Source organism: Schistocerca americana, chromosome 5 (genome assembly GCF_021461395.2).
Source record: "Schistocerca americana isolate TAMUIC-IGC-003095 chromosome 5, iqSchAmer2.1, whole genome shotgun sequence".
NCBI classification, from domain to species: Eukaryota; Metazoa; Arthropoda; class Insecta; order Orthoptera; family Acrididae; genus Schistocerca; species Schistocerca americana.
Window position 1 is genome coordinate 563,585,947 of NC_060123.1, and position 288,358 is coordinate 563,874,304.

The 288,358-nt window shown below is 40.0% G+C and overlaps 1 protein-coding gene across 1 annotated transcript; it reads left to right on the forward strand.

Moving 5' to 3' along the window:
* The first annotated feature begins 43,881 nt into the window (after positions 1-43,881).
* On the forward strand, positions 43,882-167,009 carry LOC124615560 (leukotriene A-4 hydrolase). Its single transcript, XM_047143535.1, has 13 exons — positions 43,882-44,306; positions 47,045-47,160; positions 60,205-60,344; positions 80,071-80,182; positions 81,440-81,508; positions 82,160-82,387; positions 87,764-87,904; positions 104,880-105,086; positions 113,598-113,742; positions 128,692-128,863; positions 128,989-129,222; positions 139,021-139,125; positions 166,884-167,009. Exons 1-13 carry the CDS (start codon positions 44,255-44,257, stop codon positions 166,999-167,001), a joined length of 1,839 nt encoding a protein of 612 aa, XP_046999491.1. The 5' UTR covers positions 43,882-44,254; the 3' UTR covers positions 167,002-167,009.
* The last annotated feature ends 121,349 nt before the right edge of the window (positions 167,010-288,358 follow it).

Sequence of the window (288,358 nt, forward strand, 5' to 3'; positions counted from 1 at the left end):
AAGTCCGGCATCATCCCACTCTGCATTGTTGCAAAATTTATCCAAGATGGCGGCGATAGGTCTGGCAACATAGCAATGAAACCATACAGGAAAGGGCTTTGTCTATTCATATATTAAAAAAAGGCCATTGGCAGTCCTACCAGATCGACCACTCCCAAATACTGATTTTCGTAAGTTTGTTAGAAAAAAATTCAACATTCGAAGAATCCGTGGTGTGTTTATGTGGTATATGTTACCAAAGACTATGTGGAAAACTGGTGAATGTGGTATTGTGAATTTAGATGTTGCTGGAGGCTGCGTCACTCACTGGGGGTCATATGTTATGAAAACTGCGGATACCGTCTACTATTTCGACTCATTTGGTGACCTACAAACGCCAGAAGAATTACAACGTTACTTCACTCACAGAAGACGTGTGTTCTACAATTTTCGGCGCTATGAGGACTTTAATAGACATCTATGTGGACATCTATGCATCATGTTCCTCTTGACGTTTACAAAGAAGAGGAAGAAGCAGATTATATAAGGAGGAACTTTAAATATCCCTTCATCAGTTGAGGTTCACATGCAGTGTCATAAACTTTGATGTTAAGAGAATGATCAGCTGTATTGCATACAAGTTACTTCCCACCACTTGGTTTCAGCATTGGTATATGGATTACTGCGTTGATTGGACTGGAGACGCACAATAGCATCCCAAATGTCGCTGAGACTAACAATAAACTGCATCTGGACATTAATGGTGAAAAAGACATTGTAGAAATAGAACCGGGTGCATACGATACTGACGATTTAAACGAAGTTTTAAATAAGTCTGGGAAAGGTATTGAGCTACGTGCAAATATCAATACACTTAAATCTGAAATAAGGACTGTAAATGCAACGATTGACTTTAACCAGAAAGGTTCAATAGGGTGCCTACTGGGTTTCACAAAAGTGCAGGTTTTGAAGAAGGACCCTAGTAAATTTTACAAGTCAGATCAGACTGTGGACATACCGCCCATCAGCACAATCCGAGTCGAGTGTAACATTGCAACGAGCTCATATCTCAACGACAGTCTGATACATACTATTGACGGATTCTTTCCTTCAGTTGCAACAGGCTATAAGATTGTTGATACTCCTACCAATGAAATACACTTTCTACTGACAGTTCACACGTTAGACTATTTGTAGCTGCGTAATGTGGACCAGAATAATCAACTTGCCGACTTTTGTGGTGAGGAAATCATTGTACGATTACATCTAAGGCAGAATCGGCGTACGGTATAAAACTAGGGCACGCAATCCACAGCACATCACTTCGCTGCAGAACTGCAAAGTGATAGCATGTGTGAACTACCACTTTGTTAAATCAGTTGGGTTGAAACCTCGTGATGATGTCCCCACTCAATATAACCAGTCCTGTAGAGTACGATGAGCGAATTAATCGTCACGAATACTTCTTCCATCAACTTTTCGCTTCAACCACATTTATCAAGAATGATGAAATTAGGATTGGCATTTAGCACCAAGATGCGCCAACACATCTATGTAAGAGTTTCATGTATCTGGAGGGGTCATTCAAGAAAACCGATGGCAGCGCTACAGTGGGATCCAAGCTTACACATAACGCTTTAACATTCCTGTTTCAAGAGATACCTATGTACTCATGGGTCTGAGATCGACTGTACACGCTATGCCAGCATAACGTCAACCCTTAAAACAACTGTCTGTGCATCACCCACGGACTTGAATTGTTTAGAAAATGAGGGACGATCCGGAGGATAGAACAGTTGCAGAGTACAAACGATTTACTGCATGCATACCACTAAAAATGCTTATGGGCTATTGGGCTATGTTGAGGACATGAGGCAGATTATTATGAATTCTAATAGGAACACATTCTGGTATGGAGTGTGTCAGATAATAACTCATACATTCAAGGAGCTCAAGAGGAGAATATGATAACAGTCAGCAAGATAACGTGGAAAATGCCTCACGTCAGTGTATCAGATGAGGAGCATCTGAAGCTTTTAAAAGTCATGAATTCCAGTACATTTCTGTCACTAACACTTCGCACGTGGGAGGTTGTCTGCAAGCAGACAAACATGGGCTATTAAAACCTCTTCACAGCTAGAGACACCAAGATTCATCATATTTGCGTTTCAGACTGATAGAAGAGAGAATATAGCAAATGATTCCAGTGTGTTCGACAACTGCAAGTCTACCTCAGTTCAGAATTCTAACCATATGACAATTTACACCTGCAATTGGATGAAAGTGTATACAATCTAGCATACAATATGTATGTGAAGTTTCGTGCTTCATACTATGCAAGTGCTGAAGTAAAAGGAGGAGGGTGTCTACTTAATCCACAGAAGTTCGAGGAACTATCACCGATCATCGTAATAGACTGTTCGAAACAGAGCGAGGTAATTAAGTCTGAACCTATAGATGTGAGAATTGAATTTTAATCTTCGACAAATTTCCCAGAACACACTGCCACGTATGCTCTAGTTCTACATGACCGTGTGATCAACTACTGGCCACTCAGCAGTGTTGTGCAACGAGCTGTATAAATGAATAGGTGCTGCGGCATATCTAGAACATTCCGCAGTGTCATTTCAAGCTGTGAACATCATTGCAGATGCTCAGGGTTTCTATGATGGTGAGTGTAGACAGTTCTTATTTAAAGATGTTGCATTCATAGCATACACAGAAGATGCAGGAATAATAGAGACATTCTCAGCAAACATTGCATCACTGAGGTCTTTCAGGTATGTGAAGTGTGCTAAGATCCAGAAGAGTGCAAAATGGTTAACACATTTCTACCATGGAATTCACTGGGATGATCCTGGCATGGTCACGTCACTTCAATTATTCGACCACACAGATACCATCATCTACCTGAAGGGGAAGAAGAAGATCTCATGGATGCGTCAAATCAAGTAGATTGTTGCTATTCAAGACCTGGTATTCTTCCATCAACTGAAGAAGAAGAAGAAGATGATGAGTGAAAATAGTGTTGCTGTGTCTGCTTATGAAAATGTAAAATTACTTTTAAGTTGGAAGAGAAATAAATGAATTTTTACCTCACAACCTTTGTGTTCTTTTATTTTCCTTCAAGCCTGTTCCCACTTTGACAGTGTACAGTTTTAACCAGATGCTATGTCTGAGGTTTTCTTAAAGGACAGGAGATGTAATTTTAGACATGTCAGCTACATATCTTTGGAAGTGGGCACAACCACATGTCTCCTGCTCCCATAACCCAATTCGTGCTACACGATAGGCGTAATTCCATCTAATCATTCTATATATTTTGTTATCTTTCATCTTAAACTTCACCCCTTAATAGCACTCATATTCAGCAAAACTAATGTTGTTTGTGACCTGCACAGCCCTTATATATATATACATACATGCATAATGCAATATGGGGTTTGTTTTTTGTAAATAACAACAACAAAGGCGAATGGTGCTGAATTTTTTCTTTCATTTATTCAGTTCACACAAATACAATGTAGTTTTCGAGGTACAATGTAGTATTCTTGAGTTACAAATTGACTCTGCTATTCGAATGCACAGATACTTTTGACTTACGCCCTACAACAGTAACACAGGTCAAAATTTTTTTACATAAATCTATGCTAAAAATATTGCAGAGATACTTTCTTTACTAAAACTTAATTCTACAGTCCCAGTGGCACAGCTTTTACAATAATTCTGATGGACTGTGCACACTAAGAATCTGATTTCAACAGCCCCAATAGCAAAGGTTTTTACAATAACAATTCTGATGGACTGTGAGCTACATAGATATATGTACATTTAAGAACTATTCTGACTTGGATGGCTAGCAGCAGGTGAAAACTTAAAAACTTTTCTATTTACAAGACACACATGGTACACACACACACACACACACACACACACACACACACACACACACACACACATATATATATATATATATATATATATATATATATATATATACACTATGTTTATGCATTTTAAATACGTTTTGCTTATGTTTTTATAGCATTTCTTTCTTTCACATGCACATGGTGTTCATATACATACATTTTTTCTCCTTCTTATCCATTTTTCCACATATGCTCTAGATGTATGTATATACACATGTACATAGTACATATAAATATTTACACAACACACACACACACACACACACACACAAATCACTTACACTATGATAAAAGGGTCATACTACTGCTCTGCAGACTATCTCTCTCTCACTCAATCAGAGTCCCCCACTCCTACTCTCACTACAAGTTAGAAGTGTGAGTTTGGGAGAGTTTCAATCCCGTCATCACAATGACCCTTTTATCGTCATGAGGTGACAGGGCGATTTTAGACTGCAGCACAGTGTACACCTCGTGTCCTCTCAATCGAATACTGGTCTGCTGTACCATATGCAGCGGCTGTGCTGCAGCACCGTGAACATCACTGTGCAGGCAGCGTAAATAGTCTTCGATAGAGAGGGTTCTCAATGACATACAACACATACCCTTAGCCCGCCTCTGGTGGCACCTTCCAGTGTGCGATATGTATACATTTTTGATCGCAGACCTACAAACTCCCCAACAGCCATCCATTCGCCTCGTCCTTCGTAAGACCGATAAACTTCTTGTTCAGTGGAACAATACCATAAGGATTATTGGCTGCATATGAGGATGTGTCTAATTCATTGCCAAGATACCTCATTACTTCATATGGATCATAGTTCTTTGTCCAATAGATGAAGCTATCTGTATCCATATAAAGTAATTTATGATCTGTGAAATGAGTTTTCGCAAACTCATAATAAAACCGGTACATGTGAAGTTTGGATAGGCTTAGTATGCACGTCCACACATAAATAGGTTTCTTAAACTCTACTGGAGTCTTCGCCATTTGCACAGCAACAAGTCCTTATTGAATGTAACGACCCGCTTAAAATTTGGTGTTGCAATATGTTTTTTACGCCATAACGCCCATCCTATTCGGTTCCAATCAAAATTTCGCGTAGTTCCCTCAAATTCTGCATTGTTTTACCGAAAATTGAATCATTTATTAATTTATAAAAATCTTTCTCAAAGTCACAGGTCACAGAAGCTCTCTGTCTTGTATCTAAATCGATATACTCCTTCAACCAGGGGGACTGCTTGAAGGAGATAGCTCGGGTGATTCTAATGAGCTCCATATCGAAGCTGAGACACTGCTGGAAATTACGGTAATGAATAATGTATCTCCCTTATTCCCTAGCGTTATCATCTGTTTCGGCGTGGATACTCCTCGGGGACATAGTTTCTCCGGATAAAGGAGCGAAACGGCGTGCACATCTTTCAAACTAATAGGGTATGTGAGTTCTGTCTTCACCACATACCCTACATTAGAATCAGCTGCCATACCCCCCCCCATGATATTTCCGCTTAATCCCTTGCATTCGCCTTTGGGCACCCATCGAAACTCACCAATCGGCAGTGATTGCTGCATGGCATGCTCTTGTAAGTTATTTACGTCCAGGTAGATTATGTAATTCAAATCAAGGGATGCGTTGAACCTGTCACCCATCCATGGGTTATTTCCCTTCGTGTGCCTATGGACACATTAGCAAAGTACCCCACAGATCCCTCGCTCAAAGAAAAGAAGCATGTCAGCATCGGTGAATAATTCAATGCTGCACATCGTTTTCTTGAACATTGATTCCCAAGACATCCCAGGCGCCGTGTAATAAAAGTCGGGATCCAGAGAATTTGAGGCCATGCATAGACTCTGGAATTTCACGAAAACGTCCTCAAGCAAGTGCATGTGTCCATGTAAAGCCATGTGTACTCTCCTAAAGTGGAGAGGTTGAATTCCCACCAGACATTCATGGTATGCTCATATTCTGCAACCGTTATGGCATCGCCTGTAAGGTTGCTGGAGAATGCAGTTATGTCAGGTAGCCTGATTTCGTTGAGTTTCGCCATACTATCCACATACTCATATGGCAAAACCCACTTCCTAGTCACAAGTTGAAACTTTTCCTCGTGGGGAAATGCAGCTCAAGTGATATGCATATCCTCCCAAGGTAGAGTTTCAACGAATTTCTAGAGTGGCGCCTGTATAAAACATAGCGTATCAAGGAAGCGGAGTGTAATTCTTGACGTCATTAGTTTGGAGAATGAAATGTATTTCTCGACGCTCTTAGCTAGGACACTGACCTGATTTTTCTCCCAACCGTAGTTAGGCAAGTGCTCAACTAGAAAGTGAGCGTCATACCTGCTTAGATTATGAAAGAAAACGGAAATGTGCCTTGGTAGTTGGTACTTCAAATTGCACGCGTCATAAGCTGCACCACATAAGTTCCCCACAAGATGACAGTGGTCCCTACGAGGAGTTTCCGTTTTTCTGTCTAACGGCAGCCCACAACTATGACAGTCAACTGCGTTATTGTATAAATCTTCATCTCCTTCGATTTGGTTATGGGAACGTTGTCACTGTTGTGACTTGGCAAGACAGCCAAGCCACTATGAGATAGCCGAAAGGCACGCGGTTAAGCTCACGCAGGCTGGCGTGAGGTCTGGAACAGTTAAAGGAGTTGAGTCTAGTAAAAAAAGTACGTAGCTTCTGGAATACTTAACTTTAATGCATAATTGGTGAACATCGGTCTGACGGTACATGCATCACAAGATAAATAGCAAATGATAATGGCGAATTGCTAGGTCGTAGCAAATGACGTAGCTGAAGGCTATGCTAACTATCGTCTCGGCAAATGAGAGCGTAATTTGTCAGTGAACCATCGCTAGCAAATTCGGCTGTACAACTGGGGCGAGTGCTAGGAAGTGTCTCTAGACCTGCCGTGTGGCGGTGCTCGGTCTGCAATCACTGATAGTGGCGACACGCGGGTCCGACGTATATTAACGGACCGCGGCCGATTTAAAGGCTACCATCTAGCAAGTGTGGTGTCTGGCGGTGACACCACAGTCACTGTAAAGCTTATCAACCTCCCATGAAAGTTTTTCAAGCAAAGTGAGCAGCCAAACTGCAAGGATTATCCCTGACATAAGATTTGTAGCCGTTAAGACAGGAATCATAGGACAATACAATTTGGTACGCTGCCACATATGGTACATGTTTTCCTGTAAAGGTGAGGCTGTAGGGTACCCTTCACAGCAGGTCACAGGAGCGAGGAGGCATTCGAAGTTGGCATACTCTACAAACGGGCATTGTTCCTGATGGTGAGCATTCTGAAACTTCAAGAATTTGTTTTCCTCGATAGGCATAATAACATGTACCAGGTCCTTGGAAGCACAATCTACTAGATGCGCCGCTAATAACTTGTCTGAGGAGAAATAATTCAGGCATCTTAAGCAAATATGCTGTTACGTTCATGTTTATTCATATGGGTGGAAAGGAGTCGGGACATGTCTTTGATCCAAACATAGTGATAATTATCACCTTCAGAGAAGAGAAGCATGTTTACATACAACTCACGCTCACCAGCAATTTTTGGGAAATGGACGGGGTCGATGAGAATATGCTTGTCTTGCTCATCTGACTTGTTTTCCTTCTCCAGGACATAAACATGAACCGGGATTCTGGTATTCTGTGCATAAAATTTAAGTATGTCAGGATCTCGATGGGGAACTCGATAGCATCAAAGTTGTAACAACCACGAACATTATCATTTAAATGGTATATACTGGGACGCTCGGGATGATATCTGTAATTGTAATTTCTCACGCAAGCCAGGATTGACCAAGCAAAACAAGCCTGATTGGTTTTATTTTCGACATTAATGCATGCACGCTTATTAGCTATATCTTTAGGTAGCTTTATACAGCTAGACCCTCCATTTACCGGATCATAGACATGTGTATGGATGTTCAGGTGTAGTATTCAGTTGAGTGCTTTAGCTGCCCCTCTCACTTCCATCTCGGAAAACCGGACCAGCGTAGCACTCAAAGTGGATTTACGAATCCACTCGGTGATCGACGTGCTCCGCATTATCACGCCATTTTCCTCCAAAGATAATGAACAGTTGTCTCTTCAACACCAGAATCAACTTTGGGGGAGGGGGGAGCGATAGTTCGATGCAGAGCACCGCACTGCATTTAATGGCGTGATGCCGCTGATCATTGATTTCTTTAAGAAGCTCCGTTCCAACGACAGGAAGGCATCCCCTTAGAAAACCAACATGGTCGCGGTACTCTCCTGCATGGTTTCCAATCCTCATGAACAAGATTCGCTCCTCAAAGGCATCTGCAGTCACCGAGTATTCTAACAGTGGTATAGTATCACTGACTTGATGTCCTTCGCTAGAAGAAGAGGAGAGAGAACTACCACCAGCCACAGGATCTTCTCTATTACTGTTAATGCTATTCAGCGTCCACACCGTTGATGATGGTGCTGGGGAGGAGCAAGTCGGTATGCACCGAGGCACACATACCTTGCTTTTATGTCGATTCTGATGGGGCTGATATGATGATGATGATAATGACAGAGGAGGATGCTGTGGTGCTACCAGGTCAGGCCAATGGGAACAGCCAAGCTGCAGTGATGGTTCCTGATGCTGTTGTTGCTGCTGCTGCTGCATACCTGACCCAGTAACTTGAGGGGTGGTGGTTCATTGCTCTACCCACAGATGCCAGAGCGGTGGTGTTGGGGTGGCGGCGGCGGAGGCGGCGGCGGTGGCTTCCTGTGCTGCGACTATCAGCGCCATTATAGTTGATGCGTGCCTTACCAGGTGCTACTTTGATGAGGAAGAAGATTTAGCCGCCACTAGTATGCGCACCACACTGTGTTGCGGCTGCGTAGACGTGACCACTGTAGAAGAAGAGATAAAAATTAATAGTTAAGTACATTGCTTACTGCTGCTGGTGCTGTGAAAGAAAGAACAGTGACGATCAAAAGATTATAAGCAGAGTGAGTAATTACTTCTTTCTCTCTGGCTCCAAGGCATTAACACTTCATTGGGCGACTCCACCACACCCTCGAAGAATTCAGCATCATCATCATCATCATCATCATCTAACAGGGCCAGGTCATGGCGCCTTTCCTCCTCCTCTAGTTCAGTGGACCTTTGTCTGACCCATTCTTGCATGTCATTGTCCTCGCCAGAATCGGAATCCGGCGACTGGTCGGTCTCGCCTACAACAACAAAAAGCAAGATATATAAACCGAAAAAACAAGTATGAAATAAGAAAATTTTGAATCGCTACTATACAAGAACAAATTACAATGAAAATTCTACTCACATGGCAATCCTGGCTGCGAACCCACCACAGGAGGCTGAATTTCGAGATCCTGCCATGGTCCAGCCACTTCCTGTTTCTCCTCACACTTCAAGATAAATTCCTGGAGTTGTACTATAACAAGGAGACGGAATTAATAAGGTGAATTTAACATACACACGAAAATTTACACTCAAAATACAAATTATTTACTCACTTGGTAATCCTGTCTCCAGTCCTCTACACCTTCTGCCGCTGTATTCTGAATCCTTGCTGCTGCTACCTCTCTTAATCATGGGGATGAAAAAAAAAAAAAAAGAAAACACGCACACACAGAGATGAAGGTATGGACAACAAGGCAGACAGCAGTGGACTGACGACAATGGGGGTTGGTTGTGGGTTTCTATATGGACTGAGGCTACCAATGATAGAGCTTCATTTTAATGGACAGCCAATGAAAAGCCTTTATGGAACGTCACTATTTCCTGGAAGGACTTGATACGACCATCGTCACTCATTCCAATTAACAAGAATGCTTTTATGATTAATGGTGTTTTCACAAGCATGCACAGACATGATGAAGGCTTTTAGTGGAAAGAATGTTTACCATTTAAGAGATGTTTTTTGAAAGCAGGTCGTCACGATTTATAGGAAAGGTTGCACAGCATGTCTCATTAGGACCATCAGGAAGAATTCAATCGGTGTTATTCTGGGCTATTTTCGTAAACGGGCCCTGTTAGGGCAAGAATTTCCATGCAGACAAGCTGAGATATCACGAAAGCTCCAACAACAAAAGCGACCGTTAATTATTTCTGCGCCACTTTACGATTTCCGTGAGGGGCTGATATGTGATGGATCGGCTCTGCCATTGGACCATCAGGAAGAATGCATTTGGCGTTATTCTGAACTATTTTCGCTAACAGTTTCTGAAAACATTGCAAAAGATTTCTATAGTGCGTCCAGAGGAAGACCTGACTGTCATTTACATAGACATGAGACATCAGTACAACACTGAAAACCTTTTATATGCAACTTGCGGGGGCAAGTTGCTACGCAAACATCTCTCGCTTGGCAATTAGGCATGCACTGGACCGGCAGGTACGCTTGGTGGCTAGGTAAATATGTGCATGGCCAGAGGTATCTCGCATGTGGAACGAGCTGTCTTGTTAGAATCGCTAGGAACAGTGCACCCTGTGTTATTATGGGATATTTTCGTAAACAGTTTCTGAAAGCATTACAAAAGATTTCTATAGCGCGTTCAGAAGGAGCCTTGACTCTTATTTACATACACATGTGACATCAGTATAACTCTGACAACCTTTTACCTGCACTTGAAAAACTCGTAAATTACCTATGTGGCCGAGTGGTTCCAGGCGCTTCAGTCCATAACCGCACTGCTGCTACAGTCGTAGGTTCGAATCCTGCCTCAGGCATGGATGTGTGTGATGTCCTTAGGTTAGTTAGGTTTAAGTAGGTCTAAGTCTAGGGGACTGGTGACCTGAGACGTTAAGTCCCATAGTGCTTAGAGCCATTTGAACCATTCTGAATAAGCCATGTCTCGCAAGTGGGACCGACATGCTCACGCTGCCCTGGCGAGTGGACTTTGGAGCTCTGTAGGCAACAGTTCGCTGATATGTCGCCGTCGAATTTCTTAATGATAGCTAGAAAGCGTTTTTACGTGCAATGAATGTTTGTGCACTGCATTATTTCAGCTGTTTAAGGGTTGTGAACGTGTTTGCAGAGCATTATTTTTTGCCATTTTGATGCAGAGTGGACATGTCTGTTGCATTATTTTGTGAACAGATCTATAGGCTGTGTAATGCATTACTTCGGCAGTTTATAATTAGTGAACATGTTTGCAGAGCTCTATACATGCATTATTTTGACAATTTGGGGTTGTTTGCGTGTCTGTACGTCAATGTATTGCATTATTTTGTGAACAGCTCTGTAGGCTGTGCAATGCATTATTTTGACAGTTTGCTATTAGTGAGCATGTTTGCAGAGCGTTTTACATGCATTATTTTGACAATACATGAGTATTATCATGTCAGTACATCAGTGTACTGCATTATTTCGGTAATTTTCGAGTAGTTCACAGGCCTGTAGGCTATTTATTGTAATCTCATGCACACCAACGCGAATTTTTTGTATAAACTACGTGAAATCCGTTCCTAAATAAACTGTTCCAACTTCCCACTGAAAATAAATAAAATACGCTCCTTCCTCTCTCCAGCAGCTGGATACAGATTGAGTCCTTTTCCCACCATTATTCTCTAGAGCACTGTGGAACTACAGCACCTCTGGTGGCAGTACTTTGTACTAGGCCAGTGGGACTCCAGACCTCATAGTGAACACAGTGGATGTAGCCACTCTGTATGCCAACTCAAACTGCTTAAATAAACACTGCATGCAAAATAAAGACTTATGGCCATCCTATCCAGCAGCCCAGCACAGAGCGAGTCCTTTTCCCACCAATTCCATGGAAGAGGTGGTGGTCGGATGGCTTAGGTTAGTGAAGGTAGCCCAAATGACCTACTTTCCCGCCATAATTTTCCCGCCACTTTCTTAGGTTAGTGCAGGTAGCTCAAGTGTCCTATTTTCCCACCAAAATTTCCCAACATTTTCTTAGGGAGGTGGAAGGGGAGGAGGGATGGGAGGGGGAAGGAGGGGGCAGGGTGTTCTGTTAGTAGTGGTATTCCAATTGGCCTATTTACCTGACAAAATTTGAACTTGCCGCCATAACGTCACTGCGACATTGGCAGAACTATCACCGCCATATTGGATAAATTTGGCAACAATGCAGAGTAGGGTGACGCTGGCCTTACCGTACTACTATTGTGGTGTGCATTGTGTTCATCTAGATCATGAAAGACGGTTGAAAGACACGTTTGCTGGTACTCTAGACATGAGAAACACGTTAGTTGACTTTGTAAAGTAGAAGGATGATTTGGAAGCTGTTCTATCATTGACATCATATTCGTTAACAAAAATATTCGGAACTACCAGTGTCCATTATTTTTTCGAGTTTTCACGCAAAGATGTTTGCAGACGAGATAAGTTGCAGTTTCTCAGTGGTATGCACCACGTTCCACCTTGCTGCACCTTGATAAAGTTTCGGGTTTCTAGAGATATAATTTCTACCCTTTATCTTTGAATCTATACTGTGGAAGCGATCGGTAGCATACTGCTATGTGCTTGATATTGAGCACTACGCGTAAATGGTATGATATTCTGGCAAGCCATGTGAAAATACCTATGTTATTGTAATCCTGGAGTCTGGAGGTGGCTGTAGAAAGCATGACAGCAAGCAAACAGGTACGAGCCAGAAACAGTAACGCCTTTGTGCCGAGGGGAACCTAGCTCAGTACACCAGTTTGGAGTGTGACCACAGTCCACTGAGGGCTTTCTGATCGCACCATAGGGCAGTGAGTGCGGGGCAGTTGACTTGTGACTGTTGGCCGCAGTGGATGACTGACCGTCCTCGTGGGAAATATCTAGTGCTGTGACGACTACACATGGTGCATGTGCTCGTGTTTTTTTGGGATCTTTCTGTCTTTGCACTATATGTATGAGTGTATAATGGTCGATAGCTATGTGCAGGATGCAGAAAGGATGATTTTGTATGTTGCAGGAAACGAATCGTGTGTTTCCTACATCGATAAGGTATGTGGTGGTATAGCCCGGTTGGAAATCGGTTTCAAGCTGAAAAATTCAAGCTTTACTCGACAGTAGCAGAGCAGTGTAATTGAGTAGTGTATGCCTTTGGCGATAGTTTCCATATTTCATAATCTGTAGACCACTTTTGCAGGGTTTAAATATCAGTGCACTATGAATGCTGTATGTTTTTTTTCGATCTGAACAAAATAATTTTGCAGCTGGAAGTCTCGTAAATTGTGTCTGCAGAAATTGGCGGACAGAGCCCCCACACTGGCAGCAGGAGCTGTGTGGAGGATAAATTCAGTAAGAACCAATCAGAATATTCGATTCACAAGAAATTCCACAACATCAGAGAGTCACAAGACATCCTTTGTGCAGGGCATAGGAGACCCTACAGACTGGTCCAAACAAGGCGGCGGCAAGATATCTACAGGAAGTTCTACGACTTCTGAGAGTCACGTGATGTCTTCTTTGTTCGATTGTTCAGAGATAGGTCCAAGCAGACCATCCTCCTCTGGTTCAGTCAGGTGGGACGCTATACCCCACCTGTTATTGTGGCTTTAGGGCATCTACAGACCAGCAACTGTAGGACACCGAAAATTCCAACCATTTTTCTCGTCTGTCGGACGGTGCTTCGAATTTTGTTTGTGTAACTGTTCTGATTTTCCCGCCTGTGCTTAGACACCACGGTGTGCTTCGAGAAGTGAGAAAAATAACGTCCCTGACTCCAGCAGTAGTAAATACAGACTAAGCCCACTCACTTCAGAAAAGTGATGAACGCCACAGCAGCTGTAGGACTCAGGAATTTTTCTGTCTCTGGCAGTGTCTTTAAACAAGTAGCTAAAACTCGAAAAGTGGTGAGCGTCCTGTTCGGTGTTACAGAGATATTTACTTCGACTTCCGGATATCATAATTTTGACATTTAAAAATCAGATATTGCTGCTGATACCGGTTCCGGGATCTGCTTCCACAAAAGCGTGTGAAGCGTCTCAGGGAAGTTTCACAAGTGTCCAGCGATCTATTTAGAGTCTGTGTTCGAGTGTAGCCAAATTAACGCAAACTGCTGTGCAACAATCGTTTTTGAAAGTGTATTTAGAGACATATTCAGTTCGATTTAGTAACTCCTGAAGCATCCCATGCTTAAAGATAAGTGTATATCCCAAAAAAGTGTGCGAAGTGTTTCAGGGACGTTTCCCACAAAAGCGCGCGAAGTGTCCCAGGGATGGTTTCATAATTGAGTCGCAATCTTTTTTTAGAGTCCGTGTTCAAGTGCGGTGGTGGTATTCCTCGAAATAAAATGTGCAATTACATCGAAAATTCCAGAGTGAGATTTTCACTCTGCAGCGGAGTGTGCGCTGATATGAAACTTCCTGGCAGATTAAAACTGTGTGCCCGACCGAGACTCGAACTCGAGACCTTTGCCTTTCGCGGGCAAGTGCTCTACCAACTGAGCTACCGAAGCACGACTCACGCCCGGTAATCACAGCTTTACTTCTGCCAGTACCTCGTCTCCCACCTTCCAAACTTTACAGAAGCTCTCCTGCAAACCTTGCAGAACTAGCACTCCTGAAAGAAAGGATATTGCGGAGACATGGCTTAGCCACAGCCTGGGGGATGTTTCCAGAACGAGGTTTTCACTCTGCAGCGGAGAGCACCACTGTTCTGTTGTTTGTGATTGTGATTTTCTTTTATCACAAATACTGTGCCAGGCCTTCAGCCATGTATTAATTTTGTCTGTTCTATGTTCAGTATATAGCCTTCAGCTGAACCTTATGTGAAGTATTTTGAGATTAGGCCTTCAGCTGTGTTTTATTTAAAATTTTTGTTTGCTCTGTATTTAGGCCTTCAGCCACATTTGTTTTAAAATTTGTGGCTTTCAGCCATAATGTGTAAATTCCTGTCTGTAAGGTTTCTCTTTAATTATCTTGAATTCTTAAAATGACCTTCAGGGTTGGGCCTTCAGCCGTCAAGATATTTCAAGTTTTCTTAAGATGGTTTTCTGTTGTGCTGTCTAAATGCTTGTCTGTAAAGGTTGCCTTTTATTGTGTTGAAATATTTTTGGACCTTCAGCCAAGGAATTATTTTAAATTTTCCTTAATATGGCTTTTAGCCAAAATTGGTAAATGCTTGCCTTTAAAGAATTTACGTTGATGATCTGAAATATTATTTGGGCCTTTAGCCAAGAAGATATTTTAATTTTACTTAATTAAGGCCTTCAGCCGTTTGTCAAATTCTTGTGCCTTAAAAGGAATTATTTAAGGATATTTTAATTTTACTTAAGTAAGCCTTCAACCATTTCTCTAAATCCTTATGTTTTAAAAGGGATAATTTAAACTTTATTTTTGAGAAGTTACTTGGGCCCTCAGCCATGGCTAGATCCTTGTTGTTTTAAAGAGAAAACTGTACATTGGTTTTCGAGGAATAAAGTTCTGTGTTCTTGTGTAACTAAGAGTAACTGATCTTGGCCCCTTTCATCAACCTGATCTGCTCTGTCCTGCAAAAACCAGATATCAATGGCTTAGCTGTTGACAACAAATACCAGCTGAGATTGTTACATCCATGGGGAGGAATTTAGTACACATCATCATTTTGGAGCCTTTGCTTGAGTATGTCTTTTGTTTGGAACCAGCCATTAAATTATTCTTAAGAAGTTAACATAAAAGCATTATAACTCGTCAACAGTAACAACATTGCACAGGAATGTCAATGAGTGAACTGATAATGTTCAAATAAAAAATTCAGTAAGAGTCACCCTTTTGATTTTCGTTACTTTCAGTTAGAGCCTGCAGTACCGTTGCTTCCAACTTCTGAAAGTTGCCTATTGATTTCAAATGTCATACGGTGGTTAAATGGTCACAGTTCATCACTTGTGTCAGTTAGTAACAGTTCCTGAAAGTGGAAAAATGATTCATGCCAGAGCGATCTTCCCTGAAACATGACAATCATTTTATGATGTGATTTGCCCAAAAGCTCTTGGCCCCATACACAGTAGAAAGGTTTCGAGCTACGAATGCTGCCTTCACCCCTCTATTAATCTAATAGCGATTAGCGTGTCGTAAATGTTGGGCATTTTTCCACTTGCGACTCTATTTTATGCGCTTAAACAATATTAATAAGTTTCAATCATGCAACATCCGATATGTAAATGCAAAATAAATACCAAAACATCAAATCTGAAAATTACCTTGATAAATTCACTCACAGAATTGCAGCTTGGTCATCTGGTTGAATGGCACCTCACGTCAGGCGGCTGGTGGCATGTTAGGCCGGCCGCGGTGGTCTCGCGGTTCTAGGCGCGCAGTCCGGAACCGCGCGACTGCTATGGTCGCAGGTTCGAATCCTGCCTCGGGCATGGATGTGTGTGATGTCCCTAGGTTAGTTAGGTTTAAGTAGTTCTAAGTTATAGGGGACTGATGACCACAGCTGTTAAGTCCCATAGTGCTCAGAGCCATTTGAACCATTTGGTGGCATGTTATCTTTTGAGGATGGTCACTGTAGGGCGAGGAAGCACTCGAGCTTACTGTTCTGATTTTGATGCAGCCACAAGGTGTTTTGCAGTTTTGTTTCTGGAAGTTTTTCCTATTACTTGTGTGTTAGAAGGTGAAGCGAATTATCTTTATAATTGGATCATGCTGATAATTTTAACACACAGCCGTAATGAGGTTTAAAAAGTAGTGTACTCCAACTTGCGACTTTGTGCCTACACTGTGTGGCATTTACCTCTAGATCACGAACTGATACAGCAATGTAACAAATTGGGAAGAAGACGACACTTCCTCCAGCCACTTCCACATCATAGAGCGTTGCCACATAGTATGTGTACTTTGCCTTAGAATTATGAGGGGCGGCCAGTTTTATTTTTCTTATTAAGTGAACGACACAGAATTAATCTGTACGGCGGCCTGGTTTCTGTCAAAAACTGTACATCATGCTATCATTGTAACAGATTTATGGTTCTTAAAAACTATTCCTCCACAGGGTAACAAATTTTTTAAGCAATCAGTCCTAACTGCATTTCTGAAGCGCAGTATCACTTGCAACTAAAAATGGAGTGCGAAATAATTTGATTTCATATTGTAGGTAATACATATCCTCAAACTTTGTCTCATAATTCTGACGAATCAACACAACTATGAAATGTGTGTCTGGAGGTAATTTTAGCAGTAAAAGAGTTTAGAAAAAGGGTTTCATTAAAATGTAATACATAACTTGTTTAAATGCCCTGTAATATCAAAGAGAAAAGCCAGGCCTGCTACTTAGTTGTTGTCCTTGAGACATAGGTGTGTCTGTCCCTTCATTTTCATAAACGGCTACTTCTTCCAAACTGAGAAGAATATGTCAGGAACTAATCTAACCTACTATAGTACCGTATTATACGGTGTGTCACCATATGCCTATTCCAGGCTAGCAGAAAGCACTGGAAGTTTTGATGACTGACATCGTGGTGGCTTACATAATTCACTTGCTGCACCACAACCTTCACAATATTGTCATATTGGACACTTTCTGTTAATTGTTGGCTTATTCATAAAATGACATAGATATTCTTGTTGCAGGTTTGAGTTTTGGTCTCTCAAAGAGAACTTCTATGCTCGCCAGACAAGGAAACATCAGACTTCAATGTTTAAAAGATACAAGTTACTGGTCTGAAAGGATACATATTATGATGCGAGACCACTAATAGAATGATAGTTAACGGCCATTATGCTTCATCAATGATCCTTGGGCTGATTTCTGCGAGATAATACTACACAAATATAACTTGTTTATGGCAGAATCAATTAGATTTGGCATACCGTCATTTTAAATGAAACACCAATGCTTTTGATGATTTGTTTTATCAACTAAATAATTGTAAAGCGTTTGGTAGACTACACTAAGACGTTCCTCTCGAAACTCTAACAGACAGAACAGAAGAATAATAACTAAGTTTTTGTCTTTTGTTTTAGAAATAAAATTATATGAAATATTATCTCTCATGCCTATCACATGTGTGTAAATTAATTCTTTGCCGCTACTTGGCATATTTATTTCACACAGAATTTTTCTTTTCCCTTAAAAGATATATTATAGTGCCCCATATATGTTGAGGCTGAGTGACAAATTACAGTTGAACTATTTACTTCTAGGGTTTATATACAATATTTTTCAAAAATATACATATACCAGTTCTCTTTTACATTTATATACAATAATCAGATTTAAATTTTAGCACCACACTTCTTGGGGCATTATCGTAGTCTCAGTGTGCGAGCAGAATACTTCACAGCCGACGTCATGCAACGTTTATATTTCGATAGTCTTTGATATGCATAGTAGCTCGCTGTATGCCAGTCTTTCCATTGCACAGTGTGCGACGGTTTAATACTTTTTCGCTCATGATTTAATATTTAGCTTCCCATCATATGCAGTGTCTGTAAACATGGAAGCAAAGCTCGCTGATTGCAGCATAGTCGACATGACCGATTGCGGACCTCTGGTACAAAGCCGAGTGGAGGGTCTGAATCTCAGGCTCAGATAGTTCTACGACCGTGTAGGCTGCAAATTCCTCGACTCCCGCCATAGGGTGGCTGGGTTTCGGGTTCTGCTGGATAGGTCAAGAGCTCACTACACGCAGGAGGAAGCTACACGGGCAGTAGGGGCTGTGTGGCTTGGACTGGGCGGTTTTTTAAGTTAGAGGGTCCCAGGAAAACGCAAAAAGGGCTTCAGTCTCAAAGGGTGCAGACCAAACACAGAAAGAACATAGATACAGGAACTTCCTGTAAAACAGTTGTAAATTATCGTAGCTGTGTTAGGAAAATACCAGAGCTCCAAGCGCTAATACAAAGCACAGATGCTCAAATCATTATAAACACTGAAAGCGAACTAAAGCTGGAAATAAGTCCTGGCAAAATTTCTGCGAAAGATCTAACACTGTTCCGAAAGAATAGGCTAAACGATGTTGGTGGTGGCGTTTTTGTTGCTGTTAGAAGTAGTTTATCTTGTCGTGAAATTGAAGTAGATAGTTTCCATGAGTTAGTATGGGCAGAGGTCATTCTTGGCAACCGGAATAAAATAATAATTGGATCCTTTCATCGACCTCCCAATTCAGATGATACAATTTCTGAAAGATTCAATGAAAACTTGAATTTAATTTCAACCACATACCCGACTCATACAATTATAGTTGGTGGCGCCTTTAATTTACATTCATTATGTTAGCGAAAATACATGTTTAAATCCGAAGGTATGCATAAAACATCATCCGAAATTGTGCTAAATACATTCTCTGAAAATTATTTCGAACAGTTAGTTCATGAGCCCACACGAACAGTAAATGGTTGTGAAAACACATTTGACCTCTTAGCAACAAATAATCCTGAGCTAATAACAAGCATCAAAACGCATACAGGGATTAGTGAATACAGGATTATCATAGCGAGACTTAATATTGTAACACCAAAATCCTGCAAAAATAACCAAAAATATACCTCTTCGAAACAGCAGATAAAAATTCACTTGACGCCTTCTTGACAGACAATCTCCACTCCTTCCAAATTCACAATGTAAAGGTAGACCAGATGTGGCTTGAATTCAGAGAAATAGTATCGACATCAATTGAGAGATTTATACCAAATAAATTAACAACAAACAATGGAGCTGATCCTCCTTGGTATACAAAACGGGTGAGAACACTTGCAGAAACAAAAAAAAAAAACAAAAAAAAGTAGCATGCCAAATGTAAGTGAATCCAAAATCTCCAAGATTGGCGATCTTTTACAGAAACTCGAAATTTAGCACGGACGTCAATGCAAGATGCATATAATAGTTTCCACAAAGAAACTTTGTCTCTAAACGTGGCAGGAAATGCAAAGAGATTCTGGTAATTTGTAAAGTATGCTAGCAGCAAGAGACAATCATGTGATAGCAATGAAAATACTACAGAGTACAGACGATAGTGCTGCCAAACCAGAGTTACTAAACACAGCCTTCCGAAATTCCTTCACCAAAGTTTTTGATGTTGTACCACACGTGCGACGTAGTGCAATTGTGTGCTTGTGGAATAGCGTCTCAGGTATGTGACTAGAATTGTGATTTCCTGTCAGAGAGTTCTCAGTTTGTAGTAATTGACAGAAAGTCATAGAGTAAAACAGATGTGATTTCTGGTGTTCCTCAAGGTAGTGTTATAGGTCCTTTCCTGTTTCTTATCTATATAAATATTTAGGAGACAATCTGAGCAGCTATCTTAGGTCGTTTGCAGATGATGCTGTCGTTTATCAACTAGTAAAGTCATCAGAAGATCAAAACTAAATTGCAAAATGACTTAGAAAAGTTATCTGTGTCGTGCAAAAATTGGAAATTGAACCTAAATAACCAAAAGTGTGAGATCATCCACATGAGTTCTAAAAGGAATCCGTTAAACTTCGGTTACACGATTAATCAGCCAGATCTAAAGGCCATAAATTCAACTAAATACCTAGGAATTACAATTACAAACAGCTTAAATTGGAAGGAACACATAGAAAATGTCGTGAGGAAGTATAACCTAAGACTGCATTTTATAGGCAGGCTGGCTCACGCCAGGAAATTTTCAGGAGATAACTTTTGTGATACAACATACATGTGGACATTTACCACACGCATATTCCCGCCAAATAGCTAGTCCAGTACTATGAAATTTCTTTGGTCTATACCGTATAGTGCAGGGTCTTTGTCCTCATTTTACAATGCACATGTTTTACTGGGAAGGACAACTCACACCATCCATCACAGCACCACCACATCGCAGCACCACCACATAAGAGTGTACTCACACTGTCCATCATGTAATAACATGCCAAGTCAATTCAAGTCATGCAATCTCAACTCCCATTGCTGTCCTAAGCTGTCCTTTTTGCGGGAATTGCGATATTTGCAAGATGATTTTCAACTGTTTTTATGTGCGAAGTGCACATACACAATGTGGTAGCTTATGTCCATGGATCCTGAAGTCCACATTTGTACGAAAATGACATTAATAGAACTCAAATGGTTTGCAGCTAGCATGGATAGCTTGTACACTAGAAAAGGGAGACAGAAGTGCAAAACAACACAAAGAAAGTGCGTAGATCCGAAAAAATGTCATAACATCGTACAGAAGGGGAATAACACACATTATACAAGGAGTTTGAGGAAGACGAATCTGAATTTTATGTTTTTGAAAGTGGAAGTATCAGTTTCTTAATTTGTTACGTAAAATTCCACCCAGAATTACTAAATATATACTTTCACTATGGAAAAATTAAATGCTCTGAGTAACCAGAAGTCACCCATTGGAATTTTTTGTGATGTCTCAAAGGCTTTTGATTGTGTACGTCATGGAATACTTCTAGATAAGCTCAAGTACTGTGATTTGAATGGGACAGCGCTCAAATGGTTTAAATCATACCTAACTGGAAGAGTGCAGCAAGTTGAAATAAGCAGTTCACATAATATGCAAAAAAAAACTCGTGATATCTCAAACTGGGGAACAATCAAGAACGGGGTGCCGCAAGGTTTGGTCTTGGGTCCTCTGCTGTTCTTAATATATATTAATGACTTGCCGTTCTATATTCACGAAGATGCATAGCTGGTACTTTTTGCCAGTGATACAAGTATAGCTATCACACCCAACAGAGAAGAATTAACTGGTGAAGTTGTAAACGATGTTTTTCAGAAAATCATTAAGTGGTTCTCTGCAAATGGGCCCTCATTAAACTTTGACAAAACATAGTACTTACAGTTCCACACAGTAAATGGAGTGACACCATTAATAAATATAGGCTTCGATCAGAAATCTGTAGCTAAGGTAGAATATTCAAAATTTCTAGGTGTATGCAATGATGAGGGGTTGAACTGGAAAATACACACGGAAGATCTGCTGAAACGTTTGAGTTCAGCTACTTATGCTATTAGAGTCATTGCAAATTTTGGCGATATACATCTCAGTAAATTAGCTTACCACTCGTATTTTCATTCTCTGCTTTCGTATGGCATCAAATTCTGGGTTAACTCATCATTGAGTAAAAGAGTGTTCATTGCACAAAAACGTGTAATCATAATAATTGCTGGAGCTCATCCAAGATCATCCTGCAGACACTTATTTAAAGAGCTAGAGATCTTTGCTGTAGCCTCACAAGATATATATTCACTTCTGAAATTTGTTAGTAACAATCTGAACGAATTGAAAAGTAATAACAATGTACATGGTTACAACACTAGGAGAAAGGATGATCAACACTACTCAAGGTTAAATCTAACTTTGGCTCAGAAGGGGTTAAATTATGCTGACACAAAAGTCTTTGGTCACTTACCTAATAGCATCAAAAGTCTGACAGACAGCCATATAGCATTTAAAAGGAAATTAAAATAATTTCTTAATGGCAACTCCTTCTACTCATTAAATGAATTTTTGGATATAGTAAGTGGGTAATTTCCCCAACCCCCACCAAAAAAATTAAGTGTCATGTAATATTTTGGGTAATGTAATATCTTGTATAGACACCTTTTATTAACCAGACACATTCCATATCATTACGAAGTATTGTATTCATGATATATGGAACAAGTACTAATCTAATCTAAAAAGAACATGGTGTTACAAACTGCGGTCACATCTCGTGAAAATTTAGTTGTGCATTAGTCATATCTCCCTCAATACATTACCCTTCAAGGCATATAGGTTTACTTTACATGTTGTATTTGGCTTTTAGTAGTTCCAGTGCCTTATTTGTACTGAGGTTAGCTAGTGAAACCACATAAATGTTGACCACTGATGCTTGCAAAACTGTTCCTCAGACAATTCAGAGAGCTACTGAACAATAAATACGATTGTTACAAATACATACTGACACACACAACTTACAGTGTCTGAAGGTTTCAGAGCATTTCTTTACATAACACTAAAAATGCATGACAGCATTCAAATAAATTCCCACATACTAATCAACCTCATGCTACCCACAGTACCTTTTTCATTTCAGGTTGCAGCCATGTTGCAATCCATTCCATTGAAAAATACTAAATACACTTCCGGTAACTATGAAAATGCACTTTATAAATGTAGTAGAGGACAAGTAATTTAGTACAATCATGTCGTACAATTCAGACTGCTGTCTCACTGCTTTAATTAAACTGTGATCATTCATTATAAATTTTAACAAAAGAAATAATGAAACGAAACAATTTATAGCAAACAACAAACAACTGATATCAACCACCAGGCTCTTCAGTCCAGATGGCTCTAACTACAAGCTGGAAACGTCAATCATTCCAGCGACAGGCCACTGTCACCGCGCTCCCCACTCCTCAGACAGAATCGTCTTAGGAAGTCATCCACAAATATTGTATCAGTGTGTTTACAGTTACAAATATTACTGTTGCAGCCTCAATCTAACGACATTCGACAATGAGCGAAGTATTGGAAAAACGCTCTTCTGATGGTTGTGGCCCTGGAAATATAAATATCTGTACCATTTTTATGACTGGACTTAATTTTCCACGTAAAAAAAGTCTTTCATTGTCTTTACGGCTATCGCAATTTTCCACGTCTAATGCATATCTCCCTTACGACAGGACAAAGCCATTTGGTTTGTACATGTTGTCGCACACACGTACTTTATCAGCATTCTGATCACAGCGAATCTATCAAGTGTTCCCTACTATTAAGTATAATACTTCAACAGTAACTGAATGCTGGTGATACCAAACAATACTGAGCGAAAATACGCGATGGATAGCTATGTCTTATTTGTTTTTTTCTTACAAGTGGTACCAGTGTGTCTTAGGAAGACAGACGTAGTCATCGTACAAGCCACCAGATGCTAAAAACACGATCGCAGCGGCTATGTTACTGCCACAAGCGGTTTTGATTCTACAGGCACGCCCAAGTACCACTAATGATATCCATGTTAAAAACTATACAAGCTTTATAACCCGAGGTACAGTGTTGCTTCTGAATGAAATGGTTTTCCATACAAATAACACGACTTTGAATGCAGATGGTGATTGCGGGGTGTGTATTAACAGATGGAAAATGTGGGTGAACGTCACCAGCAGTGTAAACTCGTAATAAAATCACTGACTTCAGAAAGTGATTCGGCTATGTGGCATGAAGCCGGTATCTGCAACTCCCTCATGCCACTGATACATATTTCTCCAGTATTTATATCGTATTATATCCTGATGGAACATAACAGGTTCTGTGATATATCCATTGGATTATAGGCGATGATTGATTGAGAATGATCACGTACAATAGATGGTGTTCTATGCAATGAATCACTTAAAAAATTAGATTGAGGTCGTAGGAAATGTACACTGGCTTTCCAGATCTGTAGTGTGCTTTCTGCAAGAAATGCAGTCTGTGATTTGGAATCAAGTTTTTCATTCAACCACATACCTGCAGTGGATCCTATAAATATGTCTTTTAATCATCATATTCGTGGCATTCTCATACCTCGAAACGAGTCACCTTTTTGGAATCTATCTGCTACAGTAAAACTCCAAGTTGGTTTTCTTAAACAGCCCCTATGCATCTTGTACCTTTTTCTCAGACTCTGCCCCACAATCCTTGCAGCTTTGTGCGGAATTGAGCATAAGTCAGAGAGCACTATATCTACCACATTCTGCAACTCGCGTAGAAACGGAGTGAGCTGAAATGATGCGACAGGACCGTGTTTTCATCACTTGGTGGAAATGGGAACATGTTGTCGCAGCTCCGCCAACGGTGTACGATGTATAAGGCCAGCGCCAAACGAAGCTTTCTCCTGCAACATGAGGTAGTATAAAAGACAGTACGGGAACGAAAAGAAGGACGAGGATTTTGCTACTGCACTGCTGTGTGTCTCCAAACTACTCACAGGTACTACAATCTGCATCCCTCAGGGTGTATTCACGTCCATCACCTAAACATTCTATCATGTCCCGTCCAACAGAGAATAAAAAAATCTACGAACTATAAAAACTCAGCTAACATCATCCAGTAGAGAACTCGATAAGATATTCCTGCAGCCCTGTCTTCTCGTTACAACAACCTAGACAACTAATAATCGCTGAGAGACTCACAGAGGGTTTTAGGAAACATCTAGAATGTCAGTATATTTGGAAGGTGCAGGCCGCTAGTGAAGATTTGTCGATGTATGTGGAAAGGGTAAGAGTAGCTTCGCTAAGTGATTTGTCAGAAGAACAATTAATTGCAGTAGTTTTGAAAGGGATGGCGGCTGCTGATAAAATAAATTTTATTTTCAAGATACCCCCAAAGACCTGGGAAGAACTCTCTGTTGTTGTTACTTCTGCTTCTGCGCTGAAGTTAAGCGAGGACTCTAGGAATGTTAGTGTGTTGGGACAAGCGAAAGAAAATTTTGAAGTGGAGAGAGGTCATCGAAGTGGTAATTATCAAGGTGTATACAGGAAATGTTTTCGATATGGGGCTAGTACACATTTGGTTAGGAATCGTCCAGTTTTATGTGGGGCAAGAAGTACTAAGTGACATAAGGGCAGGCGGCATGTTTCCAGGAGTAACTTATTGTTTAGTAAGGGGCGTGCCATAGTTGCCGATTCCCGGTTACGTCGACCTTATGTTTGTCTGAGTTTGAATCAGGAACCCCTCTGCACCTTATTGGATACGGGTAGCACTTATTCCTTGCTTAATGCGGCTTGGTTTCTGGAATTTGGCAATCTTACGAGGCTCAAACCTGAAAAGATCCTGCTTCGGAGATGTTGTATGACCAATGGTCAGGTGTTGCCTCTGGAGGGGTGGGTTAAGGGTAGTGTCTCGGTAGGATGGTTCTCCTGGCCAATGACCTTTGCTATCGTTGCTAACTTGCCGGTAAATATGGTGCTGGGTTGTAATTTCATTTCTAAAACTCAACTTGTTCTGGATTATTCAGCGGATAAGTTTTTTTTTTTTTTTAAATTTGCGCCAAGTCAGAAGTTCGGATTTTGTGAATGTTGAGCGGCGGTGTCATCCATGCCTTCTTCCTTGCTGGTCACTACTATCGATAATCTCAATCTTGATCATCTTTCCCCGAGGCAGGTTCAACAGGTTCGTCAGTTACTGGAGGCTTTTCCTGACTTATTTTGCAATAAACTTGGAGTAACGAACAAATTAGAATATCATATTCGTTTGACTGACAATATTCCAGTTAGGCAGTCCCCATATCTTCTCTCACCACCTAAGATGAAAGTATTGCGGGAGAAGGTACAGAAGATGTTAAATCAAGGGGTTATCCATCCCTCGACTTCTCCGTATGCCTCTCCGATATTCTTGGTACCAAAGGATCAGGGTCGCGATTTCAGGGTGGTGGCTGATTACCGTCGTTTGAATGGGAAGGTGGTGTTGGAATCAGATCCGTTGCCTGATCTACACAATTCCTTTACTTGGTTTCAGGCATGTCTTGGTTCACTGTTCTTGTTTAAATCAAGCTTATTATCAGATTCCGTTGACTGATGAGTGTAAACATGTTACAGAGTTTTGCACCGATTGGAATCTATTCGAATTTAACCAGGTCCCATTTGGGCTGGCTACCAGAGCTGCTGTGTTGACTCGTTTATTAGATAGTATACTGGGTGAATTTAAATTGTGTTTTGTTTGTAACTATTTGGATGGCCTTGTGAAATATAGTAAATCGCTTGAAGAGCATTTCAGTCATTTATATCAAGTATTTACTAATCTTCAGCAGGCTGATTTAACCGTAAAACTCTCGAAGGCTACACTTGTGAGGCCTCAGATTTCCTTTCTAGGCCATATTGTTTCAGGCGATGAGGTTTGGATCGATCAAGAGCGCACTAAAGCCTTGCGCGCACTCCCACCTCCTACTGATAAGCTGGGAGTCGCTAAGTTTATTGATATGGCAAATTACCCTTTCAGGAGGTTCGTTCCGAATTTTGCGGCCTTAGCTGTCCCTTTGAAACAGCTTCGTAAAAAAGGAGTTAAATTTACTTGGAGTCCCAACCAGCAGGCGGCCTTCGAACAGATCAAAACCGCCATCGCTAATCCACTGGTGCTTGGGGTGCCTGATTTTGATAAGCCTTTTTTTATAGTTCAGACGGACGCGTCGAGTGCGGGTATGTCAGCCGTCTTATTACAAGAATGGCATGGTCAGCGGCAACCTTTGGCCTATGCCTCGCGCCGTTTGAATGGTACTGAGGCAAAATACTCAGTTTACGAATGTGAGGCCTTGGCGGTCCTATTTGCATTAGAAAAATTCCGGTTTTGCGTTGAGCACAAACCTTTTTTGCTGGAAACGGATAACCAAGCGTTAAGTTGGGTTTTGGCTAGGCCACGCAAGACCGGTCGAATCGCCGGTGAGAATCTCAGCCTTTAAATGTAGGGTTAAGCATATCAGAGGTTCTGAGAATGTTGTGGTTGATGCTCTCAGCCGTATGTTTCACCCACCATCTGATGGTTCAAAGGAGCAGCATCAGGGTCAACTTTTGGTTTTGAGGGAGGTACCTCAGTTGTTTAGTAATCTTGAAGAAAATAGGAACAGGATGAGGAATTGGGTCCCATCAAGCAGTGTATTAGGTCAGGTGAGGTTATTGGAAATTACAGCTTGAGGAAAAGTATCCTATGTGAAGCAGTGGGCCGAGAGCGCCACCGTCGAATTTGCCTGCCACAAACATTAATCCAGACAATATTTCAGTATTTTCATTACTCTTCGGTGGGAGGTCACTTAGGGACATATAAAACGATTCACAAAATTAAGCAGTATCTGACTTGGCCTCATCTGGAATGCGACATTAAGAAGTTAGTAGCTGGTTGTCATCTGTGTCGGGCCGCAAAACCTAGTAATGCCCTACAGCAAGGTCTGTTGTCTTCGGAACGTGAAAATTATCCAATGGGTCGTCTTTATATCGATTATGTGGGTCCGTTGCCACGTTCCAGTAGAGTAAATATGTATATTTTGGTGGTAATTGATGCATTTTCTCGCTTTACTTGGCTTATTCCCAACAGTAGTAGTACTACCAACGTAAATATTTCTCACCTTACTAACATCTTTTCGATCTTTGGGCCTCCTAAGAGCTTGGTTAGTGATAATGCCCCTGCTTTTGTGTCAAATAAATGTAAGATCTTTTGTTTTGGGAATGGCATCAAGCACATAAACACAACACCGAATTACCCTCAGGGATCCTTTGCTGAACGTGTGAATCGCAACCTAAAATCAGCTGTAATAATTCACCATCAAGTTAAACCGAGTAAGTGGGATACTAACTTGTCCTGGATTAATTTTGCTTTTAACACCGTGGTTCATGAGACATTGAAGACTACTCTGGCCTCTCTCTTATTGGCCTATCCTATCAATTCGCCTTTGTCTAACTTATGGCGCATCAAAGACTTACTTCCTGAGTGGGTATCCCCGGGGTTAATTAGAAGGAACTGGAATCGGGCTCGTCGCAATATAGCGGCTACCCATGGTCGTCAAGCTGTGCGGTACAACCGCAATAGGCGTCCTTATCAGGGGAAACTGGGGGATCAAGTCTGTATTAAGAATGTTCAGGGTCGAGGAAGGATGGGGGGCCGAGTAGGGAAGTACACACCCCACTTTATAGGTCCATGCACGGTGCTTCGTGTGTTGGGGACGGTTAACCTGTTAGTCAGATGTGACCAGACCGGTAGGGAATATCGAGTCCATTTGAGCCAGGTGAAGTCTCTGAGTTCGGGCGCCTGTTCTAGTTTGAAGGGAGGAGGTTGAGCTGTTTTGAAGAGCGCGCAGCAGATCGTCGTGTGAAGCAGTTGCCCTCCGTTTCTGGCGTTGGCGCCGTTGTGGCAATCACAGCTTTGGTGTCTCCCTCTGGTGGGAAAGGGGAAAGGTTGCCTGTTCACGTGCATTTAAGGGGGGCTATGAGCTCGCCAGTCGGTCAATCTGGCTCATTCTCTCGTCCCCAGCTCGCTTGTCCGTCATTCGTCCGCATTTGTTAGGCAGTTAGTCTCTGTTTGTCGTTCGGAGTGCTAGTATGTCCGTCGCTCAGATCAACCTTTAAAGCTGGGAAAATGAGAATCTTTCCACTCCGCCAGTAAGAGAACTCAGCGAGTGGTCGCCTGGTTGGGGTTTAGTTCCTGCATCTGAGTCTGCGCGTTAGGCCGCCAGTCTGCTCGAGTTTGCTCAGGAAATGGTCATTGGCGGTTGGATCGATCGGTTGGTCGGTCGCGCACTGAGACACAAGATGACTTGTCCATCTTGAGCGTCGGCGCATGTGAGGTCGCCACGTGAGTCCAGTGGACCGCGGCGTATAGCGAGGGGTAGTGACTTCGCGGTCGACACGAGAGCAACGAGTCAACCCACGACAACAGTCTGGCTGGTGCGAGCTGCGACGTCGTGAGTTGGGAGATCGGCGCGCCTTTCTGCGTCCGTTGAAGTGGCTGGCAGCGGACGGTTCGGGAGAGCGATTTGGGGGTGCTGCGCCAGGTCTTTTCGAGAAGTCGCAGTTTATTAGAAGTTAAGTGATTGGTGATATGTTGTTTGATTTATTCTTGTTAAATTCTACTTGTTTTTTTGGTAAGGTCACCAGCCGTTTTGCTTTGGGGTCGTCCCACCATTCTTCTCCGTTTGTCCACCCGCGGGAAGGTGGTTGTTTATAAATTGGGTGGTCCTTTTTTCTCTTGTGGAGTAGGGGCGGTTTAGAGCAACTTGCGGTTCGCGTTTTTCGGTAATCTCCCCATCAATCTACTGTACGTTAGTAGCTGCCTCTGTCATGTTTGTCGGATTTGATGTGTTAACGAATTTATTGCTTGGAGTGTAATGGCCTAATACCTGAAATATGTTTTGATCTTTGGAAACTTTGACATTATTCCCTATGATCTTGAGAGGTGGAATCTGTGTACTGTAGAGCATCTTAACTATTGTTTTGTGGGGCGGCGAGTGAGTTTGTAAAAATATAATTTGCTGTAACAATGCTTGCGTGTTGAAGCAGTTTCTGGCTTTTAGAATGTTGTTAATGCTGTCTTTCGCCGTTCTCAACACTGGCTCTCTATTTACTTCTTGGCACCCAGAAAGTGATTTAATAAAACATGGAGCCAGTATTTAGAGATCCTAGTGCCCACTTCAATTGAGATACCATTATAGCTGCAGCTTATAGCTCTGAGGAATTAGGAGATTGTCCGGGATTTCTAATTAAAAACGGTTTTCCAAAATAGTTGAGTATATTCTGAAATTCACTGATAAAAAACACAAGTATCCCTACAACCTAACTAACAGAGCAGTTCAGAGTCTATTGCGCTGATGCAACTATAAATGTCCGAATTAAATGTTAAAAAGAATGCTCGCCATAATTTGATGAAAATATTTCATCAAACGCCACACTAAATATTTGGTAGAATGTCTGTCTCGCGACGGCACGTGAAAATACGACAATACGCAAACTGAAGCTAGATAATGAAAATCATTCCAGAATTAACACTTCACATAAAATGTTTTCATGGTTCCGCGTATCTCTAGTTACTTAATACGGCACCCGAGGCTGTTTGTAGCAGATACACTGATGCGACGCGACTACCGACACAGATGGCGTGTCATTCAGCGTCTGGAGAGAACTGGGGCCTTGCTTCCTCGCGTAGCGTCCTTATATATAAAGCCGCGGTGCGGACGGCGAAGGGAACGCCTGATCTTTTCGGCTCTCTCGACTAGCCGCTGGGCTAGTAACGCACCACTTCAAGTTACATAATAATTTATAGCTTCTTTTGCTTATGGCCGATGAAGCTCTTAATTTAAACGTGCATTCAGCACGCAGGTAAGTATTGATAATAAAATTTTGACGTGGCTAAGTTAAATATTCTGGGCGAGAGAATTAATTAAATTACACTGTACGCAGTAGATGAGCTCTGAACTGGCCCTTTTGAGATCCGCTATTGCTATAATTTTATAGGTATTCAAAAGAAACTTTACACATCTTCATAGTCATAGCGGACCTCCAACCTATTTAAATCTAAACATCCTAGCCTTATTTATTAGCCTACTTAATCTATCTTGCTTCCTTCAGTTTTGAGATGAAAACCAAAATATCATGAATTTCCACTAAAGTCTTAATTTGTGAAATCCAAAGTACTGTTTTTATTAAATCATTATGAAAGATGAATCTAAATATAAATTTTGAAGTGTCTAGCTCTTTTCTGTTCCGCCAATGATTTTTTTAGAAAAACGTCCAAATTTCGAAAATGACTTAAGTTATCGTACTGATATTCAACACACATTAATTTAGTATTATTCCTGACATGCTAGAAAAGTTTTAGGTCATTTGCTTGACTTTTAAGGTATTGCGCAACATTTATGACGTCAGAGCTAGTTACAGCAGACTGGCTAGCACACAATGGAAACTGATGTGAATTTACTACAGTGTGAGTAGGCTGCTTCCCTACAGTTTGTCCAACCTTGCAGAATTTTATATAAGATTGCATTTCATGGGCTTTTATTTAAATGATCATTTTAGTATATAAAGTTGCCACCCTTTCACCGTAAGACTTTTCTTACAAGTCAAAATCAAGTTGCACCTTCGGTGGCGAGGTTAATATTTTAATTGTTAGTGTTTTGTACCATTTCCATCCCTCCTACGGGGAGTGCATAGTTTGTGGGCTTGTGTAAATTGTTAAAACTCTCAGTTTAAAGTTATCTGGTGCGTTGCAGATTTGCACCAGTGTAGTCTTTCAGAGGCTATTGTAAGTGGTCGTAACTACGGTTGTGTCAAAAGGGAGTGGCAAGGTTCTCTGCCTGAAAGCTCATACAGTCAAAACTTGTTTCTTTCTGCCTCTGAATAAATTGTAACTTTGATATTTAGAGGGTGTTTTCTGATTAGAATTTTAAATCTGGTTCTTTTTTTAAAAAAAGCTTTTAGGCACTATTAAGGTGAATAAAATTCCTATTTGTTAAAAGGAATTTGGTTATGATTTCATCAGTTACTCCCTGGCAACTACTTCCATGCTTACATAATGTGATTAAATGTCTTATTGTTCTTGATGAATCGCTAGTAAATAAAATAAATTCTTAAGAATATTCTTTGAAAATAAATCACCGTTCAGATACCCTTGCTCAACCTTTATTACGGTTTAGAGCGAATAGTTTGCTACTAAATGAAAGTTTAAAAAAGGCACTTAACTTTAGGTTCAAAAATATTCCTAACCATCTTGGATTAGAAACTGTTGTTCTTATTATCAATAAATTGAACTGTGAACCACACATTAAAGATGTATCTCCTAGACTTTCAAGAGTTATTTATTTAATTAGAAATATAAAAAGATATGTCCTAGATAACTAGGTAAGGACAGCATATTTTGCCTTCTTCCAAAGTACACTCCTGGAAATTGAAATAAGAACACCGTGAATTCATTGTCCCAGGAAGGGGAAACTTTATTGACACATTCCTGGGGTCAGATACATCACATGATCACACTGACAGAACCACAGGCAACAGAGCATGCACAATGTCGGCACTAGTACCGTGTATATCCACCTTTCGCAGCAATGCAGGCTGCTATCCTCCCATGGAGACGATCGTAGAGATGCTGGATGTAGTCCTGTGGAACGGCTTGCCATGCCATTTCCACCTGGCGCCTCAGTTGGACCAGCGTTCGTGCTGGACGTGCAGACCGCGTGAGACGACGCTTCATCCAGTCCCAAACATGCTCAATGGGGGACAGATCCGGAGATCTTGCTGGCCAGGGTAGTTGACTTACACCTTCTAGAGCACGTTGGGTGGCACGGGATACATGCGGACGTGCATTGTCCTGTTGGAACAGCAAGTTCCCTTGCCGGTCTAGGAATGGTAGAACGATGGGTTCGATGACGGTTTGGATGTACCGTGCACTATTCAGTGTCCCCTCGACGATCACCAGTGGTGTATGGCTAGTGTAGGAGATCGCTCCCCACACCATGATGCCGGGTGTTGGCCCTGTGTGCCTCGGTCGTATGCAGTCCTGATTGTGGCGCTCACCTGCACGGCGCCAAACACGCATACGACCATCATTGGCACCAAGGCAGAAGCGACTCTCATCGCTTAAGACGACACGTCTCCATTCGTCCCTCCATTCACGCCTGTCGCGACACCACTGGAGGCGGGCTGCACGATGTTGGGGCGTGAGCGGAAGACGGCCTAACGGTGTGCGGGACCATAGCCCAGCTTCATGGAGACGGTTGCGAATGGTCCTCGCCGATACCCCAGGAGCAACAGTGTCCCTAAATTTGCTGGGAAGTGGCGGTGCGGTCCCCTACGGCACTGCGTAGGATCCTTACGGTCTTGGCGTGCATCCGTGCGTCGCTGTGGTCCGGTCCCAGGTCGACGGGCACGTGCACCTTCCGGTGACCACTGGCGACAACATCGATGTACTGTGGAGACCTCACGCCCCACGTGTTGAGCAATTCGGCCTCCCGCATGCCCACTATACGCCCTCGCTCAAAGTCCGTCAACTGCACATACGGTTCACGTCCACGCTGTCGCGGCATGCTACCAGTGTTAAAGACTGCGATGGAGCTCCATATGCCACGGCAAACTGGCTGACACTGACGGCGGCGGTGCACAAATGCTGCGCAGCTAGCGCCATTCGACGGCCAACACCGCGGTTCCTGGTGTGTCCGCTGTGCCGTGCGTGTGATCATTGCTTGTACAGCCCTCTCACAGTGTCCGGAGCAAGTATGGTGGGTCTGACACACCGGTGTCAATGTGTTCTTTTTTCCATTTCCAGGAGTGTATTACATCACATGGAATTTTATTGTGGGTGGTCATGTAAATGACATTTTACTCTTGCAGAAGTAAGTAATAAGAATAATAACTGATTCTGACAATGCACAACATTGTAAACTTCAATTCATTAAGCTGGAATGTCTGACAGTACTAAACTTATTCACCTATAATATTTTATTGTACGTCTGAAATAATGTTTCTAATTTTGTATTGAGAAGTGATGTACGTAGTTATAATGCTAGAAATAGAACATGTGTAGATGTGCTATATCACAGATGATCTAAATCACGTAACTCCTACCTAGCCCTTGGACTAAGGATGTTTAATAGGCTAAGAATAGAATTTAAAAAATTGGCTCTACATGTTTTAACCTCTCCCCATGAACAATGGACCTTGCCGTTGGTGGGGAGGCTTGCGTGCCTCAGCGATACAGATGGCCATACCATAGGTGCAACCACAACAGAGTGGTATCTGTTGGGAGGCCAGACAAACATGTGGTTGTTGAGGAGGGGCAGCAGCCTTTTCAGTAGTTGCAAGGGCAACAGTCTGGATGATTGACTGATCTGGCCTTGTAACAATAACCAAAACGGCCTTGCTGTGCTGGTACTGTGAACGGCTGAAAGCAAGGGGAAACTACGGCCGTAATTTTCCTGAGGGCATGCAGCTTTACTGTATGACTAAATGATGATGACGTCCTCTTGGGTAAAATATTCCGGAGGTAAAATAGTCCTCCATTCGGATGTCGTTATCAGGAGAAAGAAAACTGGCGTTCTACGGATCGGAGCGTGGAATATCAGCTCACTTAATCGGGCAGGTAGGTTAGAAAATTTAAAAAGGGAAATGGATAGGTTAAAGTTAGATATAGAGGGAATTAGTGAAGTTCGGTGGCAGGAGGAACAAGACTTCTGGTCAGGTGACTACAGGGTTATAAACACATAATCAAATAGGGGTAATGCAGGAGAAGGGTTAATAATGAATAGGAAATTAGGAATGTGGGTAAGCTAATACAAACATCATAGCGAACGCATTAATGTGGCCAAGATAGATACGAAGCCCACACCTACTACAGTAGTACAAGTTTATATGCCAACTAGCTCTGCAGATGATGAAGAAATTGAAGAAATGTATGATGAAATAAAAGAAATTATTCAGATAGTGAAGGGTGACGAAAATTTAATAGTCATGGGTGACTGGAATTCGGTAGTAGGAAAAGAGAGAGAAGGAAACGTAGTAGGTGAATATGGATTGGGGCTAAGAAATGAAAGAGGAAGACGCCTGGTAGAATTTTGCACAGAGCATAACTTAATCATAGCTAACACTTGGTTCAAGAAACATAAAAGAAGGCTGTATACATGGAAGAAGCCTGGAGATACTGACAGGTTTCAGATAGATTATATAATGGTAAGACAGAGATTTGGGAACCAGGTTTTTAACTTAAGACATTTCCAGGGGCAGATGTGGACTCTGACCGCAATCTATTGGTAATGAACTGTAGATTAAAACTGAAGAAACTGCAAAAAGGTGGGAATTTAAGGAGATGGGACCTGGATAAACTGAAAGAACCAGAGGTTGTAGAGAGTTTCAGGGAGAGCATAAGGGAACAATTGACAGGAATGGGGGAAAGAAATACGGTAGAAGAAGAATGGGTAGCTTTGAGGGATGAAGTAGTGAAGGCAGCAGAGGATCAAGTAGGTAAAAAGACGAGGGCTAGTAGAAATCCTTGGGCAACAGAAGAAATATTGAATTTAATTGATGAAAGGAGAAAACATAAAAATGCAGTATATGAAGCAGGCAAAAAGGAATACAAACGTCTCAAAAATGAGATCGACAGGAGGTGCAAAATGGCTAAGCAGGGATGGCTAGAGGACAAGTGTAAGGATGTAGGGGCTTACCTCACTAGGGCTAAGATAGATACTGCCTACAGGAAAATTAAAGAGACCTTTGGAGATAAGAGAACCACTTGTATGAACATCAAGAGCTCAGATGGAAACCCAGTTCGAAGCAAAGAAGGGAAAGCAGAAAGATGGAAGGAGTATATAGAGGGTCTATACAAGGGCAATGTACTTGAGGACAGTATTATGGAAATGGAAGAGGATGTAGATGAAGATGAAATGGGTGAAACGATACGGCGTGACGAGTTTGACAGAGCACTGAAAGACCTGAGTCGAATCAAGGCCCCCGGAGTAGACAACATTCAATTGGAACTACTGACGGCCTTGGGAGAGCCAGTCCTGACAAAACTCTACCATGTGGTGAGCAAGATGTATGAAACAGGCGAAATACCCTCAGACTTCAAGAAGAATATAATAATTCCAATCCCACAGAAAGCAGGTGTTGACAGATGTGAAAATTACCGAACTATCAGTTTAATAAGTCACAGCTGCAAAATACTAACGCGAATTCTTTACAGACGAATGGAAAAACTAGTAGAAGCCGACCTCGGGAAAGATCAGTTTGGATTCCGTAGAAATGTTGGAACACGTGAGGCAATACTGACCCTACGACTTATCTTAGAAGCTAGATTAAGGAAGGGCAAACCTACGTTTCTAGCATTTGTAGACTTAGAGAAAGCTTTTGACAATGTTGACTGGAATACTCTGTTTCAAATTCTGAAGGTGGCAGGGGTAAAATACAGGGAGAGAAAGGCTATTTACAATTTGTACAGAAACCAGATGGCAGTTATAAGAGTCGAGGGACATCAAAGGGAAGCAGTGGTTGGGAAGGGAGTGAGACAGGGTTTTAGTCTCTCCCCGATGTTATTCAATCTGTATATTGAGCAAGCAGTGAAGGAAACAAAAGAAAAATTCGGAGCAGGTATTAAAATCCATGGAGAAGAAATAAAAACTTTGAGGTTCGCCGATGACATCGTAATTCTGTCAGAGACAGCAAAGGACTTGGAAGAGCAGTTGAACAGAATGGATAATGTCTTGAAAGGAGGAAGTAAGATGAACATCAACAAAATCAAAACGAGAATAATGGAATGTAGTCGAATTAAGTCAGGTGATGCTGAGGGAATTAGATTAGGAAATGAGACACTTAAAGTAGTAAAGGAGTTTTGCTATTTGGGGAGCAAAATAACTGATGACGGTCGAAGTAGAGAGGATGTTAAATGTAGACTGGCAATGGCAAGGAAAGCGTTTCTGAAGAAGAGAAATTTGTTAACATCGAGTATAGATTTAAGTGTCAGGAAGTCATTTCTGAAAGTATTTGTATGGAGTGTAGCCATGTATGGAAGTGAAACATGTATGATAAATAGTTTGGACAAGAAGAGAATAGAAGCTTTCGAAATGTGGTGCTACAGAAGAATGCTGAAGATTAGATGGGTAGATCACATAACTAATGAGGAAGTATTGAATAGGATTGGGGAGAAGAGAAGTTTGTAGCACAACTTGACCAGAAGAAGGGATCGGTTGGTAGGACATGTTCTGAGGCATCAAGGGATCACCAATTTAGTATTGGAGGGCAGCGTGGAGGGTAAAAATCGTAGGGGGAGACCAAGAGATGAATACACTAAGCAGATTCAGAAGGATGTAGGTTGCAGTAGGTACTGGGAGATGAAGAAGCTTGCGCAGGATAGAGTAGCATGGAGAGCTGCATCAAACCAGTCTCAGGACTGAAGACCACAACAACAACAACAACAACAACATGTTTTAAAGCTAAATTGTATCAGCTACTAGCAAACAATATTTGTTATACAACTGACGAATTTTTGAAGCTGAAAATTGTGCATTCTAACATGTAGTTTCTAATTGTACCTGTTTCATGTAAACTAAATTACATTGATATATTAGTTAGTGCAGAAATGTATGATTTTGGCTTTGTCTAATGCTCTAAGAGCAGAATGACAATAAAATTTTCTTCTTATTATTATTATTGTTATGGTTATTACTATGGATTACCAAGTGAAATTTGTGACTGGATTGGGGACTTCTTGGTAGGGAGGACACAGCATGTCATATCAGATGGAGAGTCATCGTCAGATGTAGAAGTAACTTTGGGTGTGCCCCAGGAAAGTGTGTTGGGGCCCTTGCTGTTCACGTTGTATATTAATGACCTTGCAGATAATATTTATAGAGGACTTTTTGCAGATGATGCAGTTATCTATAATAAAGTATTGTCTGAAAGAAACTACATTAATATTCAGTCAGATCTTGATAAGATTTCAGAGTGATACAAAGATTGGCAATTGGTTTTAAATGTTCAAAGTGTGCACTTCATAAAAATGAAAAAAAGTAGTATACTATTACTATAATAGCAATGAGTCATCGTTGGAATCAGTCTACTCATACAAACACCTGGTTGCAGCACTTTGTAGGGATATGAAATGGAATGATCACATCATTTCAGTCATGGATAAAACATGTGGTACACTTTGGTTTATTGGCAGAATACAGGGGAAATGCAATCAATCTACAAAGGAGATTGCTTACAAATCATCACTCATGTGGTCAGTTGTAGAATACTGCTCAAGTGTGTAGGACCCATACCAGATAGAGCTAACAGGGTATATTGAACATACACAGAGAAGGGAAGCACTAATGGCCACAGGTTTGTTTAATCTGAGGGAGATTGTCACAGATATAACTGAAGGATATTAGCTGGAAGAGAAGATAGACATAAACTATCCCAAGAAAATCTATTAACAAAGTTTCAAGAATCAACTTTAAATGATTACTCTAGGAATATACTACAATTCCCTACATATCACTCACATAGGGGTCAGAAGAACAAGATCAGAATAATAAGTGCGCCCACAGAGGCTTTCAAACAATCATTCTTCCCGCACATAATATGTGAGTGGAACAGAAAGAAACCCTAGTAACTGGTACATTGGGACGTACCCTCTGAAACGCATCTCATGGTGGTTTGCAAAGTATAGGTGTAAATGTAGGTAGACATAAATCTGTAAAAATATTGTCAGAGTTGCTGAATGAAACGCGTTTGGCGGTCAGGAGAACAATGCCTGAGACCTTCAATGACTAACACAGCAGAATACTGTCAAATGAGATTTTATAAAATCCAAAGAGATTTTGGTGCTATGTAAAGGCTGTTAGTGGCACCAAAGTTGGTGTCCAGCCCCTACTGAAAGAGACAGGAACTGAAATTGAGGGTAGCAAAGCAAATGCCAAAATGCTTAATTCTGTTTTAAAATGTTCCTTTACAAAGGAAAACCCAGGAGAACTGCCCCAATATAGTCCTCCTACTACTACAAACACGAATGAAAAAGTATTAGTGTCAGTGTTGTTGACAAATAGCTGAAATCGCTAAAACTGAACTAAGTTCTAAGCCCAAATGGAATCCCTGTCAGATTCTACACTGAATTTGAAACTGATTAGCCCCTCCTCTAACTATAATCTATCATAGATCCCTGAACAAAAATGCGTGCTCAATTCTTGGAAAATGGCTCAAGTCAAACCCGTCCACAAGAAGGGTAGTAAAAGTGATCCACTAAACTATCGTCCGATATCCTTCACACCAGTTTGTTGTGGAATCTTAAAACATATTCTTAGCTCAAAGATAATCAGGTATTTTGAACAGAATGACCTCCTCAACGCCAACCAGCATGAATTTCGAAAACATCAATCATGTGAAACACCATTCGCACTTTTTTCATATGACATACTAAAACCTTTGGATCAAGGCAATCCGGTAGATGCTGTATACTTTGATTTATGAAAAGCATTTGGCTCAGTACTGCACCTATGCTTGCCAAAAGTACGACCATGTGGAGTGTCAAATGAAATTTGTGACTGGATTGGGGACTTTTTGGTAGTAAGGACACAGCATGTGATCTTGGATGGAGAGTCATAGTGAGCTGTAGAAATGACATCGAGTGGGTCTCAGGGAAGTGTGTTGGGACCATTGCTATTCATATTATATCTTAATGACCTTGCAGGCAACATTCATAGTAAAATCAGGGTTTTTCCAGATGATGCAGTTATCAGAAGCTGCATAAATATTCAGTCAGATCTTGATGAGAGTTCAACATGGTGTAGAGATTTACAATTTACTCTAAATGTTCAGAAATGTAAAATTTTGCACTTCACAAAATGAAAATATGTAGTATGCCATGGCCGCAATATTAGTGTATCACTGTTGAATCGGCCAACTCACACAAATACCTGGACTTAACACTTTGTAGGGACATGAAATGGAATGATCACATCTGTTCAGTCGTGGGTAAAGCATGTGGTAGACTTTGGTTAATTGGTAGAATACTGGCTAAGTGCAATCAGTCTACTAAGGAGATGCGCTTACAAATCACCACTCATGCGATCAGTTCTAAATACTGCTGTGGGCCCCGTACCAGATAGGACTAACAGGAGATACTGAGTGTTTACAGAGGAGGGCAGTACGAATTGTCACAGGTTTGTTTAATCAGTGGGAGAGTGTCATAGAGATGCTGGAGGAACTGAACGGGCAGACTCTTGAAGATAGACCTAAACTATCCCAAGGAAATCTATTACTAAATTTTGAAGAACCGGGATTAAACGATTATTCAAGGGACATATTACAACCATGTACGTATTGCTGACATTGGGATTGTGATGATAAGATTAGAATAATTGCTGCATCCACAGAGGCATTGAAACAATCATTCTTCCCGTGCTCCAAACGTAAGTGGTACAGGAAGAAACTCTAATAACTAGTACAATACGACTTATCCTCTGCCATGCACCTCACGGTGGTTTGCAGAATATAGATGTATATGTTGATGTAACTCTTCAGAATTGAGGTACAATACTTTACTTGCCATCATGAAATCATCCTTCAGGACAGCGTAAATTGCTCAAGTGTGGTGGGTATGATTTCACTCAATGCTTGTTTCGATATTGCAGTAAGAAACTCTAGAGCCTTGTAGCTCCTATTGCCAGGAATCTTGACGTTACCGTCAGTCACTCACGTGGAGGAATAGCTCTCCTTCTACAAGCTTTTTCTGTATTTTACTAGGAGTTATGAGTGTCAAAAGATAATTATACGTTTCTAAATCCATCCGTAAATAATTATACCAGTCGTTGAGTTCGTCCTGAACTCTTGAAGTAAATTAGTTTGCTAAAACTGCCTTTACTGAAGCAGACAGTTAGTAGATCATTGCCACTGCCGTATGTCTCTGTTTATCGCATTTTGTTTGCTTTTTATTTTTGCAGTGGGGCACATGAAAGGAGCCTCCATAAAGATTTCAATGATTTCCGACCAAGGTAACACTTGCAATTGGGCGTACCCTGGACGTCAGATGTCTCTGACAACTGATCTTTTCACAGCAGAAACATCATCTTGGTACTTTTCAGGACCACATTTGCCCATCATCTCGGTGAATATAGAAAGTATATCATCACCAAAAGAAGAACTGCTACAAGAGCTGTGCAGACAAACCAAGTGCGATGTACTCTGCATAGAGTACCTCAGAAGCTGTGAAATGCGCAGACCAAAAATAAATGGAATGCGACTGGCTACGGAAATATCCCACCGAAAATACGGAAGTGCTATATTTGTCCAACAAGATATATAGGTAATATCAACAGCATTTACTGAAGCAAATGATCTTGAAGTCTTAACTTTGGAAATCAAAGGCTGTACAATAACATCTGTATACAAGCCAGCGGATGTTGATCTCAAAATCAATATACCTGATAACTTTTATAGTCAACACACACAAATAGTGCCTGGTGACTTTAACTGTTACAGCACCACGTGGGGCTTTGATCATGATGATGAAAATGGAACAGTGTTACATAAACAGGCGGAAGGCACTCATCTGAGCCTTATACATGGCCCTAAAGAACGTGCATCTTTCAACAGTGGCAGATGGAAACGCGGATACAACACCAATCTGATATTTTGCAGCGAGAACATCTCACAACAGCGCATAAAAACAGTTTGCAACCCTTTTCCAAATACACAACACTTAGACCACAGACAGTTTCGCTTAGAAAGAGGTTTAACTTCAGGAAAGCCAAGTGGCGAAAGTTTACAGAAACGCTGGACGCTGCAGTTCTCAATATTGAACCTTCACCTGACTCATATGACACTTTTGTGGGACTGTAAAGAGATGCTCCTGAATTGCCATTCCTCGGGGTTGTCGAACATCATACATTCCTAGTCTAACTTCAGAACTCATTGCTCAATTTACAGAGTGTAAGGTACTTTTCGAAGAAGATCCATTGGGCGAGACAACGCTGGCGGCTGGGAATAAACTTATTACATCTCTGAAAGAATCCAAACGGAATTCTTCTGTTAAAATATAGAAGAACTTGACCTAACCAGAAACAGCCACAAAGCATGGAGATTATTGAGAAGCCTCAATAACGACCCAACCAGATCCACAGCACACTGCAACATCACTGCAGATCAGATGGGAAAGGAAGCCATAGAATCAAAGTGCCAAAAATACACTAAGAGGCCCAAGAACAAATGAGGGATCTGACTCACCCATTCGAGGTATCTGAATTAAACAAGGCTATTAAGGAGAGCAAAATTGGTAAAACATCCAGTTCAGATGACATCCGCATGGAGCAACTTAAGAATTTCAGCCCAACAACAAGAAAATGGATCCTGCAGCTTTTCAACAACTGCATGAACCAGTGCCAAACACCAAAGATCTAGCGAAAGAGCAGGGTGATGGCTTTTCTGAAACCTGGAAAGGAAGCAAATCATCGCAAGAATTTTAGACCATTTATCTTTTTGAGTCATCTTTATAAATTGTTCGAATGTGTGATTCTGAATGAAATCCTACCGGTAATTGACCCTATTCTCATACCCGAACAAGCAGGATTTCGACCAAACAGAAGCTGCAAAGGGCAACATTTGAATCTCACTCAATTTATAGAGGATGACTTTGAAACCCAACAAATAATGGGCGTGGTCTTCGTGGGTCTCACAGCAATATATGATACTGTCCATCATCAGTTACCCCATGCAGAATTATACAATATGATCAAGACCACCCACCTAGTTAGACTAATCAGCACCCTCCTCCAAAACCGCAGGATTTTTGTTGTATTTCAAGGTCAACGCAGTCGCTGGACAGCGCAGAAAAAAGGGCCAACTTCAGGGAAGCGTCTTGGCTCCACTTCTCTTCAATATTTATACCAATAACCAGCCACTGACCCCAGGCATGAGGAGATTCTTATATGCAGATGACCTAGCCCTTGCTACGCAGAGCTCATGCTCTGAAACAGTGGAAAGAAACCTGACAACTGCACTTAGAACACTGTCAAGCTACTACAGTCGGAACGAACTCAGACCAAACCCTTCGAAGACACAAGTGTGTACCTTTCACCTAAGGAACAGGGAAACTAATCATGAGCTACATGTTGAATGGTCAGGCATCCAACCACAGCATCATCACGCCCCTAAATACTTCGGAGTCACTCTCGATAGAACTCTACATTCAAAACTCACTGCAAGAACACCAAAATGAAAATCTCCGCTTGAAACCACCTAATTCGCAAACTAGCAGGGACACAATGGGACTCTTCTACAATGGCACTGTGCTTTTCTACTGCCGAATATGCTTTCCCAGTCTGGTACAGGTCATCACATACCAGTCATGTAGACACTGCTCTCAACGAAACGTTCAGGTTGATCACAGGTTGCTTGAGACCTACCCTAACCGACAAGCTCTACTACCTGGCTGGAATAGCGCCACAAGGTGTACACAGAGAAGTGGCTGCCAACAAGGAGACTGAAAGTGGAATAGAACAGTGCCCACCCACAGAATGGACATAATCCACCACAGCAATGGCTGAGTTCGCAGAAGAGCTTCCTGAGGACATCCAAGAAGCTCACCATTTCACCAGAGAAGGGAAAGGTGGAGTTATGGAAGAAGTCGATGCCTCACCTGCGCGGATGGCTGACAGAATCTGAAGAACTACCACGTAGACACTATGAAAGCTGGCTGGTGTGGAAATCTTTAAACAGATTACAATCAGGAGTTGGGTGATCCAGAGACAACCTGAAGAGATGGGGCTTCATAACAGAAGACACGTCCTGTGATTGTGGACAAGGACAAACCACGAGCCACATGCTTCAGAGCCCTTTGTGCCTTACATCTTTCACGAAGAATTATCTCCTGCAAGTCACGCCAAGCGCTTTGGAGGTTGTAAAGTACTTGGCGCATATATATATATATATATATATATATATATATATATATATATATATATATATATGTATGTGTGTGTGTGTGTGTGTGGCTACTGTAAATTTGGGTGTTTCTGACTCGGAAATAATAATTTTTGCAACACAGGTTACGAACACAAACCGTTATATAAGTGCCTCCACTTCTGAATAAATGACACAAACTTTGAGGTTACTTTGAGTGTAGGCGCCTACCACTGGAATTTCGTTTCTATGCCTACAGATGGCGGGCGAGCAGTAGTTGCAGCGTGTGTTCATGTGTTGACATATCACATTTGCAGCGATCTATTGCATGCACAGACTTTTGCGCAGAGACATTGTTGCATAGACCACGTCTATGCGTCCGTGGCTGTGAGAGCGCTTTGAACATAATCGCAACTCACATGCCCGTTGACTGTGGGAAACTGCAAGAGAAACAAACAAGTTTCTTATCACGGAATCTATGCGATACGAGGCGCGTATCAGTAGTTGCCAACACCTGTTGTTACCTTTAAATGTGATAAGGGGCTTAAATTGTGGCTGCTGATGATAGGTGTTGCTTTACGAAGAAAGGAAAATACCATTTGACACTTAACGTCAGCTTAACCAAAATGACGAAGGAAGGACTTAGTTCGGGAGATCCTAATTCCTACTCCAATCCCGGTAGGTTTGTTATCATCCTTAATATGAATTACTATAAGCCATACTCCGAAGAGAACTGTGCAACAGCAACATTTTAAGAAGTGTTTCATTATATGAATAAAATGACACGTTCATGTCTATGTTTTTAGCAATAAATATTTCGGGTTTGTTGATGTGAAGTATATTTTTACACGTAAATAGTAGATCGGCCAATTTTTTTTTTTTAACTGGAACCATGACATTATTTTTATACGAAGTATTGTTAGCTTAACATGTCTACAGTGCAGCATCACTTAGCACAACCTCAGATTTAAATTCAATGCCTCATGCAGTGTAGGCGTAATGTTAAAATCGTATAACTGTATTGCTTCGTCCATTGGGTATTATACCAGCAATGTTATAGCAGCGGTAGACTTTTCATTTTGCCTAGAGTGCTTCAAACACTTTTCTCACAAACACAACTTTTCTAGAACTAGTTGTATATCACACATACAATATTCCGACAGATGCACTGTGAACATCAACATGAGTCTTTATTAGGTGCCGTGAAACACTGCTTGGGAAGAGTCATTGGCATTATGTAGAAGTTTTCAAACTGGTGTTGCTTCAGATTTATGTAAGTTCCATTAAAGGTCCTTTTTAGCTGATGGTTTTTTTTTTCGGTGATTTGCTTGTAACTTCAGGAATGTATATAAAATGTAAACTAGTATTTGTATGTAAATGAAATAAATTTTTTTGTTATAAATCTTGATATGTTTCCTATATTTGTATATATGAGATGAATAAATCACATTCCACGTTACTCAGCTGCTATTTTTATCTAGTGCTGACTGTATTTCGTACTAAATATTTCTGTAACTTACAGCACTATCAGTGCTGTATATAAAGCTAACATGAAAAACCTGCTTAGTGTGAACATGAACGCCAACAAGAGTGTAGATATCCCTTTCTCCTAAGTCAAAATAAACAATATTACTAATGAACAGGTGATCTTGATCAGTTGATTGCTTATGGTAAGTTGATTGGCATTTACTAAAACACTTTGTGTTATGTCTGGTCTTCCTGGTGAATAATTTAGTTAACTCCAGTAGAATACCTGGGAGCACATCCATGACAAAGACTTGCAGCTTCATGCTTTTCATGTTACTTGCAAAGAATAATGTACCCAGCAATATGGAGGAGGACCAACAGTTTTACGTGCACTGCAAAACATGGTGCAACTTGGAATTTATCACATTAATAAATCATGGCTGGAGATGAAAGAAGTCACAAGTGGCTGTTATAATCGTAGAATTAAATTGCAGATGAATGATTAGTGTTGTAGCCTTTGGTGTGGTAAGACCGGGGTTGAATTTGTGGTGCCCCGTCAGATTTTTTTCTGAGGTAAGGAGTTCTGGAATGGAATCAACTCAGCCTTGTGAGACCAGTTGGGTTAATGGAAGTGTCCGATTCCACCTGTCTGCTTTGACACGTGGCGTAAGGGTTTTGTGGCGTGTGACATCATTAAGGTCCAAAGTTTATGAGTTGGTTGTGTTCGTAGATGTCGTGTTGTTGTGTTTGATGGCGCCCTCTGTGTGTGCGCATGTGGTGTGTGTGAGAGAGAGAGTGAGGTGTTTTGGTTTTGATTTTTCGTAGTTGTAGGTGTTGGTTTTTTCGTATCAGTTGCAATGGTTAACCTATATAGATAAAGGAAAATGACCGATTCTATTTTTGTAGTTTTCTGCATAGGTATTGGTGTTTTGGTAATGTCAGCTGTGGTCAAGGGAAATGTCTGATTCCAATTTCCATAGTTTTTGCTTTACGCATTGGTGTTTAGGTATCGTCAGATTCCTGTAGATTTTGTAATTATTTTTTTCCATAATTTTGTGTTTTTTGAGATCATGGTGTGTTTTTTTTTACTGTTATACTAACTTATCCCCTCCCAAAAACCCCCATTTTCCCACAGTTGTCATTTTAGCTTGATTGTGTTATAGGAGGGAGATGTTATTGTCTTATTTACACGTATTTTTGGGTTCGTTGCCCTGTGTATGTAGTCATATTGGAGACGCTTAGAATAGCCATATTGATGATGTCGTGTCAAAGCAGACGGGTGGAATCGGACACTGCTTGAATAAAGCAGCAGTTGCACCATCAAGATTCATCTACTGGCAGTCATGGCTGGAGGCAAATTGCCCATGTCCCATGATCATAGATCGCATCCTCGTACTGCCACTGCCTTGTTGGCAGCTGTTGGCTAGTTGAAACAGGCCTGGTGCCTAATCCATAAGTGGTGTTTCTGTTTGCTTTGAAAGTTTAGTTAGTTGTTCTGTAGATCATATTGATGGTAACTGTTATGAAGTGGAAGGCATCAATTGAACAATCTCACAGAGAGCTATAAAATACGAATTTATTTCTATGTGAATGGAGTTTTGAAGAAGAAGCAATTTTAATCTATATTTGAAAACACTGTTATATTGTGGATCTTTGGCACAAGTCACACATAACTACACAAATCTCCCTGTATCTTGATAAAGTAGTTACTAGGTAATATAAATCACAAGCTCACTATTACGACATCCCTGAACGTTGCCGTGACATTAACGCATAATTCTTTGTTGGAGTGACTTAGGTATCACTCAATTAGGTTATGTTTATTACACAGTAAAATTTACTTTTTTGCTTGTCTCAAAACTTATTTATAACGCTTCAACAAGAACTCAGTCAAGTCAGTTTTTATTTATGTATTTCTATATTTATTTATTCACTTCCCCTTTTTTCAGATGAAGTTGCCGTCTCTCATTTAGATGTCTCACTAACTATTGATTTTGAACGCAAAATCTTGATAGGCGAAGTGAACTTGACCACTGAGAAGAAGAAGGATGATGCTCACCTCCTGGTTGGTCATTAATTGCTTTATTTATTCATTAATTTTATTAACTGCTATGTTTTATAAATGTATTTTAGGAGATTGTGGCCTTCTTAATTATTCACAGCATACACATAGAGCTGGCAAGTCAACATTCAGCAGTTGTTTCCTTTTGAAATGAAATATTAATAAATATTGTAGTATATTTCAGTTATTGATCACCACATTCTATTGCAAGATGTAAATAACTGTAAGATTAGAATCTTGAGTCTGATTGTAGTGCAACAGTAATATACAAATTAATTATAAAATATTAAGATGCAAAACCACATGGCATTTCTAGGCTTTAAAGTAATATCAAAAGCATGGAGCCACCCAGAAATTTATTGTAGGGTCAGTTCTGCCCAGTCTGTGTCACTTGTTTTAGCAGAGAAGATAACTAATGGAACTATAGTACCTTTTCTGGATTAATTACATTACATGATGAAAGTAAACTACAACAGTATGACTCATAACCTGTACTCTCAGTTTCAAATCAGTGCACTCTGCTGCAGAATGGATATTCATTATGGACTTAAGAAACTGTTTGCATTACTAATAAATGAATTATTTGTTATGATGTGTTAGTGCATAACTGTTTTTAGATCTTGAACTGTGTCCTTAAAATATGACAACATTCATCAAAATCAATGAACTTGTTGGCAACTGTCAAGCACTTTACAGTAAATGCATTCTTCCAACTTGCCAAAAGGCAAAACATTGCAGTTCTGTGCAGCATTATAGAAAAGACATGCGGAATAATTTGTTTATTGCTAAGAATGAAACAAATCCAAGAGTCTTATGGTGGGGGTAAATTATTACAATGTGGCAGCACAAGCCAATCACCAATGAGAGAGAAAAGTACTGTACAGAGGATAGTGCACTGCTTTTCAACTATCCCAACTATGTGTAATGTTTTAACACAGTAACACATTTTCGTATATGTGAATGTCTCTTTCAGTATATAAACCATAATTAGATTTAATCTGCAACATCATTAATTAGCATATAGTCTGGATGTGTTAGTGAATTCCAAATGAATTCTTAGATCATGCATTGTCATTGCTGCCCTTGCTACCGATAGCAATGGGTCTTTCTCAGCTTGGCTTCAATAACATGTCAAGTTCTACCCCACTCCACCCCATAAGAAGGTGTCCGTTGTTTCTGAAGCTAGGGGTGGTGTGATCTACTTCTGTATGCTTCTGTTTGTAGTACTGGGAGATACACCTCCTGAGTTTAAGTATTCACCAACTTTCCTGTGTTTTTTAATTATTTTCAAAGAACACCACTTTGCACGCAAGAGTTTACATTTTCATTGGGTGCACAACATTCCTTCCATTAATTTAAAGCGGTGAGGTGGGATTAGGAAGGATAGGTTATTACATGATTGGCAAAGACTTGCCAAGCCCACAGACTGCAGAACAGAGTAATTCCAGAAAGGGAAAAGTGTGACTGGTCATTTTACAAATTAATCTATTTACTGCTGCCCCTTGCGTGTGCTAGACATCAGTTTTGCGTGGAAAATGGTAAACATCCCCTTATATGTTGGATATCACTTTTGTTTCTTTTTCAGATACATTGTGTAAAAAGGTTGTATCTACATCTATACTCTGCAAACCACTGTGAGATGCACGGCAGAGGGTGCATCCCATTGTACCAGTTATTAGGGTTTCTTCCTATTCCATTCATGTATAGAGTGTGGGACAAATGAGTGTTTGAATGCTGTTGTGCATGCAGTAATTATTCTAATCTTGTCCTCACAATCCCTATGTGAGTGATAAGCAGGGAGTTGTAGTATATTCCTAGAGTAATCATTTAAAGCTGGTTCTCGAAAATTTGTTAACAGACTTTCTTGGGGAATACTTTAACCTATTTCTTCAGTGACTGTGTTGATAACTTATCAACAATTTTAATGGATCTCGACACCAGTGTGATTCCAGAATATAACATTACCTTTGTAGAAATGGGTTACCACATGACAACTAGACTTCCATCTGATTTCTTGAATCCTACACCTGTGGAGTGTGACATTCCAACTTTAATTTTGAACGTGAAATGCCACATGGTGTCACTTAAACTAATTAATGTTCGACATCATGCTACAAAGTCTGTCTTCATCCATCATGAACTCATGATCTCTTCACGTTTATTTGTAAGACATGGTGCACAGAGAAAAAACCTCTACAACCTATCTACAATATACCATATCTGGTATATTCACGTGCTGAAAAACACCTTGATATTGAAACGTCTCAGGATCAGAAGACCATCTCCATTGGCAGACTCAAGCCAGCCTTCCTACTGAAGAATGTGGATTCCAGATCATCTGTGCCAGCTCCAAGTAAACATTCAGTTCCAGCCACCAAAACTCCAGAGTGTCATCAGTGAACCCAATGAGCCGTATGTTCTGTCATGCTGGATGTGCAGTGCACTTCCTGAAGAAATACCTCTGCGTTTTCTCTGGGGAGGGAGTAATATGTTGCTGTAAGGGACACAGTGAAATGTAAACTGCATAAAATTTGTAGATACATGTTGGAGTAATTAGTCTTTTGTTATCTTTGGCTATCATTGCCATTAAAAAGTTATATGTGCATTCTTATTATGTTCATTTGTGCAGTGCAAAATAGATAAGTATTTTTTCTAGAAACAACAATGTTATAAGCCACAGGGAATCACAACATGATGTAAAAAAAAATTGTCTTGAATACTTCGCAGTCTTCTCCATTTGTACAGAAAATTTTGTGAGTCCCTAGCTGATAATTTTTCAGGAAAGAAAGCTTTGAAAGCTATGCTTTATTTATTTATTTACTCTGAACTACTTTCAAGGTTATAAGTCTCATTACCAAGTGCTCATGCTCTTCGTAATCAGACATAATTTGACATCATGTACCATGACAGCTCATATCTGAATAAATAATATGTAGCTGTTTCCGGGAAGTCCTTTGTTGAAGCCCGTGTAAGTTATTTGGCATTCTTTCTTTTCCTGCGGGTTTATTCATTTTCATCTTCATCTACATGACTACTCTGCAATTCACATTTAAGTGCTTGGCAGAGGGTTCATCGAACCACAATCATACTATCTCTCTACCATTCCACTCCCGAACAGCGCGTGGGAAAAGCAAACACCTAAACCTTTCTGTTCGAGCTCTGACTTCTCTTATTTTATTTTGATGATCATTCCTACCTATGTAGGTTGGGCTCAACAAAATGTTTTCGCATTCGGAAGAGAAAGTTGGTGACTGAAATTTCGTAAATAGATCTCGCCGTGACGAAAAACGTCTTTGCTTTAATGACTCCCATCCCAACTCGCGTATCATATCTGACACACTCTCTCCCCTATTACGTGATAATACAAAATGAGCTGCTCTTTTTTGCACCCTTACGATGTCCTCCGTCAGTCCCACCTGGTAAGGATCCCACACCACACAGCAATATTCTAAAGAGGACGAACGAGTGTAGTGTCTCTTTAGTGGACTTGTTGCATCTTCTAAGTGTCCTGCCAATGAAACGCAACCTTTGGCTCGCCTTCCCCACAATATTATCTATGTGGTCTTTCCAACTGAAGTTGTTCGTAATTTTAACACCCAGGTACTTAGTTGAATACTGCATAACTATTCAACAGTTAATACTGTTGCCACTTCTTTTTGCAATAAGTTGCATGTAACACATTACATTTGGATGACAAATGTCATAAAGTTCAGATAATACATTTTAACCAGAGTTCCTTTCTGCTTTTTATTGAGCTTCGGTAGGACTGTTTTCAGTTTTTTGGCAGATTCATCTTGCATCTCAGTTTATTTTCCATGTTCTCTTTATAGATAATTACTGCCAGTAACTGACTAGTATCGGTACAGTAGAAACATGAACTGCATCTTTTAGCAAACAGACTAGTAACATTTTCTTTGCATCGAATTATGGAGTGTTTTACAAAGATCAGGTATTATTTTCATTTTATTCTTATGATAAATGACAATATTATGAAAATGATAGGTTGCTACTCAGCATATAGATATAATGTTGAGTTATAGGCTGGCAAAATGAAAAGGCCCTCTTCCAAAGGAAAACATGCACTTATTCTGGCCACAGCAACTGGACACAGTGGTCATGTGTGTGCGTTTTCTCTGTTTTGGAAGAATGTCTTTGGCCAAAAGCTAAAAATGTGTAACAGTCCTTTCATGTGACTCAGTCCTGTATGTGACTGTATGTATCAGTCCTGTATGTGACTCAGCGTCTCCACTATATCTCTATATGCTGGGTAGCAATCTGTCTTTTTCGTAGCATTGTTGTTATTCCAGTCTGGACTTTCCATTGTTTGATAAAGACTTTTAGTTGCATTGACCGTGTGGTTGCTGTCTTCTCATAGTTGCTGGTCATTGGTTAAAGGAAAGAGTTGTTGAAAACTGTGAAGGTCCATCTCCAAAGGAAAAACATGATACCACATTGTCATGATTCCCATCAGCTCCACAGAACAAAGCAAAAACACTTCACATGAATATAATGAAACATAAAGATTGCGACTACATTAAAATATTAATATTTAACGTGTTGTTGTTACCCAGAAAAAAGACTTTAGTGTCACTATCACCAATTTGCCCCCAGGGGCTCAGCATTCATTTGCTGGGTACGGGCTTGGCACCCCGGGGTTCCTGAGCTGGGGACTGGTAAGCGCCGCCAGTCCCCTGTCACCATAAGCTCTGGGCATACTTCAATGACCACCATGCGGCGCGGCGGTGGAATGTTGTGTGTCTCAGGGAGTGGGGATCTTGGCTTGACCGCCCGGCTCGCGAGGATGGAATAAACCTCTATAAACAACCCCTCAATCTCAAGGTGTGCTGCGCGCTGATGAGATGCATGGCTGTTGAGGTGGAACAGTCGTTAGTGGGCAACCTCTGGGGAACCTGCCGCACCTCAGTTGTATAAGGCTTACCTAGGCACGCGGGGCTCTGTCTAGGTGGACTTCTAGTTCCCTAGCTGCTCGTGGGACCGAGATGGTTCCTTCGAAATCCTCTTTTCTTCCTCACAGCGGAAAGGGTGGGCCGCTGGAAGGTTCTCACACCCAGTCTCTTAAGAGGGCTCGTGCAGTCAGTCCCCCTGACTCAGGCACTTCTTTGACAAGTCCAGTCTTAGGTAACAGAATGCATTCTGGTAATCCGAATGTGTTTCTCATTGTGAAATGGAAGGAAGGTAGTTTCGAGAAGGTTTCGCCCTTCTATATACAAAAGAGATTGGAGGGAATCTGTGGCTCCTTAAAATCGGTGAAGCGCTTACGTAATGGGACCTTGCTAGTGGGGACTTCAACTTCCCAGCAAGCAAGTAACCTCCAATCTGCTAAATGCCTTGGAGAGTATGCCATAGACACTGAACTACACAGCACCTTGAACTACAGCAAAGGTGTTGTGACATGCCGGGATCTAGTTGACATTCCCAAGGAAGAACTGCAACGTGAGTGGGCTCCGGAAGGTATCGTTGATGTCCAACACATCATGAAGAGGGTTGATGGTAATCTTGTCAAATCCGACTCCTTTATTCTGACCTTCAGTAGCACAAAACTTCCTGAACATGTTAAAGCTGGCGTCCTTCGCCTTAGTGTGTGAGGCCTTATTTCCCGACCCCAATGCGCTGTTTTAAATGCCAGCGTTTTGGGCATACCACCTTAGGATGTAAAGGCGAAGCGACTTGTGGAAACTGGTAAGGCTGCTCATGAAGGAGTTGGTTGCTCATCTCCGGCTAAATGTATTAATTGCTTTGGGAACCACCCTGTTTGGAGTAGGGACTGCCGAATATTTTTAGAGGAACGCAAAGTCCAGGAAATAAAAACAACCAAGCGTATCCCCTGTGGTGAGGCCAAGAAGATCTATAAGTCGATGCAACCTCCCACATTTGCTACATCTTTTGCATCCCTGGTTCAGAAGCCTACTCCAAAAGTCGATGCCTCAACGCAGACCGAGGTGGTGAGTGTTGGCACTAACACCTGTAGCTGTCAGTGCACTTGCAATGCAGCCAGTGTTTCAGAGCCAGTAGCCCCTACTCGAACGGCAGACAAAGGTACAGTGGCGAACGTGGGCCAGCCCCTGGCGCCTCCAACAGCTGAGGCTGTTCCCAAGCCCAGTGCACCACTTACCACTCCCACATCAGCTCCCCCAAAGCCCACCAAACCACAGAAAGCTCCTGTACAGCAGCAACAGCGGGTCAAATCCCGTGGTAAACCATCTGACCATGCGGATGTTATTTTACATGAGGCTTCATCTTACTCTTCCTCAGAGTTGATGGAATTCGGTGTATGTGTGGGACAATCATCTCATCCCACGCCTGCCCCTCCACCTGCTGCGGTCTCCCCGCCCCGTCGGAGAGACAGGATGAAGGTGCTACCCCCAACATAGATGGCTCCCATACTTCAGTGGAACTTGCAAGGGTTCAGGACGCATGTGGAGGAACTTCGTCTACTCTCTCAGGGTAGACCACTGTGTCTATGTCTCCAGGAGACATACACTCCTGGAAATGGAAAAAAGAACACATTGACACCGGTGTGTCAGACCCACCATACTTGCTCCGGACACTGCGAGAGGGCTGTACAAGCAATGATCACACGCACGGCACAGCGGACACACCAGGAACCGCGGTGTTGGCCGTCGAATGGCGCTAGCTGCGCAGCATTTGTGCACCGCCGCCGTCAGTGTCAGCCAGTTTGCCGTGGCATACGGAGCTCCATCGCAGTCTTTAACACTGGTAGCATGCCGCGACAGCGTGGACGTGAACCGTATGTGCAGTTGACGGACTTTTAGCGAGGGCGTATAGTGGGCACGCGGGAGGCCGGGTGGACGTACCGCCGAATTGCTCAACACGTGGGGCGTGAGGTCTCCATCGATGTTGTCGCCAGTGGTCGGCGGAAGGTGCACGTGCCCGTCGACCTGGGACCGGACCGCAGCGACGCACGGATGCACGCCAAGACCGTAGGATCCTACGCAGTGCCGTAGGGGACCGCACCGCCACTTCCCAGCAAATTAGGGACACTGTTGCTCCTGGGGTATCGGCGAGGACCATTCGCAACCGTCTCCATGAAGCTGGGCTACGGTCCCGCACACTGTTAGGCCGTCTTCCGCTCACGCCCCAACATCGTGCAGCCCGCCTCCAGTGGTGTCGCGACAGGCGTGAATGGAGGGTCGAATGGAGACGTGTCGTCTTCAGCGATGAGAGTCGCTTCTGCCTTGGTGCCAATGATGGTCGTATGCGTGTTTGGCGCCGTGCAGGTGAGCGCCACAATCAGGACTGCATACGACCGAGGCACACAGGGCCAACACCCGGCATCATGGTGTGGGGAGCGATGTCCTACACTGGCCGTACACCACTGGTGATCGTCGAGGGGACACTGAATAGTGCACAGTACATCCAAACCGTCATCGAACCCATCGTTCTACCATTCCTAGACCGGCAAGGGAACTTGCTGTTCCAACAGGACAATGCACGTCCACATGTATCCCGTGCCACCCAACGTGCTCTAGAAGGTGTAAGTCAACTACCCTGGCCAGCAAGATCTCCGGATCTGTCCCCCATTGAGCATGTTTGGGACTGGATGAAGCGTCGTCTCACGCGGTCTGCACGTCCAGCACGTACGCTGGTCCAACTGAGGCGCCAGGTGGAAATGGCATGGCAAGCCGTTCCACAGGACTACATCCAGCATCTCTACGATCGTCTCCATGGGAGAATAGCAGCCTGCATTGCTGCGAAAGGTGGATATACACTGTACTAGTGCCGACATTGTGCATGCTCTGTTGCCTGTGTCTATGTGCCTGTGGTTCTGTCAGTGTGATCATGTGATGTATCTGACCCCAGGAATGTGTCAATAAAGTTTCCCCTTCCTGGGACAATGAATTCACGGTGTTCTTATTTCAATTTCCAGGAGTGTATTTCCATCCATCATACTCCCCTGAGATACGGGGCTATACACTCCACAAAAAGGACGACCTGCGTAGGGAGAGAGCTAGAGGCGGCGTAGGTATTTTCGTCAGGACGGACTACCACTCCTCGCCTCTCTCACTTACGACAACTTTACAGGCCGTCGCTGTGTCTGTGCACGTGCGTCATCCATTGACTGTATGTTCGCTTTACTTGCCCCCACATGATGCACTTGATGAAGTGGCCCTCACCGACCTTCTTACACAGTTCCCCCAGCCATTCATTATTTGTGGTGATTTTAATGCCCACAATGTGCTTTGGGGCTCTGCAATTACCTGCCCCAGGGGTAGAGCAATTGAGAGGCTTCTCCTGTCATCCTGTGCCTACTTGCTCAATGGAGGACAGAGTACTCATTTCTGCACAGCGACTGGGTCGTTTCCTGCCATTGATCTCTCGCTTTGCTCTCCAGCTCTTGCCGCCAGTGCTCACTGGGAAGTGGTTGCTGACTTGCACGGCAGTGATCATTTCCCAATCTGGATTCACCTGCCAGATGGCGTGGGCCCCGAAAGGAGACCACCACGATGGGTGCTCAGTGGAGCTCAGTGGCCCTCGCCGACCTTCTTACACAGTTCCCCCAGCCATTCATTATTTGTGGTTATTTTAATGCCCACAATGTGCTTTGGGGCTCTGCAATTACCTGCCCCAGGGGTAGAGCAATTGAGAGGCTTCTCCTGTCATCCTGTGCCTACTTGCTCAATGGAGGACAGAGTACTCATTTCTGCACAGCGACTGGGTCGTTTCCTGCCATTGATCTCTCGCTTTGCTCTCCAGCTCTTGCCGCCAGTGCTCACTGGGATGTGGTTGCTGACTTGCACGGCAGTGATCATTTCCCAATCTGGATTCACCTGCCAGATGGCGTGGGCCCCGAAAGGAGACCACCACGATGGGTGCTCAGCGGAGCTGACTGGACACTTTATAGCCAGTTGGCCCAATTTGAACACTGTGCGAATGTTGAGGTGTGGGTGGATCATATTACCAAAACGGTCCACCATGCCACTGCAGCATCCATTCCACAGTCCACAGGCTACCGGCAGAGGCCACCTGTGCCTTGGTGGAGTGCCGAATGCCGCTCTGCAATCAGGACCAGGCGTGCGGCTCTGCGTCGTTTCAAGTGTCGGCCAACAGCTGAGAATCTTGCAGCCTTTCGGGTGGCGAGGACAAGATGTCGCCGCATTATTCATGAGAGCAAGAAGAGGTCATGGCTACAGTTCCTGAACACCATTAATCGTTCCACCAAAAGTTCCATTGTGTGGGAGACCATCAGGAGAATTTCTGGCAGAAGAGGGAGGTGCCCCATAGCTGCTGTAATGAATAACGGATCCGCGAGACATTGCCCAGACTATGGCAGAGTATTTTGCCACAGTTACTGCAACAACCAGTCAGGATCCAGGTTTCCAGCGCCATAGAGCCGTTGTTGAGAGATGTAGTCTGGACTTCCAGTCCACCTCTCATGAAGTTTACAACTGCCAATTTTCTATGTGGGAGCTGGATTCTGCATTGTCTGGAGCTCGTGACACATCCCCTGGTCACGACAGTATCCATTACAATATGCTATGGCACCTCACAATGCGCAACAGAGAAATCCTCCTCACACTTTTTAATTCCATTTGGCCGTCGGGTCACTTTCCTGACACGTGGCGTGAGGCAGTTTTAATCCCTTTTTTAAAACCTGGGAAAGACCGCATAAGCCCGAGTAGCTACCGTAGTGTTGCCCTCACTAGTTGCATAGGGAAGACCTTGGAGCGGATGGTCAACCGCGCCTTGTCTGGATGTTAGAATCCCGGCAACTCCTTAGTCGCTTTCAGTGTGGGTTCAGGAGGTTTCGTTCCACCTTCGATAACCTTGCCCTCCTGGAGGCGGCTATACAACAAGCTTTCCTACGCCGTTATCACCTTCTAGGTGTATTTTTCGACATCGAAAAGGCCTACGATACCACTTGGAGGAATCTCATCCTGGAGCAGCTTCACGAATGGGGTTTTCGTGGTTGTCTTCCTCTTTTTACTCAGTCTTTCCTCTCGCCACGATATTTTAGGTACTGAATTGGTGACGTCCTGTCTGATCGCTTTGCGCAGGAGAACGGTGTCCCTCAGGGTAGCGTTTTAAGTGTGACTCTCTTTGCCATCGCTATTAATAGCATTACGTCCATACTGAAAAGTACTGTCCAGTGTTCTTTGTTTGTGGATGATTTCTCTTTGTTTTGCTCTTCTTCAAGCCTTGCAATGACAACTTGTCAGTTGCAACTTACGATTAGGCGTTTGGATGACTGGGCATGGAAGAGTGGTTTTAAGTTTTCCACCGAGAAGTCTGTATGTGTTCTTTTTAACCGTTCTCGTTCGATTTTAACCTTTCCTGAGTTGAGGATGAGGGACACTATTCTTACTTTTAAAGACACGGTGAGATTTCTGGGGCTCATTTTTGACTCGAAGCTCACGTGGTTACCTCATCTTAAAGACCTGAAACGGTGGTCACTTAAGGCTTTAAGTATTTTAAAATGTCTTAGCGACAGTACATGGGGAGCTGACAGGACTTGTCTGCTCCAGTTTTACAGGGCGTTCATGCGATCTCGGCTCGATTATGGGTGCACGGTGTATGGGTCTGCGAGGCCTTCTTACTTAAGGATGTTGGACGTTGTGCACCATGAAGGGCTTCGGTTGGCCACTGGCGCATTCCGAACTAGCCCCATACCAAGCCTCTGTGCAGAGGCTGGTGAACTGCCACTTCATATGCGGTGACGGCTACTTACAGTGCGCCAGACGTATAAAACTTTGTCCACACCATACACCCCTGCATACCATACTGTTGCTCAGCCTCCTCTGGCACGATTGTTTCATAACTGGCAACGTGCGACGCAGCCCTATGGGATTCGCGCACAGGATTGCCTCGGTGCGATGTCTATGGCTGGTCTTTGTGTTTTACGTCGCGGTTGGAGCAGATCTCCACCTTGGCTCCTCCAGAGACCCAAACTTATTTTAAGAAAGATAGCACACCAGATTTTACATTCCAATCTCTGTTTTTTAACATTTTAGATGTGCATCACGGTTTCACTGTCGTTTACACTGATGGCTCCAAACGGGAGAATTTCCTTGGCTGTTCTGTAGTGTTCCCTGATCATGTTACCTGGATTCGCCTCCCCGCTGAATATACCGTTTTCGCAGCGGAGCTCCACGCGATCCCGAAGGCACTGGAGCAGATGCATCGTGTCCATGGCGATCGATTTCTTCTCTGCTCCTGCTCCGATTCTCTTAGTGCCTTACAATCACTGCAGAACCTATACCCGACTGAGGAGATGGTCCAGCTGATATATGACCAACTGTACTTGCTCCAACGGTGGGGTAAGGAGGTATCCTTCTGCTGGATGCCTGGTCATGTCGGCATATGGGGCAATGAACAGGCCGATCGGGCTGCCAAGGAGGCCTGCAGAGAGCAGGATGTGGTCCAGTGTCCTATCCCCTTGCAGTCAGTCATCGCTGCACTCCACAAGAAGAGCATGGAGTTGTGGGTGGACGAATGTCTGGCGGTGATGGCCAATGAACTGTGGTCGGTAAAGTCAACCACTCGGCCGTGGCGTTCCTCCTGCCGGTTGCTCAGGTGGGAAGAGGTGGCCCTCACACGTCTTCGGATCGGGCACTGTCCTCTCACACATAGCTTTTTATTACGGTGGGAGACTCCTCCGTTTTGTGATGCCTGTGGTGTGCGCATCTCTGTCCGGCACATTTTAACAGACTGCATTTTATACCGTGATGCAAGGGCAGAAGCACAAGTTGATGGGGATCTGCCTTGTGTTTTAGCTAATGATGAGATGTGTGTGTCTAGGGTTTTTAAGTTTTGTGATGTGTCTGGACTCTGGCCTAAACTTTTAGGCTGGAGGTTTTAGTGTATTGCAGAGTGGCTGACTCCTCCCTTTTTTCCTTGCGGTCAGCCAGCCACTTCCATCTGGTACATTGTTTTAGCTCCCTCTACCATTTTCTTCCTGCGTTGTCCATGTTTTACTGCTGATGCCCTGCTTCATCCCACACTTCGGTGTGGGTGAGCACATATTTTTCAATGATTGTTCCCCGTGTTTTATGTTCTGTTTTATATAAGTGTTCTGAGATTTTTTTTTGACACCCGTCTCACTATGTTACTGAACGGGCGCTGAAGACCTTGCTGTCGTGCGCCCAAAAAACCCCTCTACTACTACTACTACTACTACTACTATCACCAATTTATGTTGCTTCAGCCCCCGTGTCATTGATCTTCGACAGGTCTTCCATTTTTAGTGGCAGTTCCGTACCCAAAGGACAGAGGGCACCTTGCACCTCTTTACCCTTGTGCTCTTTTTTTGTCATTGCTGTTTGGAGAATGGAACCCTTCCCTGTAGCAGCTATAGGTGCTCAAAATAGCTTGTAGAGAGACCGAGATTGAACATAGGACTTTTCAGTTAGGAATCAGATATTTGGATCGCTAATATGTCCACGTAAAAGCCATTACAAGAGCTAAATAAAAGATGACACTTACAAATATAAAAAATTATCAGTTTTGTGTGTGGGAAGCATCTTATTTAGTTTTGCACTTTCTGATTATGCACTTCTATATCTACATAGCTGTTGTTTTTGACAATCTCCATTAAAATCATTTTTTCTCAGTTAAATCTTTGACCAATTGCAAAACGAGATACAATGGCATACCTGAGAAGACACAGTCAAGCTTCTCAAATCGTACAAAGTCAGGAATCTCTGAATTGTAAAAATACTTATAAAAATGACTACATTTAGAATGACGTGCATTTATAATGGGTTTTCAGAACATCACATCATGAAACTTTTTTATGTGGATATTTAGAGATTTGGTAATCGGAGTAAATCTTTCTTACAGGTAGTAGAAGTAGTGTGATATTTGGTTGCTTCTTCCTTTAGTCCTGTAGCAATAATTGGTAATTGCTTTGTCAACTAAAACCTACTTGGGAAGAAAAAAAAAGTGGAATAAATGTATTTACTGTTGTTCTTATACAATCATTACACAAAAAGCATTAAAGTATTCAATTCTACCGAATGATATCCATATATTGTCAACTGAGACAAAAATTGTAATTTCTTGTTTCAGGTTCTTGACACAAGAGAACTTAAAATAAAGGACATATCAGATAAGGATACTGGTACTAAGCTCGACTACACCATTGACAAAGATGACCCTGTGTTTGGATCCAAGTTGACAGTAAAATTACCTTCAAGACTTGGCAAAAAGTAATTGGATTGTATTTTATTTTTATTTATAAACTTGGTTATGGGGGAACTGCTTAATTGGTGTGAGTGAGGTCACTGATTTTGATCCTTATTTTAACTTTGTGAGCTATTGAGGAAAGTATATCTAACAAGTTGTGCATTTGGCTATCGTACAAGCAGTAAGAATAACTATATTTACTGTTCTTATACAATCGTTACACCAAAAGCATTAAAATTATTGATAATACTGAATGATATTCATGTATTGTCGACTGAGACAAAAACTTTTCATTGTAGTTTCAACAGTATGAGTAAAGGGGAAAAAAGTAGGAGCCGTTATTTTTGCAGTGCTATCTCATAAGTAACTTATACCTTCCTCTCTGTTCTGTAAATCACTACTGAACGTGCATAATATGAGGTTAAATACTGTACCACCATTTTTACTGATGGTTCCAAATGTTGCATTCAAAAAGCATATACAATTGCTGTTAACTCACTTTGTATTTTCAATCATCCTTGATAATGAAAAAGGCAGCCAGGTTCCAGCTGCCACATATGATGCACCAGCAAAGTAGCAAGTTAATATTTCTATGATTCTTTTCTTTGTGTAATTGTGAAATTTCTTGTGTGTTTTTGTATTTACATGGTGTAACCTCACATTTTAGTAACTGTAAAGTGTAGATTCACACAGTTTCTAGTACAGTTGTCATTTGTTTGTCTTGAATGGTCAATGACTGTTTATCTCAACCTAGTCAGGCCCCAGCTGCTGCCTTTGGGACAGCATCGGAACAAGTTACGTATTTACATTTGTTTGCATTTTTCTTAGTTTGGTTCTTAAATTTCTTATGTGTTTTTGTATGTAAAAGTAACTGTAAATTGTAGAGTCACACAGCCTGTAGTGCAGTTGTTATTTGTTTGCCTCAGGCTAATCAGTTTCCAGCTGCTACCTGCAACATACCAGCAGAGCAGCAAGTTACATACTTAGCTTTCCTGTGTCCTGTGGTTCGGGGGCTTCATCACTGCACTGACGCAGCATGGAGGCATCATCAGAGCGAAAAGTAGTATTTGGAGCATGTCAAGAATGTGGGGGAATACTGTTATTGCTAAGGGCACCCCAAGAGAATAATTAAAATGTCAGTATTATGCAGGTTTTTAAAAGGGAACTTTTGAACTGTTACATACAAGTTGCCGTTCATCTTCCAAAATATTAAATAATACACCATATTCCCAGATCTAGCCCTCCCTCGCCCATACAAAATATTGCGTGGGTGCCCTTGTTTCTTTTCCACTATGTATGTATCATCATCCGTTCATCATAAGAATAAACCTGATGTAAACATTGCACTATGTGTTCTTCCAAGTTTGCTGGAAACTCATTGGATTTCCGTTTCACGTGGGGCTGCAGCCAAGCTGTCTCGAATACTGTCAAGTACAATAATAAGGATACGTTTTGTGCTGTGCATTACACTCACATTGTCTTAACGATATTACAGGGCAACAGCCTTACCGGCACATTTAACTTGCACAGCACTGGCCGGTCAGCTGGTATAGCTAGCCTGCAGTGACATGACCAGCTGCAGTTCACACGTAAAAAGAGACGAGCAGAGGAGCAATACAGATTCGAATGTCATTTAATTTTTAAGCAGAATGAAATAATATACTGCAAATCTCCCACAATGTGCTCTTTTGACGACTAAGCGAAAATCGCAACACGTTATCATTTTTAGCTTACGTACTGTTGTAATTAAAAACAAGAATGATGAAAATTCCTGACTGAACCACAAGGTAATTTTTTTGCGTAAGCTGTGTGTTACATAAGAGAGTATTGAGGGATTTCTCCATATAGTTAAATATTGATGCCGCTGAAGGTATTACTTACAGTCAGTCGTCTGGTAATCTCTTAGCTCCTTCCTTATTCGAATCTGAGAAATACATTTCAGTTCTGGAAGTGTCTCCTGCTACATTGATAATGAACCTGCCAACAACAGAATCTACGAAGCCAACCAGGCGCAGCATTTTCTCTTTTTTTATGACGAGCTGTTCTAAATCCTGCCAGTGATGTACGAAAAAGCTGCATATGTTAGTTCCAGTACATCTGGCAGCTTAACAGTCTTTGTTGCTTTTCGGGCCAAATCCCGCAGCTTGGCTTCAAATCAGTTCTGTTGGGTTCACACTGTAATGGTACAGTAGAAAATGTAAAAATGCAGCATTTGTATGACGTGCTCGACGCTGTGAAAACAATTTTTTTGATGTTTCTACTATACTTATCTACCTCTGTGGTATAAAACGATGGACATAGTCCAAATATAGAGGATTTAGTTTTTCATTTTTACCTTCAAAATTAAATTGTTATGATTTCTTAATTTAAACAACTTTTATAAACAGCCTTTCATAAAACATCGATAATTAAGAATTTGTATTTGGAATGGAAACAGGAATTTAGAGTCCAATATGTAATTAGAAACAAAAAGACATGAACTATTCATAAAAAATGAGGTTTGTAATTATGAGATGTAGGTATTTCAAATTGAATGAGAAAAAAATGCTATTGGGGAGATATGAACCAATGCATGAATGCATGCATGTGATTCACATTCCATTATGATATCGACTGTACTATTTGTTTAACGAATGTTTGTATCTTAACTGCATCATATATAACAGTGGAAAACTTCAAAGCCTGTTATCTCCATAAATTTATGAGAAACATTAAGAACAGCCTGTTTCTCGACACTTTTTAACCATATTCCACATGCGTGTATCACTATGAAGCAGAAAGCGGCCTCAGCTATTTTCATACTGCACATTAACAGCGCGACAATCAGAACACAACGCTACAGAGGCTGTGGCTGTCCATGATTTTTGATATAAAAACTGCTTAGCTAAAGTGTGATTAAGAAAAATGTTGATGACTGTTAATATGTTTGAATATCTTAAAGTTTCATTTAACATAACTTAGTAATAAGGTATCTAATATGTAAGTAGGAGCTACTTCCAAGACCGTAACATCACCAGTGTATGTGTGCTACGGCTTTTGACCAATCATCGCATTTGTGTTTGTTTATATCAGGTTTATTCTTATGATGAATGGATTATAATTGAGCTTGCAGGTAGCATTTGCAGCAAACACAGTTTTGTTTGATGGTCATATTTAAGAATGTCATTAAAAATACAGGAAGACATGCATATTGTCAGTGCTTGGAGCAGTAACTGAATGTATTGCAATGAACGTAAGTAGCCAGTAGAAACTGATACCATCTGATTACACCATCAGGTATCAGTCACTGCCGGCTGGGGTGGCCGAGCGGTATTAGGCGCTACAGTCAGGAACCGCGCGACCGCTATGGTCGCAGGTTCGAATCCTGCCTCGGGCATGGATGTGTGTGATGTCCTTAGGTTAATTAGGTTTAAGTAGTTCCAAGTTCTAGGAGACTGATGACCTCAGAAGTTAAGTCCCATAGTGCTCAGAGCCATTTGAACAATTTTTTTGAACAGTCACTGAAATCGATCATAACTATCAGATATCTAGCAACATCAGTTCATATCAATGTACAGTGGAATAACAACATAATTCTAGCTGTGGGAAAGATAGCTGCCAGATTGAAATTTATTGAAAGAATGTGATGGTAGTGTACTTGCCCAAGAAAGAGTTCAATTACAAAATCCTTGTCATACCAGTCCTTGAGTGATGTTCATTTTGGACCTTTATGAAATTTGATTGAGAGAAGAAGTAGAAAAGATATGGAGAATTGCTGTGTAATTCATTAGATAAAAATGCAGTGATGTCATATCTCAAAGAGAAAAATTCAGCTCTAGGCAGGATCATGAACAGGAACTATGGCTTAAGTTTAAAAGAATGATTGACTATATAGTGGATAGATATGCACCTAGTAGAACAGAACACTATAGGAGAGGTCCTCCACATTGGAAAGCCTGTGTAAAGAAACTTCGTAAGAAATAATAATAATAATAATAATAATAATAATGTTTATTTGTCTATGTTAACTTTACAGTCTTGGACATCATCATTTTTTGTACAATTATTTCAATATCATGTCATTTCAAAAATGAATATATACATCAAGTAGCACATTGTATATCATTCCATGCAATAATGTTATAAACACATTAGCACATTATATATCACTCCATACATATAATGATTATATACATCAGTTAGCCAATTATAACAATACCACCACTAATATACTGCAGTATGTAAAAGAATAAACTAACAGTACTGCAGTTCAGAATTCTTTTAATGAGTATAAACATCTTTCTATTAACAAATTTTTAAACTTGCCCTTGAAAAGACTGCCTTGGAGTTGCTTTATATTTTTTGGCAACTTATTATAGAATTGTCTCCCAGTTACATATGGACTGTGGTCTGTAGCTTTCTTGTTAGTCCGTATCCTACGATAGTCACTTTTGGCTTGAGTATTGTAATTATGGGTGTCACTGTTCTTTACATTATTTTCCTCGTTCTCTTTTACAAACATTATGGTCTTAAATACATACAATGAGTAAACAGTAAGTAATTTATAATTTTTGAAATAGTCCCTACAGGACTGGCATTTGCTTATATTAGCAATTATCCTAATTGTTCTCTTTTGAAGCCCGAAAATGCGATCCATATAGACAGTGGGTGCCCCACCCCAGACCTCGATCCCATATTGCAGATGTGAGTGTATTAACCCATAATACACTTGTTTAAGGACAAGGGGAGCTACTATATTTGCAAGATCTTGTAGTAGGTAAACATTACTAGAAACCTTTTTACAGGTGGAGCTGATATGCTCTTTCCAAGTGAGATGTTCATCAATCAATATGCCTAAAAACATATGTTTGTCAGATGTTTCAACTGTAGGAAGTGATGAAGTATGAGTATTATTAAAATGTAGCAAGAACTTTATTACTACAGTCTTGTTCTTATTCAGTGTTAGCTTATTCACTTGGTTCAAATGGCTCTGAGCACTATGGGACTCAACTGCTGTGGTCATAAGTCCCCTAGAACTTAGAACTACTTAAACCTAACTAACCTAAGGACATCACACACATCCATGCCCGAGGCAGGATTAGAACCTGCGACTGTAGCGGTCATGCGGTTCCAGACTGTAGCGCCTTTAACCGCTCGGCCACTCCGGCCGGCGCTTATTCACTGTTAGATATTATGTGATCATTTCAAAGTTCTCTTTGTTACTTTGGAATGCTGCTCCCTCTGTACAGCCCAGCTAATAAAAGATGTATCATCAGCATAGTTCACTAGTTTGGAGTTTTGTGGCTGTGTTATATCATTAATATATACTATAAACAAGAATGGTCCAAGTATACTTCCTTGGGGAACTCCACAATTGAGAGTTGTGTAAGCTGACTTTACTGTTTGGATTTTACTTTCATTCTTATAATTAAATTTTGTGCACTGTCTTCTATCACGGAGATACGAGCTTAGTAATTTTAGAGCTACTCCTCTTACCCCGTAATTTTCTAACTTGGATAACAGTACTGCATGATTCACAGAACCGAATACTTTAGACAGAGCTAGGAAAGTCCCTATAACTTTGTTTCCTTCATCCAGCCTGTTCAGGAGTTCTAGGAAAAAAGTTGCTAATGCTGTTATTGTAGATAGTCCTTTTCGAACCGCATGTTGTGTTTTATTCAATAGTTTGTATTTACAGAAGAAGGATTCCATTTGATCTAGAATTATTCTTTCAAGCAGCTTGCCAAGTGTTGAAGTCAAAGAGATTGGCCAGTAGTTATTTATGTCTGTGATAGCCCCCTTTTTATACACTGGTAGTATCTCAGTGATTTTTAAAAGCTCTGGAAAGGTCCCATGGCCAATTGAACTGTTAATTAGATGTGTTATTGGTTTTATTAACTCGTTTTTGCATTCTTTAAGTAGTGTGGAAGATATGTCATCCCAGCCACTAGATGATTTTACTTCAAGTTTTGAGATTATATTCATGACCTCAAACTCTGTTACACTCCTTAGGAAAAATGAATTACTCATTTTAACTGTGTTTATTTTCAGGGCTGATTCATCTTTTTCTTCTCTGCATGCCTTACTAAAATGTTTAATGAAGGCCTCACATACAGACTTTGGTTCATTCAACAGTATTCCATTTTCTTCTAATGCAATGTTGCTGCAGCCTGGTTTTTCTATATGTTCACATTCTTTGTTTACAATATGCCAGGCTGTTTTGCTAATGTTACTAGTTTTTCTTATCTGTTGGGCATAATGAAGTGCTTTTAGTCTCTTCAGGGATTGACTATTGCACAATAAGTAGAAAACGAAGCCTAAGCTACATTTTCCAATGTTCCTTTAGGTGTACTGTACCAATTTAACTCTCACATCACTCCAAAGATGAATGGTACTGTCAGTGGTATTGAGAAACAGCAGAAATCACTAAACTTGTACATAGATCAAGGGCCTAAAGGGATCCATATCAGACTGAAAATACAATTTTCATCTGATTTAGCAATCACCTCTCCACATCTCCTCCTTTAGCCAAAATATGCTCTAAACTCTTAAAACAAAACAAAAAAAAAAAAAAAAAAAAAAAAAATGCTCAGTGCTTGGAAGAGAGCACAGTGAACCATAAAACTATCTACCAGTATCACTGACATCCATCTGTTGTATTACTGTAGAAAATATTCTGCGCTGAAACGTAATGATTAATCTCTACCGTAACGGTTTCCTCCATGTTAACAAGTATTGATTCTAAATACATCAGTCATGCAACACCCAACATGTGCTTTTCTCACATGACAGCCTGAACGTGATGGATCAAGGCAATCAAGTAGCTGCAATATTTCTTGACTTGTGAAAAACATTTGACTCAATACCTCAGCAATGCTTTTAAAGGAAAGTACAATCTTATGAGGTATGATTTGAAATTTATGGATGGAGAGTCGTTGACAGAAGTCGAAGTAACTTTAGGTGGTCAGCAGGAAAGTGTGTTGGGATCCTTGCAGTTCTACATTTACACTGTGGGTGTCACCATATGGTGAATGACAGGGTGTACCTTGTACCTCTGCTAGTCATTCCCTTTACTGTTGTATTCACAAATGGAACAAGAGAAAAGCATTTGCCTGTGTTATTCTGCATGAGCCATGATTTTTCGTATCTTTTCTTCATGGTCCTTACATGAGATATATGTCGGTGTCAGGAGAATCGTTATGCCGTCTATCATAAATACTGGTTCTCAAAACTCCAGAGATTCCCATTTGACTGCATGGAGGATTTCCATAATACTAGCATGTTGATCAAACCTACCACTAACAAATCTGGCAGTGTGCCTCTGAATTGCTTCAATGTCTTCGTTTAATCTTGTCGGGTTGAGATCCCAAACACTCGAGCGGTACTCAAGGATGCATGCCACAAGTGATCTGTAACCACTCTCCTGTATAGCTGAGGTACACTTTCCTAGAACCTCCCAGTAAGCCGAAGTAAACCATTTATCTTCCTTATGACTGACATTACGTGCTTTTTCCATTTCATGTCGCTTTGTAACTTTATACGTAGATTTTTAATCAACATGATTCTGTCACACAGCATACCACTCACACTAATTCGAACATTACAGGATGTTTTTGTCACTAATCTGAATTAACTTACATTTTCCTATGTTTAGAGCAAGCTACCATTCATCACACCAAATAGAAATTCAGTCAAGTCTTCCTGTATTCTTCTACGGTCACTCAGCCACTGTTCATAGTGTACATTAATGACCTGGCAGACAATGTTAAAAGAAATACCAGAACTTTTGCAGCTGAAGCAGTTGTCTATAATGAAGTACTGTATTAGCTGAAGAAAGCTGCGCACATATCCAGTCAGATCTTGATAAGTTTTCAAAGTGGAGCAAATATTGATGATTTGTTTGAAATATTCTGCGATGTAAAACTATATGCTCTTCCAGAACACAAAGTTATAGATAGATTGCTCCACACCACATAGATGTTGAGTGATACACAGGCACATTTGAAAGAAGACTGTTGAAAATGTGTCAGCTTTTGGCAAAAGTTCTTCATTATATGAAGCGCTCACGCGCGCGCGCGCACACACACACACACACACACACACACACACACACACACACACACACACAGAGATTTGCACATATACATGGTCACTGTTGTCCCCAGGCACTTTTGTGCTGCTGCAGTGAGTAGCAATCTCAGTTGGAGTGGGTAATGGGAGGCACAGGAGGGGTCTGGAGAAGGGAGAGAGAGGTATAGCAGGGAAAAGGGTTGGGGGAAAGTGCTGTAACACTGTCTGTAGGAGTGTGCAGGTTAGAAGAGAAGGGGGAAGGACCGTGCAAGTGATCTGGGGGTACAGAAGGTGTGTGTGAGGCTGGTGTGAGAGTTGGAAAGGGGATAGAGGCATGTGGGAGAACTAGCAGAGGTCAAGGCCAAGGGGGTTACAGGAACAATAAATATGTTGGAACAACCTTCTGTTCCTCCACTACCAACTCCAGTTGAGATTGCTTCTCAACACAGTACTGGAGACAACACTGTGTGTGTGTGTGTGTGTGGGGGGGGGGGGGGTTTGAAGGGTTTTGTCTGAAAGGTGACATTTTCCAACAGTCTTCTTTTAAATATGCCTGTTTGTTGCCCAGTGCCTCCCCTATGTGATGAGTTGTAATCCATCCTAATTCATATAGTTATTCCATTCCAAATGTTCCATTGTGTGAAAGTGTAGTATTCTGTGACTACAGTATCAGTGTGTCATAACTGGAATCAGTCAATTCATACAAGTACAAGGGTGCAACAGTTTGTGGCAATACAGAAGAAAATGATTACATTGGCTCAGTTGTAGGTAATGTAGGTGGTAGACTGTGGTTTGTTGCTAATACTGGGAAAATGAAGTCAGTCTGCAAAGAAGATCGCATACAAAACACTTGTGTGATGCATCCTAGAATATTGTTCAAGTGTGTGAGGCCCTTAATAAATAGGACTAACAGGGGATATTAAACTTATACAAAAAAAGTTAGAACCAAGAGTCACTAAGTGCCTTTTGACACACATGATATCTGAACTGAAATAATCAATTTTTGAAAATATAATGTAATTGGTTAGGTAAAAAAATCAACTCACCAAGTGGTGACATGAGAACACACACATAAAATGTATTACATATGCAATACCTTCTATATATGTGTTCTTCCACCACTACTTGGTGAGTAGAGTTTTTACCAATCCAATTACATTATGATGTCTGAATTGGCAGACACTTGAAAACAGAAGAGAAATATTACGTGAAAGGCTACTTACTAAGTTTGAAGGAACCTAGGAATATACTAAGCCTACTATGTATCACTCCCATGAAGATTATGTACGCAAGATTAGACTAATAACACTGTGTACAGAGGTATTTAAGTAATCATTCTTCCTGCACACAGTACACTAATAGAATGGGAAGAAATCCTAAAATATGATACAATGGGAAGTACCCTTGGCCATGTACTTCAAAGTGGTTTGCAGAGTGTGGATACTGTAATACTTTGCAGTCTGACACTCAGGACAAAAGGATTTCATTTAAGCATCTCCCTGTTATTGTGACTTTACCAAAAACTACAGAAGATGGACAGGCATGCTTTGCAAGTTGTTTTGATTAACTCAGAAAGGGGTGTCCCATTTAAAGTATGACAGATGTCTGAGGGACACCACTGAGATCTGAGGACCTGAGACACTTGAGAGAGGGGCTTCCAGACCTTCTCACAAACAGGCCTGGTGGTAAGCCTCAGCCATCTTAGGCCTCAGCAATAAAGAGAAAAGCGCGGAGACATTCTTAGCAGTTTTCTCAAGAAAATCTGGCCTGTAAGTCACTCGGGAAATGGCCACAAACAGTGGCTGGCACCACAGCAAGCGATGGTGTGAGAATGCTGCCTGCATTCCTGTAATCCCTATTAGCCACCAGCCAGCGACTTTTTGAAGCAAGATCAGAAAAATTGGCACCCTGTGACCAAAACCGACAGGGAGGGACTACCCTGTGCCAATCATTCATTGGGTGACATTGCAACCTGAGATCACCAGTAACAAGACAATATGACAGGAAATTCAGCACCCTGAAAGACAAAAGTGGCAGAAGAGGATCAGAACTGCCAAGTATGGGCAGTCGGGATGATTCTTAGTTCCAGCTAACTCATTTAAGCTTTCATCCTGAGTTCATTCTGATTCTGGTTATTCTGAGTTCACACAGAAATTTTCAATCATTGTGAGTTGTTTTTGAGTCTTCATTGAGAGATGATTTAAGCCTATATTCTGAGTTCGTTTTGCTTCTGGTCATACCAAGTTCACTTGGAGCTTTTTGGATATGATTCTGAGTTCATGTTGAATTCTTTTGGATTATTCTATGATGATTTTGAGAGTCACTCTGGAGATCCTTTCAAGGGATTTTCTTGCTAAGTCATTTACATGCTGTTTTGCACAGAGCATTGTGGTTTTGTGTTCTGAAGGCATGCCAACCTATTTTCTGCTCAGTTTTCAGACTTAGAATCTGATCCCTACATTCATCCTGACATCTGTTGTCACTTTGTCATATCTTCTGTTACCATTTCATGTTGGGTAGTCTTTCTTATGGTCCAATGTTTGAATCTTTAAGCATCTGAGTGTGTTCTTGTCACCTGACCTTTACTTCCAAATATAACATTCTGCCTCAGCTTTCTAATCACTGCAGGCAATAGATGCCCCATGTGCACTGGGACCCAGTGAATGGCCACTCTGGCAAGAACAATAGAGCTGCATTGGATTTACATAGAGAGTTCTTAGGCAGGAAGTGAGGGAAATCAGTGAAGTTGCTCTGAATGTCACCCTCAATGCTACAGATGTGGACATGACAGCTGCAGACTGTCAATCAGAAGTCACACAATGTCATGCCGCCTCACCTGGAGACTGCCATGTTACTCTGATATCACACTAGTCACCCACACTTATTTGCTGGTGATTCCATTATGTGGTGAGATGAAGTGGTTAATCCCCACCCTACATGCCCAATTATCGAATCATATCTGTGCCCAGTCAAATTAACACTGAGAACTTTGCTTGATGATTTGTGTATAATTATAATAAATCTAATTTTTCTTTGCTTTATAAATTTGAATTTATTACATTTTGGCACCCATATGAAGTCATGCGATCCCATTTCCATGGAAATTACGTTCTGTTTTTGCCGTTGTTGGCGCCTAAAGTGGACACCAAAAATGTGGTAAAATGCTTGGCAATTGGGATATGACATGCATATGGGATGGAATGGAATGAAATGCAAATGCAAATTAATGAAAACAGGGAAATGTTTCTATGTTGTTCTTCTTCCTCCATTCTTTTCCCTTTGGATGCAGAATTTCCTGTCATGTTGTCTTTTCATTGGCAGGCTCAATTTGCCAGGTGACCTGAATCATTGACTTGGAGTAACTCTCTTCGGTCAGTCTAGTTTACAGGGTGCTAACTTCTTTGATCTTGCTTTGAAAAATCCCTGGATACACATATATGCAAAAAATTGAACAACATGGTAGCTCAGCTTATCAACTCCTCCCCCCTTCTTCGGATGTACAGATATATACCTTGTGTGTTTGATTGTTCTTGTGTGTTCTGAGGAACAACTCAAGCTTTTAACTTGAGCTAGTGTGTTCAAGGTCTTGTGTACATGTTCATTCACCACATTACTAAGTATAAAAAAATTCTAAATTTGCAGAAAGCGATGGATCGTCTGTCAGCTTATTAAAAATATTAGTTTATTTTGCCTTGCTTGTGACATTAGTGATGCTGCGACACTTTGTGGAAGGGCTAAAAAAGCTATGCAGCTTCTGCATTCAAGGAAGGTCATATATTTTGAACTGCAACTACAGATTAGTTTGTTTTATGCATTTTCACTAAGATTACCGAGGAAACACTATTTTAGTTTTGAAAGTCAGAACTGATTTTTATTTTATGTTGTCTCAACATAGTTTCCTTTCCTATTTAGGAACATCCTTACCTCTGTGAATATTCTCTCTGGTGGATACTTCTATGAACAGTGTGATGGTGTAGCGATTGCCAGTCCCCACTCTCATGTGCTCGCAAACCTATATATGGAGCACTTCGAAGAAGAAAAACCAAAATCAGCCACATGTAAGCCTACATATTCTTTTCATTACAGTGATGGAATGTTTGCAATTTGGCTGCAGGGGAAAATGGGAAAGACAAAAAAAGATATTTTCTATGTCAGCTAAATTCAAGACATTACGACATAGCTCTCATGCTAGAAGAGAAAATGAGAGAAACTGCCTCTTCTGGATTGATTAGTCAGAGGAATGTGAATAACATTCTGGGACATGGTATTACCACAAACCCACTCATAAGGACCTGCATCTGCATGCTGAACATCACCCCAAACCAATGCTGAAAAAATGATATTCTCAGGACACTGTTACACAAGGCCTGTACCACATCAGATGCACAAAACACCTCTAAACAGTATTCTGCAGCAATGATCATACAGACAAGCAACTTCTTCCAATCTGGCCATTGGGGACACAAGCTATGAGGAGGCATAGAATTCATGAGCCACTGCCTTTCTTGCAAATGGAGAAGCGTAAGTTGTGATGCATTTTTTGCCTGCCCAACAAAATTAGATCAGTTCTGGGCAATGTAAAAGATGCTTTGAGCTACCACAAACCAGGAGTTTAATGGATCCCTTACATGGGCCAAATGATCAGAGCCTTGACAACACTGCATGAAACACCATTGACACACACATTTAGCATAATCATGAAGTCGGCAGTCACAGAACACTGTGTAGTGGTGGGACAATCCATGAATTCTGATGAAATGAAGATGCTGGCAAATACTTAAAAATTCAGTGGAAACCTAAACCAGAATATGAGAATTGAAAAGCAAATGTCAAACAAAATGGATGTGGGAATATTCAGGGGTTCTGTATGTCCTCAGCTATAAAGGGAGACTGCTCCAGCCCCTGACATCAGTCCATCAGCATGTCTGATGATAACTTGGTCTTTTGTCATCGTATTGTGGGTATTTGTTGTCGTGTTCTGGCAGTTCACCTTAGAACATTACATTTGTGAGATTTTCTGGGAAAAACGAGAAAAAGCCGATTTCATTAATGAGAAATGCAATTGAAAAAATGTAATACATTACTTGCCGTGGCCACAGGTGTGCGCATTTGGGTGTTGTGCGGTTGCCCGTGTGAAAGTGTACTTTTGCTAGAAAAAGAGTTAGTGCTCAAAAGCTGGTATGAATGCTGTTGTGTGTTTTTGTGCACCACATATCTATTACACATGAGTTGTTTCATTTCTGTTATATTCTTATTTCTCCATACAAGAATTTCCATTATTATAATACACTATTGGTGTGTCCACAGATTTTATTTATTTATTTAAAGGCATTGAATTTACAGATTGAGAATATCATACATGGGAATAGTAACCAAGTACTATACAAAACCGATCCAAGTCATTCAAATGTGGCTTTATTCATAACCTCTGAACAATATGCCTCATGGGACTCCACAAGACCCAGAATACTGATCTGAGTGATACATGCTAGAATAACAACAAGAGATTCAGTCAGCACTGCTCTGCGCATTTATAGATGCAGGCTGCATGTAGACGACACAGTGGAGACCATACTGTGTGCACGCTTCCCATCAGTGGACTCTAGTGGCCAGTCCATGCTGATACAGTTGGCTGGTGGTTTGAATTCACCCATGGGGCAACACTACATTCGGTGCACTTCACACTCACTGGTAGCAGGGTACAGCACACCTCTCCCTCATGCAAAGTGGACATCCAGCTGATGGAGGAGGTGCGGGCAGCCCAGTGAGAGTTGAATATGGAGCAGCAACACCCGACGGCGACAATGGTGTTGGGACACTGCGCCAGGTGGACATTGGAGCGTAGGGCCAGAATGTGCAGGAATGTGGGCATGCCCGAGGATAATGGGCCCGTGCAGTGCCTGACAGCATCACCGGAGATGAGAGTGCCATTGACATTTCTTCATCATCATCAGCAGGCAGATCCCACTGCAGAAGAGATGGGGCTGGATCCACCGGCAATGATGGCTGAGGCGATGATAGTAAGCGAGCTGGTGGAGTTTGCCTGACTGGTACAACAGGTTGCAGCAATGGACCCAAGGCGGGAGACGGACCAGTGCCAGGTGCAGGGAAGCTGGAACCCCAGGATGCCACAGTGGAGGAGGCAGCCAATGGGATGGGAACACATCCACAGCAGGTGATGGAAAGCTCGAGGTGGAGGGCAGCAGGGTGGGCTGCGGGGATGGAGGCCACACCTAAAAACCAGTAGCTTCTGGCAGTGAGCGGAGACACAACTGATCAAAGTGGCGCGCTACTAGCCCTTCGGCTGTATGGATGTCACAAAGACAGCATCTCTGGTGGCGGATGACAGTGGCTGGTATTCACTTTGGCCAGCGACCAAACCCTGGTGCCCATGCTGTCGGTCATCGCATGAAGTGGGCGGACAAACCCAACCACAGCAGGTGTGGCACAGGGTGCAGAAGGTGGAGGAGAGTGCGTGGCTGCCAGCTGTGAAGCAAATCCACCAGGCTCCATTTCCTGATAGGCGTGATGTGATAGGTATTCAGAAAACAGAGGACATTGTTTTGCAGCGAATCCACAAGAAACTTTTTTATTTGGGGCTTAAACATACACACTACTTGTTCCACCTCACCATTTGACTGTGGTGGAATGGCAGAGCCATAATATAATGAATGCCGTGACAGGAACAAAACGATTTGAAGGTGTGAGAAATGAATTGGGGCCCATTATTGGAAACTAAGGTACACGTCAACCCCCCAATAGAAAATACCCTCAAAAGCGTATGAATTGTGGCCTCAGCTGACGTCAGCGCCCACCAGAGATGTAAGGAAACCAGGAAAATGCATCCACAACCAAGAGCCAATAGGAATTCAAGAAGGGACCTGCAAAATCTATGTGAATGCATTCTCATGGCAGGTGTAAAGCAGGCCAGGGCGACAGGGATGCCATGGGAGCTGCCTGTTGTCAGACACACTGCTCACAAGCTGTGACAAAAAGGACAATTTTGCCATCAATCCCTGGCCAAAAAACATGTCTCCTAGCTAGCAGTTCAGTACACAAAATGGAGAAGGCATAGAACCTTGTGCCATATTGTGCAAGGAATGACTACTATAGGAAAGAGGTCTTCTGTGGACAACAGCAAAACAGTGTGAAAAACAGAGAGCCAATATCTGAACGAAACATAGTTACACAGGGTGTCTGAAGCCCGATCCAGCAGTTTGCCTGGCCAGCCCTGTTGAAAAAACTGAACCACCTGACGGAGAACTGGGTCGATGGTAACAGCAGTTGCTATGCGTGAGCTTCTAGTTGAGAAACCCTGGACTGGAGCCTGTGTTTCAATATCATGATGGAAGCAAAGCAATTCTTCGTGATCAGAGTTGGGATCAGGACCCACAGGTAGGTGGGACAAGGCATCCGCATTGGCATGTTTAAATGTAGGACAAAAATGGATTTCGTAACTGTAGCAAGTCATGAACAGCACTCAGCATCGTTGGCGGTGTGCTGCATTGTCAGGCAAGGAAATGTGAGGGTTAAACAAGGAAGCCAAAGGTTTATGGTCAGTAATAATATGAAACTTGGAACCAAAAAAAAACTTTGAATGTCTTGCAAGCCTATGGCAAGAGTCTCATTTTTCCACTTGAAAGTATCCCCAGAGTGAAAGATTTAGAGGCGAAAGCAACAGGTTGTTCAGAGCTGTCGGCATATTGATGTACTTGGACCACTCCAAGGCCATACTGTGTAGTTTGGATTTCAACATTTGAAAAATACATTAGCAATCTGGGTTCGAGCAAAATGGAACATTCTTGCATAACAGGGCACACAAATGGTGGGTCAATGTTGCTACCCCCAGGAAGAATTTATGGTAGTAGGTAATCTTCTGTAGGAAGGCCTGAAGCACCTTCATGGATGAGTGCGAGGCATAGATGTGACAGCAGAGATGTGGTTCTGGCAGAGGATGAATCCCATCCTACAAAACCTCGAACCACAGATAAACAACACAAGATTACAAAAAATTGAGATTTCACAAGGTTATACTGTAAGCTTGTGGACTGTAAGATGGAAAAAAAAGTGCTCAAACTTCTCAAGTGATCAACAGTGTTTGGCACCCATGACATTATCATCCAGATAATTAATGCAATGCGGGACATGCATAGTCAGTTGCTCTAAAAATGTTTGGCAAATAGGAGGGGCACTATGCACACCAAAAGGAAGGCACAAATATTGATAGGGACCAAAAGTAGTATTCAGAACCAGAACATGCTGAGACTCTTTGTCCACAGAAACCTGCAGATACACTTCAGACAAATCAGTTTAAGAAAAGTTCTGGCCACCTAATAATTTCACCAACAGCTCCTCCTGGCATGGGAGAGGATTGGTATCTACGCTCTACTGCTTGTTGACAGTAGTAGTGAAGTCACCACAGAGGCAAAGTTCCCCTGTTGGCTTTTGAACTACAAGCAGTGGAGAGGACCATTCACTAGTCAACGGGTTGCACCACCCCTGGAGATTGACGTCCATCCAATGCTGGTTTCACTTGACCTTTCAGAGCGACAGGAGTAGGACGCGCATGACAAAAATGAGGCCAAGCTGTGGATTTCAAAGAAATATGATCAGAAAATTTCATAGCACACACAGTACCTTCCAAAAACAAGTCTGAAAACTTCTCACACATTGTTTCCAATTGAGAATATGGTACCTGATCAGACACAAGGTGAACTGCATGAGTTATGTAAAATCCCAATGCTGGAAATGCGTCCATCCTGAACAAGTTCTCAACACTGGCATCAGAAACCACCAAAAATGTAATGGAATGAACACTGACTCGTAAGAGGCAGCTACCATAAATTGTCCCAACAGCCCAATGTTCTTTAATTATAACTGACCAGTGTCAAAAGCAGCAAGCCTAAACTCACGTAGGTTAGAGAATTCAAAACATCACTGCAGCATCTGTGTTGACCTGTAGCTGGAGCACATGGCGTAAAACATTTAACTCAATAAACAGCTTGGGAGAAGTCACAAACATTGGAGCCACACAATTTATATCCATGTCCATATCCTTGGCAAGCTTCGGTGAACGACACACAAAGGCCATGTGGCCTTTCTTCTGGCAAGCATTACAAGTAGCCCAGTGCTTAGGGCATGCCGAACATTCATGGTGGACAAAATATAAAGACAAAACAGAAACAGAAACAGAAAATGCTGACACTGGCACTGCAGGAGTTGCAGTTGCTTGGCCCAGCCTTGATCATCTTGATGCCGGCCCCGCTCGTTTACCACCACCACTGCCGCTTCCTTGTGTAAGCTACACATCATCCTAGGGGGCACATCCTGTGACACTACTTCCACATTGTCCTATGCTGTAATTTGGTCACCTGCTGCCCGAGAAACTTCAAAATATTGTGATATTTGCAAAACTTCTGCTAACAGCGTGTTTTTACGGAGTAAATCCTTCTGGTGCACTTCCTTGTCTGGAGCTAAATGATAACTGCATTGCATGCCATAGAGTCTCCATAAGAGTCATTATGGGCATCAGTAATGACCTGGCACTTATGGCTAAGGCCATGAAGTTCAGCTGTCCAGCCCCTGTATGACCGGTTTGGTTTCTTGCAGCATCAGTAGAATTCAGCTCATGCCACTATGACATGGGTTCATTTGCGATAGTGGTTGGACAATAAACTGCACACGTGATCAAAAATAAGAGCTGCCGGTTCTAACAAAAGGAGCAAGCTGACACAGTAATTGATACGCCTCAGGTGGAATCCACGAGAGGAAGAAGGCTTGGTACAAATTCGAGTCTTACACTGAAAGTCAATAAATGCTGTCTTGAGTCTTTTTTTCTTAAGCTTCTCAATGCTCACTGAACCTTCATATGGAGGAAAAGCGGGTGGATGGACTGGTAGAGCGGTACCCTGTCTGTTAATGGAAGCCAACAGAGTGGTCACAGCCAAGTAAACTGTTCAATCAAGGCCAGCAGCACCACATCTGTAATGGATAAATCTGATGAAACCAAACCTGCATTTTATTAGCAGGACACTTAGAAAATGTAACAGATCTACTGGTGTGCAGTGTGGGATCCTTACCAGATAGGACTGATGTAGTACTTAGAAAAAGTTCAAAGAAGGGCATCACGTTTTGTATTACAGTATCGTGAAATATGGGAGAGAGTGTCACTGAAATGATACAGGATTTGGGATGGGTATCATTAAAAGAAAGGCATTGTTTGTTGCGATGGAATCTTCTCACAAAATTCCAATCAACAACTTTCTCCTCCGAATGTGAACGTATTTTGTTGGTTCCAACCTACATAGGGAGAAACGATCACTATGATAAAATAAGGGAAATCAGAGCTCATATGAAAAGATAGAGGTGTTCTCTCTTCCCACGTGCTATGCGAGATTGGAATAATAGAGAATTGTGAAGATGGTTCGATCAACCCTCTGCCAGGCACTTAAATGTGATTTGCAGAGTATCCATGTAGATATAGATGTAAAGATTGCACTTGCAGAAACCACCCCATCCTCGTCGCCAATTGTGTAGTAACTACGTAATACACAAAGCTGATCCAAGTCACACAAGTATGGCTTTATTCATAATGTCTGAACAATAAGCCTCCTGGGACTTCACGAGACCCAGGACACTGATGTGCTTGATACAAACTAGAATAACAACAAGAGATTCAGTCAGCACTGCTCCGTGCAGTGGATAGCGCAGCGAAGACTGCGCTGTGTGTATGCTTTCTACTGGTGGTCTCTATTGGCCGGTCTACACTGATACTTTTGGCGGGCAATTTGAGTACACATGTACGCAACATTACACTTGGCGCACTTCACACATACACATACTACTAGCAGCATAAAGCAATTGGCAACAGGGGGAACAGAGTTTTAAGATCCTTTTGTATTTTTGATTCATGATAATGCCATAAAATACTGTTCTTCACACTCTTAACAAAAGTGGTTTTGCCGGTGAGACATCTTTAAGAATGTCCTTGTAGTCTGCACATCAATGAATGTCATTGAACTTTCAGAAAACTGCAGTAATAGAGCTCAAATGAAACAGCTACCTGAGTCTGAAATAAGTCTGTTCATTTTGAGTGAAAGGAAAACACTGTAAATTTGTGGAAATCTCAGTTAACTTGTTCCAATCTCTGGGAGTTCCTTTATGTATGTGTGTATTCTGAAAGTTATGTTGGTTAGCAGAACAGTTGGTCACAGCAAAAATTAAACTGTGGTATAGTACCATAAACAGAATGAAGACACCATTTTGTCATAGAACAGTATGATATGAAAATAATAATATATTCTAGCCTGAAATTATCCAGTGCATTGCTCAGTACAGTCACAGCTTTTCTCTAAACCAAATCAATGTAATACAAAGAGGTTCTTGTGAAATTTATATTTGAGTTTGTTTGAGTAGGAGGTGGGGGTAGAAGAATTAACTGGTTTGTACTTACCATGTTGCATGTTTGCTTGTTTGCAGGAAAATTAAGGCTGTTTTATACCATCGGTGTATATCAATAGCTGTAAATGGTATTTGCAACTGTGAATGTGTTATTTAATGATTTTAGAAGAATTATTTGTGTATTCTCTTGAAAGTGCATTTTTTGATTCAATAGTTTCAGTATTATTATTGTATTATTTTCACACATTTGAGAAAAATGCTGCGTAAGTTCTGGTCAGAGATTATCTTTTTCTGTTTCAGTGTGATTGTGAAAATAGAGTATGAAACATCTCCAAGTGCTAGTGCACTCCAGTGGCTCTCACCTCAACAGACAGCAGGTGGAAAGCACCCATATCTTTTCAGTCAGTGCCAGGTAATGACAACACCAGTATGAACACACACATCATGATAGTGTTTAAAATGCCAGAAGCATTATGTAATTTTTATCTTATTAATTTTGTGTACTTAAAGTAAGATAATTATCATTTAACAGAAACAAAAGAAAAATTACCCTAAATTAAAGAAAAAAGCCACTTCACACCTTCACGAGATTTGTTCTGTGGAGGTGAAAATTTCCAATCTGATGCAAAATGAAATACATGGAATGATGAATGGTGATGTACAATGTTTTGCTATGGAATTGTGATCTGTGGTTACAGAAAGTATTAAGGACAGTATATGGCAAAGTGAATTTGTGAAGATTTAACTTAAAATGCAGATGTGGCTAACAGTATAGCAAACATGGTAAATAGTGAGAAAGGACTGGATAAGAGAATAATTTTAAAGCACAAAATTAGATAAATTATCTACGAAGAAATTAGTTTTACAAGTAAACCTTTGATTAATGTGTATATGAAGAACATACTGTCCAGTATACAAAAATAGATAATTTTTAACTACAGTGTGGTAAAAACAGCCTGAAAAGCTTATAAGGGTGTTGCAGGGTAGGTTGTGCTGAGAAATAATTGTTGAGAAAACAATTTGATGCATGCGCCTTTTGTGATTTAATTAGCATTGAAGTTAGCGAATCATATCATTGCAGGTGCAAATTTGAGCAGCCTGCCAGAGACAAGTGTCGCTAATCATGTTCTTTGTTTGGTATCAGACAAAAAAAGCTTTTGCTCACCTAGCTTAAATTTGGCACATCCGAAAAAGGCACATTTTAAATGGTAATAAGCCTCTCAACAAATGGTAACTCACGGACTTACAGTTGTTTGTGCATTACTCCATTTCAGCACATGCAATTGCTTGAATTTGTATATACAGTGGCCTGATTGCCTTACTTTAATGCTAGTTAAAATGGAACTCGAACAATGTATCGAATTTTTTTCTTAACAATTATTTCTCAGCACAACCTACCCTGCAACTCCCTTACAAGCTTTTCAGGCTGTTCTGACCACACTGTATATTAATTCACATTAGATTAAGTTGTAATATTAGTAAAATATTAACTGAGAGTGGACTGAAAATATGTGTTTCAATGGCAGTAACTCCAGCTTTTAATGCTTTAGTAGGTACATTTGAAAATACTGTTACCATTTTTTCCTACTGGTCAGCTCTTCTGCTCTAATCAGTCTTAATCTGTATTTCATGAAGCAGCTAAAAGTACTGACTTTTCTTTAAATTTCAGGCAATTCACTGTCGTTCAGTGATTCCATGCCAGGACTCTCCAGCGGTTAAAGTTACATATTCTGCTCAGGTAAAAATACTCTCTCTCTCTCTCTCTCTCTCTCTCTCTCTCTCTCTCTCTCTCATGTGTGTGTGTGTGTGTGTGTATCTATGTATTTTCTATTTTGTAGTGAGGTGTATTTTAATTTATGTTGAAATTTTCATCATCTTGTCTTTGTTAACCACATTTCTTTCACACAATTAATGTATGGGCTCTAAACATCTGACTGTTGTGTGCTCTATTAAATATACCATCATCATTGATACTGAGGAAAATTAAAATATTGTGACCCTCACTTTAGCGACAGCATACATTTATTGAATGCAAAATTAGCATTCTCTAACAACAGATTAAATTATCCATTAGTTCACAGAACCAAATGATAACAGTTCCTGATTGAAGTTAATATAAGTTCAAGCTTGACTACTTTGTTGCAGACATGTATTGCAATTGTAATATTAAGGGCAATTTTCATATCCATAATAATGTATAGAAAACTACAATTGGGACCTCCTTGTCACCAAACTTAGTAGGTTCTAATGCGCCCTTGTGAAGTTTGCATTCACACTTTGATTGAAGGCGCAATATTCATTTGTAGAGTCTTCTGAAATTAAGGTTACATGCCTTAAAACATCTGTGGTTTTTCCATGCCAATATATGTATATGTTCTTTACTTCACAGATACGTGCTCCTGAAGACTTGGTTGTGTTGATGAGTGCTGTGAGAGATGGTGAACCATCTCTTGTTGGTAAAGGATTAAAACTTCATAAATTTCGTCAGAATGTGCCTATACCTTCATATCTGTTTGCTATTGCTGTCGGAGCACTGGCGTCCCATCGACTGAGTCCCAGGTGCCAAGTGTGGAGTGAGAAAGAGTTTGTAGACCAAGCAGCCTACGAATTTGCTGAGGTATATTTGTGAAATTGCAGAGTTGTTCTTTATTCACAGCACAAAATACTGTAGGGTGTACGTGTGAGATTTGCAATTTAGTGTACAACACTGTTATATCTACACTTATTGTTGACAATCACTACATACATAAAAATTATGTCGGATGATAAATGCATGCCAGATGTTGACATTTTTAGCAAAATATTAACATGACTATTAACTGTCCAAGTTCAGACTCCTGTCACTGGCAGCTGAATGCACACCAGCATAGACCTGGTCTGACTGAAGAATTTTTGCATACAGTGAAGAAGATGCAATTGGTTGAGGCCCTGCTGGCAGCGGCACGATGTATTTGTATTTGCCAGCTGGTGGGCTAGCTGCAGGCGACTGTAGCGTACTTGCTTTGCTAGGCCACCACTGCCACTAGATACAAATGCTGCAGTGGCATTGTGCAGCTTGCTGCCATGTCCCTCCTCTCTTCCGCAGAGCCAGTGCCTTTGGCGATGGCACGTGAAAAAGGACGACCGTGCCGGCCAGATCGTGCTGGTGGAAGGTCAGTATCAGTGAGGAAGCCACCCGATCCACCCAGGTGACCTGACAGCAGTGATGGCAGCATCACATTTTCTGTTGTACGGTGACAGCATTGGCTTCCATTGGCTCATCATCATCCAAAGATGTGACTGTCAGCTGGCTCCGGCCGAGTGGGGTGTACAGGCAGGAGTGGCCTGGAGGATGGTGGACTGGCCGCAGTGATGACCCAGCATGTGGGGGCTCTGTGGACCCTGTGGCAGCAAGAGACAGGCAGTAACGACACGGGGATGCCTGGCTGTTGATCTGATGAGTGGGTGGCATCCAGGCAGTCACTGTCGGACATGAATTGAGGGTCTACATCCAGTGAAGGAGGGAGGCCTCCATGGCGTCTGGCCCCTAGGAGGGGGCAGTGTGTGCAGGAGGCCCTCTGACAGGTCTGCTGCAGCTGCAGCTGCAGCAGGTCATTGCCCCATCGAGGGCATAGTTAATTCTGATGGTAGGAGTGTGATGCCCCACTGATATTCACAGTGAATATTCAACTGGCCTTATTTCTCCCAAACGGTAGCCAGTGCCCATCCCGGCCACCAACTGAAGGTGCACGCCCAGACTGGATTCCCCCTAACATATTGTGAAGGGTAAGGCTGTGGTGCAGGACAGAGAAAATATAGGGGTGTCTGGGTTTGTCAGCCATGGAGGAGCTCCACTGGGCTATGGCCTATCAGCTGGGTGGTCCTGTGTCCGCCTAGAATCATAGGCACTGCCATATCTGAAAGCGAGTCTGCCAAGCATTTTGCTAGTTGCATCTTGAATGTGAGCACCGTACATTACACCTCACGATTCGATTGGGGTGAAATGGTGCAGACGTAAGGTGAGTAATACAGTTCTGGATGCAGAAACTGCGGAACAACACTGAGTCAAACTGTGGGTCTTTATCGGAGATGATCATCTGTGGCAATCCTTCGATCGCAAAAATCACTTTAGAGTCTCCGCAGTAGCTTTTGCTGGGGTATGCGTGACAAGTGGGTCATTTGGCAGGGCATCCACCATCACTAACCACATGGAATAACTGAAAGCACACACAAAATCTGTGTGGACACAGTGCCACAGCTGATGGGGGTCGGGCCCTGGAGCAAAAGTTCATGGGAGCGAGGGGGGGGGGGGGGGCTGCCTCAGCACACTGTTTGTACCTGCAGACAAGCTTCTCAACTGCTGAATCAATGCAGAGCCAGTGGGCAAAATGCTTAGCTAGCATTTTCATGGTGGTTATGCTCAAGTGACCTCAGTGGAGAAGTGCAAGAACCTGAGACCAGAGGACCAGCAGGGTGACAATGCAGACTTCATCCAAATCCATACTAAGGAGGAGTGTTTCATCAATCACTGCTAGCCAATTACAAAGAACGAAACAGTTGTGGAGTGGGCCTGACTCCTTAGCAGGTAGCTGTTTGGGCCAACTTTTGACACAAAATGAGACATCTGACAGAGAAATGGATCTTGCCGAGAGGCTTTCTCTACACTGTGACTGGGGGCTATCCAGTGCCTACCGCACATGATCATTGATTTGGAAACACACATATTCTCTTTTGTGAAATTCTGGGTCGGGACCAATGGGTAAATGCAACAGTGCATCTCCATTGGATGATAATGAATCTTATACTGATATGTGCTCAGAAATAAAGCTCACAGCAAAATTCTGTGTGCTGGCCTGTCTGGAGGACGGGGGCCAAAAAGCGCCGCAAGTGGTTTATGGTTGCTAATGAGGTAGAATTCATTTACATAGAGGAAAATGTGAAACTTGTGGACTGCTTAGATGATCATTGTCACTTTACTTTCTGTTTGTGAATAATTGCATTGAGCAGCTGACAGTGTCTTTGAGGCATATTGCCAGAGTTTGTTCAGACCCATCAGCTTCCCTGTGTGACGAAACTGCCCCACGTCCATACTGGGAAGCGTTGGTGGCGAGAACCAGCTATTTGCCTGGTGTAAAGATTCCAGACATTAGCAAAGATTGGACATGGGCAAATGCCTTGTCTAAGTCCACTGACTAAACAAAAGGAACACCTTTTTTCCTTAGTTGTTTGAGGATGAATGACATTTGCTGCAATGGGAATAAGTTTTGAATGGTAACTGACTTTTCCCAAAAATGTTTGGAGTTCTTTCAGATTGTGCAGCTTAGGAAGGTTAGGAATAGCGGCTTGATGATGCAGTGTAAGATGGATGCTATCCTTTGAAAGAAAATGGCCCACATATTCTACTTGTGTCTGGAAAAACTGACTTCCACAGGTTGCACTTAAGGCCTGCTTCTTGCAGTTTAGTGAATAGAGTCTGAAGGTTGTCAAGATGTTCCTGTCATGAGGACTCTGTGATGATGATGTCATCTAGATAGTTTGTACAACAGGAGACATTACATTTTAACTGTTCTAAGAACCACTGAAAAAAGGAGGTGGGGAGGCCATTGGCGATGCCAAAAGGTGAGCACATCCAACAGTATAACCTGAACCGGGTGTTGATAAACATAATCTGTTGGGAAGTGCAATCCAGTCAAAGCTATAGATATACCTCCTTGTAATCAATTTTTGAGAAACATTCACTACCCTCCAGTTTCGTGAGAACTTCATCAGTCCACAGAATTGGATAAGAATCTGCTACCAACTAAGTGTTAATGTTGGCTTTGAAATCTCCACACAAATGAAGTGCCCCTGAAGGTTTGCAAATGACAACAAGTGGTGTCTCCCATTGGCTAAAGGTGACCGGTTCAGTGATACCCAGACATTGCAACCTGTCAAGTTCCTCCTTGAATGCCGATCTCAGGGTGAAGGGGAGAGGCTAAGCACAACAAAATTTAGGTATGGCTTTCAATTTCAGGATTATGTGTGCCTCAAAATCTTTTACTGTCCCCAAACCTGACAAAAATGGGACCAAACTCATGGCAGAGGAGTTAGGGTTCCTTGAATGGAAGAGAGTTGAAAACAAGATGTACCTCATTTTGAATCTGAAACCCAAAGACTGTGAATGAATTGAGAGCAAAAATGTTCTCCAACCTTACACTGTCTACTGCTAAAAACTTGATCTCCCTCATCAGGAGGTGATATTCGATGTTGATCATGAACTCTCCTTGAACAGGGACAGGCTGGTTTCCATAACCAACCAAATGACAATTTGCAGAGGAGAGAGCAGGTCGACCCAGATGGTAATATGTTTCCAGGTTCACAAGGGACACAGAGGACCCATTGTTGATCTGGAAACGTAACATTTGTTGTTGAATCAACTGCGCAGTGTTTCTGGGGACGTTTAGCTTGCAGCTATGGACTAGCATAATAGTATGCATTTTGCATTTCTGTGACCTGCACAACCAAATCTGAGGCCTAGCTACACAGGGAGCTTGACAGACTGTGATGACATGGCCTTGCTTATGGGAAGCAGCACACATGGTGCACCTGTGTGGGCAGCAGTGCCGGGAGAGTACTCGGAAACAATCAGAACATAACAGGAAACTGCAGCAGAAAACAGCAATGTCTGATTACAGCTTGAATGAATTAGAGAACATCATGTAATGCCGCTGATGTGGTTCCAAGGAGCATATTGACTGTGTGGCCATGACATACTCAAATTGTTCAGACGCAGCTTGTGGCTCTTTGAAGGCCCTAGTGATTCCCAAAACGTACTCAACTGTTGGATCTTTCAAACGCTTCCCAACGGAGCTTTCTGTCTGGGGCAGTATGAACAACAACGATGTGAATTAAGGAATCGGCAGAGGCGTACTGGTGGTGAGCACACACAGATTTACATTTCCTACTTAGACCACAGAGACTGACAACCCATGCTTAGTAGGACTGGCCTGGTTTCTTTTGCCACTGGTGGAAATCCATGTGGGAAACCACCACATGGATTTGCATTATGTGATAAGTATTAAGTAAGTCACACATTGTGGGTCTTTCAATGGGGCAAAGTTAAAAAAAAAAAAAAAATCTAACAATGGATCCTGTACCTGAAATGCAGTTGCAGATGTCATGTGTATGTGTCCCAATCTTCCTCTGGTTTTTGGAGCAGTGCAGAAGGTTGGGGGGTGGGGCATGCAGGTGGCAGTGGGTGGGGGCAGGGGCAGTTGCTCCCAGAAAATTTGTAAATTATTGACAAAACAAATCTAACTGCTGCTGTTGTTTTTCGGGTTGTTGCTGCTGTTGTTGAAACTGAACCAACACCAGATCCATTTCACTCGCAAAAGACATGCACAGAACGAGCTACCTCGTCACCAAAACTGCTAAATCTACGCTCTTTGTTGACAACCATTACATACCCAAAAATTATGTCAGCTGGTAACTGCACGCCGAATAATGACAAAGTTAGCAAAAAATTAATACAACTATTAACTGTCCATGTACAGAGTACTATCACTGACAACCGAATGCGCACTGGCACAGAGCTAGTCTGGATTGAGAACATTTGCATACGGTGGAGAAGGTACAAGCGGACAAGGCCCCGTTGGCAGCAGCCTGACTCATTTGTATTTATCGGCTGAGACACTGGCTGAGAGTGACAGTGGTGCTCTTGCTTCTCCCAGCCGCTACTGGCACCAGATACAAATGCTGCCATAGTGGATTGCATGGGCGCACCATCATAAAAACAAGCTCCAGAAAGAGAAGTTGTGAATGTGGAGCAAAAGCTGAATTAAAATCATTTACTTTCATGTTACAAAAGATTTAAGGTTATAGATGCAATCTGGTTTTACTTCTTGATCATTTTTGTACGTACCATATCGATCAGCATCATCAGGGAAATCAGATGCAAATATATTTGCTAATTCTGTGCTTGCTTATGATTAAGAGAGTTCTGTTTTCTTAAATAATTCCTAGTTTTTATTTTCAGACTGAGAAAATGCTGTCCATTGCAGAAGATATCTGTGGGGAGTATGTATGGGGAGTTTATGATCTTCTTGTGCTACCTCCATCCTTTCCCTTTGGAGGTATGGAGAACCCTTGCCTCACATTTGTAACACCAACAGTGCTGGTAATTTGTAGAAACAATTTTTATGTCTAACTGTAATGGTAAAAGGTACTGTAAGATAATAATAGGAACATACTATCATTATTCAATGAGTTCTTAATGGTACTGTTTGTGGTAACAAGAAACTGCTATCTCAAGTTTTCAGTCAAAAACTATGTATGTAACTTTGCTTTTGATTGGAGGACTGACAAGTGCAGATTCTTTAAAATTACTTTCTGGTTGGAACAAGAAAATGAAAAAGGCAGTGAAATAAAAATGTAAATGTAGTAAAAATCACAAGCATAAGAACACTACCTGGAAATGGTTAGTGCCAAGCAACATGAAATGTGTACATTGTTCAGTAGTTGAATAATGTGTAGCTGCCATGTTGGAGAGAGAGGAAATTCCTGTCACCTTTGTCTGGGCTGGCTCCAGGAAGGGGCTATGGGGGGGTTGGGGTGAAGACTGTGCTGTCACCCAAGGTGGCAAGGTTTTGAGGGGGCAGAAAAATCTTTAATTTTAATATGATTCCAAAATGACGAATTAAACAAGACAATGAATGTTTTCCATAAATGAAGAAGTGTGATAATGAGTTGGAAATATAAATCATTCATAAAATCAAGTGTCTTTCTGGAAATTATCTACAGCAGTGTGAAACAAATGACAAATGAAGTTCTGGAGCTGTTTATTTATTTATTTATTTATATACTTGTTCCATAGATCTGTACATGTGAGCAAGTCACTCAGATATGGAACATGTCAATATACATAATAAAATACATAGAATAAAGACATTGTTATAGTATTAATAACAGTGCACAAAAGTCATACTTATTAGCTTAAAAACTAGTCAACATAAATGTGAAGATAGCAGTTTTATATTTAGGGCATTATTGCATTTATTTTAACCTTGAACAGTAATCAAAACTTCCCACTTTGGGTTTAAAAGTGACCCAAAAATGGAAATGAGAAAAACAGGAATTTTTACATTAGGGCATTATTACATTAGTTTAACAGTAAACAGTGTCAAAAAATTTAAAAACATCTTTCCAATCTGGGTTTTACTTATTTCTCTGAAAGAATTCCTCTAGTGAATAAAGTGAGGTCTCAAGTAAATAATGTTTCAAGCTACGTTTAAATACTGATGTACTACTCCTTATACTTTTGATGCTGTTGGGTAGGGAATTGAAAATTTTCGTTCCAGCATACTTTACCCCTTTCTGAATAAGTGTCAAGTTCTTTAACTCACAGTGGAAATCCTCTTTTCTTCTGGTGTTATGTTCATGATGTAGGCAATTCGTTTCATACAGAGTGGGGTTATTTATTATGAAGCACATCAGTGAATATATGTACTGAGATGTTGCTGTCAGTATTTCAAGTCGTTTAAAAAGATTTCGACATGAGGTTCATGGGGGTACACCACAAATGATTCTTATTGCTCTTTTTTGTGCTGTGGGGATTTTCTTTGCGGCAGGTGTATTGCCCCAGAAGATGATGCCATAACACATGACTGAATGAAAATAGCCAAAGTAAGCGGACTTTGAGATGGTAATGTCATTGAAGTGTGACAAAATTCGTAAAGCAAATGTTGCCGACTTCAGCCGTTTTAGTGTTTGTAGAACGTGATGTTCCCAGTTCAGCCTACTGTCCACGTATACGCCTAGGAATTTTGATAAGTACACTTGCTTTATCATCTAATCATTCTGTGTGATAACTATTTCTTTTGGGTTTTTGTGGGTTGTCTGGAACTGGATAAAATTGGTTTTTTCAGATTTATTGAAAAGGAGTTAATACTAAACCAACCCAGAACTTCTTTAAGGATATCATTGACCTCGGATTCTAAGTCAGTAGTTGACACATTATCCACCACAATGCTCATATCATCAGCGAACATTGTAAATTTACACTGCTTATTGATGGATAAAGGCAGGTCATTAACATATATGAGGAACAGCAAGGGCCCAAGCACTGATCCCTGTGTCACTCCAAGCTGCACAATTCCCCACTCAGAGTCCACTATACATTGTGATACACTATCTGAAACATCTAGAATAATCTTCTGCATCCTATTTTCGAGGTACGATTTTAGCCAGTTCCCTACAGGTCCTGTAATTCCATAATGACAGGCCTTCTTGAAGAGTATCTGGTGATCTACACAGTCGAACGCCTTTGATAGGTCGCATAAGACACCAATTGGCAGCCTCTTGCTGTTTATAGACTCTAGAATATCATTTGTGAATGAGAAAATTGCGTTATCTATTGAAACCCCCTTTTGAAAACCAAACTGCTGACTGTTAATGATGTTCAGGTCACCAAGGTGTGCCACAATCCTGTTGTACAGAGCTTTTTCTAGGACTTTTGAAAATGTTGTTAATAGAGAGATAGGGCGATAGTTTGACACATTTGTAGCATCCCCTGCTTTGTACAGGGGCCTGACAACAGAGTATTTCATTCTGTCTGGAAACACTCCTTGTTGCACGGATGTGTTGCAGATGTGAGACAAAACTTCGGCCACTTCACTACAGCAAGCCTTCAACAGCTTGCTTGAAATATCATCGATACCAGCAGAATGTTTATTTTTCAAAGACTGTATGATTTTTTTTGATTTCATTGGCAGTAATTGGAAGCACACTTATTTGACTGAAAGGTTCTGGAAAATTATTTTTCGTTATACAGGCAGCTTTATCTACGGAACCATGGGAACCTATCTGTGTTGGGACAGTTAAAAAATGTTGGTTAAAGATTTCAGCAATTTCCTCACTATTAGTTATCTCTGAGTTGTCAACAGTTAAAACAATATTTTTGTCTTTGGTGTAGTTTACAGTCCCTGTTTCTCTCTTTATCACATTCCAGATTGTTTAAATTTTATTTTCAGAATTAGTAATTTCAGATGCTATACACATACTTTTAGAGTTTTTAATTACTTTGGCAAGAATTTTACAGTAGAGTTTATAATGTTTTAGCTGAGCAGGGTTGTTAGAAGTCTTTGATGCTATGTAGAGTTGTCTTTTTCTCTGACAGGAAGCTATGATGCCCTTAGTGAGCCATGGTTTTTTGGCAGACCTAGCAGGTTGGACTCTGTATGACTTTTTTGGAAATACACTTTCAAAGGTACCTGCTATCTCATTTGTGAATAAATTGTATTTTGAATTAGCAGTTTCTGCTAGATAAACAGGTGTCCAGTCAGTATGCTGAAGACATGATCTGAACATTTGAATAGCTTCCTCACTTATTTTCCTTACTGTTTTCCACCTAAGTGAGGTGTCAATCAGAGGAATTCCCAAGCTGTTGAGAGTAACTCGTTGTCCGTCATGGTCAGACAGACCATTTATAACCATTTCGATATTAATATGGTTGACTTTACTCTGATCAACAAAAACGTTATCAATGGGAGTACTGGAAGAGGTTGTGGTTCTGGTGGGCGAGCTAACCACGGGAACAAGGTTGTACGTGCACATGAGATTTTCAAACTCCACCTTGCAGGGAGAATTAACCAAGAAATCTCTGTTAAAATCCCCAACAACTACCATGCCCCTATTTTTTCTACTTAAGTATAACAAAAGAGTATCTAATTGTTTATCAAACACTTTAAAATTACCAGATGGTGCCCTGTAAACTGCCACAACTGTTAATCTGGAGACAGTGTCTGGCACCTCTATAGCACATACTTCAAAATGTAGCTCAAAGCAGAATCTTTGTACATCTATTGCCTTGAACAAGATATTGTTTTTTACATATACAGCTACTCCTCCTTTGTCCATATAGTTCCTGCAATAAGACGTTGCCAAAACATAGTTGGGAATAGGGACCACTTCAATACCAGCAGTGATGTGGTGTTCTGTTAGACACAGAATGTGGGCACTGTTTGTACCTTTTGTGTCTTCTATATTTGCTGTGAACTGATCCAGCTTGCAGTATAGGCCTCTTATGTTCTGATGAAACACTGTTAACTTTTGTTTGTCTTTAATTGTATTGCTGTTTGAGTGAACTTTCGTTTGTGTATTAATTACTTGTTGCAGATTTTTATTACTGGACCAAATCCTGCTAGAGTTGGCCCAGCTCACTAGTTTCCCTCGTTAGTTAGGGCTATGACTGGTCTGCTTTCATGATCGTTATTGTTTAGTCCTATTATTTCATGAAAAGCTTTTCCAATGTCTGCTGCTAGTTTATTTTTGCCAAACTGATTTAGATGTTGTCCATGCTTTGTGAAGCAGTGTCTCTCATACCTGTTTGTATCCAGTAGTGTCACATCCGTAAACTTAGTGAAAAAGTGTTTCAGTTTACTATTCATTAGGCGAATTTCTCTGTTCACACAAGATCAGTCTGCCAGGTCATATCTCGTGGGCACAGTTGTTAGTATTATGTTTGTATGCTGTAATAACTGCAGCGATACGAGTAGCTTTTTAATGAAAGTGCTGGCCTCGTTGCAATAAACATCGTTTGCTCCTGCGATTATCGCAACACAGTCTTTTTCCATGAATTTAGCACATTCTGTGTGTATGTCTTCTACCACATTCACGAATTTTGCTCCTGGTTTAACAATTGCTGATATACACGAACCATCTTGAGCAGAGTTCGACATGCATGTAGAAATATTGCGAGCATGACTGTCTCCAAATATTTTTACGTTGTGTTTGTTTACATACGCGATCAGAACTTTTTCTTACGCAACCACGCGTGTTTTGTGCACACGTGTTGCCGTCTACTACAATTTTAGATGCACCGTTTTTGTTATTTGAATTATCACTGTTTATCAAGCACTGAACTTTGTCCACTGTTGGGGCTTCTTTATTCACTTGTGGGTTTCCTTTCTTGTATATAAATGTGGCGTCGTCGACGGTTACGTTTTCACGATGTACATAACACCGATCTACACAAACTGTCGAAGCACTACTGTTTTGTAGAGCTGTATATCGGTCTTGGAGGACAGCGTATTTCACTTCTAGCACTTCAATATCGGTTTGTAGCATTCTGATTATTTTGTCCTTATTTTTGATAATGTTTGAAAATTTACTTTCACACGCGGCTGCTATGCACGGCTCACAGGTCCACAAATAGTCATCAGTTACGAGTTTTAAGTTGATCTTGCAGCAATTTTCATGAAACCAGTACTTGCAGGTTCTACACTGAATTCCTTTACGAACTTTTCTGATACACGATTTACAATTACTATTTCTTTTATCTTCATAACTGGGAGCTGAACCTACACGTACTTTCTCTATCGGCGCCTTTTGGATATGTCTTCCAAGATAGCAAACCTTCCTAGTAGTAGTGTTGCCAACTCAGTTTCTGGCATGTGCCAGCAGAACACTTGAAATGCACCTGCATCAGATTGACAGCCCCCACAGAAGCGAAAAACTTTATAATAAAGAAATAAAGATAAATGCCAACATATGATTGCCTAACAGGTCCTCTACAGCAAACTTGAAACACCTATAGTAGTAGCTCTGTCGCACGAAGGCGCGTGCAAATTGGTACCCAGTACATGTGGGAAAGAACCTAACCTTGCTGTGTGGACAGTGGATATGCGGCTCTGTGGTTGGCAGTTCCTTTGTACAGTGGTCATTTTTTTTGCTAAGTAGTGAGTGAAGTGTGATAAAGTGATTGAACTGTTGTTTTGTAGCTGATATAGATCTGTATGTGCTATGCCGGTTAGAAACATATTTAATTTACCATAAACTTTATTTTTGTGTATTAACTTTGAACAACTATGTTGTACATGCAGAAGATTCTGTTGTTGGTCTTATCATTCCCTTGTATGTTGTTTGGTAAAGATGATGGAAATGATTGTGTTAAAAGTTAATACTTGCAGTTCAGCTGATGGTGGTCAGGGGTTAATGTTTTAATGTGAAAAGCCTTTCTCACTGTGACGTGACAAGTTTCAGTAGGCTATATTGTGCATGTCATAAATTCTTACGATGTTTGATGTTAGGAAGCTCCCCTCAGGCAGTCAGTGTAGGAAAAGATGAGCTGAAGGAGAAAAGTAGATAAAAAATTGATATTTTCATTAGATAAGTTTTTTCACTTTAAGAAAGATGCTGACCAAGTTGATCCATGCATAAATGCAGCATAATCATTTGGTAGGTGAAGATGTACCCTCAGTGTCTTAGGGTAAATGAGATTGGTTCAAGCTCTCTAATGAATAAAAACTGTTCCAGCTCAGTTTAGGAAGTAGTTAATTCAGGTCCCGAACAATGGCCGGAAGAAGTAGACAATTTTATTAGAACAACCTTAGTCAAAAGATCTCCTCCAGAACAAATAACTGAATTTTTCAGATTGTAACCATCACTTGACATCTAAAAATTACAATTATAGTATGTGCAGTGGTGAAATTGTTCAGAGAAAATGGTTAGTTTATTACAAAAGTACAAACTTTTTTGTTTCTACTGCAAACTATTTTCAAACACTATATTATTACTGTACTCACTTCAGGTGGTTACAGCAGCTGCTGGCATATTTCCGAGACATTAGCTAGCCAGGGTTGGTCCCAAGTGCACCCAGAATTGTAGCAAAAGTGGGTGGAGCTCTCCAGAAGATTAAAATCTTGCAATGCTGTCTATGCAGGAACTCTGCAGATATTAAATGTGGATACCTAGCCTTGGAAAGGTGTAATTAAACACCTTATATCAGTTATCATTTTTAGCTAGATTTGTGTCTTCCTTTAAGAGGAACAAACTGTTTGCTCACAACAATGGGAATTTCTTAAAGTTGGTCTAATTAGTGAGAAAATTTGATTCGGTTCTAGGCAAACATATATAGTGAATGGCATGTGGTGAAAATAAATCTCATCATTATCTGGGGAAAAACATGCAAAATTGAAAACAAAATATTGCCTCTATTGAAAACTGCTAAATATTGTAGTATAATTTTGGACTGTAAATGAGATATCTCTGTGTTGAGCATATGAACTCTACTGTTGCTGACACTTGTGGTATAAAAATTTTCTATATTTTGTATATGGAAGAGATACATCTGGTACTGGGCTTACAGAGGCTGTCTTGAAGCAGTTAGAAAAAATGAATGTGCCTCTTGAGTACATTAAGAGCAAGACTACGATGACAGTTCTATTGCAAAATCAAATTTTAGATATAAATCCTAAGGCATTTTGTGTTCCCTGCAGGAGTCATTCCCTAAATCCAGGTGTGAATGTTGCTGCTAAGGTGTCAGAATACTCAACTTCACTCTTTGGTTTTGTGAAAAAGTTTATGATTTCTTTTCCGCAACTGTGCAATGCTGGGCAGTCTTGAGTGGTCATACACAGGGCGTCCAACGAAGGAGTCCCTGGTTTCAAAATTAAATATCTCTAAAACTAAGATTAAAAGATGAGTTGAACAATGGTATGTTTATTGTGAAAGCTATACAAATTTTATACATGAGTTTCAAAATAGTTCGAAAAGCTGGTAACAGATGGCACTGTAATTGAAGTATGTAATGCCTACAAATAGCTGCTCAGAATTATCAGTTTCGCTGTTGAATGTCAAAGGAGGTTAGCATACCAAAAGAAGAGGTTGAAATCATATATTCCATTGAACAATGTGTTTTTCTGGTACTGGAATACCACATATTAGAACACAGTCATATGACAGGAAGGCACAATTTTCAAACACAATTTAATATTCCAAAAATGTTCAGTGTGAAAACCATTTGCAAACTCCTCACCAAATTCCAATAGATAGGCAGTGTGGCTAATGATCTAGTGGGGAATGTTAGCCCCAGTCAAACTGTATTTAAGCCTGAAAATGTTACCACCATTTCTGAAATTCTTCTGAAGAATTGCAGCAGACTAGTTTGAAGCATTCCAGCATGCAGAAAGAAACCGAGATACAGCCTACACATTTCCATTCAGATTGCTAAGCCACCAGGTCATATCTGCACTAGTTGTGTGACAGAGGGTGGACTTTGCAAACCAGGTTGTCACAATGACTTATAATGAAGGATTTGATGTTGTCTGTATCTCGGTCAAGAATCAAGCACACTTCCACATGAATGGAGTCGTGAATAAACAAAACTGGCAATTTTGGGATCCAAAAATCCCCATTTGTTTGAAGCAAAACCACTGCATCCTCCCAAATTTACTGTTTGGGCTGCAGTATTGACTATTTTTTCATATGAGAAGCAATCACTAGTGGACATTATGTTGTAGTTTTGGAACAGTTTATTGCCTCACAACTAGTGTAGGAGGATTGACAACCCACCGTGTGTTTCATGGAAGATGGGCCAGACCACATTGCACTGTACAGGTGTTTCATTTTCTTGATGAATACTCTGAGAATATCATCATTGCATTGGATTATTGCAAATTTACTGATGCAGGCATGGATTGCCCTCTGTAGTTGGCTGATCTGACTCTTTTTATGGGACCCCTTGAATGGCACTATCTATAGGAGTCATCTTGTAGTGTCCTACGAGTGTGAATCAGCAATCTATGTGGCACCTGAATCGATTTCCATTGAGATACTATAGGATGTGATGACAAATTACATTGTTGGTTTGCACCATCTCCATACTGTGAATGGTGGACATTTACAAAAGAATTGCAATAATTACTGCAAAAACTGTATGCAGAGGATGAGTTTGATTATGCATGCTGATACTGTACGAACTGCACAGTGTACAGTGCCATCTTTTGGCAGCTTTTTGAACTTTCTTGAAACTTCTGTATAAAATTTTTAGAGATTTCACAATAATGTACCTTTCATTGTACTGGTCTTTTGATCTTAGTTTTTCAGATATTAGATTTTGAAATCAGGGACGCCTTTACTGGACACCCTGTATCCGCCCTAACCTTGAAGCCATTGAAAGTAGGACTGATGCAGTATAACCTGGGTATGGCCTATGACGCACAAGCTGAAATAAGTGAAGATGAAAATGTGAACAGAAAGAAGTACCTCAAAGCGGATCACTGGTACTAGTCGTGAAAGACTTCCTATCTCTTACGTAATGTAAAAACAGTTTTGTAGAAGTGAATCATGACTACCATGAGCGAGGTAACTGAATTTGTCAGATTATAGTGTAACCTTAATCGATGACCTGTGATATAGCTTCTTATAATCATTTCAAATAATAGCAAACTCCCTTTTCCTGGCACAAGCAGATTATACACAGTGCCAACAATTAGTTGCCTCCAAATGGTTCATATGGCTCTAAGCACTATGGGACTTTACATCTGAGATCATCAGTCCCCTAGAACTTAGAACTACTTAAACCTAACTAACCTAAGGACATCACACACATCCATGCCCGAGGCAGGATTGGAACCTGCGACTGCAGTAGCAGCGCAGTTCCATACTGAAGTGCCTAGAACTGCTCGGCCACAGCGGTCGGCTAGTTGCCTCCAAAGTGACAGTTTTAAATTGCCATTGTGGGGTAATAGTATTTGTTACAAAATAAATGAGCTTTGAATTATTAAACTACTCTTATTTTAGCTTACCCTTGCTCCTATTAAGTCATTTTTTTACACTTTTTTGTTTCCACTATATTTACCAGAACATTCTTGATCATTGATTATGATTATGATTATCATTATCATCATCATCATCATCATCATCATCATCATCATCATCTTGCCTATATTCCACTAATACCCCTGCCTCTTTATCATTGTATTAATTTTTCATTGACCTATGTGACTTTCGACCAGCAAGAAACAATTAGAGCTCAACAATGCATCAGCATATAAATGAAAAGAAATGCTGACAAAATTTATTATAATTAAGATTATTGAACTGTCAGGTCTAAATTGGGAAGCTTACAAAGAAAGAATGGAAAAAATAAGAGCATGCAATCACTCTTGGAATAGATGGAATAAAACATCTCTACAGCAGAAGACAAATTTACATTATAGCAGTTGTTAAAACGATACCACTTTAACATCAGAAACTATGATAACAGGTGGCAAATCTCAAATCAAAAAACAAAATTCTGAGGAAAATGCTTTGACCAAAATGATTGAGAAGTGCCAAAGGAATTCAGTCAAATTGAAGAAAAAATCACTGATGAAATCAGGAAATAGGAATTACAATTTTATGGTCACTTGTATAGAAAGAAAATTTTGAACTTAGCTTTATCAGTGAAGATCTGACAAGAAGTGGCTGACAGAAATCCTGGAGATCTAAAGGAAATTGTTCCAAGATTGAACAAAATTCATAATCGTAGTTAACAATCACAAATGTGCTGAGACATCCACTGGATGAGATACAGTATGGTCAGGAGAATGGAATAAGATATAGAGCAAATCAATATACAGATATTAGAAGGGACATATAAACTCCTCAGCTGATCAGAATGCATAAAAAAGCTTACAGAGAAATGAAAGTACTCAACACTTTTTACCTTTGGTAGGCACCACTCTGAGTGTTACTGACAGCACAGTCTTTGAAGCTGTGTGAAGCTGGTGCTGAGTTTTACCAAACTGCAGTGATAGAACTTACTTTACAACTTCCCCTTTCATCCAACCACCCATCTGAACTTGCCTCCATTAATATAAACTCTCAGTCCCCGCAATTTCCCATATGATGTCTGCTAAAATGTTGTTATTCGTGATAGTATCAAAGGAAAATTTAATTGAGGAAATTAATAAATTATGAGACAGTATTACTGGTCAGTGCTTACATTTGGTAGGTAAAGTATGTAGTACTGCTGATAGACAAATATAAAAGTGATATACTTCCTAGCTTTCGGAACTAATAATACTTTAACAAGCTAGGGCTCAATACATATGCGCACACCCTCGTATACACCTGTGCAGCTACATAGTGCTGGCTGAACATATTCATTTCGTTCATTTTTTCATCCTTTTTTGTGTGCATGTTGACAAATCAGTGTTTCCACTACTCAGTGAGATGTCTACTTTACTACTAAATTATTATGCCAGAACTTTTTTTTAGCATCTTTATATTGGGCATTTGTAATGCGGGTTCTACTGTAGTTGTTAACTACCACATAGGTTTCACCATACCTACCAAGTAGAATATAAATCAATATTACCTCAGAACTGTCTAAAATATACAAATTTCGTTTAAGTTATTAGTTTTTGTATTGTGGCATACTTTTGAGATGTAGTTAGCATTATCAGTATTCAGTGAAGCTGGAAAATAAAGAAAAAAAAAATCTTCTACTCCCTATCCAGTTTTACACAAGTTATTTAATCGACTTGAAATCAGAGTTAAAACTAACCCGGAATGCATGTGTAAATTCCCAACTGCTTACCCAAATTCATAAATTCCACAGTACAATTAGGCATTGTCATCACTCTAAGTTAAACAAACGTAAAGAGAAACACCTTCCAGGAAACCTCTGTTTTACTGTGTAATGTTAGTTCAGGGCTCGACATCTGCCAACTACATGCCATTTCCCACTGTCTGTGCACGGTAAGTCCCTGTTCGTGCCTCAATGCCAAAAATGTCATGTCTCACAAGCTGCGACATAGTCATGGCTTAAAACAGTGATCCAGGAAGTGAAGAATAAATTTCTTTTTTCTCCATCCCAAAATGTTTGGTTCTTAGACTACTGGTTTCAGTCAGCAATAACCATCTTCAGATCTGTGCAAAACATGGGAAATCAGATACTACTAGTTTACACCTTAATGGAATAAAATATGCCATAATTAAAAGTACTACTTTCATAGATGTGAAGACATGCTTAAAATATGATTAGGCATACCTATTGTACAAAGTATTCTAAATAATGAAGCCATAGTGGCATTGTCAATAAATATACATAAAATCAGCTTAGCTTAATTGCACATATTTAAACTATGGTGTAAAGTACACCACAGTGCTGGCATAGTCATCCTGTTAATAGTGCTACTGTTCAGAACAAAGTGAGACACAGTAGCCACAGAATATGTTTGTGTCATAGGCATGTTAGATGTTCCTATTGTAAGCTTATTCGTATTTGTTTATTTTATAAGTGTGCAAAATGCAATAAAATGAAAAATACAGTACGTTAAATATATAGTGGGTTTGTAAGGTGCATACGTTTAACAGTGATAAAATGTAACAAATTAAAAGAGGCATAAAGTTAAATTTTAAAACTGTTAAAAGGGAAAAGTGACAAAATGTGGTTCTGAAATACTTTAGCAGTGAGTTTGCTAAAAAATATTACAACATAGACAAGAACTAGCTTTTGGAGCGAACATAATAATATGATTGATACAATAACTAGGGAAAGGTGCCAGATGGATGAAACAAAAGACTGAAGCAAGTAATTGGCATTGGCATAGCTGCCAGAGTGCAGTATATGCGAGAAATAGTCAGAGGATGTTAACTGCCAGAGGGTCTCTCGTGCCTTGTGACATGCCGTACCAAGAAAAAGATTGCACCAGTCAATTAATAAGATTGTATAGTCAGTAAAATACAGGACATAAACAGAAAAGGGACCATCAGACATGAGAGTAATGCAATCCGTGCAAAAAGATGAAACAAATATGTGATGCATTCTAGGTAACAACAGGACAAGATATACATATGAGAGGTGTTCAGTAATTAATGTAAAACATTATCTAAAACATTGTCAAATAAAGCAAAGTAGGCAATTGGTACAAAATCACATTGCCCATCGAGCACTTTTGCACAGGCGTCAGGAGGATTCTGCTGGCACTGCGACCCAGTATTCTATATTTTAAATATGTTCGATGAAGCTGAGCTGATTTTGTACCCAGCACCTACTTTGCTTTATTTGATAATGTTTTACATTAATTATTGAACACCTGTAGTATTTGTACCTTGCCCCATTGTTACCTAGTATAGAGCGCACAAAAAATTGTTTCGTCTTCTTGCACTGATCGCATTACTCTTGTGTTGATGGTTCCTTATCTGTTTATGTAAAGTACAATGTTTTATTGTCCTTTTCTTGGCACGGCATGTTGGGGAGCTATGAGAGGCCATCTGATGGTTAAGTTCCTCTGACCATTTCTTGCCTATGCTGTATTCTTTTGGCTGCACAAACAGACGGTACTAATTACTTACTTCAGTCTTTTGTTTCATCCATTTGGCTCCTTTCCCTAGTTACTTCATCAGTCATATTATTAAGAGCTCCGTAAGTTTGTTCTTGTCTATGTTGTTATATTTTTCATCCAAAATCACCGCACAAGTGTGTTAGCATCTCATATTGTCACTTTTCATTTTAACAGTTTTAAAATTTAATTTTATTCCTCTTTTAATTTGTTATATATTATCACTGTAATACTTAATACACTGTACATATCCACTACGTATTTTACCTGTTGTATTTTTCATTTTATTGCATTTTGCAAATTATAAAATTAATGAATCTGAATAATCTTACAATAGCAATTTATAGTGCGCCTATAACACAAACATATTTTGTGATAACTGTACCTCACTTTGTTTAGAGCATTGTTAACAGGATGATTCTGCTGGCTCCGTGGTGTAGTTTACACCATATTTTAAATATGGTGGTGTCACTATGGCTTCATTATATGAGGAAATGTTGTGAAACAGGCATTGATTCTCATAATTTAAGCACATGTTGTCATATCTAATCATTATGGCATATTTTATTGCTTTAAGATATAAACTGTGCGCTAGTTGTATTTGATTTCCCATGTTTTGCTCAGATCTGAAGATGGTCATTGCTGACCAAAGCCAGTAGACAAGGAGGATTAGTTTTGTGATCATTGCCAGAAATAAAAGAAACTTATCCTAAGTGGTTTATGTCATGCTGTTGTCTACCATATTCATCATGTATTGCTAATCACAAATCTTGATATTTTAATACCATGGTAACATCTGTCGAGCCAATGCAGCTCTAAAATGCATTTAATCTTCAGATGTTTGTAACTGAACACCTTGCAGAAGCCTCTTCGGGGACCTAGGGGCTCAAAAAGCTATGTGCCAGTATAAAGGGTGAACCAGAAGAGGTGGTACCATGGACCAAAACAAGAAAAATATGTCTATTAAACAAGGGCTCTAAAATGCATATCTTAAGAGCTATGGGCACTTGTTCAGTAGAAGAGATCTACATCTACAGCTATACTCTGCAAACCACTTTAACATGCATGGCAGAGGGTACATTCCATTGTACCAGTTATTAATGGAAAGCTCTGAGATATTTAGTGAGCCATGGGACATATATCAGAAAGACAGATTAGAGGCTATAGGAGAGGGAGTGTTCATTGCAGTGGACAAAAATATTGTCACTGTTGAGGATGAAGCTGAATGTGACAGTGAAACTATCTGGTTACGTATAACAGGTCTAGATGAAACTGAGTTAATTGTTGGATGCTTTCACCAGCCACCCAATTCTGCTATGACAGCTCTAGAGTCATTCAAAGAATGTCTATGATCAGTACTGCGTATCCAGATCATCCATTACTAGTTGGAAGCAACTTTAATCTACCAAGTATAGACTGGGATGTCTATGGATTCATTGGAGAGGGTTGGACAGACAGTCATACGAAGTCCTTTTGAACACATTTTTTGAAAACATTCTTAAGGAGCTAGTTCTACAGTCCACATGCAGTGGAAATATCTTAGACCTTGTAGCTACAAATAGACTGGACCCCATTGACAACATCAGTATGGAAACAGGGATTAGCGATCATGATGTCGTGATTGCAACTTTGATTACAAAGGTTAATAAACCAGTTAAGAAGGCTAGGAGAGTGTTTCTGCTAGAAAGAGGAGATAAACAGTTGTTAACATCTCACTTAAACAGTGAAATGACATCACATAGTTCCAGTAAGATGGACATAGAGGAATTATGGGCACAGTTTAAGCAGAATGTAAATCATGGTCTGCAGAATTATGTGCCTAGTAAATGGATTAAGGACAGAAAATACCCACCATGGTTTAATATCAAGATTCAGAAACTGATGAGGAAGCAGAGGCAGTTGCACTCTCGGTTCAAAAGAGAACACACAATTGATGACAAGCAAAGGTTAGTAGAAATTCACACATCTGTGAAAATATCTATGCTCAAAGTATACAAGCACTAGCATGTGAGTGGCTTGAAGACTTCTTAAGAAAGGGAGGCCAGTATTTTGTCCTCAACAGCGAGAGTTCATCAGAGAAAAGGGTATTGTCTGGAGTGCTCCAGGGAAATATAATAGAACCACTGTTGTTCTGTATATACATAAATGATCTGGCAGACAGGGTGGGCAGCAATCTGCTGTTGTTTGCTGATTTTCCTGTGGTGAATGGTAAGGTGTCGAAGTTGAGTGACTTCAGGAGAATACAAGATGACTTAGAAAAATTTCTAGTTGGTGTGATGAATGGCAGATAGCTCTAAATGTAGAGAAATGTAAGTTAATGCAGATAAGCAGGAAAAACAAACCTGTAATGTTCAGATGCAGCATTAGTAGTGTCCTGCTTGACACAGTTACGTCATTTAGATATCTGAGCATAACATTGCAAAGTGATATGAAATAGAATGAGCATGTGAGGATAGTGATAGGAAAGCTGAATGGTCATCATCAGTTTATTGGGAGAATTCTAGGGAAATAGGGTTCATCTGGACTGCATATAAGATGCTGGTGTGACCTATTCGTGACTACTGCTTGATTGTTTTGGATCTGTACCAGATCAGATTAAAGGAACACATCGAAACAATTCAGACACAGGCATTTGGTACTGATAGGTTCGACTAACATGCAACGTTAGCTTTCTTCCTGTTCCATTCACGTAAGTAGCTTGGGAAGAATTATTGTTTGAATGCATCTGTGCTTGCAACGAGCATATCCTCACCATCCTTATGTGAGCAGTATGTTGGGGATTGTAGTATATTCCTAGAATCATCAGATGTGTTTCACATTAGCAGAGGTGAACAAGTGACATCATTCTTAAGGTTCTAGGGTTAAGAACTGAGTTTAAAAATCCAGTGCAAAAGTCTAGAAGGGGAGCTGATACACATCAGATAGGAAACTGAAAATCCATAATTATTCAGAAACCAATCAAAAGAATATCTCATTAGCCAGTCCTAGAACTTAAAAGTATTTTTGGACTCAGGGATAAATTTCTCGTGAATCAAATGTTTCTGTTAAGCAGATCTTCACTTTGGCAGTATACAGACATCTGCTAGTGGTCTGTGTAAAGTAACATACATGGTTTGTGTGAAGTATTGGATAAAAGCAGCAGAGGAGCAGTATAAGAGGAGGAGCACTGTGTTTGTCTCTGCGTTTTTTTTAAGGAAGAGAAGTAGCTGTTCTTTTCTCTGAGTGTACATAGACACACATGCAATAATGTAGAAATAGTTTCTGTAGTAATTTTTGTTGGTGTATTTTGCAAAAGTAGCCAGCAGTGGTTGCTTCATCCTATTAATGACTCATTGCATTTTCCTGAAGGCTTTCCTTTATGATGGGATTTGTGGAACATGATGTGTGAATGAATATATCAATTAGTGAACTGTTTTCCTTGGCCCGTGCGAGGAATGACAGATGAAATGACACTATAAGCAAACAATTCAAGGTTGGGAATATTTAATATCTGAATTCTACTAACAGCTATGCTTAATTATATATTGGCTGATATCATGATTTTAATACACATTTCTTTGCTGTGAAAGATTTTGGTACATTGTGTAATCTATTATGATTGTGGGTGCGAGAATGGTACTCTTTATGTGGATTTCAGTATTTCATATTCTGTTGTATGTATGTTTTCTACATTTTTTGTTATGTGTCTCAGAAGGGCGACCTTCACAGGAACTGAACATAGCATCAAAGATTTGTCAAAATTATTAACAACAGACAAGCAAGATTTACGTGGAGATCCTTATGAAACCTGTCAATTTAATTAAAAACCCAGGGCGGGATGAAATGTAATGGATTCTATAAATCACTCTTTGCAATCAATGTCTTTAATGTTTTAATGTTGATAGGGTTTACTTGGTGTTTTCCATATTTCTTGTGGCTTTCTTCAGTGTCTCTTGCACCTTTTCCCTAACAAAATTGAGAGCCTGGCTAACGTTATTATGAAATATGTGTAAGTTATATGTTTGGGCACTGAGATTTCTTATGTGTTACTTTGTTTGTTCCCAGGCAGGAGATCGATCACTAGCTGATGTTGTAGCACATGAAATTAGTCATAGCTGGACAGGAAATCTTGTCACAAACAAAAATTTTGAACATTTTTGGTTAAACGAAGGATTTACTATGTTTGTTGAGCGCAAAATACTTGCACGTTTGATTCATCCAGACCAACGGAAGTTTTCTGCTTTCTGTGGACTTAAAGATCTCAGAGATGCGGTAAGTCTGGATATGTACTCACCATTTCTACAAGTTTTATAAAATTTCCCGTCATATTTTATTTTTAATGTATGATGAAGTAATAATGCACTTATTGTTGAAAGTCACAATTAAAATTTTTAATTCGGGTTAGGATATTATGAGTAATAGTGGTCATAGCATGCGAATGCTGTAGGAGTGTGGTTCTGGAATCACTTATTTTAGAATATTTAGCATCTTGTAGATGACTGATTTATTTTGCACAGATGTATTTTTTAGCTTTTCTATTTTGTTTACCTGTTATAGACAGCATGTTCTTGTGAAGTTTCCAGTCTGTCCAAGTGTAATTTCAGATTTGCACAAAAATGTTACAAGTGATTGTGGCCAACATGCCAAAGTAGTATCATTGCCTCAGCACAAGTTTTGTGCTGCTGCTTTGCATGAGACCCATTGATATAAGAAGCATCAATCCTATTAAATATGTTATATATCTTCTGTGAAATGGAGAAGCTGGATGTCATCATTTCTCTCATTGAACATACTAGCAGATCCAGGAGAAGAAAGAGGCAGGATATTGAATAGTGACAGGAGATGTCAGGAGTGGGGGTTTGCAGAGGCAACTTATAGGTCAAGTACAAGATCAGTAAGGGCTGAGGAGTGATCAGTTTGGAGTTTAAGAATGGGGTTGTGGGAAGATAGGTTACAGGGTATTCAGTGACTATGGTTTTTTGTGAAATTATTTTACTGGACTTTACGTTTTTAATGTCTCCCGGTGACCAATTCACGTAGATTCAGGGACTCTGAAATAGTGCTGGGCAAACGATACTTGTGTTCAAATGAGCTTGAGATTTCCAGATACGTCACGGAGCTCAGTAGTCTTGAGTACTGCTCAAACAATCAGTGAAATTAGACTCGTGCATTTCTAGAGTAATTGATTGTGAGAAACTAAAAAAACTGTCTCAAGAACAAGTTACAGCTATGCTGGAAATTTGACAGTTTAGTGAAACACAGGTGGAAATGGTAATAAATCCTCCCTACCACACAATCTAATGTTCTATCTGAACCAATTTACAATAAGGGTCCTCATACAGTATTTATGGGTGCTGTAAGTAATCATATGTGGTGATTTTTTATGGCAATCTATCAGTCAAAGGCAAAAGTATAGTCCTTCAAAAATATTACTTGAATGTGAACACAATACAGTGTGTTGTTTGAGTATTAGAGATTGTAATAATTTACCAAATGAGTTGCAGATAAGTATTTCACATATTAGAATAATGAGTAAAAAAAGAAACCGGTGTTTAATGAGCTTTAAAACAAGATGATAGCATTCAGATGAAACAATTAATTGGAAATTAAATTCCTAATAAACAAAATACACCATATTACATAGACAATAACTTCGATCTGAGAATAAATAACAGTGGCAAGACCCTTGTGGATATAATATCAACAAGCATCAGTACATTGCAAAACAAGCTAAACCTTGAATTAGGTTGAATCATGATTGTGATTATTTATTTATTTATTAGTGGCATTGTTTACATATGACCTACACAATATGAGATACTGTAGTAAGTGTTTCACAGTTATTTTTATTATTAGAATCCATAATATATTAACAATGCTATGACACATCTTGGAAATAATACCAACAGAAGTTGCTAGATTTTGTAAGCTGATAAGTCAACTGCTCAAACTGCTTGAGTTTTGCTCAAGTACAGCACTGCTCTTAAATTTGGTCTACTCCTCTTCCTCTTCACAGTGTTACCGCTTTTTTCCCATTTATCTCATGTTCCCTAACCATATATCTCAATACTAACATCATTTGTGTTAATGTGCAATTGCCATAGCCATATAACAGTCCCACAAACTTTTACTTTACACTTGCTTAACCTGTGGTATTGGTCCTAAAAGTCTTAAGACCTCCCACCTCTGGCACCAATCTATCTTCCACATACATTGCTTCTACGAACCACCACTGCCAAACAGCAGGTGTCACTATTCAAAATCCTCCATCTTTCTTTTCTTAAATCTGTTAGCACACTGAATAATTTTCTAGAAAACAGCTGCAAACTTGAATGAAACACATCACACAACCTGGGGAAGTTGTCCACCCTATTGCTCGAATACCTGCAAACATAGTCCTCTCATCTGCTTCCACAACAGTCATCCAAAACAGTAGCCCCAACAACCCTCCCAAGCCCCACCCCTTGTAGTGAGGAAACATATTCTGGCTCTTCTGTTTAACATCCCAGTCGCAGCATTCCCATTCAAGCCCAACCACAGCCATAAACAATCTCCAGTACCCCACAATTCTGGCTTCCGTACAGTCCCAAATTGTCACCCAGTCCCTTTCTGATCTGCAGTCATCCATTCTTTTAGTCTAGTTGCTATGGTATGGGCACCTACATAACTAACTTGTCTTTGCTTATTAAAAAATGGAGAGTCCAGGATGGAAAACTACAGTATGAGAAGTATAGATTGCTGCTCTCAACGTAGAGGAGGTGAGTCGTAGACAGGCACAATGAAGGAGACTGCTAAACATTTAAGCTTTCTCCGAAATAGGAAAAACACACAGTTACCACGCACATGGCCACTTACTCTGTGAATTAGAGCTCGATTGCGACTGCATCTGGTGTGAGTAGCAATCTGGTGGAATGGGTGGTGGGGTTAAGGAGGAGGCATGGGGCAGGGAAGGGGAGGGATAGTGGGATATTGGTGGGGGATGATGCTGCGCTGCCAGTGGGGGCATACAGGAGCGTGGTGAGAACGGGATAGGGCTGCTAGGTGCAGTGTTGGGAGACTTTGCTGGGTGAGAAGAGGGAGGGGGGGGGGGGGCACAAGGGAAGAGGAGAGAACTGGGGAAGGGGAAAAGACTGGTAGGAGAGTTGGTGGGATAGAAGGTGTTTGTAGTGCTGTTGTGGGAGTGAGGAAAGGGATGGTAGGTGGCGGACAGGGGCTTGTGAAGACTTAAGTTTTTGGGTTATGTTTAACTGAAAAATGTAAACAATTATTAAATCTCATAGACTAATTCATTAAACACAATAATTTTTTCAAAATTTTAAAACATTAAGTGCATGACTAGATTAAAGTATTTTCAAAAGGTGGAGATAATGACGCATCAAAGCATAGTAGAGAAATACGGAAACAGGATTTCAAGAGCGTAGGTTCAGCCACTTTTTCAATTTCTCTTCCATGTAATTAATGGAATGTGAAAATCTTGTAGACGTTGGTACACCTCTCTTAGGCTCAGCTATTTGAGCCTCCTTGAAGCCCATGAGAGCTGTATTCTGTAGAAAGCCATGACCCCAAACTTGTCCTATATGGAGATAACTGGAATTTCAACGTACAGCCTTAAGACCACTGTAGTTGCTGTTGTGATCTTTGATGCAGTTCTTCGTCCTAATCTATCCTGTGCAAGCCTCTTCATCTCTGAATATCTACTGCAACTTACATCCATTTGAAGCTCCTTGCCATATTCATCCCATCATAATTCTCTAATATTTTTACCCCCTGCAGTCCGCACCATTGCCAGACTGGTGATTGCTTGATGCCTAAAGATGTATCCTATCAGCTGATCCCTGCTTTTAGTCAAGATGTGCCATAAATTTCTTTTTTCCCCAGTGCATTTCAATATCTCCTCAGAAGTTATTTGATGTACCCATTTAATCACCAGCATTCTCCTGCACCACCACATTTTAAAAGCTTCTATTCTCTTCTTATCTGAACTACTTATTGTCCTTATTTCACTTCTATGCAAGGCTACATTCCAGACAAATACCTTCAGGAAAGACTTCCATACACTTAAATTTCTTTTTCAGAAATGCTTTTCTTGCTGTAGCCAGCCCGTATTTTATATTCTCTTTACTTTGGCCATCATCAGTTATTTTGTTGTCCAAATAGTGAAACTCTTCAACTAATAGTAGTGTCTCATTTCCGAATCCAATTCCTGCAATTTTGGCTGATTTAATTTGACTGTGTACCATTACCTGTGTTTTATTTTTGTCAGTGTTCATTTTATTGAAGTAACCTTGACCAAGTGGTGTATCAAGGCTGTGATTAATATGCATGTGTTGCAATAAGAACAGAAATGTCCATCTGTGATGATGAAGTGCAAGTGCCCGCTATGACGAAGTCCACAATTGTTCGTAGTGGTGATGAGCTGTTAGATGCTAGGGATGTGTAGTAATACAGTCCAGTGAGGCCACGACCCATAGCCAGCCAAGGAGCAGGTGCAGTGGAGTGGGGGCTTCCGGAATGACTGACAAGAGTCCAGTGGGTGTGATCCGGGTGAAGGCATGAGATCGCACTGTCTCATGGATAGTCGAAGGAGCAGGCATTGTGATTCACAATGCATGCTCAAGGGCAGCTGGCAGTTGGTCTGGAGCCCGGTGCCAAACTGGCCGTCGAGGGGCTGAGCAACGACGTAAGTACCCATCAGTGATCGAATACAGGGACAGTGTCATGTGGACGCATGACCACACAGACACAAGTGGGTGCTGGCAACTGCAACTCTGTTTACTGTGTGACCTGAACAACACATATCAGCGGGACTTGCATCCTTAGATACTTTTATGACTTTCCATTTATTTATTCTTATTCTAAATGGGCAAACTGCAGATAGGACTTATGCCACATTTTAGATAGTAAAGTGCGACTTCCAATTGTCAAGTCTCAAGTTCACGCTGCTAGCTCTCTTAACATTCAGTTTGATGAATGGCAGATGAATTCAACACCTCAGTTAATCGTACCAATCTCTTCAAATGTATATCAAGCATGATTGATTTTAGGACAGAGAATCCAGTATAGATTCATTTTGCTTCATTTTCTGATTGTATCATGAGTGGTATTAAATTCCTCTGGAAACTGGTCACAAACTTTATCCGTTTGTTGTGCTATAAAATGCTAATGAATGACGTGCTGAAGATAGTGCAATACACCATTGATCATATTCATTGTGGTGTTTCCATTCTTCTGGCAACCATTGGGAACAAACTTTCGGGAGTTGATTCCTAGACGAACATAAACAAAAAACATTCATATCAACATATGTCCAGAAATTGATGGTGTATCTCCAATAAAGCATTTAGTATTGTAACATTACATTATATGGTATTAATTTCTTCCACGTTACAAAAGATGTTGAATGTGGCCATCATAGGCTGCAAAGCACACACTCACAAATCACATTGTTAATTGCTTCATTCTTTTCCTGAGAACTTTCTGTAGCCCAAATATGTTATTGTGTAACTTTGTGACGCCATCTTTACCAGAGACTGTTACATCAGTGAAGAGTACTGTCAACAGTTGTCCCTTAATGACAATGACCTGTTGCAACAGTGATAATGATCTGTTGCAACAACCAGCAACAAAACCTACCCCATGGAGGAAAATCCATTGCCGATAATCACTAATGTAGTGCAAGTCACAGGGATAATATCAGTTTTCATCCTTTGATTCACTCCATTCTGGCAGGCCATGTGCTAAGGTCCTGGGGTTAGTCTCAATATTGTGTAGAACTTATTGTTCCAGAGCTGTTCATCTCTCTGAAAAGATTTACGTTCACACAAGTTGATGCAAAGTTTTTGTAATTTGGATGGTGATTCCTACCAAGGTAAGGCTTCTAAATCTGTGTAACCTCTCCAGCCATTTCCAAATGCTTGACTGTAGGCAGAAACCCACTTGTTGCTCTTTCTTCCACTGAAAATAACTGTTCAAAAAGGTGCCCCCACTTTTTTTGATTTCGTGGCAGATTTTTTGAGAAATAACCACATAAAATATTACATTTATTGTCCAATATTACATTGTCCAATTCACGTTTATTGTCCGCTTTATTATCCATTAATGAAGTCCAAGACTTCCGTATAAGGTGAATAGAATTTGACATTGATTCTTTGTATGAGGACTACCATCTAGGCGTTTACAAAACCAATTCACAAAAAAAGTTTTTGTCACAAAAAGTTTTAGTCTTTCTCAAAATATTCACCTTTAAAATTTATACACACATGCACTCATTCGAGCCTGTCCTTGGAACATATTTTCCACAGTGGTGGTGGTGGTACCTCAAAAATGTGGTTTTGGGACTCACCAATTTCTTGAGGTGAGGAAAAACTCTGTAGATTTTTTTAATGGAAATAATAAAAATGAATTTGTTAGGCAGTAAATTCAGAGAATCTGTGCAGTGAGACATTAATTTAGTGTTTCTCTCTATCGAATTATCAATTGTTGGACATGCTATGTGACAGTTGGCAGTGTTACAACGAGGAATGATGTGTGAGTTTTGGTTGTTTTCCCTTATTTCACTGATGACTCCACAGTAAACAAATTGTATCCAATTTTCAGCAGTAACACTTCTTAAATCTCCTAAAGCAATGATTCTAAGTTATCCAGACTAACCAAAGAAATGGGTGGTCATTTTCTCAACAGTGCTTAGCAAATGAATCACTTTGGTCAATTTCAATTCATCTCAGAATGCCCAGTTAACTGTTGCTCAGGTTCCGACTCGTGCAGATATAGTCCCATTTTGTCCCGTGTTTTTATGTCGTATACAGATTTTGCATTTCCTCACTCCAATTTTTGATTGTTTCCTTACACTGATTGACATAAGCTTGCTTTTGAATTTGGGTCAATTTGTGCAGAATGTAGCAGGGACAGGTCCTTTTCACAGCTAAATGGTCATGTGATGTTGAATGTATTGCAATCTTTGCTTTGCCGGAGATGCCTCTGTCTCACAGTAAGTCCCGTAACAATCCTCTTCTCATGTTATACATGAAAACATCTGTTTGTCGGTTGAACTTTCTTGTGTGACAAACAAACATTAGATTCAAATTGCTAATAACAACAGGACTAATACTGCATAAGCAGTAATTGAGCCAGCAATGGTTAGGATGTGCCTGTACCAGTTTGTTGTGCAGTATTTGTATTGCCTGTGACATCATTGGGCCAATGTAGGCACTTGCACACAATTGTTGTTAATAAACTCTGTAAAGTTGTAAAGTGATGTAGTGTGGAAATGCGCCTAATTAGGGCACTGTTTGGGGTGTCATTGTGAAGAGCTGCAGAGTACAATGAGGCGCCAAAGAGGGGCAGTAAAAATATTCACTGGAATACAGGTGAAAGTAGGTATTAAATTAAAAATTATAAAATAATTAATTGTGTTATCCCTTATGACCATAAATATGCTTGCAGTTATAGGAAACCCAAGTCAAAGGAAAACTTGCGTCAAAAGGAATCTGAAGGGCCTAAGAATTGCAGTGTCAAGTGAGTGTGACAGCTATGGCAAAAAAAGAAAATAAAAATATGGCACAGAGCAATTACATTGCTGGCCCATCAGGCATAAGGAGGCTGTGGACAATCCAAAAGTCTACAGATTATGTACAAGCAATCATTAGAAAGCAAAAAAAAAAAAAAAATCATGGTATTATAGTTGTAGATGGCAACATGACAGCACCAGACAGGTGTGCATTGCAACCACCTAATATTGTCCTGTCATCGGCTGACACATCATGCATCGACATCGATGGAGGGTTCTATGGTAGACTGTGATGTTATTGAGCAACCCAGCAGAGATACATAGATAGATAATCATTGAAGAGTGGCACGTAGTCACATCGGCGAGGCCATGATGATTCCTGCCCCTACACCACTCAGCAAATCAAAATCAATATGACCTTCACTAGACACTTACTTCGATGCAGTGTGAAGTGTACATGTGTTACTTAGTGACTACAAACCCTTGCTACATGCGATAAACTTGGGATTTATCTGTTTTGTAACCTTAATATTACTCTGTGTAAGCACTATGTTCAAGAGCTTGATAATTAAATTACATGTTAATACTAAACACTTGACTAATGACCTCAGCAGTTGAATCCAATAGTGCTCAGAGCCATTTGAACTAAACACTTGTTATGATTTTATCCTGTCATTTCCAAGAAAAATCTACAGTGTGGACCCAAACTGCACACACACACACACACACACACACACACACACAGACACACACTTACTTTTTTAATAACCAGTTTTGGTTGGACTTCTTGAAATTCATTGGTTATGGTGGCACCACGATGACAAAATTATGCAAACCAATAAAAAAAAACTTTCTTTCCTGAACGTAATTTATTACAAAAAGTTGAACAAAAGTAATGGAGGATTGTTGTCATGTTAGGCCTGTACAAAAATTGTAAAACATCATCCAGTGAAAGTATAAACAAAAAACTGAATTTTTCGTAAAACTGTTTCTTTAAACATTTGCTGTGAACAAACTACTTGGCTAATTTCCAAGCGGCCATTTTTAATAACAACAAATCACAAATTTTAAAACAATAATGATGTCTTCTCAGTAGCACCATCTAGTGGTTGTTTGTAAAAACTTAAAATGTGGCACTCGTATTTAAGCAACAGTGTTGTCTGCTATTTTTTTTAATGGTTTATCCTTCTATCTCTGCTGGCAGCACTTGCTATTATGTGTATTTATACAGCTACCTTGTCTGTTTAAAATTTTTAATACCATTCATTAACCAACAGATAAATACCCGAGGCCAGAACGACCCAATGACTTGTCTCGTGCCAGATTTAAGATCTGTGAGCCCTGATGACTCATTCTCAGTTGTTCCTTATGAGAAAGGTCATACATTTTTATACTACTTGGAGGAACTAGCTGGTGGCCCTGGTGAGTTGAAGTATAAATCAGTTGACTGTACAGTAATGTTTCTGAATTTTTTGGACATTAAATATTGCAAGTATTGTGAAGGCACCTGTTATGTATTATTCAGCACAACAAAAATGCTAATTTAAGTTAATCACAAACACACATTTGAGAAATAATTATTTGTGGATTAGCATTCCATATCATTCCTGGCTTTGGCAAAAATGTAACTATTTCAGATGAAGGAAAAAACTTACCCATTGGCGTGAAATAAGTTTCATTTGTTATCTTAGGTAAATAGTGTCTGCAGTTTTGACAACTTACAGATGGGGAAGGGGAGCATTTGTACCATATATGATAAAAAGAATAAAATAAAAATACAAGTGCCAGATTTTCATTGCACCTTATTTGTGCAACATCCCAAGGTATACTTGTTTCAGAGTAATAAAGTGATTGACAGGAAATTGTTTGTAGGACAGCAACAATTACAACAACAAACCAGGGAATGAGCTTGGTTGCACATTCTGTTCCGTTCACCTTAGTCATTTTAGTGCTACCTCAGATCCTGGCTACCATACACAGTTCTGGATGAGAGTTACTGATATGACCTGACGAAACTACAGTCTTCTGGCCATAACTGTAGATTCTTCAATTGCTGTGGGAGATGGCTCATCAGAATTACAACATATGAAATATTAGAGCTAATTAACTTATTACATGAAGGATAAAATGATTTATTTAACTTGATAAGATCTTTTGCCACAGGTGTGTTTGATAATTTACTACTGTTATGGATTATTAAAGCATCACTTGATTCATACAATTACAACTATTCTCTTGAAGTAAAACATTCAACATTCACAAAAGTCATTTACATCTGGGACTTGAATAATGCTTCAGTCGTACTCCATGATGCTGACTGCTTCAGCTGTCATCAACAGGGGTAGACTGCATCCAAGTTCTGCCTATAGTGACCTCCACAAGAGAATGCTGCTGTGGTGAGAGAGGAGGTGTGTCTTCGTTAGCCTCTCCCATTTGTCATTGGAGATTGCAGGGAGACATTGTTAATGTCTGTGGTGTTGATGCACATTGCCAGCAGTGGTGTGGCACATCTTTGGATGATACCACATTTCTTCCTTCAAAACCTCTGCATTGTCATCTTGTAGGGCATTCACATGTGATGACTGCAGGTGGAGGACTTAAGGCAGGCACAGATAAGGAGACAAGCAGGGTAACTGCAATCAGTGGCACCTCTCTGCTTGCACCCCAGTATCTACTGCATGGGCGACTGGAAACACTGGCCGAAAGACATGTCGCAGGGTGCTTGCCTGCATCTGGAGATGCAGATGCTGTCTTTGGCTTGACAGCAAGTGGATCTTCTGGAGTGGTGTGAAGACCTTCTGGAGGTGGCTTGTCCACAGACATCGGTTTGGGCAGCTGGGGGGCTGCCGGTGGTAGTGATGTCATCGGCAGGACTGTGTTGGCAACGAGGCATCGATCTCCTTGGGCACCGCAGTGGAAGGTACTGTCGGATGGATGCGTGAAACAGCAGATGAGGACCTCAGCGATGTGCTGAGTGCATGGACAACTATTCTGCGGCAGAAGCACTGACATATTTGTATAAGTGGTGCAGCTGGTTTTAGTGCTGCAAGGGCGACTGGAAACACTGGCCGAAAGACATGTCGCAGGGTGCTTGCCTGCATCTGGAGATGCAGATGCTGTCTTTGGCTTGACAGCAAGTGGATCTTCTGGAGTGGTGTGAAGACCTTCTGGAGGTGGCTTGTCCACAGACATCGGTTTGGGCAGCTGGGGGGCTGCCGGTGGTAGTGATGTCATCGGCAGGACTGTGTTGGCAACGAGGCATCGATCTCCTTGGGCACCGCAGTGGAAGGTACTGTCGGATGGATGCGTGAAACAGCAGATGAGGACCTCAGTGATGTGCTGAGTGCATGGACAACTATTCTGCGGCAGAAGCACTGACATATTTGTATAAGTGGTGCAGCTGGTTTTAGTGGCATGACAGTAGCCCACCAAAACTGTGGATGACATAAGATGAGCTGTTTCTTTCCACAGACTTTGTAAAAGACTTCATCTTGCGGCTGAAACTTTGTCCGACTTTGTGCAATGATTTGTTTCCGTGGTGGCCACAGATGCAACAGGGTATGGTGCCTTTGACCATGTAACAATTCTTCTGTGACTTTTGAACATTCGAATGAACCATTGAGCTCCATTTGACTGTGGGTGAAAAGATGCTGTGCTCTCATGGTATATACCACTGGTGGTACAAAACTGTTAGAAATCAGCTGATGTGAATTGTGGTTTATTGTCAGATACAATGACCTTAGGAAGACCCCCAAGACAAAAAATAGAATACAAAGGCAGTACCGTACTCACAGTAGTGTGGATGTCATGGGACAACAAAAAGAAACTTACTGTAAGCATCTACCACTAACAACACTCATGTGTTCCAGCATGGACCCGTGAAGTCTATATGAATGCGTTGCCACAGTTCAAAAGGATGTGGCCATTCAAAAATCGTTAGAGCAGAGCTGACAGATTTTCTGCACAAACTTTGCAACAAAAGGTCATGTTCATTCTGGCCATCCATTCCCTGCCAAGTGTAATGATAGTGGGCGTGTTGCTTTACGTGAACTGTGCCCCAATGACCCTGATGCAATGAAGACAAGACTTCCCGCTGTAGGAATTGAGGAATCACAACATGTGCATCATCGTTCTCTGTGTGCAACAGCAGAACACCTGATCATGCAGAAAGTGCATGACAATGCGAAAACTAGTGCTGTGCTACTGGGTGGGAAATTCTTTCAAACTGTGTGGCCACCCACAGCCCTCATATTACAAAAACCCTGAAAAGCTGTCAGAAGTTGCTGTGGCAGCACACTGAAAATTGAGAGAAAATTTTTGAAGACATTCAAAATCCAATCAATTTGAAAACATGATTCCTTATATCAGTCAAATAATGTGTTGGGATGGACTTGCAACCGAGACAACATGTCATTGTTCAAATGTAGGACAATGGGCTTGTACAACAACTCATACCAATAATCAGACAATATCAGAGCCCAAGGTTGCAATTTTTGCACTGCCCGATGTGGGACAGGATGGCAGCATTGAACAAGGCTGTCATAGGCCAGTGATCTGTCAGAAAATACTGGTAGAATTTGATAACATCTTAAATAATGTTGAAAGCCTCTTTTTCAAGCTGACTGTAGTTACATTGTGCTTTGTTAAGAGCTTTCAAGGCAAAAGCAATAGGTCTCTCAGAAGAACCAATCCTATAGGAGAGCACAGCCCTGATCCTATAAGAAGATGCATCCACAGCTAACACAGCAGCAACAGCTGTGTCAAAATCAGTCAAACATCAATGACTTAACAAGGCATCATTCAGTTGCTGAAATTCATACTGGTGTTCTTTGGACCACAAAAAGAAACGTTTTTCCTGCGTATTTGGTTACGCAGAGTAGCAATTTGTGTGGCATTTGGAATAAATTTGATATAATAGGTAGGCTTCCCCATGACTGATTGGAACTCCCCAGTGTTACGGGATGCCAGAAGATCTCTAATTACAGTCAAATGCAAAGTAGTAGGATATGTACCCTGTGCATTTATTACGTAATACATAAGTGGGTTCCATTTTTCCTGGAAGAGGACACTGTGTTGCATTTAAGCATCAGAAAGGACTTGAAACAGGCTGTCTAAATTTGCTAAATGTTCAGCATGTGCATGACCTGCGATGATGATGTTGTCTAAATAGTTTGCGCAAGAACGAATGATTGGTATTAACTGCAGTAGCCACCAGAAAGATCGCAGGAGGCGCACATCGGCACGGCGCGTCATGGACAGTAGTTGCCGCAAGTAAAGTCCCGCAACCAGAGGGCACTTGAGAATTCGGCCGCGCCCTCTGCCGGCGGAACAACAACTCTGGCAGCACAGGCCGTGCCCAGCCAATTTACATCGGGCATGCTAGCAGACAGTTCCCGGTCTACACTAGGTGAAGTGCGGCGGAAACGTGAATCGTGTTACTACACAATTGGCGATGAGTAGGGTCGTTCTTTTGTGTGTTGCGCCGTTGTTCCGGTTTCGCAGTATGGAGGGTTTAGTGCGGGTTTTGGTTGAGCAGCAGATGAAGCTCATGGCAACCATGAAACAAGTGCCTCCGGCATTGCTCTCCACGCAGTCTGCTCCAACGCCGTTCCCTCCTCCTTTTCCCTCGTATGACGAGACGGCCGAGGATTGGGACACATATGAACATCACCTTCGGCAGCATCTCCAGGCGTTTCATGTTGCCGATGCAGAGATGTGTTGTGCTCTTTTCTCGTCTTGGATATCTCCCTTGCTGTATCAAGTTTTGCGGCAGCTAGCGCCGTTGCTGGAACCCTCGTCCTTGTCTTTTGACGCATTGTGTTAATTGCTGTTTTCATATTATCGCCGCCGCACGCATGTTGTGGCGGCTAGGGTCAAGTTCTATCATTGCAAGAAACAGCCCCATCAGTCTTACCGGGCATGGGCCGCTACGCTGCACTGTCTTAGTCGCAAGTGTCATTTTGTCACAGAGCAGTCGCGTGAGTCGTACGCCCACATTATTGTGCGCGACGTCATTGTTCGTTTCGGTCCCTGATAGGGAGGTCCAGCAATGGGCCCTGCAGTTGGAAGACCCTTCCCTTGAGGAAGTCCTGTCCATTGCTCAATCGTATGAAGTCTCTCACGCCACAGGTCAACAGTTGGAAGCATGGTGCGACGTCGCGGTGGTTCAGGGTGGCGCAGCTGCGTCCACTGCGTCCGGGTGAACGTCGTGTGCGCGGTACAATCCGGCCGTTACAGCCGCTCCCGCACGGCGCGTAAACAGAGTTACAGCCGCCGGCCCCTGTTACCGTCCTGTGCGTTGTGCTATATACAGCATGATCGGTCAGAGCGCCCCCAGCGTTGGACTGTTTGTCGCAAATGTAATAAAAAGGACACATTGCTAAAGTTTGCCGCTCAGCCTCAAATGAATCGAAGGAAGCAGGTACGGAGGACATGGACATTGACATTCAGGAAGTTTCATCGGGTCAGGCTCCCGACGCATCGGCACACAAACCCTTTATTGAGGTGTCGGTTCGGCCGCGCCGATTACAACTGCAAGTAGATACGGGCGCAGCGGTCTCCTTGTTGAATGCACAAATTTACTCCAACCTTGGGTCACCCCCATTGGCGCCAGTTTACCAGCGTCTACGTTGTTATGGTAAACAGTTCATTCCCCTACTGGGTCAATTCACTACCGACGTTACTTACATATCACTCACTTGGCCTTTTACTTTTATTGTTGTCAGTGATGTGAGCTCCGCTAACCTTTTTGGATTGGATGCCTGTCAAGCTTTCGGTTTTTCTATCTTAGACACCATACAGTTGGTCTCCAAAGACGTTCCCTATCAATCATTGGAATCTTTGATCTCTGACTTTCAGGATACCTTTGAGGAGGGTCTGGGGCGTGTTTCGGACTTTGAAGCTCACTTAACGTTGAAGGCGTTGGTTCGCCCATGTTTTCTACGCGTGAGGCAGATCCCCTTGGCTCTCTGCCCTCAGGTAAAAGCAGAGCTAGACTGGCTGACAGCCCTTGGGGTCGTTCTTCCCATTTCTTCTAGTGAGTGGGCTTCTCCCCTCATGATTGTCATGAAACCCTCGGGAAAATTACGCCTTTGTGGCGATTTCAAGGCCACCATTAATTCGCAATTGGTGGTGGACACCTATCCCTTGCCTCGTTCTGATGAATTGTTCTCCGCCGTGGTGGGAGGCCAATATTTTTTGACCAATATTTTTCGAAAATTGATCTTTTGGAGGCTTATAATCAGATACCACTTGATGAGGACTCCAAACGGCTGGCGGTTGTCAACACCCCTTTTGGCCTTTACCAATACCAGCAGTTGGCCTTTGGAATATCCAGTGCCCCGGCGATATTTCAGCATTATCTTGAGCACGTCACGTCGACAATCCCTCATTGTATTAATTATCTGGACGACATAATTGTTACAGGTCGCAGCACGGAGGACCACTTGCACAACCTTTGAACCCTCTTTCTAAAATTCGGGTCCGTGGGCCTGCGTTGGGCCCGGATCCTAAGTTTGATCGGGAGGAGATTATATGTTTTCATTTGGATGTGGCATCCCGCCAAGCGGTTGATGGCTTCCCAATCACTAGTTCTTGAGTCGCGAGGGAAATGGCAGCTGACCCGGTTCTCCGGCAAGTAGTTCGCCTCATTCAATGGGGTGGTCGTCCCGACCTCCAGGTCGGGCCTCGGACCCTCTTCATAATTATTTTGTTCTACGAGACCGCCTCTCGGTCTTGGAAGAAGTTCTCCTTCTGGCTACCGATGATACAGCTCCTTGCGTGGTTGTTCCTGCAAGTTTGCGAAAGGAGGTCCTCACATTACAACATGAGGAGCACTGGGGTGTTTCCCGTACTAAAACCTTGGATCACAGACATGTGTACTGAGCACTTAGTGGCCGCCTCCTCCCAGTGTGCGAGCCAACAGGCATCTCCCAGGTCGACGTTCTCTTCATGGCCGCTGGCAACCCAGGCATGGGAACGTGTTCACATAGATTTTGTGGGCCCGTTTCTCAATGGCTTTTGGCTCATTGTCATTGATGCTTATTGCCGATTCTCATATGTGGCTCACTGCTCCTCAACCACTTCAGAAGTTGCAATCCAGGCACTAGCAAAAATCTCTTCTGTGGAAGCTCTGCCAGTCACCCTGGTATTGGACAATGGACCTCAGTTTATTTCACAGACCTTCCAGGCTTTTTGTAGGCACTTCGGTATTCGGCATGCGAGAATTCGGCCGCGACCTATGCCGGTGGAACAACAACTCGGGCAGCATGGGCCGTGCCCAGCCAGTTCACATCGGGCATGCTAGCAGACAGTTCTCAGTCTACACTAGGTGAAGTGCGACAGAAACTTGAATCGTGTTACTACATTAACTGTTCTAGGAAGCTTTGAAAAGTTGCAGGAGGTGAAGACTTCCAAATGGTAGTCTTTAATACTGGAACAAACATAAGTGAATGTTTATCGCAATATATTGCTTAGACTGTTCATGCAGTGGTAATTGTACAAATGCCTCTTGCAATTCTATTTCCGAAAAGTATGTACCCTGTCCCAGTCTGTCCATCAATTCCTCTGGACATAAAAGAGGAAAAGAATCCATTACTCTTCGTGGCTTTACTGGTGCCTTCAAGTCAACACACAAACGTAAACAGCTGAAGGCTTCTTCAGAATGACCAAGGGTGATGCCCATTGGCTTGTAGAAATGGGTTGGATAACACTGATATCTTGCCATCTTCACAATTCCTGAGCAACTTGCACACATAATTCATTGGGGCTGTCATGCACGAAAAAATCGCGGCTGTGGGTTGTCCTTCACAGTTACATGTGCTTTAGTTGTAAACACGTTGTTTTGAATGCACAAATTGAATAAATCAAATAAATCTGATGCAAAAATGTTTGCTTGCTTTTAGAATTGAGTGCAGGAAATGATTACACTTTGTCACACCTTGAAAAGTTGCCGGCAAACTCCACATGCCAAGGACTGAAGTAGGCTGCTGTAGCGATGGGCTGATGATTCTGTCATAAGTGTCTTTATTTATCATGGAAACAGAAGCACCAGAGTCCAGCTGTAAGTTAATTTTCTTTTGTTCCACTGTTAAATCAACAAAAAGTTTATTCGACTGTTGGGGTATCACAATGGAAGATTTCCACAAAGTGGAAGTACTTGGTTTGTCTCGCACCTGAGTGAGTGGGGTGGCCCATACTGTGTACACTTCTTAACAGTGTAGTTGCTGTCACCATGCACTAGCACAACAGTAGCTATCGCCCTGCCCTTGCTTGCTGCGTAAGCATGATGACTGAATGTGACCTTCACATTGACATTGAAAGCAGTTACCTTTACAACAAGGACAATCTTTCCGATCAGGCCTCAGAGTGTTGTAACACACACTGTGTGCCATGAGACTGAATGTTTTTATGTCTGCTGTTATTATTATTTGTCTGAGCTCTATTCTTAATTATTTGAATGGTATTCTGTACACGATACTGGTGCACTACGAACAAAAGAAACACATGGAGACTCAAAGTCAACCTCTGTCGAGTCCACAGTTGTCTGAAACTCTGCTATATACAGAACTTCGTTTAAATCAGGGTCAGACCATATTAGAATTGCTGTACGAATGCGTGTATCTGATACATTTTGAGTGATAACATCATGCAACATGACTTCACTGTAGTTAATTCCAAATGAACACTGAAACTTACAATACCTGTTGAGACTGCTCAGTTCTGATATCCACTGACTGAGTGAAGAGGATGCTACTCCAGACAAAAGAATTTAAACCATTCAGCTGCTACATGGATTTGACTATAAAAATGATCGTCCAACAATTTCACAAGGTCATCGTACAGGGTGACAATTATTGAATTATATGAAATAAAATCATCAAATCTTCTGGACAGTTTGTGTTAGGATGTTCAAACTGCACAGCTGGCTGTGGGGCATGATGGGATTGGTATGCACATGCATTGTTTGGTTTAGCAATGAAGCCCACTTTCATTTCGATGGTTTCGTCAATAAGCAAAATGGGAGCATTTGGAGGACTGAGAATCTGCATTTTGTGTTCGAGAAGTCTCTTCACCCTCAACGGGTGACTATGGTGTGCAATGTCCAGTCACGGAATAATTGATGCGATATTCTGTGATGCCATAGTGACTACCAAATGGTACGTGAAAATTTTGGAAGATGCTTTCATCCTCATTTCCCAAAGTGACCCTGAGTTCGACAAGATGTGTTTCATGCAGGATGGACCTCAACCCCATAGAGGCGGGAGATTGTTCGATGTCCTGGAGGAGCCCTTTGGGGATGCATTCTGACTCTGGAGTACCCAGAGGCCACTGGTATAGGTCTCAATTGGCCGCGATATTCTCTGGATCTGAACACACGTGACTCCTTTTTGAGGGGCTGTATTAAAGACAAGGTGTACAGCGATAACTCCAAGACCATTGCTGGGCTGAAAACAGCCATTCAGGAGCTCATCTATGGTATCGATGTTCCGGTGCTTCGGTGGGTCCTGCAGAATTTCACTATTCATCTATGCCACATCATTGCCAATGATGGGAGCCATGTCAAACATGTAATATGTCTGAATATCTGTAGTGACATTTACATGTTGAATAAAGTGTGTACACACTTTAGTGTGTAAATAATTAACATTTTTTTCATGTAGTTCAATAATTGTCGCCCTGTATTTGACTTCCTCGGGAACAATTTTGGCACATAATTTGACATAGAGGTAATACATGTCAAAAACCATGGTGGATAAAAAGTATGCATTACGCTCTATAGCTGTTATTTTGTAGGTGGCGAAGTTTGCATCTGATTGTGTCCTATAGTCCGATCATCCTGTTGTACCTCAGGCATGGTGAAATGTAGTAAGACACACACTAATGCAACAGAACAAAAACTGAGCAGCCAGAATAATGTGTACAACTTGCTCATAGGGCAGGCAGCTGACATGAAAGGTGAACAGAGTAGGAATTGAAAAGGTCTGTAGTTGTATATGTCTTGTATGTTGCTTGTCTTGTGAGGAAGAATAATTATAGGACTGTTCCAGTTATGGTGAACTGTCTTCCTCCTCTGGCATTCTCCAAACAGTTTTGCAAGTTTCTTTTGTGTTATGCTGTAATCATTTCTACAGAAAGACGATCTCCAAGTGTCATTCCTTTCTTCATATCTTGAAAGGCTACATACTGGTGAACGTAATCTTGCAGTACTTCTGGGCAGTGATCATTTTTATTAGTAACTGTTTGTCTTTCTGACTCGTCTTTTGAATTACAAAAACATTTAAAGAGATCATTTAGTGTCTGTACGATATTCTCTGTGTTGATAGTTCTTGTGCTGTCTTAGCTGTTGAAATGGCATGTCAGCCTAGCATAAGTTTCTGTTTTGTATCCTTCATAATGTTATTGCTTTAAAGTTGTTTTTATAATTAGGTTTTCATCATGTATTTTCATATCCTGTCTAACATGTATCTGAATAGTTCTGTTTGATTCAGAATATTCTGTTATGTTACCATTATTGACTGCTTCAAATTCTCACCTTTTCTTTGATAGTTCCTGTGTTCCTTTCCTTTCTTCATATACCTGCAACATCTTTGTCAGTTTTGCTAGGTGCCTTTGTTAAATCATTCCCTATTTCATGAATGTTTGTGTAACGTCCAGTTTCTACAATGATGAATCTATTTCTTAATTTGATCTAGCATAACCCCCTATTCTTAAATACATTATCTGACTTCCTGCCTGGTGAGTCTGTTTATTTCTAGCTTTTTATTCATTTTTCACTCTGCATCTTATGAGTCTCTGATCAATTGCAATTTAAAATTGGTTCAAGATTGTCACATCTGGAACAGTTTATTTTATGGAATACCTCATTTTAATTTCACTTGGTTTTTCCAACTCCAGTTCCTGTGTTGTTGTTGATGTTTTTTTTTTTAAGTTTTGTAGTGAGATTTTTTTGTCGTTTATCAGTCTCTATAGCTCTTGGGAGCAGTCTTTTAACTCCTCGTCAGCATATGAGTGCATAGACTTGAATTATTCCCATGGAAATTGCTTTGGATATTTTTACAAGAAGTAGCTATTCTGCCTGAGATTTCTTCAAAGCTGTTTTTAATATTCTCATTTCCAACAATGGTTGCACTGAAATTTCCTCCCAGCTCTGTTTCTTTGTTATGTCTGATTTTAAATACTATTTTTCTTCACCTTTTTCTATACATTTCTGGAAACCTTAGTATATTCTATTTGTTATCATTTAAGTCCTCCACACTCCAGTAATATAGCTTCATATTCTAAAGTTCTGCACTTGTAGTTAAACACAGAACTGTCAAAAGGTGTGGTGTTTCTAAGGTTCATGCTACTGTCTACTTAACAAAACTTTGTGTAGCAACTTGTGTACCCATGGCCATAAGACATCACCAGAGCTTCTTCAGTATGTTACTCCCAATATCCTTTCATCTAGGCCACTATACCAGGAACTTGCACATGGAAGCAGGGTCTCTGACAACCCTATTTCTGGTATGTTTGCCTGTCAGAGCCCAGAGAATTTGTTGAAATATGTTAACAGTGGTAAAACTCAACATTGGAACACCAAACCTTGACAGAATTGCACTCATTGCAGTCCCAGCCTAAGTCTGGATGTAACAGCCTGGGAACAACATAACCAGCTTGCATGCTGTTCACATGCCAAGAAAGATTACAAGTCTCCAGTAACTACTGTTATTTAGGGGGAACTATTTGTGTCCCTGTAATATATTTAATCCAGAAGCTGATATAATTTGACTCATTACATTGTCTACAGTATGGGTTGGTGAGCAACCTGGCCATATTTATTCCTCCTAAAGTAATGCACCAAGATTATTGCCTTATGGTTACTAACATCTGCATGGGGTAAATCTGGATTGGAGATTGTTATCTACCCTGCTTGGTTTCTTTAATCTTCAGTAACATATAATTAATAACTGCTCCTCTCACCCTTTCAATCAGTAGTCATCACATCCGTATTGTACTTTATATTCAATACAAAATCTTCCCCATACATCCAGTTTGATCATGCTACAGGTAATACACATGTGAAGTGGCTTCTGGAAATTAATGAACTTAGGTACTGGTCAGTACGTAGAAGTAGTTAAATATCTTACATTTGTGTAACTATTGTGTAGAGCTGAATAAGAATGAATGGACTGAGGATGAGATGCCATATTTTGTGTGTGACAGCAATCTATATCCATTTTTGCTAATTATGTGATTTTGAATAGTTCTGAACTCTGCAATGTTCACCAGTCTTCCTTTATTCCTTATACTGAACATAACTGTAGATGCCAGCTTCCCTTCTGGTGACACTAACCATCTTTATATTTGATCATCCTTTCGGTAATGTCTATTTTCCTCATTTTTCACCAGTTCAAGCACAGTTTCCCTTTTCCTGCACTTTCTAGATTTTTTAAAAATCACACTTTTGTATTATATTGGCATTATGTACTCCATACTTATCCTTTTAAGAATTACTTGCATTATTTTCCTATTGCTCCACCTATATTCACTTAAGTAAATACCCACTAAAAATAATGTTTCTTTAAACAGTTGACTGTCCTCTCTCTGAAGTAATAACCATTGTTGGATAATAGACTGTTAGTGTACTAAGTACTTGTAAAATTTTACGGAGATGAAGAGTTTGGCATAGTCATAATCTGATATCTTAACCAGCTTTTTATCCAGTCACTATTGACTGCCAGTCAATTTTTCTTAGTTTCTACATGAAGTTTCTTGCTGATTTCAGTTCTCAAATTACAATTTGTTCTGACCTGTTCCTTTTGTAAGTGTATGCATCAATTTGCAAAATGCATAATGCATGCATTTCTCATGTGAGACTCTTTCTATATGGAAAATATTAACTCTTTTGACAAGTTAAAACTGTGTTTTGAAGTGGGACTCAAATATATAACTAGGTCTTGCCTTTTGCGGGCAATGTTTTAGCAGACAGATTCTGCTACAATTCATGCAATTGGTGTACAGTTTCCACCTGCCTTACAAAACCTCACCCCTCTCTATTATGCTAATTCAGTTTCTTATACCTGGTTCAGAATAAAAAAAGTGATTGTCAACTAGGTTTGGTAAATGGTAATTAGGTTGGTTCAGCATTACCCCTACAAGCAATATGGCTACAATGCAGACAGATGTGCAATCCAGTATTGAACATGTTCACACTTTTTCAATTAAAATGCAGTGCAGATTTTGCTTTGCAAGATTGTAATGGCTTGATCACTTTATTGCTCACTTCCACTGTTAGCATCAAATACTCAGTTGAGGAAAACAAAAAATAAAATATCAGTACAGACAAACAAAGCATAACATAAAAAGAAACCACAACAATTACGCTAGTGGCCGTAATTGTGGTATCATCCAAAAATTGCGGTGCCACACCACAGTAAGCAAAACGCATTGATGCCACAGATGTGAGCAATATCTCACTGCAATCCACAGTGACAAATGGGAGAGGCTATTCTCTCTCTCAGTGCAGCAGCACCCTCGTGTGAAGGTTGCAGCGGTGCAGTTTCGTTCGTCCATTACCTGCACCTACCTGTGTACTCTTTGCAGCAGATCGCTGGTAGGAAAGCTGAGCAGAAACCTACCATACTGCAGCTCACACCAGGCTGCATACAACATAACTATTCTATGAATAGGGCAGAGGTCTTAATTTTGAATGAAAGGTGGAACTACTAGCAAAACTTTGGTATATTCTGAACCTAGAGATGTACACATTCATTGCCAAGCCTGTGCTAATCTTAACACAGTCATGCACAAACCCTTTCGTTCATGTTAGTAAGTCTATGGTAATGTATTTTCCAAAATCTGAACAGCTACTAAGCACAGATTGTTCTTAAATGAAAATGCTTGCCATACTAATAGTATGTATGTTCATCGGTGTCTAATGCACTCAAGTTTGTAGTCACCAATCAGCTCTATATGCCAAGTGGAATTACTATCTTTTCTCATACACAAAATTATTTAAAAATATCCATACTTTCTAGAAAACACACTGAAATAAATATGCCTTCACTTTAAAACACTTTTGAAACATGTAGCACAACTAAGACTGGCAAATTATAACTTCATTTGGAGCTCATACTACATACAACCGTACCATTGAAAGGCTGGGCTCCAACCCCCTTAGACTGCTGTAAGGATTCTCTTTCTCCAAGAGAATAGATGCACAAAGAATACTCTGTTCTTGGTCAGTATTCTTTATGGCCAATAGTAAAACATTATTCTCCAGTGTTTGTACATGCTTTTCACACCTAATGAATCAACAAATAACACAGTTTTGAACTGTACTTTTTACCGAAATTAGTATTTAACGTTCTGATATTTTGTTACATTATTAACTATTTTCATTTGCACTCGAATAACCTTTCCTTTTACCATAGACTTACTTAGCATACTATAATACAAAATTCCCCGTCGTCTGCATTCACACTATCTTAAAACTTTCTCACACTAGTTCATACAGTGTTCATCAGTAGAACAATGATATACATATTTACTGTAGACCACACATCGTTCACACTACTAAAGCACACGCAAAAGTGTACAAACATAAATAAACAAAAAAGCCTAAAAGAAATAAACAGAACAATTCACAAAAACATTCTCTTGACCTGTTTCTTTAGGTCTCTGTGCACTCCTGGACTCTGGTGGTCAAAATTCTTAACTACATATACATTGGTTCTTTCTGTTTAGTCCTTTCCACTACTGACCTCTAGCAGATGAATATTAGAACTACGTACTTGACTGAACCCACTTCACACCACTTGTCACTCTGCACATATGAGTCATTCTCCCAATACACAGGCTCTAGACAGGAGCAATATAAGGCACCATGCCTCGAGGTCAATAAAGAGCCAAGCTTGGAAGCACTCTTCCCCACTTCATTACCTCAGCTGAAGCAGTCAACATTATCAAGTATGACTAAAGAGTTAGTCGAGTCTCAGACGGAAATGTAATTTTGTAAAATGATGAACATTGTACTAAAGAGAAGAGTCGTAATTGTATGCGTCAAGTGAGGGGAAGGATTGTATCAAGTTAAGTAAATCTTTTTATCATTCATGTAATAAAGTAAACTAATATCTCATATGTTGTAGTTCCAATTAACCATCTCCCAGAGCAACCAAAGAACCCAAGTTATGGTCATAACAAGTGGGATCAAGAACTGGGGCTGTCTCGGTTCAGAGTTTTGCATTAGTAGTCCTTTCTCTTCCTCTGTTTCCTGAGAATGAGGCCTTTGGCATATAAATATTGAGAAGCCAGCAACTTGCAATATTTATGTTTCTGTTATGGTGGATTTATTGGGTACTATTAGTAGCTTCAAACAACTGTATGTTACAGAGAAATTTGATCCATTTCTAAGAGCATACCTTGAGAAATTCAAATACAAGTCAATTGGAACAGATGATTTCAAGGAATTTTTGTATGAATACTTTGCTCAAAATGCGGATCTGAAGAAAGTTGATTGGGACACATGGTTAAAGAAGCCAGGAATGCCACCAGTCATACCCGAGTAAGTACAGAAAAATTACCAAACAAAATATGTATATACTTTCTATTTATAAATGCTGTTTATTTTTTACATGAGCTGGTGGTATGTTAAGTCCAGTTACAACCCTGATGTTTCTGTTTTTGCAGTTACAAAACTTCACTGGAGGAAACATGTACTGATCTTTGTAAGAAATGGGTGAAGTGGTCAGAAACTGAATCTTGTCCATTCTCTGCTACAGACCTTAAAAATCTGAGTTCCTTGCAAGTGAAAGAATTTCTGGCTCAGCTGTTAGAAGAGAAACCATTATCTCTTGAAAAACTCAAGACTATGGAAAAAATTTATAAGCTTAATTCAGTAAAAAATTCAGAGATTCGATTTAGGTAAGTTTCAGTGAAGATGCACACATGCAAATTGGTTTGAACCACACTTTTCTGTTTTCATTTGATTTTTCTTCATGTATTGGGTTTTGTTGCTATTGTTGCTGTAGTCATTACATTAATTCCCCACTTTCATGTTTTTCTTCTCTCTATCTGCAATTTACAAGATTCCTTGTCCAGTGTGAGGTGTGAGAAAAGAGATGACACTTCAAGTTGCGATTTAGTCTTATCTATTCAACTCGTTACTCAGTTGACTGCTTTTCAGTTTCTCATCAGTTTTCAGGGCTTGGATATTGTATTGTATCTGGACATCTTATATGCTATTGACATCAGACATGAGCAGTTTGCAAAATGGTGTTCTGTGGATCTGTCAACACTAAGAACAACTTCTTCTAAATGTAGTTTTACATTTTTAATTTTTTATTATTTACTTTTACTACTTATGAAATACTCTTATGCACACTGAAATCTAAAAATGTAGCGATAACAAATTTTAAATAGCATTAAATCGGAAGCATTACATTTCATTCATGGAATAGAACAGCAGTATGTGGAAAAGAAGACAACATGTCAGTGACAGAATACACTACATAGCCATGAAATCTATGTATGTCCACATGATGCCTCTTTCCTTGTATCCAGAATAGGTGCTCAGGAATAAAAGTGCATGTACAAATTTTGGGCCAAGAATGTACTGTACTTATACTCACTCATGTGTACACCAATTGCCTCATTCTACAAGCAGTCTGCTATGGATCCACTTGTTTGTTTGACAATTTGTGCTGTGTTTAGTGTGATGAAAGGTGACAATTAGAAAAAACAAAGACTACTACAAGTAAAACAGTATTTAAGTAACAGAGGCCAGGTGCAGCTTGTAGTTTCTGTTCTGGAGAAGGCTGTACCATTTTTCGATTGGAAGTATGGTGCCAGGACTCTCTAAAAATTTTACAGTCTGTTTCTCATTTCCTTTTCATAATCAGCTACAAATAACACCAAAAGTGATCTCCAAGGAAGGTCTGTACATGACATATTTAGCTGCCAACGTCACATTTCCCATCACTTTATCACAACAAACTGTACTAAAAAATTATGCGTTTTGGAGCCATCTTTACTGTAGTATATTAGCTTAATGTTTTTCATGTTTTTGATCCTGTGCTTGAGACATTTAATATTTTTTGTGTGAGTTCAATCCATAGCATTTATTAGTTTGTGCAATGAGATAGTGATTTTCTAATTGGCTGACAGAAGCAAGCCTAGAAGCCGACAAACTGTTTTAAACATTTACAAAGCTAACCTGCCATGTTTTTTTTGTTTATTCATACTTGTACATTATGTAATTAGGTACCTCAAGTGCTACACTGCATTAAAGATCTCGTCAAGCTAGTCATTTGTATTACGGTTTGTTGCATTAAAATGTCAGGAAGCATGATAACTATGCCTAAACATGTTATCATGCAAGTACATTGCTCTGTTAATATTATGTGCTTATTCTTCCCTGTATTTGTACTGTGCCTGTTCTTGATTGATGTTCAGATCCCACGCCCGGGTTCGATTCCCGGCGGGGTCAGGGATTTTCTCTGCCTCGTGATGATTGGGTGTTGTGTGATGTCCTTAGGTTAGTTAGGTTTAAGTAGTTCTAAGTTCTAGGGGACTGATGACCATAGATGTTAAGTCCCATAGTGCTCAGAGCCATTTGAACCATTTGATGTTCAGATCAGGTCAGGGTGCACCAAGTTCCTTCGCTTCCACCGTAAGTTCATGTTCTGAATTTTTGCCTAATAAATTGCACTCTGAATGAATTAGCATTGTGTTGTTTCCAGACTTGTGGAGTGCTACAGGTATTTGTAAGAAAATAAAATACAACACGCAAGAACTCAGGCACAATACGCTCATAAAAAGAACCTTGCTAATAACACACTTTACCTCTCAAACCTTGTCAACAAACAAGGAAAAATAAAACACTTTATCCCTCAAATGTTGTCAACAACCAAGGAAATTATTAGCATCTAAAGGTAATGGGACATGTTTCACATTCTCATTTCCTCTAATCAGCTGTGAAACTCTTGCTAGACAGTCCCACTTATGTTACTGTGTTCTAGTCACTCTAGCGAGACAATTACAAACTTAGCATTCGATTCCTAAAGTGGATAGAGTTGCCAATGCTGGAAATGAAAAACTATCTTCAAACAATCTAAGTATTAATATTAAACATTGGTCAGTGATGCATGAAAGCATAATAGAGATACCGAGGGATTAGATAACTGAGGTTCACTTACTCTGTGGATTCCATTTCATTGTAAACAACAAAATGTGAAAGGTTGGTTAGGCACCCTTAGGCTGAATGAACTGCCTAGTGGAGAACCATAAGAGCTCTGTACCCCGCAGAAGCCACGATCCTAATGTCTGCTATGTGGAGCTGTAGTTGAGTAGACGTACATTGATCTCTGACAGCAGCAATGGGCAGGGGGTGGCAGCTTTGCAGGCCCACTTCATGCAATAGAGTAATGTAATTTTGTAAACATCTCTATGGTATTGTCTCTCTGTTGTCACAGCTCTATAGATGGCTACTGTTTCTGCCTGCAGCCATTACTGCTTCGCAGCTGAAAGCTGGCAACAGTGGTGTGAGCTGTTAGGGATCTTCTTAAACTATCTCGACTATAAGTGGTATTTCAAGGTGCAATCAACAGTTCCAAAAATGATGACTGTCATCATTTAAATCTGCTGCAAAGTATTTAATTTAAACTCTGTAATCCATTACTGATAAACATAATTTATTATATAATATTTTGTGGCTGCTCTTCCTCAGAGTCTACAAATCTCACCTGACAAAGGCATTATATGTTACAAATACAAAGTGGTAGGAGCACTGTGTTTGCAAATTTCAGAAGGACATCATAGGAAGATTTTGCACTTCTGCTCGAGAAACTTTTGAGTTTTTACCTCTAGGCAATACAGGGTACGACAGAAAAGTAATGAGCCTGACAGTACTGTGAGCAGCTGGGCAACGCTGTGTTGTTCTACTGGTGTAGACCCGTGTGTTTATGCCTTCCAGACACTCAGTCCGAGTCAGCTCTGTATAGCCATCACTTGATTTTTGAGAGTGCCATTAATGAAGTTGTGTTTTTGTTGTGTGGTACAGAACTGGAATAGTGGAATTTAGAGCAACATTATGCCACCAGATTTTGTGCTAAACTTGGGGAATCCACGAGTGTGATTTTCGAAAAGTAGAAACAGCCCAATGGGAAGAATTCCTTATCAAGGGCACAAGTTTTTTCTGGCACAAATCATTTTTGGAAGGCTGAGAATGCGTTGAAGATGAACCTTGCTCATGGAGGCAGTTGACTTAAAAAACCAATGAAAGTGTCGAACACGTGCATGGTCTTATGAGATCAGACCAACATTTAACAATAAGGATGGCAGGTAACCTGTTAAACATAAATGCTTTCACCATACACCAAATTATGACTGAAGTTTTGCACTTGAGAAAGGTTTGTGCCAAAATAATGCAGAAAAACCTCACAACTGAGCAGAAAGACAGTCGAAGAAACGTGTGTTGATCTTCTTGAGAAGACTGCCAGTGACCACAAATGGTTCAACTGTGTGATCACTGGTGATGAGCCCTGGATTTTTGAATATGATCCTGAGACAAAGTGGCAAAGTGAGGAGTGGCGCACTGAGACATCTCCTCAACCGAAAAAAGCTCAAATGAGCAAATCAAAGGTCAAAACAAAGCCAATTTGCTTTTTTGACTGTAGGGGTATTGCACATAAAAAATTTGTTCCTCCAGGGCAAACTTTCAACCAAGTGTTTTACAAAGATGTCCTGTCCTTGAAAAGCTCAGGAAAAGGGTGAATCGAGTGAAACCAGACATTGCAAACAAGTGGATGCTGCCTCCTGTGGGGGCGCACAGAATTTTTTTCCAGGAGGCTGCACTGCAAGATTTTACAATCCCCATTTTTTATGTAAACGAGTTGGTCAGTCTCAAGAAATCTTACACTGCAAGAACTAAATTTTGTAGTTAACACATAAAAACTTATTATATACTGAGGGCTATCCACTCAATATATTAATGAAAACACTGTACTTCAGATTCAAGTGGGAGGAGGGGACTGCGAGGCATGTGCCCCTCTTTGTCTGTAATCATCTATACATTTCAATGTACTTTCATTGGAGTCAACAGACATCATTTGCACATAAGTCATCTTAAAGCATAACCACAACACAGTACATAACAAAACACACAGGGCACCAACTGCTTGTTGGCTGCTGAACATTGCAAGAGATTCCCACCTTACCCAGGAAGCTGCCTGTCCTACATTTTGCATAAATTACAAACGACTGTGCTTGCAGTATTGGAAATTTGGAATATATGTGCAAAGTGAACAGAATAAAGGTGTTAAGTCATAAATACTCTGAAATGAAAATTCATCCTGTTTGGATAACACTGATCTGTGATCATCAGTGTAGCATTTAAATATTAAGTCAGTGGTCTTGAACTGCAACCTTGTATGTCAGTTTGTTCATACACCAACATCGTATGTCAATTTTTATTTAATATATGGCTTGAAATTAATTTTCGCATTGTTTCATCTAATATGTTATTAATGAAGTGTATGAAGACAATAATTTCATCATCTATATCAAGATAAAGATGATTTTTTTCTCACTCTCCTGTAAAACTGAAGTTTTTAAAGTACGAGGTTGCTGTTAATGGCATTAAAGTGTTACTTATTTTTGCTCCTTTATAGTGTATTTTGTTATTAAAATCTAGTGTTGTACACAATGCTACATCTTTCACTTCACACAATAACAAAAATTTCAAAAACATCAGATCCTGATTACATGCTTCGATAGCTGCATTACCCAAGAGCTTTTGTTTCTTAATGTTCTCATCTTCCCCACCCTACCACCCAATCCCCTGCCACACTAAAATGTTTGTTTTTGGGGACAGAGTTAGCACAAGGTGACAGTGTGGTTGTGAGCCAATGGGTGTGCATATGAAATAAAGATTGTGGTAACAGATTGACTTTTATCATAGCCTATTGTGTACATTTTTTGTTGGCAACATTTGCCCCATATTTAATACCTGTCATTGTAATGAAGTGTGAATCCTGTTTTGAAATTGGTTCAGCCATTCCTATTTTCATAAAGGATCCATTATAGAGACTATTTTTAGGCAGTAAGTTGCTCTTGCCATTAGCTTTCTCTGATACTTTGCACCAAGATGTGATTTTTAACTTTTTCTCACCTTTGGTCAAAGAAATATAACAGACGGAGCTGTGTGAGTTCATGGCCATCACTTCATGAAAGTTATTTTCGTAGTTCATTAAAATAAAATTCAAGCATGTTTTCAATTTCAGAAGCATTATAATGCTTCCTTCTACGATGAACAACATTAGCACTGTTTTCTGCATTTCTTTCAGCTGTTTGAAAAGGGGCATATGAGGACTATTAATGATCTGGAATATTTTGCTTTCAAATACACTTTGTCAATCTAATTTGTAAATGATGAAAAACTGGACGTATATTCAAGAGAACGGCAACCCAAATTGCTGTCTAATCATCCAGATTTAGGTATACTGTAATTTCCTGAAATCCCTTAAGGCAAACTTGGAAATGGAACATCTGCTATCCTTCCCCAAATTTTGAGCCTGTAATCCTCTCTAATGACATAGTCATCAGCAGGCTGTTAACCCCTAATCTTTCCTCCTTCAGCACCTTATTTTTTTTTTATCTTTCTTCAAGCTTTCTGCCTTATATTGTCAATTCACATGTTATGTTCTGCAGCCTTTGTGTGCCCATTGTCTGAACATTCCTGTCCCATGTCAGTATTGCTTTCTAAACCTTTACAGCAAGGGTTTAATGTTTCTTTGATTTGTGTGTTTCTAATTCCACTGTTTGGGTTGCTATGCTGTTTCTTAGAAATTTCATTTAACTCACTTATATTTTACTGTTGTCCTTTCTTCATTACTCACTTCTCTGCTTCATACTTCATACATCAATATTGCAATGCAATGTGTTTGGTCGCCCTTTCACTTTGTAGGGGTATTTCTTTGCTTCATAACTGATTTTTCATGCTATTTAAGAATGCTTATACTTTCTACCTGCGTTCATTAATTATTTACCTTTTTCTACTTTCCGTACCTTGTAAATGCAATCCAGACAACTTGTGCTTGCTGTTTACAAAAGCAAATTTTTGAGTATCAGTGAGCTGCTTTTTCTCTCTGAATGAAACAATTGCTAGAAAGACTTTTTTCCTTGATTTCCTAATGTGTAATGCAATGATTAATTGTAACAATGAATGGTCAGAATTGTAAGAGTATTCTTTTTAAAAGTTGATTTAATAGCTTCAGCATGCTCATTTCATGTCTTCTTTCAAATCTGATGATGAAGTTATTGAAAGGAGATGATCAAATTTGTAACCAAGCACTTCTGCCCAGCGTAAAGGATATAAATAGAGCTGATTGAAAATCAGCTATCTCTCTAACATAGATATTAGTTCTGCAGTAATAAAATCTTCAATACCTTGTTTCCCAGCTTTCTGACATGAAGCAGCAAATTTAGACAAAAGTTCTGTCCTACTGCATTCATCTGAAGTGAAAAGTCTTGTTTCTGGATTGTTAGATACCAACTTGTTGAAGAACTAGATGCTCGCATTTATTATTTCTCATATCTTCTTTCTTCTTTTATATTCCTATTTGTGCTGAGTCTTCTATCTATATGGAAAATAAAGCCTATTCTTCCTGATATTCTTTGTCACAGTAAGAAGACTGTCCCGTATGTTTGATAGTTTGTAGAGCATTGGCTTATATGATTTGAAATAAATTATTCAATTTGTTTGTCAGCTCCTTCTCATATCATGCAAGAACATTGTTCTTTGATTGCATTCTAAATCCAAGTCAGTAAGTTTGTTTTACAGAAAGCAAGCAATAATTTTGTAAATTTTGCTTGCTCCTCCTTAAAAAATTTAATGTAATGATTCACACCTTCATTGATAGTTTCACTTCCATTATTTTCTAAAACAAAACAACAAGAACTTTTTGAATTTATGACAAATTGTGACAAGATATTTGGCATTCCATAATCCCTATTAAGAGCGCTTTTCTTGGCATTGTATCAGTCATGTGACATGATTCACTATAATGATTTCCAAGCACAAAGAATATACTGCCCCATAACAGCTATCAGTGTCAGGTCTGAGTGGAGTACATTCAATAAATTTGAACATGTCCCTGCTCAGATCTCCAACAGATTTTATATGTCAGTGTTAAATTAATAGGCAAAAAAATTGGGGTTTCTGCATTCAAATATTTTGTAGTTGATAACTAAGGGGCAACCCAATCCATACTCCTAGCTGGAAATTTGTATCTTCCTTGTTGTTAATACTTTATTTCCTCTTAACATATACCTTATTTACTCGAATCTAAGCCGCACTTTTTTCCGGTTTTTGTAATCCAAAAAACCGCCTGCGGCTTAGAATCGAGTGCAAAGTAAGCGGAAGTTCTGAAAAATGTTGGTAGGTGCCGCCACAACTAACTTCTGCCGTTGAATATATGTAGCGCTACACAGGCATGCTTTTGCAGGCACAAAAATAAATACTGGCGCCAAAAACTCTGCGTCAGTAAATAAATTTAAAAAAAGGTGGAAGACGAGCTTTTTTCCTCCGCCCCGAGTTTCGACCACTGCATTTTCATACATTATCCAACGAAGTAAATGCAAATTCCGTATTGTTCATCTTCGAATGTAGCAGCATTTCAATGTACTACGAAAATCCGACTGGCAAGACTGTTTGGGAATTGTCAATATGGCCAACTCTATGTTCTGAATTTTTTCCCACCTGTGAGAAGAGATGGTTGCTAATAGGAACTTTTATGAATAGTGAATCACATGCAGTATTCTCTTTACCATAAGAATAATACGATTATAAACATTTTGCCATGTATTCCTTTGTGTTTGCTGCTATCTCATTTAAATCCTGTCTGCCTAATAAACTACGAAACTAGAGTGAGACAACAGCAAACGCGGAAGAATATACATATTATGTCCATGTTTATATTCGTATTATTCTTATGCCTAATAGTGATATAGTCAGAAATGAAGCACGACAATTGACTAGATTTTTAAATCTAAGATGACTCTAATTTCTGTGCAGAATGTAATGTACTACAGAGGCGTCTGCAAAGATTTTCAAATGGAGAAAAATTTTCGCTATACTCTCATTCAGAACATCATCTATCATACGCAGTCTATTATTTGGTTCTTGTTGATCATTATCAAAGAAAGCAGCAGTGTAAGTAACAACAAATAGCAGTCTCTTGCCATTGTTTCGCTAATGAGAGAATTCCTCTCTTTTTTTTTTATTGTAAACGGCGGTAGCGCGCACAAAAGCAAGTCATGCCACGAGCGGCGACAGGTCGTGAACACTCAGTATCAGAATGCGACAAACAATGGATGACACAGTACAGTAATGCATTTTCAGCTTAGAGTGACATAAACACCTATAACAAAGAAAACGGCACTTATCAGATCAAAGAAAAATAAGCAGTCAATTCAAACCAGACGAAGCACGTGAAAAAGGAAGGGTACCCCTAAAAATACGGACGGAGTGCCTGATGCATAGCAGTGGCTACCTGGTAAAGCTTAACTGCTAAGCTTACGACTCGAACCAAACTACTGTAGCTGTATCGTCATTCATTCAACCTATTACAGTGGACCAACTATGTTTTGATTTGGAGGTGTGGCCTAAAACTTTTCTCTCCCCTTGAATTTCAAGTCTCAAATTTCAGGTGCGGCTTAGATTCGGGAAATTTATTTTCCCTTGATTTCGAGTCTCATTTTTCAGGTGCAGCTTAGATTCCAGTGCGGCTTAGATTTGAATAAATACGGTATTGCTTTCCTTTGCTCTTAGTTTTCACAGGAGGACGAGGAGAAGAGAGGAGGACAGTAGGGGTAACACTATGATAAGACATTGGACTCACATTCACCATGATGGCAAATCAAGGCCCAGTCCAGCTATCCAGATTTAAGTTTTTGGTGGTTTGCCTGAAGTGCTTAAAGTTTAAACTAAATGGTAGGATGGTTCCTTTGTAAGTAACATAGGCTCATTTCCTTCCTCAACCAAAGCTCAAGCTCCATCTATAATGATGTCACCTTTGTCTCCCTCCTCCCAACATCACCACCCCACTCACTCTCACTCTCCTACCCCTTTTTAATGCCATATTAGAGTTTCCTCTATTGAGCATACGTAGAGTTCCTTACTGATGATAGTTGCTAATGTAACTCTGTTTGACCAATTCTTCACTACTGCTACTGCTAGCCACTGAGGCAATACTCTATGAAAAGCTATCAGGAAACCAAAAGATCATTTTTATTTTGACTCTGTTGTGCCACATTCTAACCATTGCAAAGTGATGCTGTACATCCATTGACATCTAATAGCAGACATCACTTAAAGACAAACAAATGTCATGATATTTAATTTCGATATTGTAACTATGTACGCTTTCTTTTAATATAAATATATAAAAAAAAAACACACACACACACACACACAGCTGTCTGCTGATTCTCCTGTGTACCCTTGTGCTACTAGCAATTCATCTGAACTATGTGACTGTTTGCAACATTTTTGTAAGTTTTTTTTCCATTCTATAATTTCCATTGTCATAATAAAATACACACAGATTCATAAATGATATATTTTGCATGCTTAGTACACTTTGAGGATCAGTCATATTTACTAAATGTGCAGTATTAGGAAAGAGAGATTGCATCTGATCTGCATGTGTTCTTGTTTTAAAGATGGCTACGTTTGTGTATTAGAGGAAAGTGGAAGGAACAAATTCAGCACGCCTTGGACTTCGTGACAGAGCAAGGACGTATGAAATTTGTGCGACCAATTTACAGGTATGTGCTCTTATTCTCCTCTCGTGTTAGTCATGTTTCCCAAACAACCTACATATCTTATTATTTGCTGGGAAAATAATATAATTATTGTTGTCATTAATGAATAGATTAACATTTTTGTGGTTCCAACAGTGTTGATACACAGAAAAATGTGGCAATTTTTTTTAAATTAAAAGAATGGAGCCTGGCAGTACTAGAAACTGTTTCTAGCTGAAAGCATATACTGTAGTCAGTACACAGCCATTAGAAAGTTATCTTGGCTGAAGTGTGTACTCAAGGGGCTCTCAACACTTCTTACCTTCAACTGACCCATCATGCCCTTTGAAATTGAACACCTTGTACTGTTTTATCAAAAGCTTGTTTAGCAAGAGTGACAGGAAACAAACTGCAGAGTGTCTAAATAGCCACAATCAAACATGATGAAGATGAAGATATGTGTGAAGCATTTGGTGACTTTGAAAGCAAACTTTTTAAAAGCAGTGTAACTAAATATCCTAAGATTTCTTTGCACGTAAAGTCAGTACCTGTTTGAAATCGATTCTGTTGCTCAGTGACCGTACAGGTACCAAAACAGAAGATGACAGAGAAAAGACCAAAATACTGAATTCAGACTTCCAAAATTATTTCACTTTTGAAGATAGTAATATGATTTCACCCCTCACTCATCCTACAAATGCCGAAGTGGCAGATATTGAGGCAAATGATTGCAGAATAGAAAATCAATTAAATTTGCTCAATAGTGAAAAGGCATCTGGACTGGATGAGATACCTGCGAGATTTTACAGAGATGGCATGGAAGACATTGCTCCCCTTCTAACAGCATGTTGTCATAGCAAAGAAGGATACCAAGCAATTGGAAAAAGTGCTAGTCATTGTTGTTTCCAAGGAGTTATGGAACACGTTTAACTCTTGCAGTATGATATTTTTTAAGAACAGGAAGCTGCTCTATGAAAATCAACATGGGTGCTGTAAACAGAGATCTTGTGGTACACAGCTCACTCAATTCGTCCGTGAAATCCGTGGTCTTCAGTCCTGAGACTGGTTTGATCCAGCTCTCCATGCTACTCTATCCTGTGCAAGCTTCTTCATCTTCCAGCACTTACTGCAACCTACATCCTTCTGAGTCTGCTTAGTGTATTCATCTCTTGGTCTCCCTCTACGATTTTTACCCTCCACGCTGCCCTCCAATGCTAAATTTGTGATCCCTTGACGCCTCAGAACATGCCCTACCAACCGGTCCCTTCTTCTAGTCAAGCTGTGCCACAAACTACTCTTCTCCCCTATTCTATTCAATACCTCCTCATTGGTTACGTGATCTACCCATCTAATCTTCAGCATTCTTCTGTAGCATCACATTTCGAAAGCTTCTATTCTCTTCATGTCCAAACTATTTGTCGTCCATGTTTCACTTCCGTACATGGCTACACTCCATACAAATACTTTCAGAAACGACTTCCTGATACTTAAATCTATACTCGAGCTTAACAAATTCTTCTTCTTCAGAAACGCTTTCCTTGTCACTGCCAGTCTACATTTTGTAGCCTCTCTACTTCGACCATCATCAGTTATTTTGCTCCCCAAATAGCAAAGCTCCTTTACTATGTTAAATGTCTCATTTCCTAATCTAATTCCCTCAGCATCACCTGACTTAATTCGACTACATTCCATTATCCTCGTTTTGCTTTTGTTGATGTTCATCTTATATCCTCCTTTCAAGACACTGTCAATTCCGTTCAACTGCTCTTCCAAGTCCTTTGCTGTCTCTGACAGACTTACAATGTCATCGGCGAACCTCAAAGTTTTTATTTCGTCTCCATGGATTTTAATACCTACTCCGAATTTTTCTTTTGTTTCCTTTACTGCTTGCTCAATATACAGATTGAATAACATCGGGGAGAGGCTACAGCCCTGCCTCACTCCCTTCCCCACCACTGCTTCCCTTTCATGCCCCTCCACTCTTATAACTGCCATCTGGTTTCTGTACAAGTTGTAAATAGCATTTCACTCCCTGTATTTTATCCCTGCCACCTTTAGAATTTGAAAGAGTATTCCAGTCAACATTGTCAAAAGCTTTCTCTAAGTCTACAAATGCTAGAAATGTAGGTTTGCCTTTCCTTAATCTTTCTTCTAAGATAAGTCGTAAGGTCAGTATTGCCTCACATGTTCCAACATTTCTACGGAATCCAAATTGATCTTCCCCGAGGTTGGCTTCTACCAATTTTTCCATTCATTTGTAAAGAATTCGCGTTAGTATTTTGCAGCTGTGACTTATTAAACTGATAATTCGGTAATTTTCACATCTGTCAACACCTGCCTTCTTTGGGATTGGAATTATTATATTCTTCTTGAAGTCTGAGGGTATTTCGCCTGTCTCATACATCTTGCTCACCAGATGGCAGAGTTTTGTCATGACTGGCTCTCCCAAGGCTGTCAGTAGTTCTAATGGAATGTTGTCTACTCCGGGGGCCTTGTTTCGACTCAGGTCTTTCAGTGCTCTGTCGAACTCTTCACGCAGTATTGTACCTCCCATTTCATCTTCATCTACATCCTCTTCCATTTCCACACTATTGTCCCCAAGTACATTGCCCTTGTATAGACCCTCTATAGACTCTTCCACCTTTCTGCTTTCCCTTCTTTGCTTAGAACTGGGTTTCCATCTGAGCTCTTGATATTCATACAAGTGGTTCTCTTTTCTCCAAAGGTCTCTTTAATTTTCCTGTAGGTAGTATCTATCTTACCCCTAGTGAGATAAGCCTCTACATCCTTACATTTGTCCTCTAGCCATCCCTGCTTAGCCATTTTGCACTTCCTGTCGATCTCATTTTTGAGACGTTTGTATTCCTTTTTGCCTGCTTCATTTACTGCATTTTTATATTTTCTCTTTTCATCAATTAAATTCAATATTTCTTCTGTTACCCAAGGATTTCTACTAGCCCTCGTCTTTTTACCTACTTGATCGTCTGCTGCCTTCACTACTTCATCCCTCAGAGCTACCCATTCTTCTTCCACTGTATTTCTTTCCCCCATTCCTGTCAATTGTTCCCTTATGCTCTCCCTGAAACTCTGTACAACCTCTGGTTCTTTCAGTTTATCCAGGTCCCATCTCCTTAATTTCCCACCTTTTTGCAGTTTCTTCAGTTTTAATCTACAGTTCATAACTAATAAATTGTGGTCAGAGTCCACATCTGCCCCTGGAAATGTCTTACAATTTAATACCTGGTTCCTAAATCTCTGTCTTACCATTATATAATCTGTCTGATACCTTTTAGTATCACCAGGGTTCTTCCATGTATACAACCTTCTTTCATGATTCTTGAACCAAGTGTTAGCTATGATTAATTTATGCTCTGTGCAAAATTCTACCAGATGGCTTCCACTTTCATTTCTTACCCCCAATCCATATTCACCTACTATGTTTTTTCTCTCCCTTTTCCTACTCTCGAATTCCAGTCACCCGTGACTATTAAATTTTCGTCTCCCTTCACTACCTGAATAATTTCTTTTATCTCATCATACATTTCATCAATTTCTTCGGCATCTGCAGAGCTAGTTGGCATATAAACTTGTTGTACTATAGTAGGTGCGGGCTTTGTGTCTATCTTGGGCACAATAATGCTTTCACTATGCTGTTTGTAGTAGCTTACCCGCACTCCTATTTTTTTATTCATTATTTAACTTACTCCTGCATTATCCCCATTTGATTTTGTATTTATAACCCTGTATTCATCTGACCAAAAGTCTTGTTCCTCCTGCCACCGAACTTCACTAATTCCCACTATATCTAACTTTAACCTATCCATTTCCCTTTTTAAATTTTCTAACCTACCTACCCGATTAAGGGATCTGACATTCCACGCTCCAATCCGTAGAACACTAGTTTTCTTTCTCCTGATAATGACGTCCTCCTGAGTAGTCCCTGCCCGGAGATCTGAATGGGGGAATATTTTACCCAAGAGGACGCCACCATCATTTAACCATACAGTAAAGCTGCACGCCCTCGGGAAAAATTACGGCTGTAGTTTCCCCTTGCTTTCAGCCGTTCGCAGTACCAGCGCAGCAAGGCCGTTTTGGTTAGTGTTACAAGGCCAGATCAGTCAATCATCCAGACTGTTGCCCCTGCAACTACTGAAAATGCTGCTGCCCCTCTTCAGGAACCACATGTTTGTCTGGGTTCTCAACAGATACCCATCCGTTGTGGTTGCACCTACGGTATGACCACCTGTATCACAGAGGCACGCAAGCCTCCCCACCAACGGCAAGGTCCATGGTTAATGGGAAGCATTTTATGCACTTCCACACTGTTGTTTAGTGAACAAAATAAGGGCTTACCAACTATCAGATCAGATTTGTGACTGGATTTTTGCCTTCCTAGCAGGTGGAACTGTACCACTCTTAACAAGACAATCAGCAAATATAAAGGTAATTTCAGAAGTAACCTGAGGGATTGTTACAGGGTTATTATTGTAGAAAAAGAATACCACAACTTTGAAAATATGGATTTAATCAAAGAAACATGATGAAACCTTGGCTAATTAACCAATATGATGAGTACTTAACAGAGTTTCTTTCAGTAGAAAACAAGTTCATAAATGTTCAGTATGGCCCTCTCAAGACACTCTAGCGACATCAGCCTGATACCCGAACTCATTCCACACATTCTGTACCCCGGCATAACAGTTTGGAGAGCTGCAGTTATTCCTTCTTTCTGTTTCTTAATGTTAACTGGAAGAGATGGTTGAAACATCATATCTTTAACGTACCCCCATAGAAAAAAGTTATAGGGGATGAGGTCAGGGTTTCTTAGAGGCCAGTGATGAATGTTCTGTCACAAGCTGCCTGGTGGATGATCCATGGCTGTGGGTACCTTTCATTCAGACAGGCATGGGCAGGTAAGTGCCAGTGGGGTGGTGCCTCATCCTGCTGGAATACTAATTGACTTGCTTCTTCTTCGAGTTGAGGGAACAGCCAGTTCTGCAACATTTCCAGATAGGTTTGTCCAATTACAGATGCACCTTCGAAGAAAAAAAGGACCAAAAGCTTTATTGGCTGAAATGGCCAGTGCCACATATACAGACACTGTGCTGATTGACGTTCTCTGTTGTGTGAAATGTTGCTTCATAGCTAAACACTAGCTTTGAAATAAACTGGTCACCTGTTTGCATTTGCTCAAGGACAAATTTGCAGATCTCAATTCTTTTCACCTTATCAGCTTTGGAAAGGGCTTGAACCAATTGTAGATGATAAGGTTTCATTACCAACCTTTTCCTTAGGACTTTCCAAAAGGTCGGTTGCAGAATTTGCAGCTCTCTGCTGGCTGAGCAGGTTGATTTTCCTGGACTGCAAACAAATGCTTCCTGAATGCGGCCAAACTTTTCTTCACTCTTGCATGGCCGTCTGGAACTTTTCCCTTTGCACAAACATCCTTTCTTTGTGAATTGTTTATACTAATGTGTGATACACCACTTATCGGGAGGTTGAACCCTGTACTTGGTTCGAAATGCACGCAGAACAACTATCGTCGATTCACTTCTGCCGTACTCTTTGTGCTGACAAAAGATATTAAAGTTACGCGGCCAACAGTGCTCCTAGTGACCAAATGAAACTTCAGAGCTTCCTTCAATCGACAGCAGAAAGAGCGTAGCTCTCCTTTTCCGATTTTCAAAGTTGTGGTATTCTTTTTGGATCACCCTGTATATATGATCTAGTGGATAACATCAAAAACTCTGTGAGGCTGTTCACAGACAATGCATTTGTCTGTAGGAAAGAAGAAACACCAGAAGAATCTAGTGAATTGCGGGAAGACTTGAAGACTGTTGATGACTGCAACAGGTATTGGCAGATGACCTTGAACGTAAATAAATGTAATACATTTCGCATAAATAGGTTAAGGGATCCACAGTTGTTCAATTAATTTTGCACAACTTTCATATCTGCAAAGACACCTGGCCATAGATTCAAAGGGAATAGAATGAAACAAACAATAATTTTACTATGAAATAAAACAAAACAATAACCAAAATAAATCCAGTCATGTAGAAAATGCAAATGACTGAAATCAAAGTCTGCTGATGGGTAACATTCAGTACAGTGTTTTTCTACCTCAAGCATCCTTCATGGCTTACTGTCCAAAAGGTGGTTAAGATGCTGCTCAGCCCTATTCCACTCTTCTACGGAAGTCCCCCGTGGCCAGCCAGTGTGTGGGGAAAGTTCCTGTGACAATGCAATAGCAAGTTTCATTTGGTACCAAGTAAGCTCAATTAGGTTCACCTCTGTAGACACGGCACAGGCTTTTCCATTTAGTTGATTCTTGGCTCCTGAAGGAAGGTGTTCAGAAGGTGCACTTGGTGGGACTGTGCATTATTGTCTTAAAAGATGGTGATTCACCCTTCCCTCTGCTGGATCCACAGGATTGCATGCCTGAGATGTGAACTGATACACTGCTGCCTCCACAATCTTCTATAATGATCGCCAGGTGTCATACAAATCCTGTACTCTTCAATGAAGAGAACCCATTGCCATTGACCCAGGTTCCATTTGAGATGTTCGTTTGTGCCCTTATTCACATCCTACTATGATGTTTGTAATTGACTTCTTCAGACTAAATTAATTGTGTGGAGACGTGTGCATATCCTGTCAGCATCAACAGTACACAGTTCTGGTGGATTCTCTGCATATATATGAAGACTAATTTGTATGTAGCAGTCATTTGATTGTTGTTGTTGTTGTTTGCTAGGGGTGACCACTATGAGGAAGATACTCAATGTTTTTCATCTCATGATATTGCTAGAATGAAATTGGTGTGATGTGCAACAATTCAGCAGGCACTTCCTATACCAACAACCCTTCATGGCTTTATACTGTATTACATGCAAAACTTTCTGGTCAAAATCGAGTACTTGGGGTGGGTGCATGTCACGTGTCAGCGTGAAAATCCACAGCTAACTGTATCTTGAGTGGGTTAAAGACCTTAGTGATCACCTGATTATGCCAAGTGTAGAATTCTAAAATTGTGGGTATGTGTAAGACTGTGCATGTGCGGAAACAGAGGGATGTGTCATCATATGTTGGGCAATCACATGACTTCCACCTTTGATGTAAGTCATGGCAGTGAAGTAGTGTGTTTGTCCCAGCTGATGTGTAGAGTCAGCACAGCAAATTAGGCTGACATGGAGGCACCCCAGAATGACAGAGAAGTGCTATTGCCTTTGGACCTCCCATACCACATTCTCAATGAAGATGCCCAATTTGTTGGTGTATCAACACAGGATGTCCTATGTGCCTACGATGTATGTTGTACAACACAGCAATGGAATGTGGCATGGCAACAGTGATTGTACTATGATCCTAACCAACATGGTTGAAGATGAATGCCATCGCTCTTAAATGACAATCAGTTTCAAACCCGACAGGAATTACTGTTCTTAGCAAACACAAGTTCATCTTGATCAATGTCCAAGGGAACATTGAAAAGGGAGCTGCATGCAGTTGTCATTGGAATCGAGTGCCTCACGAAAGGATGAGTGCACCAAAGGCCCTACGAGGTATTTAACTTGCAGTGAAGCATGTAGTTTAGGCCAGAGGTGGTGATGTGATGTTTTGAATTTGTTGTTCGTATTATGACTTGGCTTGACTCATTCAAGTGAACATGAACCAGATTGCCTATTACAACATTCTTGGTGATCAGGTGTTGCACTTTCTTCTACATCTCCACGATGAGTATGCTGTGGACACTATCATATTCAAAGATGACAACAGCCATGTTCACAGGGCCACACTCATATATTTCCGCTTTGACAGACACTCAGGCAGCCTAACAGAGCTTGAGTGGCCTATTTAATCACCTGCTCTTAATTGCTTAGAAAGGTGTGTGACTATTTGGAATAGCAGGTGGAACACAGTAGTCATCCTCACAATTTAGTACCTCTGTGGGATCTAATCACCAGTGTCTTCAGCTGGATATTGTGTGCCTGAAGAAACTTGTAGACAATCTTCTTTGCTGGACTAAGGCAGTGTTATGTGGTGTTAGCACGATGTTTCCTGAGAATGACTAATTTTTTGTCCGTCATGCTTATTAACTGCTCAAGGATGTCCATCCCTCCAATCATTCCTCCAGGACTTTACTTGTTATTTACATTAGAAGGGACACCAGTATAATATTTAGTTACTGCATTCTGCAGTATCACTACCAATCTGTGGCCAAGAGGAGTGTGACCACCTAGTCTCAGAGGCCACAGTTTGATAATATAAGCAAATAGTTATATATAATTTACATACCTTTCATACTCAATGCCTTGTCTCAAAAGTGATTAGTGCCTTGTCCTGAGCATTGTTAAGTTAGTATTGCTATTATGTATATAACTTGATAGCATTCTGAATAACTCAAAACCTTTTTCATATGTTGGGTTAGCTGTTGAAGGAACATGTATTAGGAAAGGACAGTTTTTGATTCATAACTTACTGACAAGCTACCTCAGAGATGAGGCTGAGTCATTCACTTAAGGTGACTATAAAATTCCAAAATTCTTAGTGCTTGTTCTTGGCAAGACTGACTTTTGTATGAATTGCAGCCTTCTGATTGGGATTGTTAATATTAGCCAATAGTTCTTTTTGTGTTAACTCTTTAGCACAAGCTCTTATTACAGAGACAAGTGAAAGCTTTTTACTCTGAAAATACCTCTTCTTTGTATTGTGCCCATTTTCGTATGATGTAGTATGCTTATCTATCATTTCTGAATAAGTATATCACAAAATATACAAACCGAATTAACACTGATAACAGAACAACATAAATGACCACAAGCTGCACTACTCTTCTGGCCAGGAGATGAGCAACTGATTTTGGATGTGTCTGTAGCGCATTTGCAGGTTCTTCCAGGAAAGCCACTTCCCTGACCAAGAGCACTCCTCGCTCAAGAGTTTACTGACAGACTATGCAAAGTTGCAAGTTTGAGTCCACTTCATCCTTTGTGAGGGACCTCAAACATAATTTGCTTCACTTTTTAACCCACCAGCATAGCAAAAGCTTCCAGAAACATTTCTGCAAAAGAGTTTGAGATCAGAACTGAATAGGCCGAAGAACTTCCTTTTAATGCAGCAATCGCAGACCACTGCCCAATGACCACCAGACTACAGCCAGCATCCACCCAGATGATCACAACACATCACACTTTGGGCACAAAACTTTTTTATTATTGCTATTTGATTTTCTGCACAAAGTAACTTTGATATACAGAGTGAACACCGTGCAGCAGCACATCGGTATGGAGTTTGCTCATGTAGCATATGTTATGAAGAATACTTAAGTCTGTAAACTACCATCACCGTTAAAAGTTACCTGAAACAGAATTAGGTTGATGTGTAAGTTCGTGATTTTTATTTTTGGCTTGTTGGTTCATAGCTCACTGTGAGTGTATTTATAAATTGTCATTTCTTACTTGAAGGTCTAGTACTTGTCTTGCAGTTACATATTGAATTTTGCATATTTGAATCTTATGAATGTTGTTTAAGCATCATAAAATAGAGTCTCAAGTGGAAGAGGGCTGAAATTTATAACGCAGTGTGCACTTTGGATGTAATATAGGGATAAAGGCAGCAGAGGTAGTTAAAAATGTGTGCCATAGTTGGGTTGATTGTTATCACAGATGTCACATCAGAAAATCATTTTCTCATTTCAAGGAGGAGTGTTCTCATTTAACCTTTGTGCAACATTTTTATTCATTGGACAAGATTCAGAAGTTGGGTGCGGGAGTGCTGCATAGTATAATTCATAGCAACAGATGCTGATGACAAATTGTGATGCCTTTATGTTAACTTCATAAGGAGAAATTAACAGCAGAGCTCTAACAAAAGATCTCGCCTCAAGCTTAGGGCAGTACGAACAGAAAATATGCTGCATCTAGTGGCACAAAAAGGATATTGTGTACTCTGAATTGCTATTCATTGCAGTTGGCGTTTGTTGCCAGTAACTGAGATGCCTTTCAGTCATGGTCTAAGAAAAACTACCAAGAAAATTGCATCAACTGTTGCTGCTGCACGATATCACGCCTCTCGCTCTACTGATTTGACAAAAGAAGCTGTGCAGGAGCTTGTTTGGGAAGTCATCCCTCCTTGCACTTATTTTTCTGATCTGGTGGCCCCAAATATTTATCTTTATCGCTTCTTATCAAATTTCTTGTTGAACGAAAATGCACTTTAGACCTGGCTTGACAACGTTGTTAACTCCAAACCAGTCACTTTCTACAATTGTGTAATTGATAAACTGCCTAGGCATTGTCAAATATGTGAGGGAATATATTTTTGATGATTAATTTCTCACCTATGTTTACTGATTTGTTCAATAAAATAATGGAAAATGTCTATAAAAATATATTCTGCATTAATATAACTGAATTACAACTTTCCATGATGGCTTTAAAATGGAAGTCTATTTTAATGTAACACAGAGTATCTGTAAGGCACTTGTGCCTAAATCTTCACAAATTATTAAGACATTACACTCTCTGGACTTCAAAATGCTGTGTGTCTGTGTGCTGCCCTGTGTCATACTCAAGTAGTATGGAAATGTGGCAGTTGGATGTGTAAAGAAACCCAGTTAACTAATGATTGTGCCACAATTTCGTTTTCACAAAACATTAAAATTATCCCAGCAGAAGCAGAAAAAGTAGAAATTGTCAAGCATTCAGTACATTTTACTCTTAGCCCCTAATTGGGTAGTGAAGGTGGTGAGGAAATTAATTACAGAGTTTTCTTAACATTTCCTTATTGATTTTCAAACTGGCTGCCTAGAGATCTGCCACAGAAGTAGTAAAAAGCTTCTCTCCATTGAGATTGGAAGCAAAAATTGATGCACCCTTTGCTTTACAATGCAACCAGAGTATCATACAGATACCAAACAACCAGGGCATTTGTCTCCCCCTCATTGCCCTAGTGTCAGCTAAGACAGATAATTTGCACTGTAAAAGATGGGATTAGCTGTAGTTTCTGCATAGAACAACCTTCCTGGACTCTAATCCATTTTTTGATAGCCAGATATCCAACTTAAGCTAAAATCACTATGATTATTCAGTGAAAATGACAAGAAAATTTCAAATCAATCCTGTGCCATCAAGAAAGTAAATAGACAGTCACAGAGTTGCCAAACATATTATGTGTTTTTTCCAAGTCTAGGATACTTTCACAGCTGATGTATTACTTTAGTGGGCTCAGAAGTGCTTTTTACAGTGACCTCAAGATACTAAATCAGGTCTCGAAGAGGTCATCAGTGACACATGTTAGGGGTTAGTTCATCATCTGGCGGTATATCAGGATGGGAAAACTTGTGGAAGTCATGCATTTTGTTTTGGCCTTGAAATGTTTAATTCGTTGCTGTCCCACAACTAAATTTGTTGCTTTGCCATTTAGTGATTTCTCAGTGACTTTATGAAGTCTGGCCATGTCAGTTGTGAGATTGCTAGTCTTCAAGTCTGTTTGTCATTCTGATTTTGCTGTATTTGTGAAACCCCAAATTTTTCAGTTGAAGGAACTTTGGTGAGCAATAAGATATGGAGAAAAGTGAATGTGCCCAAGAGATCTCTGTGGGATCTGATGTCAAACACTTCAAGGATTGAAATCAAACAACTTTGTTTACCTGCCAGTGGTAAGCCTTGTTGCAATCTCTCTTCAACAAGGAGTTCAGCTAAAACCAAGAACTATATTCACATAACAGAAAATTAGATTCTGCTTAGGATCATACTTTATGAGAAATTGTCAGCTCAGGGAGGAAGTGGGGGGGGGGGGGGGGGGGCTGTGATAGTTTGTTACTCAGGTTTATCGCCTCCACAATGAGCTGTCAAGTCTGCTGTGGGAGAAATTTAACATGTATAGAAAGATGTAGCATATGGCATATTCCTGTGAATAACTAGCCTATGATTGGTCTATGCTATTTGTGGGATGCAGGGTGTAGATGCTTTCACAAACTGTTGAGCAGTTTTTCTCTGGAAGAAATTCAGTTTAGGTTTTAATCTGACTGACAACAACTGTGTTGCATCATGCTGATGGTTTGACATTATAAGCATACTGTAAATTTGGAAGTATCAGCAGTGATTATTTTTTAATTGGTATGAATAGAGTTACTTTTCATTCTTGTGATTACTGTAGACTGAATGACAGTTTTGTTAAACAATGACATATTCAAGACTTTACTGTTGTTGTATTGTGTTCCTTTTTACATTCCTTGTTACATTTCCTTGTGTCTTTTTAAGACACTTTTTTTTCAATAATTGTGCATTGTTTACTTTTTTTACCAGTACTGTGTTCCTCTGTTTTGGTGGTAGTGCCAGTGACAATATTCATTAGAAGTCTGTAATAATCGAAATATGTATTACCTACTCATAATGTTGACAGTCTAACAACTAGAGATGCTCCAAAAAAGTGAATTCTGTCTGGTGAATGAGTTTACCCGTTAGCACTCCACTTAAGACCGAAAATCAAAAATAATTGTGACAGGTATTCATTTATGATATCTAGCTTGCAGTCATTGCATTTGAATCTTATTAGTAATTATGCTCTAGTGCCTAAGCTTAGTTACAGAATGAACAGCCATGTCTTTGTGATGCAAGCTGTAACCCTTACTTCCGAGACTGCTCTAGCGACACTCCATGTGTAGAAATGTATTCTTCCTGCCGCTCATACAACCTAGACTAGGCAACAGTGCAGAATATCTTTGACAACTCTTTGATCGTCGAGGTTTCCTGGATGGCAAGGAATTACCTGCTGGTTTCATTTGATATTTTATTGTCATTTATTTTGAATAAGCTGAGTAATTTTCACTGAAAGTGTGATATTTAGATGATAAATTAAAGTTTTTGAATCCAGAAAGGTTGATCCATACACAATCTACAACTAATCAAATCTTCTATGTTGCAAATTATTTGCGTCATATATCACTAAGGCAGTGACAGAGGAATGAATGCAGCAGGGGCACTAGCTAAGCCACTTTGAGAAGTGAATGCTACCATAGGATCCATCAATACCTCTTTCAGCATTTTACTTATCCTCTAACTGAACTACAAGCTGTCAGACAGAAAATCAGCAAGGAACTCTTAGCAAATCTTTTCCTTCATAAGTCTTCTCATGACCTCAGTTATTTATTCCATACAGCTGAAGATTAAAAAAGTATGGAAGTCTAGAGCTGGCAGTTTCATCTACATCTACATTTATACTCCGCAAGCCACCCAACGGTGTGTGGCGGAGGGCACATTACGTGCCACTGTCATTACCTCCCTTTTCTGTTCCAGTCGCGTATGGTTCGCGGGAAGAACGACTGTCTGAAAGCCTCCGTGCGCGCTCAAATCTCTCTAATTTTACATTCGTGATCTCCTCGGTAGGTATAAGTAGGGGGAAGCAATATATTCGATACCTCATCCAGAAACGCACCTTCTCGAAACCTGGCGAGCAAGCTACACCGCAATGCAGAGCGCCTCTCTTGCAGAGTCTGCCACTTGAGTTTGCTAAACAACTCCGTAACGCTATCACGGTTACCAAATAACCCTGTGACGAAACGCGCCGCTCTTCTTTGGATCTTCTCTATCTCCTCCGTCAACCCGATCTGGTACGGATCCCACACTGATGAGCAATACTCAAGTATAGTATGTTTTGTAAACCACCTCCTTTGTTGATGGACTACATTTTCTAAGGACTCTCCCAATGAATCTCAACCTGGTACCCGCCTCACTAACAATTAATTTTATATGATCATTCCACTTCAAATCGTTCCGCACTCATACTCCCAGATACTTTACAGAAGTAACTGCTACCAGTGTTTGTTCTGCTATCATATAATCATACAATAAAGGATCCTTTTTTCTATGTATTCGCAATACATCACATTTGTCTATGTTAAGGGTCAGTTGCCATACCCTGCACCAAATGCCTATCCGCTGCAGATCTTCCTGCATTTCGCTACAATTTTCTAATGCTGCAACTTCTCTGTATACTACAGCATCATCCGCGAAAAGCCGCATGGAACTTCCAACACTATCCACTAGGTCATTTATATATATTGTGAAAAGCAATGGTCTCATAACACTCCCCTGTGGCATGCCAGAGGTTACTTTAACGTCTGTAGACGTCTCTCCATTGATAACAACATGCTGTGTTCTGTTTGCTAAAAATTCTTCAATCCAGCCACACAGCTGGTCTGATATTCCGTAGGCTCTTACTTTGTTTATCAGATGACAGTGCGGAACTGTATCGAACGCCTTCCGGAAGTCAAGGAAAATAGCATCTACCTGGGAGCCTGTATCTAATATTTTCTGGGTCTCATGAACAAATAAAGCGAGTTGGGTCTCACACAATCGCTGTTTCCGGAATCCATGTTGATTCCTACAGAGTAGATTCTGGGTTTCCAAAAACGACATGATACTCGAGTAAAAAACATGTTCTAAAATTCTACAACAGATCGACGTCAGAGATATAGGTCTATAGTTTTGCGCATCTGCTCGACGACCCTTCTTGAAGACTGGGACTACCTGTGCTCTTTTCCAATCATTTGGAACCTTCCGTTCCTCTAGAGACTTGTGGTACACGGCTGTTCGAAGGGGGGCAAGTTCTTTGGCATACTCTGTGTAGAATCGAATTGGTATCCCGTCAGGTCCAGTGGACTTTCCTCTATTGAGTGATTCCAGTTGCTTTTCTATTCCTTGGACACTTATTTCGATGGCAGCCATTTTTTCGTTTGTGCGAGGATTTAGAGAAGGAACTGCAGTGCGGTCTTCCTCTGTGAAACAGCTTTGGAAAAAGGTGTTTAGTATTTCAGCTTTACGCGTGTCATCCTCTGTTTCAATGCCATCATCATCCCGGAGTGTCTGGATATGCTGTTTCGAGCCACTTATTGATTTAACGTAAGACCAGAACTTCCTAGGATTTTCTGTCAAGTCGGTACATAGAATTTTACTTTCAAATTCACTGAACACTTCACGCATAGCCCATCTTACAATAACTTTGACAATGTTTAGCTTCTGTTTGTCTGAGAGGTTTTGGCTGCATTTAAACCTGGAGTGAAGCTCTCTTTGCTTTCGCAGTAGTTTCCTAACTTTGTTGTTGAACCACGGTGGGTTTTTCCCGTCCCTCACAGTTTTACTCTGCACGTACCTGTCTAAAACACATTTTGCGATTGCCTTGAACTTTTTCCATAAACACTCAACATTGTCAGTGTCGGAACAGAAATTTTCGTTTTGATCTGTTAGGTAGTCTGAAATCTGCCTTCTATTACTCTTGCTAAACAGATAAATATTCCTCCCTTTTTTTATATTCCCATTAACTTCCATATTCAGGGATGCTGCAATGGCCTTATGATCACCGATTCCCAGTTCTGCACTTACAGAGTCGAAAAGTTCGGGTCTGTTTGTTATCAGTAGGTCCAAGATGTTATCTCCACAAGTCGGTTCTCTGTTTAATTGCTGGAGGTAATATTTGGATCATGCACTCAGTATAATGTCACTCGATGCTCTGTCCCTACCACCTGTCCTAAACATCTGAGTGTCCCAGTCTATATCTGGTAAATTGAAATCTCCACCTAAGACTATAACATGCTGAGAAAATTTATGTGAAATGTATTCCAAATTTTCTCTCAGTGGTTCTGCCACTAATGCTGCCGAGTCGGGAGGTCGGTAAAAGGAGCCAGTTGTTAACCTGCTTAGGTTGACATAAGTCTTACTTTTTTGTGAATAGAGAATTTGATCGTCTAACCTGTAGCATCAAATAATTTGTTAACTGTTTTTTTTTTTTTGTTTAGTACCATGATTAATTGATATTTCTGAAATAATATCGAAGTAATCCACTGGACTTTATGTAGACACATTAGATCAAATTATACAATATCTTACTAATATGTGAAATGTGGGTAGAAGCTTCTTATACATACTTTTTATTTAATAAAATTAGACTTTCAGCATAAGATTATCCTGATAAATTGCAATTAACTTGCATTAGAATAGTGCATGTTCCTGTCTGACAATGGTTTGGGTAGTTTTTCTTATTCATTGCCTGCAGAAATTTACTGTTTATAAGTTAAAGATGGCAAGCCAAGTCTGAAATGGCTTCTTGACTGGAAAGGAATTTCCTTGATGGCCTTTCCAAAAGAAGCAAAAGAGGAAAATATATGACTGCACAAAATTGGAAGAAAAAGTTCGGTGAGAGATGACTTCCCAAACACACTGCTGAGTAGTTTCTTTTGTGAAATTAGTGTCATTGTGCATTGTGCAGTAGCTACAGTTCATGCAGTGTTCTTGATCTCTTTTCTTGTATTGGAACAGCAAAGGCATTTCAGTTTCTAGCTACAAATGTCAGCTGCTATGCTTACACTCCTGGGGTGCAGTTTGTAGTACACATCATCATCATCATCATCATCATCATCATCTTTGTGCCACCAAGATCAAAATGTTATCTTTGAAGGACACATACTGCTCTTTGCTTGAGATGTTTTTTGTTAAGTCTGAGCCATTAATTTCATTTTATGAAGTTAACAGAAAATCACGATATCTCATTACATTAACAATAAAAGCATAGCAATGCCCCTGAGCCAACTGACAATATTCAAGCAAAAATACTTGCTGCTTTGAATTGGGGCATACACTATTCCTGCATCAGTCCAGAATCTTACCCATTGGACGCAGATGTTGCACCAAGGTTAAATAGTCGTGGGTCACACCATTTGCCAAGTATTGGGCACACTGACATTGAACATCATTGATTAAAGTTTCTAAATGGTCTTCATCAAAGCCCTCAGGCCTCCCTGAATGTGAAAAATCATTAATGTCAGAACAGTCCTCCTTGAAAAAAAGAAAACAATTTTCTGGCTTGATTTCTCCAATAGTACTTTCTGCACAAATGGCATATATGTTTCGAGCTGCCTTCACCCCAAAAGCGAGCAAAATGTTAGATCTCCTTCCAGTTGACAATATTTTATAATGCTGAAACAATGTTCATGAGGTTCAAGTATACAAAATCCAATGTGTAACTGCAAAGCAAATAGTAAACCTTCAAATAAGCAGTGACAATTGATAAATACACTTACAGCAACTTAAGCGTCAACCAAACGTAAGTTACAACCTACACACTAACCCAATTTTGTATTAGGTAACTTACCTAACCCCCCCCCCCCCCCCCCCCCCCCCTCGTCGCCCTGACCCTACCCCCTGTCCCGTCCCCATGAACGATACAGATAACCATACTGTAGGTGCAACCACAATGGAGGGTTATCTGTTGACAAGTCAGACAAATGTGTGGTTCCTGAAGAGGGGCAGCAGCCTTTTCAGTAGTTGCAGGGGCAACAGTCTGGATGATTGACTGATCTGCCTTTGTAACATCGACCAAAATGGCCTTGCTGTGCTCATACTGTGAGCGGCTGAAAGCAAGGGGAAACTATGGCCGTAATGTTTCCCGAGGACATGCAGCTTTACTGTGTGGTCAAATGATAATGACATCCTCTTGGGTAAAATATTCTGGAGGTAAAATAGTCCCCTATTCGGATCTCCGACTGGAGACTACTGAGGAGGACGTCGTTATCAGGAGAAACAAAACAGGCTTTCTATGGATCCAAGTATGGAATGTTAAATCCCTAAATCGGGCAGGTAGGTTAGAAAATTTAAAAAGGGAAATGGATAGATTAAAGTTTGATATAGTGGGAATTAGTGAAGTTCGGTGGCAGGGGGAACAGGACTTCTGGTCAGGTGAATACAGGGCTATAAATATAAAATCAAATAGGAGTAATGCAGGAGTCAGTTTAATAATGAATAAAAAAATAAGAACGTGAATAAGCTACTATGAACAGCATAGTGAATCTATTATTGTAGCCAAGATGGACATGAAGCCCACACCCACCACAGTAGTACAAGTTTATATGCCAACTAGCTCTGCAGATGAGGAGGAGATTGAGGAAATGTATGATGTGACAAAAGAAATTATTCATATAGTTAAGGTAGACAAAAATTTAATAGTCATGGGGGACTGGAATTCGATAGTAGGAAAAGGAAGAGAGGGAAAAGTAGTAGGAAAATATGGACTGTGGGAAAGGAATGAAAGACAAAGCCGACTGGTAGAATTTTGGACAGGGCATAACTAATTCATAGCTAACCCTTGCTTTAAGAATCATGAAAGGAGGTTGTATGTGTGGAAGGTTTCAGATTGATCATATAACAGTAAGACAGAGATTTCGGAACCAGGTTTTAAATTGTAAGCCATTTCCAGGGTACGATGTGGCCTCTGACTACAGTTTACTGTTTATGGCCTGCAGATTAAAACTGAAGAAACTTGAAAAAGGCAGGATTTTGTGGAGATGGGACCTGGATAAACTGAAAGAACCAGAGACTAGAGAGTTTCAGAGGGAGCATTAGGGAATGGTTGACAAGAACAGGAGAAAGGAGTACTGTAGAAGAAGAATGTGTAGCTTTGAGAGATGAAATAGTGAAGGCAGCAGAGGATCAAGTAGGTAAAAAGATGAGGGCTATTAGAAATCCTTGGGTAACAACAGAGATATGGAATTTAATCGATGAAAGGAGAAAACATAAAAATGCAATAAATGAATCAGGCAGTAGGGAATACAAACGTCTAAAAAATGAGATCAACAGGATGTGCAAAATGGCTAAGCAAGAATGGCCAGAGGACAAATGTAAGGGTGCAGAAGCTTATCTCACTAGGGGTGAGATAGATTCTCCCTACAGGAAAATTAAAGAGACCCTTGGAGAAAAGAGAACCACATGTATGAATATCAAGAGCTCAGATGGAAAGCCAGTCCTAAGCAAAGAAGGAAAAGCAGAAAGGAGTATATAGAAGGTCTATACCAGAGAGATTTAAGTGAGGGCAGTATTATGGAAATGGAAGATCACCTAGATGAAGATGAAAAGGAAGATATGATTCTGCACGGAGAATTTGACAAAACACTGAAAGACTTAAGTCAAAACAAGGCCCTGGGAGTAGACAACATTCTGTTAGAGCCACTGATAGCCTTGGAAGAGACAGCCCTCACAAAACTCTTCCATCTGGTGAGCAAGATGGATGAGACAGGCAAAATACATTCAGACAGCAAGAAGAATATAATAATTCCAATTCCAAAGAAAGAAAGTGCTGACAGATATGAAAATTAACGAACTGTCAGTTTAATAAGTCACAGTTGCAAAACACTAACACGAACCCTTTACAGAAGGGAAAACTGGTAAAGCTGACCTTAGGGAAGATCAGTTTGGATTCAGGAGAAATGTAGGAACACATGAGGCAATAGTGCCTTCTCATAGAAGATAAGTTAAAGAAAGGCAGACCTACATTTATACCATTTGTAGACTTAGAGAAAGCTTTTGACAATGTTGACTGGAATACTCTTTCAAATTCTAAAGGTGGCAGGGATAAAATACAGGGAGTGAAATGCTATTTACAATTTGTACAGAAACCAGATAGAAGTTATAAGATTCGAGGGGCATGAAAGGGAAGCAGTGGTGGGGAAGGCAGTGAGACAGAGCTGTAGCCTCTCCCCGATGTTATTCAATCTGTATATTGAGCAAGCAGTAAAGGAAACAAAAGAAAAATTTGGAGTAGGTATTAAAATCCATGGAGAAGAATAAAAACTTTGAGGTTCGCCGATGACATTGTAATTCTGTCAGAGACAGTAAAGGACTTGGAAGAGCAGTTGAACGGAATGGACAGTGTCTTGAAAGGAGGGTATAAGATGAACATCAACAAAAGCAAAACGAGGATAATGGAATGTAGTCGATTTAAGTCAGGTGATGCTGAGGGAATTAGATTATAAATGAGACACTTAAAGTAGTAGATGAGTTTTGTTATTTGGGAAGCAAAATATGGAGGATATAAAATGTAGACTGGATGGCAAGAAAAGCGTTTCTGAAGAAGAGAAATTTGTTAACATCAAGTATAGATTTAAGTGTGAGAACGTCCTTTCTGAAAGTATTTGTATGGAGTGTAGCCATGTGTGGAAATGTAACATGGACAATAAATGGTAGACAACAAAAGAATAGAAACTTTTGAAATGTGGTGCTATAGAAGAGTGCCAAACTTTAGGTGGGTAGATTACGTAACTAATGAGGAGGTACTGAATAGAATTGGGGAGAAGAGAAATTTGTGGTACAACTGGACTAGAAAAAGGGATCGGTTAATAGTACACATTCTGAGGCATCAAGGGATCACCAATTTAGTACTGTAGGGAAGTGTGGGGAGTAAAAACTATAAAGGGGGGCCAAGAGATGAATCCAGTTAGCAGATTTAGAAGGATGTAGGTTGCAGTAGTCAGTCGGAGATGAAGAGGCTTGCTCAGGATAGAGTAGTGTGAAGACTTGCATCAAACCAGAATTTGGACTGAAAGCACAACAACCACAACAACAACTTACCTGTGGTGGTAGTTTATACATACATATACAATAGGCTAACGCCTTGCTGATGCACCTGTATTTATGGTAGTTTACACACTTAAATATTCCTCAAGTCATAAGCTGGGTGAGCAGCTTCACATCATTACGTTACTGCATGGCATTCACAATTGGTTTATTGAACTTATTTTGCATGGAAAATCAAACTACATTAATAAACAATTTTATGTTTGCCACTGCTTGAGCAGAAACATGGCCAAGGTGTACCACAATCAGCTGATCAGATGCCAGGTGATGGTGGCCAACAGCAAATTACGAGGGGTCTATAACCACTGTATAGCAAGGAAACTTTTGAATATAAATTGTTCTGATCTTGATGCAGCCATGAGTTCTTTCATGGGAATGTTCCTGGATGGTTTGCTGCTACTGATGGGTTATAAAGTGAAGAAAATTGTCAGATGTTCCATCTTGTGGCAGACAGATGAAATGCAATTTAAAAAATGAAAGAAGTAGACTTGAACTTGTGACTTTGCACCTACACTGTGTGACTTTTACCACTAGACCATGAGCAGATTCAGCACTGTTGCACAAGAGCAGAAGACAACACACCTTCCAGAAAGTTCCATATTTTACAATGTTGTTGCCAGTTGCAGGTGACTGGACTTAGAATTCTGAGGGACGGCTAGTTTTATTGATACATTACCTGAACAACTTGCACTTAGACATTGGGTGGCCACTGCAGAGAGTATATCAGAGTTTTCAGTTAGTGAAAGCCCTAGATAGAAATGCCCAGATATTGCCGCATTTAATTTTCAGATAACATTGCCAAATGTCCACTACCAGTATAAGGGGCAGCCAAATGAAAATGAGGCATGGGTGTTGGTAATACATGTAGGAGTGTTTATAGAACTGCCCTTTATTTGGAACCAGGAAGGAACAGCATGAATGTTCACTGCTGTGCCATTTACCTGGTATACTTGATATGAGGTCAGTGAATCGAAGGAACAGCAAGGCGCAGTGCAGTTTTTGGCTGCAGAAAGAGGCCAAATGTCTGCTGTTATGTCAAACACAGCATGTCACGTGTACATGTGTTTGCATTGATTAAACAATTTCGAAAAGGTTGGGTGTCATTGAAAGACAGCAGTCAGCCAGGACAGGCACATTGTGTCATTACCCCTTCTGTCGTTGCTGCAGTGGATGCTGCCATGAAAAAGGACCGATGGCAGGTGGTGGATACATTTGGCTCATATAGAGCATCAATTGCAGCACCACACACATCATCATGACAGAGCATTTAAAGTTCATCAAAACCTGTTGTATGTGTGCACATTTTTGTGAGCATGCATCAGTGGGTTTCCCACAGCCTGACAGAAGAGCAGATGTTGAACAGAACATTGATATCACTGCAGCATCTGGAACGGTAGTATCACAGTGAAGAATACTGTTTCCTGTACTGCATTATTGTGAGATATGAAACATGGTGTCATCATTTCCAGCTGGAGAGCAAGTGTCAGAGCCAACAGTGGAAGCATATGGAGGCCATACAGTCCCAATCTCTCCCCATGCGATTTCCATTTTTGGAGCCCTGAAGAAAGACATTTGTGGCTTTAAATTTGATTCAGACAGAGAGGTGCATACAATCATGCTTCTGTAAGCAACCTCAAACATTTTTCCATGAAGGCATTAACTATCTTGTCTGATAGTGGGATAAATGTATTAATAGTTATGGCGATTACTTTTGAAATAATAATAAACAGTTTACTTATTTTTTCCCAACTGTCTTATTTTCATTTCACTGCCCCTTATACATTGACTATTGTTAAGATTCCATAACTGTTATAAGAAAATGCCACAATTGCCTATAACAAGGTCTTAGTGGCACTGGTTTGCCATTGCTTCCCTTTGGTCTCTATGCAAGATGTACTAGATTTGTGGATGGCTGCAAGTGGTTATGAAAGTGAAGCACTGCCGGGAGGGGGGGGGGGGGGGGGCTAGGAGAGGAAGTCCATGGACAGTTTATAACTCATTTCTTTCAAATGTACAAAACATTACTTTCATCTCCACACCACTCAACTTGCAGAACACTGTTTTAAAGTTTTATATTCAATTCTGGAAATTAGTGCAGTATTTAATGTGTGTCATAGGTATGTCACAATGTCTTCTCTAGTTTTAGACCTGTATCACCACAGTAGATAAGAGTAATTTTTCCGTGGAACTGTAAATATTTGAGAAGTTATGTAGAGTAATATAGCTGATGCTTATCAAAATATTGTGAGACAAAGGTTTTAAACTTTTGCCTGTGGAAGACTTACAAGAGTAGCTGATGTAGCCCGGATGTGGGTGACTGCCACAGGAGTACTGTATAATATTTAAAACTTACAATTGGTTATTGCTTAGCTGCAGTTGACTTTAATGTCTGATAGTGGTGTTGGTTATGGATTCCAACATTTATAATTTCCTGTAAACTAAACAGATGAAATTTCTTATCAAGCTGTATTGTAAAGAATTAAACAGCTTTTCTTTGCTTCACACATTTGGCTCAAATACTCTGGCTAACGTTTGCACTATGAAAGTATATGAATGTGTCACACCTGAAAACAAATCACATGTGAATGTGAATAAATATTTGAATGCTTCGTTTTGTGTGAATGTACTGATAAAATTCTCTTTGGCTTCAAGTGCTTGAAAATGCATGACCTTTCAGCTGAGTACTCCTCTAGCTGTTGTCCAGTGGTGACTGTCTTGTGATTGCTGTTGACTTCATTAATAGCCATTTTTATTGAGGGTGTTTTCAGAAACTTTTATGATGCTATCCCGAAAACCACATGCCTGTATAACAATACATATTTCGTCAAATGCAATTTGGTTCCTTTTTCAGAGCATGCTTTGCTACTGCTGATTTCTTGGGATACCATAGGCAGAAACACCTCTCATATTCTGTACGCTGTCTCTCAGTAGTCTGCGCAGTCTGTCCAACATAAGACAGTCCACACCCAGGTGGTCTTCTGTACACTGCTGGCATTCTGAGACCTACATCACCTTTCACAGGCCTCCTGAAATGTCAGAATTTAACTGGAGCCCTGTCTCTTTAGGAGCCGGCTAATCTTTCCTGTTATTGAGCTATAGAATGGCAGAAACGCATGCTTTTGGTAGGTTTTCAGCACATGAAATAGCTTCTGCTCAATGTGCGAAGATCCTCAGAACAGAATATTTCTGTGCTGAGTGGTGGTAGCTGGTAGTGTGCAGGTATTGGTGCATGTGGGTGGGGTTTTGGGATACCACTGTGGCTGAGACACCCATTTGCTTTTTTTTTTAGACGAGGACATCAAGGAATGGCGAGGCACCATCTGTCTCCACCTTCATCATGAATTTGTTGATGTCACCCAAGCACTCTTCCAATTTTTTATGTACATGAGGCCAGATAACTAATGTGTCGTCGACATAAAGAAAAAAGCAATGCCTTGCATGAACCAAGGCCATGGGATGCCTTCAGAGGATTCCATAAACAATTTGGCTATAATTGGAGCTAATGGTCTTACCATCAAGACGACCCCATCTGGTTAAAATATTCTCCACATCCAAAAAATACAATCACATCAGAGTGTGCCTAAATAAATTCACAATAATGTTGTCAAATAACTGGAAGATCGGATCTATGGTGTCTTTGATGGGCACGCATGTGAATAATGAGACTACATGAAAGGTGACCATCACGTCTCCTTCTTCAAGACACAGGCATTTTTAATTCATCTGATGAAGTCAGTCATATTCTTGATATGGTGCGTACACTGATCACTGTGCAGAGTAAGGATACTGGCCAGATATATTGCAAATCTGTAAGATGGTGACTTCGTGGTGCTCCTCCCTCAAGCCCCTCCACACCTACATTTTGTAGCCTTCCAGAAAGGATGACACAGTGCTATAGTCCACTGCAAGCATCATTGGATCACCAAGTTACAGACTTGCAAAACATCTGGCTAACATCCTTACTTTTCATGCTAGTATCTGCGGGCAACACATCAAGAACACAACCGACTTCATCAGCTGAATTAAATTCCTGCATCTTGGAGAAGATATGATGTGGTCTCTTTATTCACACATGTTCCTATCAAAGACGCTGTAGATCTACTATGCCAGTTTTTTATGCCACTGTTATTGATTTATTTAAGTGCACACTGACATAATTTTTTTTTTACAGTGGAGAATATTTTAAACAGGCAGACGGCATCACAATCTGAAGCCCATAAGCTATTGTTACAGCTAAACTGTTTATGGACTACTGTGAGGACATCGCCTTGGACATGTCTCCTGCAAGGCCTAGTTGCTTCTGTTGTTACATCAGGGACACAGTCATTGTCTGGCTCATGGATGTGAAAAGCTGGAAGAGTTTTATCCATGAGCACATCAGATTCATGATGGAGATGTAGGTGGATGGTGTCTTGCTATTCCTCGACATCCTTGTCGGAAGAAAAGCAAATGGAGATTCAGCCACAGTGTTTACAAAAACCACACCCAAATGGGCCAGCAGCCGCTTAGCACAAGTTACCACCATCCAGCACAGGTGCTGAAAACCTGCGGAAAGAACTGAACCACATAAAAAAAAAAGTTTTCAGAGATGGCTACAACAATCCACAAATTTCACAAGCTATTTCACCCAAGACCCGTAAGCAGAAAGTCATTGAGGAGACCTTGAAGAAAATTGTGTTTTTCCCACTCTGTGACTCAGTAACAGGATAGATTAGCTGGCTCCTAAAAGGGACATAAAATTGATTCAGTCTTAAGGCCTCTGGCAAAAATTCAACAACTCATGAGACCTGTGAAAGATGATGTAGGATTCAGAATGCCAGGAATATACAGAATGCAGTGTGGGTGCAGACTATTTTATATTGGACAAATTGTGTGGACTGTTGAACAGTGACTTATAGAACATGAGAGGCATATCTGCCTATAGCATCCCAAGAATTCAGCAATAGTAGAGCATGCTCTTGAAAATAATCACCGAATTGCATTCAATTAAACATCTGTTATTAAATGGACAAATGGTTTCTGGAATAGCAGCATGAAGGAAGTGACTGAGATAAAAATTTCTGAAAATAATCTCAAAAAGACGACAATAAGCAGTTAAGCACAGCTTGGAACTCTGCCATCAGAAGATGAAAGTGGGTGCGGCAATTTTGCCATAAAAACTTTACGTTATATGGTAATGACCTGGTCGCCAGTGATGTCGCAGGCAGTGATACTGTATAAGGACAAAAGCAGCCAACACATGACAGGCACCAATTGACAATGGCCAAGTAGTACTTGGTTGGCTCGTGGATTTGATACCACTTAGCGCTGCTGGTAGCCCAGTATAATTTTATCCACGTAAATATTATCAGTAAACATATACCACTACTAACAAAAGCTGAAGGAAAAGAAAAACTTGAGAGAGAGAGATGATAAATGTCGAGTTTGTTGAAATGCTCAATATGCATGTCTTGAAGAGTGGTGTGACAATACAGAACTCAGGACGTAGCCACCTTATCACATGCGAAAGTCAGCGGTTTAATTACAGTGGATAGTGTTGTGTTCTATGCAGTGGCGGACACATATGGGAGGGGGGGGGGGGGGTGCCCCCCACCCCCCCTCCTTACAGGGCAGTCCACATTGCCATCCGTGCCACCCCCACCAGTCAGCCCGCACGCTATTTGTTCGTTTCTTTTGTCAGTTAACTTGACTGAATCGAGTTATCGAGTAGTTGTACTTTCCTATGTAGCAATGCGTGTCTGCGTCATTGTATTTTACATGTTTCTAGATTAGATTAGATTAATACTAGTTCCATGGATCATGAATACGATATTTCGTAATGATGTGGAACGAGTCGAATTTTCCAATACATGACATAATTAGGTTAATTTAACAACATACTTAAGTTAATATAACAACTTTATTTTTTTTTGTTTTTCTTTATTTTTTTTATTTTTTTATTTTTTTTAATATTTTTCTTTTGTTTTTTTTTTTTCTTTTTTTTTTTTTTTTTCTTAATTTATATCTAAAAATTTCTCTATGGAGTAGAAGGAGTTATCATTCAGAAATTCTTTTAATTTCTTCTTAAATACTTGTTGGTTATCTGTCAGACTTTTGATACTATTTGGTAAGTGACTAAAGACTTTAGTGCCAGTATAGTTCACCCCTTTCTGTGCCAAAGTTAGATTTAATCTTGAATAGTGAAGATCGTGCTTTCTCCTAGTATTGTAGTTATGCACACTGCTATTACTTTTGGATTGGGTTTGGTTGTTAATAACAAATTTCATAAGAGAGTATATATACTGAGAAGCTACTGTGAATATCCCTAGATCCTTAAATAAATGTCTGCAGGATGATCTTGGGTGGACTCCCGATATTATTCTGATTACACGCTTTTGTGCAATAAATACTTTATTCCTCAGTGATGAATTACCCCAAAATATGATGCCATATGAAAACAATGAGTGAAAATAGACGTAGTAAGCTAATTTACTAAGATGTTTATCACCAAAATTTGCAATGACCCTAATTGCATAAGTAGCTGAACTCAAACGTTTCAGTAGATCATCAATGTGTTTCTTCCAATTTAATCTCTCATCAATGGACATACCTAAAAATTTGGAATATTCTACCTTAGCTATATGCTTCTGATTAAGGTCTATATTTATTAATGGCGTCATACCATTCACTGTACGGAACTATATGTACTGTGTCTTATCAAAATTCAGTGAGAGTCCGTTTACAAGGAACCACTTAGTAATTTTCTGAAAGACAGTATTGACAATTTCATCAATTAATTCTTGTTTCTCAGGTGTGATTACTATACTTGTATCATCAGCAAAGAGAACTAACTTTGCCTCTTCATGAATATAGGATGGCAAGTTTCTGTCTGGCACATAGACAGCTAACACATATCTACGAGAAAAGTCACAGCCATTCTAGTGATCTCGATACGTTATTCTGTGTGGAATTTGTTCGAGAATAGTCACGAATATTCTACCGTTTTCTTGTACAAAAAACCTTCGATACGCAGCATTATAAGTACGGACTATTCGCCGAATAGGAAGCTAGTTTACATTCAGAAGCAGAAATATTAAGACTGAAGAACAGGCACATAGAACTCATTATTTAAGGAAGAGAATCACAACTGCAACTCTTTTATATCATAAGATGGCATTGTCTTGTATATGTATATAGTAACTTTAAATAAAATTTTCTTAAACTTTGCATGTGACTTGATTATTTTTTATTAGAGTAAAGGTAAAGGTAGCTCAAGATATCTTTAGTGCCCATTCCTTGAGATTTTTCTGTATCCACCACTGGTTGAATGACATTGCAAGCAGTAATATTTTCCTTATTCAACAGCAATTTTTAGTGACTAATGTAAAAAATTTGTTTCAGGGAGTTATATGCATGGGATGAAGCCAGGGAAGCAGCCATCTCATCATATAAAGCACATGCTTCCAGCATGATGTATGTCTCTGCTTATACAGTTGGCAAAGATCTCCATCTCAACTGAACTAATAACAAAATGTTTGGGTACTACTTTGGAGCATTTTAATACCTGTTCAGTATATTAAAACCTGTAAACCACTCTGACAGTGGATTTGACTACATATAATAAATAAAAAAAGTAACAACAAAAAATCTTTCACGTCCACATTATAAAGTAAAGTAAGGTTGCTTATCACTTAAAGAGATATAAATTTATTTTTAAAAATCATGATGATCTAAAGTAGCTGGTGCACCTGATTCATCAGACACAGCATCTGAGACCAATAAAATAATTTTGAAGGTGAGTTTTAGAAAAGAATGAAACTAATCAGTATTCTGACAGTATGAAAAGGAGAAGAGCGTTAATCTGTGAAAATGTTTTTATGTGACAGAAGAAAATGCACTGAATGTTTTGGGCCCTTACATTTAAAGCTGCAGCCACATATTACATTTACAGGCATCCCAGAGCAAGAATATATCTCTCATAAATGTAAGTCAAGTGAATATTGATTCTTCATTATAGTGTTTCACATATTTGATATAGGCCACCTATAAATATAATTTTGTGCTCAAATTCTTTATAATCATTACATGCCATTTCAGAAAGCTTTTTTCAGCGAAAATGTGTACATAACTTATAATAATCAGAAATGAGCCTGCACAGTTTCCTATTGTCCTTCCTGAAACTCACAGCTAATCTGGCAGCAGCACAGAAAGAATTAAAACAACCAAGATGTGACAGTAAGTTTACGAACAGGGTAGGTGTCAAATCCAGAAAGATGTTTAGAGATACTGCCAACTTTGGTAGCTTTAGTGTAGTTGTCTTAGAAAGAAAACGTATCGTGCTCCGCAGCTCCCTCACTGGCCTGAGGTGAAACAGATGTCCCTTTCTTCAAAAATGTACTCAATAGGAGCGTAATGTTGCAAACACACACAGTAGTTGACCTGGTGTGAGGAAAAAACAAGTTAGTAAATTTGAAACATGAAATAGATCATTTTAAAATCAACATGATATACCAAAATTCCAAAAGTATAAAACAGTAAAAAATGCTTACCAAAGAAAGAAAACGTATTGTGCTCCGAAGCTGCTTCCTTGCCCTGTGGTGCAACAGATGTCCCTTTCTCCAAAAATGTACTCAATGGGAGAGTAATGTTGCAACCACACACAGTGGTTGACCTGGTGTGAGGAAAAAACAAGTTAGTAAATTTGAAACATGAAATAGATCATTTTAAAATCAACATGAAAAACCACAATTCCCAAAGCATAAAACAGAAAAAAATGCTTACCATAGAAGGAAAACGTATCGTGCTCTGCAGCTCCCTCACTGGCCTTTGGTGAAACAGATGTCCCTTTCTGCAAAAATGTATACAATGCGAACGTAACGTTGCAAACACACACGCAAGTTGAACTGCTGTGTGAAAAAAACGAGTTAGTACATTTAAAACGTAAAATAGCTAATTTTAAAATCAACATGAAAAACCAAAATTCCAAAAGTATAAAACAGAAAAAATGATTACCAAAGAAAAAAACGTATCATGCTCTGCAGGTGCCTCACTGGCCTGTGGTGCAACAGATGTCCCTTTCTCCAAAAGTGTACTCAATGGGAGCGTAATGTTGCAACCACAGAGACAAGTTGACCTGCAGTAAGGAAAAAACGAGTTAGTACATTTCAAACATGAAATAGGTCAATTTAAAATCAACATGAAAAACCAAAAATCCAAAACTATAAAACAGAAAAAAATGCTTACTAATGAAATAAAATGTATCATGCTCCGCAACTGCCTCACTGGCCTGTGGAGCAACAGATATCCGTTTCTCCAAATATGTACTCAGTGTGAGCGTAATGTTGTACCATACACAAAGTTGACCTGCTGTGAAGCAAAAACGAGTTAGTACATTTCAAACACGAAATAGGTCATATTAAAATCAACATGATGTACCAAAATTGCAAACGTATAAAACAGAAAAAAATGCTTGCCAAACAAATAAAACGTATCGTGCTCCGCAGCTGCGTCATCGGCCTGAGGTGCAACAGATGTCCCTTTCCCCAAAAATGTACTCAATGGGAGGGAAATGTTGCAACCACACATACTAGTTGACTTGCTCTGATGAAAAAACGAGTTAATACATTTAAAACATGAAATAGGTCATTTTAAAATCAACATGAAAATCCAAATTCCAAAGGTATAAAACAGAAAAAATGCTTACTGAAGAAGGAAACCGTATAGTGCTCTGAAAATGCATTACTAGCTTGTGGTACAAAAGATGTTACTTTTCTCCAAAAATGTACTTAATGGGAGGGTATTATTGCAACCACACATACAAGTTGAACTGCTGTGAGGAAAAAACGAGTTAGTACATTTCAAACATGAAATAGGTCATTTTAAAATCAACATGAAAAACCAAAATTCCAAAAGTATAAAACAGGAAAAAATGCTTACCAAAGAAAGAAAACGTCTCGTGCTCTGCAGCTGCCTCCATGGCCTGTGGTGCAACAGATTTCGCTTTCTCCAAAAATGTACTCAATGGGAGCGTAATGTTGCAGCCACACACTAGTTGACCTGCTGTGAGGAAAATACAAGTTAGTACGTTTCAAACATGAAAAAGGTCATTTTAAAATCAACATGAAAAACCAAGAATCCAAAAGTATAAAACATAAAAAAATGCTTACCAAAGAAAGAAAATGTATCGTGCTCCGCACCTTCTCCCTGCCCAGTGGTGAAACAGATGTCCCTTCCTCCAAAAAGGTACTCAATGGGATCGTAATGTTGCAACCACACACAAATTGACCTGCTGTGAGGAGAAAACGAGTTAGTACATTTCAAACATGAAAAAGGTCATTATAAAGTCAACATGCGATACCAAAATTCCAAAAGTATAAAACACAAAGAAAAGCTTACCAAAGAAAGAAAAAGTATCGTGCTCCGCACCCTCCTCCCGCCCTGTGGTGCAACTGATGTCCCTTTTTCCAGAAATGTCCTCAATGGGAGAATAATGTTGAAACCACACACAAATTGACCTGCTGTGAGCAAAAAACGAGTGAGTACGTTTCAAACATGCAAAAGGTCATTTTAAAATCAACATGAAAACCAAAATTCCAAAAGTATAAAACACAAAAAAATTCTTACCAAAGAAAGAAAATGTACCGTGCTCTGCACCCTCCTCCGTGCTCTGTGGTGCAACAGATGTCCCCTTCTCCAAAAATGTATTCAATGGGACCGTAATGTTGCAACCACACACAAATTGACCTGCTGTGAGGAGAAAACGAGTTAGTACATTTCAACCATGAAAAAGGTCATTATAAAGTCAACATGCGAAACCAAAATTACAAAAGTATAAAACACAAAGAAAAGCTTACCAAAGAAAGAAAAAGTATCGTGCTCCGCACCCTCCTCCCGCCCTGTGGTGCAACAGATGTCCCTTTCTCCAAAAATGTCCTCAATGGGAGAATAATGTTGAAACCACACACAAATTGACCTGCTGTGAGGAAAAAACGAGTGAGTACGTTTCAAACATGAAAAAGGTCATTTTAAAATCAACATGAAAAACCAAAATTCCAAAAGTGTAAAACACAAAAAAATGCTTACCAAAGAAAGAAAATGTATCGTGCTCCGCACCTTCTCCCTGCCCAGTGGTGCAACAGATGTCCCTTTCTCCAAAAATGTACTCAGTGCGAGCGTAATGTTGCAACAACACACAAGTTGACCTGCTGTGAGGGAAAAATGAGTTAGTACATTTCAAACATGAAAAAGGTCATTTTAAACGCAACATGATAAACCAAAATTCCAAAAGCATAAAACATACAAAAATGCTTACCAAACAAAGAAAATATATCGTGCTCTGGACCCTCCTCCCGCCCTGTGGTGCAACAGGTGTCCCTTTCTCCAAAAATGTACCCGATGGGAGTGGAATGTTGCAACCACACACAAGTTGCCCTGCTGTGAGGAATAAACGAGTTAGTATATTTCAAACATGAAAAAGGTCATTTTAAAATCAACATGAAAACAAAATTGCAAAATGATAAAACACAAAAAAATGCTTACAAAAGAAAGAAAATGTATCGTGCTCTGCACCTTCTCTCTGCCCAGTGGTGCAACAGATGTCCCTTTCTCCAAAAATGTACTCAATGGGAGCGTAATGTTGCAACCACACACAAGTTGTCCTGCTGTGTGGAATAAACAACTTAGTACATTTCAAACATGAAAAAGGTCATTTTAAAATCAACATGAAAACCAAAATTACAAAAGTATAAAACACAAAAAAATGCTTACCAAAGAAAGAAAATGTATCGTGCTCTGCACCTTCTCTCTGCCCAGTGGTGCAACTGATGTCCCTTTCTCCAAAAATGTACTTAATGGGAGCGTAATTTTGCAGCCACACACTAGTTGACCTGCTGTGAGGAAAAAACGAGTTAGTACATTTCAAACATGAAAAAGGACATAATAAAGTCAATATGCAAAACCAAAATTCCAAAAGTATATTACACAAAAAAATGCTTACCAAAGAAATAAAATGTACCGTGCTCCGCACTCTCCTCCCACTCTGTGGTGCAACAGATGTCCCTTTCTCCATAAATTTACTCAATGGGATCGTAATATTGCAACCACACACAAGTTGACCTGCTGTAGGGAAAAAACGAGATAGTACATTTCAAACAAGGAAAAGGTCATTGTAAAATCAACATGAAAAACCAAGATTCCAAAAGTATAAAACACCAAAAAATGCTTACCAAAGAAAGAAAATGTATTGTGCTCCTCATCCTCCTCTGGCCCTGTGGTGCAACAGATGTCCCTTTCTCCAAAAATGTACTCAATGGGATCGTAATGTTGCAACCACACACAAGTTGACCTGCTGTGAGGAAAAACCGAGTTAGTACATTTCAAACATGAAAAAGGTCATTATAAAGTCAATATCCAAAACCAAAATTCCAGAAGTATAAAACACAAAAAATGCTTACCAAAGAAAGAAAATGTATCGTGCTCCGCACCCTCCTCCCGCCCTGTGGTGCAACAGATGTCGCAATCTCCAAAAATGTACTCAATGGGACCGTAATGTTGCAACCACACACAAGTTCACCTGATGTGAGGAAAAAACGAATTAGTACATTTCAAACATGATACAGGTCATTTTCAAATCAACATGAAAAACCAAAATTCCAAAAGTATGAAACACAAAAAATGCTTACAAAAGAAAAAACTTAATAGTGCTCCACACTCTCCTCACACCCTGTGTTGCGACAGATGTTCCTTTCTCCAAAAATGTACTCAATGGGATCGTAATATCGCAACCACACACAAGTTGAGCTGCTGCGAGGTAAAAACGAGTTAGTACATTTCAAACATGAAATAGGTCATTATAAAGTTAATATCCAAAACCAAAATTCCAAAAGAATAAAACACAAAAAAATGCTTACCAAAGAAAGAAAATGTCCCGTGCTCCACAACCTTCTCCCGCCCTGTGGTGCAACAGATGTCCCTTTCTCCAAAAATTTACTCAGTGGGATCGTAATATCGCAACCACACACAAGTTGAGCTGCTGCAAGGTAAAAACGAGTTAGTACATTTCAAACATGAAATAGGTCATTATAAAGTTAATATCCAAAACCAAAATTCCAAAAGAATAAAACACAAAAAAATGCTTACCAAAGAAAGAAAATGTCCCGTGCTCCACAACCTTCTCCCGCCCTGCGGTGCAACTGATGTCCCTTTCACCAGAAATGTACTCAATGGGACCGTAATGTTGCAACCACACACAAGTTGACCTTCTGTGTGGAATAAACGAGTTAGTACATTTCAAACATGAAAAAGGTCATTTTAAAATCAACTTAAAAAAACAATATTCCAGAAGTATAAAACACCAAAAAAAAGGCTTACCAAAGAAAGCAAATGTTTCGTGCTCCGCACCCTCCTCCATCCCTGTGGTGCAACAGATGTCCCTTTCTCCAAAAATGTACTCAATGGGACCGTAATGTTGCATTCACACACAAGTTGACATGCTGTAAGGAAATAACGAGTGAGTACATTTCAAAAAGGAAGAAGGTCATTTTATAATCAACATGAAGAACCAAAATTCCAAAAGTATAAAACACAAAAAAATGCTTACCAAAGAAAGAAAATGTATCGTATTCCAAACCCTCCTCCCGCCCTGTGGAGCAACAGATGTCCCTATCTCCAAAAATGTACTCAATGGGACCGTAATGTTACAACCACATACAAGTTGACCTGCTGCGAGGAAAAAACTAGTTAGTACATTTCAAACATGAAAAAGGACATAATAAAGTCAATATGCAAAACCAAAATTCCAAAAGTAAAAAACACAAAAAAATGCTTACCAAAGAAAGAAAATGTATCGTGCTCCGCACCCTCCTCCATCCCTGTGGTGCAACAGATGTCCCTTTCTCCAAAAATGTACTCAATGGGATCGTAATGTTGCAACCACACACAAGGTGACCTGCTGTGAGGAAAAAACGAGTTAGTACATTTCAAACATGAAAAAGGTCATTATAAAGTCAATATTCATAACCAAAATTTCAAACGTATAAAACGCAAAGAATGCTTACCAAAGAAAGAAAATGTATCGTGCTCCGCACCCTCCTACCGCCCTGTGGTGCAACAGGTGTCCCTTTCTCCAAAAATGTACTCAATGGGACCGTAATGTTGCAACCACACACAAGTTGACCTGCTGTGAGGGATAAACGAGATAGTGCATTTCAAACAACGAAAAGGTCATTGTAAAATCAACATGAAAAACCAAAATTCCAAAAGTATAAAACACAAAAAAATGCTAACCAAAGAAAGAAAATGCATCGTGCTCTTCACCCTCCTCCCGCCCTGTGGTGCAACAGATGTCCCTTTCTCCAAATATGTACTCAATGGGACCGTAATGTTGCATCCCCACACAAGTTGACTTGCTGTGAGGAAAAAATGAGTCAGTACTTTTCAAACATGAAAAAGGTCATTTTAAATTCAACATGAAAAACCAAAATTCCAGAAGTATAAAAAGAAAAAAAATGCTTCAAAAATTAGAAGGAAAATGTATCGTGCTTCGCAACATCCTTCCGCCCCGTGGTGCAACAGTTGTCCCTTTCTCCAATAGTGTTCGCAATGGGATTGTGAAGTTGCAACCACACACAAATTGACCTGCTGTGAGGAAAAAACGAGTTAGTACATTTCAAACATGAAATAGGACATATAAAAGCCAATATGCAAAACCAAAGTTCATAAAGTATAAACCACAAAAAATACTAGCCAAAGAATGAAAATGTACCTTGCTCCGCACCCTTCTCCAGCCCTGTGGTGCAACAGATGTCCCTTTCTCCGAAAATGTACTCAATGGGATTGTAATGTTGCAACAACACACAAATTGACCTGCAGTGAGGAAAAAACGAGTTAGTACATTTCAAACATGAAACAGGACATTTTAAAATCGACATGAAAAACCAAAATTCCTAAAGTATCAAACACAAAAAAATGCTTACCAAAAATAGAAAATGTATTATGCTCCGGACCGTCCTCCCACCTTGTGGTGTAACAGATGTCCCTATCTCCAAAAATGTACGCAATGGGATCGTTATGTTGCAACCACACACTAGTCGACCTGCTGCGAGGAAAATACGAGTTAGTACATTTTAAACATGAAAAAGGTCAGTTGAAAATCAACGTGAAAAACCATAATTCCAAATGTATAGACACAAAAAATGCTTACCAAAGGAGGAAAGTGTATCGTGCTCCGCACCCTCCTCCCGCCCTTTGGTGTAACAGATGTCGCAATCTCCAAAAATTGACTCAATGGGATCATAATGTTGCAACCACAGAAAAAGAGTTAGTACATTTCAAATATGAAAAAGGTCATTATAAAAAGAACATGAAAAACCAAATTACGAAAAGTATAAAACACAAAAAAATGCATACCAAAGAAAGAAAATGTTTCGTTCTCCGCACCCTCCTCCCTTCCTGTGGTGCAAGAGATGTCCCTCTCCTCAATAATGTACTCAATGTGATCGTAATGTTGCAACCACACAAATAGAGTTAGTACTTTTCAAATACGAAAAAGGTCATTTTAAAATCAACATGAAAATCCAAAATTCCAAAAGTATTAAACAAAAAAATGCTCACCATAGAAAGAAAAAGTATTGTGCTTCGCACGCTCCTCCCGCCCTGTGGTGCAACAGATGTCCCTTTCTCCAAAAATGTTGTCAATGGGATTGTAATGTTGCAACCACACACCAGTTGACCTGCTGTGAAAAAAAAAAACGAGTTAGTACATTTCAAACATGAAACAGGAGATTTTTAAAACAACATGAAAAACCAAAATTCCAAAAGTTTCAAACACAAAAAAAAGCATACCAAAGAAAGAAAATGTATCATGCCCCAGAGTCTCCTCCCACCCTGTGGTGCAAAAGAAGTATCTTTCTCCAAAAATGTACTCAATGGGACAGTAATGTTACAACCACACACAAGTTGACCTGCTGTGAGGAAAAAACGAGTTAGTACATTTCAAACATGAAGAAGGTCATTTTAAAATCAACATGCCAAACAAAGAATTCCGAATGTATAAAAAAAAAAAAAGCTTACCAAAGGAAGAAAGTGGGTCGTGCTCCGCTCCCTTCTCCCGCCATGTTGTGCAACAGATGGCCTTTTCTCCCAAAATGTTCTCAATGGGACCGTAATGTTGCAACCACACACAATTTGACCTTCTGTGAGGAAGAAACGAGCTAGTACATTTCGAACATGAAAAAGGTCATTTTAATATCAAATTAAAAACCAAAATTCCAAAAGTATAAAACACAAAAATATGCTTACCAAAGAAAGAAAATGTATCGTGCTCCGCACCCCCCTCCCGATCTGTGGTGCAAGAGATGTCCCTTTCTCCAAAAATGTACTCAGTCGGACCGTAACGTTGCAACCACAAACATGTAGACCTGCTGTGAGGAAAAACGAAGTACTACATGTCAAACATGAAAAAGGTCATTTTAAAATCAACATGAAAAACCAAAATACCAAAAGTATTAAACAAAAAAAATGCTTACCAAAGAATGAAAATGAATCGTGCTCTGCACCCTCCTCCCGCCCTGTGGTGCAACTGATGTCCCTTTCTCCAAAAAAGTATTCAATGGGACCGTAATGTTGCAACCACACACAAGTTGACCTGCTGTGTGGAAAAAACGGGTAAGTACATTTCAAACATGAAAAAGGTCATTTTAAAATCAACATGAAAAACCAAAATTCCAAAACTATAAAACACAAAGAATGCTTACCAAAGAAAGAAAATGTACCGTCCTACGCACCCTCCTGCCGCCCTGTGGTGCAACTGATGTCCCTTTCTCCAAAAATGTACTCAATGGAAATGTAATGTTGCAACCACACACAAGTTGACCTGCTGTGAGGAAAAAACGGGTTAGTACATTTCAAACATGTAAAAGGTCATTTTAAAATCAACATGGAAAACCAAAATTCCAAAACTATAAAACACAAAGAATGCTTACCAAAGAAAGAAAATGTACCGTCCTACGCACCCTCCTGCCGCCCTGTGGTGCAACTGATGTCCCTTTCTCCAAAAATGTATTCAATGGGACCGTACTGTTGCAACCACACACAAGTTGACCTGCTATGAGAAAAAACGAGTTGGTATATTTGAAACATGAAAAAGGTCATTTTGAAATCAACATGAAAAACCAAAATTCGAAAAGTAAATAACACTAAAAAATGCTTACCAAAGAAAGAAAAGGTATCGTCCTCCGCACCATCCCGCCGCCCTGTGGTGCAACTGATGTCCCTTTCTCTAAAAATGTGCTCAATGGGACCGTAACGTTGCAACCACACAAACTTGACCTGCTGTGAGGAAAAAACGAGTTAGTACAATTCAAATATGAGAAAGGTCAATTTAAAATCAACATGAGAAACCAAAATTCCAAAGGTATAAAACACAAAAAATGCTTACCAAAGAAAGAAAACGTATCGTGCTCCGCACCCACCACCCGCCCTGTGGTGCAACTGATGTCCCTTTCTCCAAAAATGTACTCAATGAAACCGTAACGTTGCAACCACACACAAGTTGACCTGCTGTGAGAAAAAATCGAGTTGGTATATTTGAAACATGAAAAAGGTCATTTTGAAATCAACATGAATAACCAAAAATCCAAAAACACTAACACTAAAAAATGCTTACCAAAGAAAGAAAATGTATCGTGCTCCGCACCCACCTCCCACCCTGTGGTGCAACTGATGTTCCTTTCTCCAAAAATGTACTCAATGGAACAGTAAAATTGCAACCACACATAAGTTGACCTGCTGTGAGGAAAAAACGAGTTAGTACATTTCATACATAAAAAAGGTCATTTTAAAAACAACATGGAGAACCAAAATTCCAAAAGTATAAAACACAAAAAATGCTTACCAAAGAAAGAAAATGTATCGTGCTCCGCACCCTCCTCCCGCCCTGTGGTGCAACTGATGTCCCTTTCTCCAAAAATGTATTCAATGGGACTGTACTGTTGCAACCACACACAAGTTGACCTGCTGTGAGGAAAAAACGAGTTAGTAAATTTCATACATGACAAAGGTCATTTTGAAATCATCATGAAAAACCAAAATTCCAAAAGTATAAAACACAAAAAAATGCTTACCAAATAAAGAAAATGTATCGTGCTCCGCACCCTCCTCCCGCCCTGTGGTGCAACTGATGTCCCTTTCTCCAAAAATGTATTCAATGGGACCGTACTGTTGCAACCACACGCAAGTTGACCTGCTGTGAGGAAAAAACGAGTTAGTACATTTCATACACGAAAAAGGTCATTTAAAGTCGACATGAAAAACCAAAATTCCAAAAGTATAAAACACCAAAAAATGCTTACCTAAGAAAGAAAATGTATCGTGCTCCGCACCCTCCTCCCGCCCTGTGGTGCAACTGGTGTCCCTTTCTCCAAAAATGTATTCAATGGGACCGTACTGTTGCAACCACACACAAGTTGACCTGCTGTGAGGAAAAAACGAGTTAGTAAATTTCATACATGACAAAGGTCATTTTGAAATCATCATGAAAAACCAAAATTCCAAAAGTATAAAACACAAAAAAATGCTTACCAAATAAAGAAAATGTATCGTGCTCCGCACCCTCCTCCCGCCCTGTGGTGCAACTGATGTCCCTTTCTCCAAAAATGTATTCAATGGGGCCGTACTGTTGCAACCACACGCAAGTTGACCTGCTGTGAGGAAAAAACGAGTTAGTAGATTTCATACACGAAAAAGGTCATTTAAAGTCGACATGAAAATCCAAAACTCCAAAAGTATAAAACACTAAAAAATGCTTACCAAAGAAAGAAAACGTGTCGTTCTCCGCACCCTCCTCCCACCCTGTGGTGCAACTGATGTTCCTTTCTCCAAAAATGTACTCAATGGAACCGTAATGTTGCAACCACACACAAGTTGACCTGCTGTGAGGAAAAAACGAGTTAGTACATTTCATACACGAAAAACGTCATTTAAAGCCGACATGAAAAACCAAAATTCCAAAAGTATAAAACACTAAAAAATGCTTACCTAAGAAAGAAAATGTATCGTGCTCCGCACCCTCCTCCCGCCCTGTTGTGCAACTCATGTCTCTTTCTCCAAAAATGTACTCAATGGGACCGTAATGTTGCAACTACACAGAAGTTGACTGCTGTGTGGAATTAACGAGTTAGTACATTACAAACATGAAAAAGGTCATTTTAAAATCCACAGGAAAACCCAAAATTCGAAAAGTATAAAACACTAAAGAATGCTTACCAAAGAAAGAAAGCGTAACGTGCTCCGCACCCTCCTATTGCCCTGTGGTGCAACTGTAGTCCCTTTCTCCAAAAATGTACTCAATGGGACCGTACTGTTGCAACCAACCACAAGTTGACCTGCTGTGAGGAAAAAACGAAATGGTACATTTGAAACATGAAAAAGGTCATTTTGAAATCAACATGAAAAACCAAAAATCCAAAAGTATATAACACAAAAAAATGCTTACCAAAGAAAGAAAATGTTTTGTGCTCTGCACCCTCGTCCCGACCTTTGGTGCAACTGATGTCCCTTTCTCCAAAAATGTACTCAATGGGACCGTAATGTTGCAACTACACAGAACTTGACTGCTGTGTGGAATTAACGAGTTAGTACATTTCAAACATGAAAAAGGTCATTTTAAAATCCACAGGAAAAACCAAAATTCCAAAAGTATAAAACACTAAAGAATGCATACCAAAGAAAGAAAACGTATCGTGCTCGCACCCTCCTCCTGCCCTGTGGTGCAACTGATGTCCCTTTCTCCAAAAATGTACTCAATGGGAACGTAATGTTTCAACCACACACAAGTTGACCTGCTGTGAGGAAAAATCGAGTTGGTATATTTGAAACATGAAAAAGGTCATTTTGAAATCAACATGAAAAACCAAAATTCGAAAAGTAAATAACACTAAAAAATGCTTACCAAAGAACGAAAATGTATCGTCCTCCGCACCATCCTGCCGCCCTGTGGTGCAACTGATGTCCCTTTCTCCAAAAATGTACTCAATGGGACAGTAACATTGCAACCACACACAAGTTGACCTGCTGTGAGGAAAAAACGGGTTAGTACATTTCAAACATGAAAAAGGTCATTTTAAAATCAACATGAAAAACCAAAATTCCAAAACTATAAAACACAAAGAATGCTTACCAAAGAAAGAAAATGTACCGTCCTACGCACCCTCCTGCCGCCCTGTGGTGCAACTGATGTCCCTTTCTCTAAAAATGTGCTCAATGGGACCGTAACGTTGCAACCACACACAACTTGACCTGCTGTGAGGAAAAAACGAGTTAGTACATTTCAAATATGAAAAAGGTCAATTTAAAATCAACATGAGAAACCAAAATTCCAAAGGTATAAAACACAAAAAATGCTTACCAAAGAAAGAAAATGTATCGTGCTCCGCACCCACCTCCCGCCCTGTGGTGCAACTGATGTCCCTTTCTCCAAAAATGTACTCAATGAAACCGTAACGTTGCAACCACACACAAGTTGACCTGCTGTGAGGAAAAAACGGGTTAGTACATTTCAAACATGAAAAAGGTCATTTTAAAATCAACATGAAAAACCAAAATTCCAAATCTATAAAACATAAAGAATGCTTACCAAAGAAAGAAAATGTACCGTCCTACGCACCCTCCTGCCGCCCTGTGGTGCAACTGATGTCCCTTTCTCCAAAAATGTACTCAATGGAAAAGTAATGTTGCAACCATACACAATTTGACGTGCTGTGAGGAATAAACGAGTTAGTACATTTCATACATGAAAAAGGTCATTTTGAAATCAACATGAAAAACCAAAATTCCAAAAGTATAAAACACAAAAAAATGCTTACCAAAGAAAGAAAATGTATTGTGCTCTGCACCCTCCTCCCGCCCTGTGGTGCAACTGATGTCCCTTTCTCCAAAAATGTATTCAATGGGACCGTACTGTTGCAACCACACACAAGTTGACCTGCTGTGAGGAAAAAACGAATTAGTACATTACAAACATCAAAAATGTCATTTTAAAATCAAGATGAAAAACCAAAATTCCAAAAGTATAAAACAAAAGAAATGCTTACCAAAGAAAGAAAATGTATCGTGCTCCGCACCCTCCTCCCGCCCTGTGGTGCAACTAATGCCCCTTTCTCCACAAATGTACTCTATGGGACCGTACTGTTGCAACCACACACAAGTTGACCTGCTGTGAGGAAAAAACAAGTTAGTACATTTCATACACGAAAAACGTCATTTAAAGTCGACATGAAAAACCAAAATTCCAAAAATATAAAACACTAAAAAATGCTTACCAAAGAAGGAAAATGTTTCGTGCTCTGCACCCTCGTCCCGACCTGTGGTGCAACTGATGTCCCTTTCTCCAAAAATGTACTCAATGGGACCGTAATGTTGCAACTACACAGAAGTTGACTGCTGTGTGGAATTAACTAGTTAGTACATTTCAAACATGAAAAAGGTCATTTTAAAATCCACAGGAAAAACCAAAATTCCAAAAGTATATAACACTAAAGTATGCTTACCAAAGAAAGAAAATGTATCGTGCTCCGCACCCTCCTCCTGCCCTGTGGTGCAACTGATGTCCCTTTCTCCAAAAATGTACTCAATGGGAACGTAACGTTTCAAGCACACACAAGTTGACCTGCTGTGAGAAAAAATCGAGTTGGTATATTTGAAACATGAAAAAGGTCATTTTGAAATCAACATGAAAAACCAAAATTCGAAAAGTAAATAACACTAAAAAGTGCTTACCAAAGAAAGAAAATGTATCGTCCCCTGCTCCATCCTGCCGCCCTGTAGTGCAACTGACGTCCCTTTCTCCAAAAATGTACTCAATGGGACAGTAACGTTGCAACCACACACAAGTTGACCTGCTGTGAGGAAAAAACGGGTTAGTATATTTCAAACATGAAAAAGGTCATTTTAAAATCAACATGAAAAACCAAAATTCCAAAAGTATAAAACACAAAGAATGCTTACCAAAGAAAGAAAATGTACCGTCCTACGCACCCTCCTGCCGCCCTGTGGTGCAACTGATGTCCCTTTCTCTAAAAATGTGCTCAATGGGACCGTAACGTTGCAACCACACACAACTTGACCTGCTGTGAGGAAAAAACGAGTTAGTACATTTCAAATATGAAAAAGGTCAATTTAAAATCAACATGAGAAACCAAAATTCCAAAGGTATAAAACACAAAAAATGCTTACCTAAGAAAGAAAACGTATCGTGCTCCGCACCCACCTCCCGCCCTGTGGTGCAACTGATGTCCCTTTCTCCAAATATGTACTCAATGAAACCGTAACGTTGCAACCACACACAAGTTGACCTGCTGTGAGAAAAAATCGAGTTGGTATATTTGAAACATGAAAAAGGTCATTTTGAAATCAACATGAAAAACCAAAAATCCAAAAACAATAACACTAAAAAATGCTTACCAAAGAAAGAAAACGTATCGTGCTCCACACCCTCCTCCCACCCTGTGGTGCATCTGATGTTCCTTTCTCCAAAAATGTACTCAATGGAACCGTAATGTTGCAACCACACACAAGTTGACCTGCTGTGAGGAAAAAACGAGTTAGTAAATTTGAAACATGAAAAAGGTCATTTTGAAATCAACATGAAAAACTAAAACTCCAAAAGTATAAAACACAAGAAAATGCTTACCAAACAAAGAAAATGTATCGTGCTCCGCACCCTCCTCCCGCCCTGTGGTGCAACTGATGTCCCTTTCTCCAAAAATGTACTCAATGGGAACGTAATGTTTCAACCACACACAAGTTGACCTGCTGTGAGGAAAAATCGAATTGGTATATTTGAAACATGAAAAAGGTCATTTTGAAATCAACATGAAAAACCAAAATTCGAAAAGTAAATAACACTAAAAAATGCTTACCAAAGAAAGAAAATGTATCGTCCTCCGCACCAACCTGCCGCCCTGTGGTGCAACTAATGTCCCTTTCTCCAAAAATGTACTCAATGGGACGGTAACGTTGCAACCACACACAAGTTGACCTGCTGTGAGGAAAAAACGGGTTAGTACATTTCAAACATGAAAAAGGTCATTTTCAAATCAACATGAAAAACCAAAATTCCAAAACAATAAAACACAAAGAATGCTTACCAAAGAAAGAAAATGTACCGTCCTACGCACCCTCCTGCCGCCCTGTGGTGCAACTGATGTCCCTTTCTCCAAAAATGTATTCAATGGGACCATACTGTTGCAACCACACACAAGTTGACCTGCTGTGAGTAAAAAACGAATTACTACATTTCAAACATGAAATATGTCATTTTAAAATCAACATGAAAACCAAAATTCCAGAAGTATAAAACAAAAGAAATGCTTACCAAAGAAAGAAAATGTATCGTGCTCCGCACCCTCCTCGCGCCCTGTGGTGCAACTAATGTCCCTTTCTCCACAAATGTACTCAATGGGACCGTAACGTTGCAACCACACACAAGTTGACCTGCTGTGAGAAAACAACGAGTTAGTACATTTCAAATATGAAAAAGGTCATTTTAAAATCAACATGAGAAACCGAAATTCCAAAAGTATAAAACACAAAAAATGCTTACCAAAAGAAGAAAATGTATCGTCCTCCTCACGCTCCTCCTGCCCTGTGGGGCAACTGATGTCCCTTTCTCCAAAAATGTACTCAATGGAACCGTAATGTTGTTACCACACACAAGTTCACCTGCTGTGAGGAAGAAACGAGTTAGTAGATTTCATACATGAAAAAGGTCATTTAAAGTCAACATGAAAAACCAAAATTCCAAAAGTATAAAACACTAAAACATGCTTACCTAAGAAGGAAAATGTATCGTGCGCCGCACCTGCCTCCCGCCCTGTGGTGCAACTGATGTCCCTTTCTCCAAAAATTTATTCAATGGGACCGTATTGTTGCAACCACACAAATGTTGACCTGCTGTGAAAAAAAAACGAGTTACTAAATATGAAACATGAAAAAGGTCATTTTGAAATCAACATGAAAAACCAAAATTCCGAAAGAATAAAACTAAAAAATGCTTACCAAAGAAAGAAAATGTATCGTGCATAGCACCCACCACCCGCCCTGTGGTGCAACTGATGTTCCTTTCTCCAAAAATGTACTCAATGGAACCGTAATGTTGCAACCACACACAAGTTGACCTGCTGTGAGGAAAAAACGAGTTAGTAAATTTGAAACATGAAAAAGGTCATTTTGAAATCAACATGAAAAACCAAAATTCCAAAAGTATAAAACAAAAGAAATGCTTACCAAAGAAAGAAAATGTATCGTGCTCCGACCCCTCCTCCCGCCCTGTGGTGCAACTGATGTCCCTTTCTCTAAAAATGTACTCAATGGGAACGTAATGTTGCAACCAACCACAAGTTGACCTGCTGTGAGGAAAAAACGAGTTGGTACATTTGAAACAAGAAAAAGGTCATTTTGAAATCAACATGAAAAACCAAAATTCCAAAAGTATAAAACACAAAAAAATGCTTACCAAAGAAAGAAAATGTTTCGTGCTCGGCACCCTCGTCCCGCCCTGTGGTGCAACTGATGTCCCTTTCTCCAAAAATGTATTCAATGGGACCGTACTGTTGCAACCACACACAAGTTGACATGCTGTGAGGAAAAAACGAGTTAGTACATTTCATACATGAAAAAGGTCATTTTAAAAACAACATGGAGAACCAAAATTCCAAAAGTATAAAACACAAAAAAATGCTTACCAAAGAAAGAAAATGTATCGTGCATAGCACCCACCACCCGCCCTGTGGTGCAACTGATGTTCCTTTCTCCAAAAATGTACTCAATGGAACCGTAATGTTGCAACCACACACAAGTTGACCTGCTGTGAGGAAAAAACGAGTTAGTAAATTTGAAACATGAAAAAGGTCATTTTGAAATCAACATGAAAAACCAAAATTCCGAAAGAATAAAACTAAAAAAATGCTTACCAAACAAAGAAAATGTATCGTGCTCCGCACCCTCCTCCCGCCCTGTGGTGCAACTGATGTCCCTTTCTCCAAAAATGTACTCAATGGGAACGTAATGTTTCAACCACACACAAGTTGACCTGCTGTGAGGAAAAATCGAGTTGGTATATTTGAAACATGAAAAAGGTCATTTTGAAATCAACATGAAAAACCAAAATTCGAAAAGTGAATAACACTAAAAAATGCTTACCAAAGAAAGAAAATGTATCGTCCTCCGCACCATCCTGCCGCCCTGTCGTGCAACTGATGTTCCTTTCTCCAAAAATGTACTCAATGGGACAGTACCGTTGCAACCACACACAAGTTGACCTGCTGTGAGGAAAAAACGGGTTAGTACATTTCAAACATGAAAAAGGTCATTTTAAAATCAACATGAAAAACCAAAATTCCAGAACTATAAAACACAAAGAATCCTTACCAAAGAAAGAAAATGTACCGTCCTACGCACCCTCCTGCCGCCCTGTGGTGCAACTGATGTCCCTTTCTCCAAAAATGTACTCAATGGAAAAGTAATGTTGCAACCACACACAAGTTGACGTGCTGTGAGGAATAAACGAGTTAGTACATTTCATACATGAAAAAGGTCGTTTAAAGTCAACATGAAAAACCAAAATTCCAAAAGTATAAAACACTAAAACATGCTTACCTAAGAAAGAAAATGTATCGTGCGCCGCACCCGCCTCCCGCCCTGTGGTGCAACTGATGTCCCTTTCTCCAAAAATGTATTCAATGGGACCGTATTCTTGCAACCACACACAAGTTGACCTGCTGTGAGGAAGGATCGGGTTGGTATATTTGAAACATGAAAAAGGTCATTTTGAAATCAACATGAAAAACCGAAATTCCAATAGTATAAAACACAAAAAAATGCTTACCAAAGAAAGAAAATGTATTGTGCTCTGCACCCTCCTCCCGCCCTGTGGTGCAACTGATGTCCCTTTCTCCAAAAATGTATTCAATGGGACCGTACTTTTGCAACCACACACAAGTTGACCTGCTATGAGGAAAAAACGAGTTAGTACATTTCATACATGACAAAGGTCATTTTGAAAACATCATGAAAAACCAAAATTACAAAAGTATAAAACACAAAAAAATGCTTACCAAGTAAAGAAAATGTATCGTGCTCCGCACCCTCCTCCCGCCCTGTGGTGCTACTGATGTCCCTTTCTCCAAAAATGTACTCAATGGGAACGTAATGTTTCAACCACACACAAGTTGACCTGCTGTGAGGACAAAACGAGTTGGTACATTTGAAACATGAAAAAGGTCATTTTGAAATCAACATGAAAAACCAAAATTCCAAAAGTACAAAACACAAAAAATGCTTACAAAAGAAAGAAAATGTATTGTCCTCCGCACCCTCCTGCCGCTCTGTGGTGCAACTGATGTCCCTTTCTCCAAAAATGTACTCAATGGGACCATAACGTTGCAATCACACACAAGTTGACCTGCTGTGAGGAAAAAACGAGTTAGTACATTTAAACATGAAAAAGGTCACTTTAAAATCAACATGAAACACCAAAATTCCAAAAGTATAAAAACAAAAAAATGCTTACCAAAGAAAGAAAATATATCGTCCTCCGCACCCTCCTGCCACCCTGTGGTGCAACTGATGTCCCCTTCTCCAAAAATGTACTCAATGGGACGGTAATGTTGCAACCACACACAAGTTCACCTGCTGTGAGGAAAAAACGAGTTAGTACATTTCATACATGAAAAAGGTCATGTAAAGTCAACATGAAAAACCCAAATTCCAAAAGTATAAAACACTACAAAATGCTTACCTAAGAAAGAAAATGTATCGTGCGCCGCACCCTCCTCCCGCCCTGTGGTGCAACTGATGTCCCTTTCTCCAAAAATGTATTCAATGGGACCGTACTGTTGCAACCACACACAAGTTGACCTGCTGTGAGGAAAAAACGAGTTAGTACATTTCATACGTGAAAAAGGTAATTTAAAGTCAACATGAAAATTCAAAATTCCAAAAGTTTAAAACACTAAAAAATGCTTACCTAAGAAAGAAAATGTATCGTGCGCCGCACCCTCCTCTCGCCCTGTGGTGCAACTGATGTCCCTTTCTCCAAAAATGTGTTCAATGGGACCGTACTTTAGCAACAACACACAAGTTGACCTGCTGTGAGGAATAAACGAGTTAGTACTTTTCAAACATGAAAAAGGTCATTTTAAAATCAACATGAAAAACCAAAATTCCATAAGTATAAAAAACAAAAAAATGCTTAAAAAAGAAAGAAAATATATCGTGCTCCGCACCCTCCTCCTGCCCTGTGGTGCAACTGATGTCCCTTTCTCCAAAAATGTATTCAATGGGACCGTAATGTTGCAACCACACACAAGTTGACCTGCAGTGAAGAAAAAACGAGTTAGTACATTTCATACATGAAAAAGGTCATTTAAAGTCAACATGAAAAACCAAATTTCCAAAAGTATACAACACTAAAAAATGCTCACCTAAGAAAGAAAATGTATTGTGCGCCGCACCCTCCTACCGCCCTGTCGTGCAACTGATGTCCCTTTCTCCAAAAATGTTTTCAATGGGACCGAATTGTTGCAACCACTCACTAGCTGACCTGCTGTGTGGAAAAAACAAATTAGTACATTTCAGACATGAAAAGGGTCATTTTAAAATCAACATGAAAAACCAAAATTCCAAAAGTATAAAACAAAATAATGCTTACCAAAGGAAGAAATTGTATCGTCCTCCGCACCCTCCTCCCGCCCTGTGGTGAAACTGATGTCGCTTTCTCCAAAAATGTACTGAATGGGAACGTACTGTTGCAACACACACAAGTTGACCTGCTGTGAGAAAAAATCGAGTTGGTATATTTGAGACAAGAAAAAGGTCATTTTGAAATCAACATAAAAAACCAAAATTCCAAAAAAAATAACACTGAAAAATGCTTACCAAAGAAAGAAAACGAATCGAACTCTGCACCCTCCTTTCGCCCTGTGGTGCAACTGATGTCCCTTTCTCCAAAAATGTATTCAATGGGACCATACTGTTGCAACCACACACAAGTTGACCTGCTGTGAGTAAAAAACGAATTAGTACATTTCAAACATGAAATATGTCATTTTAAAATCAACATGAAAACCAAAATTCCAGAAGTATAAAACAAAAGAAATGCTTACCAAAGAAAGAAAATGTATCGTGCTCCGCACCCTCCTCGCGCCCTGTGGTGCAACTAATGTCCCTTTCTCCACAAATGTACTCAATGGGACCGTAACGTTGCAACCACACACAAGTTGACCTGCTGTGAGAAAACAACGAGTTAGTACATTTCAAATATGAAAAAGGTCATTTTAAAATCAACATGAGAAACCGAAATTCCAAAAGTATAAAACACAAAAAATGCTTACCAAAAGAAGAAAATGTATCGTCCTCCTCACGCTCTACCTGCCCTGTGGGGCAACTGATGTCCCTTTCTCCAAAAATGTACTCAATGGAACCGTAATGTTGTTACCACACACAAGTTCACCTGCTGTGAGGAAGAAACGAGTTAGTAGATTTCATACATGAAAAAGGTCATTTAAAGTCAACATGAAAAACCAAAATTCCAAAAGTATAAAACACTAAAACATGCTTACCTAAGAAGGAAATTGTATCGTGCGCCGCACCTGCCTCCCGCCCTGTGGTGCAACTGATGTCCCTTTCTCCAAAAATTTATTCAATGGGACCGTATTGTTGCAACCACACAAATGTTGACCTGCTGTGAAAAAAAAACGAGTTACTAAATATGAAACATGAAAAAGGTCATTTTGAAATCAACATGAAAAACCAAAATTCCAAAAGTATAAAACACAAAAAAATGCTTACCAAACCAAGAAAATTTATCGTGCTCCGCAACCTCCTCCCGCCCTGTTGTGCAACTGATGTCCCTTTCTCCAAAAATGTACTGAATGGGACCGTACTGTTGCAACCACACACAAGTTGAGGTGCTGTGAGGATGAAACGAGTTAGTACATTTGAAACATGAAAAAGGTCATTTTGAAATCAACATGAAAAACCAAAATTCCAAAAGTATAAAACAAAAGAAATGCTTACCAAAGAAAGAAAATGTATCGTGCTCCGACCCCTCCTCCCGCCCTGTGGTGCAACTGATGTCCCTTTCTCTAAAAATGTACTCAATGGGAACGTAATGTTGCAACCAACCACAAGTTGACCTGCTGTGAGGAAAAAACGAGTTGGTACATTTGAAACATGAAAAAGGTCATTTTGAAATCAACATGAAAAACCAAAATTCCAAAAGTATAAAACACAAAAAAATGCTTACCAAAGAAAGAAAATGTTTCGTGCTCGGCACCCTCGTCCCGCCCTGTGGTGCAACTGATGTCCCTTTCTCCAAAAATGTATTCAATGGGACCGTACTGTTGCAACCACACACAAGTTGACATGCTGTGAGGAAAAAACGAGTTAGTACATTTCATACATGAAAAAGGTCATTTTAAAAACAACATGGAGAACCAAAATTCCAAAAGTATAAAACACAAAAAAATGCTTACCAAAGAAAGAAAATGTATCGTGCATAGCACCCACCACCCGCCCTGTGGTGCAACTGATGTTCCTTTCTCCAAAAATGTACTCAATGGAACCGTAATGTTGCAACCACACACAAGTTGACCTGCTGTGAGGAAAAAACGAGTTAGTAAATTTGAAACATGAAAAAGGTCATTTTGAAATCAACATGAAAAACCAAAATTCCGAAAGAATAAAACTAAAAAAATGCTTACCAAACAAAGAAAATGTATCGTGCTCCGCACCCTCCTCCCGCCCTGTGGTGCAACTGATGTCCCTTTCTCCAAAAATGTACTCAATGGGAACGTAATGTTTCAACCACACACAAGTTGACCTGCTGTGAGGAAAAATCGAGTTGGTATATTTGAAACATGAAAAAGGTCATTTTGAAATCAACATGAAAAACCAAAATTCGAAAAGTGAATAACACTAAAAAATGCTTACCAAAGAAAGAAAATGTATCGTCCTCCGCACCATCCTGCCGCCCTGTCGTGCAACTGATGTTCCTTTCTCCAAAAATGTACTCAATGGGACAGTAACGTTGCAACCACACACAAGTTGACCTGCTGTGAGGAAAAAACGGGTTAGTACATTTCAAACATGAAAAAGGTCATTTTAAAATCAACATGAAAAACCAAAATTCCAGAACTATAAAACACAAAGAATCCTTACCAAAGAAAGAAAATGTACCGTCCTACGCACCCTCCTGCCGCCCTGTGGTGCAACTGATGTCCCTTTCTCCAAAAATGTACTCAATGGAAAAGTAATGTTGCAACCACACACAAGTTGACGTGCTGTGAGGAATAAACGAGTTAGTACATTTCATACATGAAAAAGGTCGTTTAAAGTCAACATGAAAAACCAAAATTCCAAAAGTATAAAACACTAAAACATGCTTACCTAAGAAAGAAAATGTATCGTGCGCCGCACCCGCCTCCCGCCCTGTGGTGCAACTGATGTCCCTTTCTCCAAAAATGTATTCAATGGGACCGTATTCTTGCAACCACACACAAGTTGACCTGCTGTGAGGAAGGATCGGGTTGGTATATTTGAAACATGAAAAAGGTCATTTTGAAATCAACATGAAAAACCGAAATTCCAATAGTATAAAACACAAAAAAATGCTTACCAAAGAAAGAAAATGTATTGTGCTCTGCACCCTCCTCCCGCCCTGTGGTGCAACTGATGTCCCTTTCTCCAAAAATGTATTCAATGGGACCGTACTTTTGCAACCACACACAAGTTGACCTGCTATAAGGAAAAAACGAGTTAGTACATTTCATACATGACAAAGGTCATTTTGAAAACATCATGAAAAACCAAAATTACAAAAGTATAAAACACAAAAAAATGCTTACCAAGTAAAGAAAATGTATCGTGCTCCGCACCCTCCTCCCGCCCTGTGGTGCTACTGATGTCCCTTTCTCCAAAAATGTACTCAATGGGAACGTAATGTTTCAACCACACACAAGTTGACCTGCTGTGAGGACAAAACGAGTTGGTACATTTGAAACATGAAAAAGGTCATTTTGAAATCAACATGAAAAACCAAAATTCCAAAAGTACAAAACACAAAAAATGCTTACAAAAGAAAGAAAATGTATCGTCCTCCGCACCCTCCTGCCGCTCTGTGGTGCAACTGATGTCCCTTTCTCCAAAAATGTACTCAATGGGACCATAACGTTGCAATCACACACAAGTTGACCTGCTGTGAGGAAAAAACGAGTTAGTACATTTAAACATGAAAAAGGTCACTTTAAAATCAACATGAAACACCAAAATTCCAAAAGTATAAAAACAAAAAAATGCTTACCAAAGAAAGAAAATATATCGTCCTCCGCACCCTCCTGCCACCCTGTGGTGCAACTGATGTCCCCTTCTCCAAAAATGTACTCAATGGGACGGTAATGTTGCAACCACACACAAGTTCACCTGCTGTGAGGAAAAAACGAGTTAGTACATTTCATACATGAAAAAGGTCATGTAAAGTCAACATGAAAAACCCAAATTCCAAAAGTATAAAACACTACAAAATGCTTACCTAAGAAAGAAAATGTATCGTGCGCCGCACCCTCCTCCCGCCCTGTGGTGCAACTGATGTCCCTTTCTCCAAAAATGTATTCAATGGGACCGTACTGTTGCAACCACACACAAGTTGACCTGCTGTGAGGAAAAAACGAGTTAGTACATTTCATACGTGAAAAAGGTAATTTAAAGTCAACATGAAAATTCAAAATTCCAAAAGTTTAAAACACTAAAAAATGCTTACCTAAGAAAGAAAATGTATCGTGCGCCGCACCCTCCTCTCGCCCTGTGGTGCAACTGATGTCCCTTTCTCCAAAAATGTGTTCAATGGGACCGTACTTTAGCAACAACACACAAGTTGACCTGCTGTGAGGAATAAACGAGTTAGTACTTTTCAAACATGAAAAAGGTCATTTTAAAATCAACATGAAAAACCAAAATTCCATAAGTATAAAAAACAAAAAAATGCTTAAAAAAGAAAGAAAATATATCGTGCTCCGCACCCTCCTCCTGCCCTGTGGTGCAACTGATGTCCCTTTCTCCAAAAATGTATTCAATGGGACCGTAATGTTGCAACCACACACAAGTTGACCTGCAGTGAAGAAAAAACGAGTTAGTACATTTCATACATGAAAAAGGTCATTTAAAGTCAACATGAAAAACCAAATTTCCAAAAGTATACAACACTAAAAAATGCTCACCTAAGAAAGAAAATGTATTGTGCGCCGCACCCTCCTACCGCCCTGTCGTGCAAATGATGTCCCTTTCTCCAAAAATGTTTTCAATGGGACCGAATTGTTGCAACCACTCACTAGCTGACCTGCTGTGAGGAAAAAACAAATTAGTACATTTCAGACATGAAAAGGGTCATTTTAAAATCAACATGAAAAACCAAAATTCCAAAAGTATAAAACAAAATAATGCTTACCAAAGGAAGAAAATGTATCGTCATCCGCACCCTCCTCCCGCCCTGTGGTGAAACTGATGTCGCTTTCTCCAAAAATGTACTGAATGGGAACGTACTGTTGCAACACACACAAGTTGACCTGCTGTGAGAAAAAATCGAGTTGGTATATTTGAGACAAGAAAAAGGTCATTTTGAAATCAACATAAAAAACCAAAATTCCAAAAAAAATAACACTGAAAAATGCTTACCAAAGAAAGAAAACGAATCGAACTCTGCACCCTCCTCCCGCCCTGTGGTGCAACTGATGTCCCTTTCTCCAAAAAAGTATTCAATCGGACCGTACTGTTGCAACCACACACAAGTTGACCTGCTGTGAGGAATAAACGAGTTAGTACATTTCAGACATGAAAAAGGTCATTTTAAAATCAACATGAAAAACCAAAATTCCAAAAGTATAAAAAACAAAAAAATGCTTACCAAAGAAAGAAAATATATCGTGCTCCGCACCCTCCTCCTGCCCTGTGGTGCAACTAATGTCCCTTTCTCCAAAAATGTATTCAATGGGACGGTAATGTTGCAACCACACACAAGTTAACCTGCTGTGAGGAAAAAACGAGTTAGTATATTTCATACATGAAAAAGGTCATTTAAAGTCAACTTGAAAAACCAAAATTCCAAAAGTATAAAACGCTAAAAAATGCTTTCCTAAGAAAAAAATGTATGGTGCGCCGCACCCTCCTCCCGCCCTGTGGTGCAACTGATGTCCCTTTCTCCAAAAATGTATTCAATGGGACCGTACTGTTGCAAACACACACAAGTTGACCTGCAGTGAAGCAAAAACGAGTTAGTACATTTCATACATGAAAAAGGTCGTTTAAAGTCAACATGAAAAACCAAATTTCCAAAATTACACAACACTAAAAAATGCTTACCTAAGAAAGAAAATGTATCGTGCGCCGCACCCTCCTACCGCCCTGTCGTGCAAATGATGTCCCTTTCTCCAAAAATGTTCTCAATGGGACCGAATTGTTGCACACACTCACTAGCTGTCCTGCTAGGAGGAAATAACGAATTAGTACATTTCAAATATGAAAAGGGTCATTTTAAAATCAACAAGAAAGACCAAAATTCCAAAAGTATAAAACAAAAAAATGCTTACCAAAGAAAGAAAATGTATCGTGCTCCGCACCCTCCTCCCGCCATAAGGTGCAACAGATGTTTCTTTCTCCAAAAATGTTTTCAACGGTACCGTAACGCTGCAACCACACACTAGCTGACCAGCTGTGAGGAAAAAACGAGTTAGTACATTTCAAACATGAAAAAGGTCATTTTAAAATCAACATGAAAAACCAAAATTCCAAAACAATAAAACACAAAAAAATGCTTACCAAAGAAAGAAAATGTATCGTGCGCCGCACCCTCCTATCGCTCTGTGGTGCAACTGATGTCCCTTTCTCCAAATATGTATTCAATGGGACCGTATTGTTGCAACCACACACAAGTTGACCTGCTGTGAGGAAAAAACCAGTTAGCACATTTCAAACATGAAAAAGGTAATTTTAAAATCAACACGAAAAGAAAAAATTCCAAAAGTATAAACAACGAAGATTCCTTACCAAAGAAAGAAAATGTATCGTGCTCCGCACCCTCCTCCGCCCTGTGGTGCAACTGATGTCCCTTTCTCCAAAAATGTACTAAATGGAACCGTACTGTTGCAACCACACACAAGTTGACCTGCTGTGAGGAAAAAACGAGTTAGTAAATTTTATACATGAAAAAGGTCATTTAAAGTCAACTTGAAAAACCAAAATTCCAAAAGTATAAAACACTAAAAAATGTTTACCTAAGAAAGAAAGTGTATCGTGCTCCGCACCCTCCTCCCGCCCTCTGGTGCAACTGCTGTCCCTTTCTCCAAAAATGTATTCATGGGACCGTACTGTTGCAACCACACACAAGTTGTCCTGCTGTGAGGAATAAACGAGTTAGTACATTTCATACATGAAAAAGGACATTTAAAGTCAACTTGAAAAACCAAAATTCCAAAAGTATAAAACACTAAAAAACGCTTACCTAAGAAAGAAAATGTATCGTGCTCCGCACCCTCCTCCCGCCCTGTGGTGCAACTGATGTCCTTTTCTCCAAAAATGTATTCAATGGGACCGTACTGTTGCAACCACACACAAGTTGACCTGCTGTGAGGAAAAAACGAGTTAGTACATTTCATACATGAAAAAGGTCATTTAAAGTCAACTTGAAAAACCAAACTTCCAAAAGTATTAAACACTAAAAAATGTTTACCTAAGAAAGAAAATGTATTGTGCTCCGCACCCTCCTCCCGCCCTGTGGTGCAACTGATGTCCCTTTCTCCAAAAATGTATTCAATGGGACCGTACTGTTGCAACCACACACAAGTTGACCTGCTGTGAGGAAAAAACGAGTTAGTACATTTCATACATAAAAAAGGTCATTTAAAGTCATCTTGAAAAACCAAACTTCCAAAATTATAAAACACTAAAAAATGTTTACCTAAGAAAGAAAATGTATTGTGCTCCGCACCCTCCTCCCGCCCTGTGGTGCAACTGATGTCCCTTTCTCCAAAAATGTATTCAATGGGACCGTACTGTTGCAACCACACACAAGTTGACCTGCTGTGAGGAAAAAACGAGTTAGTACATTTCGTACATGAAAAAGGTCATTTAAAGTCATCTTGAAAAACCAAACTTCCAAAATTATAAAACACTAAAAAATGTTTACCTAAGAAAGAAAATGTATTGTGCTCCGCACCCTCCTCCCGCCCTGTGGTGCAACTGATGTCCCTTTCTCCAAAAATGTATTCAATGGGACCGTACTGTTGCAACCACACACAAGTTGACCTGCTGTGAGGAAAAAACGAGTTAGTATATTTCATACATAAAAAAGGTCATTTAAAGTCAACGTAAAAAACCAAAATTCCAATAGTATAAAACGCTAAAAAATGCTTTCCTAAGAAAGAAAATGTATAGTGCGCCGTACCCTCCTCCGGCCCTGTGGTGCAACTGATGTCCCTTTTTCCAAAAATGTATTCAATGGGACCGTACTGTTGCAACCACACACAAGTTGACCTGCTGTGAGGAAAAAACGAGTTAGTACATTTCATACATAAAAAAGGTCATTTAAAGTCAACTTGAAAAACCAAAATTCCATAAGTATAAAACACTAAAAAATGCTTACCTAAGAAAGAAAATGTATCGTGCGCCGCACCCTCCTATCGCCCTGTGGTGCAACTGATGTCCCTTTCTCCAAAAATGTTTTCAATGGGACCGAATTGTTGCAACCACACACTAGCTGACCTGCTGGGAGGAAAAACGAGTTAGTACATTTCAAACATGAAAAAGTTCATTTCAAAATCAACATGAAAAACCAAACTTCCAGAACTATAAAACTTAAAGAATGCTTACCAAAGAAAGAAAATGTATCGTGCTCCGCACCCTCCTCCCGCCCTGTGGTGCAACTGATGTCCCTTCCTCCAAACATGTACGCAATGGGGCCATACTGTTGCAACCACACACAAGTTGACCTGCTGTGAGGAAAAAACGAGTTAGTACATTTCATACATGAAAAAGGTCATTTAAAGTATACTTGATAAATCCAAAATTCCAAAAGTATAAAACACTAAAAAATGCTTACCTAAGAAAGAAAATGTATCGTGCGCCGCACCCTCCTCTCGCCCTGTGGTGCAACTGATGTCCATTTCTCCAAAAATGTATTCAATGGGACCGTACTGTTGCAACCACACACAAGATGACCTGCTGTGAGGAAAAACGAGTTAGTACATTTGAAACATGAAAAAGGTCATTTTGAACTCAACATGAAAAACCAAAATTCCAAAAGTATAAAACACAAAGAATGCTTACCAATGTAAGAAAATGTATCGTGCTCCGCACCCTCCTCCCGCCCTGTGATGCAACTGTTGTCCCCTTCTCCAAAAATGTACTCAATGGAACCGTAATGTTGCAACCACACACAAGTTGACCTGCCGTGAGGAAAAAACGAGTTAGTACATTTCAAACATGAAAAAGTTATTTTAAAATCAACACGAAAAACCAAAATTCCAGGAGTATAAAAACACTACAAAATGCTTCCCTAAGAAAGAAATTCTATCGTGCGCCACACCCTTCTCCCGCCCTGTGGTGCAACTGATATCCCTTTCTCCAAAAATGTACTCAAGGGATTTTACTGTTGCAACCACACACTAGCTGACCAGCTGTTAGGAAAAAACGAGTTAGTACATTTCAAACATGAAAAAGGTCATTTTAAAATCAACATGAAAAACCAAAATTCCAAAACTATAAAACACAAAGAATGCTTACCAATGAAAGAAAATGTATCGTGCTCCGCACCCTCCTCCTGCCCTGTGATGCAACTGTTGTCCCCTTCTCCAAAAATGTACTCAATGGAACCGTAATGTTGCAACCACACACAAGTTAACCTGCCGTGAGGAAAAAACGAGTTAGTACATTTCAAGCATGAAAAAGTTATTTTAAAATCAACACGAAAAACCAAAATTCCAAAAGTATAAAAACACTACAAAATGCTTCCCTAAGAAAGAAATTCTATCGTGCGCCACACCCTTCTCCCGCCCTGTGGTGCAACTGATATCCCTTTCTCCAAAAATGTACTCAAGGGATTTTACTGTTGCAACCACACACTAGCTGACCAGCTGTTAGGAAAAAACGAGTTAGTACATTTCAAACATGAAAAAGGTCATTTTAAAATCAACATGAAAAATCAAAATTCCAAAACTATAAAACACAAAGAATGCTTACCAATGAAAGAAAATGTATCGTGCTCCGCACCCTCCTCCTGCCCTGTGATGCAACTGTTGTCCCCTTCTCCAAAAATGTACTCAATGGAACCGTAATGTTGCAACCACACACAAGTTGACCTGCCGTGAGGAAAAAACGAGTTAGTACATTTCAAACATGAAAAAGTTATTTTAAAATCAACACGAAAAACCAAAATTCCAAAAGTATAAAAACACTACAAAATGCTTCCCTAAGAAAGAAATTCTATCGTGCGCCACACCCTTCTCCCGCCCTGTGGTGCAACTGATATCCCTTTCTCCAAAAATGTACTCAAGGGATTTTACTGTTGCAACCACACACTAGCTGACCAGCTGTTAGGAAAAAACGAGTTAGTACATTTCAAACATGAAAAAGGTCATTTTAAAATCAACATGAAAAACCAAAATTCCAAAACTATAAAACACAAAGAATGCTTACCAATGAAAGAAAATGTATCGTGCTCCGCACCCTCCTCCTGCCCTGTGATGCAACTGTTGTCCCCTTCTCCAAAAATGTACTCAATGGAACCGTAATGTTGCAACCACACACAAGATGACCTGCTGTGAGGAAAAAATGAGTTAGCACATTTGAAACATGAAAAAGGTCATTTTGTACTCAACATGAAAAACCAAAATTCCAAAAGTATAAAAAACAAAAAAATGCTTACCAAGGAAAGAAAATGTATCGTGCTGCGTACCCTCCTCCTGCCCTGTGGTGCAACTGATATCCCTTTCTCAAAAAATGTACTCAATGGGATTTTACTCTTGCAACCACACACTAGCTGACCAGCTGTGAGGAAAAAACGAGTTAGTATATTGCAAACATGAAAAAGGTCATTTTAAAATCAACATGAAAAACCAAAATTCCAAAACTATAAAACACAAAGAATGCTTACCAATGAAAGAAAATGAATCGTGCTCCGCACCCTACTCCCGCCCTGTGATGCAACTGTTGTCCCCTTCTCCAAAAATGTACTCAATGGAACCGTAATGTTGCAACCACACACAAGTTGACCTGCTGTGCAGAAAAAACGAGTTAGTACATTTCAAACATGAAGAAGTTATTTTAAAATCAACACGAAAAACCAAAATTCCAAAAGTATAAATCACGAAGAATGCTTACCTAAGAAAGAAAATGTATCGTGCTCCGCACCCTCCTCCCGCCCTGTGGTGCAACTGATGTCCCTTCCTCCAAAAATGTACTCAATGGAACCGTACTGTTGCAACCACACACAAGTTGACCTGCTGTGAATAAAAAACGAGTTAGTACATTTCATACATGAAAAAGGTCATTTAAAGTCAACTTGAAAAACCAAAATTCCAAAAGTATAAAACATTAAAAAATGTTTACCTAAGAAAGAAAATGTATCGTGCGCCGCACCCTCCTCCCGCCCTGTGGTGCAACTGATGTCCCTTTCTCCAAAAATGTATTCAATGGGACCGTACTGTTGCAACCACACACAAGTTGACCTGCTGTGAGGAAAAAACGAGTTAGTACATTTCATACATGAAAAAGGTCATTTAAAGTCAACTAGAAAAACCAAAACTCCAAAAGTATAAAACACTAAAAAATGCTTACCTAAGAAAGAAAATGTATTGTGCGCCGCACCCTCCTCCCGCCCTGTGGTGCAACTGATGTCCCTTTCTCCAAAAATGTATTCAATGGGACCGTACTGTTGCAACCACACACAAGTTGACCTGCTGTGAGGAAAAAACGAGTTAGTACATTTCATACATGAAAAAGGTCATTTAAAGTAAACTTGAAAAACCAAAATTCCAAAAGTATAAAACACTAAAAAATGCTTACCTAAGAAAGAAAATGTATCGTGCGCCGCACCCTCCACCCGCCCTCTGGTGCAACTGCTGTCCCTTTCTCCAAAAATGTATTCATGGGACCGTACTGTTGCAACCACACACAAGTTGTCCTGCTGTGAGGAATAAACGAGTTAGTACATTTCATACATGAAAAAGGACATTTAAAGTCAACTTGAAAAACCAAAATTCCAAAAGTATAAAACACTAAAAAACGCTTACCTAAGAAAGAAAATGTATCGTGCTCCGCACCCTCCTCCCGCCCTGTGGCGCAACTGATGTCCTTTTCTCCAAAAATGTATTCAATGGGACCGTACTGTTGCAACCACACACAAGTTGACCTGCTGTGAGGAAAAAACGAGTTAGTACATTTCATACATGAAAAAGGTCATTTAAAGTCAACTTGAAAAACCAAACTTCCAAAAGTATTAAACACTAAAAAATGTTTACCTAAGAAAGAAAATGTATTGTGCTCCGCACCCTCCTCCCGCCCTGTGGTGCAACTGATGTCCCTTTCTCCAAAAATGTATTCAATGGGACCGTACTGTTGCAACCACACACAAGTTGACCTGCTGTGAGGAAAAAACGAGTTAGTACATTTCATACATAAAAAAGGTCATTTAAAGTCATCTTGAAAAACCAAACTTCCAAAATTATAAAACACTAAAAAATGTTTACCTAAGAAAGAAAATGTATTGTGCTCCGCACCCTCCTCCCGCCCTGTGGTGCAACTGATGTCCCTTTCTCCAAAAATGTATTCAATGGGACCGTACTGTTGCAACCACACACAAGTTGACCTGCTGTGAGGAAAAAACGAGTTAGTACATTTCGTACATGAAAAAGGTCATTTAAAGTCATCTTGAAAAACCAAACTTCCAAAATTATAAAACACTAAAAAATGTTTACCTAAGAAAGAAAATGTATTGTGCTCCGCACCCTCCTCCCGCCCTGTGGTGCAACTGATGTCCCTTTCTCCAAAAATGTATTCAATGGGACCGTACTGTTGCAACCACACACAAGTTGACCTGCTGTGAGGAAAAAACGAGTTAGTATATTTCATACATAAAAAAGGTCATTTAAAGTCAACATAAAAAACCAAAATTCCAATAGTATAAAACGCTAAAAAATGCTTTCCTAAGAAAGAAAATGTATAGTGCGCCGTACCCTCCTCCGGCCCTGTGGTGCAACTGATGTCCCTTTTTCCAAAAATGTATTCAATGGGACCGTACTGTTGCAACCACACACAAGTTGACCTGCTGTGAGGAAAAAACGAGTTAGTACATTTCATACATAAAAAAGGTCATTTAAAGTCAACTTGAAAAACCAAAATTCCATAAGTATAAAACACTAAAAAATGCTTACCTAAGAAAGAAAATGTATCGTGCGCCGCACCCTCCTATCGCCCTGTTGTGCAACTGATGTCCCTTTCTCCAAAAATGTTTTCAATGGGACCGAATTGTTGCAACCACACACTAGCTGACCTGCTGGGAGGAAAAACGAGTTAGTACATTTCAAACATGAAAAAGTTCATTTCAAAATCAACATGAAAAACCAAACTTCCAGAACTATAAAACTTAAAGAATGCTTACCAAAGAAAGAAAATGTATCGTGCTCCGCACCCTCCTCCCGCCCTGTGGTGCAACTGATGTCCCTTCCTCCAAACATGTACGCAATGGGGCCATACTGTTGCAACCACACACAAGTTGACCTGCTGTGAGGAAAAAACGAGTTAGTACATTTCATACATGAAAAAGGTCATTTAAAGTATACTTGATAAATCCAAAATTCCAAAAGTATAAAACACTAAAAAATGCTTACCTAAGAAAGAAAATGTATCGTGCGCCGCACCCTCCTCTCGCCCTGTGGTGCAACTGATGTCCATTTCTCCAAAAATGTATTCAATGGGACCGTACTGTTGCAACCACACACAAGATGACCTGCTGTGAGGAAAAACGAGTTAGTACATTTGAAACATGAAAAAGGTCATTTTGAACTCAACATGAAAAACCAAAATTCCAAAAGTATAAAACACAAAGAATGCTTACCAATGTAAGAAAATGTATCGTGCTCCGCACCCTCCTCCCGCCCTGTGATGCAACTGTTGTCCCCTTCTCCAAAAATGTACTCAATGGAACCGTAATGTTGCAACCACACACAAGTTGACCTGCCGTGAGGAAAAAACGAGTTAGTACATTTCAAACATGAAAAAGTTATTTTAAAATCAACACGAAAAACCAAAATTCCAGGAGTATAGAAACACTACAAAATGCTTCCCTAAGAAAGAAATTCTATCGTGCGCCACACCCTTCTCCCGCCCTGTGGTGCAACTGATATCCCTTTCTCCAAAAATGTACTCAAGGGATTTTACTGTTGCAACCACACACTAGCTGACCAGCTGTTAGGAAAAAACGAGTTAGTACATTTCAAACATGAAAAAGGTCATTTTAAAATCAACATGAAAAACCAAAATTCCAAAACTATAAAACACAAAGAATGCTTACCAATGAAAGAAAATGTATCGTGCTCCGCACCCTCCTCCTGCCCTGTGATGCAACTGTTGTCCCCTTCTCCAAAAATGTACTCAATGGAACCGTAATGTTGCAACCACACACAAGTTAACCTGCCGTGAGGAAAAAACGAGTTAGTACATTTCAAGCATGAAAAAGTTATTTTAAAATCAACACGAAAAACCAAAATTCCAAAAGTATAAAAACACTACAAAATGCTTCCCTAAGAAAGAAATTCTATCGTGCGCCACACCCTTCTCCCGCCCTGTGGTGCAACTGATATCCCTTTCTCCAAAAATGTACTCAAGGGATTTTACTGTTGCAACCACACACTAGCTGACCAGCTGTTAGGAAAAAACGAGTTAGTACATTTCAAACATGAAAAAGGTCATTTTAAAATCAACATGAAAAATCAAAATTCCAAAACTATAAAACACAAAGAATGCTTACCAATGAAAGAAAATGTATCGTGCTCCGCACCCTCCTCCTGCCCTGTGATGCAACTGTTGTCCCCTTCTCCAAAAATGTACTCAATGGAACCGTAATGTTGCAACCACACACAAGTTGACCTGCCGTGAGGAAAAAACGAGTTAGTACATTTCAAACATGAAAAAGTTATTTTAAAATCAACACGAAAAACCAAAATTCCAAAAGTATAAAAACACTACAAAATGCTTCCCTAAGAAAGAAATTCTATCGTGCGCCACACCCTTCTCCCGCCCTGTGGTGCAACTGATATCCCTTTCTCCAAAAATGTACTCAAGGGATTTTACTGTTGCAACCACACACTAGCTGACCAGCTGTTAGGAAAAAACGAGTTAGTACATTTCAAACATGAAAAAGGTCATTTTAAAATCAACATGAAAAACCAAAATTCCAAAACTATAAAACACAAAGAATGCTTACCAATGAAAGAAAATGTATCGTGCTCCGCACCCTCCTCCTGCCCTGTGATGCAACTGTTGTCCCCTTCTCCAAAAATGTACTCAATGGAACCGTAATGTTGCAACCACACACAAGATGACCTGCTGTGAGGAAAAAATGAGTTAGCACATTTGAAACATGAAAAAGGTCATTTTGTACTCAACATGAAAAACCAAAATTCCAAAAGTATAAAAAACAAAAAAATGCTTACCAAGGAAAGAAAATGTATCGTGCTGCGTACCCTCCTCCTGCCCTGTGGTGCAACTGATATCCCTTTCTCAAAAAATGTACTCAATGGGATTTTACTCTTGCAACCACACACTAGCTGACCAGCTGTGAGGAAAAAACGAGTTAGTATATTGCAAACATGAAAAAGGTCATTTTAAAATCAACATGAAAAACCAAAATTCCAAAACTATAAAACACAAAGAATGCTTACCAATGAAAGAAAATGTATCGTGCTCCGCACCCTACTCCCGCCCTGTGATGCAACTGTTGTCCCCTTCTCCAAAAATGTACTCAATGGAACCGTAATGTTGCAACCACACACAAGTTGACCTGCTGTGCAGAAAAAACGAGTTAGTACATTTCAAACATGAAGAAGTTATTTTAAAATCAACACGAAAAACCAAAATTCCAAAAGTATAAATCACGAAGAATGCTTACCTAAGAAAGAAAATGTATCGTGCTCCGCACCCTCCTCCCGCCCTGTGGTGCAACTGATGTCCCTTCCTCCAAAAATGTACTCAATGGAACCGTACTGTTGCAACCACACACAAGTTGACCTGCTGTGAATAAAAAACGAGTTAGTACATTTCATACATGAAAAAGGTCATTTAAAGTCAACTTGAAAAACCAAAATTCCAAAAGTATAAAACATTAAAAAATGTTTACCTAAGAAAGAAAATGTATCGTGCGCCGCACCCTCCTCCCGCCCTGTGGTGCAACTGATGTCCCTTTCTCCAAAAATGTATTCAATGGGACCGTACTGTTGCAACCACACACAAGTTGACCTGCTGTGAGGAAAAAACGAGTTAGTACATTTCATACATGAAAAAGGTCATTTAAAGTCAACTAGAAAAACCAAAACTCCAAAAGTATAAAACACTAAAAAATGCTTACCTAAGAAAGAAAATGTATTGTGCGCCGCACCCTCCTCCCGCCCTGTGGTGCAACTGATGTCCCTTTCTCCAAAAATGTATTCAATGGGACCGTACTGTTGCAACCACACACAAGTTGACCTGCTGTGAGGAAAAAACGAGTTAGTACATTTCATACATGAAAAAGGTCATTTAAAGTAAACTTGAAAAACCAAAATTCCAAAAGTATAAAACACTAAAAAATGCTTACCTAAGAAAGAAAATGTATCGTGCGCCGCACCCTCCACCCGCCCTGTGGTGCAACTGATGTCCCTTTCTCCAAAAATGTATTCAATGGGACCGTACTGTTGCAACCACACACAAGTTGACCTGCTGTGAGGAAAAAACGAGTTAGTACATTTCATACATGAAAAAGGTCATTTAAAGTCAACTTGAAAAACCAAAATTCCAAAAGTATAAAACACTAAAAAATGCTTACCTAAGAAAGAAAATGTATCGTGCGCCGCACCCTCCACCCGCCCTGTGGTGCAACTGATGTCCCTTTCTCCAAAAATGTATTCAATGGGACCGTACTGTTGCAACCACACACAAGTTGACCTGCTGTGAGGAAAAAACGAGTTAGTACATTTCATACATGAAAAAGGTCATTTAAAGTCAACTTGAAAAACCAAAATTCCAAGAGTATAAAACACTAAAAAATGCTTACCTAAGAAAGAAAATGTATCGTGCGCCGCACCTTCCACCCGCCCTGTGGTGCAACTGATGTCCCATTCTCCAAAAATGTATTCAATGGGACCGTACTGTTGCAACCACACACAAGTTGACCTGCTGTGAGGAAAAAACGAGTTAGTACATTTCATACATGAAAAAGGTCATTTAAAGTCAACTTGAAAAACCAAAATTCCAAAAGTATAAAACACTAAAAAATGCTTACCTAAGAAAGAAAATGCATCGTGCGCCGTACCCTCCACCCGCCCTGTGGTGCAACTGATGTCCCTTTCTCCAAAAATGTATTCAATGGGACCGTACTGTTGCAACCACACACAAGTTGACCTGCTGTGAGGAAAAAACGAGTTAGTACATTTCATACATGAAAAAGGTCATTTAAAGTCAACTTGAAAAACCAAAATTCCAAAGGTATAAAACACTAAAAAATGCTTACCTAAGAAAGAAAATGCATCGTGCGCCGCACCCTCCACCCGCCCTGTGGTGCAACTGATGTCCCTTTCTCCAAAAATGTATTCAATGGGACCGTAGTGTTGCAACCACACACAAGTTGACGTGCTGTGAGGAAAAAACGAGTTAGTACATTTCATACATGAAAAAGGTCATTTAAAGTCAACTTGAAAAACCAAAATTCCAAAAGTATAAAACACTAAAAAATGCTTACCTAAGAAAGAAAATGTATCGTGCGCCGCACCCTCCACCCGCCCTGTGGTGCAACTGATGTCCCTTTCTCCAAAAATGTATTCAATGGGACCGTACTGTTGCAACCACACACAAGTTGACCTGCTGTGAGGAAAAAACGAGTTAGTACATTTCATACATGAAAATGGTCATTTAAAGTCAACTTGAAAAACCAAAATTCCAAAAGTATAAAACACTAAAAAATGCTTACTTAAGAAAGAAAATGTATCGTGCGCCGCACCCTCCACCCGCCCTGTGGTGCAACTGATGTCCCTTTCTCCAAAAATGTATTCAATGGGACCGTACTGTTGCAACCACACACAAGTTGACCTGCTGTGAGGAAAAAACGAGTTAGTACATTTCATACATGAAAAAGGTCATTTAAAGTCAACCTGAAAAACCAAAATTCCAAAAGTATAAAACACTAAAAAATGCTTACCTAGGAAAGAAAATGTATCGTGCGCCGCACCCTCCACCCGCCCTGTGGTGCAACTGATGTCCCTTTCTCCAAAAATGTATTCAATGGGAGCGTACTGTTGCAACCACACACAAGTTGACCTGCTGTGAGGAAAAAACGAGTTAGTACATATCATACATGAAAAAGGTCATTTAAAGTCAACTTGAAAAACCAAAATTCCAAAAGTATAAAACACTAGAAAATGCTCACCTAAGTAAGAAAATGTATCGTGCGCCGCACCCTCCTCCTGCCCTGTGGTGCAACTGATGTCCCTTTGTCCAAAAATGTATTCAATGGGACCGTACTGTTGCAACCACACACAAGTTGACCTGCTGTGAGGAAAAAACGAGTTGGTACATTTCATACATGAAAAAGGTCATTTAAAGTCAACTTGAAAAAACAAAATTCCAAAAGTATAAAACACTAAAAAATGCTTACCTAAGAAAGAAAATGTATTGTGCGCCGCACCCTCCACCCGGCCTGTGGTGCAACTGATGTCCCTTTCTCCAAAAATGTATTCAATGGGACCGTACTGTTGCAACCACACACAAGTTGACCTGCTGTGAGGAAAAAACGAGTTAGTACATTTCATACATGAAAAAGGTCATTTAAAGTCAACTTGAAAAACCAAAATTCCAAAAGTATAAAAACTAAAAAATGCTTACCTAATAAAGAAAATGTATCGTGCGCCGCACCCTCCTCTCGCCCTTTGGTGCAACTGATGTCCATTTCTCCAAAAATGTATTCAATGGGACCGTATTGTTGCAACCACACACAAGATGACCTGCTGTGGGGAAAAAACGAGTTAGCACATTTGAAACATGAAAAAGGTCATTTTGTACTCAACATGAAAAACCAAAATTCCAAAAGTATAAAAAACAAAAAAATGCTTACCAAGGAAAGAAAATGTATCGTGCTGCGTACCCTCCTCCTGCCCTGTGGTGCAACTGATATCCCTTTCTCAAAAAATGTACTCAATGGGATTTTACTGTTGCAACCACACACTAGCTGACCAGCTGTGAGCAAAATACGAGTTAGTATATTGCAAACATGAAAAAGGTCATTTTAAAATCAACATGAAAAACCAAAATTCCAAAAGTATAAAACACAAAGAATGCTTACCAATGAAAGAAAATGTATCGTGCTCCGCACCCTACTCCCGCCCTGTGATGCAACTGTTGTCCCCTTCTCCAAAAATGTACTCAATGGAACCGTAATGTTGCAACCACACACAAGTTGACCTGCTGTGAAGAAAAAACGAGTTAGTACATTTCAAACATGAAGAAGTTATTTTAAAATCAACACGAAAAACCAAAATTCCAAAAGTATAAATCACGAAGAATGCTTACCTAAGAAAGAAAATGTATCGTGCTCCGCACCCTCCTCCCGCCCTGTGGTGCAACTGATGTCCCTTTCTCCAAAAATGTATTCAATGGGACCGTACTGTTGCAACCACACACAAGTTGACCTGCTGTGAGGAAAAAACGAATTAGTACATTTCATACATGAAAAAGGTCATTTAAAGTCAACTTGAAGAACCAAAATTCCAAAAGTATAAAACACTTAAAAATGCTTACCTAAGAAAGAAAATGTATCGTGCGCCGCACCCTCCACCCGCCCTGTGGTGCAACTGATGTCCCTTTCTCCAAAAATGTATTCAATGGGACCGTACTGTCGCAACCACACACAAGTTGACCTGCTGTGAGGAAAAAACGAGTTAGTACATTTCATAAATGAAAAAGGTCATTTAAAGTCAACTTGAAAAACCAAAATTCCAAAAGTATAAAACACTAAAAAATGCTTACCTAAGAAAGAAAATGTATCGTGCGCCGCACCCTCCACCCGCCCTGTGGTGCAACTGATGTCCCTTTCTCCAAAAATGTATTCAATGGGACCGTACTGTTGCAACCACACACAAGTTGACCTGCTGTGAGGAAAAAACGAGTTAGTACATTTCATACATGAAAAAGGTCATTTAAAGTCAACTTGAAAAACCAAAATTCCAAAAGTATAAAACACTAAAAAATGCTAACCTAAGAAAGAAAATGTATCGTGCGCCGCATCCTTCTCCCGCCCTGTGGTGCAACTGATTTCCCTTTCTCCAAGAATGTATTCAATGGGACCGTACTGTTGCAACCACACACAAGTTGACCTGCTGTGAGGAAAAAACGAGTTAGTACATTTCATACATGAAAAAGGTCATTTAAAGTCAACTTGAAAAACCAAAATTCCAAAAGTATAAAACACTAAAAAATGCTTACCTAAGAAATAAAATGTATCGTGCACCGCACCCTCCACCCGCCCTGTGGTGCAACTGATGTCCCTTTCTCCAAAAATGTATTCAATGGGACCGTACTGTTGCAACCACACACAAGTTGACCTGCTGTGAGGAAAAAACGAGTTAGTACATATCATACATGAAAAAGGTCATTTAAAGTCAACTTGAAAAACCAAAATTCCAAAAGTATAAAACACTAGAAAATGCTCACCTAAGAAAGAAAATGTATCGTGCGCCGCACCCTCCTCCTGCCCTGTGGTGCAACTGATGTCCCTTTGTCCAAAAATGTATTCAATGGGACCGTACTGTTGCAACTACACACAAGTTGACCTGCTGTGAGGAAAAAACGTGTTAGTACATTTCATACATGAAAAAGGTCATTTAAAGTCAACTTGAAAAACCAAAATTCCAAAAGTATAAAACACTAAAAAATGCTTACCTAAGAAAGAAAATGTATCGTGCGCCGCACCCTCCACCCGCCCTGTGGTGCAACTGATGTCCCTTTCTCCAAAAATGTATTCAATGGGACCGTACTGTTGCAACCACACACAAGTTGACCTGCTGTGAGGAAAAAACGAGTTAGTACATTTCATACATGAAAAAGGTCATTTAAAGTCAACTTGAAAAACCAAAATTCCAAAAGTATAAAACACTAAAAAATGCTTACCTAAGAAAGAAAATGTATCGTGCGCCGCACCCTCCTCCCGCCCTGTGGTGCAACTGATGTCCCTTTCTCCAGAAATTTATTCAATGGGACCGTACTGTTGCAACCACACACAAGTTGACCTGCTGTGAGGAAAAAACGAGTTAGTACATTTCATACATGAAAAAGGTCATTTAAAGTCAACTTGAAAAACCAAAATTCCAAAAGTATAAAACACTAAAAAATGCTTACCTAAGAAAGAAAATGTATCGTGCGCCGCACCCTCCACCCGGCCTGTGGTGCAACTGATGTCCCTTTCTCCAAAAATGTATTCAATGGGACCGTACTGTTGCAACCACACACAAGTTGACCTGCTGTGAGGAAAAAACGAGTTAGTACATTTCATACATGAAAAAGGTCATTTAAAGTCAACTTGAAAAACCAAAATTCCAAAAGTATAAAACACTAAAGAATGCTTACCTAAGAAAGAAAATGTATCGTGCGCCGCACCCTCCACCCGCCCTGTGGTGCAACTTATGTCCCTTTCTCCAAAAATGTATTCAATGGGACCGTACTGTTGCAACCACACACAAGTTGACCTGTTGTGAGGAAAAAACGAGTTAGTACATTTCATACATGAAAAAGGTCATTTAAAGTCAACTTGAAAAACCAAAATTCCAAAAGTATAAAACACTAAATAATGCTTACCTAAGAAAGAAAATGTATCGTGCGCCGCACCCTCCACCCGCCCTGTGGTGCAACTGATGTCCCTTTCTCCAAAAATGTATTCAATGGGACCATACTGTTGCAACCACACACAAGTTGACCTGCTGTGAGGAAAAAACGAGTTAGTACATTTCATACATGAAAAAGGTCACTTAAAGTCAACTTGAAAAACCAAAATTCCAAAAGTATAAAACACTAGAAAATGCTTACCTAAGAAAGAAAAGGTAACGTGCGCCGCACCCTCCTCCTGCCCTGTGGTGCAACTGATGTCCCTTTGTCCAAAAATGTATTCAATGGGACCGTACTTTTGCAACCACACACAAGTTGACCTGCTGTGAGGAAAAAACGAGTTAGTACATTTCATACATGAAGAAGGTCATTTAAAGTCAACTTGAAAAACCAAAATTCCAAAAGTATAAAACACTAAAAAATGCTTACCTAAGAAAGAAAATGTATCGTGCGCCGCACCCTCCTCCCGCCCTGTGGTGCAACTGATGTCCCTTTGTCCAAAAATGTATTCAATGGGACCGTACTGTTGCAACCACACACAAGTTGACCTGCTGTGAGGAAAAAATGAGTTAGTACATTTCATACATGAAAAATGTCATTTAAAGTCAACTTGAAAAACCAAAATTCCAAAAGTATAAAACACTAGAAAATGCTTACATAAGAAAGAAAATGTATCGTGCGCCGCACCCTCCACCCGCCCTGTGGTGCAACTGATGTCCCTTTCTCCAAAAATGTATTCAATGGGACCGTACTGTTGCAACCACACTCAAGTTGACCTGCTGTGAGGAAAAAACGAGTTAGTACATTTCATACATGAAAAAGGTCATTTAAAGTCAACTTGAAAAACCAAAATTCCAAAAGTATAAAACACTAGAAAATGCTTACCTAAGAAAGAAAATGTATCGTGCGCCGCACCCTCCTCCTGCCCTGTGGTGCAACTGATGTCCCTTTGTCCAAAAATGTATTCAATGGGACCGTACTGTTGCAACAACACACAAGTTGACCTGCTGTGAGGAAAAAACGAGTTAGTACATTTCATACATGAAGAAGGTCATTTAAAGTCAACTTGAAAAAGCAAAATTCCAAAAGTATAAAACACTAAAAAATGCTTACCTAAGAAAGAAAGTGTATCGTGCGCCGCACCCTCCACCCGCCCTGTGGTGCAACTGATGTCCCTTTCTCCAAAAATGTTTTCAATGGGACCGTACTGTTGCAACCACACACAAGTTGACCTGCTGTGAGGAAATAACGAGTTAGTACATTTCATACATGAAAAAGGTCATTTAAAGTCAACTTGAAAAACCAAAATTCCAAAAGTATAAAACACTAGAAAATGCTTACCTAAGAAAGAAAATGTATCGTGCGCCGCACCCTCCTCCTGCCCTGTGGTGCAACTGATGTCCCTTTGTCCAAAAATGTATTCAATGGGACCGTACTGTTGCAACCACACACAGGTTGACCTGCTGTGAGGAAAAAACGAGTTAGTACATTTCATACATGAAAAAGGTCATTTAAAGTCAACTTGAAAAACCAAAATTCCAAAAGTATAAAACACTAAAAAATGCTTACCTAAGAAAGTAAATGTATCGTGCGCCGCACCCTCCACCCGCCCTGTGGTGCAACTGATGTCCCTTTCTCCAAAAATGTATTCAATGGGACCGTACTGTTGCAACCACACACAAGTTGACCTGCTGTGAGGAAAAAACGAGTTAGTACATTTCATACATGAAAAAGGTCATTTAAAGTCAGCTTGAAAAACCAAAATTCCAAAAGTATAAAACACTAGAAAATACTTACCTAAGAAAGAAAATGTATCGTGCGCCGCACCCTCCTCCTGCCCTGTGGTGCAACTGATGTCCCTTTGTCCAAAAATGTATTCAATGGGACCGTACTGTTGCAACCACACACAAGTTGACCTGCTGTGAGGAAAAAACGAGTTAGTACATTTCATACATGAAAAAGGTCATTTAAAGTCAACTTGAAAAACCAAAATTCCAAAAGTATAAAACACTAAAAAATGCTTACCTAAGAAAGAAAATGTATCGTGCGCCGCACCCTCCACCCGCCCTGTGGTGCAACTGATGTCCCTTTCTCCAAAAATGTATTCAATGGGACCGTACTGTTGCAACCACACACAAGTTGACCTGCTGTGAGGAAAAAACGAGTTAGTACATTTCATACATGAAAAAGGTCATTTAAAGTCAACTTGAAAAACCAAAATTCCAAAAGTATAAAACACTAGAAAATGCTTACCTAAGAAAGAAAATGTATCGTGCGACGCACCCTCCTCCTGCCCTGTGGTGCAACTGATGTCCCTTTCTCCAAAAATGTATTCAATGGGACCGTACTGTTGCAACCACACACAAGTTGACCTGCTGTGAGGAAAAAACGAGTTAGTACATTTCATACATAAAAAAGGTCATTTAAAGTCAACTTGAAAAACCAAAATTCCAAAAGTATAAAACACTAAAAAATGCTTACCTAAGAAAGAAAATGTATCGTGCGCCGCACCCTTCTCCCGCCCTGTGGTGCAACTGATGTCCCTTTCTCCAAAAATGTTTTCAATGGGACCGTACTGTTGCAACCACACACAAGGTGACCTGCTGTGAGGAAAAAACGAGTTAGTACATTTCATACATGAAAAAGGTCATTTAAAGTCAACTTGAAAAACCAAAATTCCAAAAGTATAAAACACTAGAAAATGCTTACCTAAGAAAGAAAATATATCGTGCGCCGCACCCTCCACCCGCCCTGTGGTGCAACTGATGTCCCTTTCTCCAAAAATGTATTCAATGGGACCGTACTGTTGCAACCACACACAAGTTGACCTGCTGTGAGGAAAATACGAGTTAGTACATTTCATACATGAAAAAGGTCATTTAAAGTCAACTTGAAAAACCAAAATTCCAAAAGTATAAAACACTAAAGAATGCTTACCTAAGAAAGAAAATGTATCGTGCGCCGCACCCTCCACCCGCCCTGTGGTGCAACTTATGTCCCTTTCTCCAAAAATGTATTCAATGGGACCGTACTGTTGCAACCACACACAAGTTGACCTGCTGTGAGGAAAAAACGAGTTAGTACATTTCATACATGAAAAAGGTCATTCAAAGTCAACTTGAAAAACCAAAATTCCAAAAGTATAAAACACTAAAAAATGCTTACCTAAGAAAGAAAATGTATCGTGCGCCGCACCCTCCTCCCGCCCTGTGGTGCAACTGATGTCCCTTTCTCCAAAAATGTATTCAATGGGACCGTACTGTTGCAACCACACACAAGTTGACCTGCTGTGAGGAAAAAACGAGTTGGTACATTTCATACATGAAAAAGGTCATTTAAAGTCAACTTGAAAAACCAAAATTCCAAAAGTATAAAACACAAAAAAATGCTTACCTAAGAAAGAAAATGTATCGTGCGCCGCACCCTCCACCCGCCCTGTGGTGCAACTGATGTCCCTTTCTCCAAAAATGTATTCAATGGGACCATACTGTTGCAACCACACACAAGTTGACCTGCTGTGAGGAAAAAACGAGTTAGTACATTTCATACATGAAAAAGGTCACTTAAAGTCAACTTGAAAAACCAAAATTCCACAAGTATAAAACACGAAAAAATGCTTACCTAAGAAAGAAAATGTATCGTGCGCCGCACCCTCCACCCGCCCTGTGGTGCAACTGATGTCCCTTTCTCCAAAAATGTATTCAATGGGACCGTACTGTTGCAACCACACACAAGTTGACCTGCTGTGAGGAAAAAACGAGTTAGTACATTTCATACATGAAAAAGGTCATTTAAAGTCAACTTGAAAAACCAAAATTCCAAAAGTATAAAACACTAAAAAATGCTTACCTAAGAAAGAAAATGTATCGTGCGCCGCACCCTCCACCCGCCCTGTGGTGCAACTGATGTCCCTTTCTCCAAAAATGTATTCAATGGGACCGTACTGTTGCAACCACACACAAGTTGACCTGCTGTGAGGAAAAAACGAGTTAGTACATTTCATACATGAAGAAGGTCATTTAAAGTCAACTTGAAAAACCAAAATTCCAAAAGTACAAAACACTAAAAAATGCTTACCTAAGAAAGAAAATGTATCGTGCGTCGCACCCTCCTCCCGCCCTGTGGTGCAACTGATGTCCCTTTGTCCAAAAATGTATTCAATGGGACCGTACTGTTGCAACCACACACAAGTTGACCTGCTGTGAGGAAAAAACGAGTTAGTACATTTCATACATGAAAAAGGTCATTTAAAGTCAACTTGAAAAACCAAAATTCCAAAAGTATAAAACACTAGAAAATGCTTACCTAAGAAAGAAAATGTATCGTGCGCCGCACCCTCCACCCGCCCTGTGGTGCAACTGATGTCCCTTTCTCCAAAAATGTATTCAATGGGACCGTACTGTTGCAACCACACTCAAGTTGACCTGCTGTGAGGAAAAAACGAGTTAGTACATTTCATACATGAAAAAGGTCATTTAAAGTCAACTTGAAAAACCAAAATTCCAAAAGTATAAAACACTAGAAAATGCTTACCTAAGAAAGAAAATGTATCGTGCGCCGCACCCTCCTGCTGCCCTGTGGTGCAACTGATGTCCCTTTGTCCAAAAATGTATTCAATGGGACCGTACTGTTGCAACCACACACAAGTTGACCTGCTGTGAGGAAAAAACGAGTTAGTACATTTCATACATGAAGAAGGTCATTTAAAGTCAACTTGAAAAAGCAAAATTCCAAAAGTATAAAACACTAAAAAATGCTTACCTAAGAAAGAAAGTGTATCGTGCGCCGCACCCTCCACCCGCCCTGTGGTGCAACTGATGTCCCTTTCTCCAAAAATGTTTTCAATGGGACCGTACTGTTGCAACCACACACAAGTTGACCTGCTGTGAGGAAAAAACGAGTTAGTACATTTCATACATGAAAAAGGTCATTTAAAGTCAACTTGAAAAACCAAAATTCCAAAAGTATAAAACACTAGAAAATGCTTACCTAAGAAAGAAAATGTATCGTGCGCTGCACCCTCCTCCTGCCCTGTGGTGCAACTGATGTCCCTTTGTCCAAAAATGTATTCAATGGGACCGTACTGTTGCAACCACACACAGGTTGACCTGCTGTGAGGAAAAAACGAGTTAGTACATTTCATACATGAAAAATGTCATTTAAAGTCAACTTGAAAAACCAAAATTCCAAAAGTATAAAACACCAGAAAATGCTTACCTAAGAAAGAAAATGTATCGTGCGCCGCACCCTCCACCCGCCCTCTGGTGCAACTGATGTCCCTTTCTCCAAAAATGTATTCAATGGGACCGTACTGTTGCAACCACACACAAGTTGACCTGCTGTGAGGAAAAAACGAGTTAGTACATTTCATACATGAAAAATGTCATTTAAAGTCAACTTGAAAAACCAAAATTCCAAAAGTATAAAACACTAAAAAATGCTTACCTAAGAAAGAAAATGTATCGTGCACCGCACCCATCTCCCGCCCTGTGGTGCAACTGATGTCCCTTTCTCCAAAAATGTATTCAATGGGACCGTACTGTTGCAACCACACACAAGTTGACCTGCTGTGAGGAAAAAACGAGTTAGTACATTTCATACATGAAAAAGGTCATTTAAAGTCAACTTGAAAAACCAAAATTCCAAAAGTATAAAACACTAGAAAATGCTTACCTAAGAAAGAAAATATATCGTGCGCCGCACCCTCAACCCGCCCTGTGGTGCAACTGATATCCCTTTCTCCAAAAATGTATTCAATGGGACCGTACTGTTGCAACCACACACAAGTTGACCTGCTGTGAGGAAAAAACGAGTTAGTACATTTCATACATGAAAAAGGTCATTTAAAGTCAGCTTGAAAAACCAAAATTCCAAAAGTATAAAACACTAGAAAATACTTACCTAAGAAAGAAAATGTATCGTACGCCGCACCCTCCTCCTGCCCTGTGGTGCAACTGATGTCCCTTTCTCCAAAAATGTATTCAATGGGACCGTACTGTTGCAACCACACACAAGTTGACCTGCTGTGAGGAAAATACGAGTTAGTACATTTCATACATGAAAAAGGTCATTTAAAGTCAACTTGAAAAACCAAAATTCCAAAAGTATAAAACACTAAAGAATGCTTACCTAAGAAAGAAAATGTATCGTGCGCCGCACCCTCCACCCGCCCTGTGGTGCAACTTATGTCCCTTTCTCCAAAAATGTATTCAATGGGACCGTACTGTTGCAACCACACACAAGTTGACCTGCTGTGAGGAAAAAACGAGTTAGTACATTTCATACATGAAAAAGGTCATTCAAAGTCAACTTGAAAAACCAAAATTCCAAAAGTATAAAACACTAAAAAATGCTTACCTAAGAAAGAAAATGTATCGTGCGCCGCACCCTCCTCCCGCCCTGTGGTGCAACTGATGTCCCTTTCTCCAAAAATGTATTCAATGGGACCGTACTGTTGCAACCACACACAAGTTGACCTGCTGTGAGGAAAAAACGAGTTGGTACATTTCATACATGAAAAAGGTCATTTAAAGTCAACTTGAAAAACCAAAATTCCAAAAGTATAAAACACTAAAAAATGCTTACCTAAGAAAGAAAATGTATCGTGCGCCGCACCCTCCACCCGCCCTGTGGTGCAACTGATGTCCCTTTCTCCAAAAATGTATTCAATGGGACCATACTGTTGCAACCACACACAAGTTGACCTGCTGTGAGGAAAAAACGAGTTAGTTCATTTCATACATGAAAAAGGTCACTTAAAGTCAACTTGAAAAACCAAAATTCCAAAAGTATAAAACACTAGAAAATGCTTACCTAAGAAAGAAAATGTATCGTGCGCCGCACCCTCCTCCTGCCCTGTGGTGCAACTGATGTCCCTTTGTCCAAAAATGTATTCAATGGGACCGTACTGTTGCAACCACACACAAGTTGACCTGCTGTGAGGAAAAAACGAGTTAGTACATTTCATACATGAAAAAGGTCATTTAAAGTCAACTTGAAAAACCAAAATTCCAAAAGTATAAAACACTAAAAAATGCTTACCTAAGAAAGAAAATGTATCGTGCGCCGCACCCTCCACCCGCCCTGTGGTGCAACTGATGTCCCTTTCTCCAAAAATGTATTCAATGGGACCGTACTGTTGCAACCACACACAAGTTGACCTGCTGTGAGGAAAAAACGAGTTAGTACATTTCATACATGAAGAAGGTCATTTAAAGTCAACTTGAAAAACCAAAATTCCAAAAGTATAAAACACTAAAAAATGCTTACCTAAGAAAGAAAATGTATCGTGCGTCGCACCCTCCTCCCGCCCTGTGGTGCAACTGATGTCCCTTTGTCCAAAAATGTATTCAATGGGACCGTACTGTTGCAACCACACACAAGTTGACCTGCTGTGAGGAAAAAACGAGTTAGTACATTTCATACATGAAAAATGTCATTTAAAGTCAACTTGAAAAACCAAAATTCCAAAAGTATAAAACACTAGAAAATGCTTACCTAAGAAAGAAAATGTATCGTGCGCCGCACCCTCCACCCGCCCTGTGGTGCAACTGATGTCCCTTTCTCCAAAAATGTATTCAATGGGACCGTACTGTTGCAACCACACTCAAGTTGACCTGCTGTGAGGAAAAAACGAGTTAGTACATTTCATACATGAAAAAGGTCATTTAAAGTCAACTTGAAAAACCAAAATTCCAAAAGTATAAAACACTAGAAAATGCTTACCTAAGAAAGAAAATGTATCGTGCGCCGCACCCTCCTGCTGCCCTGTGGTGCAACTGATGTCCCTTTGTCCAAAAATGTATTCAATAGGACCGTACTGTTGCAACCACACACTAGTTGACCTGCTGTGAGGAAAAAACGAGTTAGTACATTTCATACATGAAGAAGGTCATTTAAAGTCAACTTGAAAAAGCAAAATTCCAAAAGTATAAAACACTAAAAAATGCTTACCTAAGAAAGAAAGTGTATCGTGCGCCGCACCCTCCACCCGCCCTGTGGTGCAACTGATGTCCCTTTCTCCAAAAATGTTTCAATGGGACCGTACTGTTGCAACCACACACAAGTTGACCTGCTGTGAGGAAAAAACGAGTTAGTACATTTCATACATGAAAAAGGTCATTTAAAGTCAACTTGAAAAACCAAAATTCCAAAAGTATAAAACACTAGAAAATGCTTACCTAAGAAAGAAAATGTATCGTGCGCTGCACCCTCCTCCTGCCCTGTGGTGCAACTGATGTCCCTTTGTCCAAAAATGTATTCAATGGGACCGTACTGTTGCAACCACACACAGGTTGACCTGCTGTGAGGAAAAAACGAGTTAGTACATTTCATACATGAAAAATGTCATTTAAAGTCAACTTGAAAAACCAAAATTCCAAAAGTATAAAACACCAGAAAATGCTTACCTAAGAAAGAAAATGTATCGTGCGCCGCACCCTCCACCCGCCCTCTGGTGCAACTGATGTCCCTTTCTCCAAAAATGTATTCAATGGGACCGTACTGTTGCAACCACACACAAGTTGACCTGCTGTGAGGAAAAAACGAGTTAGTACATTTCATACATGAAAAATGTCATTTAAAGTCAACTTGAAAAACCAAAATTCCAAAAGTATAAAACACTAAAAAATGCTTACCTAAGAAAGAAAATGTATCGTGCACCGCACCCATCTCCCGCCCTGTGGTGCAACTGATGTCCCTTTCTCCAAAAATGTATTCAATGGGACCGTACTGTTGCAACCACACACAAGTTGACCTGCTGTGAGGAAAAAACGAGTTAGTACATTTCATACATGAAAAAGGTCATTTAAAGTCAACTTGAAAACCAAAATTCCAAAAGTATAAAACACTAGAAAATGCTTACCTAAGAAAGAAAATATATCGTGCGCCGCACCCTCAACCCGCCCTGTGGTGCAACTGATGTCCCTTTCTCCAAAAATGTATTCAATGGGACCGTACTGTTGCAACCACACACAAGTTGACCTGCTGTGAGGAAAAAACGAGTTAGTACATTTCATACATGAAAAAGGTCATTTAAAGTCAGCTTGAAAAACCAAAATTCCAAAAGTATAAAACACTAGAAAATACTTACCTAAGAAAGAAAATGTATCGTGCGCCGCACCCTCCTCCTGCCCTGTGGTGCAACTGATGTCCCTTTGTCCAAAAATGTATTCAATGGGACCGTACTGTTGCAACCACACACAAGTTGACCTGCTGTGAGGAAAAAACGAGTTAGTACATTTCATACATGAAAAAGGTCATTTAAAGTCAACTTGAGAAACCAAAATTCCAAAAGTATAAAACACTAAAAAATGCTTACCTAAGAAAGAAAATGTATCGTGCGCCGCACCCTTCTCCCGCCCTGTGGTGCAACTGATGTCCCTTTCTGCAAAAATGTAGTCAATGGGACCGTACTGTTGCAACCACACACAAGTTGACCTGCTGCGAGGAAAAAACGAGTTAGTACATTTCATACATGAAAAAGGTCATTTAAAGTCAACTTGAAAAACCAAAATTCCAAAAGTATAAAACACTAAAAAATGCTTACCTAAGAAAGAAAATGTATCGTGCGCCGCACCCTCCTCCAGCCCTGTGGTGCAACTGATGTCCCTTTGTCCAAAAGTGTATTCAATGGGACCGTACTGTTGCAACCACACACAAGTTGACCTGCTGTGAGGAAAAAACGAGTTAGTACATTTCATACACGAAAAATGTCATTTAAAGTCAACTTGAAAAACCAAAATTCCAATAGTATAAAACACTAGAAAATGCTTACCTAAGAAAGAAAATGTATCGTGCGCCGCACCCTCCACCCGCCCTGTGGTGCAACTGATGTCCCTTTCTCCAAAAATGTATTCAATGGGACCGTACTGTTGCAACCACACACAAGTTGACCTGCTGTGAGGAAAAAACGAGTTAGTACATTTCATACATGAAAAAGGTCATTTAAAGTCAACTTGAAAAACCAAAATTCCAAAGTATAAAACACTAGAAAATGCTTACCTAAGAAAGAAAATGTATCGTGCGCCGCACCCTCCACCCGCCCTATGGTGCGACTGATGTCCCTTTCTCCAAAAATGTATTCAATGGGACCGTACTGTTGCCACCACACACAAGTTGACCTGCTGTGAGGAAAAAACGAGTTAGTACATTTCATACATGAAAAAGGTCATTTAAAGTCAACTTGAAAAACCAAAATTCCAAAAGTATAAAACACTGAAAAATGCTTACCTAAGAAAGAAAATGTATCGTGCGCCGCACCCTCCTCCCGCCCTGTGGTGCAACTGATGTCCATTTGTCCAAAAATGTATTCAATGGGACCGTACTGTTGCAACCACACACAAGTTAACCTGCTGCGAGGAAAAAACGAGTTAGTACATTTCATACATGAAAGAGGTCATTTAAAGTCAACTTGAAAAACCAAAATTCCAAAAGTATAAAACACTAGAAAATGCTTACCTAAGAAAGAAAATGTATCGTGCGCCGCACCCTCCTCCCGCCCTGTGGTGCAACTGATGTCCCTTTCTCCAAAAATGTATTCAATGGGACCGTACTGTTGCAACCACACACAAGTTGACCTGCTGCGAGGAAAAAACGAGTTAGTACATTTCATACATGAAAAAGGTCATTTAAAGTCAACTTGAAAAACCAAAATTCCAAAAGTATAAAACACTAAAAAATGCTTACCTAAGAAAGAAAATGTATCGTGCGCCGCACCCTCCTCCAGCCCTGTGGTGCAACTGATGTCCCTTTGTCCAAAAGTGTATTCAATGGGACCGTACTGTTGCAACCACACACAAGTTGACCTGCTGTGAGGAAAAAACGAGTTAGTACATTTCATACACGAAAAATGTCATTTAAAGTCAACTTGAAAAACCAAAATTCCAATAGTATAAAACACTAGAAAATGCTTACCTAAGAAAGAAAATGTATCGTGCGCCGCACCCTCCACCCGCCCTGTGGTGCAACTGATGTCCCTTTCTCCAAAAATGTATTCAATGGGACCGTACTGTTGCAACCACACACAAGTTGACCTGCTGTGAGGAAAAAACGAGTTAGTACATTTCATACATGAAAAAGGTCATTTAAAGTCAACTTGAAAAACCAAAATTCCAAAGTATAAAACACTAGAAAATGCTTACCTAAGAAAGAAAATGTATCGTGCGCCGCACCCTCCACCCGCCCTATGGTGCGACTGATGTCCCTTTCTCCAAAAATGTATTCAATGGGACCGTACTGTTGCCACCACACACAAGTTGACCTGCTGTGAGGAAAAAACGAGTTAGTACATTTCATACATGAAAAAGGTCATTTAAAGTCAACTTGAAAAACCAAAATTCCAAAAGTATAAAACACTAAAAAATGCTTACGTAAGAAAGAAAATGTATCGTGCGCCGCACCCTCCTCCCGCCCTGTGGTGCAAATGATGTCCCTTTCTCCAAAAATGTATTCAATGGGACCGTACTGTTGCAACCACACACAAGTTGACCTGCTGTGAGGAAAAAACGAGTTAGTACATTTCATACATGAAAAAGGTCATTTAAAGTCAACTTGAAAAACCAAAATTCCAAAAGTATAAAACACTAAAAAATGCTTACCTAAGAAAGAAAATGTATCGTGCGCCGCACCCTCCTCCCGCCCTGTGGTGCAACTGATGTCCCTTTCTCCAAAAATGTATTCAATGGGACCGTACTGTTGCAACCACACACAAGTTGACCTGCTGTGAGGAAAAAACGAGTTAGTACATTTCATACATGAAAAAGGTCATTTAAAGTCAACTTGAAAAACCAAAATTCCAAAAGTATAAAACACTAAAAAATGCTTACGTAAGAAAGAAAATGTATCGTGCGCCGCACCCTCCTCCCGCCCTGTGGTGCAACTGATGTCCCTTTCTCCAAAAATGTATTCAATGGGACCGTACTGTTGCAACCACACACAAGTTGACCTGCTGTGAGGAAAAAACGAGTTAGTACATTTCATACATGAAAAAGGTCATTTAAAGTCAACTTGAAAAACCAAAATTCCAAAAGTATAAAACACTGAAAAATGCTTACCTAAGAAAGAAAATGTATCGTGCGCCGCACCCTCCTCCCGCCCTGTGGTGCAACTGATGTCCCTTTCTCCAAAAATGTATTCAATGGGACCGTACTGTTGCAACCACACACAAGTTGACCTGCTGTGAGGAAAAAACGAGTTAGTACATTTCATACATGAAAAAGGTCATTTAAAGTCAACTTGAAAAACCAAAATTCCAAAAGTATAAAACACTAAAAAATGCTTACGTAAGAAAGAAAATGTATCGTGCGCCGCACCCTCCTCCCGCCCTGTGGTGCAACTGATGTCCCTTTCTCCAAAAATGTATTCAATGGGACCGTACTGTTGCAACCACACACAAGTTGACCTGCTGCGAGGAAAAAACGAGTTAGTACATTTCATACATGAAAAAGGTCATTTAAAGTCAACTTGAAAAACCAAAATTCCAAAAGTATAAAACACTAAAAAATGCTTACCTAAGAAAGAAAATGTATCGTGCGCCGGACCCTCCCCCCGCCCTGTGGTGAAACTGATGTCCCTTTGTCCAAAAATGTATTCAATGGGACCGTACTGTTGCAACCACACACAAGTTGACCTGCTGTGAGGAAAAAACGAGTTAGTACATTTCATACATGAAAAATGTCATTTAAAGTCAACTTGAAAAACCAAAATTCCAAAAGTATAAAACACTAGAAAATGCTTACCTAAGAAAGAAAATGTATCGTGCGCCGCACCCTCCACCCGCCCTGTGGTGCAACTGATGTCCCTTTCTCCAAAAATGTATTCAATGGGACCGTACTGTTGCAACCACACACAAGTTGACCTGCTGTGAGGAAAAAACGAGTTAGTACATTTCATACATGAAAAATGTCATTTAAAGTCAACTTGAAAAACCAAAATTCCAAAGTATAAAACACTAGAAAATGCTTACCTAAGAAAGAAAATGTATCGTGCGCCGCACCCTCCAACCGCCCTATGGTGCAACTGATGTCCCTTTCTCCAAAAATGTATTCAATGGGACCGTACTGTTGCAACCACACACAAGTTGACCTGCTGTGAGGAAAAAACGAGTTAGTACATTTCATACATGAAAAAGGTCATTTAAAGTCAACTTGAAAAACCAAAATTCCAAAAGTATAAAACACTAAAAAATGCTTACCTAAGAAAGAAAATGTATCGTGCGCCGCACCCTCCTCCCGCCCTGTGGTGCAACTGATGTCCCTTTCTCCAAAAATGTATTCAATGGGACCGTACTGTTGCAACCACACACAAGTTGACCTGCTGTGAGGAAAAAACGAGTTAGTACATTTCATACATGAAAAACGTCATTTAAAGTCAACTTGAAAAACCAAAATTCCAAAAGTATAAAACACTAAAAAATGCTTACCTAAGAAAGAAAATGTATCGTGCGGCGCACCCTCCACCCGGCCTGTGGTGCAACTGATGTCCCTTTCTCCAAAAATGTATTCAATGGGACCGTACTGTTGCAACCACACACAAGTTGACCTGCTGTGAGGAAAAAACGAGTTAGTACATTTCATACATGAAAAAGGTCATTTAAAGTCAACTTGAAAAACCAAAATTCCAAAAGTATAAAACACTAGAAAATGCTTACCTAAGAAAGAAAATGTATCGTGCGCCGCACCCTCCTCCCGCCCTGTGGTGCAACTGATGTCCCTTTCTCCAAAAATGTATTCAATGGGACCGTACTGTTGCAACCACACACAAGTTGACCTGCTGTGAGGAAAAAACGAGTTAGTACATTTCATACATGAAAAAGGTCATTTAAAGTCAACTTGAAAAACCAAAATTCCAAAAGTATAAAACACTAGAAAATGCTTACCTAAGAAAGAAAATGTATCGTGCGCCGCACCCTCCTCCCGCCCTGTGGTGCAACTGATGTCCCTTTCTCCAAAAATGTATTCAATGGGACCGTACTGTTGCAACCACACACAAGTTGACCTGCTGCGAGGAAAAAACGAGTTAGTACATTTCATACATGAAAAAGGTGATTTAAAGTCAACTTGAAAAACCAAAATTCCAAAAGTATAAAACACTAGAAAATGCTTACCTAAGAAAGAAAATGTATCGTGCGCCGCACCATCCACCCGCCCTACGGTGCAACTGATGTCCCTTTCTCCAAAAATGTATTCAATGGGACCGTACTGTTGCAACCACACACAAGTTGACCTGCTGTGAGGAAAAAACGAGTTAGTACATTTCATACATGAAAAAGGTCATTTAAAGTCAACTTGAAAAACCAAAATTCCAAAAGTATAAAACACTAAAAAATGCTTACCTAAGAAAGAAAATGTATCGTGCGCCGCACCTTCCTCCCGCCCTGTGGTGCAACTGATGTCCCTTTCTCCAAAAATGTATTCAATGGGACCGTACTGTTGCAACCACACACAAGTTGACCTGCTGTGAGGAAAAAACGAGTTAGTACATTTCATACATGAAAAATGTCATTTAAAGTCAACTTGAAAAACCAAAATTCCAAAAGTATAAAACACTAAAAAATGCTTACCTAAGAAAGAAAATGTATCGTGCGCCGCACCCTCCTCCCGCCCTGTGGTGCAACTGATGTCCCTTTCTCCAAAAATGTATTCAATGGGACCGTACTGTTGCAACCACACACAAGTTGACCTGCTGTGAGGAAAAAACGAGTTAGTACATTTCATACATGAAAAAGGTCATTTAAAGTCAACTTTGAAAACCAAAATTCCAAAAGTATAAAACACTAAAAAATGCTTACCTAAGAAAGAAAATGTATCGTGCGCCGCACCCTCCACCCGCCCTGTGGTGCAACTGATGTCCCTTTCTCCAAAAATGTATTCAATGGGACCGTACTGTTGCAACCACACACAAGTTGACCTGCTGTGAGGAAAAAACGAGTTAGTACATTTCATACATGAAAAAGGTCATTTAAAGTCAACTTGAAAAACAAAAATTCCAAAAGTATAAAACACTAAAAAATGCTTACCTAAGAAAGAAAATGTATCGTGCGCCGCACCCTTCTCCCGCCCTGTGGTGCAACTGATGTCCCTTTCTCCAAAAATGTATTCAATGGGACCGTACTGTTGCAACCACACACAAGTTGTCCTGCTGTGAGGAAAAAACGAGTTAGTACATTTCATACATGAAAAAGGTCATTTAAAGTCAACTTGAAAAACCAAAATTCCAAAAGTATAAAACACTAAAAAATGCTTACCTAAGAATGAAAATGTATCGTGCGCCGCACCCTTCTCCCGCCCTGTGGTGCAACTGATGTCCCTTTCTTCAAAAATGTATTCAATGGGACCGTACTGTTGCAACCACACACAAGTTGACCTGCTGTGAGGAAAAAACGAGTTAGTACATTTCATACATGAAAAAGGTGATTTAAAGTCAACTTGAAAAAACAAAATTCCAAAAGTATAAAACACTAAAAAATGCTTACCTAAGAAAGAAAATGTATCGTGCGCCGCACCCTTCTCCCGCCCTGTGGTGCAACTGATGTCCCTTTCTCCAAAAATGTATTCAATGGGACCGTACTGTTGCAACCACACACTAGTAGACCTGCTGTGAGGAAAAAACGAGTTAGTACATTTCATACATGAAAAAGGTCATTTAAAGTCAACTTGAAAAACCAAAATTCTAAAAGTATAAAACACTAAAAAATGCTTACCTAAGAAAGAAAATGTATCGTGCGCCGCACCCTTCTCCCGCCCTGTGGTGCAACTGATGTCCCTTTCTCCAAAAATGTATTCAATGGGACCGTACTGTTGCAACCACACACAAGTTGACCTGCTGTGAGGAAAAAACGAGTTAGTACATTTCATACATGTAAAATGTCATTTAAAGTCAACTTGAAAAACCAAAATTCCAAAAGTATAAAACACTAGAAAATGCTTACCTAAGAAAGAAAATGTATCGTGCGCCGCACCCTCCACCCGCCCTCTGGTGCAACTGATGTCCCTTTCTCCAAAAATGTATTCAATGGGACCGTACTGTTGCAACCACACACAAGTTGACCTGCTGTGAGGAAAAAACGAGTTAGTACATTTCATACATGAAAAAGGTCATTTAAAGTCAACTTGAAAAACCAAAATTCCAAAAGTATAAAACACTAAAAAATGCTTACCTAAGAAAGAAAATGTATCGTGCGCCGCACCCTTCTCCCGCCCTGTGGTGCAACTGATGTCCCTTTCTCCAAAAATGTATTCAATGGGACCGTACTGTTGCAACCACACACAAGTTGACCTGCTGTGAGGAAAAAACGAGTTAGTACATTTCATACATGAAAAAGGTCATTTAAAGTCAACTTGAAAAACCAAAATTCCAAAAGTATAAAACACGAAAAAATGCTTACCGAAGAAAGAAAATGTATCGTGCGCCGCACCCTCCTCCCGCCCTGTGGTGCAACTGATGTCCCTCTCTCCAAAAATGTATTCAATGGGACCGTACTGTTGCAACCACACACAACTTGACCTGCTGTGGGGAAAAAACGAGTTAGTACATTTCATACATGAAAAAGGTCATTTAAAGTCAACTTGAAAAACCAAAATTCCAAAAGTATAAAACACTAAAAAATGCTTACCTAAGAAAGAAAATGTATCGTGCGCCGCACCCTCCACCCGCCCTGTGGTGCAACTGATGTCCCTTTCTCCAAAAATGTATTCAATGGGACCGTACTGTTGCAACCACACACAAGTTGACCTGCTGTGAGGAAAAAACGAGTTAGTACATTTCATACATGAAAAAGGTCATTTAAAGTCAACTTGAAAAACCAAAATTCCAAAAGTATAAAACACTAAAAAATGCTTACCTAAGAAAGAAAATGTATCGTGCGCCGCACCCTTCTCCCGCCCTGTGGTGCAACTGATGTCCCTTTCTCCAAAAATGTATTCAATGGGACCGTACTGTTGCAACCACACACAAGTTGACCTGCTGTGAGGAAAAAACGAGTTAGTACATTTCATACATGAAAAAGGTCATTTAAAGTCAACTTGAAAAACCAAAATTCCAAAAGTATAAAACACTAAAAAATGCTTACCTAAGAAAGAAAATGTATCGTGCGCCGCACCCTTCTCCCGCCCTGTGGTGCAACTGATGTCCCTTTCTCCAAAAATGTATTCAATGGGACCGTACTGTTGCAACCACACACAAGTTGACCTGCTGTGAGGAAAAAACGAGTTAGTACATTTCATACATGAAAAAGGTCATTTAAAGTCAACTTGAAAAACCAAAATTCCAAAAGTATAAAACACGAAAAAATGCTTACCGAAGAAAGAAAATGTATCGTGCGCCGCACCCTCCTCCCGCCCTGTGGTGCAACTGATGTCCCTCTCTCCAAAAATGTATTCAATGGGACCGTACTGTTGCAACCACACACAACTTGACCTGCTGTGGGGAAAAAACGAGTTAGTACATTTCATACATGAAAAAGGTCATTTAAAGTCAACTTGAAAAACCAAAATTCCAAAAGTATAAAACACTAAAAAATGCTTACCTAAGAAAGAAAATGTATCGTGCGCCGCACCCTCCACCCGCCCTGTGGTGCAACTGATGTCCCTTTCTCCAAAAATGTATTCAATGGGACCGTACTGTTGCAACCACACACAAGTTGACCTGCTGTGAGGAAAAAACGAGTTAGTACATTTCATACATGAAAAAGGTCATTTAAAGTCAACTTGAAAAACCAAAATTCCAAAAGTATAAAACACTAAAAAATGCTTACCTAAGAAAGAAAATGTATCGTGCGCCGCACCCTTCTCCCGCCCTGTGGTGCAACTGATGTCCCTTTCTCCAAAAATGTATTCAATGGGACCGTACTGTTGCAACCACACACAAGTTGACCTGCTGTGAGGAAAAAACGAGTTAGTACATTTCATACATGAAAAAGGTCATTTAAAGTCAACTTGAAAAACCAAAATTCCAAAAGTATAAAACACTAGAAAATGCTTACCTAAGAAAGAAAATGTATCGTGCGCCGCACCCTTCTCCCGCCCTGTGGTGCAACTGATGTCCCTTTCTCCAAAAATGTATTCAATGGGACCGTACTGTTGCAAGCACACACAAGTTGACCTGCTGTGAGGAAAAAACGAGTTAGTACATTTCATACATGAAAAAGGTCATTTAAAGTCAACTTGAAAAACCAAAATTCCAAAAGTATAAAACACTAAAAAATGCTTACCTAAGAAAGAAAATGTATCGTGCGCCGCAACCTTCTCCCGCCCTGTGGTGCAACTGATGTCCCTTTCTCCAAAAATGTATTCAATGGGACCGTACTGTTGCAACCACACACAAGTTGACCTGCTGTGAGGAAAAAACGAGTTAGTACATTTCATACATGAAGAAGGTCATTTAAAGTCAACTTGAAAAACCAAAATTCCAAAAGTATAAAACACGAAAAAATGCTTACCTAAGAAAGAAAATGTATCGTGCGCCGCACCCTCCACCCGCCCTGTGGTGCAACTGATGTCCCTCTCTCCAAAAATGTATTCAATGGGACCGTACTGTTGCAACCACACTCAAGTTGACCTCCTGTGGGGAAAAAACGAGTTAGTACATTTCATACATGAAAAAGGTCATTTAAAGTCAACTTGAAAAACAAAAATTCCAAAAGTATAAAACACAAAAAAATGCCTACCTAAGAAAGAAAATGTATCGTGCGCCGCACCCTTCTCCCGCCCTGTGGTGCAACTGATGTCCCTTTCTCCAAAAATGTATTCAATGGGACCGTACTGTTGCAACCACACACAAGTTGACCTGCTGTGAGGAGAAAACGAGTTAGTACATTTCATACGTGAAAAAGGTCATTTAAAGTCAACTTGAAAAACCAAAATTCCAAAAGTATAAAACACTAAAAAATGCTTACCTAAGAAAGAAAATGTATCGTGCGCCGCACCCTTCTCCCGCCCTGTGGTGCAACTGATGTCCCTTTCTCCAGAAATGTATTGAATGGGACCGTACTGTTGCAACCACACACAAGTTGACCTGCTGTGAGGAAAAAACGAGTTAGTACATTTCATACATGAAAAATCTCATTTAAAGTCAACTTGAAAAACCAAAATTCCAAAAGTATAAAACACTAGAAAATGCTTACCTAAGAAAGAAAATGTATCGTGCGCCGCACCCTCCACCCGCCCTGTGGTGCAACTGATGTCCCTTTCTCCAAAAATGTATTCAATGGGACCGTACTGTTGCAACCACACACAAGTTGACCTGCTGTGAGGAAAAAACGAGTTAGTACATTTCATACATGAAAAAGGTCATTTAAAGTCAACTTGAAAAACCAAAATTCCAAAAGTATAAAACACTAAAAAATGCTTACCTAAGAAAGAAAATGTATCGTGTGCCGCACCCTTCTCCCGCCCTGTGGTGCAACTGATGTCCCTTTCTCCAAAAATGTATTCAATGGGACCGTACTGTTGCAACCACACACAAGTTGACCTGCTGTGAGGAAAAAACGAGTTAGTACATTTCATACATGAAAAAGGTCATTTAAAGTCAACTTGAAAAACCAAAATTCCAAAAGTATAAAACACGAAAAAATGCTTACCTAAGAAAGACAATGTATCGTGCGCCGCACCCTCCTCCCGCCCTGTGGTGCAACTGATGTCCCTCTCTCCAAAAATGTATTCAATGGGACCATACTGTTGCAACCACACACAAGTTGACCTGCTGTGGGGAAAAAACGAGTTAGTACATTTCATACATGAAAAAGGTCATTTAAAGTCAACTTGAAAAACCAAAATTCCAAAAATATAAAACACTAAAAAATGCTTACCTAAGAAAGAAAATGTATCGTGCGCCGCACCCTCCACCCGCCCTGTGGTGCAACAGATGTCCCTTTCTCCAAAAATGTATTCAATGGGACCGTACTGTTGCAACCACACACAAGTTGACCTGCTGTGAGGAAAAAACGAGTTAGTACATTTCATACATGAAAAGGGTCATTTAAAGTCAACTTGAAAAACTAAAATTCCAAAAGTATAAAACACTAAAAAATGCTTACCTAAGAAAGAAAATGTATCGTGCGCCGCACCCTTCTCCCGCCCTGTGGTGCAACTGATGTCCCTTTCTCCAAAAATGTATTCAATGGGACCGTACTGTTGCAACCACACACAAGTTGACCTGCTGTGAGGAAAAAACGCGTTAGTACATTTCATACATGAAAAATGTCATTTAAAGTCAACTTGAAAAACCAAAATTCCAAAAGTATAAAACACTAGAAAATGCTTACCTAAGAAAGAAAATGTATCGCGCGCCGCACCCTTCTCCCGCCCTGTGGTGCAACTGATGTCCCTTTCTCCAAAAATGTATTCAATGGGACCGTACTGTTGCAACCACACACAAGTTGACCCGCTGTGAGGAAAAAACGAGTTAGTACATTTCATACATGAAAAAGGTCATTTAAAGTCAACTTGAAAAACCAAAATTCCAAAAGTATAAAACACTAGAAAATGCTTACCTAAGAAAGAAAATGTATCGTGCGCCGCACCCTACACCCGCCCTGTGGTGCAACTGATGTCCCTTTCTCCAAAAATGTATTCAATGGGACCGTACTGTTGCAACCACACACAAGTTGACCTGCTGTGAGGAAAAAACGAGTTAGTACATTTCATACATGAAAAAGGTCATTTAAAGTCAACTTGAAAAACCAAAATTCCAAAAGTATAAAACACTAAAAAATGCTTACCTAAGAAAGAAAATGTATCGTGCGCCGCACCCTTCTCCCGCCCTGTGGTGCAACTGATGTCCCTTTCTCCAAAAATGTATTCAATGGGACCGTACTGTTGCAACCACACACAAGTTGACCTGCTGTGAGGAAAAAACGAGTTAGTTCATTTCATACATGAAAAAGGTCATTTAAAGTCAACTTGAAAAACCAAAATTCCAAAAGTATAAAACACGAAAAAATGCTTACCTAAGAAAGAAAATGTATCGTGCGCCGCACCCTCCTCCCGCCCTGTGGTGCAACTGATGTCCCTCTCTCCAAAAATGTATTCAATGGGACCGTACTGTTGCAACCACACACAAGTTGACCTGCTGTGGGGAAAAAACGAGTTAGTACATTTCATACATGAAAAAGGTCATTTAAAGTCAACTTGAAAAACCAAAATTCCAAAAGTATAAAACACTAAAAAATGCTTACCTAAGAAAGAAAATGTATCGTGCGCCGCACCCTTCTCCCGCCCTGTGGTGCAACTGATGTCCCTTTCTCCAAAAATGTATTCAATGGGACCGTACTGTTGCAACCACACACAAGTTGACCTGCTGTGAGGAGAAAACGAGTTAGTACATTTCATACATGAAAAAGGTCATTTAAAGTCAACTTGAAAAACCAAAATTCCAAAAGTATAAAACACTAAAAAATGCTTACCTAAGAAAGAAAATGTATCGTGCGCCGCACCCTTCTCCCGCCCTGTGGTGCAACTGATGTCCCTTTCTCCAAAAATGTATTCAATGGGACCGTACTGTTGCAACCACACACAAGTTGACCTGCTGTGAGGAAAAAACGAGTTAGTACATTTCATACATGAAAAAGGTCATTTAAAGTCAACTTGAAAAACCAAAATTCCAAAAGTATAAAACACTAGAAAATGCTTACCTAAGAAAGAAAATGTATCGTGCGCCGCACCCTCCACCCGCCCTGTGGTGCAACTGATGTCCCTTTCTCCAAAAATGTATTCGATGGGACCGTACTGTTGCAACCACACACAAGTTGACCTGCTGTGAGGAAAAAACGAGTTAGTACATTTCATACATGAAAAAGGTCATTTAAAGTCAACTTGAAAAACCAAAATTCCAAAAGTATAAAACACTAAAAAATGCTTACCTAAGAAAGAAAATGTATGGTGCGCCGCACCCTCCTCCCGCCCTGTGGTGCAACTGATGTCCCTTTCTCCAAAAATGTATTCAATGGGACCGTACTGTTGCAACCACACACAAGTTGACCTGCTGTGAGGAAAAAACGAGTTAGTACATTTCATACATGAAAAAGGTTATTTAAAGTCAACTTGAAAAACCAAAATTCCAAAAGTATAAAACACTAGAAAATGCTTACCTAAGAAAGAAAATGTATCGTGCGCCGCACCCTACACCCGCCCTGTGGTGCAACTGATGTCCCTTTCTCCGAAAATGTATTCAATGGGACCGTACTGTTGCAACCACACACAAGTTGACCTGCTGTGAGGAAAAAACGAGTTAGTACATTTCATACATGAGAAAGGTCATTTAAAGTCAACTTGAAAAACCAAAATTCCAAAAGTATAAAACACTAGAAAATGCTTACCTAAGAAAGAAACTGTATCGTGCGCCGCACCCTCCACCCGCCCTGTGGTGCAACTGATGTCCCTTTCTCCAAAAATGTATTCAATGGGACCGTAATGTTGCAACCACACACAAGTTGACCTGCTGTGAGGAAAAAACGAGTTAGTACATTTCATACATGAAAAAGGTCATTTGAAGTCAACTTGAAAAACCAAAATTCCAAAAGTATAAAACACTAGAAAATGCTTACCTAAGAAAGAAAATGTATCGTGCGCCGCACCCTCCACCCGCCCTGTGGTGCAACTGATGTCCCTTTCTCCAAAAATGTATTCAATGGGACCGTACTGTTGCAACCACACACAAGTTGACCTGCTGTGAGGAAAAAACGAGTTAGTACATTTCATACATGAAAAAGGTCATTTAAAGTCAACTTGAAAAACCAAAATTCCAAAAGTATAAAACACTAAAAAATGCTTACCTAAGAAAGAAAATGTATCGTGCGCCGCACCCTTCTCCCGCCCTGTGGTGCAACTGATGTCCCTTTCTCCAAAAATGTATTCAATGGGACCGTACTGTTGCAACCACACACAAGTTGACCTGCTGTGAGGAAAAAACGAGTTAGTACATTTCATACATGAAAAAGGTTATTTAAAGTCAACTTGAAAAACCAAAATTCTAAAAGTATAAATCACTAGAAAATGCTTACCTAAGAAAGAAAATGTATCGTGCGCCGCACCCTACACCCGCCCTGTGGTGCAACTGATGTCCCTTTCCCCGAAAATGTATTCAATGGGACCGTACTGTTGCAACCACACACAAGTTGACCTGCTGTGAGGAAAAAACGAGTTAGTACATTTCATACATGAAAAAGGTCATTTAAAGTCAACTTGAAAAACCAAAATTCCAAAAGTATAAAACACTAGAAAATGCTTACCTAAGAAAGAAAATGTATCGTGCGCCGCACCCTCCACCCGCCCTGTGGTGCAACTGATGTCCCTTTCTCCAAAAATGTATTCAATGGGACCGTACTGTTACAACCACACACAAGTTGACCTGCTGTGAGGAAAAAACGAGTTAGTACATTTCATACATGAAAAAGGTCATTTAAAGTCAACTTGAAAAACCAAAATTCCAAAAGTATAAAACACTAAAAAATGCTTACCTAAGAAAGAAAATGTATCGTGCGCCGCACCCTCCTCCCGCCCTGTGGTGCAACTGATGTCCCTTTCTCCAAAAATGTATTCAATGGGACCGTACTGTTGCAACCACACACAAGTTGACCTGCTGTGAGGAAAAAACGAGTTAGTACATTTCATACATGAAAAAGGTCATTTAAAGTCAACTTGAAAAACCAAAATTCCAAAAGTATAAAACACTAAAGAATGCTTACCTAAGAAAGAAAATGTATCGTGCGCCGCACCCTTCTCCCGCCCTGTGGTGCAACTGATGTCCCTTTCTCCAAAAATGTATTCAATGGGACCGTACTGTTGCAACCACACACAAGTTGACCTGCTGTGAGGAAAAAACGAGTTAGTACATTTCATACATGAAAAAGGTCATTTAAAGTCAACTTGAAAAACCAAAATTCCAAAAGTATAAAACACTAAAAAATGCTTACCTAAGAAAGAAAATGTATCGTGCGCCGGACCCTTCTCCCGCCCTGTGGTGCAACTGATGTCCCTTTCTCCAAAAATGTATTCAGTGGGACCGTACTGTTGCAACCACACACAAGTTGACCTGCTGTGAGGAAAAAACGAGTTAGTACATTTCATACATGAAAAAGGTCATTTAAAGTCAACTTGAAAAACCAAAATTCCAAAAGTATAAAACACTAAAAAATGCTTACCTAAGAAAGAAAATGTATCGTGCGCCGCACCCTTCTCCCGCCCTGTGGTGCAACTGATGTCCCTTTCTCCAAAAATGTATTCAATGGGACCGTACTGTTGCAACCACACACAAGTTGACCTGCTGTGAGGAAAAAACGAGTTAGTACATTTCATACATGAAAAATGTCATTTAAAGTCAACTTGAAAAACCAAAATTCCAAAAGTATAAAACACTAAAAAATGCTTACCTAAGAAAGAAAATATATAGTGCGCCGCACCTTCCTCCCGCCCTGTGGTGCAACTGATGTCCCTTTCTCCAAAAATGTATTCAATGGGACCGTACTGTTGCAACCACACAGAAGTTGACCTGCTGTCAGGAAGAAACGAGTTAGTACATTTCATACATGAAAAATGTCATTTAAATTCAACTTGAAAAACCAAAATTCCAAAAGTATACAACACTAAAAAATGCTTACCTAAGAAAGAAAATATATCGTGCGCCGCACCCTCCTCCCGCCCTGTGGTGCAACTGATGTCCCTTTCTCCAAAAATGTATTCAATGGGACCGTACTGTTGCAACCACACACAAGTTGACCTGCTGTGAGGAAAAAACGAGTTAGTACATTTCATACATGAAAAATGTCATTTAAAGTCAACTTGAAAAACCAAAATTCCAAAAGTATAAAACACTAAAAAATGCTTACCTAAGATAGAAAATATATCGTGCGCCGCACCCTCCTCCCGCCCTGTGGTGCAACTGATGTCCCTTTCTCCAAAAATGTATTCAATAGGACCGTACTGTTGCAACCACAGACAAGTTGACCTGCTGTGAGGAAAAAACGAGTTAGTACATTTCATACATGAAAAATGTCATTTAAAGTCAACTTGAAAAACCAAAATTACAAAAGTATAAAACACTAAAAAATGCTTACCTAAGAAAGAAAATATATCGTGTGCCGCACCCTCCTCCCGCCCTGTGGTGCAACTGATGTCCCTTTCTCCAAAAATGTATTCAATGGGACCGTACTGTTGCAACCACACACAAGTTGACCTGCTGTGAGGAAAAAACGAGTTAGTACATTTCATACATGAAAAATGTCATTTAAAGTCAACTTGAAAAACCAAAATTCCAAAAGTATAAAACACTAAAAAATGCTTACCTAAGAAAGAAAATATATCGTGCGCCGCACCCTCCTCCCGCCCTGTGGTGCAACTGATGTCCCTTTCTCCAAAAATGTATTCAATGGGACCGTACTGTTGCAACCACACACAAGTTGACCTGCTGTGAGGAAAAAACGAGTTAGTACATTTCTTACATGAAAAATGTCATTTAAAGTCAACTTGAAAAACCAAAATTCCAAAAGTATAAAACACTAAAAAATGCTTACCTAAGAAAGAAAATATATCGTGCGCCGCACCCTCCTCCCGCCCTGTGGTGCAACTGATGTCCCTTTCTCCAAAAATGTATTCAATGGGACCGTACTGTTGCAACCACACACAAGTTGACCTGCTGTGAGGAAAAAACGAGTTAGTACATTTCATACATGAAAAATGTCATTTAAAGTCAACTTGAAAAACCAAAATTCCAAAAGTATAAAACACTAAAAAATGCTTACCTAAGAAAGAAAATATATCTTGTGCCGCACCCTCCTCCCGCCCTGTGGTGCAACTGATGTCCCTTTCTCCAAAAATGTATTCAATGGGACCGTACTGTTGCAACCACACACAAGTTGACCTGCTGTGAGGAAAAAACGAGTTAGTACATTTCATACATGAAAAATGTCATTTAAAGTCAACTTGAAAAACCAAAATTCCAAAAGTATAAAACACTAAAAAATGCTTACCTAAGAAAGAAAATATATCGTGCGCCGCACCCTCCTCCCGCCCTGTGGTGCAACTGATGTCCCTTTCTCCAAAAATGTATTCAATGGGACCGTACTGTTGCAACCACACACAAGTTGACCTGCTGTGAGGAAAAAACGAGTTAGTACATTTCATACATGAAAAATGTCATTTAAAGTCAAATTGAAAAACCAAAATTCGAAAAGTATAAAACACTAAAAAATGCTTACCTAAGAAAGAAAATATATCGTGCGCCGCACCCTCCTCCCGCCCTGTGGTGCAACTGATGTCCCTTTCTCCAAAAATGTATTCAATGGGACCGTACTGTTGCAACCACACACAAGTTGACCTGCTGTGAGGAAAAAACGAGTTAGTACATTTCATACATGAAAAATGTCATTTAAAGTCAACTTGAAAAACCAAAATTACAAAAGTATAAAACACTAAAAAATGCTTACCTAAGAAAGAAAATATATCGTGTGCCGCACCCTCCTCCCGCCCTGTGGTGCAACTGATGTCCCTTTCTCCAAAAATGTATTCAATGGGACCGTACTGTTGCAACCACACACAAGTTGACCTGCTGTGAGGAAAAAACGAGTTAGTACATTTCATACATGAAAAATGTCATTTAAAGTCAACTTGAAAAACCAAAATTCCAAAAGTATAAAACACTAAAAAATGCTTACCTAAGAAAGAAAATATATCGTGCGCCGCACCCTCCTCCCGCCCTGTGGTGCAACTGATGTCCCTTTCTCCAAAAATGTATTCAATGGGACCGTACTGTTGCAACCACACACAAGTTGACCTGCTGTGAGGAAAAAACGAGTTAGTACATTTCATACATGAAAAATGTCATTTAAAGTCAACTTGAAAAACCAAAATTCCAAAAGTATAAAACACTAAAAAATGCTTACCTAAGAAGGAAAATATATCGTGCGCCGCACCCTCCTCCCGCCCTGTGGTGCAACTGATGTCCCTTTCTCCAAAAATGTATTCAATGGGACCGTACTGTTGCAACCACACACAAGTTGACCTGCTGTGAGGAAAAAACGAGTTAGTACATTTCATACATGAAAAATGTCATTTAAAGTCAACTTGAAAAACCAAAATTCCAAAAGTATAAAACACTAAAAAATGCTTACCTAAGAAAGAAAATATATAGTGCGCCGCACCTTCCTCCCGCCCTGTGGTGCAACTGATGTCCCTTTCTCCAAAAATGTATTCAATGGGACCGTACTGTTGCAACCACACACAAGTTGACCTGCTGTCAGGAAGAAACGAGTTAGTACATTTCATACATGAAAAATGTCATTTAAATTCAACTTGAAAAACCAAAATTCCAAAAGTATACAACACTAAAAAATGCTTACCTAAGAAAGAAAATATATCGTGCGCCGCACCCTCCTCCCGCCCTGTGGTGCAACTGATGTCCCTTTCTCCAAAAATGTATTCAATGGGACCGTACTGTTGCAACCACACACAAGTTGACCTGCTGTGAGGAAAAAACGAGTTAGTACATTTCATACATGAAAAATGTCATTTAAAGTCAACTTGAAAAACCAAAATTCCAAAAGTATAAAACACTAAAAAATGCTTACCTAAGATAGAAAATATATCGTGCGCCACAACCTCCTCCCGCCCTGTGGTGCAACTGATGTCCCTTTCTCCAAAAATGTATTCAATGGGACCGTACTGTTGCAACCACACACAAGTTGACCTGCTGTGAGGAAAAAACGAGTTAGTACATTTCATACATGAAAAATGTCATTTAAAGTCAACTTGAAAAACCAAAATTCCAAAAGTATAAAACACCAGAAAATGCTTACCTAAGAAAGAAAATATATCGTGCGCCGCACCCTCCTCCCGCCCTGTGGTGCAACTGATGTCCCTTTCTCCAAAAATGTATTCAATGGGACCGTACTGTTGCAACCACACACAAGTTGACCTGCTGTGAGGAAAAAACGAGTTAGTACATTTCATACATGAAAAATGTCATTTAAAGTCAACTTGAAAAACCAAAATTCCAAAAGTATAAAACACTAAAAAATGCTTACCTAAGAAAGAAAATATATCGTGCGCCGCACCCTCCTCCCGCCCTGTGGTGCAACTGATGTCCCTTTCTCCAAAAATGTATTCAATGGGACCGTACTGTTGCAACCACACACAAGTTGACCTGCTGTGAGGAAAAAACGAGTTAGTACATTTCATACATGAAAAATGTCATTTAAAGTCAACTTGAAAAACCAAAATTCCAAAAGTATAAAACACTAAAAAATGCTTACCTAAGAAAGAAAATATATCTTGTGCCGCACCCTCCTCCCGCCCTGTGGTGCAACTGATGTCCCTTTCTCCAAAAATGTATTCAATGGGACCGTACTGTTGCAACCACACACAAGTTGACCTGCTGTGAGGAAAAAACGAGTTAGTACATTTCATACATGAAAAATGTCATTTAAAGTCAACTTGAAAAACCAAAATTCCAAAAGTATAAAACACTAAAAAATGCTTACCTAAGAAAGAAAATATATTGTGCGCCGCACCCTCCTCCCGCCCTGTGGTGCAACTGATGTCCCTTTCTCCAAAAATGTATTCAATGGGACCGTACTGTTGCAACCACACACAAGTTGACCTGCTGTGAGGAAAAAACGAGTTAGTACATTTCATACATGAAAAATGTCATTTAAAGTCAACTTGAAAAACCAAAATTCCAAAAGTATAAAACACTAAAAAATGCTTACCTAAGAAAGAAAATATATCTTGTGCCGCACCCTCCTCCCGCCCTGTGGTGCAACTGATGTCCCTTTCTCCAAAAATGTATTCAATGGGACCGTACTGTTGCAACCACACACAAGTTGACCTGCTGTGAGGAAAAAACGAGTTAGTACATTTCATACATGAAAAATGTCATTTAAAGTCAACTTGAAAAACCAAAATTCCAAAAGTATAAAACACTAAAAAATGCTTACCTAAGAAAGAAAATATATCGTGCGCCGCACCCTCCTCCCGCCCTGTGGTGCAACTGATGTCCCTTTCTCCAAAAATGTATTCAATGGGACCGTACTGTTGCAACCACACACAAGTTGACCTGCTGTGAGGAAAAAACGAGTTAGTACATTTCATACATGAAAAATGTCATTTAAAGTCAACTTGAAAAACCAAAATTCCAAAAGTATAAAACACTAAAAAATGCTTACCTAAGAATGAAAATATATCGTGTGCCGCACCCTCCTCCCGCCCTGTGGTGCAACTGATGTCCCTTTCTCCAAAAATGTATTCAATGGGGCCGTACTGTTGCAACCACACACAAGTTGACCTGCTGTGAGGAAAAAACGAGTTAGTACATTTCATACATGAAAAATGTCATTTAAAGTCAACTTGAAAAACCAAAATTCCAAAAGTATAAAACACTAAAAAATGCTTACCTAAGAAAGAAAATATATCGTGCGCCGCACCCTCCTCCCGCCCTGTGGTGCAACTGATGTCCATTTCTCCAAAAATGTATTCAATGGGACCGTACTGTTGCAACCACACACAAGTTGACCTGCTGTGAGGAAAAAACGAGTTAGTACATTTCATACATGAAAAATGTCATTTAAAGTCAACTTGAAAAACCAAAATTCCAAAAGTATAAAACACTAAAAAATGCTTACCTAAGAAAGAAAATATATCGTGCGCCGCACCCTCCTCCCGCCCTGTGGTGCAACTGATGTCCCTTTCTCCAAAAATGTATTCAATGGGACCGTACTGTTGCAACCACACACAAGTTGACCTGCTGTGAGGAAAAAACGAGTTAGTACATTTCATACATGAAAAATGTCATTTAAAGTCAACTTGAAAAACCAAAATTCCAAAAGTATAAAACACTAAAAAATGCTTACCTAAGAAAGAAAGTATATCGTGCGCCGCACCCTCCTCCCGCCCTGTGGTGCAACTGATGTCACTTTCTCCAAAAATGTATTCAATGGGACCGTACTGTTGCAACCACACACAAGTTGACCTGCTGTGAGGAAAAAACGAGTTAGTACATTTCATACATGAAAAATGTCATTTAAAGTCAACTTGAAAAACCAAAATTCCAAAAGTATAAAACACTAAAAAATGCTTACCTAAGAAAGAAAATATATCGTGCGCCGCACCCTCCTCCCGCCCTGTGGTGCAACTGATGTCCCTTTCTCCAAAAATGTATTCAATGGGACCGTACTGTTGCAACCACACACAAGTTGACCTGCTGTGAGGAAAAAACGAGTTAGTACATTTCATACATGAAAAATGTCATTTAAAGTCAACTTGAAAAACCAAAATTCCAAAAGTATAAAACACTAAAAAATGCTTACCTAAGAAAGAAAATATATCGTGCGCCGCACCCTCCTCCCGCCCTGTGGTGCAACTGATGTCCCTTTCTCCAAAAATGTATTCAATGGGACCGTACTGTTGCAACCACACACAAGTTGACCTGCTGTCAGGAAGAAACGAGTTAGTACATTTCATACATGAAAAATGGCATTTAAAGTCAACTTGAAAAACCAAAATTCCAAATGTATAAAACACTAAAAAATGCTTACCGAAGAAAGAAAATATATCGTGCGCCGCACCCTCCTCCCGCCCTGTGGTGCAACTGATGTCCCTTTCTCCAAAAATGTATTCAATGGGACCGTACTGTTGCAACCACACACAAGTTGACCTGCTGTGAGGAAAAAACGAGTTAGTACATTTCATACATGAAAAATGTCATTTAAAGTCAACTTGAAAAACCAAAATTCCAAAAGTATAAAACACTAAAAAATGCTTACCTAAGAAAGAAAATATATCGTGCGCCGCACCCTCCTCCCGCCCTGTGGTGCAACTGATGTCCCTTTCTCCAAAAATGTATTCAATGGGACCGTACTGTTGCAACCACACACAAGTTGACCTGCTGTGAGGAAAAAACGAGTTAGTACATTTCATACATGAAAAATGTCATTTAAAGTCAACTTGAAAAACCAAAATTCCAAAAGTATAAAACACTAAAAAATGCTTACCTAAGAAAGAAAATATATCGTGCGCCGCACCCTCCTCCCGCCCTGTGGTGCAACTGATGTCCCTTTCTCCAAAAATGTATTCAATGGGACCGTACTGTTGCAACCACACACAAGTTGACCTGCTGTGAGGAAAAAACGAGTTAGTACATTTCATACATGAAAAATGTCATTTAAAGTCAACTTGAAAAACCAAAATTCCAAAAGTATAAAACACTAAAAAATGCTTACCTAAGAAAGAAAATATCTCGTGCGCCGCACTCTCCTCCCGCCCTGTGGTGCAACTGATGTCCCTTTCTCCAAAAATGTATTCAATGGGACCGTACTGTTGCAACCACACACAAGTTGACCTGCTGTGAGGAAAAAACGAGTTAGTACATTTCATACATGAAAAATGTCATTTAAAGTCAACTTGAAAAACCAAAATTACAAAAGTATAAAACACTAAAAAATGCTTATCTAAGAAAGAAAATATATCGTGCGCCGCACCCTCCTCCCGCCCTGTGGTGCAACTGATGTCCCTTTCTCCAAAAATGTATTCAATGGGGCCGTACTGTTGCAACCACACACAAGTTGACCTGCTGTGAGGAAAAAACGAGTTAGTACATTTCATACATGAAAAATGTCATTTAAAGTCAACTTGAAAAACCAAAATTCAAAAAGTATAAAACACTAAAAAATGCTTACCTAAGAAAGAAAATATATCATGCGCCGCACCCTCCTCCCGCCCTGTGGTGCAACTGATGTCCCTTTCTCCAAAAATGTATTCAATGGGACCGTACTGTTGTAACCACACACAAGTTGACCTGCTGTGAGGAAAAAACGAGTTAGTACATTTCATACATGAAAAATGTCATTTAAAGTCAACTTGAAAAACCAAAATTCCAAAAGTATAAAACACTAAAAAATGCTTACCTAAGAAAGAAAATATATCGTGCGCCGCACCCTCCTCCCGCCCTGTGGTGCAACTGATGTCCCTTTCTCCAAAAATGTATTCAATGGGACCGTACTGTTGCAACCACACACAAGTTGACCTGCTGTCAGGAAGAAACGAGTTAGTACATTTCATACATGAAAAATGTCATTTAAAGTCAACTTGAAAAACCAAAATTCCAAATGTATAAAACACTAAAAAATGCTTACCTAAGAAAGAAAATATATCGTGCGCCGCACCCTCCTCCCGCCCTGTGGTGCAACTGATGTCCCTTTCTCCAAAAATGTATTCAATGGGACCGTACTGTTGCAACCACACACAAGTTGACCTGCTGTGAGGAAAAAACGAGTTAGTACATTTCATACATGAAAAATGTCATTTAAAGTCAACTTGAAAAACCAAAATTCCAAAAGTATAAAACACTAAAAAATGCTTACCTAAGAAAGAAAATATATCATGCGCCGCACCCTCCTCCCGCCCTGTGGTGCAACTGATGTCCCTTTCTCCAAAAATGTATTCAATGGGACCGTACTGTTGCAACCACACACAAGTTGACCTGCTGTGAGGAAAAAACGAGTTAGTACATTTCATACATGAAAAATGTCATTTAAAGTCAACTTGAAAAATCAAAATTCCAAAAGTATAAAACACTAAAAAATGCTTACCTAAGAAAGAAAATATATCGTGCGCCGCACCCTCCTCCCGCCCTGTGGTGCAACTGATGTCCCTTTCTCCAAAAATGTATTCAATGGGACCGTACTGTTGCAACCACACACAAGTTGACCTGCTGTGAGGAAAAAACGAGTTAGTACATTTCATACATGAAAAATGTCATTTAAAGTAAACTTGAAAAACCAAAATTCCAAAAGTATAAAACACTAAAAAATGCTTACCTAAGAAAGAAATTATATCGTGCACCGCACCCTCCTCCCGCCCTGTGGTGCAACTGATGTCCCTTTCTCCAAAAATGTATTCAATGGGACCGTACTGTTGCAACCACACACAAGTTGACCTGCTGTGAGGAAAAAACGAGTTAGTACATTTCATACATGAAAAATGTCATTTAAAGTCAACTTGAAAAACCAAAATTCCAAAAGTATAAAACACTAAAAAATGCTTACCTAAGAAAGAAAATATATCGTGCGCCGCACCCTCCTCCCGCCCTGTGGTGCAACTGATGTCCCTTTCTCCAAAAATGTATTCAATGGGGCCGTACTGTTGCAACCACACACAAGTTGACCTGCTGTGAGGAAAAAATGAGTTAGTACATTTCATACATGAAAAATGTCATTTAAAGTCAACTTGAAAAACCAAAATTCCAAAAGTATAAAACACTAAAAAATGCTTACCTAAGAAAGAAAATATATCATGCGCCGCACCCTCCTCCCGCCCTGTGGTGCAACTCATGTCCCTTTCTCCAAAAATGTATTCAATGGGACCGTACTGTTGCAACCACACACAAGTTGACCTGCTGTGAGGAAAAAACGAGTTAGTACATTTCATACATGAAAAATGTCATTTAAAGTCAACTTGAAAAACCAAAATTCCAAAAGTATAAAACACTAGAAAATGCTTACCTAAGAAAGAAAATATATCATGCGCCGCACCCTCCTCCCGAACTGTGGTGCAACTGATGTCCCTTTCTCCAAAAATGTATTCAATGGGACCGTACTGTTGCAACCACACACAAGTTGACCTGCTGTGAGGAAAAAACGAGTTAGTACATTTCACACATGAAAAATGTCATTTAAAGTCAACTTGAAAAACCAAAATTCCAAAAGTATAAAACACTAAAAAATGCTTACCTAAGAAAGAAAATATATCGTGCGCCGCACCCTCCTCCCGCCCTGTGGTGCAACTGATGTCCCTTTCTCCAAAAATGTATTCAATGGGACCGTACTGTTGCAACCACACACAAGTTGACCTGCTGTGAGGAAAAAACGAGTTAGTATATTTCATACATGAAAAATGTCATTTAAAGTCAACTTGAAAAACCAAAATTCCAAAAGTATAAAACACTAAAAAATGCTTACGTAAGAAAGAAAATGTATCGTGCGCCGCACCCTCCTCCCGCCCTGTGGTGCAACTGATGTCCCTTTCTCCAAAAATGTATTCAATGGGACCGTACTGTTGCAACCACACACAAGTTGACCTGCTGTCAGGAAGAAACGAGTTAGTACATTTCATACATGAAAAATGTCATTTAAAGTCAACTTGAAAAACCAAAATTCCAAATGTATAAAACACTAAAAAATGCTTACCTAAGAAAGAAAATATATCGTGCGCCGCACCCTCCTCCCGCCCTGTGGTGCAACTGATGTCCCTTTCTCCAAAAATGTATTCAATGGGACCGTACTGTTGCAACCACACACAAGTTGACCTGCTGTGAGGAAAAAACGAGTTAGTACATTTCATACATGAAAAATGTCATTTAAAGTCAACTTGAAAAACCAAAATTCCAAAAGTATAAAACACTAAAAAATGCTTACCTAAGAAAGAAAATATATCATGCGCCGCACCCTCCTCCCGCCCTGTGGTGCAACTGATGTCCCTTTCTCCAAAAATGTATTCAATGGGGACGTACTGTTGCAACCACACACAAGTTGACCTGCTGTGAGGAAAAAACGAGTTAGTACATTTCATACATGAAAAATGTCATTTAAAGTCAACTTGAAAAACCAAAATTCCAAAAGTATAAAACACTAAAAAATGCTTACCTAAGAAAGAAAATATATCGTGCGCCGCACCCTCCTCCCGCCCTGTGGTGCAACTGATGTCCCTTCCTCCAAAAATGTATTCAATGGGACCGTACTGTTGCAACCACACACAAGTTGACCTGCTGTGAGGAAAAAACGAGTTAGTACATTTCATACATGGAAAATGTCATTTAAAGTCAACTTGAAAAACCAAAATTCCAAAAGTATAAAACACTAAAAAATGCTTACCTAAGAAAGAAAATATATCGTGCGCCGCACCCTCCTCCCGCCCTGTGGTGCAACTGATGTCCCTTTCTCCAAAAATGTATTCAATGGGACCGTACTGTTGCAACCACACACAAGTTGACCTGCTGTGAGGAAAAAACGAGTTAGTACATTTCATACATGAAAAATGTCATTTAAAGTCAACTTGAAAAACCAAAATTCCAAAAGTATAAAACACTAAAAAATGCTTACCTAAGAAAGAAAATATATCGTGCGCCGCACCCTCCTCCCGCCCTGTGGTGCAACTGATGTCCCTTTCTCCAAAAATGTATTCAATGGGACCGTACTGTTGCAACCACACACAAGTTGACCTGCTGTGAGGAAAAAACGAGTTAGTACATTTCATACATGAAAAATGTCATTTAAAGTCAACTTGAAAAACCAAAATTCCAAAAGTATAAAACACTAAAAAATGCTTATATGAGAAAGAAAATATATCGTGCGCCGCACCCTCCTCCCGCCCTGTGGTGCAACTGATGTCCCTTTCTCCAAAAATGTATTCAATGGGACCGTACTGTTGCAACCACACACAAGTTGACCTGCTGTGAGGAAAAAACGAGTTAGTACATTTCATACATGAAAAATGTCATTTAAAGTCAACTTGAAAAACCAAAATTCCAAAAGTATAAAACACTAAAAAATGCTTACCTAAGAAAGAAAATATATCATGCGCCGCACCCTCCTCCCGCCCTGTGGTGCAACTGATGTCCCTTTCTCCAAAAATGTATTCAATGGGACCGTACTGTTGCAACCACACACAAGTTGACCTGCTGTGAGGAAAAAACGAGTTAGTACATTTCATACATGAAAAATGTCATTTAAAGTCAACTTGAAAAACCAAAATTCCAAAAGTATAAAACACTAAAAAATGCTTACCTAAGAAAGAAAATATATCGTGCGCCGCACCCTCCTCCCGCCCTGTGGTGCAACTGATGTCCCTTTCTCCAAAAATGTATTCAATGGGACCGTACTGTTGCAACCACACACAAGTTGACCTGCTGTCAGGAAGAAACGAGTTAGTACATTTCATACATGAAAAATGTCATTTAAAGTCAACTTGAAAAACCAAAATTCCAAAAGTATAAAACACTAAAAAATGCTTACCTAAGAAAGAAAATATATCGTGCGCCGCACCCTCCTCCCGCCCTGTAGTGCAACTGATGTCCCTTTCTCCAAAAATGTATTCAATGGGACCGTACTGTTGCAACCACACATAAGTTGCCCTGCTGTCAGGAAGAAACGAGTTAGTACATTTCATACATGAAAAATGTCATTTAAAGTCAACTTGAAAAACCAAAATTCCAAAAGTATAAAACACTAAAAACTGCTTACCTAAGAAAGAAAATATATCGTGCGCCGCACCCTCCTCCCGCCCTGTGGTGCAACTGATGTCCCTTTCTCCAAAAATGTATTCAATGGGACCGTACTGTTGCAACCACACACAAGTTGACCTGCCGTGAGGAAAAAACGAGTTAGTACATTTCATACATGAAAAATGTCATTTAAAGTCAACTTGAAAAACCAAAATTCCAAAAGTATAAAACACTAAAAAATGCTTACCTAAGAAAGAAAATATATCGTGCGCCGCACCCTCCTTCCGCCCTGTGGTGCAACTGATGTCCCTTTCTCCAAAAATGTATTCAATGGGACCGTACTGTTGCAACCACACACAAGTTGACCTGCTGTGAGGAAAAAACGAGTTAGAACATTTCATACATGAAAAATGTCATTTAAAGTCAACATGAAAAACCAAAATTCCAAAAGTAAAAAACACTAAAAAATGCTTACCTAAGAAAGAATATATATCGTGCGCCACACCCTCCTCCCGCCCTGTGGTGCAACTGATGTCCCTTTCTCCAAAAATGTATTCAATGGGACCGTACTGTTGCAACCACACACAAGTTGACCTGCTGTGAGGAAAAAACGAGTTAGTACATTTCATACATGAAAAATGTCATTTAAAGTCAACTTGAAAAACCAAAATTCCAAAAGTATAAAACACTAAAAAATGCTTACCTAAGAAAGAAAATATATCGTGCGCCGCACCCTCCTCCCGCCCTGTGGTGCAACTGATGTCCCTTTCTCCAAAAATGTATTCAATGGGACCGTACTGTTGCAACCACACACAAGTTGACCTGCCGTGAGGAAAAAACGAGTTAGTACATTTCATACATGAAAAATGTCATTTAAAGTCAACTTGAAAAACCAAAATTCCAAAAGTATAAAACACTAAAAAATGCTTACCTAAGAAAGAAAATATATCGTGCGCCGCACCCTCCTTCCGCCCTGTGGTGCAACTGATGTCCCTTTCTCCAAAAATGTATTCAATGGGACCGTACTGTTGCAACCACACACAAGTTGACCTGCTGTGAGGAAAAAACGAGTTAGAACATTTCATACATGAAAAATGTCATTTAAAGTCAACATGAAAAACCAAAATTCCAAAAGTAAAAAACACTAAAAAATGCTTACCTAAGAAAGAAAATATATCGTGCGCCACACCCTCCTCCCGCCCTGTGGTAAAACTGTTGTCCCTTTCTCCAAAAATGTATTCAATGGGACCGTACTGTTGCAACCACACACAAGTTGACCTGCTGTGAGGAAAAAACGAGTTAGTACATTTCATACATGAAAAATGTCATTTAAAGTCAACTTGAAAAACCAAAATTCCAAAAGTATAAAACACTAAAAAATGCTTACCTAAGAAAGAAAATATATCGTGCGCCGCACCCTCCTCCCGCCCTGTGGTGCAACTGATGTCCCTTTCTCCAAAAATGTATTTAATGGGACCGTACTGTTGCAACCACACACAAGTTGACCTGCTGTGAGGAAAAAACGAGTTAGTACATTTCATACATGAAAAATGTCATTTAAAGTCAACTTGAAAAACCAAAATTCCAAAAGTATAAAACACTAAAAAATGCTTACCTAAGAAAGAAAATATATCGTGCGCCGCACCCTCCTCCCGCCCTGTGGTGCAACTGATGCCCCTTTCTCCAAAAATGTATTCAATGGGACCGTACTGTTGCAACCACACACAAGTTGACCTGCTGTGAGGAAAAAACGAGTTAGTACATTTCACACATGAAAAATGTCATTTAAAGTCAACTTGAAAAACCAAAATTCCAAAAGTATAAAACACTAAAAAATGCTTACCTAAGAAAGAAAATATATCGTGCGCCGCACCCTCCTCCCGCCCTGTGGTGCAACTGATGTCCCTTTCTCCAAAAATGTATTCAATGGGACCGTACTGTTGCAACCACACACAAGTTGACCTGCTGTGAGGAAAAAACGAGTTAGTACATTTCATACATGAAAAATGTCATTTAAAGTCGACTTGAAAAACCAAAATTCCAAAAGTATAAAACACTAAAAAATGCTTACCTAAGAAAGAAAATATATCGTGCGCCGCACCCTCCTCCCGCCCTGTGGTGCAACTGATGTCCCTTTCTCCAAAAATGTATTCAATGGGACCGTACTGTTGCAACCACACACAAGTTGACCTGCTGTGAGGAAAAAACGAGTTAGTACATTTCATACATGAAAAATGTCATTTAAAGTCAACTTCAAAAACCAAAATTCCAAAAGTATAAAACACTAAAAAATGCTTACCTAAGAAAGAAAATATATCGTGCGCCGCACCCTCCTCCCGCCCTGTGGTGCAACTGATGTCCCTTTCTCCAAAAATGTATTCAATGGGACCGTACTGTTGCAACCACACACAAGTTGACCTGCTGTGAGGAAAAAACGAGTTAGTACATTTCATACATGAAAAATGTCATTTAAAGTCAACTTGAAAAACCAATATTCCAAAAGTATAAAACACTAAAAAATGCTTACCTAAGAAAGAAAATATATCGTGCGCCGCACCCTCCTCCCGCCCTGTGGTGCAACTGATGTCCCTTTCTCCAAAAATGTATTCAATAGGACCGTACTGTTGCAACCACACAAGTTGACCTGCTGTGAGGAAAAAACGAGTTAGTACATTTCATACATGAAAAATGTCATTTAAAGTCAACTTGAAAAACCAAAATTCCAAAAGTATAAAACACTAAAAAATGCTTACCTAAGAAAGAAAATATATCGTGCGCCGCACCCTTTTCCCGCCCTGTGGTGCAACTGATGTCCCTTTCTCCAAAAATGTATTCAATGGGACCGTACTGTTGCAACCACACACAAGTTGACCTGCTGTGAGGAAAAAACGAGTTAGTACATTTCATACATGAAAAATGTCATTTAAAGTCAACTTGAAAAACCAAAATTCCAAAAGTATAAAACACTAAAAAATGCTTACCTAAGAAAGAAAATATATCGTGCGCCGCACCCTCCTCCCGCCCTGTGGTGCAACTGATGTCCCTTTCTCCAAAAATGTATTCAATGGGACCGTACTGTTGCAACCACACACAAGTTGACCTGCTGTGAGGAAAAAACGAGTTAGTACATTTCATACATGAAAAATGTCATTTAAAGTCAACTTGAAAAACCAAAATTCCAAAAGAATAAAACACTAAAAAATGCTTACCTAAGAAAGAAAATATATCGTGCGCCGCACCCTCCTCCCGCCCTGTGGTGCAACTGATGTCCCTTTCTCCAAAAATGTATTCAATGGGACCGTACTGTTGCAACCACACACAAGTTGACCTGCTGTGAGGAAAAAACGAGTTAGTACACTTCATACATGAAAAATGTCATTTAAAGTCAACTTGAAAAACCAAAATTCCAAAAGTATAAAACACTAAAAAATGCTTACCTAAGAAAGAAAATATATCGTGCGCCCCACCCTCCTCCCGCCCTGTGGTGCAACTGATGTCCCTTTCTCCAAAAATGTATTCAATGGGACCGTACTGTTGCAACCACACACAAGTTGACCTGCTGTGAGGAAAAAACGAGTTAGTACATTTCATACATGAAAAATGTCATTTAAAGTCAACTTGAAAAACCAAAATTCCAAAAGTATAAAACACTAGAAAATGCTTACCTAAGAAAGAAAATATATCGTGTGCCGCACCCTCCTCCCGCCCTGTGGTGCAACTGATGTCCCTTTCTCCAAAAATGTATTCAATGGGACCGTACTGTTGCAACTACACACACAAGTTGACCTGCTGTGAGGAAAAAATGAGTTAGTACATTTCATACATGAAAAATGTCATTTAAAGTCAACTTGAAAAACCAAAATTCCAAAATTATAAAACACTAAAAAATGCTTACCTAAGAAAGAAAATATATCGTGCGCCGCACCCTCCTCCCGCCCTGTGGTGCAACTGATGTCCCTTTCTCCAAAAATGTATTCAATGGGACCGTACTGATGCAACCGCACACAAGTTGACCTGCTGTCAGGAAGAAACGAGTTAGTACATTTCATACATGAAAAATGTCATTTAAAGTCAACTTGAAAAACCAAAATTCCAAAAGTATAAAACACTAAAAAATGCTTACCTAAGAAAGAAAATATATCGTGCGCCGCACCTTCCTCCCGCCCTGTGTGCAACTGATGTCCCTTTCTCCAAAAATGTATTCAATGGGACCGTACTGTTGCAACCACACACAAGTTGACCTGCTGTGAGGAAAAAACGAGTTAGTACATTTCATACATGAAAAATGTCATTTAAAGTCAACTTGAAAAACCAAAATTCCAAAAGTATAAAACACTAAAAAATGCTTACCTAAGAAAGAAAATATATCGTGCGCCGCACCCTCCTCCCGCCCTGTGGTGCAACTGATGTCCCTTTCTCCAAAAATGTATTCAATGGGACCGTACTGTTGCAACCACACACAAGTTGACCTGCTGTGAGGAAAAAACGAGTTAGTACATTTCATACATGAAAAATGTCATTTAAAGTCAACTTGAAAAACCAAAATTCCAAAAGTATAAAACACTAAAAAATGCTTACCTAAGAAAGAAAATATATCGTGCGCCGCACCCTCCTCCCGCCCTGTGGTGCAACTGATGTCCCTTTCTCCAAAAATGTATTCAATGGGACCGTACTGTTGCAACCACACACAAGTTGACCTGCTGTCAGGAAGAAACGAGTTAGTACATTTCATACATGAAAAATGTCATTTAAAGTCAACTTGGAAAACCAAAATTCCAAAAGTATAAAACACTAAAAAATGCTTACCTAAGAAAGAAAATATATCGTGCGCCGCACCCTCCTCCCGCCCTGTGGTGCAACTGATGTCCCTTTCTCCAAAAATGTATTCAATGGGACCGTACTGTTGCAACCACACACAAGTTGACCTGCTGTGAGGAAAAAACGAGTTAGTACATTTCATACATGAAAAATGTCATTTAAAGTCAACTTGAAAAACCAAAATTCCAAAAGTATAAAATACTAAAAAATGCTAACCTAAGAAAGAAAATATATCGTGCGCCGCACCCTCCTCCCGCCCTGTGGTGCAACTGATGTCCCTTTCTCCAAAAATGTATTCAATGGGACCGTACTGTTGCAACCACACACAAGTTGACCTGCTGTGAGGAAAAAACGAGTTAGTACATTTCATACATGAAAAATGTCATTTAAAGTCAACTTGAAAAACCAAAATTCCAAAAGTATAAAACACTAAAAAATGCTTACCTAAGAAAGAAAATATATCGTGCGCCGCACCCTCCTCCCGCCCTGTAGTGCAACTGATGTCCCTTTCTCCAAAAATGTATTCAATGGGACCGTACTGTTGCAACCACACACAAGTTGACCTGCCGTGAGGAAAAAACGAGTTAGTACATTTCATACATGAAAAATGTCATTTAAAGTCAACTTGAAAAACCAAAATTCCAAAAGTATAAAACACTAAAAAATGCTTACCTAAGAAAGAAAATATATCGTGCGCCGCACCCTCCTCCCGCCCTGTGGTGCAACTGATGTCCCTTTCTCCAAAAATGTATTCAATGGGACCGTACTGTTGCAACCACACACAAGTTGACCTGCTGTGAGGAAAAAACGAGTTAGAACATTTCATACATGAAAAATGTCATTTAAAGTCAACATGAAAAACCAAAATTCCAAAAGTAAAAAACACTAAAAAATGCTTACCTAAGAAAGAAAATATATCGTGCGCCACACCCTCCTCCCGCCCTGTGGTGCAACTGATGTCCCTTTCTCCAAAAATGTATTCAATGGGACCGTACTGTTGCAACCACACACAAGTTGACCTGCTGTGAGGAAAAAACGAGTTAGTACATTTCATACATGAAAAATGTCATTTAAAGTCAACTTGAAAAACCAAAATTCCAAAAGTATAAAACACTAAAAAATGCTTACCTAAAAAAGAAAATATATCGTGCGCCGCACCCTCCTCCCGCCCTGTGGTGCAACTGATGTCCCTTTCTCCAAAAATGTATTCAATGGGACCGTACTGTTGCAACCACACACAGGTTGACCTGCTGTGAGGAAAAAACGAGTTAGTACATTTCATACATGAAAAATGTCATTTAAAGTCAACTTGAAAAACCAAAATTCCAAAAGTATAAAACACTAAAAAATGCTTACCTAAGAAAGAAAATATATCGTGCGCCGCACCCTCCTCCCGCCCTGTGGTGCAACTGATGTCCCTTTCTCCAAAAATGTATTCAATGGGACCGTACTGTTGCAACCACACACAAGTTGACCTGCTGTGAGGAAAAAACGAGTTAGTACATTTCACACATGAAAAATGTCATTTAAAGTCAACTTGAAAAACCAAAATTCCAAAAGTATAAAACACTAAAAAATGCTTACCTAAGAAAGAAAATATATCGTGCGCCGCACCCTCCTCCCGCCCTGTGGTGCAACTGATGTCCCTTTCTCCAAAAATGTATTCCTTGGGACCGTACTGTTGCAACCACACACAAGTTGACCTGCTGTGAGGAAAAAACGAGTTAGTACATTTCATACATGAAAAATGTCATTTAAAGTCAAATTGAAAAACCAAAATTCCAAAAGTATAAAACACTAAAAAATGCTTACCTAAGAAAGAAAATATATCGTGCGCCGCACCCTCCTCCCGCCCTGTGGTGCAACTGATGTCCCTTTCTCCAAAAATGTATTCAATGGGACCGTACTGTTGCAACCACACACAAGTTGACCTGCTGTCAGGAAGAACGAGTAAGTACATTTCATACATGAAAAATGTCATTTAAAGTCAACTTGAAAAACCAAAATTCCAAAAGTATAAAACACTAAAAAATGCTTACCTAAGAAAGAAAATATATCGTGCGCCGCACCCTCCTCCCGCCCTGTGGTGCAACTGATGTCCCTCTCTCCAAAAATGTATTCAATGGGACCGTACTGTTGCAACCACACACAAGTTGACTTGCTGTGAGGAAAAAACGAGTTAGTACATTTCATACATGAAAAATGTCATTTAAAGTCAACTTGAAAAACCAAAATTCCAAAAGTATAAAACACTAAAAAATGCTTACCTAAGAAAGAAAATATATCGTGCGCCGCACCCTCCTCCCGGCCTGTGGTGCAACTGATGTCCCTTTCTCCAAAAATGTATTCAATGGGACCGTACTGTTGCAACCACACACAAGTTGACCTGCTGTGAGGAAAAAACGAGTTAGTACATTTCATACATGAAAAATGTCATTTAAAGTCAACTTGAAAAACCAAAATTCCAAAAGTATAAAACACTAAAAAATGCTTACCTAAGAAAGAAAATATATCGTGCGCCGCACCCTCCTCCCGCCCTGTGGTGCAACTGATGTCCCTTTCTCCAAAAATGTATTCAATGGGACCGTACTGTTGCAACCACACACAAGTTGACCTGCTGTGAGGAAAAAACGAGTTAGTACATTTCATACATGAAAAATGTCATTTAAAGTCAACTTGAAAAACCAAAATTCCAAAAGAATAAAACACTAAAAAATGCTTACCTAAGAAAGAAAATATATCGTGCGCCGCACCCTCCTCCCGCCCTGTGGTGCAACTGATGTCCCTTTCTCCAAAAATGTATTCAATGGGACCGTACTGTTGCAACCACACACAAGTTGACCTGCTGTGAGGAAAAAACGAGTTAGTACATTTCATACATGAAAAATGTCATTTAAAGTCAACTTGAAAAACCAAAATTCCAAAAGTATAAAACACTAAAAAATGCTTACCTAAGAAAGAAAATATATCGTGCGCCCCACCCTCCTCCCGCCCTGTGGTGCAACTGATGTCCCTTTCTCCAAAAATGTATTCAATGGGACCGTACTGTTGCAACCACACACAAGTTGACCTGCTGTGAGGAAAAAACGAGTTAGTACATTTCATACATGAAAAATGTCATTTAAAGTCAACTTGAAAAACCAAAATTCCAAAAGTATAAAACACTAGAAAATGCTTACCTAAGAAAGAAAATATATCGTGTGCCGCACCCTCCTCCCGCCCTGTGGTGCAACTGATGTCCCTTTCTCCAAAAATGTATTCAATGGGACCGTACTGTTGCAACCACACACAAGTTGACCTGCTGTGAGGAAAAAACGAGTTAGTACATGTCTTACATGAAAAATGTCATTTAAAGTCAACTTGAAAAACCAAAATTCCAAAAGTATAAAACACTAAAAAATGCTTACCTAAGAAAGAAAATATATCGTGCGCCGCACCCTCCTCCCGCCCTGTGGTGCAACTGATGTCCCTTTCTCCAAAAATGTATTCAATGGGACCGTACTGTTGCAACCACACACAAGTTGACCTGCTGTGAGGAAAAAACGAGTTAGTACATTTCATACACGAAAAATGTCATTTAAAGTCAACTTCAAAAACCAAAATTCCAAAAGTATAAAACACTAAAAAATGCTTACCTAAGAAAGAAAATATATCGTGCGCCGCACCCTCCTCCCGCCCTGTGGTGCAACTGATGTCCCTTTCTCCAAAAATGTATTCAATGGGACCGTACTGTTGCAACCACACACAAGTTGACCTGCTGTGAGGAAAAAACGAGTTAGTACATTTCATACATGAAAAATGTCTTTTAAAGTCAACTTGAAAAACCAAAATTCCAAAAGTATAAAACACTAAAAAATGCTTACCTAAGAAAGAAAATATATCGTGCGCCGCACCCTCCTCCCGCCCTGTGGTGCAACTGATGTACCTTTCTCCAAAAATGTATTCAATGGGACCGTACTGTTGCAACCACACACAAGTTGACCTGCTGTGAGGAAAAAACGAGTTAGTACATTTCATACATGAAAAATGTCATTTAAAGTCAACTTGAAAAACCAAAATTCCAAAAGTATAAAACACTAAAAAATGCTTACCTAAGAAAGAAAATATATCGTGCGCCGCACCCTCCTCCCGCCCTGTGGTGCAACTGATGTCCCTTTCTCCAAAAATGTATTCAATGGGACCGTACTGTTGCAACCACACACAAGTTGACCTGCTGTGAGGAAAAAACGAGTTAGTACATTTCATACATGAAAAATGTCATTTAAAGTCAACTTCAAAAACCAAAGATCCAATAGTACAAAACACTAAAAAATGCTTACCTAAGAAAGAAAATATATCGTGCGCCGCACCCTCCTCCCGCCCTGTGGTGCAACTGATGTCCCTTTCTCCAAAAATGTATTCAATGGGACCGTACTGTTGCAACCACACACAAGTTGACCTGCTGTGAGGAAAAAACGAGTTAGTACATTTCATACATGAAAAATGTCATTTAAAGTCAACTTGAAAAACCAAAATTCAGAAAGTATAAAACACTAAAAAATGCTTACCTAAGAAAGAAAATATATCGTGCGCCGCACCCTCCTCCCGCCCTGTGGTGCAACTGATGTCCCTTTCTCCAAAAATGTATTCAATGGGACCGTACTGTTGCAACCACACACAAGTTGACCTGCTGTCAGGAAGAAACGAGTTAGTACATTTCATACATGAAAAATGTCATTTAAAGTCAACTTGAAAAACCAAAATTCCAAAAGTATAAAACACTAAAAAATGCTTACCTAAGAAAGAAAATATATCGTGCGCCGCACCCTCCTCCCGCCCTGTGGTGCAACTGATGTCCCTTTCTCCAAAAATGTATTCAATGGGACCGTACTGTTGCAACCACACACAAGTTGACCTGCTGTGAGGAAAAAACGAGTTAGTACATTTCATACATGAAAAATGTCATTTAAAGTCAACTTGAAAAACCAAAATTCCAAAAGTATAAAACACTAAAAAATGCTTACCTAAGAAAGAAAATATATCGTGCGCCGCACCCTCCTCCCGCCCTGTGGTGCAACTGATGTCCCTTTCTCCAAAAATGTATTCAATGGGACCGTACTGTTGCAACCACACACAAGTTGACCTGCTGCGAGGAAAAAACGAGTTAGTACATTTCATACATGAAAAATGTCATTTAAAGTCAACTTGAAAAACCAAAATTCCAAAAGTATAAAACACTAGAAAATGCTTACCTAAGAAAGAAAATATATCGTGCGCCGCACCCTCCTCCCGCCCTGTGGTGCAACTGATGTCCCTTTCTCCAAAAATGTATTCAATGGGACCGTACTGTTGCAACCACACACAAGCTGACCTGCTGCGAGGAAAAAACGAGTTAGTACATTTCATACATGAAAAATGTCATTTAAAGTCAACTTAAAAACCAAAATTCCAAAAGTATAAAACACTAGAAAATGCTTACCTAATAAAGAAAATATATCGTGCGCCGCACCCTCCTCCCGCCCTGTGGTGCAACTGATGTCCCTTTCTCCAAAAATGTATTCAATGGGACCGTACTGTTGCAACCACACACAAGTTGACCTGCTGCGAGGAAAAAACGAGTTAGTACATTTCATACATGAAAAATGTCATTTAAAGTCAACTTGAAAAATCAAAATTCCAAAAGTATAAAACACTAGAAAATGCTTACCTAAGAAAGAAAATATATCGTGCGCCGCACCCTCCACCCGCCCTGTGGTGCAACTGATGTCCCTTTCTCCAAAAATGTATTCAATGGGACCGTACTGTTGCAACCACACACAAGTTGACCTGCTGCGAGGAAAAAACGAGTTAGTACATTTCATACATGAAAAATGTCATTTAAAGTCAACTTGAAAAACCAAAATTCCAAAAGTATAAAACACTAGAAAATGCTTACCTAAGAAAGAAAATATATCGTGCGCCGCACCCTCCTCCCGCCCTGTGGTGCAACTGATGTCCCTTTCTCCAAAAATGTATTCAATGGGACCGTACTGTTGCAACCACACACAAGTTGACCTGCTGTGAGGAAAAAACGAGTTAGTACATTTCATACATGAAAAATGTCATTTAAAGTCAACTTGAAAAACCAAAATTCCAAAAGTATAAAACACTAGAAAATGCTTACCTAAGAAAGAAAATATATCGTGCGCCGCACCCTCCTCCCGCCCTGTGGTGCAACTGATGTCCCTTTCTCCAAAAATGTATTCAATGGGACCGTACTGTTGCAACCACACACAAGTTGACCTGCTGCGAGGAAAAAACGAGTTAGTACATTTCATACATGAAAAATGTCATTTAAAGTCAACTTGAAAAACCAAAATTCCAAAAGTAAAAAACACTAAAAAATGCTTACCTAAGAAAGAAAATATATCGTGCGCCGCACCCTCCTCCCGCCCTGTGGTGCAACTGATGTCCCTTTCTCCAAAAATGTATTCCTTGGGACCGTACTGTTGCAACCACACACAAGTTGACCTGCTGTGAGGAAAAAACGAGTTAGTACATTTCATACATGAAAAATGTCATTTAAAGTCAACTTGAAAAACCAAAATTCCAAAAGTATAAAACACTAAAAAATGCTTACCTCAGAAAGAAAATATATCGTGCGCCGCACCCTCCTCCCGCCCTGTGGTGCAACTGATGTCCGTTTCTCCAAAAATGTATTCAATGGGACCGTACTGTTGCAACCACACACAAGTTGACCTGCTGTGAGGAAAAAACGAGTTAGTACATTTCATACATGAAAAAGGTCATTTAAAGTCAACTTGAAAAACCAAAATTCCAAAAGTATAAAACACTAGAAAATGCTTACCTAAGAAAGAAAATATATCGTGCGCCGCACCCTCCTCCCGCCCTGTGGTGCAACTGATGTCCCTTTCTCCAAAAATGTATTCAATGGGACCGTACTGTTGCAACCACACACAAGTTGACCTGCTGCGAGGAAAAAATGAGTTAGTACATTTCATACATGAAAAATGTCATTTAAAGTCAACTTGAAAAACCAAAATTCCAAAAGTATAAAACACTAAAAAATACTTACCTAAGAAAGAAAATATATCGTGCGCCGCACCCTCCTCCCGCCCTGTGGTGCAACTGATGTCCCTTTCTCCAAAAATGCATTCAATGGGACCGTACTGTTGCAACCACACACAAGTTGACCTGCTGCGAGGAAAAAACGAGTTAGTACATTTCATACATGAAAAATGTCATTTAAAGTCAACTTGAAAAACCAAAATTCCAAAAGTATAAAACACTAGAAAATGCTTACCTAAGAAAGAAAATATATCGTGCGCCGCACCCTTCTCCCGCCCTGTGGTGCAACTGATGTCCCTTTCTCCAAAAATGTATTCAATGGGACCGTACTGTTGCAACCACACACAAGTTGACCTGCTGCGAGGAAAAAACGAGTTAGTACATTTCATACATGAAAAATGTCATTTAAAGTCAACTTGAAAAATAAAAATTCCAAAAGTATAAAACACTAGAAAATGCTTACCTAAGAAAGAAAATATATCGTGCGCCGCACCCTCCTCCCGCCCTGTGGTGCAACTGATGTCCCTTTCTCCAAAAATGTATTCGATGGGACCGTACTGTTGCAACCACACACAAGTTGACCTGCTGCGAGGAAAAAACGAGTTAGTACATTTCATACATGAAAAATGTCATTTAAAGTCAACTTGAAAAACCAAAATTCCAAAAGTATAAAACACTAAAAAATGCTTACCTCAGAAAGAAAATATATCGTGCGCCGCACCCTCCTCCCGCCCTGTGGTGCAACTGATGTCCGTTTCTCCAAAAATGTATTCAATGGGACCGTACTGTTGCAACCACACACAAGTTGACCTGCTGTGAGGAAAAAACGAGTTAGTACATTTCATACATGAAAAAGGTCATTTAAAGTCAACTTGAAAAACCAAAATTCCAAAAGTATAAAACACTAGAAAATGCTTACCTAAGAAAGAAAATATATCGTGCGCCGCACCCTCCTCCCGCCCTGTGGTGCAACTGATGTCCCTTTCTCCAAAAATGTATTCAATGGGACCGTACTGTTGCAACCACACACAAGTTGACCTGCTGCGAGGAAAAAATGAGTTAGTACATTTCATACATGAAAAATGTCATTTAAAGTCAACTTGAAAAACCAAAATTCCAAAAGTATAAAACACTAAAAAATACTTACCTAAGAAAGAAAATATATCGTGCGCCGCACCCTCCTCCCGCCCTGTGGTGCAACTGATGTCCCTTTCTCCAAAAATGTATTCAATGGGACCGTACTGTTGCAACCACACACAAGTTGACCTGCTGCGAGGAAAAAATGAGTTAGTACATTTCATACATGAAAAATGTCATTTAAAGTCAACTTGAAAAACCAAAATTCCAAAAGTATAAAACACTAAAAAATACTTACCTAAGAAAGAAAATATATCGTGCGCCGCACCCTCCTCCCGCCCTGTGGTGCAACTGATGTCCCTTTCTCCAAAAATGCATTCAATGGGACCGTACTGTTGCAACCACACACAAGTTGACCTGCTGCGAGGAAAAAACGAGTTAGTACATTTCATACATGAAAAATGTCATTTAAAGTCAACTTGAAAAACCAAAATTCCAAAAGTATAAAACACTAGAAAATGCTTACCTAAGAAAGAAAATATATCGTGCGCCGCACCCTTCTCCCGCCCTGTGGTGCAACTGATGTCCCTTTCTCCAAAAATGTATTCAATGGGACCGTACTGTTGCAACCACACACAAGTTGACCTGCTGCGAGGAAAAAACGAGTTAGTACATTTCATACATGAAAAATGTCATTTAAAGTCAACTTGAAAAATAAAAATTCCAAAAGTATAAAACACTAGAAAATGCTTACCTAAGAAAGAAAATATATCGTGCGCCGCACCCTCCTCCCGCCCTGTGGTGCAACTGATGTCCCTTTCTCCAAAAATGTATTCGATGGGACCGTACTGTTGCAACCACACACAAGTTGACCTGCTGCGAGGAAAAAACGAGTTAGTACATTTCATACATGAAAAATGTCATTTAAAGTCAACTTGAAAAACCAAAATTCCAAAAGTATAAAACACTAGAAAATGCTTACCTAAGAAAGAAAATATATCGTGCGCCGCACCCTCCTCCTGCCCTGTGGTGCAACTGATGTCCCTTTCTCCAAAAATGTAGTCAATGGGACCGTACAGTTGCAACCACACACAAGTTGACCTGCTGCGAGGAAAAAACGAGTTAGTACATTTCATACATGAAAAATGTCATTTAAAGTCAACTTGAAAAACCAAAATTCCAAAAGTATAAAACACTAAAAAATGCTTACCTAAGAAAGAAAATGTATCGTGCGCCGCACCCTCCTCCCGCCCTGTGGTGCAACTGATGTCCCTTTCTCCAAAAAAGTATTCAATGGGACCGTACAGTTGCAACCACACACAAGTTGACCTGCTGTGAGGAAAAAACGAGTTAGTACATTTCATACATGAAAAATGTCATTTAAAGTCAACTTGAAAAACCAAAATTCCAAAAGTATAAAACACTAAAAAATGCTTACCTAAGAAAGAAAATATATCGTGCGCCGCACCCTCCTCCTGCCCTGTGGTGCAACTGATGTCCCTTTCTCCAAAAATGTATTCATTGGGACCGTACTGTTGCAACCACACACAAGTTGACCTGCTGTGAGGAAAAAACGAGTTAGTACATTTCATACATGAAAAAGGTCATTTAAAGTCAACTTGAAAAACCAAAATTCCAAAAGTATAAAACACTAAAAAATACTTACCTAAGAAAGAAAATATATCTTGCGCCGCACCCTCCTCCCGCCCTGTGGTGCAACTGATGTCCCTTTCTCCAAAAATGCATTCAATGGGACCGTACTGTTGCAACCACACACAAGTTGACCTGCTGCGAGGAAAAAACGAGTTAGTACATTTCATACATGAAAAATGTCATTTAAAGTCAACTTGAAAAACCAAAATTCCAAAAGTATAAAACACTAGAAAATGCTTACCTAAGAAGGAAAATATATCGTGCGCCGCACCCTCCTCCCGCCCTGTGGTGCAACTGATGTCCCTTTCTCCAAAAATGTATTCAATGGGACCGTACTGTTGCAACCACACACAAGTTGACCTGCTGCGAGGAAAAAACGAGTTAGTACATTTCATACATGAAAAATGTCATTTAAAGTCAACTTGAAAAATAAAAATTCCAAAAGTATAAAACACTAGAAAATGGTTACCTAAGAAAGAAAATATATCGTGCGCCGCACCCTCCTCCCGCCCTGTGGTGCAACTGATGTCCCTTTCTCCAAAAATGTATTCGATGGGACCGTACTGTTGCAACCACACACAAGTTGACCTGCTGCGAGGAAAAAACGAGTTAGTACATTTCATACATGAAAAATGTCATTTAAAGTCAACTTGAAAAACCAAAATTCCAAAAGTATAAAACACTAGAAAATGCTTACCTAAGAAAGAAAATATATCGTGCGCCGCACCCTCCTCCCGCCCTGTGGTGCAACTGATGTCCCTTTCTCCAAAAATGTATTCAATGGGACCGTACTGTTGCAACCACACACAAGTTGACCTGCTGCGAGGAAAAAACGAGTTAGTACATTTCATACATGAAAAATGTCATTTAAAGTCAACTTGAAAAACCAAACTTCCAAAAGTATAAAACACTAGAAAATGCTTACCTAAGAAAGAAAATATATCGTGCGCCGCACCCTCCTCCTGCCCTGTGGTGCAACTGATGTCCCTTTCTCCAAAAATGTATTCAATGGGACCGTACTGTTGCAACCACACACAAGTTGACCTGCTGCGAGGAAAAAACGAGTTAGTACATTTCATACATGAAAAAGGTCATTTAAAGTCAACTTGAAAAACCAAAATTCCAAAAGTATAAAACACTAGAAAATGCTTACCTAAGAAAGAAAATATATCGTGCGCCGCACCCTCCTCCGGCAATGTGGTGCAACTGATGTCCCTTTCTCCAAAAATGTTTTCAATGGGTCCGTACGGTTGCAACCACACACAAGTTGACCTGCTGCGAGGAAAAAACGAGTTAGTACATTTCATACATGAAAAATGTCATTTAAAGTCAACTTGAAAAACCAAAATTCCAAAAGTATAAAACACTAAAAAATGCTTACCTAAGAAAGAAAATATATCGTGCGCCGCACCCTCCTCCCGCCCTGTGGTGCAACTGATGTCCCTTTCTCCAAAAATGTATTCAATGGGACCGTACTGTTGCAACCACACACAAGTTGACCTGCTGCGAGGAAAAAACGAGTTAGTACATTTCATACATGAAAAATGTCATTTAAAGTCAACTTGAAAAACCAAAATTCCAAAAGTATAAAACACTAGAAAATGCTTACCTAAGAAAGGAAATATATCGTGCGCCGCACCCTCCTCCTGCCCTGTGGTGCAACTGATGTCCCTTTCTCCAAAAATGTATTCAATGGGACCGTACTGTTGCAACCACACACAAGTTGACCTGCTGCGAGGAAAAAACGAGTTAGTACATTTCATACATGAAAAATGTCATTTAAAGTCAACTTGAAAAACCAAAATTCCAAAAGTATAAAACACTAAAAAATGCTTACCTAAGAAAGAAAATGTATCGTGCGCCGCACCCTCCTCCCGCCCTGTGGTGCAACTGATGTCCCTTTCTCCAAAAATGTATTCAATGGGACCGTACAGTTGCAACCACACACAAGTTGACCTGCTGTGAGGAAAAAACGAGTTAGTACATTTCATACATGAAAAATGTCATTTAAAGTCAACTTGAAAAACCAAAATTCCAAAAGTATAAAACACTAAAAAATGCTTACCTAAGAAAGAAAATATATCGTGCGCCGCACCCTCCTCCCGCCCTGTGGTGCAACTGATGTCCCTTACTCCAAAAATGTATTCATTGGGACCGTACTGTTGCAACCACACACAAGTTGACCTGCTGTGAGGAGAAAACGAGTTAGTACATTTCATACATGAAAAAGGTCATTTAAAGTCAACTTGAAAAACCAAAATTCCAAAAGTATAAAACACTAGAAAATGCTTACCTAAGAAAGAAAATGTATCGTGCGCCGCACCCTCCTCCTGCCCTGTGGTGCAACTGATGTCCCTTTCTCCAAAAATGTATTCAATGGGACCGTACTGTAGCAACCACACACAAGCTGACCTGCTGCGAGGAAAAAACGAGTTAGTACATTTCATACATGAAAAATGTCATTTAAAATCAACTTGAAAAACCAAAATTCCAAAAGTATAAAACACTAGAAAATGCCTACCTAAGATTGAAAATATATCGTGCGCCGCACCCTCCTCCCGCCCTGTGGTGCAACTGATGTCCCTTTCTCCAAAAATGTATTCAATGGGACCATACTGTTGCAACCACACACAAGTTGACCTGCTGTGAGGAAAAAACGAGTTAGTACATTTCATACATGAAAAATGTCATTTAAAGTCAACTTGAAAAACCAAAATTCCAAAAGTATAAAACACTAGAAAATGCTTACCTAAGAAAGAAAATATATCGTGCGCCGCACCCTCGTCCCGCCCTGTGGTGCAACTGATGTCCCTTTCTCCAAAAATGTATTCAATGGGACCGTACTGTTGCAACCACACACAAGTTGACCTGCTGCGAGGAAAAAACGAGTTAGTTCATTTCATACATGAAAAAGGTCATTTAAAGTCAACTTGAAAAACCTAAATTCCAAAAGTATAAAACACTAGAAAATGCTTACCTAAGAAAGAAAATATATCGTGCGCCGCACCCTCCTCCCGCCCTGTGGTGCAACTGATGTCCCTTTCTCCAAAAATGTATTCAATGGGACCGTACTGTTGCAACCACACACAAGTTGACCTGCTGTGAGGAAAAAACGAGTTAGTACATTTCATACATGAAAAAGGTCATTTAAAGTCAACTTGAAAAACCAAAATTCCAAAAGTATAAAACACTAGAAAATGCTTACCTAAGAAAGAAAATATATCGTGCGCCGCACCCTCCTCCCGCCCTGTGGTGCAACTGATGTCCCTTTCTCCAAAAATGTATTCAATGGGACCGTACTGTTGCAACCACACACAAGTTGACCTGCTGTGAGGAAAAAACGAGTTAGTACATTTCATACATGAAAAATGTCATTTAAAGTCAACTTGAAAAACCAAAATTCCAAAAGTATAAAACACTAGAAAATGCTTACCTAAGAAAGAAAATATATCGTGCGCCGCACCCTCCTCCCGCCCTGTGGTGCAACTGATGTCCCTTTCTCCAAAAATGTATTCAATGGGACCGTACTGTTGCAACCACACACAAGTTGACCTGCTGTGAGGAAAAAACGAGTTAGTACATTTCATACATGAAAAAGGTCATTTAAAGTCAACTTGAAAAACCAAAATTCCAAAAGTATAAAACACTAGAAAATGCTTACCTAAGAAAGAAAATGTATCGTGCGCCGCACCCTTCTCCCGCCCTGTGGTGCAACTGATGTCCCTTTCTCCAAAAATGTATTCAATGGGACCGTACTGTTGCAACCACACACAAGTTGACCTGCTGTGAGGAAAAAACGAGTTAGTACATTTCATACAAGAAAAAGGTCATTTAAAGTCAACTTGAGAAACCAAAATTCCAAAAGTATAAAACACTAGAAAATGCTTACCTAAGAAAGAAAATATATCGTGCACCGCACCCTCCTCCCGCCCTGTGGTGCAACTGATGTACCTTTCTCCAAAAATGTATTCAATGGGACCGTACTGTTGCAACCACACACAAGTTGACCTGCTGTGAGGAAAAAACGACTTAGTACATTTCATACATGAAAAATGTCATTTAAAGTCAACTTGAAAAACCAAAATTCCAAAAGTATAAAACACTAAAAAATGCTTATCTAAGAAAGAAAATATATCGTGCGCCGCACCCTCCTCCTGCCCTGTGGTGCAACTGATGTCCCTTTCTCCAAAAATGTATTCAATGGGACCGTACTGTTGCAACCACACACAAGTTGACCTGCTGTGAGGAAAAAACGAGTTAGTACATTTCATACATGAAAAATGTCATTTAAAGTCAACTTGAAAAACCAAAATTCCAAAAGTATAAAACACTAGAAAATGCTTACCTAAGAAAGAAAATATATCGTGCGCCGCACCCTCCTCCAGCCCTGTGGTGCAACTGATGTCCCTTACTCCAAAAATGTATTCAATGGGACCGTACTGTTGCAACCACACACAAGTTGACCTGCTGTGAGGAAAAAACGAGTTAGTACATTTCATACATGAAAAATGTCATTTAAAGTCAACTTGAAAAACCAAAATTCCAAAAGTATAAAACACTAGAAAATGCTTACCTAAGAAAGAAAATATATCGTGCGCCGCACCCTCCTCCCGCCCTGTGGTGCAACTGATGTCCCTTTCTCCAAAAATGTATTCAATGGGACCGTACTGTTGCAACCACACACAAGTTGACCTGCTGTGAGGAAAAAACGAGTTAGTACATTTCATACATGAAAAAGGTCATTTAAAGTCAACTTGAAAAACCAAAATTCCAAAAGTATAAAACACTAGAAAATGCTTACCTAAGAAAGAAAATGTATCGTGCGCCGCACCCTTCTCCCGCCCTGTGGTGCAACTGATGTCCCTTTCTCCAAAAATGTATTCAATGGGACCGTATTGTTGCAACCACACACAAGTTGACCTGCTGTGAGGAAAAAACGAGTTAGTACATTTCATACAAGAAAAAGGTCATTTAAAGTCAACTTGAGAAACCAAAATTCCAAAAGTATAAAACACTAGAAAATGCTTACCTAAGAAAGAAAATATATCGTGCACCGCACCCTCCTCCCGCCCTGTGGGACAACTGATGTACCTTTCTCCAAAAATGTATTCAATGGGACCGTACTGTTGCAACCACACACAAGTTGACCTGCTGTGAGGAAAAAACGACTTAGTACATTTCATACATGAAAAATGTCATTTAAAGTCAACTTGAAAAACCAAAATTCCAAAAGTATAAAACACTAAAAAATGCTTATCTAAGAAAGAAAATATATCGTGCGCCGCACCCTCCTCCTGCCCTGTGGTGCAACTGATGTCCCTTTCTCCAAAAATGTATTCAATGGGACCGTACTGTTGCAACCACACACAAGTTGACCTGCTGTGAGGAAAAAACGAGTTAGTACATTTCATACATGAAAAATGTCATTTAAAGTCAACTTGAAAAACCAAAATTCCAAAAGTATAAAACACTAGAAAATGCTTACCTAAGAAAGAAAATATATCGTGCGCCGCACCCTCCTCCAGCCCTGTGGTGCAACTGATGTCCCTTACTCCAAAAATGTATTCAATGGGACCGTACTGTTGCAACCACACACAAGTTGACCTGCTGTGAGGAAAAAACGAGTTAGTACATTTCATACATGAAAAAGGTCATTTAAAGTCAACTTGAAAAAACAAAATTCCAAAAGTATAAAACACTAGAAAATGCTTACCTAAGAAAGAAAATATATCGTGCGCCGCACCCTCCTCCCGGCCTGTGGTGCAACTGATGTCCCTTTCTCCAAAAATGTATTCAATGGGACCGTACTGTTGCAACCACACACAAGTTGACCCGCTGTGAGGAAAAAACGAGTTAGTACATTTCATACATGAAAAAGGTCATTTAAAGTCAACTTGAAAAACCAAAATTCCAAAAGTATAAAACACTAGAAAATGCTTACCTAAGAAAGAAAATATATCGTGCGCCGCACCCTCCTCCCGCCCTGTGGTGCAACTGATGTCCCTTTCTCCAAAAATGTATTCAATGGGACCGTACTGTTGCAACCACACACAAGTTGACCTGCTGTGAGGAAAAAACGAGTTAGTACATTTCATACATGAAAAAGGTCATTTAAAGTCAACTTGAAAAACCAAAATTCCAAAAGTATAAAACACTAGAAAATGCTTACCTAAGAAAGAAAATATATCGTGCGCCGCACCCTCCTCCCGCCCTGTGGTGCAACTGATGTCCCTTTCTCCAAAAATGTATTCAATGGGACCGTACTGTTGCAACCACACACAAGTTGACCTGCTGTGAGGAAAAAACGAGTTAGTACATTTCATACATGAAAAATGTCATTTAAAGTCAACTTGAAAAACCAAAATTCCAAAAGTATAAAACACTAGAAAATGCTTACCTAAGAAAGAAAATATATCGTGCGCCGCACCCTCCTCCTGCCCTGTGGTGCAACTGATGTCCCTTTCTCCAAAAATGTATTCAATGGGACCGTACTGTTGCAACCACACACAAGTTGACCTGCTGTGACGAAAAAACGAGTTAGTACATTTCACACATGAAAAAGGTCATTTAAAGTCAACTTGAAAAACCAAAATTCCAAAAGTATAAAACACTAGAAAATGCTTACCTAAGAAAGAAAATGTATCGTGCGCCGCACCCTCCTCCCGCCCTGTGGTGCAACTGATGTCCCTTTCTCCAAAAATGTATTCAATGGGACCGTACTGTTGCAACCACACACAAGTTGACCTGCTGTGAGGAAAAAACGAGTTAGTACATTTCATACAAGAAAAAGGTCATTTAAAGTCAACTTGAAAAACCAAAATTCCAAAAGTATAAAACACTAGAAAATGCTTACCTAAGAAAGAAAATATATCGTGCGCCGCACCCTCCTCCCGCCCTGTGGTGCAACTGATGTACCTTTCTCCAAAAATGTATTCAATGGGACCGTACTGTTGCAACCACACACAAGTTGACCTGCTGTGAGGAAAAAACGACTTAGTACATTTCATACATGAAAAATGTCATTTAAAGTCAACTTGAAAAACCAAAATTCCAAAAGTATAAAACACTAAAAAATGCTTATCTAAGAAAGAAAATATATCGTGCGCCGCACCCTCCTCCTGCCCTGTGGTGCAAATGATGTCCCTTTCTCCAAAAATGTATTCAATGGGACCGTACTGTTGCAACCACACACAAGTTGACCTGCTGTGAGGAAAAAACGGGTTAGTACATTTCATACATGAAAAAGGTCATTTAAAGTCAACTTGAAAAACCAAAATTCCAAAAGTATAAAACACTAGAAAATGCTTACCTAAGAAAGAAAATGTATCGTGCGCCGCACCCTCGTCCCGCCCTGTGGTGCAACTGATGTCCCTTTCTCCAAAAATGTATTCAATGGGACCGTACTGTTGCAACCACACACAAGTTGACCTGCTGTGAGGTAAAAACGAGTTAGTACATTTCATACATGAAAAAGGTCATTTAAAGTCAACTTGAAAAACCAAAATTCCAAAAGTATAAAACACTAGAAAATGCTTACCTAAGAAAGAAAATGTTATCGTGCGCCGCACCCTCCTCCCGCCCTGTGGTGCAACTGATGTCCCTTTCTCCAAAAATGTAGTCAATGGGACCGTACAGTTGCAACCACACACAAGTTGACCTGCTGTGAGGAAAAAACGAGTTAGTACATTTCATACATGAAAAAGGTCATTTAAAGTCAACTTGATAAACCAAAATTCCAAAAGTATAAAACACTAGAAAATGCTTACCTAAGAAAGAAAATATATCGTGCGCCGCACCCTCCTCCCGCCCTGTGGTGCAACTGATGTCCCTTTCTCCAAAAATGTATTCAATGGGACCGTACTGTTGCAACCACACACAAGTTGACCTGCTGTGAGGAAAAAACGAGTTAGTACATTTCATACATGAAAAAGGTCATTAAAGTCAACTTGAAAAACCAAAATTCCAAAAGTATAAAACACTAGAAAATGCTTACCTAAGAAAGAAAATATATCGTGCGCCGCACGCTCCTCCTGCCCTGTGGTGCAACTGATGTCCCTTTCTCCAAAAATGTATTCAGTGGGACCGTACTGTTGCAACCACACACAAGTTGACCTGCTGTGAGGAAAAAACGAGTTAGTACATTTCATACATGAAAAAGGTCATTTAAAGTCAACTTGAAAAACCAAAATTCCAAAAGTATAAAACACTAGAAAATGCTTACCTAAGAAAGAAAATGTATCGTGCGCCGCACCCTCCTCCCGCACTGTGGTGCAACTGATGTCCCTTTCTCCAAAAATGTATTCAATGGTACCGTACTGTTGCAACCACACACAAGTTGACCTGCTGCGAGGAAAAAACGAGTTAGTTCATTTCATACATGAAAAAGGTCATTTAAAGTCAACTTGAAAAACCAAAATTCCAAAAGTATAAAACACTAGAAAATGCTTACCTAAGAAAGAAAATATATCGTGCGCCGCACCCTCCTGCCGCCCTGTGGTGCAACTGATGTCCCTTTCTCCAAAAATGTATTCAATGGGACCGTACTGTTGCAACCACACACAAGTTGACCTGCTGTGAGGAAAAAATGAGTTAGTACATTTCATACATGAAAAAGGTCATTTAAAGTCAACTTGAAAAACCAAAATTCCAAAAGTATAAAACACTAGAAAATGCTTACCTAAGAAAGAAAATGTATCGTGCGCCGCACCCTCCTCCCGCCCTGTGGTGCAACTGATGTCCCTTTCTCCAAAAATGTATTCAATGGGACCGTACTGTTGCAACCACACACAAGTTGACCTGCTGTGAGGAAAAAACGAGTTAGTACATTTCATACATGAAAAATGTCATTTAAAGTCAACTTGAAAAACCAAAATTCCAAAAGTATAAAACACTAGAAAATGCTTACCTAAGAAAGAAAATATATCGTGCGCCGCACCCTCCTCCTGCCCTGTGGTGCAACTGATGTCCCTTTCTCCAAAAATGTATTCAATGGGACCGTACTGTTGCAACCACACACAAGTTGACCTGCTGTGAGGAAAAAACGAGTTAGTACATTTTATACATGAAAAAGGTCATTTCAAGTCAACTTGAAAAACCATAATTCCAAAAGTATAAAACACTAGAAAATGCTTACCTAAGAAAGAAAATGTATCGTGCGCCGCACCCTCCTCCCGCCCTGTGGTGCAACTGATGTCCCTTTCTCCAAAAATGTATTCAATGGGACCGTACTGTTGCAACCACACACAAGTTGACCTGCTGTGAGGAAAAAACGAGTTAGTACATTTCATACATGAAAAAGGTCATTTAAAGTCAACTTGAAAAACCAAAATTCCAAAAGTATAAAACACTAGAAAATGCTTACCTAAGAAAGAAAATATATCGTGCGCCGCGCCCTCCTCCCGCCCTGTGGTGCAACTGATGTCCCTTTCTCCAAAAATGTATTCAATGGGACCGTACTGTTGCAACCACACACAAGTTGACCTGCTGTGAGGAAAAAACGAGTTAGTACATTTCATACATGAAAAAGGTCATTTAAAGTCAACTTGAAAAACCAAAATTCCAAAAGTATAAAACACTAGAAAATGCTTACCTAAGAAAGAAAATATATCGTGCGCTGCACCCTCCTCCCGCCCTGTGGTGCAACTGATGTCCCTTTCTCCAAAAATGTATTCAATGGGACCGTACTGTTGCAACCACACACAAGTTGACCTGCTGTGAGGAAAAAACGAGTTAGTACATTTCATACATGAAAAAGGTCATTTAAAGTCAACTTGAAAAACCAAAATTCCAAAAGTATAAAACACTAGAAAATGCTTACCTAAGAAAGAAAATATATCGTGCGCCGCACCCTCCTCCCGCCCTGTGGTGCAACTGATGTCCCTTTCTCCAAAAATGTATTCAATGGGACCGTACTGTTGCAACCACACACAAGTTGACCTGCTGTGAGGAAAAAACGAGTTAGTACATTTCATACATGAAAAAGGTCATTTAAAGTCAACTTGAAAAACCAAAATTCCAAAAGTATAAAACACTAGAAAATGCTTACCTAAGAAAGAAAATGTTTCGTGCGCCGCACCCTCCTCTCGCTCTGTGGTGCAACTGATGTCCCTTTCTCCAAAAATGTATTCAATGGGACCGTACTGTTGCAACCACACACAAGTTGACCTGCTGTGAGGAAAAAACGAGTTAGTACATTTCATACATGAAAAAGGTCATTTAAAGTCAACTTGAAAAACCAAAATTCCAAAAGTATAAAACACTAGAAAATGCTTACCTAAGAAAGAAAATATATCGTGCGCCGCGCCCTCTTCCCGCCCTGTGGTGCAACTGATGTCCCTTTCTCCAAAAATGTATTCAATGGGACCGTACTGTTGCAACCACACACAAGTTGACCTGCTGTGAGGAAAAAACGAGTTAGTACATTTCATACATGAAAAAGGTCATTTAAAGTCAACTTGAAAAACCAAAATTCCAAAAGTATAAAACACTAGAAAATGCTTACCTAAGAAAGAAAATATATCGTGCGCCGCACCCTCCTCCCGCCCTGTGGTGCAACTGATGTCCCTTTCTCCAAAAATGTATTCAATGGGACCGTACTGTTGCAACCACACACAAGTTGACCTGCTGTGAGGAAAAAACGAGTTAGTACATTTCATACATGAAAAAGGTAATTTAAAGTCAACTTGAAAAACCAAAATTCCAAAAGTATAAAACACTAGAAAATGCTTACCTAAGAAAGAAAATGTATCGTGCGCCGCACCCTCCTCCCGCCCTGTGGTGCAACTGATGTCCCTTTCTCCAAAAATGTATTCAATGGGACCGTACTGTTGCAACCACACACAAGTTGACCTGCTGTGAGGAAAAAACGAGTTAGTACATTTCATACATGAAAAAGGTCATTTAAAGTCAACTTGAAAAACCAAAATTCCAAAAGTATAAAACACTAGAAAATGCTTACCTAAGAAAGAAAATGTATCGTGCGCCGCACCCTCCTCTCGCCCTGTGGTGCAACTGATGTCCCTTTCTCCAAAAATGTATTCAATGGGACCGTACTGTTGCAACCACACACAAGTTGACCTGCTGTGAGGAAAAAACGAGTTAGTACATTTCATACATGAAAAAGGTCATTTAAAGTCAACTTGAAAAACCAAAATTCCAAAAGTATAAAACACTAGAAAATGCTTAACTAAGAAAGAAAATATATCGTGCGCCGCGCCCTCCTCCCGCCCTGTGGTGCAACTGATGTCCCTTTCTCCAAAAATGTATTCAATGGGACCGTACTGTTGCAACCACACACAAGTTGACCTGCTGTGAGGAAAAAACGGGTTAGTACATTTCATACATGAAAAAGGTCATTTAAAGTCAACTTGAAAAACCAAAATTCCAAAAGTATAAAACACTAGAAAATGCTTACCTAAGAAAGAAAATATATCGTGCGCCGCACCCTCCTCCCGCCCTGTGGTGCAACTGATGTCCCTTTCTCCAAAAATGTATTCAATGGGACCGTACTGTTGCAACCACACACAAGTTGACCTGCTGTGAGGAAAAAACGAGTTAGTACATTTCATACATGAAAAAGGTCATTTATAGTCAACTTGAAAAACCAAAATTCCAGAAGTATAAAACACTAGAAAATGCTTACCTAAGAAAGAAAATATATCGTGCGCCGCACCCTCCTCCTGCCCTGTGGTGCAACTGATGTCCCTTTCTCCAAAAATGTATTCAATGGGACTGTACTGTTGCAACCACACACAAGTTGACCTGCTGTGAGGAAAAAACGAGTTAGTACATTTCATACATGAAAAAGGTCATTTAAAGTCAACTTGAAAAACCAAAATTCCAAAAGTATAAAACACTAGAAAATGCTTACCTAAGAAAGAAAATGTATCGTGCGCCGCACCCACCTCCCACCCTGTGGTGCAACTGATGTCCCTTTCTCCAAAAATGTATTCAATGGGACCGTACTGTTGCAACCACACACAAGTTGACCTGCTGTGAGGAAAAAACGAGTTAGTACATTTCATACATGAAAAAGGTCATTTAAAGTCAACTTGAAAAACCAAACTTCCAAAAGTATAAAACACTAGAAAATTCTTACCTAAGAAAGAAAATGTATTGTGCGCCGCACCCTCCTCCCGCCCTGTGGTGCAACTGATGTCCCTTTCTTCAAAAATGTATTCAATGGGTCCGTACTGTTGCAACCACACACAAGTTGACCTGCTGTGAGGAAAAAACGAGTTAGTACATTTCATACATGAAAAAGGTAATTTAAAGTCAACTTGAAAAACCAAAATTCCAAAAGTATAAAACACTAGAAAATGCTTACCTAAGAAAGAAAATGTATCGTGCGCCGCACCCTCCTCCCGCCCTGTGGTGCAACTGATGTCCCTTTCTCCAAAAATGTATTCAATGGGACCGTACTGTTGCAACAACACACAAGTTGACCTGCTGTGAGGAAAAAACGAGTTAGTACATTTCATACATGAAAAAGGTCATTTAAAGTCAACTTGAAAAACCAAAATTTCAAAAGTATAAAACACTAGAAAATGCTTACCTAAGAAAGAAAATGTATCGTGCGCCGCACCCTTTTCCCGCCCTGTGGTGCAACTGATGTCCCTTTCTCCAAAAATGTATTCAATGGGACCGTACTGTTGCAACCACACACAAGTTGACCTGCTGTGAGGAAAAAACGAGTTAGTACATTTCATACATGAAAAAGGTCATTTAAAGTCAACTTGAAAAACCAAAATTCCAAAAGTATAAAACACTAGAAAATGCTTACCTAAGAAAGAAAATGTATCGTGCGCCGCACCCTCCTCCCGCCCTGTGGTGCAACTGATGTCCCTTTCTCCAAAAATGTATTCAATGGGTCCGTACTGTTGCAACCACACACAAGTTGACCTGCTGTGAGGAAAAAACGAGTTAGTACATTTCATACATGAAAAAGGTCATTTAAAGTCAACTTGAAAAACCAAAATTCCAAAAGTATAAAAGACTAGAAAATGCTTACCTAAGAAAGAAAATGTATCGTGCGCCGCACCCTCCTCCCGCCCTGTGGTGCAACTGATGTCCCTTTCTCCAAAAATGTATTCAATGGGACCGTACTGTTGCAACCACACACAAGTTGACCTGCTGTGAGGAAAAAACGAGTTAGTACATTTCATACATGAAAAATGTCATTTAAAGTCAACTTGAAAAACCAAACTTCCAAAAGTATAAATCACTAGAAAATGCTTACCTAAGAAAGAAAATGTATTGTGCGCCGCACCCTCCTCCCGCCCTAAGGTGCAACTGATGTCCCTTTCTCCAAAAATGTATTCAATGGGTCCGTACTGTTGCAACCACACACAAGTTGACCTGCTGTGAGGAAAAAACGAGTTAGTACATTTCATACATGAAAAAGGTCATTTAAAGTCAACTTGAAAAACCAAAATTCCAAAAGTATAAAACACTAGAAAATGCTTACCTAAGAAAGAAAATGTATCGTGCGCTGCACCCTCCTCCCGCCCTGTGGTGCAACTGATGTCCCTTTCTCCAAAAATGTATTCAATGGGACCGTACTGTTGCAACCACACACAAGTTGACCCGCTGTGAGGAAAAAACGAGTTAGTACATTTCATACATGAAAAAGGTCATTTAAAGTCAACTTGAAAAACCAAAATTCCAAAAGTATAAAACACTAGAAAATGCTTACCTAAGAAAGAAAATGTATCGTGCGCCGCACCCTCCTCCCGCCCTGTGGTGCAACTGATGTCCCTTTCTCCAAAAATGTATTCAATCGGTCCGTACTGTTGCAACCACACACAAGTTGACCTGCTGTGAGGAAAAAACGAGTTAGTACATTTCATACATGAAAAGGGTCATTTAAAGTCAACTTGAAAAACCAAAATTCCAAAAGTAAAAAACACTAGAAAATGCTTACCTAAGAAAGAAAATGTATCGTGCGCCGCACCCTCCTCCCGCCCTGTGGTGCAACTGATGTCCCTTTCTCCAAAAATGTATTCAATGGGTCTGTACTGTTGCAACCACACACAAGTTGACCTGCTGTGAGGAAAAAACGAGTTAGTACATTTCATACATGAAAATGGTCATTTAAAGTCAACTTGAAAAACCAAAATTCCAAAAGTATAAAACACTAGAAAATGCTTACCTAAGAAAACAGTGTATCGTGCGCCGCACCCTCCTCCCGCCCTGTGGTGCAACTGATGTCCCTTTCTCCAAAAATGTATTCAATGGGTCCGTACTGTTGCAACCACACACAAGTTGACCTGCTGTGAGGAAAAAACGAGTTAGTACATTTCATACATGAAAAAGGTCATTTAAAGTCAACTTGAATAACCAAAATTCCAAAAGTATAAAACACTAGAAAATGCTTACCTAAGAAAGAAAATGTATCGTGCGCCGCACCCTCCTCCCGCCCTGTGGTGCAACTGATGTCCCTTTCTCCAAAAATGTATTCAATGGGTCCGTACTGTTGCAACCACACACAAGTTGACCTGCTGTGAGGAAAAAACGAGTTAGTACATTTCATACATGAAAAAGGTCATTTAAAGTCAACTTGAAAAACCAAAATTCCAAAAGTATAAAACACTAGAAAATGCTTACCTAAGAAAGAAAATGTATCGTGCGCCGCACCCTCCTGCCGCCCTGTGGTGCAACTGATGTCCCTTTCTCCAAAAATGTATTCAATGGGACCGTACTGTTGCAACCACACACAAGTTGACCTGCTGTGAGGAAAAAACGAGTTAGTACATTTCACACATGAAAAAGGTCATTTAAAGTCAACTTGAAAAACCAAAATTCCAAAAGTATAAAACACTAGAAAATGCTTACCTAAGAAAGAAAATGTATCGTGCGCCGCACCCTCCTCCCGCCATGTGGTGCAACTGATGTCCCTTTCTCAAAAAATGTATTCAATGGGACCGTACTGTTGCAACCACACACAAGTTGACCTGCAGTGAGGAAAAAACGATTTAGTACATTTCATACATGAAAAAGGTCATTTAAAGTCAACTTGAAAAACCAAAATTCCAAAAGTATAAAACACTAGAAAATGCTTACCTGAGAAAGAAAATGTATCGTGCGCCGCACCCTCCTCCCGCCCTGTGGTGCGACTGATGTCCCTTTCTCCAAAAATGTATTCATTGGGACCGTACTGTTGCAACCACACACAAGTTGACCTGCTGTGAGGAAAAAACGAGTTAGTACATTTCATACATGAAAAAGAACATTTAAAGTCAACTTGAAAAACCAAAATTCCAAAAGTATAAAACACTAGAAAATGCTTACCTAAGAAAGAAAATGTATCGTGCGCCGCACCCTCCTCCCGCCCTGTGGTGCAACTGATGTCCCTTTCTCCAAAAATGTATTCAATGGGACCGTACTGTTGCAACCACACACAAGTTGACCTGCTGTGAGGAAAAAACGAGTTAGTACATTTCATACATGAAAAAGGTCATTTAAAGTCAACTTGAAAAACCAAAATTTCAAAAGTATAAAACACTAGAAAATGCTTACCTAAGAAAGAAAATGTATCGTGCGCCGCACCCTTTTCCCGCCCTGTGGTGCAACTGATGTCCCTTTCTCCAAAAATGTATTCAATGGGACCGTACTGTTGCAACCACACACAAGTTGACCTGCTGTGAGGAAAAAACGAGTTAGTACATTTCATACATGAAAAAGGTCATTTAAAGTCAACTTGAAAAACCAAAATTCCAAAAGTATAAAACACTAGAAAATGCTTACCTAAGAAAGAAAATGTATCGTGCGCCGCACCCTCCTCCCGCCCTGTGGTGCAACTGATGTCCCTTTCTCCAAAAATGTATTCAATGGGTCCGTACTGTTGCAACCACACACAAGTTGACCTGCTGTGAGGAAAAAACGAGTTAGTACATTTCATACATGAAAAAGGTCATTTAAAGTCAACTTGAAAAACCAAAATTCCAAAAGTATAAAAGACTAGAAAATGCTTACCTAAGAAAGAAAATGTATCGTGCGCCGCACCCTCCTCCCGCCCTGTGGTGCAACTGATGTCCCTTTCTCCAAAAATGTATTCAATGGGACCGTACTGTTGCAACCACACACAAGTTGACCTGCTGTGAGGAAAAAACGAGTTAGTACATTTCATACATGAAAAATGTCATTTAAAGTCAACTTGAAAAACCAAACTTCCAAAAGTATAAATCACTAGAAAATGCTTACCTAAGAAAGAAAATGTATTGTGCGCCGCACCCTCCTCCCGCCCTAAGGTGCAACTGATGTCCCTTTCTCCAAAAATGTATTCAATGGGTCCGTACTGTTGCAACCACACACAAGTTGACCTGCTGTGAGGAAAAAACGAGTTAGTACATTTCATACATGAAAAAGGTCATTTAAAGTCAACTTGAAAAACCAAAATTCCAAAAGTATAAAACACTAGAAAATGCTTACCTAAGAAAGAAAATGTATCGTGCGCTGCACCCTCCTCCCGCCCTGTGGTGCAACTGATGTCCCTTTCTCCAAAAATGTATTCAATGGGACCGTACTGTTGCAACCACACACAAGTTGACCCGCTGTGAGGAAAAAACGAGTTAGTACATTTCATACATGAAAAAGGTCATTTAAAGTCAACTTGAAAAACCAAAATTCCAAAAGTATAAAACACTAGAAAATGCTTACCTAAGAAAGAAAATGTATCGTGCGCCGCACCCTCCTCCCGCCCTGTGGTGCAACTGATGTCCCTTTCTCCAAAAATGTATTCAATCGGTCCGTACTGTTGCAACCACACACAAGTTGACCTGCTGTGAGGAAAAAACGAGTTAGTACATTTCATACATGAAAATGGTCATTTAAAGTCAACTTGAAAAACCAAAATTCCAAAAGTATAAAACACTAGAAAATGCTTACCTAAGAAAACAGTGTATCGTGCGCCGCACCCTCCTCCCGCCCTGTGGTGCAACTGATGTCCCTTTCTCCAAAAATGTATTCAATGGGTCCGTACTGTTGCAACCACACACAAGTTGACCTGCTGTGAGGAAAAAACGAGTTAGTACATTTCATACATGAAAAAGGTCATTTAAAGTCAACTTGAAAAACCAAAATTCCAAAAGTATAAAACACTAGAAAATGCTTACCTAAGAAAGAAAATGTATCGTGCGCCGCACCCTCCTCCCGCCCTGTGGTGCAACTGATGTCCCTTTCTCCAAAAATGTATTCAATGGGTCCGTACTGTTGCAACCACACACAAGTTGACCTGCTGTGAGGAAAAAACGAGTTAGTACATTTCATACATGAAAAAGGTCATTTAAAGTCAACTTGAAAAACCAAAATTCCAAAAGTATAAAACACTAGAAAATGCTTACCTAAGAAAGAAAATGTATCGTGCGCCGCACCCTCCTGCCGCCCTGTGGTGCAACTGATGTCCCTTTCTCCAAAAATGTATTCAATGGGACCGTACTGTTGCAACCACACACAAGTTGACCTGCTGTGAGGAAAAAACGAGTTAGTACATTTCATACATGAAAAAGGTCATTTAAAGTCAACTTGAAAAACCAAAATTCCAAAAGTATAAAACACTAGAAAATGCTTACCTAAGAAAGAAAATGTATCGTGCGCCGCACCCTCCTCCCGCCATGTGGTGCAACTGATGTCCCTTTCTCAAAAAATGTATTCAATGGGACCGTACTGTTGCAACCACACACAAGTTGACCTGCAGTGAGGAAAAAACGATTTAGTACATTTCATACATGAAAAAGGTCATTTAAAGTCAACTTGAAAAACCAAAATTCCAAAAGTATAAAACACTAGAAAATGCTTACCTGAGAAAGAAAATGTATCGTGCGCCGCACCCTCCTCCCGCCCTGTGGTGCGACTGATGTCCCTTTCTCCAAAAATGTATTCATTGGGACCGTACTGTTGCAACCACACACAAGTTGACCTGCTGTGAGGAAAAAACGAGTTAGTACATTTCATACATGAAAAAGAACATTTAAAGTCAACTTGAAAAACCAAAATTCCAAAAGTATAAAACACTAGAAAATGCTTACCTAAGAAAGAAAATGTATCGTGCGCCGCACCCTCCTCCCGCCCTGTGGTGCAACTGATGTCCCTTTCTCCAAAAATGTATTCAATGGGACCGTACTGTTGCAACCACACACAAGTTGACCTGCTGTGAGGTAAAAACGAGTTAGTACATTTCATACATGAAAAAGGTCATTTAAAGTCAACTTGGAAAACCAAAATTCCAAAAGTATAAATCACTAGAAAATGCTTACCTGAGAAAGAAAATGTATCGTGCGCCGCACCCTCCTCCCGCCCTGTGGTGCAACTGATGTCCCTTTCTCCAAAAATGTATTCAATGGGACCGTACTGTTGCAACCACACACAAGTTGACCTGCTGTGAGGAAAAAACGAGTTAGTACATTTCATACATGAAAAAGGTCATTTAAAGTCAACTTGAAAAACCAAAATTCCAAAAGTATAAAACACTAGAAAATGCTTACCTGAGAAAGAAAATGTATCGTGCGCCGCACCCTCCTCCCGCCCTGTGGTGCAACTGATGTCCCTTTCTCCAAAAATGTATTCAATGGGACCGTACTGTTGCAACCACACACAAGTTGACCTGCTGTGAGGAAAAAACGAGTTACTACATTTCATACATGAAAAAGAACATTTAAAGTCAACTTGAAAAACCAAAATTCCAAAAGTATAAAACACTAGAAAATGCTTACCTAAGAAAGAAAATGTATCGTGCGCCGCACCCTCCTCCCGCCCTGTGGTGCAACTGATGTCCCTTTCTCCAAAAATGTATTCAATGGGACCGTACTGTTGCAACCACACACAAGTTGACCTGCTGTGAGGTAAAAACGAGTTAGTACATTTCATACATGAAAAAGGTCATTTAAAGTCAACTTGGAAAACCAAAATTCCAAAAGTATAAAACACTAGAAAATGCTTACCTAAGAAAGAAAATGTATCGTGCGCCGCACCCTCCTCCCGCCCTGTGGTGCAACTGATGTCCCTTTCTCCAAAAATGTATTCAATGGGACCGTACTGTTGCAACCACACACAAGTTGACCTGCTGTGAGGAAAAAACGAGTTAGTACATTTCATACATGAAAAAGGTCATTTAAAGTCAACTTGAAAAACCAAAATTCCAAAAGTATAAAACACTAGAAAATGCTTACCTGAGAAAGAAAATGTATCGTGCGCCGCACCCTCCTCCTGCCCTGTGGTGCAACTGATGTCCCTTTCTCCAAAAATGTATTCAATGGGACCGTACTGTTGCAACCACACACAAGTTGACCTGCTGTGAGGAAAAAACGAGTTAGTACATTTCATACATGAAAAAGGTCATTTAAAGTCAACTTGAAAAACCAAAATTCCAAAAGTATAAAACACTAGAAAATGCTTACCTGAGGAAGAAAATGTATCGTGCGCCGCACCCTCCTCCCGCCCTGTGGTGCAACTGATGTCCCTTTCTCCAAAAATGTATTCAATGGGACCGTACTGTTGCAACCACACACAAGTTGACCTGCTGTGAGGAAAAAACGAGTTAGTACATTTCATACATGAAAAAGGTCATTTAAAGTCAACTTGAAAAACCAAAATTCCAAGAGTATAAAACACTAGAAAATGCTTACCTGAGAAAGAAAATGTATCGTGCGCCGCACCCTCCTCCCGCCCTGTGGTGCAACTGATGTCCCTTTCTCCAAAAATGTATTCCATGGGACCGTACTGTTGCAACCACACACAAGTTGACCTGCTGAGAGGTAAAAACGAGTTAGTACATTTCATACATGAAAAAGGTCATTTAAAGTCAACTTGAAAAAGCAAAATTCCAGAAGTATAAAACACTAGAAAATGCTTACCTAAGAAAGAAAATGCATCGTGCGCCGCACCCTCCCCCCGCCCTGTGGTGCAACTGATGTCCCTTTCTCCAAAAATGTATTCAATGGGACCGTACTGTTGCAACCACACACAAGTTGACCTGCTGTGAGGAAAAAACGAGTTAGTACATTTCATACATGAAAAAGGTCATTTAAAGTCAACTTGGAAAACCAAAATTCCAAAAGTATAAAACACTAGAAAATGCTTACCTGAGAAAGAAAATGTATCGTGCACCGCACCCTCCTCCCGCCCTGTGGTGCAACTGATGTCCCTTTCTCCAAAAATGTATTCAATGGGACCGTACTGTTGCAACCACACACAAGTTGACCTGCTGTGAGGAAAAAACGAGTTAGTACATTTCATACATGAAAAAGGTCATTTAAAGTCAACTTGAAAAACCAAAATTCCAAAAGTATAAAACACTAGAAAATGCTTCCCTGAGAAAGAAAATGTATCGTGCGCCGCACCGTCCTCCCGCCCTGTGGTGCAACTGATGTCCCTTTCTCCAAAAATGTATTCAATGGGACCGTACTGTTGCAACCACACACAAGTTGACCTGCTGTGAGGAAAAAACGAGTTAGTACATTTCATACATGAAAAAGGACATTTAAAGTCAACTTGAAAAACCAAAATTCCAAAAGTATAAAACACTAGAAAATGCTTACCTGAGAAAGAAAATGTATCGTGCGCCGCACCCTCCTCCCGCCCTGTGGTGCAACTGATGTCCCTTTCTCCAAAAATGTATTCAATGGGACCGTACTGTTACAACCACACACAAGTTGACCTGCTGTGAGGAAAAAACGAGTTAGTACATTTCATACATGAAAAAGGTCACTTAAAGTCAACTTGAAAAACCAAAATTCCAAAAGTATAAAACACTAGAAAATGCTTACCTAAGAAAGAAATTGTATCGTGCGCCGCACCCTCCTCCCGCCCTGTGGTGCAACTGATGTCCCTTTCTCCAAAAATGTATTCAATGGGACCGTACTGTTGCAACCACACACAAGTTGACCTGCTGTGAGGAAAATATGAGTTAGTACATTTCATACATGAAAAAGGTCATTTAAAGTCAACTTGAAAAACCAAAATTCCAAAGGTATAAAACACTAGAAAATGCTTACCTGAGAAAGAAAATGTATCGTGCGCCGCACCCTCCTCCCGCCCTGTGGTGCAACTGATGTCCCTTTCTCCAAAAATGTATTCAATGGGACCGTACTGTTGCAACCACACACAAGTTGACCTGCTGTGAGGTAAAAACGAGTTAGTACATTTCATACATGAAAAAGGTCATTTAAAGTCAACTTGGAAAACCAAAATTCCAAAAGTATAAAACACTAGAAAATGCTTACCTGAGAAAGAAAATGTATCGTGCGCCGCACCCTCCTCCCGCCCTGTGGTGCAACTGATGTCCCTTTCTCCAAAAATGTATTCAATGGGTCCGTACTGTTGCAACCACACACAAGTTGACCTGCTGTGAGGAAAAAACGAGTTAGTACATTTCATACATGAAAAAGGTCATTTAAAGTCAACTTGAAAAACCAAAATTCCAAAAGTATAAAACACTGGAAAATGCTTACCTAAGAAAGAAAATGTATCGTGCGCCGCACCCTCCTCCCGCCCTGTGATGCAACTGATGTCCCTTTCTCCAAAAATGTATTCAATGGGACCGTACTGTTGCAACCACACACAAGTTGACCTGCTGTGAGGAAAAAACGAGTTAGTACATTTCATACATGAAAAAGGTCATTTAAAGTCAACTTGAAAAACCAAAATTCCAAAAGTATAAAACACTAGAAAATGCTTACCTAAGAAAGAAAATATATCGTGCGCCGCACCCTCCTCCCGCCCTGTGGTGCAACTGATGTCCCTTTCTCCAAAAATGTATTCAATGGGACCGTACTGTTGCAACCACACACAAGTTGACCTGGTGTGAGGAAAAAACGAGTTAGTACATTTCATACATGAAAAAGGTCATTTAAAGTCAACTTGAAAAACCAAAATTCCAAAAGTATAAAACACTAGAAAATGCTTACCTAAGAAAGAAAATGTATCGTGCGCCGCACCCTCCTCCCGCCGTGAGGTGCAACTGATGTCCCTTTCTCCAAAAATGTATTCAATGGGACCGTACTGTTGCAACCACACACAAGTTGACCTGCTGTGAGGTAAAAACGAGTTAGTACATTTCATACATGAAAAAGGTCATTTAAAGTCAACTTGGAGAACCAAAATTCCAAAATTATAAAACACTAGAAAATGCTTACCTGAGAAAGAAAATGTATCGTGTGCCGCACCCTCCTCCCGCCCTGTGGTGCAACTGATGTCCCTTTCTCCAAAAATGTATTCAATGGGACCGTACTGTTGCAACGACACACAAGTTGACCTGCTGTGAGGAAAAAACGAGTTAGTACATTTCATACATGAAAAAGGTCATTTAAAGTCAACTTGAAAAACCAAAATTCCAAAAGTATAAAACACTAGAAAATGCTTACCTGAGAAAGAAAATGTATCGTGCGCCGCACCCTCCTCCCGCCCTGTGGTGCAACTGATGTCCCTTTCTCCAAAAATGTATTCAATGGGACCGTACTGTTGCAACCACACACAAGTTGACCTGCTGTGAGGTAAAAACGAGTTAGTACATTTCATACATGAAAAAGGTCATTTAAAGTCAACTTGGAAAACCAAAATTCCAAAAGTATAAAACACTAGAAAATGCTTACCTAAGAAAGAAAATGTATCGTGCGCCGCACCCTCCTCCCGCCCTGTGGTGCAACTGATGTCCCTTTCTCCAAAAATGTATTCAATGGGACCGTACTGTTCCAACCACACACAAGTTGACCTGCTGTGAGGAAAAAACGAGTTAGTACATTTCATACATGAAAAAGGTCATTTAAAGTCAACTTGAAAAACCAAAATTCCAAAAGTATAAAACACTAGAAAATGCTTACCTGAGGAAGAAAATGTATCGTGCGCCGCACCCTCCTCCCGCCCTGTGGTGCAACTGATGTCCCTTTCTCCAAAAATGTATTCAATGGGACCGTACTGTTGCAACCACACACAAGTTGACCTGCTGTGAGGAAAAAACGAGTTAGTACATTTCATACATGTAAAAGGTCATTTAAAGTCAACTTGAAAAACCAAAATTCCAAAAGTATAAAACACTAGAAAATGCTTACCTGAGAAAGAAAATGTATCGTGCGCCGCACCCTCCTCCCGCCCTGTGGTGCAACTGATGTCCCTTTCTCCAAAAATGTATTCAATGGGACCGTACTGTTGCAACCACACACAAGTTGACCTGCTGTGAGGAAAAAACGAGTTAGTGCATTTCATACATGAAAAAGGTCATTTAAAGTCAACTTGAAAAACCTAAATTCCAAAAGTATAAAACACTAGAAAATGCTTACCTAAGAAAGAAAATGTATCGTGCGCCGCACCCTCCTCCCGCCCTGTGGTGCAACTGATGTCCCTTTCTCCAAAAATGTATTCAATGGGACCGTACTGTTGCAACCACACACAAGTTGACCTGCTGTGAGGTAAAAACGAGTTAGTACATTTCATACATGAAAAAGGTCATTTAAAGTCGACTTGGAAAACCAAAATTCCAAAAGTATAAAACACTAGAAAATGCTTACCTAAGAAAGAAAATGTATCGTGCGCCGCACCCTCCTCCCGCCCTGTGGTGCAACTGATGTCCCTTTCTCCACAAATGTATTCAATGGGACCGTACTGTTGCAACCACACACAAGTTGACCTGCTGTGAGGAAAAAACGAGTTAGTACATTTCATACATGAAAAATGTCATTTAAAGTCAACTTGAAAAACCAAAATTCCAAAAGTATAAAACACTAGAAAATGCTTACCTAAGAAAGAAAATATATCGTGCGCCGCACCCTCCTCCTGCCCTGTGGTGCAACTGATGTCCCTTTCTCCAAAAATGTATTCAATGGGACCGTACTGTTGCAACCACACACAAGTTGACCTGCTGTGAGGAAAAAACGAGTTAGTACATTTTATACATGAAAAAGGTCATTTAAAGTCAACTTGAAAAACCATAATTCCAAAAGTATAAAACACTAGAAAATGCTTACCTAAGAAAGAAAATGTATCGTGCGCCGCACCCTCCTCCCGCCCTGTGGTGCAACTGATGTCCCTTTCTCCAAAAATGTATTCAATGGGACCGTACTGTTGCAACCACACACAAGTTGACCTGCTGTGAGGAAAAAACGAGTTAGTACATTTCATACATGAAAAAGGTCACTTAAAGTCAACTTGAAAAACCAAAATTCCAAAAGTATAAAACACTAGAAAATGCTTACCTAAGAAAGAAATTGTATCGTGCGCCGCACCCTCCTCCCGCCCTGTGGTGCAACTGATGTTCCTTTCTCCAAAAATGTATTCAATGGGACCGTACTGTTGCAACCACACACAAGTTGACCTGCTGTGAGGAAAATATGAGTTAGTACATTTCATACATGAAAAAGGTCATTTAAAGTCAACTTGAAAAACCAAAATTCCAAAGGTATAAAACACTAGAAAATGCTTACCTGAGAAAGAAAATGTATCGTGCGCCGCACCCTCCTCCCGCCCTGTGGTGCAACTGATGTCCCTTTCTCCAAAAATGTATTCAATGGGACCGTACTGTTGCAACCACACACAAGTTGACCTGCTGTGAGGAAAAAACGAGTTAGTACATTTCATACATGTAAAAGGTCATTTAAAGTCAACTTGAAAAACCAAAATTCCAAAAGTATAAAACACTAGAAAATGCTTACCTGAGAAAGAAAATGTATCGTGCGCCGCACCCTCCTCCCGCCCTGTGGTGCAACTGATGTCCCTTTCTCCAAAAATGTATTCAATGGGACCGTACTGTTGCAACCACACACAAGTTGACCTGCTGTGAGGAAAAAACGAGTTAGTGCATTTCATACATGAAAAAGGTCATTTAAAGTCAACTTGAAAAACCTAAATTCCAAAAGTATAAAACACTAGAAAATGCTTACCTAAGAAAGAAAATGTATCGTGCGCCGCACCCTCCTCCCGCCCTGTGGTGCAACTGATGTCCCTTTCTCCAAAAATGTATTCAATGGGACCGTACTGTTGCAACCACACACAAGTTGACCTGCTGTGAGGTAAAAACGAGTTAGTACATTTCATACATGAAAAAGGTCATTTAAAGTCGACTTGGAAAACCAAAATTCCAAAAGTATAAAACACTAGAAAATGATTACCTAAGAAAGAAAATGTATCGTGCGCCGCACCCTCCTCCCGCCCTGTGGTGCAACTGATGTCCCTTTCTCCACAAATGTATTCAATGGGACCGTACTGTTGCAACCACACACAAGTTGACCTGCTGTGAGGAAAAAACGAGTTAGTACATTTCATACATGAAAAATGTCATTTAAAGTCAACTTGAAAAACCAAAATTCCAAAAGTATAAAACACTAGAAAATGCTTACCTAAGAAAGAAAATATATCGTGCGCCGCACCCTCCTCCTGCCCTGTGGTGCAACTGATGTCCCTTTCTCCAAAAATGTATTCAATGGGACCGTACTGTTGCAACCACACACAAGTTGACCTGCTGTGAGGAAAAAACGAGTTAGTACATTTTATACATGAAAAAGGTCATTTAAAGTCAACTTGAAAAACCATAATTCCAAAAGTATAAAACACTAGAAAATGCTTACCTAAGAAAGAAAATGTATCGTGCGCCGCACCCTCCTCCCGCCCTGTGGTGCAACTGATGTCCCTTTCTCCAAAAATGTATTCAATGGGACCGTACTGTTGCAACCACACACAAGTTGACCTGCTGTGAGGAAAAAACGAGTTAGTACATTTCATACATGAAAAAGGTCACTTAAAGTCAACTTGAAAAACCAAAATTCCAAAAGTATAAAACACTAGAAAATGCTTACCTAAGAAAGAAATTGTATCGTGCGCCGCACCCTCCTCCCGCCCTGTGGTGCAACTGATGTTCCTTTCTCCAAAAATGTATTCAATGGGACCGTACTGTTGCAACCACACACAAGTTGACCTGCTGTGAGGAAAATATGAGTTAGTACATTTCATACATGAAAAAGGTCATTTAAAGTCAACTTGAAAAACCAAAATTCCAAAGGTATAAAACACTAGAAAATGCTTACCTGAGAAAGAAAATGTATCGTGCGCCGCACCCTCCTCCCGCCCTGTGGTGCAACTGATGTCTCTTTCTCCAAAAATGTATTCAATGGGACCGTACTGTTGCAACCACACACAAGTTGACCTGCTGTGAGGTAAAAACGAGTTAGTACATTTCATACATGAAAAAGGTCATTTAAAGTCAACTTGGAAAACCAAAATTCCAAAAGTATAAAACACTAGAAAATGCTTACCTGAGAAAGAAAATGTATCGTGCGCCGCACCCTCCTCCCGCCCTGTGGTGCAACTGATGTCCCTTTCTCCAAAAATGTATTCAATGGGTCCGTACTGTTGCAACCACACACAAGTTGACCTGCTGTGAGGAAAAAACGAGTTAGTACATTTCATACATGAAAAATGTCATTTAAAGTCGACTTGAAAAACCAAAATTCCAAAAGTATAAAACACTAAAAAATGCTTACCTAAGAAAGAAAATATATCGTGCGCCGCACCCTCCTCCCGCCCTGTAGTGCAACTGATGTCCCTTTCTCCAAAAATGTATTCAATGGGACCGTACTGTTGCAACCACACACAAGTTGACCTGCTGTGAGGAAAATATGAGTTAGTACATTTCATACATGAAAAAGGTCATTTAAAGTCAACTTGAAAAACCAAAATTCCAAAGGTATAAAACACTAGAAAATGCTTACCTGAGAAAGAAAATGTATCGTGCGCCGCACCCTCCTCCCGCCCTGTGGTGCAACTGATGTCTCTTTCTCCAAAAATGTATTCAATGGGACCGTACTGTTGCAACCACACACAAGTTGACCTGCTGTGAGGTAAAAACGAGTTAGTACATTTCATACATGAAAAAGGTCATTTAAAGTCAACTTGGAAAACCAAAATTCCAAAAGTATAAAACACTAGAAAATGCTTACCTGAGAAAGAAAATGTATCGTGCGCCGCACCCTCCTCCCGCCCTGTGGTGCAACTGATGTCCCTTTCTCCAAAAATGTATTCAATGGGTCCGTACTGTTGCAACCACACACAAGTTGACCTGCTGTGAGGAAAAAACGAGTTAGTACATTTCATACATGAAAAAGGTCATTTAAAGTCAACTTGAAAAACCAAAATTCCAAAAGTATAAAACACTGGAAAATGCTTACCTAAGAAAGAAAATGTATCGTGCGCCGCACCCTCCTCCCGCCCTGTGATGCAACTGATGTCCCTTTCTCCAAAAATGTATTCAATGGGACCGTACTGTTGCAACCACACACAAGTTGACCTGCTGTGAGGAAAAAACGAGTTAGTACATTTCATACATGAAAAAGGTCATTTAAAGTCAACTTGAAAAACCAAAATTCCAAAAGTATAAAACACTAGAAAATGCTTACCTGAGGAAGAAAATGTATCGTGCGCCGCACCCTCCTCCCGCCCTGTGGTGCAACTGATGTCCCTTTCTCCAAAAATGTATTCAATGGGACCGTACTGTTGCAACCACACACAAGTTGACCTGGTGTGAGGAAAAAACGAGTTAGTACATTTCATACATGAAAAAGGTCATTTAAAGTCAACTTGAAAAACCAAAATTCCAAAAGTATAAAACACTAGAAAATGCTTACCTAAGAAAGAAAATGTATCGTGCGCCGCACCCTCCTCCCGCCGTGAGGTGCAACTGATGTCCCTTTCTCCAAAAATGTATTCAATGGGACCGCACTGTTGCAACCACACACAAGTTGACCTGCTGTGAGGTAAAAACGAGTTAGTACATTTCATACATGAAAAAGGTCATTTAAAGTCAACTTGGAGAACCAAAATTCCAAAATTATAAAACACTAGAAAATGCTTACCTGAGAAAGAAAATGTATCGTGTGCCGCACCCTCCTCCCGCCCTGTGGTGCAACTGATGTCCCTTTCTCCAAAAATGTATTCAATGGGACCGTACTGTTGCAACGACACACAAGTTGACCTGCTGTGAGGAAAAAACGAGTTAGTACATTTCATACATGAAAAAGGTCATTTAAAGTCAACTTGAAAAACCAAAATTCCAAAAGTATAAAACACTAGAAAATGCTTACCTGAGAAAGAAAATGTATCGTGCGCCGCACCCTCCTCCCGCCCTGTGGTGCAACTGATGTCCCTTTCTCCAAAAATGTATTCAATGGGACCGTACTGTTGCAACCACACACAAGTTGACCTGCTGTGAGGTAAAAACGAGTTAGTACATTTCATACATGAAAAAGGTCATTTAAAGTCAACTTGGAAAACCAAAATTCCAAAAGTATAAAACACTAGAAAATGCTTACCTAAGAAAGAAAATGTATCGTGCGCCGCACCCTCCTCCCGCCCTGTGGTGCAACTGATGTCCCTTTCTCCAAAAATGTATTCAATGGGACCGTACTGTTCCAACCACACACAAGTTGACCTGCTGTGAGGAAAAAACGAGTTAGTACATTTCATACATGAAAAAGGTCATTTAAAGTCAACTTGAAAAACCAAAATTCCAAAAGTATAAAACACTAGAAAATGCTTACCTGAGGAAGAAAATGTATCGTGCGCCGCACCCTCCTCCCGCCCTGTGGTGCAACTGATGTCCCTTTCTCCAAAAATGTATTCAATGGGACCGTACTGTTGCAACCACACACAAGTTGACCTGCTGTGAGGAAAAAACGAGTTAGTACATTTCATACATGAAAAAGGTCATTTAAAGTCAACTTGAAAAACCAAAATTCCAAAAGTATAAAACACTAGAAAATGCTTACCTGAGAAAGAAAATGTATCGTGCGCCGCACCCTCCTCCCGCCCTGTGGTGCAACTGATGTCCCTTTCTCCAAAAATGTATTCAATGGGACCGTACTGTTGCAACCACACACAAGTTGACCTGCTGTGAGGAAAAAACGAGTTAGTGCATTTCATACATGAAAAAGGTCATTTAAAGTCAACTT

What these genes read in the sequence shown, in the direction of transcription:
- LOC124615560 (XM_047143535.1), top strand. Translation starts at nt 44,255, where the DNA reads ATGACGAAGGAAGGACTTAGTTCGGGAGATCCTAATTCCTACTCCAAT. An exon ending in AAGTTACATATTCTGCTCAG is followed by an intron (nt 81,509 to 82,159) that starts GTAAAAATACTC and finishes TTTACTTCACAG; the next exon opens with ATACGTGCTCCTGAAGACTT. An exon ending in CAGCCTACGAATTTGCTGAG is followed by an intron (nt 82,388 to 87,763) that starts GTATATTTGTGA and finishes TTTTATTTTCAG; the next exon opens with ACTGAGAAAATGCTGTCCAT.